Source organism: Cucumis sativus, chromosome 7 (genome assembly GCF_000004075.3).
Source record: "Cucumis sativus cultivar 9930 chromosome 7, Cucumber_9930_V3, whole genome shotgun sequence".
Lineage (NCBI taxonomy): Eukaryota > Viridiplantae > Streptophyta > Magnoliopsida > Cucurbitales > Cucurbitaceae > Cucumis > Cucumis sativus.
In genome coordinates this window covers 10,526,797-10,802,517 of record NC_026661.2, presented here as the reverse complement: position 1 = coordinate 10,802,517, position 275,721 = coordinate 10,526,797, and the positions used below count along the sequence as shown (strand labels likewise).

General features: G+C 33.1%; 14 protein-coding genes, 2 long non-coding RNA genes and 1 other non-coding gene across 25 annotated transcripts; 8 read left to right on the top strand and 9 right to left on the bottom strand.

Moving 5' to 3' along the window:
• Positions 1-19,497: 19,497 nt before the first annotated feature.
• LOC101205661 (1,4-alpha-glucan-branching enzyme 3, chloroplastic/amyloplastic) lies at positions 19,498-57,891 on the bottom strand. Its single transcript, XM_004139822.3, has 21 exons — positions 57,465-57,891; positions 57,119-57,190; positions 56,830-56,894; positions 54,621-55,298; positions 54,263-54,435; positions 52,919-53,008; positions 51,629-51,704; positions 45,097-45,204; positions 40,616-40,706; positions 39,752-39,853; positions 33,654-33,756; positions 25,827-25,964; positions 25,664-25,735; positions 25,442-25,546; positions 24,906-24,983; positions 24,712-24,819; positions 24,489-24,569; positions 21,899-22,003; positions 21,339-21,424; positions 21,201-21,255; positions 19,498-20,024 (listed from the first exon to the last, which is right to left on the bottom strand). The coding sequence occupies exons 1-21, from the start codon at positions 57,764-57,766 to the stop codon at positions 19,992-19,994; spliced, it is 2,721 nt and encodes a 906-aa protein (XP_004139870.1). The 5' UTR covers positions 57,767-57,891; the 3' UTR covers positions 19,498-19,991.
• Positions 57,892-60,993: 3,102 nt separating this feature from the next.
• Positions 60,994-88,908, top strand: LOC101204283 (VPS35 endosomal protein sorting factor-like). 3 transcript variants are annotated; one of them, XM_011660683.2, is made up of 23 exons: positions 60,994-61,186; positions 62,473-62,691; positions 63,103-63,133; positions 63,280-63,464; positions 65,264-65,423; positions 70,527-70,623; positions 74,262-74,431; positions 76,968-77,128; positions 77,544-77,720; positions 77,875-77,964; positions 79,980-80,060; positions 80,918-81,061; positions 81,246-81,328; positions 81,495-81,633; positions 82,081-82,164; positions 82,566-82,727; positions 82,900-82,987; positions 84,224-84,301; positions 85,533-85,599; positions 85,701-85,800; positions 87,294-87,410; positions 87,497-87,553; positions 88,539-88,908. In XM_011660683.2, exons 1-23 carry the CDS (start codon positions 61,085-61,087, stop codon positions 88,671-88,673), a joined length of 2,727 nt encoding a protein of 908 aa, XP_011658985.1. In that variant the 5' UTR covers positions 60,994-61,084; the 3' UTR covers positions 88,674-88,908. The 3 variants fall into 3 exon arrangements, with proteins under 3 accessions (XP_011658985.1, XP_031744897.1, XP_011658986.1); XM_031889037.1 differs by lacking the exons at positions 62,473-62,691; positions 63,103-63,133 and having other exon boundaries at positions 61,050-61,186; XM_011660684.2 differs by lacking the exons at positions 60,994-61,186; positions 63,103-63,133 and having other exon boundaries at positions 62,553-62,691.
• An 8,222-nt stretch (positions 88,909-97,130) lies between these two features.
• Positions 97,131-98,750, top strand: LOC101205426 (mitogen-activated protein kinase kinase kinase 18). The gene has a single exon (XM_011661438.2). It carries the CDS (start codon positions 97,236-97,238, stop codon positions 98,703-98,705), a length of 1,470 nt encoding a protein of 489 aa, XP_011659740.2. The 5' UTR covers positions 97,131-97,235; the 3' UTR covers positions 98,706-98,750.
• An 11,943-nt stretch (positions 98,751-110,693) lies between these two features.
• Positions 110,694-121,007, top strand: LOC101205184 (imidazole glycerol phosphate synthase hisHF, chloroplastic). 5 transcript variants are annotated; one of them, XR_004218230.1, is made up of 20 exons: positions 110,712-110,994; positions 111,114-111,196; positions 111,530-111,624; positions 111,761-111,864; positions 112,329-112,498; positions 112,642-112,756; positions 113,039-113,094; positions 113,198-113,236; positions 113,452-113,550; positions 114,450-114,512; positions 114,630-114,692; positions 114,795-114,877; positions 115,014-115,122; positions 115,207-115,260; positions 115,918-116,005; positions 116,289-116,326; positions 116,638-116,743; positions 117,957-118,037; positions 118,119-118,249; positions 118,355-119,613. XR_004218230.1 is itself a non-coding variant. In XM_011660681.2 (19 exons), exons 1-19 carry the CDS (start codon positions 110,805-110,807, stop codon positions 120,694-120,696), a joined length of 1,782 nt encoding a protein of 593 aa, XP_011658983.1. In that variant the 5' UTR covers positions 110,694-110,804; the 3' UTR covers positions 120,697-121,007. The 5 variants fall into 5 exon arrangements, 2 of the variants coding, with proteins under 2 accessions (XP_011658983.1, XP_011658984.1); XM_011660681.2 differs by lacking the exons at positions 117,957-118,037; positions 118,119-118,249; positions 118,355-119,613 and adding exons at positions 120,091-120,257; positions 120,637-121,007 and having other exon boundaries at positions 110,694-110,994; XR_004218231.1 differs by having other exon boundaries at positions 117,957-118,240.
• Positions 121,008-121,929: 922 nt separating this feature from the next.
• LOC101204042 (dihydrolipoyllysine-residue succinyltransferase component of 2-oxoglutarate dehydrogenase complex 1, mitochondrial) lies at positions 121,930-131,311 on the bottom strand. Of its 2 annotated transcripts, none has more exons than XM_011660679.2 (15): positions 131,161-131,311; positions 130,797-130,873; positions 130,614-130,688; positions 130,298-130,358; positions 130,165-130,192; positions 126,059-126,129; positions 125,192-125,266; positions 125,043-125,098; positions 124,901-124,945; positions 124,554-124,817; positions 124,324-124,418; positions 123,817-123,907; positions 123,598-123,708; positions 122,918-123,112; positions 121,930-122,656 (listed from the first exon to the last, which is right to left on the bottom strand). In XM_011660679.2, the coding sequence occupies exons 2-15, from the start codon at positions 130,845-130,847 to the stop codon at positions 122,465-122,467; spliced, it is 1,410 nt and encodes a 469-aa protein (XP_011658981.1). In that variant the 5' UTR covers positions 130,848-130,873; positions 131,161-131,311; the 3' UTR covers positions 121,930-122,464. The 2 variants fall into 2 exon arrangements, with proteins under 2 accessions (XP_011658981.1, XP_031744859.1); XM_031888999.1 differs by having other exon boundaries at positions 130,797-130,858; positions 131,161-131,302.
• Positions 131,312-132,290: 979 nt separating this feature from the next.
• LOC101203797 (probable galacturonosyltransferase 10) lies at positions 132,291-135,593 on the bottom strand. Its single transcript, XM_004139742.3, has 2 exons — positions 135,129-135,593; positions 132,291-134,120 (listed from the first exon to the last, which is right to left on the bottom strand). Exons 1-2 carry the CDS (start codon positions 135,279-135,281, stop codon positions 132,669-132,671), a joined length of 1,605 nt encoding a protein of 534 aa, XP_004139790.2. The 5' UTR covers positions 135,282-135,593; the 3' UTR covers positions 132,291-132,668.
• A 3,795-nt stretch (positions 135,594-139,388) lies between these two features.
• TRNAF-GAA lies at positions 139,389-139,461 on the bottom strand. Its single transcript has one exon. It is a non-coding gene; the product is annotated as a tRNA-Phe (tRNA).
• A 1,302-nt stretch (positions 139,462-140,763) lies between these two features.
• On the bottom strand, positions 140,764-146,782 carry LOC101204941 (probable tetraacyldisaccharide 4'-kinase, mitochondrial). 2 transcript variants are annotated; one of them, XM_011660678.2, is made up of 9 exons: positions 146,548-146,782; positions 146,057-146,180; positions 145,462-145,692; positions 145,084-145,233; positions 144,737-144,946; positions 144,486-144,545; positions 144,146-144,226; positions 143,084-143,244; positions 140,764-141,248 (listed from the first exon to the last, which is right to left on the bottom strand). In XM_011660678.2, exons 1-9 carry the CDS (start codon positions 146,718-146,720, stop codon positions 141,113-141,115), a joined length of 1,326 nt encoding a protein of 441 aa, XP_011658980.1. In that variant the 5' UTR covers positions 146,721-146,782; the 3' UTR covers positions 140,764-141,112. The 2 variants fall into 2 exon arrangements, with proteins under 2 accessions (XP_011658980.1, XP_031744252.1); XM_031888392.1 differs by having other exon boundaries at positions 141,112-141,248; positions 143,056-143,244.
• An 8,868-nt stretch (positions 146,783-155,650) lies between these two features.
• On the top strand, positions 155,651-161,574 carry LOC101204699. The gene is made up of 9 exons (XM_011660677.2): positions 155,651-156,326; positions 156,861-156,909; positions 157,039-157,117; positions 157,217-157,262; positions 157,345-157,443; positions 158,621-158,689; positions 158,761-159,100; positions 159,307-159,452; positions 159,546-161,574. Exons 1-9 carry the CDS (start codon positions 155,865-155,867, stop codon positions 160,899-160,901), a joined length of 2,646 nt encoding a protein of 881 aa, XP_011658979.1. The 5' UTR covers positions 155,651-155,864; the 3' UTR covers positions 160,902-161,574.
• Positions 157,450-158,347, top strand: LOC116405074. Its single transcript, XR_004218149.1, has 2 exons — positions 157,450-157,901; positions 158,007-158,347. It is a non-coding gene; the product is annotated as an uncharacterized LOC116405074 (long non-coding RNA).
• A 27,964-nt stretch (positions 161,575-189,538) lies between the features above and the next one.
• On the bottom strand, positions 189,539-190,441 carry LOC101204450 (heterodimeric geranylgeranyl pyrophosphate synthase small subunit, chloroplastic). Its single transcript, XM_004139817.1, has one exon. It carries the CDS (start codon positions 190,439-190,441, stop codon positions 189,539-189,541), a length of 903 nt encoding a protein of 300 aa, XP_004139865.1.
• Positions 190,442-229,500: 39,059 nt separating this feature from the next.
• Positions 229,501-230,501, bottom strand: LOC105436118 (histone acetyltransferase KAT6B). Its single transcript, XM_011660676.2, has one exon. The coding sequence runs from the start codon at positions 230,293-230,295 to the stop codon at positions 229,744-229,746; it is 552 nt and encodes a 183-aa protein (XP_011658978.2). The 5' UTR covers positions 230,296-230,501; the 3' UTR covers positions 229,501-229,743.
• A 5,827-nt stretch (positions 230,502-236,328) lies between these two features.
• Positions 236,329-239,648, bottom strand: LOC101203553. Its single transcript, XM_004139741.2, has 6 exons — positions 239,379-239,648; positions 238,998-239,131; positions 238,096-238,265; positions 237,827-237,904; positions 237,291-237,435; positions 236,329-236,903 (listed from the first exon to the last, which is right to left on the bottom strand). The coding sequence occupies exons 1-6, from the start codon at positions 239,542-239,544 to the stop codon at positions 236,493-236,495; spliced, it is 1,104 nt and encodes a 367-aa protein (XP_004139789.1). The 5' UTR covers positions 239,545-239,648; the 3' UTR covers positions 236,329-236,492.
• A 3,534-nt stretch (positions 239,649-243,182) lies between these two features.
• On the bottom strand, positions 243,183-247,220 carry LOC105436117. The gene is made up of 2 exons (XR_970045.2): positions 246,145-247,220; positions 243,183-243,695 (listed from the first exon to the last, which is right to left on the bottom strand). It is a non-coding gene; the product is annotated as an uncharacterized LOC105436117 (long non-coding RNA).
• Positions 247,221-247,367: 147 nt separating this feature from the next.
• Positions 247,368-253,060, top strand: LOC101203307 (AUGMIN subunit 4). The gene is made up of 14 exons (XM_031888987.1): positions 247,368-247,651; positions 247,836-247,883; positions 248,004-248,129; positions 248,796-249,131; positions 249,357-249,456; positions 250,016-250,061; positions 250,151-250,244; positions 250,329-250,400; positions 250,537-250,595; positions 250,974-251,042; positions 251,131-251,182; positions 252,526-252,603; positions 252,699-252,768; positions 252,904-253,060. The coding sequence occupies exons 1-14, from the start codon at positions 247,517-247,519 to the stop codon at positions 252,933-252,935; spliced, it is 1,317 nt and encodes a 438-aa protein (XP_031744847.1). The 5' UTR covers positions 247,368-247,516; the 3' UTR covers positions 252,936-253,060.
• A 9,021-nt stretch (positions 253,061-262,081) lies between these two features.
• LOC101202908 (protein translation factor SUI1 homolog 1) lies at positions 262,082-263,362 on the top strand. Its single transcript, XM_004139739.3, has 2 exons — positions 262,082-262,237; positions 262,801-263,362. The coding sequence occupies exon 2, from the start codon at positions 262,848-262,850 to the stop codon at positions 263,184-263,186; it is 339 nt and encodes a 112-aa protein (XP_004139787.1). The 5' UTR covers positions 262,082-262,237; positions 262,801-262,847; the 3' UTR covers positions 263,187-263,362.
• A 7,769-nt stretch (positions 263,363-271,131) lies between these two features.
• LOC101223176 (60S ribosomal protein L27) lies at positions 271,132-272,149 on the top strand. Its single transcript, XM_011660672.2, has one exon. It carries the CDS (start codon positions 271,391-271,393, stop codon positions 271,796-271,798), a length of 408 nt encoding a protein of 135 aa, XP_011658974.2. The 5' UTR covers positions 271,132-271,390; the 3' UTR covers positions 271,799-272,149.
• Positions 272,150-275,721: the final 3,572 nt, after the last annotated feature.

The window sequence follows — 275,721 nt, the reverse complement described above, 5'->3', positions numbered from 1 at the left end:
TTTATATCGTTTTTTTCTTTTACCATCTAAAACTTTCAGAACTGTCACGTCACCTTTCAAATATTCCTAAACTTTATATTATGTTGTAATTATTTTTCCATTTCTTTTGAACTTTTTGCTCTTCCATCAATATTTGCACATATATTTATAATAATATTTATATGTTGTTTTACTTTAAATAAAAAAAAATTATTGTAGATGACAAAACTGTTGAAAATATTTACAAAATATAACAAACCTTCAAATCCTATCAATGATAGACACTACTATTCTTCAATCACTTTTTACCAATGTCATTGATAGATAATAATATAGACACTATAGAAGTCTATAAATTCTTCCAAATCTATATCCATACTAGCATCCAAAACACCAATACTTACATTATAACAATACTAGAACTAGCATAAACACCACTTTTTGCCCATTGTTTTTGTTGGGTTTTATGTCCTAAAACTTGTAGATAGTAAATCTAATCTATTGATCGTTATTAATAAAATGTTGTTATTTTAATAAGTGTTATTGATTACATTGTTAGTTTTGTCTTGATAACTTAAATCCAATAAACTAACATCCTAAGTTGTTTAATCAGTCTTGAACAATATGTAGAGACACACATAAATCAATATTCGAGATCAACTTAAAGGGTCTATAATGTAGAGATAAAATTGGGTATCTTATCCTAGTAACATTATGGATACGACTCACTTTGTATTTGATACTAATGCAATGATCCAACGCATTCGTATAGGTGACAAACGAGTAAGGGTATTATGTGCAATGAGTTTACATATGATTGGACCATGAAATAGTAACCAATAGATGTAACTTCATTAACTAGTTGAGTTTCTATTTCATTAAGATGACCTAGGTAACTTAGTCTTAATCATGAGTGTGTTATTAACTCCTAGTTGCGAGAGATTGTCCTTTGATTTGTACGGGTGAGAGTAGCCAGATTATCGACTCAATATGCTTATCATTTTGGGGACAAGACCGAGTAGGAAGTTGGGAACATAAATTACACAAGATGAAATTCACCATTTCCTGACTTTAGGGTAAGTAGATGAGTGTTTCCTTAAATGGTGTCTCCGGAACTTGAACAAAGGGTCCTACCATCTCTATGACATGAGATAGATTTCTGTTTAGTAGTTGGACCATAAAAAAGTTGTTCATTAGAGGAACACTGATATTTAAGGACTAGAAGTAACCTAGGGGTAAAATAGTAATTTGACCCAACTGGTGATACGAACACTCGTGAAGGACTAACTTACTAGTATTGGTCTATATCTGTGGACACAAAAATATATTTACAATGAGAAGAGTTTAGCTGTGAGTTTTTAGTGGAGTATACACACGGTTAACGAATATTGATTAATGTGGTTAACGAGTTTAGCCAATTAATCTCATATCGTTGTAGCTTCTGATCTGTAGGTCCATTAGGTTCTCTTCCTAGCTCGTAAAGGGTAATGAGATTTATTTATATTAGTTGTAATTCTAGTTTGAAATGTTCAAATTTACTTTGGGAACTTATAAAATGTATGGTGATACATTATAATTTAAAGTTTATATTTTAATTAAAATTAATTATGTAAATTTAATTTTGGATATGATTCAAACTAATTTATGAGAGAATAAAATATTTGAATGAGTTCAAATATTAATTTAATGTGAATTAGATTCATATTAAACTGTAGGTTAACATTTAATGTGTATATGATATCCATTAAAATCGTATATTATTAGAGAAATTTATATTTGAATATGATTCAAATTTGGATTGTATTAAATATAAAATATTTAATTTAGAAATTAATTAATTAGATAATTAAATGAAGTATTAATTAAATATGATTTAATTTATATTAAATTAATTAATTAAATTAAATTAAATTAAATTAATAACTCCCTCAAAAGTAACGGAGTTATTTAGAGTAAGTGGTGGTTTTTTTTCTCACTTATCATGTTTCTCTCTAACTCCCTCTTCTTCATCCTGGAAAAGAGGGAGGTAAAATACGCAAAGAGAAAAAAACATGAAACGATTCTTTCAAAAATAAAAATTCTCCCTCGAACCAATCTCTGCTCAGAAAATAGGGAGGAGTCCAAGTGGTGGTGTCCAAAGTTCAATTCAAAGTTGTCAACGACGTGAGGTTTTCTTTTCTCTTCTCTTTATTATGTATCTTTTAATTTATAAAGCATGCTTAGCCTTATAAATAAGTTTCTTTATTTTACCAATGTATTTGTATTTTCAAATTTCTATATTAAATTGTGTTTTTAGGGTCTCTGTCAAATCTTTCACTGCGAAGGGCTTTAATCCCTTTAGTTGTATCTATAGAAAAGATGCCTTAAAACATTTTCAACTGTTTTTTATCTTAATCTTTGTAGTGTCTAGTCACAAAATATAGAAGAAAATATAATTGAACGGGGAAAACCCTGGCTTTTTATTATATCTTTGTATTGAATTGATACCCAAATTTATGATAAAAGGCTAGGAGAAAAATTTTCATTCTAAACTCGCCCACACTGAATTACATCCATTGTAACTAATAGTTTCTAGAAGTCCTTAGTGGACTTTACAATAGTGGGCCATACATCACAAAAGTAGAGGTAGAGCTAATGGGTTGTCTTAACACCCCCTACAAACCAATGGTTGTCGTCTCAATAACTGTGAGTTTGTTCTTCAACTTATGAAATGATGAGGCAGACAATGGTTTGGTAAGAATATCTACAACATGTTGTGAAGCTGGAAGATGACAAACATGGATTTTCTTTTTTTGAACCAAATCTCGAACAAAGAAAATATCAAGTACAACATGTTTCGTTTTCGAGTGCAATATGGGATTAGCACTTAAGTGAACTGCACTCAGACTATCACACCATAAAATAGAAGGATAGAAGGATAAGGTGTAGTGATGCATAAATCTAATAATAGAGAACAAATCCATATATACTAATTTAGTAGCCAGTAAAGCAAGACACATGTATTCAGCTTAAGTACTAGATCTAGATATAATGGACTGTTTCTTTGATCCCTAAGATACTAAATTATTATCAAAGTAAACACAATAGCTTGATGTGAACTTTCTACCATCAGGATCAGAAGCCTAATCAGCATCAACAAAACCAACAAGTGATACGTCATTAGCATGTCTAAGCCATAAACCATAGGATAAAGCACCTTTGCGGTATCGTAGAACGTATTTTACATGTTGCCAATAAGCAATTTTAGGAGAATACATAAATTGACATGTTTTGTTCACACTATATGATATCTCAGGATGTGTAAGAGTGACATATTATAATGCACCAACAATACTACGATACATATAGACATCATGAAAATCTTCACCTTGATGAACAGATAGTAATGGTCCACTTACCATTGGGGTTGAGATTGGTTTTGCCTGAATCATCTTTGTCTTCTACAACAAATCAGTAATGTATTTTGTTTGAGATAGAAACATATCTCCATTTGTAGGATATGATACTTCCACTCCAAGAAAATAACTAAGTGTCCCAAGATCTTTAAGAGCAAAGGTACTGTTTAATGATTTAATCAAATTATCTAAGATTTTATCAGAATTTCTCATGATAATTAGATCAACAATATATACCATAATATAACAACATGAAGCTGGAGTTATTCTAATTAATAAAGATGAGTCAACTTCAGATGTTCTAAAGCCCAATTTATGTAAACTACAACTTAGCTTTTCATACGATGCCCGAGGTGCTTGTTTTAGCCCATATATAGCTTTCTTTAGATGACAAGCAAGAGGATGATGTGCTTTTACTTCAAACTTATAAGGTTGGTCCATATAAACATTTTCTTCTAATTGACCATGTAAAAAAGCATTATTAAATTCAAACTGCTTTATATACTATCATTTCATAATAGCAATTGTTAGAAGCATACGTATTGTAACTGGTTTCACAACAGGACTAAATGTCTCATTATAATCTATACTTGGTGTTTGATGAAACCCTTTAGTAACTAACCGAACTTTATATGTAGCAATTGACCCATCATAGTTTCTTTTGATTTTAAAAACTCATTTACACCCAACAATTTTATGATTTTCCTGTTTCTGAGTAAGACTCCATGTGTTATTTTGTTTTAAAGCTTTAAATTCTTCTTCCATAGCTTTCGTCCAGTGAGGAAGCTTTAAAGCTTCTTTAGCAGTAGTGCGTTCAGTCTCAGTATAATCAATTAAGAAAGCTTTAGGTTTGTATCTACCACTTTTGCCCCGAGTCACCGTTGGATGAGTATTGAGATTTAAGGACTGATTTGTATTAGTTGATTCATCTCGAGCCTGTGATGATATTTGCTCATCTGCATTATCTCCTCTTGGTAACTCTTCTCCATATTGTTCATGAGCTCATGTTTCTAAGGGATACATAGTAGTAGAATTCAGATTATCAACATCATCAGTAAATGTGTCAGTATATTGCCTCTCTTCATTATGATTCATTGTTGGCTTATGAACTATGGACTGGACTGGAGGGGCCAAGACACTTTTTGTTGATGAAGATTTACGATGAGATGATAAAGAGGCATAGGAAAAATAATTTTCATCAAACAAAACATGTATGGATATGTATATGCAACCATCTTGGGAGAGACATTTATAACCTTTGTGGGATGAACGGTAGCTTAGGAAGGTACATGGTGTAGATCTGTAAGATAATTTGTGGGATTGATAGGGTTTGGTGAAAGGATAACATTTACAACCAATTTTTTTAGAGAAGGATAGTTAGGTTTTCGACTAAATCTTCTCCAATGGACTTAGCTGATTAGGAATAAGTGTGGTTAGGGGATTGATAAGGTACACACGGTAGAGAAAGCTGTTAGACCACCAATATTATATCAGTACAGAATGAGAGGAAATAAGAAATAACACGTGAGGGTGAGGCACATGTGAGTGACGGGAAGGGTAGCAATATAAATAAGTTTGTTAAAGGGCGGGAAAGTCAGTTTTTGAGTTTTTGGAAATCAGTATCTTTCTGTTATTCCTTGAGAGAGAGGAAAACAAGAATTTGTTTTTCTGTTATTTCAATCAATAATATCGAAACTCTATTTTCATCTACGGGTTCCATCAAATTGGTATCAGAGCCGATCGATTCGGGGCAAGAAAAGCGAAGATGGTGCAGACAAGAATGCATGATAAAATGGAAGCGTTTGATCAAGAAATTCAAGGAATCAAAAAAGAAATCAGAAAATTACTAGCGATAGAGAAAACGTTGAACGAATTGGCGAAAAGAATGGAGAGGCAGAATCAAATGATGGTGCGATTCATGGAGTCGGCCGCCCAGGAGAGATCCTTGATGAACGAAAAGATTACCGAGTTATCGATGCGAAGTACTTTGATGAAGAATAACGACGAAGGCGAAGGATCTTCCGTTAGCGAAAATGAATCGAAAAATGAGGAGAAGAAAGCGACTGAAGATGCTAACTGTGATCGCAACAAGTTCAAGAAAGTGGAGATGCCAATCTTCAATGGAGACGATTCAGATTCGTGGTTATTTCGCGCCGAAAGGTATTTTCAAATCCATAAGCTTACTGACTTCGACAAAATGATTGTAGCAACGATTAGCTTCGAAGGACCCACGCTGAATTGGTATCGGTCTCAAGAAGAGCGAGATAAATTCATTGATTGGGCAAACTTAAAGGAAAGAGTGTTAGTCCGGTTCTGATCAACGAGGGAAGGCTCTTTATACGGCCGATTCTTGCGCATACAACAGATAACCACAGTGGAGGAATACCGAAATTTGTTTGATAAATTAGTAGTGCCTCTACCGGATCTGCCCGAGAAAGTGGTAGAAGAGACTTTCATGTCCGGATTGAAGCCATGGATACAGGCTGAGATGGATTCTGTGAACCTCAAGGGTTATCACAGATGATGAGAATCGCGCAGAAAGTGGAAAACATAGAAGATATTAGAAGAGAAGCAAACTTCCTGGTTATTCGGGAGGGAAATTGAGTAATGCGAGAAGTGGAAACAAAGCTAGTACGATTGGAAATTCTGGAGAAAATAAGGGAAATTGGAACTGGCCGATGAGAACTATCACGTTGAGGGGAACGACTGGTGAAGAAGTACGAAAAACAGGTCCAACAAAAAGGTTGTCTGATGTCGAATTTCAATCGCGAAAAGAGAAGGGACTATGTTTTCGTTGCAATGAGAAATATTCTCATGATCATAAGTGTAAAACTAAAGAGTAGAGAGAGTTGTGTATGCTTGTAGTGATGGGGGAGAATGAGGAATATGAAATTATTGAAGAAGAAGAAGCAAAACAGAAAGAATTGAATGCGGTTGTAGTTGTCCAAGAAGAACAGACTGTGGTGGAGTTGTCGACAAATTCAGTAGTAGGATTATCGAATCCGGGAACTATGAAGGTGAAGGGAAAATTACTAGGAAGGGAGATCATTGTTCTAATAGATTGCGGAGCCACACATAACTTCATTTCAGAAAGCTTAGTTGAGGAGTTGAAGATAAACACGAAGAGTACTACAAATTATGGAGTCATATTAGGCTCTGAAACTGCTATAAAAGGGAAGGGAGTTTGTGAAGCCATTGAGATGGTGTTGGGGAATGGAGAGTGGTTGATGACTTCTTGCCATTGGAGTTAGGAGGGATGAATGCAATATTGGGAATGCAATGGTTATATTCTCTTGGTATAACTGAGGTAGATTGAAAAATTTTAATTCTGACTTTCACACACCATGGAGAGAAGGTCTATAAGGGGAGATCAAAGCCTAACAAAGGCAAGAGTTAGTTTAAAAACTCTTATGAAGTCATGGAGTGAAGATGACTAGGGATTTTTAGTAGAATGTAGAGCGTTGGAAAGGAGGGAGTCTTTAGAAGAGGAGGATTCGTTTGATGAAGTTTTGACTATAGAAGAGTCAGTGACAGTGGTATTGAAAAGTTTCGAGGATGTCTTTGATTGGCCAGAAACATTGCCTCCACGAAGAGTGATAGAGCATCAAATTCACCTTAAAAAATGAACTAATCCAGTGAATGTACGACCTTATCGGTATGCATATCAATAGAAGATAGAAATGGAGAGATTGGTGGAAGAAATGCTGGCATCCGGAGTAATAAGGCCGAGTACGAGCCCTTATTCCAGTCTCTATTGTTGGTGAGAAAAAAAGATGGAAGCTGGCGTTTTTGTATAGATTACATAGCTCTAAATAATGTAACTGTACCTGATAAGTTTCCAATCCCAGTGATTGAGGAATTGTTTGATGAGTTGAATGGAACTACAATTTTCACGAAGATTGATCTTCAATCAGGGTACCATAAATTAGGATGTGTACTAATGACATTGAAAAGACAGCATTCAGAACTCATGAGGGTCACTATGAGTTTATGGTAATGTCGTTTGGGTTGACCAATGCACCATCCACTTTCCAATCATTGATGAACACTATATTTAGACCGTACCTTAGAAAATTTGTCTTAGTGTTTTTTGATGATATCTTGATCTATAGTAAGGGGTTGAAAGATCACTTGAATCATTTGAGAGCAATATTGGAAGTACTAAGGAATAATGAACTATATGCAAATAAGAAGAAATGTAGCTTTGCTCAGTCTCGAGTAGATTACTTGGGACATATTATTTCGGGAGATGGAGTTGAGGTGGATCCTGAAAAGATCAGAGCTATAAAGGAGTGGCCAATTCCTGCTAACGTGAGGGAAGTAAGAGGATTTCTTGGGCTGACTGGATACTATCGCAAGTTTGTCCAGAATTATGGGACAATTGCGGCTCCTTTGACGCAGTTATTGAAGATAGGAGGGTTTAAGTGGACAGAAGAGGTTCAAGAAGCGTTCAATAGGCTGAAACAAGCCATGATGACGCTTCCGGTATTGGCTCTGCCTGATTTCAATGTGTCTTTTGAAATAGAAATTGATGCTTCTGGATACGGATTGGGGGCTGTATTAGTATACGAAAGGGAGCTAATGGCAGTAACGATTGCATATTATAGCCATACATTGGCAGTAAGGGATAAGGTGAAACCTGTATACGAAAGGGAGCTAATGGCAGTAGTAATGGCAGGGCAAAGATGGCGTCCATACTTGTTGGGGAAGAGGTTTTTAGTCAAAACTAATCAACGGTCCTTAAACTTTCTGTTGGAATAGAGAGTGATACAACCTCAGTATCAAAAATGGATATCCAAACTTCTTGGATACTCCTTCGAGGTGGTGTATAAACCGGGATTGGAAAAGAAGGCCGCAAATGCATTGTCTAGAGTACAAGCAACAGTACATTTGAATCAGTTAACAGCTCCCAAGATGATCGATATCGAAATAATCAAAGCAGAAGTAGAGCAAGATGAGAAGTTGAAGAAGGTTATGCAGAAATTAAGTGATACAGAAGAGTTAGAGGAGGGAAAATATTTGATTAAACAAGGTATTCTGATGTATAAAGGTCGAATGGAGTTATCTAAAACATCTAGATTAATTTCAACCATCTTACACACTTATCATGATTCGGTTTTCGGAGGTCACTCGGGGTTCTTGCGAACATATAAGAGGATGGCTGCAGAGTTACATTGGGAAGGAATGAAGCAGGAAGTGAAGAAATATTGCGAGGAGTGCATGATTTGTCAAAGAAATAAGACTTTGGCACTTTCACCAGCTAGACTGTTAACACCTTTAGAGGTGCTGAATCGAGTGTGGGAGGATATTTCAATGGATTTTGTGGAAGGGTTACCTAAAGCAGCAGGATACGGAGTATTATTTGTAGTGGTTGATCGATTCAGTAAATATGGACATTTCATCCCTATGAAACATCCATATACAACAAAGATGGTATCTGAAGTATTTGTGAAGGAGGTCGTTCGGTTACATGGATATCCAAAATCCATTGTCTCAAATAGAGACAAGGTATTCTTGAGTCACTTTTGGAGAAAATTATTTCGCTTGGCAGGAACAAAGTTGAACCACAGTACAACATATCATCCACAAACGAATGGTCAAACAGAGGTTGTTAATCGTGGAGTAGAGACGTTCTTGCGTTGCTTTTGCGGGGAAAAGCCAAAATAATGGGTTAAATGGATTCTTTGGACGGAATACTGGTATAACACTACATATCAGCGTGCAATAGGAGTCACACCGTTTCAGGCTGTATACGGGCGTTTGCCACCTCCTTTGGTATACTATGAGGAGAGGGACACTACTAACTCCACATTAGATGAACAACATAAGGAAAGAGATGTGGTGTTAGGAGCTCTCGGGAACATTTGAGAATTGCACAAGATAAAATGAAGAAGTATGTAGATATGAAGAGAAGAGAAGTTCATTACCAAGTTGGAGATTTGGTATTGTTAAAGATAAGACCATATCAGCAAGTAACTGTCAGAAGAAAAAGAAATGAAAAACTCTCTCCTAAATTCTTTGGGTCGTACAAAGTGATAGCTAAAATTGGTCAGATAGCTTACAAGCTAGAACTTCCAGAGAATTCTACCATACACCCGGTATTTCATGTATCGCAGCTAAAGAAAGTAATGGGAGAGCACGAGGAAGACAGGAATGATGTTCCATGTTTAACTAAAAATCATGAATATTGGAGAGATATTCCAGAAGAGGTTTATGGTTATTCGAAAAACAAAGCGGGAAGTTGGGATGTGTTGGTGCAGTGGAAGGGTCTTCCACAACATGAGGCTACTTGGGAGTTATATGAGGATTTGAAGTAGCGCTTTCCAGATTTTCACCTTGAGGACAAGGTGAATTTGGAGAAGGAGAGTAATGTTAGACCACCAATATTATATCAGTACATGAGGAGAGAAAATAAGAAATAACACGTGAGGGTGAGGCACGTGTGAGTGACGGGAAGGGTAGCAATATAAATAAGTTTGTTAAAGGGCAGGAAAGTCAGTCTTTGAGTTTTTGGAAATCAGTATCTTTCTGTTATTCCTTGGGAGAGAGGGAAACAAGAATTTTTTTTCTTATGTTATTTCAATCAATAATATCGAAACTCTATTTTCATCTACGGGTTCCATCAAAAGCTTCATCCCAAAAGACTAAAGCTAAAGTGGCTTGAGAGAGAAGAGTAAGACCCATGTTCATAATGTGTCTATGTTTTCTCTCAACTATTCCATTTTTTTTTGTGAAGTGTGTGGACATGTTAATCTATGTTCAATGCCATGGTTGTTTATGTAAGGTAGGAATTGTTTGAATTCACTTCCCCCATCAGTTTGAATACTTATGATTGGTCGGCCAAATTGTTTTTCAATGAATGTTTTGAATTTTTGAGAGGCTACAAAGACTTAGATTGAAGAAAATAAAGCCAAGTATATCTACTATATGCATCAACAAAGCTAATATAATATTTATAGCCATTTCTTGATATATTAAAAGTAGGGCCCCAAATATCACATACAATGAGTTGTAAATGAAATGTATACTGAGTATTTGAATTAGGAAAGGGAAGAGCATGATGTTTGCCTAGAGCACATGCTTCACATAAATTTATTTTATTCATACTGATATTGGTATTATGAACATATTTCAAGGCATTTCGAATAACATTTGAGTGAGGATGACCTAATCTTCTATGTCATATATCAATATCATTCACGTGAGAATTAGATAAGACAATACTTAAAGCAATAGAAGAACTAGCCTTGGATTCAGACTTCAAAGAACTTGGAGAAGGTGATTTGAGGTAAAACTTGTACATACCATCACAAAGGTGTCTTTGGAGAAGAATTTGGTTAGTTCCCTAATCCTTCACATAACAAAAAGTGGAATGAAACTCAAAATATACTTTGTTATCCTTTGCAAATTGAAAGACACTAATCAAATTCTTTGTAATAGAGGGGACATGAAGTAAGTTTTCTAGAACCAAGAATTTTGAGGGAATAAATGATGAATTAAAATGAAAAGAACCATAATGAAGTATTGACAAACCTAACCCATTTGCTGCATATATATGACTCCCTCCATTATATTTAACTCCAGTGGATAGATTACTCAAATTGTGAGTTAAGTGATTTGTAGCTCCAGAGTCAGGGTACCAATTACTATCAATATTCAGATTAGGAGCAGCAATCATGGCAGCCATTTGTGGATTGTGAGATTTATTCGTATAGGAAGATATAGATGAGTTTAGAGAGAAACCTGAGTTATTTCTGGGAGTATATCGAAAGTAGCATCGGTCAACAATGTGATCGAATTTTGTGCAGATTTGGAACTGAGGTTTGTTCTGTTTCCCCTGTTATGATATATATATATACATATGTCCTTTATTGTAATTTTACATAGACTCTAGGGTTTAGTTTATTCTCTAAATAAATATGTAACATTGCTTTGACTCAAATATAATAAGACAGATACTTTTCTGAATTCTAGATTACATGGTATCAAAGACATTAGGGTTTCGAATTGCCATTAGCTTCCTTCTCCATTAGGTTTGAGTTTGGGTTACCTTCCGATGACCATTTGTTGACACCGCCTATACCATAAGAAGCACCACCTCCGTCCGCCCAAGTCTGTCTTCGCCGATCGCCGGAAAACACCGCGCGTGACCGTCACGCGCCGCCGGAATCATCGTCACCTTCACCCACGCGCGTGAGAGCGCGTGAGAAGTCCGATTTGTCTTCTGTCTTCTGGGCTTGTCTCGAACCATTGTTTCCTGCCAGTCTGTACCATTGGGTCTATCAAATAACATTCGGGTTTGACGAAAACCGAAGGTTACACGATTGGTTTTGTGTCTTTTTCCAATTTTGCAGCTGTTTGGATTGATTTTCTCTTTGTTCGAGTGGACTACAATCAACGTGTGACTTCAATATGGCCGACATAAAAAATTTGGTAGTCTCCAACGTTATTCCCTTGGCCTCTAAGATCACAGAACATAAGTTAAATGGATCCAATTATTACGATTGGCGTCGGACAATTTTATTTTATTTGAGAAGTACTGATATGGATGATCATATGACTGAAGATCCCCCAAAAGATGCAAAGCAGAAGAAGGATTGGCTTCGTGATGATGCCCGTTTATATCTTCAGATCAAGAATTCAATTGAGAGTGAGATAATTGGATTGGTTGATCACTGTGAGTCTGTTAAAGAACTTTTGGAATTTTTGGATTTTCTATACTCAGGTAAAGAGCAAGTGCATAGAATGTTTGAAGTTTGTATGCAATTTTTTCGTGCGGAACAGAAAGCTGAGTCTGTCACCAGCTACTTTATGCGGCTTAAGAAGATCATTGCCGAGCTTGGCTTGTTGTTACCTTTTAGTCCTGATGTTAAAGTTCAACAAGTTCAACGAGAGAAGATGGCTGTTATGATTTTTCTGAATGGACTCTTACCTGAATTTGGAATGGCAAAGACACAGATTCTCTCTGACTCCAAGATTCCATCATTAGATGATGCCTTCACTCGAGTCCTTCGCATTGAAAGCTCTCCGACTAGTGTGTCTATTCCTCAACCCAGTAGTGCTCTCTTTAGCAAGAACAATAACCCTCGGGCACCTCAGAGGAATAGTACTGATCATCGAAAACCAGAGTCTGTAGAGATTGTTTGTAACTACTGTCGTAAGCCAGGCCATATGAAACGTGATTGTCGGAAATTGCTATATAAGAATAGTCAACGATCTCAACATGCTCAGATAGCCTCCACATGCGATATACCAGAGGCGTCAGTTACTATTTCTGCAGATGAGTTTGCTAAGTTTCAGAATTACCAAGAGTCATTACAAGCGTCATCTTCCTCTACTCCGATTGCATCCACTGTTGCCCCAGGTAATATAAAGTGTCTTCTTACATCATCTACCAAATGGGTCATAGACTCTGGTGCCACAGCTCATATGACAGGTAATTCTCACCTATTTTCTAGACCGTTGTCCCCTGCCCCTTTTCCATCTGTTACATTGGCCGATGGCTCCACATCTTCTGTTCTTGGCTCTGGCACTATTCACCTTACCCCATCCTTTTCTCTCTCTTCTGTTGTTACATTTGCCTAACTTATCCTTTAATTTAATTTCTACTAGTCAACTTACTCATGACCTAAATTGTGTTGTCATGTTCTTTTCTGGTTATTGCTTGTTTCAGGATCGTGTGACGAAGAAGATTATTGGTAGAGGATATGAGTCAGGAGGCCTTTATCTCTTTGATCATCAAGTATCGCAAGCTGTGGCGTGTCCTGTCGTTCCCTCTCCTTTTGAAGTCCATTGTCGTTTAGGTCATCCACTTTTGTTCATGTTGAAGAAACTTTATCCAGAATTTACCTTTAGGTCTTTGTCCTCTTTAAATTGTGATTCGTGTCAATTTGCGAAATTTTCATCGTCTTAGTTCGAGTCCTCGAGTCGATAAACGAGCAATTGCTCCATTTGAGTTAGTTCATTCTGATATTTGGGGTCCGTGTCCAGTTGTATCTCAAACAGGCTTTCGTTATTTTGTTACTTTTGTTGTTGACGATCATTCTCGTCTAACTTGGTTATATTTAATGAAAAATCGTTCTGAGTTATTATCTCATTTTTGTGCCTTTCATACTGAAATAAAAAACCAATTTAATGTCTCTATCAAAACTTTGCGTACTGATAATGCGGGTGAATATTTTTCTCATTCTCTTGGCTCTTACTTGTGTGAAAATGGCATTATTCATCAATCTTCCTGTGCTGACACTCCATCTCAAAATGGTGTTGCAGAGCGGAAAAAATAGGCATTTACTTGAAACTGCCCGTGCTTTATCGTTTCAAATGCATGTTTCAAAAATCTTTTGGGTTGATGCTGTCTCTACAGCTTGTTTTTTGATTAATAGAATGCCTTCCTCTGTTCTTAATGGTGAGATTCCCTATCGTGTTCTTTTTCCTACCAAGCATTTGTTTCCTATTGCTCCTAAGATATTTGGTTGTGTCTGTTTTGTTCGTGACGTTCGTCCTCATCATACTAAGTTAGATCCCAAATCCTTGAAGTGTATCTTCTTGGGTTATTCACGTGTTCAAAAGGGTTATCGTTGTTATTGTCCTACCCTTAAAAGGTATCTGGTTTCGCCTGATGTTTTTTTTTTTGAAGATACACCCTTTACTTCATCACCATCGAGTTTGTGTCAGGGGGAGGATGACAATCTTTTTATATATGAGGTTACCTCTCCCACACCATCCTTGTCTACTGATGTGCCTCCTTCCCGCCCGTTGATTTCTCAAGTCTACTCCCGACGACCTCCACCACAACCTTCAGACTCATGTCCTCCATCAATGCTTCCTTCATCATGTGATCCAGCGCCAAGTGATGATCTTCCCATTGCTCTTCGCAAAGGTAAACGCAAGTGTACTTACCCCGTTTCTTCCTTTATTTCCTATCACCAGTTATCTCCCTCCACATATGCGTTTATTACGTCTCTTGAGTCCACATCTATTCCTAACTCTGTTCATGAAGCTTTGTCTCATCCTGGCTGGCAAAATGCAATGATTGAGGAGATGACTGCTTTAGATGATAATGGTACTTGGGATTTGGTATCTCGTCCTGCAGGAAAGAAGGCCATTGGTTGTAAATGGGTGTTTGCTGTCAAGATGAATCCTGATGGAACAGTGGCTCGTTTAAAGGCTCGCCTTGTTGCCAAAGGTTATGCTCAAATCTATGGCACTGATTATTCAGATACATTCTCTCCGGTTGCCAAGTTAACTTCCATTCGCCTATTTCTTTCCATGGCTGCTACCAATAAATGGTCGTTGCATCAACTTGACATTAAGAATGCTTTTCTTCACGGTGATCTTCAAGAGGAAGTTTATATGGAACAATCACCCGGGTTTGTTGCTTAGGGGGAGAGTGATAAAATATGTCGCCTTCGAAAATCTCTGTATGGTTTGAAACAGAGTCCTCGTGCGTGGTTTGGTAAGTTTAGTCAAGCCCTTGTATGCTTTGGTATGAAGAAGAGTACATCTGATCATTCAGTTTTCTATCGCCGATCTGAGAAGGGTATAGTTCTACTAGTTGTATATGTTGATGATATTGTTATTACTGGAAATGATGCATTGGGTATTTCGTCTCTCAAAACTTTCCTTCAGGGTCAGTTTTATACAAAAGATTTGGGCCAATTGAAATATTTTTTGGGCATTGAAGTGATGAGAAGCAAGAAAGGTATTTATTTGTCTCAACGAAAATATGTACTTGATTTGTTGTCTGAAACAGGAAAATTAGGCGCCAAACCAAGTGGCACTCCAATGATGCCAAATCAGCAACTTGTTAAAGAAGGAGAATTATGTAAAGATCCTGAGAGATATAGGAGATTAGTTGGGAAGTTGAACTACTTAACAGTGACTCGACCAGACATTGCATATTCTGTAAGTGTTGTAATTCATGTCTTCCCCTACAGTGGATCATTGGGCTGCAGTAGAGCAGATTTTGTGTTATCTAAAAGCTGCTCTTGGACGTGGGAACCTATACAAAGATCATGGACATACGAGAGTTGAATGTTTTTATGATGCTGATTGGGCGGGGTCTTGTAAGGATAGGAGATCAACTTCTGGATATTGTGTTTTTGTAGGTGGAAACTTAGTTTCATGGAAGAGTAAGAAACAAAATGTTGTTTCTCGTTCGGGTGCTGAGTCAGAATATAGAGCTATAGCACAATCTGTGTGTGAAATAGTATGGATTCACCAACTATTATCTTAGATAGGCTTCAGTATTACCATGCCAGCTAAATTATGGTGTGATAATCAAGTTGCACTTCATATTGCATCTAATCCAGTATTTCATGAACGAACTAAACGAGGTGGATTGTCACTTCATTCGTGAGAAAATCCAAGATGGGTTGGTGTCCACAGGATATGTGAAGACCGGAGAACAATTGGGAGATATTCTAACTAAAGCTTTAAATGGAACAAGGATAAGCTATCTGTGCAACAAGCTGGGCATGATCGACATATTTGCTCCAGCTTGAGGGGAGTGTTATGATATATATATATATACATATGTCCTTCATTATAATTTTATATAGTCTACGGTTTAGTTTATTCTCTATATAAATATGTAACATTGCTTTGACTCAAATATAATAAGACAGATACTTTTCTGAATTCTAGGTTACATCCTCTTCCTCCTCTATTTGATCTACCTCCACCATGATTCCTTTGGTAATATTGAGAGTTATTATTTGTGTACTGAAGGTTGTTTTGATTGCCTCGGTTGATGCCTTCACCTTCCTTCATTTACAGTAGGTAGAGAAACATCATTGCTAATTTTATTTTCAACCTGTGATTCTTGAGTAAGCAAAAGAGACATGATATCCTGAACAGATGGAGAGTCAGTACGAACAAAGTTAACTAATATCATGGATTGATATTCTGATCCTAATCTAGAATATAATATAAAATTAGTAAAAAAATTATACAATATAAAATTCTAACTAATTTAGAAGGAACTAAAAATAATAAATGTAAATTTAAAATAATATTTAAACATGCCAATTGCAAAAATTTAAGTTTTAAAATTTAGAAAATATTTAAATTTGAAAGATCAAAAGAATATATAAATTTAAATATTGAATGGTTTAAAATTTAAAATTAAATTAAATATGTAAATGCGAAAGAACAAAAATTAAATGTAGTTGTTCCCACGAGATTTTCGAAGATATTTAATTCGTGGAGTTGAACTTGAGTTGATGTTGTATTTTTGTTGATTTGATGCGATGTGGTTCAATCTTTAGAATTTAATCATCTGACTATCTCCCGATTGGATGCTTAAGTTTGATTTGAGAAAACAGAGCACGTGATGTTTTTGAAGTTGGAGTCTTTGAAAAAAGCTTGTATATTAAAAGAAGTTTCAATCTTTGAATTAGAGAGTCTTCTAACTTTTTGAAGAATTCTATCTAGACTTCTGGAGTAAAAAAATTTAAACTCTTACAATGATCGGATGACTACTCTGTTTATAAAATTTCTTAGTAGACTTTATGGATTTGAGTCTGATTGGTCCATGAATATTTTTAAATATTTTGTATAAATTTATAATATTTCAATAAATATTTTGTATAAATTTATAATATTTCAATAAATATTTTTGAAACTACTATATTTTACTAAATATTTTGTGAACTCTATATTTATATAAATTTACCTATAGTTTATCATTATGCATAGATGCCTTAATAGGATTAGGTTTTTGGTTAGATAAAAACAAAATTTTAAATGGCCTAAAATTTTTGGAAACTTTTGTTCAAGCTTGGGTACTTAAGTTAACCGCTCATAGACACACTTACCAAAGAATCGACCTAGGAGTTGAATAGGGAATTGTCAAAAATAGGCCAAAAATTGGGTAGAAAAAGAGTTTTAGGATTCATTGTAAAAAAATTGAGATTTAAAACAAATTTGGGGTGAAATGACAAAAATACTCTTATTTAATTTTACTTCACATTTGCTCTTCTCTTCCAACCCCTCTCTCTTCAGTGTAGAGTAAGTAAAGTAAAAAAAAAAAAAAACTCATTTGCAGTTCTTCTCCTCTCTCAAAAGTTTGTCAACTTTCCGCTTTAGTCTGTTGTCGTTCATCCTCTACTCCAGCGAATATCTCATGCACTGTGGTTTGTTTTAATTTTTTTTAATTCAAATCGTGTTGTGTTATATGTATATATATTTGCATTTTAAATGTATAAATCAAATATAATTTTTAATTGTTTCAAATTGGTTTATGGTTGATTTAGGGTTGTTTTAGAGATGTTTCAAAAGATGTTAGCAAACTATTGTTATTATTATTTTATCTCGCAAACATCTCACACACATCTCGCATGTTCTTAAATTCAAATGTTTAATCTTTAATAAGTTGATTTAGGGTGACTTTTAACATTTGAATTTCATTTCATTTCAGATTAAACATTTGAATTTAATAACCTGCGATATGTCTGCGAGATGAACGACACGGAGTAAAGCTGTGAAGTAAAATTAAATAAGGGTATTTTCGTCATTTCATCCCAAATTTGTCCTAAATCTCAACTTTTTTTACAATCAATCCTAAAACTCTTTTTCTACCTCATTTTTGGCCTATTTTTGACAATTCCCCGAGTTGAATTAGTCAAACTTTTATTAAAACATATTATGATTAGTTCATTAAAGAATTTAATAATAAGAAACTCATGCTTGGCCTTTGGAACCATCCCCTTAGGAAGGTTTTTTCATGAGTCAATATTAAGGTAAACCCTAGATATAAATAGGAGTATAGTCTTCTTTTCCAAAATTTGACCTTGCTTTCGGCAAGCATTTTGGGGTGAAACTATAAGATCCAAAGTGACGAGTTACTTACAAGAATACAGTTAAGTAGTTAATTGTATTCTGACCATACAACAAGTAACTAAACACTATAGGAACAAGAATTATTATGATATAATGTTTGGTTTAGAAGGTCTCAAGTCCACTTAAAGAACATCTAACCCTACCCTTTGGTGACAATTGTTCTAAATCGTTGGAAGCCAGAAAATGAAGAGAAGTGGGAAGAAGAATAAAGCTAAATCTTCACAAAAAAGAAAGAAAGAAAGGCAGAGACCTTTTGAAAATATTTCCATTGAGTAATAAAAGAGAGACACAGCCCAGAGTTCGTGGTTAAGAGAAAGGAGTCCAAATATGGAAATTGAATCTTGATAGCAATTAGAGGCTATAGAGATGAGAATGAAGGTCGAAAGCCGAGAAGTTGTATCGGTTGTTACTGTTAGAAGCATTAAATTATCTTTTGAGCATTGTTATTAGTTGTTGGGCGTCCCTTATTTGCTTCCTACTTTTAAGAGGGACCTGATTTCATTTTATAGTTTAATTGAACAAACTTATTCATTAAATTTTATTCTTAATAAAGTATTATTTTAAAGAACGACTTAAATATTTGTTCAGCTTTTATTAAAGATAATCTGTACGTGCTAAATCTTTTAGCATGGAAGTCGTCTTTACCATTTAACTATTCAAAACAATATTTAAGACAAAAAGTTTGTCCCAACAATGATACTTATCTTTTGATATTTAAGATCCGATCACATAAATTTCAATAGAAACTAACTAAAAGTGAACACCTTACCAATATGTGACTCATGCCTCATGACCAATAGACTATTTACTGGAAAAGTCAGAGAGAGAAAAAAAAAAAAACCACCAGGGCTTATACATTCAAATCTTTTGGTCTAATGAATGTTAAAAGAATATTTCATCTCTTTTATCAATGATTATTCAAGACATGGACATCTTTACCTAATACAACATAAATCTAAAGCACTTAAATAGTTCAAAAAGTACAAGACTAAGATGGAGAATCTATTATGTAAGAGGATTAAAATACCTCAATCTAAGGTGGAGTACATGAACATGAGATTCATAGACTATGATAGAAAGTGGAATCATATTCCAACTCTTAGGACTTGATACACCTCACAAATTGGTGCATTAAAAAAGAAAAGCACAACCATTTTAGACACAACTCGATCATTGATGAACTATGCTTACTTACCCTTTATTATTATTATTTTTTTTTTGGGCAATACGAGGAGAATAGAACCTCTAAATTCGAAATGAATAGAACATAAGCTAGCAGAGGTAGAACTCATTTTGGCAATGTAAGCCAACTTTTACGTTTTTAACTGCCCTTTATTTAAATATTAAGAAATACAAAGAAAGTGAACTAATCTTACTATGATCAACTTAACAAACAAATCCACCCTGGCTGTTTAGAACAGAACCACAGTCAAAATTGTAGCAGAATATTAAAACTAGAAGTGCTGAGAATCAATGATTCTTTCTCGTAAATAGCAAAATCTTCGTCCAATGTTTCTTGGTTTGAAGAACTGTTCATTTTTCCACATAGGATCTCAAGGAGAAAGATGGCAAGAACGTATTTGACTTCTTGATTCTATCTCATAAATACAAAGTTGAGCTAATAAGCTTTGATTCAACAAAATACCTCAGCACTGGAAAATCAGGCTCGTGTTCGACTCTTCGCTTAGTGCTCTTTTGGGCAGGACATTCTAGCGAACATGGATTAACAACTTTGCCAAACTTCAGTCAAATTTCTTCCAATGTGTGCAAAATGGCTTATATTCTTAATATCCGACTTAGTTTGTAAACCTACACGACAGAAACAGAAAGAGATTGGGCAAATATTCATAGAAAATGAATTCGGTTTGAACTTTCACGCGTTGTTGGCATGATCATAATGGCCCTTCAGCTACCTACTTCTAAACAACAGATTTCATGCACAATATCTTAAGCAAGTGTCATATCAGTTTTTCATCATGAGATGACAGTAATACGGGATGGGTTCAAGTATAAATTGAAGTTGGGTGGTCGGTCATGTAATAACTTTAACAAGTTTCAGTTACGTTCTTGAACGTTCAACTATAGTTGTATGTACTTTGCGTTGTTAACATAGAGACTGAATAATGCATTGTGTTCATAATTGTTGTCCCCCAACTGACACAATATCTTAAGCAAGAGATTAAATCGACACGACCATCAAAATTCAGGACTAAATTAGTAAATTAAATAAGAAAAATAGAAGTTGACAAGAGTCCTGCAAGAATTCTTAGCAAAATGATTGTAAGTGATACAAGATCATCAAAAGTCAGGACTACTTTTACCTGAAAATGACCAATGATAGACCACTAGTTAAAAGTCCCCAAAGGATTTAATTTCAAAATTTTAGAATCAATGGAGTCCCATTGAGAATCCCAAGTTGAAAAGACGGAGAAATTTCACAACCTTTAAATATGAGTTGCTCCTCTTATTACCAATTGATTTTAGAATGAAACCTTATGTATATCAAATGTTTGGACAATGTTCTTGTTTCTAGTTTCTATTTCTTGTTTACAGGTTCTAAGAAACACGAGCACTCCCATTTCCAAATAAGAAACATGGGCAAAATTGTGTAGAAACTTTTAAACGAAAAAATGAAGTTTCTGGTTTCTTTTTGCTGTTTCCAATTTTTCCAAAACATAAATTAAACTAGCTTTATTTTTTCATTTTTTACTTCTAAAATGCATGATAAATATTTGAAATATAACATTAAAGTTTTGGATTTTACTTTTGAAAACTTAAACAAGAAATGGAAATGATTATCTAACATATTTCTATCTTTTCCAATAAAAAAAGAAACCACAAAAACAAGAAAAACCTTACTGAATGCAATTTTGTTTTCCTTCATTGAAGGAGAAGAAACGAGAAACAAGAATTTAAAACATTATCAAACGAGTACATTATAACCCAGGCTAATGCATAAACACAACATTCACAGATTTAACTAACCTGTGCAGTTCTACAAGGCAGAGACACTTCTAGGCAGTTTCGAAGGCCATCGATTCTGGAAACATGGAAACACATGATGATTGTGAAAATTAATCTGGAAAGCGAAGGAAATCTTCAAGAAAGTCAAAAAAATATTACCTTCGGCTTATAGTTCTTTGAAGATATTGATCATGCTTTATATTCCCTTGGCCTCCATATTCAATTTCATCAGTATTTAATATAATCTGTGAGCATTAAAATATCAGACTTGCCGGGGTGTTTCGAAGAGAGCAAAAATAAATTTATCTATATAAAGCCTACAAGATTTTTATTTGAAGAGTAAAATTGACTATTTTATAATTTTCACAGAAGGATAATGTGTTTTGTTTTTAGTTCCTTCTACTTTTGGCTTATTTTGTATTTTAGAGTTTAGCAACACTAACATACGGTTGGAAAATTCGAATATCTAACCTCTTGGTTGAGGATATATGCTTTAAGTAGATGAAGTGAGCTATGTTCATATCAGCAATTATGTTTATTTACTAATTTTTTCTTTGTTTTCGAAACTATCATAACTTCTAAATTTTTTAGTTTTTAAAAACTTTGTTTAGATTTCAAAAATATTTTAAAAAGTGAATACTTTTAAAATAAAAGATAGTCGTTATTGAACAAGATCTATAGTTTCAGAAATTATAAATTGGTAGCAAAGTATTGCTTACTCGATATTCTCCAGCTTCTTCGACACCAACACTGTATCTTTCGAAAGAATCTGTGGGATGGAAGTTGTATATGAAGAGGAAGGGACCTCGAATATAAGATATTACCTGAAATGGAAAAAACAATGTATTGATTCAAACAGCTAAACTCTTCATCAAAATATTCCACCCAAGAGTTATCTTCCTCGCCGTTTCTAAAGGTGCGTTTGTAGAAACTGGATCTCAATTTAACAAGTTGTTAAAACTGTTTGGCAATATATTTATGTAAATAAAAATAAATGCAATTGTCAACTAAATATTTAGTTAAATCTCAACTAGACCCCGTTTGGAAACCTTTCAGACTCTGGTTTTTTCTTTTTGAAAACTCTGGTTATTTTCGCAATGTTTTTTTATATTAGTGATGTAGAACATCCTCCTTTATTGATGTTTCTTTAAGTTCTTTAGAGTATTTCTTTAGCTAATTCTTGAGTATCTTGAAATTACCATTCTTGTATTTTAGGATTAGTTATTCTTTAGTTAAAGCTTGTGTATCTTGAGTTACTAATCTCGTATCTTGAGTTAGTTATAAATAAACCAACTCAACTCCAAGTTAGTTCTAAAATAACTAACTTCTAACAACTCTTGTTAACTTCCAGCGTATAAAAAGGCTTCTCCACTCATTAATAAATCATATATCAGAAGTATTATTCATAAAAAACTCCTTAGCTTTGCAATTACTGCATCAAATAGTCTTCTTCATTTTCTTATGGTAGCGTTAGAATTGTTAGCTAAATTATATAAAAAAAATAAGTTCTTGAAACTAAAATTTTTCTACTATTCAAAACTTGAAATCGATTTTGAAAACATTGTTAGAAGTAGATATCAAAATAAAGAACCTTTACTTGAATTCAAATTCCACAGAGGATCGATTGAAGATGACAAACTGTGGGTTGGCAACTTTCGTTGAAGAATCTCTAAATTCTTTCTAATGGCAACATTGAGTGATGATTGGCAAGTGATTTTACCGTAAAAATTCCAGTGCTCTCCAAAGACCAAACTGTTTTGTCTGGAAAGTTTTCCAACTTACTGAAAATCAAGCTGTGTAAATTCTGAAATTCTTCAATTTCATCCTCTGTTGACAACCGGCCAAAAGAAACTACCCAAGAAGAAGAATTAAATTCCTAGTGGTCTTCAATTGAACCTTGTGGATTGAGGGATATCTTGTAAAGTTTGGGGAAAATCATTTTCAAGGGCAGCTTGTCAATCCATGGATCAATTCTTCTTTCATCCCCCAATTTGAATGGTGCTAGAGCTTCAACTTTCATCCCCCAATTTGAATGGTGCTAGAGCTTCAACTTTCATCCCCCAATTTGAATGGTGCTAGAGCTTCAACTTTCATCCCCCAATTTGAATGGTGCTAGAGCTTCAACTTTCATCCAAACTCTAGATACGTTAATCCAAGGGCTTCGGAGACTATAGGTTGATTGGCCGGAAGCGTACCAATTAAATTTATCACTACCATGTATGCTTCGGATGACTTGACTCCAGAAAGAGTCCTTTTCATAGAAGTAACACCAACCCCATTTGGCTAATACTGCTAAATGCTTTCCTCCTTAATCCCCCTGGACCAAGTCCACCATCCCTTTGGTTTTTGGTCTTTGAAAATTAAGTTTCTATGTTTCTATCCACTTTCTATTAGTATTTTTACAAACCAATTCAAAATTTCAGATTCTATTAATGATAGACACCTCAGAAGCATACACACTTTAATTAGGCTAGTGTGTCCCTGTCGAACACTTGAACACTCTGACACTTGGTGGACATCTATCAGACGCTTGTTAGTGCAACAAATGCATTAGAGATGCATAGAACACTCATTGAGTAGACTAAAAAGACACATATATGACAATAAAAATAGCTTTCGAGTGTGGAATACATCAAGCTAAGTCTTAATACATCAATTCATTTACTGAGGTCCCAAGGCTATCTAGTGTAGACCTGAGCTTTATGTAGATACATAGATGTGGATCAAGTTCGAGTATATACTCCAAAACGGTCTATAGTGTACGAATAAGGTTGGACGCCTTATCTTAGGGACACTATGAATGCGGCCTGCTTTGTAGTTAGTACAAACGATGTGATCCTGAATCGTTCATGTAAAGACATGGTAGTGGCTGCAAACTGTTTCCAACCAGCTGAACAATTTTTATTTTTAGCAGTTTTTGTGGTTTTATCTTAGTGAAGATTCAGCAAGGCTGTTCGTTGCTCTCTTGGTGTTCCCTCTTCACTTTTCACTCTTCACTCATCTCAAAGCTTATTGTGGGCAAGTTGTCAGCTTACTTTGGGTTCCTTTTGACATCTGGTTTAATTAATTATTTTGTACCTAGTTTAGGTTCTAGATTTCTTTCGTGGTTGCAGGTTAGAGGATTTAGTTTAGCTCGTTGTTATTGTTGAGTTTGATTTATCTATTGTTTGTATCTGTTTTAGTCCTTTTGCTCTCTGTATAATTCTCTTGTACTTTGTGGGACCGTTTAAAAAAACAAAGTAACAAACCTGTAAATGTCAAAGTAGACAAAATGAACTACAAATGAAAAAGGAAAAGGAGAGAGCTTGCCTTGGTAGTTTCATTGACGTGGTGAACATTTGGTAAACTTCTTGTCAGTATTTTTTCATTCTCATCCAATCCCATCAGCTCCTAGAAGGACAAAGGTAAGCTTTTTTTATTAAACTAAGATGGGATAGTAAAAAATTTGTGGGACTTCAAGGTCAAGAACATTTACTTCAATTCAAATTGCATGACAATTTCAATTTAACGAAGTTGAAGAATAACTGTACACCTTATCAAAAAGAAACAAATCATGATGCATTTCCTTTTCTAAAAGATCCCACTGTCGGTTGGCAAGCGAAAACGAGAAGTTGTTGCTCGGCATTGGGAACTCAACTCTCTGATCCACAGATAAATATTATATATATATTTTGGCAGGAGAAAATATTACACATCTTCATGCATATTGAAGAGATATAAGCTGACCTTTGGATGCCCAAATTCATTTCCCATGAAGTTAAGATATGCTCGTCCACCAATAGTGAACGTGATCAGTCTAATCATCTGATTCAATGCCATTAAAAGAAAAATTACAGAAATGGATAAACTAAATAACAGTAGGCCAGGACAGAAGATGATAGAAGGTAGAACTCTTTCTCCACTATTTAGTAGACCTTATGCATTTGAATGCAAGCTATAAACACTGAAAATGGTATAGACACATGAGAAGGAAATTGGATGGAATCATATATTTTGACAGGTATTGAGAGGTTCCGTTATATAGTATTATAATATAGTTGACGAAAATGAAAACTGAAGATGATTAGTTAAAATGTTCTGGGATCAGCATATCATTTGGTCAACATTCTAATTCCCAACTGTTGGCTAACCTAACATTGAAACCAGTACACACTGTCATTGTATTTGCAACCGTTTCTTAGGCTAGAAGTATTTTTTGCAAACTAGAACACTTATTTCCTAAAATATTAAATAAATAATTTAGTTCAAGAGATGAATCGTACTTTGTGTAGGGAACACCCCCTTAACAGTGTTTCCTTTGATCCAGCACCATGCTCCTTGATATCACCAAACAGAATCTCTGCATATGAACGGCCACCAGAGATGGACTAAAAGGATAAAGAAATAAGGAAAAGATGAGGAAGACATGCAACCACGAATCCATGCTTATAATTCATTAAACCGTTGATGGTTAATAATTTTAAAAAGATTAGGAAGAAAATTACTTGGCCGTGGTTTTCAGCAAACAGAAGCATCTTGTTTGTGGAGTGTCTGTTGCCAATTAATGAACTAACAATCTGCACAATGCAACTCTCTCTCTTTAATAAATGGAAAACCCTCTAAGTGATTGAGATCCATCAAACAGGTCCGCAAATGATACAAAACAACCTTATTCATGTTCCATTCTTGGTCTGGAACATTCTGAAGGAAGGACGACCACATCTCTGATGCAGAAAGATTCACATAATAATCAAAACCCAGTCCACCTTGAGAGATTGGCTCACATAGTCCAGGATAATACGTTGCCTGACAAATAAAAATTCTTAGAAGGCTAGAATGCATATAATGCCTAATAGTAAATATCCTAGCAAGAAATCCATGCCTCATGACAAAAGAAATTAGCAAGAAACTAAAGCTAGAAAAGATGTTACAATTTGCCATAAAATAGAAAACAAACAAGTGGAATTTTACCCAACAGTTAAAATGTTTTTACAAGCTAAAATGTACTGTTTAAATTTTTTTAAAAAGAAAACATCCATGGTAAGAAATACTATCTATTTAACTGGCTTTTTTTCTATATTTGCTCAATTGGTTTCTAATGTATTTTTTATTTTTAAACGGAGACAAGCATCTTTATGAAAGGTATTGATAAAAGAGACTAATGCTCAAAGTACAAGTGAATTATACTAAAAGCGAAAAGAACGATCACAAACAAAAGTATAGACAAATTGAAAACAATCAAAACTATAAAAATTAATAAAAGGGGAAGAAGAAAGAACAACACTTGTGTACGTGGAAAACCCTATTTCAAGAAGAAAAAACCACGATATGAGTATTTTGTGTGTCTCTCTATCAAAAGAATACAAAGGATGGAATATAAAGATTATACAAACACCCTCGTACAATTATTTTGAGCATTAACTCTAAGCAAACAATAGAAAACTGAGAACAAAGCAAACTTAAAAATCTTTCAACAAGAAGCCCAAAATCAGCTGAAAATTGCAGATCAAAATAGATGGGAGGAGACAACAAGGGAGAGCAACAGCCATGCAGCTTAAAGTTGAGGATTGTTGAAAAAATATGCCTCCTAAGTTGTCCTTAAATCTAAGTGAGTGACTAGAACCAGAATATTTCAGAACTTTAGAGGACCAAAATAATAGAAGCATCTGCCGAACCTCTCATGATCTGCTAAAACAGCCTTCAAAACTAATTGGCTGAAAAAACAAGATCAAGTCTAAATCCTGTACTCAAACCAAAATAATTCCACACTTCTCAACAATTGACTTCAAGTGATCTGAAACTTCACACTGCTGAGCTTGTCAGGGAAATAAAGAGGCCTGTTTCTTTGTAATAGAGGCCTGTTTCTTTGTAATTATATCCTCCTCTGAGAAACAAGGTATCCTTAAACGTCTGGTAATTCTTCTTCGTTGTCTTTGGCAAATGTTCGACTTTCTTGCTACTCACACTTAAAGGAGAGTCAAAATCTGATACTCTTCTTTTTCAATGTAGAGAATGGAGTTAAGGTAGGAGAACCTCTAAAAAAACTTACCTTTTTTTTAAAAAGGAGACAAACTTCTTCATTAAGGATAAAAACTCAAAAGTACAAGAGGTATATACATTGAGAATAATAAATAAGCATAAAGCAAAAGGCCCTAGGAGGATCAGAAGGTGCACCTAGACATCTCAGCTAGGTTGACACCCCTTTAGCACCAAAACATCATATCCCATATCTAATCATGAACAAAGCAAAGAAAATAAAAATAGAAAGTACAAAACTATTGAAGTCCAGAAAAATAACATAGGCCGAGACTAGGAAAGAAGACTAAAAAGATGATGTAAAGACAGAAAATAAACTACAGCTGTTGAGTGATGCAAAAATAAGGCTAGAAACAATGCTGGACAAAAATTAAGAGGCTGGTTGGGAGAGGAAAGCTCCCCAGTTGAGATAAATATCTTGAATAGGAACTGAATCAGAAGAAAGTTCTCTCCCCTCTCTCCTCTCTCCTCTCTCCTCTCTCCTCTCTCCTCTCTCCTCTCTCCTCTCTCCAGCCAACCCCTCCAGTTACCACCAACTCTCTCAAAATGGAGGTTTTCAGCTGCAGGATCAACCATTCTCATTACTCCACTTGGAAGGAAAACAATTGTTGCATCATTGAAGACGTGCAAGCCCATAGGACCCTTCCCTTTCCGATGACCAAATTCGCTAGCTTCAGAAGGCCATTGTCGAACAACTCAACTTTCCAACTGACCGTCTCTTTAAAAAGCACGTAAACATTGATAGAGGTCGGCTAAAAGTCTCTAACTTTCAAGAAAACTCCAGACGAATTCTCAGCGGTGACTTTTGGCTGTATTCAGGAGGGCATTCCATCATCAGAGTTTGTTCCAGTGAAAAGTCAAGTCTACCAGCTCTTCCATTCCAGGAGCAAAATCCGAGAATAAGGACCTCAGTCTTTGTACCAATCCAATTAGATCTCATCAAGCTCCTGTCCGTCTTTCTCCCCCTAAACACAAGCATGGTTAATAAAGAATCACAAGGTGGTCAAGGTTGACTTTGATGACCTTTGGATTATTACAAAACTGTTTGCTTCAGATGATGGGAGGATCGTTCGCAAGCAGCTGGAATTGCTTTTCCAAACAAAAATTGTAATAAACCCTTTCTACGACGATAATGCCCTCATCAGTTTTGATAAAACTCCATCCATGGACTTCATTGGAGAGGAAAAGAAATGGCAGGCTCAGAGCAAATTTCACATTAAATTCAAAAAATGGGATTCAGTTCGACATAGTAGGCCACTTGTGATCAAAGGTTTGGGGGGTTGGATTAAAATAAAAGAATTTCCATTAGATTTCTGGCAAAGAAGCACTTTTGAAGCTATTGGAGACCACTTCGGAGGCTTAATTGACATTGCCACAGAAACCTTAAATCTCATAAACTATAGTGAAGCTCGGTTACTGGTTACAAAGATTATTTGTGGCTTTGTTCCTTCAACAGTTGAAATCTCTGATCATAAGAGGGGTAGCATATTTCTGTACTACGGTGATATTGAGTTTTTAAGTCGACCTAATTCAAGTTTAGCCCCCAGCTTGCAAGGGAATTTCAGTAACTCAATTGACAGATTGCGTATAAGGGAAGTCTTGAATGATGAAGGTTTTGACTTATCTTCTTTCCCCCCAGTCATTAAAGTTCCAAAATCTGTTTTTGCTGTTCTTTCAAGGGCTAGGAATCCTTTCAGCCTTTTGCAGACTTTTCTGACCAGCTCACCGGTGCCGGAGAAGATGAAAGAATCCGGTGGACAGCTGGCTGCAATTTCAAATGGGTGGACATCTGAACAGTTTTTGCCAATCACCAATCCCCTTAAGCACAGTTCACTCCAAAAAGTTATGGGGCCCACTGAATTTAAATTAAACCCTATTTTTACAGCTGCTAATGACCGAACAGGAGAGATAAAAAATGCAAAAGCCTCCCTAATTACTCCCACGAGTAATTATGATCCTCCCTCATTAATTAAGCCTTCGGTCATCCCATTTCAGTAGCCAACTTCTGAACTGCCCACTGACACTGTAACTCCCTCTTCATTCTGCCCTGGGCCCCACCAAGAAAATCCTTTTTGTACTGATTTTCTCCAAGAACCTTGCAATTCGAATAATTTTAATTCTTCCAAAGCATACCCCTTTTAATAATATCTGGACAGCCTTACTAAATTCAGAACTGAACGAATTTTGTTCACTTAAACCTCCAACCTCAGCTCCTCCACAACTCCCCCATACGGAGCCTTCCATCTCAGAGAAAAATCCTGATCTTCTGGAGGTGTGCAGCACAAAAATACAGTCTTCTGATGGTTTCAAAAGGTCAGTTTCAGCAGGCTTTCCTTCCACTTCTTTTCATTACTCAAGAATCCCCATCCTCAACACTAAGGTAACTTTATTACGAGGATCCCCGTGCCATATATCCATCTCACCAGAGAAGATTTGTGCAGTGGCCATTGACTCCTTTTAGTCAGTAGTGAAGAATCAGTGGGTTTCCTAAGAGACTCTGATCAAAAGGTTTCCTCGGAAATAGAAGGGATTGATCTTACTGCTTTATTTGAGGAATCTTTCATCCCCCTTCTCAAGCTCTTTTGGAATTACCTAAAGATCTGCTATCTTTAGTTAATGATTGTGGTATAGTTCTGGACCTTCTGGTCTAAGGGGTCAGCTCACTGTTTTGCTTTCTCACTCAGCTCTATGAAGATTATTTCCTGGAATACAAGGGGCTAAAAGATACGTCTAAGAGAGCAGCTCTCAAAAAGTTCATAAAAAACTGTAATCCAGACATAGTTTTGATTCAAGAGTCTAAAATGGAGGCTATCAACATTGTATTTATAAAATCCTTATGGAGTTCCAAAGAAGTTGGGTGGGAATTTGTGGAACCAATGGGTTCTTCAGACGAATTTTTTCTACGTGAGATAGTAGCTCAATCACGGTTTTAGAGGTAATTAAAGGGCGTTTCTCTCTATCAATAAAATGTCTTTCGTTATGCAAGCAGAAATTTTGTGTTACTAATGTGTATGGGCCTTATGGCTATTGATAACTTGTAGAATAAAAGTTATTGCGGCTTCTTAAGTAAAATACTGAGGTTTCATTGCATAAAAGTAAAAGAATGCAGAAAGAAAAAGTAGGAAATTTAACTAAGTCGTGAAAGGTTTACCACAAAAAAACTTCATCCCTGTTTTTACGAGGTTTCAACATGTTTTATCGCAGGATATTAGGCGAAAAAGAGCAAGCACATCGCATGCGAAGTAATCTCCACAACTTTTTGGTGCGAGGAAGTAGATGTTGGGCGATCAAGTAACTAGCAGACAAAAGAAGTTGGCAAGAATATCAAAAAAGGACTAGAAAAGGTTGCGCAGCAGAGTGACAACTTTTCAGAATGTTAATGATGCACGCCAGAATGTCAGCACCACTTTCTGTATATAAACATATGCACCCTCCCTCAGAAGTGTGTGGACAATTGGCCGAACATACAAGTTCCCTACAACCTCTACATTCTCTCCATCATTGTATGTTAGGTGAGAGCCTGAAGCATAAGACAAAGGAGAACTCCACAAACTCCATTACTTCCCACCACCCCCACCCCCCACCCCCCACCCCCCACCCCTCCCCCCCATCTAGGCAACATTCCAACCAAAGAGGATGATTTATCAATCTCTGAGGCGTAACCACTCACTTATGTTTCCATTTATTAAATTTATTATTGTGTTGTTTTGTAATCAGAATATTAGGGTCGAAAGGCTCAAAATGTTATGTTCGAAGACAATGCATTTCTACTACCATGCTCTCATTCCTTATCTCTTCCATGTGCATTCATGATTGAATAACTATTAATTAATGAGTGGTGTACTTGATAAAAATTATAGTGCATGTAATACGAGTTCTGTTTAGTTTGGAGTAATCATCTTAACCTTGATCATTCGAAAGAAGAGCAAGAATAGAGAACAAAATCATTAAAAAGGTATAACTTACTCTAAACCAAGCAAGTAGCAAACAGAATACAGTAATGTATTCTCATCGCTAAGCTCCTCCTTAACATGCATCTCTGAGAGGATGTTGTGTGTGGAAAGACGCGCTGAGAGGCATGGGCCTTAATCAAGGATTAGTTCCTATTATTGCATGCACAATGATTCACGATTTGGTGCCACTAAACCCGTGTATTTACATCCCGAAGGGTGAGTGAGTATGGTAATGCACTGAGAGGTGTTAACCTTAATTCGCGATTGAAGCAGCTAAATCGCATTGAAGTATCAAGGCATCAGTTAGTTTGTTTAGTAATTTAAATCTATTTCCTTCCTTATTTGGCTTGAGATGATAGTACCCTTATTCGCTTCATAAATCCATAGTCACCTTGCACCGCCAAGTACCATAGTGTAAATAGTTGGGAAAAGTTTACATGCTGTTTATACAACCTACTGTTCAATCTTTACTGCAAAATTTGTTGCATGTATTAGAATAAGTTAGGTCTAAAAAAATTCCCCAAGTTCAACCTTGATCACCCAGGTAAACCTACTGTTTCGCTTGAACTTAGGCTAGCAGTAGGAAAACTTGTATTCCACAAGAACTTAGGAATCACGCGATAAAGAGGTACATTGTGAGCATTTTACATGTTATGATCGTGATCCATGACTCATTGCCTAGAACTAAAGCATGCTCTACAGAGAGTTACAGTGAGCGTTACGTGCAATGACCTGACTCGGTGATGTATTGAAATTGCAGTCTATACGCATGAAATTATTAAGTCCAAAACCAACAACCAGCTATAGAGAAAGAAAGTTGATTTGACCCGAACTATCCTCCCTTTCCCAATGTTTGGCTGAGGCTTGGTGCTTAGGGGGAGACTTCAATATCACAAGATGGGCTCATGAAAGATTTCCTCTTGGTAGAAGTACTAGAGGTATGTCCCTTTTCAACAAATTCATTGTCTCGGTCAACCTTTCTGAAATTTCTCTTCATAATGGGAGATTTACATGGTCAAGGGAAAGTGACTCCCCTTCTAGATCATTGCTGGACAAATTTCTTATTAATAAGGATTGGGATGACCTCTTTGAAAACTCCCGTGTTTCAAGAAAAGCACGTATATTCTCTTATCATTTTCCAATTTTTTTTTGGAGGCGGGTGCAATATTATGGGGCCCTACCCCTTTTCACTTTTGCAATAGTTGGCTGATGTTCAGTGATTGTAATCAAATAATTTAATCCACAGTGCGCAACTTCACTCTTCAAGGTTAGGCTGGTTTTATCCTACATGAACAATGGAGGAAGGTTAAGCAGGCTGTCAAAGTTTGGCACTCCTCCACGCAAGCTAAAATGAAAGAAAATGAGAAGATACATTTATCCGAGCTGGAGTCTTTGGATGCTACAGCAGATTCGGTTGGATTAAATGAGGTAGAAGTGTGTATCAAATCTGCAATAAAGGCAGAAATCCTATCCATTTATCAGTTTGAAGAACGCAATCTTATTCAGAAAAGCAAACTTAATTGGCTGTCTGTTTGGAGATGAGAACACTGGGTTTTACCACCGATTTCTGAATGCAAAGAAAAGAAAAAATCTTATCTCAGAAATAAAAAATGATCAAGGGGCGGTTATTAATTCCTTACTTGAAATTGAACGTCTTATATTGGGATTTTTTAAGAACCTTTATACAAAGATCCTCAGAGTTAGATTCATTCCTCAAATTAATGATTAGCCCTGTGTAACTCCAGCTCAAAATGCAGCCCTTATCTCTCAGTTTACAATGGAGGAATTATTCTAGACAGTGAAAGCACTTGGTATAAATAAAGCTCGGATCCGGATGGTTTTACATTAGAATTCTTATCAAACATTGGGTTGCTTTAAAGGACTCCCCTTCAAATCCTTGTTGGATGATTTTCATAGAGATGGAAGGCTAAATACTTGCGTTCAAGAAAATTTCATATGCCTTTTTCAGAAAAAAGAGAACGCTTCAGTTATGAAGGACTTTCGTCCAATTAGTCTCACAACCTTTTTTTTTTTGAAAAGGAGACAGCCTCTTTATTAATTTTTTTTTGTTTGAAACGGAGACAAGCTTTTTTGTTAGAGGGTTTTTCTAAACTTCCTTAACTCCTTACAAAATGGAGAAAGGAGGCAAAAATCGCATCAAAAATGGTTGTTGGAAGGGATTTCACTAAGGAAAAGATAATTTTAACTAGAGCAGGAGGAAAGTGTACACATACGACAGCTGTTTACCTCTCTGTAAAAGATAAAGTCTTCTAAAAGTAGAAATCCAATTGTCGTTGACCTCATTTCTCACTTCTTTACAGTGGAAAACACCCATGGCCAAAATGAAAAGTCTTAGAATTTATCAGCTAAGGACCATCGATTAACCATTTACAAAGCCAAAACAAGGCATCATACGGATCTCTAACTTTGACTTCAGAAATAAAAGGGTTTTCAAGTATAAGTATGCTAAAAATATAGACATGCAAATAGATGAGCAATCATTTACATCTTCAGCAATCGTTATTATATCCGGATGAAGACCATGAAGTATCTCATTTGCCAGTATGAGGTACAGCAACGCATCCTTGTCTACATATTGATTGCAAAACCTGTGAACAAGGGTTGGGTTTCAATTACCAGGAGGATAGAATAAATCAGAAAACAAAGTACCAACGTTAAGCTGAATATAAAGATAAGAATTTCCTGTTCATGTGGAAAAACTTTTATGAAAAAGCAGTTGCACAAGGATAATTGATAGAAGATCTCTGGTTGGTTACTGGGCTAAATTTTTTTTAAGAAACCATTTCATTGATGTATAAAATTAAAAAGGAAAGATAATACAAAAAATTAAAATTCACCCAAAATCAAAGTAGTTTAAGAAGGATTCTCCAGTTGGTCAAAAGAGAAGAAAGATTGTGAGAACTATAGAAAGATTTACATTTGTACACTTGGGAGATGGAAATTCCTGTCGTACTCTCTCAAGGAAATCGATTTCAACAAAAGTTAGTGTTGACACATAAACACTCACTCCTTTACGGCCCAACACAGTAGCTACCAAGTTCTAAACAGACTGTATCCACATAAAATCGAACTCTGCAAATTACACCTGAGTCCTACTACCTCGCCTGCTTTGGAGTCAGATTTTTCTAAGTCTTGAAATAAGTGTTTACCATGTTGTCTAACCAAAGATACAATCTTCTCATTGATGGAATGAAAGGATACAAAATTGCTTTTTTGAAAAGGAAACTAATCTCTTTATAAAATAAATAAATAATAATAAAGAGACAAAGCTTGATGTACATAAGGAATATACAAAGCAAAACGAACCTAAGGATCGATAGGCGCACCAGGACATCTCAGCTAGGTTGACACCCCCTAGCACCCTCATCATGTCCATAAACTACAACTTAAACTTATAGCATCCTCAACACATCCAGGAAGATACAGTATAAAACTAAAGTAAAAATAAAGAGTCCAAGTGGAGGCTAGACATAGCCATTACCACTCAATAAACCAGTAATATAACTATTAAACCACCAGTTCACCCAAAAGTTTAAGTTGGTGATTGAAGGCAAATTTAATTATATACCACCAACACTGCCTCACACTTGTGAGCTTGAAATATTTGAAAGGCCCAACAAGTGGAAAGCAATCAATTTTGCCTCAATTGTGGGCTTGAAATATTTGAAAGGCCTAACAAGAGGCAAGCAATTTTAGTTGGGGAGGAAACAACAATGTAGGGGCTTGAACATAGGACCTCCCTGGACCACCTGCTCTGATACAATATTAAACCTCCAATTCACTCAAAAGCTTAAGTTGGTGGTTGAAGAAAAATTTAATTATATATCATCAACAATAACATTCAAACAAAATGGCTATACTAGAGAGAAAAATCTGGCAGAAGGGAGCTGCAAAAAGGGGGAGAAGGAGGAGACTTCGGAGGACTATGCTCCAATCGAAATCTTCATTCAAGGAGGAGGAAGGATGAAGGCCTGTCAATTAAGTAGGAGGTCTTGCGATGAGTAGTTGTTGATCTCTTTGCTTAGAGAGCACCATGAAGAGGCATTCAGCCGTGCCAACTCGTATCTATACTGCCAAGAGGAAAATTTATTGTGGAAGACCTGTTGGTTTCTCTCGAACCAGAGTTCTGTGAAGATTGCCTTGACAGCATTGCACCAGATCAAGGATGCAATTTTCCCCATAATCAGACCAATTAGAAGCTGTCTAACGTTCTTCTTGCAAACTTTATCAAGGGACCAGCTGAGATTAAAAATGAGAAAGACCTTACTCCAACACTTGGTGGCGTAAATACATTCAAATAAAATATGTTGTAGGTTCTCGTGAGATCTAAGACAAAATGGACAAATATGCAGCGAAATATAATGAGTGGGGAGTTTCTTTTGCATAACTGAAGCACAATTTAGACTCCCGAAAAGCAAGACCAATGTGGTTATATTCACCCTCCTCGGACTTTTAGATTTCTGAAGGCATTTTGCCAGCTGTGGGTCCAAAGGGGAGGTAGAAGCAAGGTGTCTTGATAATGACTTTACTGAAAAAACTGCATGAGATTCCAAAGACCAGCTTCTTTTATCATCTAAATTGGATAACCATGTCCTATCCAGTATCAAGAAGAAGTTGAAAATCAGAGATTTCCTCTTTTTTTTTTGAAACAGAAACAAGCCTCTATATTAATGATAATGAGACTAAAGCTCAAAGTACAAGAGTATTATACTAAGAGCAAAAAGAACCAAGGGAAAATACAAGCTAAACTTAAACAAGCCAATCAAAGTCACTCAAAGACAATACATCAGTAGAAAATAATATGTAGCTTTTCCAGCAAGATGGAGAGTAGCTTTACCAGCAAGATGGAAAGCAGTTTTTCAAGAATTGGTATTTGGCAATTTTCTCTGCAAAAATTGTAGACTTTTCTTTTCTTTTCGGCGGCTAGAAACCGATGGAAAAACTTGGTGTTCACATCCCCTAATTTCATCCAGTTTAATTTACTTTTCTGAATAAGGTCTCTTTCCTCCATCCTAAATAGTTCCAGAAGGTCAGCTTCCATCAACCATTTTAGGGTACTATTCTCTGATGCCAAATCCAGCTGCTCATCCTTGTCTTATTCATTTTCCAAAGCTTTCAGCAAGCCTTTTTCATTATGTTAACAAGGCTTCCTGCAAAAAGTATTGCATTTAAACGGGAGAACGTATCTTCCTTTAATGACTTCAGACACAGATATTTTACTTTCATCCCACATAGTTAGCATTCCTCTAGATCCACCAGTTGTTCAAAATAATCCCAGCCAATGTCCTTCAAACTCCATAGAGCCTTAATTAAGGAGTTGTCAATAGTCACTTGCTTTGTCTCCTAAATTAGAACATCTGGATAAGTCAACTTCAGTACTCCTTTCAAGGCTAATTGTTTTGATCTATTTAGGATGCCTCTAGTGTTCCACGATATGACTTTCATGTTTCGCTTATTCAGATTTTCGTTAGATAAGATCAATTCCAGAAGCAGCAATGAAAGGGGCTAATTCAGCAGGAAAACTTTCTGCCAATTCTTTACAAAGAGATCTAGACCCAATGCATCATCCGGATTATTTTCCTCGAATTCAGCCAACACGTTGTCTCTCTCCTCTAAATTAATAGGTTCTAATTCTTCACTGCAGGTACTGACTATGGAAACTTTATCATCTAATTTTTCTTTTCTGGAATTTGTAATATTTGATGCTGAATGCAGTGTACCTCGCACCAGATTAATGCCCGAGTCTGAAATTTTTATAGGAGATAGATTAAAATTTGAAGACATGAGTTTTATTTCCTGACCTCTTTTAATAATCTTCTAAAATTAATAGACCAGGATAAGCTCGAGGAATCCCAGTAGTTGGAAGTTGAACCCTTAGGAAGAAGAGCTATTCTGTACAGCCTCGGAAATCTGGTTTTCCAAGCAATTCTGTCTAGCCATGGGTCCAACCAAAACAAGGCTTTGTCCCCCTTTTAGACTTTAAAATCTGTCAAGGCTTCTACTTTACATCACTTGTCACACCCTAAACCGCAATACGACCAAAACGCCAAAGTAATGGGAATAGGATGCGATTTAGTTACAACCTTGAAATTTTCTTATCGACTAATTCAACCTCAATTCCTTTTAAACTACCAAGAGAAAACATAACGCAACAGAAATCGTACCGAACGCCAAACACCTTCAAAGACATTCTTAATGCAAAAAACTTAACGCGATCAATTCAGCCAAAACTTATTAATGCCTAGTAACTTTCTCATCTCGCCGCAAACCCTTCAACCTTTTTCTCTACTTGGCCTAAACGCTTGATCCTAGAATATAGATTTTGAAAACGACAGTCGAAAGACTCAATGAGGTTTTGTGAAAACCTTTCACAATACCTTTTCATAATCATTTCGCAAAAATAATATCAAGTCATTTAAACACACCAACAAATCATTTCATTTCGCATAACCTTTCTTTATGCTTAACAAATCATTTCGAAACCATTTCATTTCGCCAGGGATCCCGAATACTTATACACTAGGTCACATAACTTCGCATTTAGACTATTGAATCATCAGCATCCAAGAGTATCGTCCTTGCTGCTCATGCCGCTAAGCATTATACGCTCCTTTCAACGCATAAGCCAGCTTCATCACCAAGTAGTCCCGTACACTCATGGTGGCCTTTAACTCTTTATGTGCACATAAAAGTTAGCTTATTCAAAGGAAGTAACTATGGTTTGCAAACTATATCATAAACATTAAGATCAAATCATGTTTTGAACATCGTAACACTTTTTCATATAAATTTCTTTTAGAAATCATTTTGAATCGAAATCATTAACTCAAATCAGTAGAGATTTATAAGGAAACATTTGACATAAAATATTAAGGAAAACACTCACAAAACTTTGAAGAAAAGTACTCACTCTTCAACTTTTCTCTTCTCGCAAAGCCTTCTGGTGGAGACCAAGTGGCAGCACTTTAGCATTTCAACAAAACTCCCATCATCCTCTACTTAGTTATCCAAATTCTCTATTTATACTACTCTTTTAATCTGGATTACTTTATCTGACTGCCAACTCCTACTTCAACCTTACACTTGCAAAATTTCTATTTATTTTAGTCATGCTTAAAATCTTAATCTTACACGTTAACCCTTGTCAAATCAGATTTGACATCTTTTCGCCTAATATCATTCTGCGAATAACTTCAACCACTTAACAACTTCCCAAGGTCTTATCGCATAACTTCTTTTTCGCGAACTACCAATTTTTCTCGTGAAGACTTTTTCTCTTGTGAGCATTTAGACTTGGAAGTTTTACTGCAAATCCTTCTCGCGGATTGCCTTACCTTAAGCTCTTGACACGTACTCAAACTAAAATGACGTCTTGTCCAAAACGCCAAGTTACGTACTTAGTCAAAATTTTGCCTTTTAACTTTTAATTTAGGTTCAAATCTTACATCACTGCCTAGAGATATTTATCCGGGGGCTTCCTAAACTGAAGGTCTCTTTGCCACTTGTGTGCCATTGGAATGTGCTACTGTCGTGGATACTTTGAACCACCTACAGTGAATGTCCACCCCCACTTGGCAACAAGAGCCATATTTCTAATTTTCAATTTGTCCAGGCCAAGACCCTCTTTCCTTGGGCTTTAGATACTGAGCCCTATTTAACAAGTTGGTTCAATTTGCTACCCTTGTTTCCTTCCCAAAAGAAGTTCCTCATGGTTCTTTCAATGGACGTAGTTACTTTTTCTGGCATCAGGACGTAGTCCTATTTAAGCTGTATGTAATTACTTCATTCAAGATATTGTTTGAATTGGAATGCTTTTTTTTAAATAAAAAACGAAAAAATTTTCATTAAGAAAATGAATGAATAATACAATACAAAAACAATATAAGATGAAGAGACAAATGCCCTAAGAATCAAGAGGCGTGTCCGAGCATCTCAAATAGGTTGACATCCCCTTAGGCCTTAGCGCCCTCATCATATTCAAGAACAAAAAGAACAAATTAAAAATAGTCCAAGAGTTATAGTGGACTGATACAAGAAACACTACAACAAATTTGAAACTCTTTATAACTCTATACTGAAAAGATCCACACCAATTTAGGCTTAGTTCTTGAATTGGAATGCCTTTTATTTTTTCAGTTTGATTGTTGTTTTTGTCATCATTTGTCATACTTTTATTATCTTTAGATTGATCTAAAAGCTTAAGCTAATGGATAAAGGAACCTTAATATTATATCTAACATAACTAATGCCAACTGCAAGGCATTTTATGATATCCTTTGACTTCAACAAGTGTTTCTTAGTTCATTCATGCCATGTCTTCAATTTTATTTATTTATTAGTTTTTCCTCTAATTATCAAAACGATGAAATGTACACAGTACAAGACATTCCAATAAAGATTACACATGTGACAAGGCGACAACATACAAGGTTGGAGTTAAACAAATAAGGATCCATATAGAACTATTTTCTAAGGTATCAGTATTATTGCTTTCCTTTCCGACTTAAAAATTTAGTTCATATTGTATTAGAAAAATGTTGAATGTTAGCAGAGTAAGATGACAAGTTTCAGTAGATGCCTTACTCTTCCATATCTCCGGTAAAAGAAGCAAAACCATTGTGAGTATAGATCATTGAAGAGAGTGAATGGAAACGGAAACCATCAATACGATACTCCACAACCCACCTGTTAAAAGGTAAACCTACACCTCGAATTAATAATTTCATTTCAATCTCTCTCAATATGTATATATATATATATATTTACAAAAAACAATAGAGAAGTAATAAAAAGACTGGCATAGAAAAATACCCCACAAAAAAAGCAGAGGGAGCCTAAAACAAACTAAAAAAAAGTCTCAAATCCAACCAAATAAAACCAAGATCATAATTACGGAAGAGACTATTAACAAACACAAACAAGAAGGCATTAAACTGAGTCCCCTCCTGGACCTCCTCACTGGATCTCTCAACCTCCCTAAAATTTTTATTATTCCTCTCTAGCCAAATATCCCAAAAAAAAAAATTTAAAAGCTCATTTGCTCCACATGAGCTTTCTCAAGAGGCGAAGACAAGAGAATCTCCTCAATCTCTACACAAAGCCAAAAACCCCATAGTTTTTTTTCTTTCCACCATTCTATGATGGAATGAATACTTCATTTTTGTTTCTAAAAAATAAAAATGATAATGATCAAGACTTATAAAGTTTATTCTCTGTGGCTTTTATGAGTGGGAGGATTTCTCATCGTACCTTAATGGATTTTATTTAGAAACACATTCTTACACACAACACTGGACAAATACTATCTTTAAGAATTCATAAACAAGAAAAAAAAAAAAACAAAGGAGATGAACAATACCAAAAAATGGGGAAACGACCGAATATCACTTTCAATTCTAACAAGAAAACATTTATTTTCTATACACATAAAATTGCTATAAACATTACCAGTTAAGATTTGAGAGAAGAAAATGCAACACATCTTGATCACCGTATTTAAACATCCTGGTACCCCAATATTTGTGATGCCCTCTTTTACCTGTTCAAGCAGAAACTTACAAGAGGAACTAAGTTGAGAGAATTTTACAAGTCAAGAAGAAATATATTTGAATAAAAAAAAGAGCAGGAAACCACGATTCAAAAATTAAGATAAATAAATACGTATAAGCAGAACCCATTTTTCTAGTTAGAACATGTGTGTTGATGTAATGTCTTAGATACAGAAGTTTATTAGTCTCTTGGTCATTTCTGAAATTATTTCAGCTGCTATTTTCCTAAACAAAGACTATGCGGTTCCCATTTCAACGGATGCTCCTCCTTCCAACCCTTCACCTTCAGTTTCCATTTCCTCTTCTTCTCTTTATTCCTCAACAAAGTCAGGCTCCACAGGAAATTTGAAAAGAAAGAAATATTGTAAGATCCTCAACATTACCTCAAGCCATTTCCGAAGTATTTTATCTGGAAGAAAAAATCAAAGAAGAGCATGGCTAGATTTTAGAAGATCAAGTACCCGTGTTGCATGAGGAAAATAGTGCCCATTCTCTTTCAATAGCTTATTCCAGCAGCTCCAAGCTATTTTTAGAGGCTAATCCTGATTTATTGAAAGTTAGTTGCACCCAAATTCAAGCCCTAGCCCGTTCTTCTAAGTCAATTACTCATCATCCTCATACTACCCAGTTTAAGTACTCTGAGTTATCTTTGCCTAACTCCAAGGTAAAATTTCTAAAGGGCTCTCCAAACAAAACTCCTCTCAATCGATCCAACAAGAAGGGTGAACCTTTTGTCGACTGCCCTTTCAGTGTTAGTAGTGAGAAATTGGAGCATTTGGATAGGTCAACCGAGCTTGATGAGGAAAACGTTGGCACAGTAAAGATATCATTTGATCTAGTTCTTCAAAATGTGATGTGCTTGCCAGATTTTCATTTTAATTTTCTGTCAATCAGTGCCCTGACTTCTTCTTTACCTATATTGGTTCAATTTTATGATAGTTGTTGCATTATTCAGGACAAGTGCTCTTTGAAGACGATTGGCAAGGCTAGTGTATGGAATGGGTTGTATCATCTTCAACCCACTAATACTTCTGAAACTGCCGATAAGTCTACTATTTTGGATACTGTTGATTGTTCGCATGTATTGCCTGCATGTAATGCTCAGAAATCAACCAATATGCAAAAGATACATCAGGTTGAATCTATATAATCTTTTCTATATTTCCTTCTTTACTTTTGATGTAGCCCAAGTATTCTCAAGAAATAATCCACCAAGAATCAAAATTATGGATCTTTTATTAGAATGATAATAATTGTCTCATACAAAAGGGGAATACTCCCATCATTTTAAATCCATCGTTTTCAGAAAATGCCTTAATAAAATTGGATTAAGGAGATTTGGAGAACATGATCAAGAACCCAAGAGAATGGCAAGAATGTGGCTCTTTCCACCTGAAATTCTAAAAATGGAATAAATTTGAGCATAGTAGATCGGTTTATTCGAAAGGATATGGAGGATGGATCTCAATATAAAATATGCCCGTACTATGAGCATAGTAGATCGATTCATTGTATAATTCTCTTGTACTACACAAAAGAGACCGTCTCCTTTTCAAAAAAATATAAAATATGCCCGTAAATTAGAGCAAGAAAACGTTTGAAGCAATTGGAGCTTACTTAAGAGGTCTGGAAAGCATCTCTTCAGATACATTGAATATCCCAAGCATTTGTGTAGATAAAATTCAAGTCAACAAAAAACTTTGTGGTTTTATTCTATCAACCATAGAAATTACAAATGAAGAAAGAGAAAATATTTTCCTGAATTTTCCTGAATTTTGGTGGCATTGAATAGGTCGACCGTCCTGGTAAGGTTGAAGGTGCATTATTTGCTAAAGATTTTATTGATCCAATTAATGTTGTTTGTTTATCTCAAGTTATGCAAGAGGAAGAAGTGGAGTTCAACTCTTTAAACCCAGATTTGGAATTCCTTTTACCTTCTTGGCTTATTCCAAACTTCTCAAGAAATCCATTAGTTTGCAGATCAGTGATGGAGGACCCATTGTTGCACAACTCTTGAAATTCATGCCAGAAACATCCACATCAAAAAGAGAAAGATAACAAGTTTGATGGTGTAAATTGGGTTAAGGATAACAAGGAGATGGAGTTAACGAGAGATAAAAAAAGACAGCGGTTTTTCTTCTAAGTGACCAAACAATAGGCGCTTCGAATCAACCCTTGATTCGACTACAGACCCCCCCCCCCCCCCCCCCCCAACGGTCACATGCAGCCCTGTTTCAGATGATGCATCCTCTCCTGCTGAAAAAGTTAATGCTTCCTCTCCTTCCTCACCTTCGGTTTCCGACTCTTCCATTAATGAGTTGACAGCTAATTTTTTTTTAAAAGGAAACCTCACTTGTTAATAAATAAACAATGAGCCAAAAGCTCAAAATACAAGAGGATTATACAATGAGCATTCAAACCAAGGATCGAGAGGTGCACCCAAGCATCTCAACCAGGTTGACACCCCCTTAGCACCCTCATCATATCCATACATAATAAAAAGACAAAACAGCTACTAATATCTAAGTGCAGGCTAACCATAGCCAATACAACTCAGAAAAACATAAGAAGCAACTTCTAACAAGACTAGGAATAAAAATTACAGCCAACAAAGAAAGAATCTGAAACTACCAGCTAATGGGCATGACTTCAGTCTCTCTCCAGGAATTGTAAATGATGGAAACACTGCTGAATTTGGCTCCCTCTTCTTCGATCCATTGTGACAAAAAATTTGAAAGCTCTTCCTCTGCTCAAGCTTCCTTCAAGCCAAACTCCAACAAGCGTTCTCACTTACTGAAACCATTCCCTAAACATTTTATTCGAAGAAAGACATCCTTCCTCAACTCTTGGTCACCCTATAGATAACACAGGAAGTGTTGTGTTAAGTTTCAAATTCTGGGTTCTTTTCCTAACACGGTAGTTTCATCTTCACCTAAGTCTTGCGCCTTTAATTACTCTGATTTTAAGATTTCCAGGCTCAAACGTACATTTTGTGCGAGGTACTCCAAGTTTTTCGTCCAATAATTCAAGTTCCAGCAAGCATGAATCAGATGGAGATTCAATTGCAAGCACCAGTAGTGAAGATTTAGAGAGCTCAGACACAAAGGACAATCAAGAAGAGGAAGAGATATTGGATGTTTCTGGCAATGACTTACATCACCTTTTTCAAAGAGTGGAAGATCAGTTGGTCGATAAGGCCAAAGATTCATCATTCACTCCTATCGATATGAAAGAAATTCCTCAAACTCTATTGTTTTAGATCTGTCTGTTAGTCTTTTGTTCATGAAAGGGTCCTGATGTAAAGGTCTTATGTTTTTACCACTCTTTTTAGCTCTATGTCATTTCATTATCTTTATCTTTGTTTTTGGATATAATGAGAACACTAAGGGGGTGTCAACATAGTTGAGATGTCCGGGTGTGTCTACTGATCCCTAGTTCTTTAATTGCTCATTGTATAACCCTCTTGTACTTTGAGCTCTAACTCATTATTTAATATATGAGATTCGTTTTCTTTTCAAAAAAAATAGTTGAAGATTGTGATATTACCTTTGTTTGATCAATGGTTTCAAAGTTTAGCCCAGACAAAGGATGTTTTTGCTTGTTGGGTCGTGGTTGGGTGTTTTTTCTTCTTCATCGTTTTCATTGGTTAATTTATTTAGATTCACTATGGGTGCTAAGGGGAAGACTTCATTGTTGAGATCCTTTAGGATTCCTTAGTGTCACACGTATAAGCTTAATATTTCATTTAACCATGCTTAGCCCTTAACCTTACACGCAAACCCCTGTCAAATCAAAATTTGACATTTTCCTCGCTTGGCTTCACCTTGCGTTGTACTCCAAATGCCTATTTGTACTTAAATGTCGAATGTCTTCTCGCGTCGCCTTACTTCAACGTGGACCAAAACTTCAAACGTCTAACGCCAGCCTTCAAAACTCAAACTCCTTTCAAAATATCTTCTCTTAACACTTAGTCAACAATTGACCCTTCTATTCCAGACACGAGTCTCACACAAATAAAATGTGAGATATCAATAATCCAACAATTTATGCAAATATAATTTTTGCAACATCTTTGAATGCTCCTTGGACAAGGAACAGCATACCTTTTGGGTGGGATAAAAAAGAAAAACAATATATAAATAAAAAATTATAACTCTAAGTCGAAGAGGATGATAAATCTACTCAAAAAAAAAAAGTCAGAGACAGGGTACAGTTAAAAGAATTAAGTTAGAACATTAACCGCAATTTTCCATTAACCCTGAATAAGAACATGTGCCCAACCACTTAAAAGCAATCTTGGTATCATCAAGACACAAAGAAAGATGACAGATGAAAAAAGGCCTAATAGCAAATAAAAGTGAGTAAGCAAGACTTAAATACCAGTGTGGAAGTAGCAGTCATTTGATCCATCAAAGGACGATAATCCGACCATCTCATCAGCAGAAGCATATGAATGAACAATATCCAAGAAGACAAGCAGCCCAAGGCCTGTGCCAACAAAAATCAAAGTGCAAACCAGAAGTATATAAGCATTAAAATATATTTAAAAACAAAGAAATGAACAGTGATCTTGCATGAATGTTCAAGAATGAAAGTAACCTAACTATAAGAATTTGTATATATGAAAAATATATTTATGGAAAACTTACCATAAATATTTTTTTTCCTTTTCTTCTTTGCTCTTTACATTCTATTTAAGTTCCCTCATTAGTACCTTTCTATTTATCAGAAAATAATAAAACTAAAAACATCGTGATTTTTCTCTCGGTTCTCGGGTTTCCACGTAAGCCTTGGTTTCGTGTTTATTGCTTTCAATATGGTATTAGAGAGAAGCAACAATGAAACCCTAGAAAAAAATTTAGGAAACAACCAGACCAAAACAGAAGTTGCCGCAACTGCCACCGCCACCGCCGCCGTGGACACCACCATGAAAAAACTACACCACCGGATTCAGAAGGTGTCGTTCTACATAGTGGGCCAACCCTCGCCACTGTCTGCGCAATACTCCGGCGAGAAACCACCGCACGCGCCGCTTCTCTTAGGCACGTGGGCCCACGCGCCATGTCCGTTCATCTCACCGCCCGTCCCATCTGCTTCTACGCGCCGTCGCCTATCCAACCGTCTCACCACTTCGATCATCTGCAGCCGCACACACCGCCCATTGCCGCCGGACAGCAACCTACAAACCTATCAAATTTGTACAGCAATGCAAATCTGTCCGACAACCCTTGACAGCAACCTTTCTTCTATGGGAACAGGGCTGACCAACTCCATAACAGATCGGGGATTGAAGCGGGCGAGTCACTAGCACCCTCCGGTTATGGACATCCATATGTTTCTAGTCCCGAAATTAACCAAAACTACAACAGGGTTGTTTTTGAAGTTGGTGCATCTTCTAAATCGACCGATCTACCGATGTATTCAAAGAGTCTGGTAACTTCACTACTTAATGTATCTACGAATTATATAACTAACTTTGTTGCCCTTAGTGCTCGATTTTCCCGACCCACGGTAATGAGAAGAATAGTGAAAAACCAATCCTCATATATGAGCAAGAAACAATGGCACACCAAGGATTAGTGTTGGAAACTCCACGGTCGGCCCCCAAGAGGTAACAAACATTCCTCCAACAAGCACTTAGGGTGTACCCATGTTAGGGAGATTGCCAGAACCTCTCGGTCAACTAGCCCAACTGCTAGCCAGACCGGCCCTCCTACTCTAAGTGTCATTGCTTAGTCAGGTATGCCTCAGTCCCTTGGCCTTATTAGTATTATTGGTAAGAATCCCTGGATTTTGGACTCAGGGGCCACAAATCACTTGACAGGTTTCTTCAGAGCACTTTGCTCTTATACCCCTGTGCCGGTAATGAGAAAATCAGAATAACATATAGCTCTTTAGCCCCAATTGTTGGCAAAGGACAAATAGTTCTCTTTGACAGTTTCTCTCTCCATAATGTTTTGCATGTGCCTAAGCTTTCTTACAATTTGTTATCTATCAATAAGATCACCCGTGAGCTGCACTGTAAAGCTACTTTCTAACTTAAATCTATTTGTTTTCAGGACTTGAGTTCGGGGAGGACAATTGGCACTACCCAGCATAACATGGGACTTTACATCCTTGATGATAATACCTCTGGTAGTAGTATCTTTAGGACCAGTTTATTGTCTTCCTATTTTAGCACTTTTGAACATGACTTTATGTTGTGGCATTTTTCGGTTGGGTCACCCGAACTTTACTTTATGAAATATTTGTTTTCCCATCTTTTTCTTTAAATCAATGTCTCCTTGTTATCTTGTGATGTGTGCATTCGAACAAAACATTGGGTTTCTTTTCCCTCACAACTACATAAACCCACACAACCGTTTACCCTTATCTATAGTGACGTTTGGGGTCCTTCCAAGGTCACCACCTCATCTGGAAAACAGTTGTCTGGAACTTTCATTGATGATCATACCTGTCTTATCTGGATCTACCTTATCACCGATAAATCGAAGGTTTTCTTTATTTTTCAAAATTTCTATTACACCATTAAAACACAATTCCATAAAAAAAATTGCTATTCTTCGGAATGATAATGGCCAAGAATTCCAAAACCATAACCTTAGTGAATTTCTAGCCTCCAAGTGGATTGTTCATCAAAACTCATGCACCTACACTCCTCAACAAAATGGAGTGGCCAAGCGAAAAAACTGTCACCTTCTGGAAGTAGCCCGTTCCCTTATGCTATCCACTTCCCTTCCTTCATAGTTGTGGGGAGATGCTATTCTTACAGCAACTCATTTAATCAATAAAATGTCTTTTCGTATTCTTCACCTTTAGACTCCCTTAAATTGTCTTAAGGAGTACTACCCCTCTACTTGTCTTGTTTCTAAGGCTCCTCTTTGTGTGTTTGGGTGTACCGCTTATGTCCATAATTTTGGCCCTAATCAGACCAAATTTACCCCTCAGGCTCAGGTATGTGTTTGTTGGGTATCCCCTTCACTAGCGTAGTTATAAATGTTTTCACCCGCCCTCCAGGAAATACTTTGTCACTATGGATGTTACTTTCTGTGAGGACCGACCTTACTTTTCCATTAGTCATCTTCAGGGGGAGAGTGTGAGTGAAGAGTCTAACAACACTTTTGAATTTATCGAACCTACTCCTAGTATCGTTTCTGACATCGATCCTCATCCCATAGTCCTACCCACAAACCAAGTTCCTTGGAAAACGTATTACAAAAGGAATCTCAAAAAGGAAGTTGGGTCCCCTACTAATCAGCCGCCGACTCCAGTCCAAGACTCCGAACCTCCTCGAGATCAAGGTATAGAAAATCTTATTGAACCTTGTACTAATAATACGATAAGTGAGAATGACAAGTCTGGTGTTGCTGTTCTTGAAAATGTGGAAGAAAAGAACAACGGTAATGAGATTAAGGTCAAGACAGAAACTGGTAATAATGAAGCTGAACAGGGTCATACAGGGAAACTTGAGGAGTATGATCCCTCTCTTGACACTCTCATTGCTCTAAGAAAAGGTACTAAGTCTTGTACTAAACATCCCATTTGTAACTATGTTTCCTATGATAATCTCTCACCACAGTTCAGAGCTTTTACCGCAAGCCTTGACTCTACCTTAATACCGAAAAATATCTACATTGTTTTAGAGTGTCCCGAATAGAAGAATGTTGTCATGGAAGAAATGAAGACGCTTGAAAAGAATAGAACTTGGGGAATTTGTGCTCTACCCAAGGGACACAAAAATGTGGGATGCAAATGGGTGTTCTCTCTCAAATACAAAGCAGGTGGTACTCTTGACAGACACAAGACAAGGTTAGTTGCAAAGGGATTTACTCAAACCTATGGTATTGACTATTCAGAAACTTTTTCTCCAATTGCTAAGTTAAATACTGTTAGAGTCCTGCTATCTGTTGTTGTGAACAAAGATTGGCCTCTATACCAGATGGATGTTAGTTAAGAATGCTTTTTTGAATGGAGACTTTATGGAGGAAGTCTAGATTAGCCCATGCCTGAATTTGAGTTTGGTTAGCAGGTGCGTAAACTCCAGGAATCCCTATATGGTCTGAAACAGTCTCTCAGAGCATTGTTTGACAAATTTACTACCTTTGTCAAGTCCCAAAGGTACAGTCAGGGGCACTTTGATCATACTTTATTTATAAAGGTTTCCAAGACAAGGAAGATTGTTGTTCTAATAGTTTATGTGGATGACATTGTTTTAAATGGAGATGATCAGGCAGAAATCAGTCAACTAAAGCAGAGAACGGGTGATGAATTTGAAATCAAGGATTTGGAAAATCTGAAATATTTCCTTGGAATGGAGGTGGCCAGATCTAAAGAAGCTATCTCTGTGTCTCAGAGAAAATACACCCTTGATTTGCTAACCGAGACAGGTATGTTGGGATGTCGTCCTGCTGATACTCCTATTAAATTCAATTGTAAACTTGGAAACTCTAATGATTAAGTTCCAGTTGATAAAGAACTATATCAGCGTCTCATGGGTAAATTGATTTGCTTATCCCATACTAGTCCTGATATTTTTTTTGTTTTGAGTGTTGTCAACTAGTTTATGCAGGCTCCTCATGAGAAACACATGAAAGCTGGTAACAGAATTCTGAGATACTTGAAAACACCTGGTAAAGGGTTGATGTTTAGAAGAACAAATAGAAAGACCATTAAGGCATATACCGACTCGGATTGGGCAAGATTTGTTGTTGATAGAAAGTCTGTCTCCAGTTATTTTATTTTTGTTTGGGGCAATCTTGTAACTTGGAGAAGTAAGAAGCAAAGTGTTACGGCCAGGAGCAGTGCTGAGGCTGAATACAGAGCTATGAGTTTGGTAATATGTGAGGAAATTTGGCTTCAAAAAGTCCTATCTGATCTTCATTAGGAATGTGAAACTCCATTAAAGCTCTTTTGTGATAATAAAGCCACTATTAGTATTGCTAACAACCCATTTCAACATGATAGAACTAAACATGTTGACAGTGGACATTTCATCAAAGAAAGACTTGACAGTGGGAGCATATGCATTCCGTACATCCCTTCTAGCCAATAAGTAGCTAATATTCTCACCAAGGGGCTTCTCAGGCCAAACTTTGATTTTTGTGTTAAGAAGTTGAACCTCATTGATATTTATGTCCCAACTTGAGGGGGGGTTAGAATTTGTATATATGGAAAAAAATATTTATGGAAAACTTACCATAAATATTTCTTTTCCTTTTCTTCTTTGCTCTTTACATTCTATTTAAGTTCCCTCATTTGTACCTTTCTATTTATCAGAAAGATAATAAAACTAAAAACATCTTGGTTTTTCTCCCGGTTCTCGGGTTTCCACGTAATCCTTGGTTTTGTGTTTATTGCTTTCAATACTAACCAGACTGCAATCTAAATTATAAAAGGTGGCTTTATTTGATAACACTATATCCTTCCACAATCTTCCATTTTGTATAGACCTCTTAACTAGCATCCCAAAAAGACCAGTTTCGGGTGGTATATGCAGATGCAAATTCTGCTATATTATATATAACTCCCAACAGAAGTTGAAGACATTTAGTTCTTCATAGGGATATGCAAACTGTTCCACTTTTTAGGAGACCAGCATCTAAAAACATTTTGGCCCCTTCTTCATATGCTTTTGATAGAATTGCAGCAAGAGAAACTTCATATGCTTTTTTTTTAAAAGGATACGAGTCTCACTATTATTAATATAAATAAAGAGACAAAGCTCAATGTACATGAGGAAGAAACTTCAGATGCTTTTGATAGAAGAACATAGTCTTTGATAGGAAATAGTGTTTTTTCAGTAAAGTCCCTCACAGCTCACATATCCCCTTCTTCCCCAATAAACAAATTGTTGTACTCGGCACTATGAAAGTCTAACAGCCCAAGGAGGGTTAACAATCTTATTTGGACCATGATATATGGTCATCTTAATGTATCCTCTGTCATGCATCATGTATCCTCTTCTTCTTATGTTCTTCCGCAATGCACTGTTGGGAAAAGTTGTTTTCTTTCTTTGACCTATCTTGGGTGTTTGGTGCTTACTTTCAAGGAAATATTCAGCAACTTTTAGTTGGGGTGCAATTCAAAAAAATTCTTCAATCACTTTGGTTACATGCGATAAAGTCACTTTTGGCAGAATTATAGTTTGAGAGGAACCAAAGGGATAAATCTTTTGCTTAGTTGGATCGCTTTGAAGCCACCCGTAAGAATGCCTCCTCGTTGTGTTCCTTCTCCAAAATTTCTGAGATCTACAGTATTCAAGAAATCTACTTAAATTGGAGCGTTTATATTCTCCAAGCCTAATCTACTTGTTTTTAGTTAACTTCTTTTTGTGCTTTTTAATATAGGCCTTCTGTATGTTGAAACCTTTGTAAGGCTAGTGATTTATAGTCTTTTTGTCCTTTTTGTAATGTCTGAATATATAAGCACTGGTCGAGATTTTTTATGTTTGTTTGAAGGATATGATGAGGGCGCTAAGGAGGTGTAAACTTAGTTGAAGTATGCAGTGAACGTACGACCCTATAGGTATGCATATCACCAGAAGGCAGAAATGGAGAAACTGGTGGAAGAAATGCTAGCATCGGGAGTAATACAGCCAAGCACGAGTCCAGTACTATTGGTAAGAAAGAAAGATGGAAGCTGGCGTTTTTGTGTGGATTACAGGGCCTTGAATAATGTTACCGTACCAGACAAGTTCCCAATTCCAGTGATTGAGGAGTTGTTTGATGAGTTGAATGGAGCCACAGTTTTTACGAAGATTGATCTAGCCTGCCTAGTTAGTTAGAAGCACTTGCAAATTCAATTGCAAAGAAAATGTTCACCTTTTTAATTAACACGAGACAGAGAAAATAGAACAAGCAGAATATTTAAAGTAAATAAATGAAAACAAATGTAATAGACAATGAATTACAACCATGAGCTTCATCAACCAAGCGCTTGAAGTCCTCAGGGGTCCCATATCTACTGCTGACAGCAAAAAAGTTGGTAACCTGCATAAAGATGCTTAATCAATTATAACGCTAAAGCCAATTCAAAATATCCCCCTGTTGCTCTCCCTCAACCCACCATCAATAGGGAAAATAGAAAAGACAACCAAATTCACGATCACAATCCCCAAGTCAATTAAATAGAATCTGTAGATATCTTAAAGTACACAATTCACCCCAAAGTTGTGTTGGCATAATTTATTTGAACTCGCTGTCGATTTAACAAATAGAAGGGGGGCCTGCCAGAGCTCAAACTTCTATTTTCATTTCTTTGTTTGGTTAATCTTCATCAACTAATATGAGCGTTAGTATCTTTTCATTTATAATTGTTAGAAATAGTGGGCATGAGTTGTTGAAAACCCAAGGGTAGTTGTGTAATTTACTTTGCCCTAATTTTTATTCCTTTAACGAGGCTCGTGTTGCCTCTAAATATTTTCCCCCTTGTACTTCTATCATCATCATAAAATAATATGAAACTCCCTCCCGTGGATTTTCTCCCCACACTAGGGTTACCATGTACATATTGTGTTCATTCTTTATTGTTACTTTCAATAATAATTAAAAAAACTTATTGGTTAGAAATAAAAAGGAAACAGAAATTCCACAAAAAAGAGCTCTGGTTTGCTACTCTGTTTGAAAACAGCGCCCGCAACTACAACATGCAAGTAAGCTCCTTCTCTCTTTCACTCACTTTCTCTCTCCATTTATTCCACTCTCTCATTCTTTATCTGTTGCCCATCTTCTTTTCTTTTAACGAAGACACGAACTTTTCAATGTTGAATGGAAAGAGAGAAAGTTCAAAGAACCGACCATATATTGCCAGTTTTTCTAACCCAAGAATCCTCTCTTTATTTATCTTTCCTCTACCTTTTTGTCTCTCTTGATCACTCTCTTTGCCTGTCCTCTCCAGCCACCTACTTCTTTGTCTTCTTCCAGTCCAACTCAATTAGCATTATCATATTAGCCAAGCATAATACTCACTGCCCACTTCACAAGATGGAAAAAGTCTGTTTTACTCGTTCTTCAAAGACAATGGATGAAGTCCAAACACATGTGAAGCATAATTGCTTACCAAATTAAAATTTCTACACACCAATACCATACCAAAACAAAAGTTCTATAAATATATAAAAAAAAAGTCACCTAAATGAATGTCCAAAAATGTAGAAACCCTAAATTGCTCAATAACAGTAGAGATGAAAAAACAAATACCATACCCTGTAACCAACAGTAAAGTAATCTTTATGTTCAACCACTCCAAACAGTTGGATTGCATTGTATCCAGCTTCCTTTACATGTGGAAGAACCTGGGAGATAAAACATAGTGCAAAGTGAAAATGAACCAACTACATGAAATGTTACAATGCAAATGAAAGTGCAAGTATAAGTTAATATTTTGATGAGTTGCTGCTGACATTTATTTTCTTTTATAAAGAAACTGACAAATTAAAATACAAATGGAAGTGAGGCAAGATAAGGTATTTCTCTCACCCTACGCAAAAAAAGACTACCAAAAGAATCCTCAGTTGATGTGAGCAAAAAATATATAATAATTATAAGGTCTGTAACTTGTAGGTGAGTGGGTATATCTCTCATTTCCCCCTCTTTTGTATCATCCTTCTTGATACTGAAAGTTAAGTTTCTCATTGAAAAGGAAAAAAAAATTATAAAGCCATTAAGATATATGAAAACCATAGGAAGTGTCTTACTGATAGGTTAGGTTCATGCGACTCATGGTTAACAAGTAGAGCTTATGTTTAGTATATAGATTTTCGTGCTCCAAATTTGTAGCACTACAAGCTACATAAACCTGATGTTGTATTGAATATAAACCTTAATGCTTTCGTAATGGTGACCATTTTGGAGACCTTTTTATAACTCCAGGACTCTTGTGCAAAGTATATTTTCTAGTGGAGTGAATTGCCTCACACACAAACACACATTTGAGATCTATAATCTCTTAAATCAATGCATGTTACATTATTGATTGTTTTTCATACTGAAAATTTGGTATCTTAGAAGGTTCCTGCTTCCACCACAAGATAGTCAACTGTCACAAAAGCTATTCCTTATACATGATTATTCACAAAAGCTGGACAAATTCAGAAGCTTAGATGCACTGATAAAATATTCCATAATCCATATGATTTTAACCAACTTTGATGTCTGCGTTCATAATATTTGTTTGATCCTATGTGTTTCACATGTATAAGAAGAAGCACTAGTGTACCATTTCCAACGGTAAAACAATCCAATGTTCTTTTGTTAAATAAGCATTTGATTAAGGGCTTAGGGGGTAGCTAGGTTTAATGCTTCCTTATGGGCGCCGGCCACCAGTCATTAGACCATTTTGTAACTATGAGTTTGGGATGGAGTCCTTTTTCTATAGTTATGGTCAGACTCCTTTTGTTGGATCGTTTTTTGTATGCTTTTGTATATGTTTACATTTTTCTACATGGTGTGGCTTCTTACCAAAAAAAAACATAGGGGTAAATTTAAAACGCCAAATATTTACTATTTTCATAATGCACATGCATATATTCGAAGCAGAGGAAACTCACCTTCTCTATAAAATAGTTGAAAGAAGAAACTCTCGGTTCTGATCCACTAATTCCTACATGGCACTCGTAGATTTTCAAAGCCTTTGGTACATTTGGCTTGGTGTTTTTCCATTTATATGCATGTTCTGGTGGTGGTTCCCAATGGATTGCAAAACCTTGCTTCCCATGAGCATCTGAATTTTTTAACCAGTACACCAGTTAAGATAAAATTTACCAAACCTCAGTTAAGATGGAAAATTTTATCAGAAACTTTCTAACATCTGCCTAAGAATAGGTTAAACTATACAACACACATAGTATAGCACTGAATGATGTAAGTATCTTGGCTGAACTGTAGTAATTATTTGTGCTTCATTACCTGGCTGCACATAAGTAGCCCAAGCAGGAATTCTTTCCAGTGGCCCATTAGGAGTGTTGAAATATACCCTGTATTTGCTTCCATGTGGAATAGTGGGACTATACTTTTTTAACCAAGCTTTCCTTCCCTTGCGTGTTTCTAACCAGTAAGGTATAGGAGGCTTCTTAACCTTAAATTTCTCCCTTGTTACAGGATCAATCACCACATTAAAAATATCATACTCCTTTCCATTATCAATCACATCATATGAAGGTACGTTACTGGATGGATCATCTTTATGTTGTTCTTTCCATGCCTTGTATCTTGTTTCTGCGTCTGGTATTTCTTCAAGTTCTTCTAATGTTTGAGGACCATTGGGACCAAATAATTGCTCGTAGAGCTTAGCTGGAACTTCAAAACGGTTTTTGATAAATCTGTCCTCTCCAGGTTCCCAATATTCATCATTCGCTCTTTTGAAGATTTCATCAATGCTGATCCCACTGTCACCTTTATCATAATCATCCACGTAATTATACTGTTGAAAGTAGAGTTCATCCGGTTTCTCTCCCTCTTTCAACTTATCTTCGAGGATAATAAACCAGTAACCATAATCATCATGACCAAAATGTCCCTCTCTGGCAGCGTTCTCTCTGGGTGACCAACCATTGAAGTCACCAACTACTGCACAATAGCGAGCACCTACAAAAAGAAAAGTTAGCTAGTTATTAAAATGAGAAGTAAAGCAACGCCTCAAACCAATAGGGTTTGGTTTCTCTATTACTTCGGTTAGAATCTTAGAATATTTATGGAAAGATTATGGGAATATTTTCCCTAATTCCTAAATCTCTTCCTTTTTTATTCCCTTGTATATTCTATTTATTCTCCCTTATACCTATTGTATTATTTATCATAAAAATAATAAAACTAAAAGCATCGTGGTTTTTCTCCCGGTTCTCGGGTTTCCACGTAAGGCTTGGTTTCGTGTTTATTGCTTTCAATAACTTCAAAATATGGTCTTAGGCTTCAAAAGATGGTTTGAGGTTTCAAAATTGAAACTTCAAGCTCTTCAGTGATTTCTTGTTATTTTCTGTCTTTCATAACTTGGAGAAGAAATAAAAACGATGTTTAAGTTGAAGATCATGATCAACTAAGTTTAGGCTGAAGAAATAAAATGAGGCTGAAAGAGAAATTTGTTCAAGAAATATTTCTCAAGCAAATAGAAGAATCAGTGATCTCAGCGGAGGCCAAGTATGTAGCAGAAATGAAGCTTAACTAGATTTGGAACAGCAAACAAATATAGAAGAATATTCTTATAAAAAAAACAAATATAGAAGAATATTCTTATAAAAAAAACAAATATAGAAGAATATAACTGAATGCCAGAAATGCACTCCAATTAGCATTACCAAGAAAATAACAAATTCATTGGAGTTTCTACTTTCAATGAATGATAGTGTAATTATTAATTATCAAATATTTTGTCTTGATTGTATTAATTTTTCTCTATATTTGAAATAGGTTCTTTCTCCCATGTAAGAAAAATCTAAATTGCACATATTATTGAGATCAATACAATTTTACCTCTCAAAATTAAGAAAATAAGACAAGGAGGTCTAAGAAGAAACAACAATATAACGCCAAAAAATCCTTCACGTCTCCAGACTTTCCATCAAATTTATAGTCCTGTTGAGCCATAGGTTTTTTTTACATTTGAGCAAGAGAAGGATGTCCAGTGAAAATCAGAAAATGGAAATTAAAAGGCCTATGTGGATGCACTAGGAATCAGGAAACACCAAAAATATGGAATGCATCCAACTCCAGTATTACAAAATTAATAACGAGGTTCATTTCCATTTCAAAAAAAAATAACAGTGGGGAATGGTCTCTGTCACCGCCTTGGTAATCGCATAAAACACATCTGTGAGGGAGAAGGTGAACAGATAGCCAAGAACCAGAAGAAAGAAAACTCAATCTTTTAGGAGTTTCCCAACAAAGATTCACGAGGGGCACAAGGGAGGGCTGATGTTGATGTGGAAAAAAAATGGTTGGCCTAGAGATATTCTCCCAACTGATGAAACGAGCCGGCTATGTTAAATTTAGATTTAAGTTACCCACATAATTTGGAATGTTTTGCATTTATAAAATGATGTTCATCAATCATCAGTCATTACATATGTTCCAGCATCATATTCTATTTAGAGCAGGAAAAGTAGAAGCATTGAATCCAAACCTGGAGCCCATTCCATAAAATCAACACGATGTTCCATATGGCGATGCATACCTAAAAACATAAATCTATAACCAAAATATCACAAAGCATTAGATTCATATGAGCAGACAACTCTAGTCAACTAACAACTACGTTAACCATAAAAATTTCTTTTTAAAAGAATCAAGAAGATGCTGTAAAAAGAATGGGAATAAAAATTGTGCCAAGTTCCAAACAGAAAATTAATCCAATAAGGAGGGAGTGATAGATACTGATGGAAATGAAGATGAAAATGAAGAACTGGACTAACCCAGAAGACAAGTCCGTTAGATTTGCATGACGATTGAAAATTTCATCCTTGAGGTCCTTCAACGATTTATATCTAGAATCCCCACACACAAAAACAAGCGTCAAAAATTTTTAATTGTCCTCATACTGACTAAAAGGACGTAGCCCCTTGATTCAAGTACTGTCATATTTATTCAAAAACTAGCTTAAAAGTTAACAAGATAACCATGTCTACGATACAATTAGAATAAAATGAACGTTTCTGAAGCCTCTCATAATAAAATTCCCATCTAGGATCATTCCACACTCGTTCAGCTTCAGTCTCCAAACTCATTGTCCTAGAGACAAAACAAAACCAAGAAACTTACCTTTCACGGAGGTACTGAGCGAATTGCTTGTGAGAAATGCCGAGTTTAGTGAGAAACCCAACTGGGTCGACTCCTTTCTCGCCATCTGAAACGTTTTTTGCCTTCTTAGACGGTTGGCGCTTTCTTGGTTCTGCATGTTGTGGGTGTTCGGATGCAGAACAACTTACCTTCAGCTTTACTTTCCCAGAGAGAGAAATGGATTGAAGCGTAGAGCGGGGCTGAGGGAGAAGGAGAGAGTGGGTTTTGTACGGAGAGAATTTGATTGAAGGTGAAGGTGAAGGTGAAGATGAAAGGGCGTTCATGGTGGGAAAATGGTTATGGTTTATGGTTCACTGCAGAAGAGAAGAAGTCGGTTATGGGTTTAAGATAAGAAGGCTGTACCTCTGGGGTTTATGGGTTCACTCGTTCTGCCTCGTGAGTCTCTGACTTGACTCGGCAGTTGATTTGAAACAGTTTTTCTTAAGCACATTATTTTGATAATTTTAAACTATAAGATTCTAGAAATGTATCCAAATATCATAACTCCTTTACTAACAATTAATGAATATTAGTGTTTATTGTATTTATGAATAAAGCTTGAAGTATATATATGTGTGTATGTGGTTTAAATCTCTCTCATTCTCTTAAGCCTTTTTCACGTCACCTTCTCCATCGAAACGGGAAAAAATAAGAAAGAAATAGATAAGCTTTTGGAGAGCAAATGAAATGGATAAAGAAGGTGAGAGGTATCGGCTGCAATCCATTGCAAAGCTTTTTAATCATTCTTAATTAAAATTGATCTTTCACATTTTTAAAACTATATATCTTGTTTCTTTTTCCCAAATTGCCTATCATACCATTGCAATACATGAGATACCAAGTAGAATACACCAAGTAGAATACAAGAGTGCAAATACATAAATCTTTGGTCTTCCACTCCTCCAAACTTAAAAGAAAAATTGCTTTCAAACATAATAAAATCGTTTAAAATATTTATAAATATGTCAAAATATTACATTACATAGCAACAAACTAGAATAGACTACTGCTTGATTTATTATATTGTATTTCAAAATAATAACTTTGAAATGTGACTATATCTTCGTTGACTTGTACTTGTCAAAGAGCGAGGTGTGAGAGATAGAAATTAGAGGTATTCATAAAACATTTGAAAATGCATGTGGTTTGTGTTATTTTGAAACGGCTTCTTATGTGATTCGGTTCGGTTTAATGTTTTAAACTGATTCTAAAACTGAACTGAATCGCTTCATTTAAAAATAAATAAAATGTTTATAAAAGGTTTTGTTTATAAAGCTCGGTAAAATATGTTGACTAGAGATCCACTCAGATCTAAAATAGAAAGGGAAATTTTATAGAACTCACTGCTTTGGTGGCTCGAGATTGTTCAGGAATTAAAAATAGGAAGGAAAATTCGAACTCGATGCTTGGTGACCTGAGATACTCCAAGATTTAAATTGAATCGAACGAATTGCATATGCAATTTAGTTTTGATTCAGTTTGATACAAACGTGCGGTTCAATTCAGTTTCGTATCAGACATTTTTGCATTTTGCAGTTTGGTGCAGTTTCAACTTGAAATCAAATCGAATCGAACAAAACCAAACCATGAACACCCCTAATAGAAATTATGGAGACTAGTGAATGGTTGTCCCAAAGACGCAAAAATGTATGTTAACAAAACTATATCCTTATGCCATGCGCTACCAATCTCCAAATATGTCTTTGTCCTTATCTGCAATGTATTTTGTCTCTCTGTCAAAGCCCAACCGGGTATCAGATTTGAGTCGTCCTCTCGGCTTGAGCTGCCCACGAGCTTCCATCTTTTCGAGTCGAGCTGACCTTCCTAGCCAAGTCGCAAACCTCCCTTCAAATCTTTTTAAAGTCCTTTGCTTTTGGAACCATTTTAGGAAGAAATTTGGCAAATTCTTGGCTTGGGTTTAGGTATACCCATCAAGTGGCAAACTTTTGACTTTAGATAATTTAAATTATGGTTTTGAGTTGGATTATTTTTTCTTACGAAGATCATTTGGCAAAAGAAATATGTTAGAGTTTTGATCTATGTAGTTTTACCTCAAATGGTGAAGTGGTTTCAACCTTTTGCGTGGGTAAGTTATAAGCCTAAGTAATTAACTGTTTGATATTGGTTATCAAACTACTAAATTTCAGTTTCGTCTATGTTTAGGATTTTTTTGGTTGTTGGGGAACCTTGATTATGACGGTTAGGGACAATTCTTGTTATGTTAATCTTGAGACAAGATATTCTACTATTAGACCTTTGAAAATAGACTAAATAGCATGTGTGTTTTTCTTATTATGCATTATTCTAGCTATGTTCATAATGTGACTGTTAAGGATGACTGATATTGATGATTACATATATAACCATTATGTATGACTGAGAGATGTTATGAAAATATATGTTATGGATAAGATATGTTATGACTGAGTTATGGTATTTATGATATGCTACATGTATAGGCTATGATGTTCTGTTAGTTTTGTCTATTAGAGTCGTACCCACATAGGTGTTTTGTCCGAATCACAACCGATATATGTTTTAGGAGTGATCTAATAGGGTCACTTACAGCTCGATTATCTTAGGTGTGTTCCTTTGGGTCACTGAAGACCAGTTTCTCTTAAGTGTTCATTCGGATAATCAATTACCAGTTTCTCTTAGGTGTTCCTTTAGGATCACCAAAGACCAAATGTTTTTCCTTCGAGATCACTAGATAACGTTTGTTCGAAAGCACGATAGTCATGAGGTACTTCATTTCAAGACCCTAATGAAAAGTTAAGAGACACCTAGTGGGACTAGTAGTGAGTCCATTACTGAATATATGCTTATACTCACTATTTTTATGTTTAACTTTTCTGACAAAGGTAGAGGTAGACGAATGACAATAAGTGATCATGGTTCACCATAGAGGAAAGTTTACTTGCTTCCGTCTTTTATTTCATAACTCATGAGAACTCTTATTATATATATTTTATTTTTAAATAGGGTCCGAACTAGTATTTTATTTATTATTCTATCTCTACATACTTTACTTATAATTTATAAATTAATATTAATTTATTATTTTCTTTTATTTTAAATAAAAAAATCTTATTTGTTTAAGTAGCAATGACCTCAGCTTAAGTTGAGTAGTTACAATAAACAAATTTATTTTATAAAAGTAGGTTATAAATATTATCTCCTAATTGTTTTTTGAAATTTTTTTTTTTTGAATAAAACCTTAACATTAGCACCCCTTCTTACTTAAAAATAACAAAATATTTATTTAATAGTTACATTCTTTTGAATTTTTATAATTTTTCCTAAAGTATTTTTTGAAATCAATTTTTTTTTTTTGTAAAATTAAGACTATCCTATATCTATTAATATTATATTTTAAATCAACATAAAATTTCAAAAAATCTCACGTTTCAAAATAAAAATTTATCTAAAAAACATACTAAAACAATAATTAACTTTATGTTAATTACAAAAATAAATATATAAACTGGTTGTCGTTAAAACTTGTAATGAGCAAATTTCGACCCATTACTATTTTGGAGTGTCTGCTTTGGATCGAATGCACGATCTTTGTGTGGGGGAAAAATTGGAATCTCAAGTTTTGAATGGAGTTCAGACATCGGGATTACAGTGCCGAAGCAAAGCTGTTTATGCTCCGTCATGATCGTGCAGAAACTCATCCCCTGTCTGCTCACTCGTCTCAGCAGGTATAGATATTGATTTTTTTTTTTTTGGGGGTCTCTGTTTTTGAATTTTATTCAACTGGGTGACAAGAAAGTCAGCTTGAAATTATCTTCAATTCATGTATGTGGAAGTTTTGATGGAGTTCTCACTGATTTTAGAAGCTAAGTAACAACTAACTGGTGGGTGAGCGTCGTGGTGAGGGAGTTGGGAGAATAAGATTTTATAAATCATGATACTTAGTGGAAATAACAAGCGGGAAAATGGATAAGGAAAACCCGTGTGAGTATCATTTGTTACTGTGATAGAACAAACTAATGGTACAAGAAAATTGGTTACACCGTACGATAACAGAGCTTGTTAATAGAACTCAAGTATTGAATTTATTGATGAGTGGCCAAAATTTTGGTGAACTGAATATTCGGTTTTCTGAATGGAGGAAACTGAATGTTCGGAGTTTATCAATAGCTAGTTATTGGATGAAGCGGTACTTTATCTCTATATGTTCTACTGTGTGCACCATTGTGATTGTGGGCAAGCAAATGACATATAGAGCCCGTTTGGATTGACTTTTTAAATATTTATTTCATTTATAAACAATTAGAAAGTCAATGCAAACACACTCGTAGACCATTACTTCAGAGTAGATGAGGAGTAGGCAAAATAACCTCAATTCCACACAAGAAATCTCAGTGACTACCCTTACAAGACCTTGGGGTTCTGACTTTATACTATAATGTGATTACCTTCTACCTTGTTGCGTGATAAATTAGATTGGGTACAAGAAATGGGCAAGAGCCACCTGTACCACCATAAAAATAGCTTGTCCAATCGTTGTCAGTGTTACAATTAGCAGGAGCATGTTTTGGGTGTAATTCAAAAAAGAAAAATTGTTTCTACAACTACTCAGGCATACAAGGAGGACTGGGCCGTTCTTACCACCAAGTCATACAACATTTTCCTTATCATCTATGTGAATTATCCAATACTAATAGAATATATTTTAAAGTTCAGGGGCCTAGCCCAACTGTAGATCAGCTGCTCTATTAGTGTCTAGTTGGACTGCTAGGTGAAACGCTCTTAAGGAATTGTTTTCATTTATAGTATGACAACTAGTGATATGTTCTATGGACCTCTTGCAAGTTCAGCTGGTAATTAACTTATCCACTAGTCTTTATTTTTTCTAATTAGTTTTTTTGCTTTCAAGTTTCAATGAAACAAAAAATGGGGCAAGACCAATTGCTTATTTCTTAATTTCAAATTGATTAACCCTTAAAGTGCTGAAAAAAATTAAGTTAATCTCTTATTCTAGGCCAACATTGCTGATGATCAAATTCTCCAATATGATGATCCACTTAGAGCAGACGATAGTGCAACAGTTTCAAGCTTCTATCTGGAAGATACAGAAAATTCTCCTAGCATAGGAGTGCCTTCTGACTCTGCCTTTCTATCTGCAGAAAAGGAATGGTCATCTTTCACTAGATTCATGACACAAAGATTTCCCGTCCCTAAACTGGTCTCAGTTACTTCAGTAAGAACTTTTCACGTCTAGGTTTACTTATTTTGAACTTTTCAATATTCAAGCTACAAAAACTTGCAATTTGTTCTCCAATTTTGGGATAATTAAGCTCAAGTGATGAGGGTGTTAAGGAAGTGTCAACCTAGTTGAGATGTCCGGACACACCTTCTGATCCTATTTTGGTTTTTCACTTTTGCTCATTGTATAATCCTCTTGTACTACGAGCTTTTGTTTTATTTATCAATAAATGAGACACTATCCTTTCCACACAAAAAAAAAATCTCTATATATGTAATAATGGATGTTTATATTTAGCTTCTTATGATTCCCGAGCCTTCAAATTGTTCATATTTTAGCAAGACATTATTATCAATTTTCAATTTTCTCATAATAGGTAATAATTTATTTTCCCCTTGATTATAGGTGTCCAATGCAATAATAAAAGTTGGGAAAAGTATGGCATCTATTTCCGTTGTTTTTTTTTTGTCACCTTTCATTTCATTGGTCAGTATGATACGATCAATGGGATGAAGTGACATTTGCTAGAGCAGGTCATATTTTTCAGGTTACACTAACCCATTGTATGGCTTGTGGTAGCAGCACATGAGAAATCTTCCACTGGCATGCACTCAGAGGAACTTGAAGAGCCTCAGAGCATTACAGAAAATGAAGTAAAGGTTATTAATCGACAATATTATATTAATCGTTTGCGTGAATTCAAAGATGAGTTGATTCGTGCTTGGGATGCAAGTGATCGTGTGACAGCTTTGAAGATATCTGTGAAGGTTAGTTTTGCTTAAAGACATACTGCTTTTGCATTCATTTCATAGCGTTCAGTGATGATTGTGCATCTATATTAATTTTCTGTGAAAATTTAAAAATCCTCTCAAAGCTAATGGCAGTTTTTTCTGAAATGAAAACGAGCCTCAATATTAATGATGATAATGAGACTGATGCTCAAAGTACAAGAAAAATATACTATGAGCGAAAAGGACTAAAAGAACAAACAATACAAAAGTACAAACGAACTGGACAAAAACTTCATTTTTTTGGATAGAAATAACAACTTTCATTGAGAAAAACATGAAAGATACAAGGGCATACAAAAAAACCAGCCCTAAAAAACACCCCGACTAAAAGAAAGGGGACCAACTGCGTAAAGATCCTTGGAGAAGGAACACGAGGAGGCTAAAATTGTGATGATTCCATTGAGGTCTGATGCTGAGAAGCTTGCACAGATTCTTCCCAAACACAATTCTGACGACAATGAAAACAAGTTGAAAATGAACAATAAAAAAGAGATACTGTGAAGAGTCAATAGCAGTAGAGCATAAAGTGCAGATTGAAGGAGACAAAACAGTCATTAAACAACTTCCTTTTTAACAACCCTAAACTCCAAAAGCCATTTTCCAAATTAGATTAACAATTTGACATGGACTTCTGTATTCCCAAAGTGATTTTCCAGCTTTTTATTCAACGGAGTGAATTAATTTAAAAATTTTCATACAGGAGCCAACGGCCACTATCTTTGGTCGAATATAACCCCGCACTTTCCTGTTTGATAGTCTTTCCTTCATTGGTGGCAGTCTTTTATTAATACATTAATAAAGAGGCTCATCTCTGTTTAAAAAAAATCAATCAATTAATTAATTGTGAGGTTTTATAAAAGGTTACAAGTGCTTCTTAGTTAAGATTTATGAAATAAATGTATATAAATATTTGTTTATATGCTTCTTTTAATTAATAGAAAGAAAAGAATGTAATAGATATAAGGACGTAGTAGAAAGAGCTGACATTTTAGGAGTTGAAGTATGGCCCTTAAACACTAAAGATGTGGAAATTTTTGTAACTACAACATCCTTGTGATATTAAAAAGTTCAGTTTCTCTCTCCTCTCTATTCCCCTTCCTCGGCCATCATTTTCCTTTCTTCCCCTGCTCGTGTTCCATTGACGGAGTCGTTTTTCTATCACTTGGATTTTCTAGTCTCTAGAAGATTAAGATTTCTAGTTTACCTACTAAGATGGAAGTTAAAAGTTGCTGCATCAACAAGTGCTATTTTTTGCGTTTGGCAAGGACATGAAGAAGTTTTCTTAATAGAAAACTTGACGGCCAACAGAGATTCCTTTTTCAGATTTTTTTGGGTCACCCTTACCCAATGAATTAGGCAAGGACTTGAAGATTATGTATGTCTGTTAAAAGTTCTTCTTTCTCCTTTCTTGTACTATTCATCATCTTAGTTAAAAGTTCTTCTCTTATCATCTGTTAATGATTTGCTTGAGCCAGCTTTTGTGACGAAACATTTTCCATTATTTGCCCTTTGTTTTGAAAAGATTATTTTTAGTTAGTTGGAGACTATGAGTGGGAAGTATAACTTTTTTCTTATTCTAAGCTTGAATTACAAAACAGAACCTTGTTGTACAACTGCATGCCTGAGTTTTTTTGAAACGGAGACAAAACCTCTTTATTAATATGAACTCGAAGTACAAGGGATTTATACAACGTATCCCTAAGTAGAACACAATTCTAAAGTTTGAATTACAATACAAAGTTAAAAAGTTGAAAGCTACGTTGTTGATGTTTTAGGTTACCAAGCTTCTGAAGGATACGTGTGTTTTGCAATTTTACCCCACACTTTTTGTTCTGGTCACGGATATCTTGGATATGCTTGGGAATTTTGTGTGGGATCGTATCAAGAGAAAAGCTGAGTTCACAGAAGATGGGGCCAGAATTTGCTCCTTGCCAGGTTCTTTCTTGAGACATATACATATATATATATATATATATTTCAACTTGTATTCTTTTGAGCATAATTCTGAGTATGACTTTTCCCAAAAGCTCTAATCACATTTATGGGTAGGATATTGTAACAATCCAACTTTTCCTAGAGGTTTTCAGTAAGGATTCATTTTGTTCCTTAGAACACAAGGACACAGTTGTACAACCTATAAAACAGATGCTGTTCAAGTAATGTACACCCTATAGAACAAATCTTGTTCAAGTAAGTTCGTAAGAGTTCATTCATTTTGTTCCTAAAGGTGGGTTGTTTGTTCTTGAACCAGCTCCTAACATTGGAATTTGGTTTCTGTTTGAGTGTAGATCTAGTCTCACAAAATTTAATCCTTTGATTTTCAGATCTTCATTTGGTCAATGGTTGTTTCAGTAACCCTGTTGAGCCTTTATATGGGTTTTGCGGCGAACGTTTGTGGTTTAATTTTGGTATATTAATTAACTCACTACTTTTATCTTAGATTAGGCTAGAGTTGATTAGACCAAACGAGTTGCTTGTGGAAGTTGTTACTGTTTGTTTAAGTTCAATTTGATGTAATTAGCTCTTCTAATGATGACCTCGGGACCTGTTAGGAGTTGTTGCTGTTTGACCACGTACTCGAATATGACCCTAAAATCACTAACAAATGACATCAAATCCAACCAAATCATATAGAAGACCATGCTAAATAAAGGTCAAAACATGCACATTGTAGGTGCATATCAATTACTTGATGGCGAATTGATCTTTAGCAACTTTAGGAGTTGATCAACATGCTATTTGCTGAATAGATTGGAATCAACACTGTTAGCAATAGGAGGTGTGGACTGTGTTACCTTTATCACCTGGCTTGTTGTTTTTCCAGTTTGCAGGCTTCCTATGGGTTTTCTACTGGTAACTCTACTTCTAACCTCATCTCATTCATCATTGAGGTCGGTAAGAAATTTGTAAACACGGCTGTCCTCTACCACCTTCTTGTGGTGTGCTTGATCTTTAGATTCACGTTCATAACTGTCAAAAAGATCTAGTCTTGCCAAATTCTTGTTAGCTTGTGAAAATATTGTGTACTGTATCTCCTTTGTCAGGCAAGAAAGTTTTGATTGGCACACAAAGGAAAAATATGGAAATAGTTTGAGAAGTCCATGGATTTCTGTCTCAAGGGGCTGGAGGAAAGTGGATACCTTGGCCACATTTAAGCTTGGAAATGGGTCCCACATTGCGTTCTAGACTTTTCAGTGTGTTGATGAAATTTCCCTTGGTATCCGTTTTCCTGAACTCTTTAGGATTGCTCTCTTGCCAAATGGTTTGGTTGCAGATCATTGAGATTACTCAATTTCCTTATGGTCTATCATTTCCCGTCGATTGCTCAAAGATGACGGAATTTTGGAATACCAAGACACGCTGGAGTTAACTTCGAGAAAGACAGTCTTAGATAGTCTAGAAAAGAGTATGGCTATTTGAACCTTCAGGCAAATTTTGAGTAAAGTCATTAACCTCTCATCTTTCTCCTTCACCAATAAATGGCATATTATATAAAGCATTATGGAAGACTAAAAGCCCAAGGAGAGTCAACATTCTCTGCTGGATAATGATTTTCTGGGCTTTAAACTGCTCCTCGGTTATGCAGTGGAAGCTTATGAATAGCTGTCTTTCTCCATCTGTGTGTCCACTATGCAAAAATGGAGGGGAGGAGTTACAACACTTGTTCTTTGATTGCTCGTATTCTGCAATCTGTTGGAGGAAATTCTTTTCAGTTTTTCGAACTGCTTGGGCTTTTGGAAATAACTTTAGTCTTAATGTACAACAGCTGTTATCGGGGCATAATCTGAAAAAGAAACCACGACTCTTATGGGGAAACATGGCTAAAACCCTGTTTGCAGATTTGTGAGAGGGATCAAAGAACATTCCATGACAAGGAGATGAGGTGGTTAGACCGTTCTAGCCCGTAACACTTCAGCTTGGTGTTCCATAAATAAAGAATTTGAAGCTTATAGCATTCAGAAATTGGAGAGCTTTTATTTTGATAGATTGTTAGTTTTTCTTGTAGTTATATTTTGGTTGTTTCTCAGTATTTCATTTCTTTTTTTGTATTTACTCCTCGTAGTTGTCTTGTATGGGCTGACACTGTTCTCTTAGGACACTTTGCCTGGGGTGGGGGCGGATTTGCCCATATTTGATTGGTTGTATGTTTTGATGTTAGATATTTAGAAGCGATGATGAGGGCGCTAGGAGGTGTCAATCTAGTTGAGATGTCTGGGTGCGCTTGCTGATCCTCAATCTCTCTAGTTGCAACTCGTGTGCTCTCTCTCTGCATAGTTCTCTTGTACTTTGAGCTTTAGTCTCAATATTAATAAAATTTGAGACTCGTCTTCTTTTGGAAAAAAAGAAAAAGAAAGAAATGCAAAACATTCTTCTAAGTCAGAATCAAAGACCCAATTGACGTTGAAGGTTCTGAACAGATCAGCCAGCAGAGAAAAACAGGTGCTGTAATCTTCAGGATTCTCCAAACACATAGAGCAAACATTTGGAGATAAAATGTGGGATGGAAGTTTTGACTTCACGATTGAAGTGCAATTCAAGAGCCCACTCAACGTTATCCAAGTTGTGATATTGACTCTTCTTGAACTTTTGGTCTTCCAAATAGCCGGATGTAATTGCTTTCCAGTGGGAGAAGCTAAGGATAAATGTTTAACCAAAGATTTAACCGTGAATTTTTTGTTAGATTTTAACTTCCAAACTCTTTTATCTGGGCTTGCCATGATTCCTTTTCTTGAAATGATTCTGTTGAGAGCTTGGAAATCATCAATTTCTTTCTCCTTTAATTGCCTCTTGAGATTTAGAGACCAAGATGTTGTAAACGGATCGCAGAATTCATGAACTGCCCCATTCGGATTTGATGAGATTCTAAACAACTTTGGAAAAGAGTCTTTTGAGTGGAATCAAATCAGCCCAAGGGTCGTGCCCCAAAGGCTATTCTTGTGCCACTGCCAAGTTTAAACATGGCCAACGAATCCACTTGTTTTCAGCTCCTTGAAATGCTAACCAAGGACTGCGAAGGCTGCAAGAAAAATTTCCTTTGGTATGCCAACTGAATTGGCTTTCTCCATGTATGCTCTTTACTACGTGCACCCAATGGGTTTTCTCCATCCTCATTTGGCTAGAAGAGCAAGATTTTTATTTACTAAGCCTCCAAAACCAAGCCCCCCATCCTTTTGCATTTGGGTCACCAAGTTCTATTTAACTAGATGATTCAATTTACCTTCTAAGTGTCCTTCTCAAAAGAATTTTCTTAACAAATGCTCCACTGTTTGGATCACCTTTGCCAGTTTTAAGAAAATTGACATATAATACTTGGGGTTATGGGAAAGAACAGACTTACATAAAGTGCCATGATCTCCTCTTGATAAGCTGTTTCCTTTCCATTTTTCCAATTTTTCTTGATTTTGTCAATTACCGGCTGCCAAAGAGAAGCTTGCTTAGTATAACCACCGAGGGGCAGCCCAAGGTAAGAGAAAGGAAGATGTGAGGCTTTAGAGTTCAGCTTGGATGCCTCTTCAAACAACTCATCATCTTCAATGTTAATACCACAAATTACAGATTTTTCCCAATTAATCTTCTGCCCGGAGCTCCGCTCAAAGAATTCAACTCTTAAGAAATTCCAGCGTACCATCTTCTTGTTTACAAAAAATTAATGTGTCATCAGTGAATTGAAGGCAGTAGACATGAATCCTGTTTCCCCCCACCTTTAGTCCTTCAAACTTTCCTTCTTCATAAAGCCTATTTAACAAGCCTATTTAACAAGACACTTAAAATCTCGCTGATTAATAAGAAAATGAAGGGTGAAAGCAGGTCTCCTTGCCTAATTCCTTGTACCTTTGGTTCTCCCTCTTGGTCTCCCGTTAATGAAAATTGAAAAATTCGGATTAGGAATACAGCCCTCGATCCATCTAGTATCAAAAAATTTTCCTACTAGAATTTTCTCAAGGAACTCCCAATTTACTCCATCAAAGGCCTTTTTTAAGTGCAATTTTAGAATCTACCCTTTTTTCTTTTTAAAACGATACTCTCCACGACTTCATTTGCTATAAAGATTGGATCCAAGATTTTCCTTCCTTCAATCAATGTGCTTTGTTTGGGGGTGATTGCGCTAGGCATGATTCTTTTGAGGCGTTTGGCTAGCACCTTAGCAAAAAGCTTATATATGTGGTTAAATTGATTGGTCTAAAGTCTTGAACACGGACAACATCTTCTTTTTTCTAGATTAGGCAAATAATTTTTTTTTTTTTGCACAAGAATTCAACCTCCCATTCCTGTAAAATTCCTCAAACAATTTCCTAAAGATATCCTTGAAGTAATCCCAGACTGTGAAGCTGTCGGGTTCTGTAGCTTTGTTTTCCCCCAACAATTCTAAAGTCCTTCTGGTCCAAGTCCACCTTCTGTACCTCCACAAGCATATCAGAGTAAACTTTGCTTCTGGCTTGACACTGCCCCCAGTGCGGCCTTGCATTTCTCTTCATGAGGCCTTGGTTATTGTAATGGTAACTGGGGTCCTTGAAAAAGTGTCTTGTCAACCACCTTGTGCGTCTTTGCCCTTACCAGAAAAAAATCACATATTTGGAAAGGGTGCATTTAAAAATACTCCGTTATTAACCCTTTGTGAAGAAGTCAAACATGCACATGTACATCACAGAGCGCAACATAACTCACATTTATAAATAAAATCGCATCTGTGCACCCATAGGGCCATAATATATTTGTCATCTCACTACAACCATTCCAAGCATTAGCACATGTACGAGCATCGCAAACTCATAGAACATACTCGTGCATGCATAAATAATTGCATATGTGCACCCATAATAGATTTGATTTGTCATTGCATGCATTGACTTTCTCCTATTTGCTCACAATAAGCGACTTTCTTCTATATGACTTTCAATGTGTACACATATTTTCCCAATTTCAGGTTAAACAATGATTTAGGGTTTTAGTAGGATACACCAGAAAAATGTTAGTTAATTATTATTTTTCCCCCTAAATAATCAGCTTTATTTTCTTGTTATTGTGATTTTGATGCAGAGAACTTTAAAATAAAGGACATTTGCCAAAACGCAAAGGAAACATGTCATAACTGGTTTTGCAAAATTGGTGCCATTCAAGAACTTCTTCCACGCATGTAAACAGTTATTTATTTTTATTGGTTTATTTGTAACTTATTGAGATTTTCATTCTCTGATACTTTTCAGTCGATATATACAGTACTCTCATATTTCTTCTATGTAAAGTGGGAATTTTGAACATGACCTAAATTTCATTTGATGAGGTTAATTGTCCATAGAATATGGATTCTATCAGATTAGAACTTCTTTTAGAAGGCAGGGTTAGTTGGGTGGCCATGAATAATGGACTTGTACTTGGTCAGTTCTTGCATATTCTTTTGTTTTGAGAAAAAGAAACAGAAGAGAATCATAATTAGATGATGCATTTTACTTGCCCCCCTGCCACGAGACACCACACTTGCACAAACACACTCTCTCTCTAATATTTACAAATTGATTTCGTTGTTCCCTCACAACTTCGAAGATATGTTATCGGGAATAGAGCTAGTTATATTTCTTGGCTCATTATGTAGAATGGTTTAATTTTTTCATTTGATATTGGATGATGTTTATATCTGATTGCAATTTCTTCATTTGGTTTGAGAATAATTTGACTTTAGATGACTCATTTGTTAGCTGTAAAATTATTAAATTATTTTATTTTATTTTTATCACGATCCTTTCCTTTTATGTTAGAAGTTTTTCTCCTATATGAAAAGACTACATAATGTTTGATTGAATTATTGGAATAGAAACATTATATTCCGCTAAAATCTAAAATAATGTACAACGTTTGGCTTCTTGTGGAACTTAAATCACAAGACTTTCGTAATTACAGTCTATACATGGTTATTGGCACCGAGATGGCCTTTTGTATATTTGTTCCTCTCTCGTTACTCCATCCTCAGGTTGTCCTCTTTTGTGGCTTTTTTTGAAAAGGAAACAAGTCTCAGTATTATTAATAATGAAAATAGAGAGACAAAGCTCAACATACATGAGGGACATACAAAGAGCAAAGGGGGAGGGGGAGGATCGGCAGGCGCACCTAGGCATCTCAAGTAGGTTGACACCCCCTTAGCGCTTTCATCACATCCATAAGCGAAAATAAGAACCCACATAGTAGGTTAAATAAAAACAATACAACAGAACAATAACAAAGTAAAGGCCACAATACAAGACCAAAAGATGATAAAGCAAGGCAGCAAGCCGAAAACAAAGCAAAAGTAATAGTCATCCTTGATTGAGCAAAAGCTGATTAGAGCAGAAGACTTGATCTGGGAGACAAGAAAAACTAGAGCTTCAAGGTGGGGAGGCTATAAAGGCTGACCAATTTAAAACAATCTCCTGCGAAGAGTAGTCCTGAAAAAATTTGGATAATGAGCACCATGAAGATGCATTCAGTCGAGCAGAATCATAGTGTTCCATCCAAGTCGATGATTTTTCATGGAAAACTCTTTGGTTTCTTTCAAACTAGATTTCAGCTAAAAGAGCTTTTACTGCATTTGCCCACAAACAATCAGCAGTCTTCTTCTTCAAGTTTGGACCAGCAAGGATTTGAGACACATTATTCTTAAAAACATGATAAAAAACCCAACAAAAATTGAATGCTTGGAGAAGGCGGAACCAACATTTAGAAGCAAAGACACAATCAAATAAAAGGTGTTGGATGCTTTCCATGTTATTAACACAAAGAGGACAAACATGAGGTGAGAGGGCATGGGAGGGAAGCTTTCTTTGAAGTACCGAGGCACAATTTAAATTTCCGAAGAGCATAATTTAAATCGAGATAGGTATGTTGGGATGTCATCCCGCTGACACTCCTATGGAATTCAACTGTAAACTAGGAAACTTTGACAATCAAGTTCCAGTTGATAAAGAACAATATCAGCGCCTTGTGGGTAAATTAATTTACTTATCCCATACTCGTCCTGATATTTCCTTTGCTGTGAGTGTTGTCAGCCAATTTATGCAGGCTCCTTATGAGGAACACATGAAATCTGTCAACCGAATTTTGAGATATTTGAAAACAACACCTGGTAAAGGGCTGATGTTTAGAAAAACAGACAGAAAGACTATTGAGGCATATACTGACTCGAATTGGGCAGGATCTGTTGTTGACAGAAAGTCTACCCTAGGTTATTGTACCTTTGTTTGGGGCAACCTGGTAACTTGGAGGAGTAAGAAGCAAAGTGTTGTGGCCAGGAGCAGCACTGAGGCCGAATACAAAGCTATGAGTTTGGGAATATGTGAGGAAATTTGGCTTCAGAAAGTCCTGTCGGATCTTCATCAAGAATGTGAGACACCATTGAAGCTTTTCTGTGATAATAAAGCCGCTATTAGTATTGCTAACAACCCTGTTCAACATGATAGAACTAAACATGTTGAGATTGATCGGCATTTCATTAAAGAAAGACTTGATAGTGGGAACATATGCATTCGTAGATCCCTTCGAGTCAACAGGTTGCTGATGTTCTTACCAAGGGGCTTCTCAGACCAAACTTCGACTTTTGTTTTAGCAAGTTGGGCCTCATTGATATTTACGTCCCAACTTGAGGGGAGTGTTGGAATCCTTTCCGGGGAGTGTTGGAATCCTTTCCTTATTTTCTAAATATTTTCCTTGTTAGAATCCTAGAATGTTTATGGAAAGATTATGGGAATATTTCCCTTATTTCTTAAATCTTTTCCTTTTTTATTCCCTTGTATTCTCTATTTATTCTTCCGTGTACCTATTGTATTATTCATTAGAAAATAATAACAACAAACAATCGTGGTTTTTCTCCCGGTACTCGGGTTTCCATGTAAATTGGTGTGTGCTCTTTGTCTCTCCTTTCAATAGATATGTTAAGAGCCTTCAGAAACATATCTCAATCCTCGTTTCAATGCGAGGAAGAGCCAAGATACGAAAACTTACCTTTTGCAAGTCGTTGTCCCCATTCTTGAGAAATACCAGAACATTTAAAGTCAATAGTTGGCGATTGTAGAATTATTCTAATTTGATTCTTCAGCCTTTAATGTATTCCTCCTCGATGTTGGACCAAATTCAGTCTTTCTTGGATTTCCCTCCATGTGGGTGGCAAGTCCTCTATGCTGATGCCGAAATATTGGATGAATTTTTCGAGCTTCCTCTGGCTTTTGGATTAATACGACAAGGAAGCTTTGAGGCAGCCGGTTGTATCTTATTGCAAGTTTTTAGATTAGAATGGGTTCTTTATGAGATAAATTTTTCATAATGTTTGTATTTAGATTTCTACAGTTATGGTTCTGTTTAGCTGGATTTCTTCGGTTTGGAATTTGTTTTTTAGCTTGTCATCTCCTTTGTTCCCTAAGTTTACCTTTTGTTGCAGCTGAAGAGTGAAGTTTTCTCTTTTCTCTTGGTCTTAGTATAACACTCTTGTACTTTGAGCTTAGGTCTCTCTTTTACTAATAATAAATAAAGGGGCCTGTCTCCGTTAAAATAAAAAAACACAAGTGGGAGTAAAAAGGGAATGAACCTATACTTTTACCCAATTACCCAATTTAACCCCTTTCTACTTACATCATGTGTTCTGAAATAATTCTATTGGCTTTTAATTTTTAGATAATAGATTTTTTTAATGAGTTTCGTATTTGATCAGAGGATCTAATTGCGATAAAACTCCTTTACATATATTGCAATAACCTTCTGTTTTTCAGAATATTATTTATGCTGACAATTGGTTATTTCTACTTATTTCAGTTATTTGGAGTTAGCCTTATTGCCTTGTTGGCGGTTCTTGTCTGACCAACCTGTAGTTGTCACACAGCGCTTGGTTGTGATGGCTAGGGGATTAGCTGATCCTTTGGCATCTGCATACTGTCGTTTGTACTTGACTCATTGTGCACACAAGCTGCCCTCCTGTGATGTAGGTATGTTGTATTTCCATAGAGGTGTTGTGATGTAGGTATATCGTTTGTACTGTCATGTAGGTATATTGGTTTGAACAACTTTATTGTTTGTGTGGCTTAGAGGGGGTGATTGTTACTTGTTCCTGCGTGGTTCTTTGCCTTAATGATTGGATTTATTGTGTTCGACTCTATACTGTTGTTTATAGGGTTTTATGCATTTTCCTATTCCCTTTTCCTATTTAACTGGAGAGGTTTCTTGTCTTTGTTTTTTTTAAAAGGATACGAGTCTCACTATTATTAACATTGAAAAATAAAGAGGCTTGTCTGGGTTCATCTTTTGTTTAGTTTGTTTGGATGACTTTGTCTTTTTCTTATTTTGCTCTTAGTATATTAATCTTGTATTTTGAGCATTAGTCTCATTTATTTTTAATAAAGGGGCTTGTCTCCGTTTCAAAAAAAAAATATTGATAAATAAAGAGACAAAGCTCAATGTACACGAGAGTTATACAAAGAGCAATAGGGGAGGGAGGATCAGTAGGCGCACCCGGACATCTCAACTAGGTTGACACCCCCTTAGCGCCCTCATCATATCCAAAAAGCTAGAATACAAGATCAAACAAAAATACACAAATACAAAGCCAAACAAAATGATAAAATAATATGTCCAAAGAAAAATCATAAATCATAGGCAGCAGGCCGAAAACAAAGAAGAATAAGCCTTGATTGATTGAGCAAAAAACTGTTTGAAGAAAAGGATAAGAGGTTTCTTGTTTTTGTTTGGTTTATACTTCTCTTCATTTTAATACGGCTTCTCTGTGCTAAAAAAATATGTGTACAAGAATTCTCTAGTTGCCAATTGATGGAGTTTCTTTTAAACGCCCTTGGTTTGAGGTTTAGTTTATGTGAAAGCACTGATATGAGTATATTGGAACTACTATTAAGATTTTAGTTAGGGTTGAATAGTAATTAGCTAGCAGTGCTTTGATTATAAATAACGGAACGTAGCTTTGATTATAAATAAAGGAACGTAACCCTCTCGAGAGGCTGTTGATATTGTAATTTCTTCTTGATATTGTAGCATAGTTATCTTTGTGTTTTCATATATTTTCTGTGATGCAATATATTTTCTGTGATCTGGTAACCTAACAGCATCAAAGAAAAGAAAGATTTAATATTGTTGCTGCTTCTTGTGTAAGTGTTAATTTGTGAGTTTGGCTGGTTTGTGGGTGCTTGATATTTGAGGGTAATTGCGGTCAGATGTATTAACAATTTTGTGCATTACATTGAATAAATAGAGTACATAATTAATCTCTTACGCAAGCGAATGAATAGACACCAAAAAGGAAAATAATAGTTAGGAATAAACTGTAATTTCCTTCTGTTGGATATTATACTAAATTTACCCCTACCCACAAGTGGTCCAAGAAGATCCTGTGTTCAAGCTCTTGCAACGTATTTTCCTTTCCATTTAATGTTAATTTAAATATTTCAAACCCACAAGTGAGAGGGAGTGTTGGATATTATATTAAATTTACCCTCATCCATCAACTTAAGCTTTTGGGGGAATTGGTGGGTTAAGACCTTTTAACACCCTCTCTCAAACCCAAGGAGATTCTGTGTTCAAGCTCTTGCAACGTTATTTCCTTCCCATTTAATGCTAATCTAAATATTTCAAACCCACAAGTGAGAGGGAGTGTTGGATGTTATATTAAATTTACCCTCACCCATCAACTTAAGCTTTTGGGGAAATTGGTGGGTCAAGACCTTTAACAACCTGCCTCAAACCCAAGGTGGTAGAACGACGAACAACTTGAGTTTGTAAAGGCAGCTTTGAAATCAAGTCAGCAGATCTGGCTGGAAACGAAAACCCGCGAAGAACAAAAACACGAAAAATTTGTACGAACTTTTGGGCTTGAAACAAAGATCCTCACAGAGAGATCTAAAACCAAACCCACGAACGACCCATTTGAAAGCGAAATGAAAACCCACAAAAGGTTCCTTTTCTTTTCTTTTCCCCTTTCTTTCTTTCTCTCACTCCCCTCCCTCCAATTGCCATAATTGCAGATAAGCCAATTATGTGATAGAACACTCATATAGTGTTTCTATTTTATTGATACCTTTAACTGAATTACAATATAAAAGAAGTAAAAGAATAAGTAAAAAAACCCTAACCCTCTGCCCTTCCTCTCTTTCAAGGAATGTTGCCGCCCTATTTCTTCACCAAATTCTTCATGCCCTTCTTCCTTCCCAACTTCCTATTTATAACCAACTAACTACCAACAAATCTAATTACCTTTATACCCCTACTCTATATTAATCTAGGTATCTAACATTATGTTAGTTTCATATCCGACTTCATGTGAATTGGGAAGAACATGTCTGTAGGCCAAGGAAAAGTTTCTGACGCTGGGCACAAGAACTCCTCCAATTCTCTCAGTCGAATTGGCCAATTTTTTATTGATGCATTTGAGATATTGAACTGGCCAATATTTGTACTAGATGTGTGACTAAAATGATTATTTCATTCTTATTACGAGAAGTCATTTGCTTTTTTCAGGAGTGCTAGTCTCATGTGTCAATGACATGAATGCTCAATTGAAACATTTCATAACAGCAAAAGAAACTGACGGTTCTACAGATAACAAAGTGTTGCTTGTCGGTGTGATGGAACCAACAATTGAATATATTATAAAATGCATGTTTAAGAATGTTTCTCAGGTATGTTGTCTTCACGTATGATATGAGGTGCTTGCAGTTTTTATGTGGTTACATTCCACCCTGAAGTTGTCCTAAATAGACAAAACCAGTTCAATTAGTTTGGACATTTACACAATTTTCAAGAAGACAGGAGAACTTAAAATGAAGATGTAAAAAATGTAGATAGTGACTTATTAAGATTATCAATTAAGCTGATTAATAATGTTGGATGAAAGAGAAGAAAAGTAATTTAAAAACACAATTAAATATAATATGAGACTTAAAAGAGAGAAGTGAAAATAAGGAAGGGATTATGTAGAATCAAGAATGAGGGCATTTTTTATAAAGTGCGAGAAGTTTGTCAAAGATTATGTTATGTTGAAGCCAAGAATTTGATTGGCTGATTCTCATTGTCTTTCCAATGTCTTCTTTAAAGAGAGAATTAGACAGAACACTTCTAGCGCTTGGACTAGGAAGGAATATGGAGATTTCACAGTGTGTCTCAGTCGTTCTTCATCACATATTAAAGGAACTCGCCGTTGAAGTAGTAAGCTCGAATGCTATGGAATTTCTCCAGCTCATTGATCATAGCAATGATTCATCCTTCCATCAGGTATTTTTATCTGGTGATATGCTATAAATTAATTAGTCTGCAGTTGGTAACTATCAAATCTTGTGCTGCAATATTTACTAATTTTCTCAGTGGTCATTTCTTATTTATATTGGCTTTTGGCTTTTTCAGTTTTTTCATCTATCTTTGGGTACAGTTCATGAATTACAGGTTGCTCGGGCTCAGGCTTTGTGAGAAGAGACCTCCTGTATATATTGTGGATACTTTAGTGAATAACGTACTCAAGGTAAGGAATTATATTTAGTTTCTTTCATCTCATATTTTTAAAGAAACTGTTTCAAATTATGAGAGTAATTTTATTGAAATCTGTGCTTTTAGGGAGACTAGTTAATTACCTTACTACGATTGACCGGTACTTGGATTTTTGTCTTTTATTTTCTATTGTATTTCTAAATACTCAAATTTCTTTTTCTTTAAAACTGAGTGTAGCCCTAATATATATACAATGATAGGGGCCAAATATGGCAAACCAATCAACGGTAAAAAGAATGAAACTAAGGAAATAATATTAAATATAAAAGGAAGGTGTACAAAATGCGTAATCAAGATTCGAAAGAGAGGATGGAAGGAGGAAGACTTTCTATATTCAACACTCCCCACAAGCTGGATTGTATATGTTGATTAAGTCTAATTAGCTTTTAAACTTCAAAATGATCTTGAATAGAGATTTTGTAAGGACGTCAACGATCTGCATCGGTGGGTATGTAGTTAAGGGAGACATTTTTGTGAAATTTTCTCCTTAATGAAGTGTCAATCAATATCCACATGTTTTATCCAATCATGATGGGTTGGTCTTTGGTGATACTTATAGTAATGTCCCTCCATTGGTTCTTCTAATGTGATTTTAAGTTAGGATGCTTTTGAGCCAAATTCCTTCACATATTCCTTGAGCTAGAGCCTTAAGTTCTGCTTCAGCCCTACTCCTAAATACGACTGATTGTTTCTTGCTTCACCAAGTGACTAAGTTTCCCCGAACAAAGGTACAATATTCGGTTGTCGATCTTCTGTCTGTTTTGGAGCTTGCCCAATCAACATATGTGAAGACTTTAATGTTTCTTTTCCTAGATTTCTTGAAGTATAACCCTTTTCCTGGAGTTCCTTTCAAGTACCTGAGTATAAACAACTTGCATATTTTCTTTGGCTGACTTGAGCTTACTGCCAAACATATATAAGGTCTCGTGTAAATTCGGTAGATTAATTTTCCAACAAGTCTTTGATACTGATCTTTGTTTACCGTTGTGTTTTAGTTGCTTATGTGGTGGTTCATGTCAATGGAAGTGTTGGATGGTTTACATCCAAGCATACCTGTTTCCTTTAAAAGGTCCAAGACATATTTTCTTTGAAAAATACTCAAACCTTCCTTCAAGCGAGCCAGTTTCATCCCTAAGAAGTATTTGAGATTGCCTAAGTCTTTCACTTCGAATTCCTTGGCTAACAGCTTTGGATTTGTTATTTCTTCTTCATGGCCATTTGTAAGGATAATGTCAAAACAATGATAATTGCTATTTTTCCCTTACAAGGATGTTTGACAAAAAGTGTATTGTTAGATTGGCACTGCTAATACCTGTTGTTCTTTACTACCTCTGAAAACTTATCAAACCAGATCCTAGAGGATTGTTTTAAGCAATACAGGGATTTCTTGAGTTTGCTAACCTTATTAATAGTTTTTGTTGATTCTATGCCAGTAGGTATATCCACATATACTTCTTCTAAGTCTCCATTAAGGAAGACATTTTTTATATTGTAAGTATCCGGACATTATTTGATGCTAAAGAGAAAAGGACACAAATAGTAATTAATTTTGCTACGGGGGCAAATCATTCTTGATAGTCAAATACCGTAAGATTGGGTGATCCCTTTGACAACAAGTTGGGCTTTGAGCCTATCTAGTGAAAAATTGCATTTCGACTTTTCACTCACATAACTGTATATTTCAGGATTTGTGTTCTTTAGAGTTCTTGTTAAGAGATATCCTAACAAATTCACTTATATAATTCAACCTAGGCGTATGTAAGTATGCCTAGGTGCTGCTGTAGACTAGTATTTTCTATGTGGTTATAATATGAATTCCTCAACCATTTGAAGTGAAGCAATTTCTTAGACCCAATGTTGCAGCTTATGCAAGATGGTGGGTTATTCATTCAACTGGCCTACAATACCTAGTCACAGTGGTTTTTTTTGGTTCTGCTGCAAAATGTTTTTGCTCCTCCTCTTACAACATGAATTTATTTGCTATACCAGGTCATTGCACAAAATGAGAGCCTTGACGAGTATCTGACGGTCATTGATGCCTATTTGGATACTGTTCTTCAGAATCATTTGGTAAACTTGAATCAGCACATGGCCTTCTTGATTAGGATTATTTATTGCTTCATTAGTTTTTTTGCTTACATAATATCATCTCAAGCCTTTTGCATGAACTTACTTGAATCATTTTCTACAAAAAAGAGAAAAGCGATCAATAAGCACTGGTGTTTAATTTTTGTAATGCATCTTCTTTGGACTTGCTTATCCCTTTTTTTTGTAAGGGTGATCTTTGTCAGGTTCGAATCCTGGCCATTCAGCCTATATTTATATAATATGTATATATATAATAAAAAAATGCCTTTAATTTCAGCATTACCATAGTCCAAGTTATGATTTTTAAATTTGATGCAACTGTACAACTAAATAAATGCCTTTCATCGTTTTTTAAAAATGAATCAACTACATATGTTTCTTCAGCTGCTTTGAATTATAATTTTGTTCATTCTTATAAGTTATTAAATCACCAATTCACTCAAAAGCTTAAGATGGTGGTTGATGGCAAATTTAATTATATATCACCAACACTCTTCCTCACTTGTGTGCTTGAAATATTTGAAAGGCCCAATAAAATCGATCAATTTTACCTCACTTGTGGGCTTGAAATATTTGAAAGACCCAACAAGTGGAAATCAACTTTAATTGGGGAAGAAAACAACAATGCAGGGGCTAATTCACCCAAAAGCTTAAGCTGGTGGTTGAAGGCAAATTTAATTATATATCACCAACATAAGTTTGTCTTGATGACATTGAAAATAGTTCACTTGTGACACTTTCAAAAGCTTCTTTTTCTCCCCTGATGTCACCTTTTGTTCTATATAGTGTTCTGATGCATCTGAATCTGAATTTAAAATTTATAATATACGTAATTCCAGGATAGCTGTATCAAAACGATTTTAGAGGGTATTTCACAGCGTTCGTGCAATAAAGAGATAGATGAAAATGGAGTCCTCAGTTTGCAGTCAATCCTAGGGAAGCTTCTTTCTCATTACCAGAGTGTGGAAGATGTATTTGCTCTAGTATGGTTCTTCAGTTCTATCAAACTTCTACGTAACTTTTTGCCGTCACTCTATTCATTGTATAGTTTGTATTAGAACTATCATATAATTGAAGACATCATGATCTAATTGTTTTTTCTAATTTCATATTATGAAATTGAGAGCCTGACATGCTTATAACTGCCACAAATCTCTTTCTTCTTAGAGCCATTTTCTGGAGATTTTGGATTTGCTTGTTGGGAGACCAAGGAGCGTTATCATCATCGATATTCTTAAAATGGCTACTAGGTAACTTCAAATTTTTTTGCTATTAATTTCTGATTGTTATCATTAATATTATTTTTTTGTATGTACATACGAATGCCATATATTCTTCCTAAACCACAGCTTTTTTTAGTACCTCTTTGCATTTTATTTCTGGTGGTCGCTATCAAATTCTTATTTCATTGGCCAGGAACTCTTACATACGTGATCCAGCAACCATAGAATTGCTTTTTGAAATTTCTCAGGCTCTTAATGATAGCTTTGATTTTGCCAACATGAAAGAAGATGATAACCAACCAGAACATTTGCTTTCTCGTTTTGTCCAACTGGTACGTGAGTTAAGTTGATATCTAAGGTTTTGTTTGATAACCATTTTGGTTTTGGTGCTAAAAAATTAAGTTTACAATACAATCACTACTTCAACCTATATTTTTCTTGTTTTAGTATCTACTCTTTGAACATGTTTTCAATTTCAATACCATTTCCTTCCCCAAAAAACAAAACAAAACACAAAAACAAAACAAAAAACAAACAACAGAAAACAAATCCACATCCTGTAAATTAAAATAAGAGTAGTTTTTTGAAAACTTAATTTTGCTTTTGAGTTAGAATTCAAACATGTTTTTAAGAGATGTGGAAAACTTACCAAAAGATTGTGTGGAAATAAGCATTATTTTAAAAAACAGAAAGCCAAATCGTTATCAAACGGGACTGTGACTTCCATTTTCTAATGCTAGCGATTTTTTGGATGGTGCCTTTGTATGAAATTCGTACAGGTGGATTTTGGGATAGAGAGGGAGCGCCATCTAGCATTCTTAGTTGAGTGTCGTGGAGCATTTGGTACAATAGACAAGCTTAAGGTTGGTGCATATTTCCTTGTGATTGACAATTTGACACTTTTCTACTCCTGATAGATTCTTGCAGTTTACTTGGGTAATCAACTAGTTTATGATCACCTCATTCAATCTTCAGTCTATTCAAGTATTTTCTTGTATCATCATGTAGAACCAACTCTCTGATTGGTGCTCAGTTTTAACAACTGTAGTCAATTTTCTGAGCAGCAATTTAAGTCAAGCTGCCAGTGTGGAACTCATAAATTCATGTATAAAAAGATAAGCTATATAATGGTTATTGACGGCAAACAAATTAACAACACACAGAAGGTTGAAGTGATGCCTAAATATCTCCTAAGATGGCTTCTTATTTGCATAACAGTATCTCAAGTGTCTTAGTAGTTGATATTGCTTTGACTTACTGTCAGGAAACTCTTGTGCATTCTAGTAATGGTTTAACAGTAAAGGCTTTAAAAGATGCAAAGAAAAATGTCAATTTTGTCAAAGCCTGCATAGCGTTTTCTGAAGTCACATTACCGTCAATATCAACTCAGATTAAGCAGTTTAATCTTTACCTTGAGACTGCAGAGGTAACTTTATCTTCTTGTCTGTGTTAATATTATCATTTGAAATTTTAAACAAGTTGCTAATCTTTCATATTTCTTAGCACATGCTAGGAAACTTCTCTCAAACCTATAGTGATGGACATTGAATTTAGAGGGAGTTGCATATAAACATATCTGTGATTTGTTTTCATGCCAGGTCGCCTTGTTAGGTGGTTTAATTTCTCACGCAGATGAATTAATAGATTCAGCAATCAGCTGTTTGCACAATATGGAAATTAAGGAGGGTCAGTTCATCACTTCTTTTTGAGGAAGCTATTGCCGTTTTTATTTCTAACATCATACTCAAATCTTCCGTCGGTCGTCAACCTTCAAAATTTTGACAAAGAGAAATACTGCATGGTTATTTATGCCTGTAAACTAAAATTTCTAAGCAAACGAAGGTGTTACTTGTATTTATTGGATTTCCATTTTCCTTTATATCTTCTGTAATAATAGTTGTGCATGACGTGTATCTTTATTAGGGAAATTATCTTAAATGACAAAACTTTTAAAAATGTTTACAAATAAAGCAAAATATCGTAATCTATCTGTGATAGACCACGATAGACTAATCTATATCATTATCTATGTCTATTATGATATAGACAGACACATATTAGTCTATCGCGGTCCATCATAGATAGTCTAATATTTTACTATATTTTGGTTCATTTTTCTATATTTGAAAATAGCCCTGTTTATTATTTATAATTTTCATATTTTTTCCGTCCTATATAAGAGAATGTTGTATTTGATTTAGAAGATAAAAGAAATACAATAACTTTATTTCTTTTAAAATTTCAAGTTGGTATTAGAGCTAGAGGTTTTGTGTTCGAACTCCTATAATAATATTTCTTTCCAATTCATATATATTTTCTTGATAAGAAGCAAAACTTCCATAATCAAAAGAGAACTATAAAGGGAAAGGGTGATGAGAGATCCCTACACATTAACAGTTCTACAGGCAGTTTATATAAAATTGAGGGTAAGAGGACCTATATAATCTTTCATAAACATGCACATTTCTGCAACAATTGTTTGTTTAATATTTCTTTATTTAAATGTTAGTATCTATTTATTTATTTATTTTACAGTGATATTTAACCGTCATAGCTAGGCCTACTGATCTAGTGGTCAATAAGAGCCATGGGTGTAGTTAAGATGAAGAACTCGTAAAGAGATCAATCCATAATGGTCATCCATCTAGGATTTAGTATCCTACGAATTTCCTTGGTGTCTAAATGTCGTAGAGTTGACTCAAACACTCGATATAAAGAAATGCCATATTTAGCAACTAGATACTTATGCTTCATCAGTTTGTTGTGCATAAATGCTTGGATCTATTTATAATAAAAATATTTAGTGACATGTTTCTGATTATTATTGGCCTGCAAATATTTTTTCTATTGTTAACAGTGGTTTCCATTCTTCAAATGAATATCATGTATCAGATGAATTGATGTATTAACTTCTTTATACAGGCTCCCGTGCAGCAGCTGAGGCTGAACTTTTACTCTCCTCAATTCAAAAATTATGCAGCCTCTTGGTTATGCTTCCTGGTAGCATAAATATCTTGGTCTTTTATTATTTTGATGAAAGAACTTGCTAATATATCCGAGTGAAATTTTTATTTCTGATCATGCTAAAAAGCTATCTCCACATAGAAATGTAACTATGCTTTAGTAGACTGCTATTTATCCTTCCCTCTAACCATTTTCATTGCAAAGTCTTAGGTTGGAAACCTTAACTAGACTCCAAAGGAACTTATTACAATCCAACTGTGATATAATTTTTCAAATTATGAAGGTTGAGACTTGCATATATTCATATAGTTTATGTTGCATTTTTTCATTGCATATGAAAAGGTAATGGGCTCGTATGTTTTTTTTATGTACTTCATCGACCAACTTAAAAATGTATGCCAATAACAATTACAGCGTCAATGGTATGACTACTAGCCATAAAGAGGGGTGGGGTGAAAAGGTTATTGGGTAATGACTTGCCTATTTTAGGAGGGAGGTTCAAATTTGAAAGGTGAATAAAGCATAAATAATTTGAATCAGCTGTGAACACTGATGTAAAATATTCCATATAAGTTGTGTTTAGCATTTAACGAGTTAATGGCTTTAACTTTTTTTTGTGCAAAACGTCATCATGGTCGTTGCTAATATTGAGAACACATCTTAGACATGAAACTAATAACAAGATAGCTACGTAGATTAATATTTGTTTTCTGCTTTTTATTTTTCTTTCTTTCCTTTTTTCTTTTTGTGTGTGGGTGCGTGTGTAAAGGAAGCAGAAAAAATTCACGGAAGTAAGTTGAAGACTACAAAAGAGAAGCTACAAGAAAGTGCAACAAAAACTTAAAAACAGCACTCTAAACCCACAAACTCTAGAAACGATTAGAAAACTGACTAATTTTTTTTTTGTTGAGGTTAAAAGTTATTTATAGTTTATTGAGCTTTGTACCACACCAACCTGTCTTTTAGATGATTCGTAGCCCAATCTTTTGGGAGTAAACCAAAAGAATGTTCACAATTGTTGTGCTACCTTGAATTCCTCTCCTATGGAAATTCCCCTGGTGAAATAAAGTTCTAATGACAAGCTACCTATACCCTCGAAACAAGATTACGGTCATCTGCCACTTAACCAAATGGCACACTTTTGCTTCCAGCCCCCCTTTTTTCTTAAATTTCACATGGGATGTCTTTGATCATATAATTTTGAATCACACACGTGCATTTGTGCTTGTAGTTTTTCATTTTCCATAACTTCATCTCTCTTTTGAAGGTAATCCTAGTCATGGAAGTGTCCACTTCCCAAAGATTTTAGTATCATTTGTAACTAACGTACCATGGTGAGTATTTATTGAATCATAAGTGTTGTAAATCTTGTTTCATTTTTTATCTTCTACTTTATAACTGTCATGTGTACGTGTGTTTCTTAAAATCAATGCAGGATGACTCCTAGAATGAAGACAGGGATTTTATGTGCGATTCTTCCATTATTGGCCGCATGTTCCCAAAATAGGCTGCCATATCATGCAGATAAAGGAGTGGTATGTTTGTCATCTTCAATTGAAATTTAAAAAATAACGGTTTTCTGTTCTTAAGATCTTCTTACATGATAACAAGTAATATATTTAGAACTGTGGATGGTTTTCTGTATGTTGTACATGTTATAGTCTTCATCCTATGTTTTGACGTCCCCATGGACATATAATAATTTTTTAACAAGAAACAAGCCTCTTCATTAAGATAATGAAATGAGACTAATGCTCAAAGTAACAACAAGCATAAAACTTGGATTAGGAGGTGCACCCGGCATCTCAACTAGGTTGACACCCCCATAGCACCATCATCATCTCCAAAAAGAAACTTAAAAATATTAAAGAAACTTTTTCAAAATGGAGAGTTTTTATTTTTCCAGCTTAATCTACTTGTTTTGAGTTTAATCTCTTTTTGCACTTTTTTATTTAGGCCTTCTGTATGTTACATTATTGAAACCTTTGTAAGGCTAGTTATTTAGTCTTTTTGTTATTTTTGGAATGGCTGAATATATAAGCCTCGACCGTGATTTTTGATGTTATGTTTTGAAGGATATGATGAGGACACTAAGGGGGTGTCTACCTAGTTGAGATGTTTGGGTGCGCCTATTGATTTTATTTATGCTTTATGCTTTCGGCTCTTTGTATAACAGGCCTCTGTACTTAGAGTATTAGTCTCTTTTATTATACATCTATATGAATAAAGAGACTCATTTTGTTTTTTAAAAAAATAACAGAATAAAGTCCTCTCCAAAAAGCAGTACAAAACAATATGAAATAAAAGACTTGAACAATACAGATTCAGCCAATACAATTGAAACATCATCACCATCATCAACACCATGAACATACAATTGAAACGTGGAAACTTTATTTTATTTAACCTTAACAAATTTTTAATGCAAAATTTTGTTGGATGACAGAGACTTCTGGTCTAGTTCAGTTCGTGAAACTATCTCCGTTGTCACTGACTTCTGTATATTTCCAAAACTGAGACCCCCCTTCCCCCACGAAAAAAAAAAGAAAAAAACTAGGGGACTAATTGACAATTTTGGCTGTCGCTTTTGCTGCAAGCTTTTTGTGTGGTTAAAGAAAATATTGATGACGGATACAGCTTGATTATATTCATTCTCTGTTTTGCATATTAAAAAAAACACTAAAAACACTAGTTTAGAATGAAATTTATAATGTTTGCCAAAATATGGAATCAGTTGTTCAACCACAATGTCTTAGGGATATTTGGACACCCATGATGGAATTGGAAGGTATCTTAATGTAATCCAAAATTTATGTTTGGTTTAGAAGTTTTGAATTCGAGTTGTAATATTAAACTCATTTCGTTACGGCAGTTTTTAATTACACTCTATTTCCATCATTTTCACTTTTTACAATTTCTTTGTTGTTCCATCTTCAATTCAACACGCATTCCAACAATTTCTTTTTTGTAAAACCAACCATATGAAAGCAAATTATGAAAAGAGTCTGAAGGTCATTCTCTGTTACAGTTGTGGGGTTCAAACAATGTCTTCTTTGGTGACTCGGCCAATTTGTATGAACTTGTCTCTTTGTCTGAGCATATCGTGCAGAATCTAGTTGATGCTGTTCTGCAGGAATCTTCTCCGGTATCTATAACTTAAACTCTAATCTTAAATTTTGTATAATCAATCATTAGAGCACTGCTTCTGACCTTCTGTTCTGATCTGATTAGGCTGCACGTGGAGCAATGGCTCTTGAAGCTTGTAATTCCATCCTATCGTCTTTTACAGTAAGTTGTCATCCACTCTTTTAGAATAAGATAAACTTTGATGGCAAATATCAATTTAGACCTCTAAATTTTGGGTTCTATCAATTTAAACTCCAAACTACTAAGTTCGTTGATTTCTACACTAAGCTTTCATAAATGAATTAATTTAAATCTTAAATCTTTTTAAATCTTAAACTTTCATGAGTCAGTCAATTTAGACCCTTCATTAGTATTTACAGCTTTTACTTGATTTAATTAAATTCAGCTCAAAATACCTAAACAAAATTACTCTTCTCCAAAAATTCCTCCGATATTTTTTTAAAATATAATTCTTTCAAAATAAGTAAAGTAAAAGAGAGTAAGTTGAGCTTATGAAAACTCACCAACTTTAATTAAAAAACTCTTACTAGCAATATGATTATTGCATTTCTATTTAATTTACAATAACATTTGCATTAAAGAAGTCTTGTACACATTTGAAAGGTACGCATTATTATTAAATTAAAAACAAAATAATAGAAAGTGTAAATTGATTCATTTTTTAAAGTTTAAGGTCTTTAATTGATACAATTCTCAAATTTAAGAAGTATAATTGGTTTTTTTTTCCTAACTTTATTGTCATAGTTGGCATAAAAGAAGTTAAATTAGATCTACTTCTAAGTGTTTGTAAAGATCAGATACATTTTGGGTTTAGTTAGTTTCAAAAAGGCAAGGTGAGGTCTGAAACTGGTGATCAGATTGAAGGATAATTATTATCTATATGTGTGTGTGTATATATATGTACGTACGTATTTTTTCCTTTCTAATTTTTATAATAAATGCTTATTCATAGCCACCAAAGGACATGGCAAGTTTCATGTACATACCCCGTGAAATGTATGACTAAAATTGAGCGTTGCTTACCCATATCAAATGATAAAAAACTCTAAGTAGGAGAATCAAAATGGTATTTAAAGCAATAATTTAACATATTTTATCTTCATACTTTGAACTTCTCCTGTGACAGATAAAAGATGAAACATATGCAATTTGCTCCAAGTTGATGGAGACTGCCAAATTGTGCATGAATGAAAGCAACAAATATTTGCAGTCAACCTTCCACCTCCTAGAAAAAAAGTCACAATTGTTAGTTAAAGGCTGATGGGAATTTGTAGTCAATCAAATGTTATTAAATGTAGCAATTTGGCAAAGTGCCCTGCAAACTGTTGTATAAATTTCTGATATTATAAACGGAATATTGAATTGGTTAGTTGAGGTTTGTGGATTAGCTTTTGAATTTCTTGTGAAAGTGAAATTAGGGTTGTGATAACTTTGAATAACATTTAGGTTTTTTCTAGTTGATTTGATAAATTTGTTGATTATGTTTCTTTGTTTTACCTATAAATTAGCAATTTTTTATTTTAAGTAACATATTAATCTAGTACATTATATAGAAGCTTCATCATTCAAAGATTTCTTAGTTATTTATCAACTTTTAAGATAAATGCTTTTAAAAGTTTAGGGACTGAAATAAAATAAAATACATAGTTTGGAAATGGTAGTAAGATTTAAATCGATAAATTATTGATTAATGATTACTTTTTTATATATATTATTGCCAATTTAGTTTTATAGTTGAATAGGATGCTTTTATAATTAAAATTAAAATTGATTACAAGTTTATTTTTTAAAAATAATAATAATAAAAAATAAACTATTTACAATATAGAAAAAAAAAAACCACACAAAAATTAAAACTCATTGAACTTGATTTTGGTGTAAGGTGTAAATAACTTTTTTATTTGGTCATTTCTTTGCAATTTTCCATCAACTTTATTATAGGGTACAAAGGGGATAGAATTAAATTTTTGTTCAATTTGAAGAATTATCTTCGCAAACTTAAGTAATTATGTGTTGTTTTACTTTTAGAATTGGTTAATGGAATAATGCTCAAACCACTGATACAATGTTTCAAAATGTTGAGAGAATATTCCCCTTTATGCACTACTTAACAACTTCCAATTTCAAGGTGGATAGTATAACTTTATAGCAAGTTTGTGTTGGTTGAATTTTATGTATTAAATGTGAAATTTGGAAGCTATAAATATGTTTTATTTAGTAACTAATATTAATGTTTTGAATATAATAAGAAAAGAAAAGGTTAATCGATCAATAATTTAATATTAGTATAACAATAGTATTTGATTTGATGGAAGACAAAGTGATGTTTATTTATTTATTTTTAGTACTAAGTAGGAGATTTAAATCATAAACCTTTATGTGTAACTAACATATATTTTATTCTCTTTTTGTTATACTTATCTTGGCATCAAGGAATGTTCATGAGGTACGGGTTAACTATCAAATGATGAACAATAGCTTGCAAAAAGAATGTGTTGGTTTTCTCTTAACTTTGAAATTTTGTTTAGAATTGGTAGCTTTTTTAAAACAATCGCTAAACATTTGTGCTCTTAGAAAATATCAATTATGAAATTAAATAAAAGCATGTTTGATAGATTTAAACCAGATATAATAACACTTGACTTTTTACTTTCTAGTGACTAACTTAAAATAAGTATGATGCAGAAAAAGTTTGATTAATTTTAATAACAATGAAAAATTAGTGTAAACAAGTTTAATTAAAATTATCTTAATTGTTTTAAATTAATTAATAATAAAAAAGAGACTCTAAATTCCAAGAATTAAAAAAACCAATGAACTATCCCACAAAAGAGAAAATAATAGATTTGAAAAGAATTTTTTTTTTTTTTTAAAAAAATGAGATTTTGAGTGTTTTTGAGCTGTGCATATAGTTGTAATGGAGAGATTTATGGAGCTATCACTTTTGTTGCAATATTTTATTTTGCATCATTATCGATATATAGAAGAGAATAAAGGTAAGAGGAAGATAATAAAAAGAAAAAAAAATATACAATTTAGGTCTTGACCTATCGTTTCATTTCGTAGATAATGTTACGTTTTTTTGGGATTTTGTATGGATGTCTTCTTTTTAGGAGTTCAAATGAAATTTGGTGCAATATTTAAATTTGTTTGAAAAATGATCTTTTGCTTATGTCAACTGTGTGAAAGTCTCATCTTGTGCTCAAACCCCGTGTGCGAAGGTTTGAGCTAAACAATTTTTGCTTTTCATTATAGTTTCTATTTCTTGTTTTTCTCTTCTAGCTCCTTTTTATAGTTCCTCATCATGCAGTTTTTCTTGGTTATTTCTCGTTCTAACTTCTCTTTCTAGTTTCTTATCAAGCACAACTATTATTTTTTCTCTTTTTCTTTGTTCTAGTTTTTCTTTTGCTTCAACCTCCTCTTGTTATTCACTAATACACAAAAATCAAGAAGAAAAAGACAAATGCATGAGAGAAGAAGAAGCGAAAAACAAAGAAAACAAAGAAGTACAAAAAAGAAGCTGAAAACATGAACATGAAAAAGAAGAAAGTGGCTGCAAAATGGAGAACGATAAATATGTAATTTCATCAGTTTCGATAAAACCTTTGTAAGTCCCTTCTTTTTTAGTCTCTAAATTTCGATACTAATTTTCATTTGGTCTCTAAACATAACAAAAATTGTTACTTATATATTTTATTTTTTTTATGTATTTTAAAAGCATAGGTATCCTAAAAACCGAAAATTCACTCACACAAAGAGGAAAATAAATAAAATTGAAAAGGAAAAAGGAAATGAACAATAAGGTTGAGAGTACTGTTTTTGAGTTGAAATGGATTGGATGAATAGGAAGCCTTTATTCCAATATATTTCAATTTTGCATCCTTATCAATAAAAATTAAAAAAAAAAAAAGATGAGAGTCTTCCTTTAAGTTTTGTCAGTGTGCTTCCAAATATCAAATATCCAAAATGTGGTTTCCATTCTTCTTCTTCTTTTTCTTTACTTTCTTTACTTTCTTTACTTTCTTTACTTTCTTTACTCTTCTTTACTTTTCTTTACTTTTCTTTACTCCAAAGTCAATTTTTTGAGATTTGTGATTTCCATTTCCATCCAATTTCTCATTTCTCTTTCACCACTACATGAAGGTCCTATTTAATGCAATCTCTCATGCATCAAAACACTTCATCATATTCCTCTTCACCTTTTTATTTATACTCTTAATAAACACTAATTGTATAATACTATTGAATATTTGATTTTATGCTTAACTGAAATACAATAAATATAACACATATAGAACCCTAAGAAGGAAAATCTTGACTTGGTCATTAACCCTAATTTATTTGTATAAACACCCTTCCTCAAATTCAAGGTGAGGGAAGAAAACTTGAGTTCTGTGAAGGATGACTTAAGCATAAACAATTAAACAAAACCCTTCGAACCAAGTCACGACAGATCTGGATTTGAAATAGAAGCTCATGAAGGATTAGAACACAAAAAACTGCTAGGTTGGAGAACTCACGAACTTTTAGACTGGAGAAATAGAGACCTATATAAAGGTCTACCCACGAACTTCTGAGTTAAAACACATATCTCTATAAATATCTGAAACCCATGAAGAACTAAACACATGGATTTCTGAGCTAGAGAGAGCACTGACAAAGGACTAAAACGTAGAGAACTTCTGGGAAGGAGACATAACCCACGAAGTGCTGATTTGAAAACATAACATAGACAACAACAAAGCATAACAAGAATTAAAACATAACAAAGCTGACGAACCGAAAAGACTAAAACCCATGAGAGAGGCATATTTGGTCTGTCACTACCAACCGTGTCAGTGTCATGTCGACAGAGACAAAATCAAGTAGGCGAAAGCTGAATAATAAAAAAGAAGCTCTAAAGCTCGAATAACATGTTAATTTATATAATAATTAATATTGAATAATTGGGTTCTTAATTGAAATACAACAAATAACATAATAAATAGACTGCCAGGAATACAAAACTTAATTTATTTTAACAAATAGCATCATTCAACGTCTCTTTCTTCGTATTGATCTTGAATATTTATACAAAATTTAAGCATATCGATTGGTGTATAGGGTATCGTTTATCATTTCAAAGATCCATTATTTGTGTTCTATAGATTTTGAGTATTCACAGACATGCTAGTTAAAAATATAACGAATGATCAAAGCAAAAGAAATTGAAACTAAGTGTCTAAAATCTATTCATTTATAAAAGTTTGAAGATTTAATTGATACACTTATTAGTTATTAGTATCGTTGAGAATTTTTCAAACGAAACACAATTGGGGGCATAAATTGTTACGCCTACAAAAGTTTAAAGTTAAAGTTGGTATAATGATTAGAATTTTGTTAACAAATTAAGATTGAGAATTTTGATATTAGGGTTATGAAATGAAAATTAAAAAAGAAAAGCACAAGAATCCAAATATTTCAATTCTCACAACAACTTAAAGACATTTTAAGATATAAGGAATGTGTGAAACATATCCCATAGTTTGTAGAACAACAAAATCAAATCAAATAATGATATTCCAATGGTTAAACTTATGTAGTTTAGACATTTGTATAACTTAGCCCCAACCCTTATTAGTATTATTTATTTGCATCTTTATCGGCCAGCAATGAAACAGCAGCCTTACTACCATATATGTATATGTCAGTTTGTGCTTTCAAAGCAGATGCCATATTCATCACACTAATACTTCTAACTCTATGCATCAAATTCTATTTCTATCTCTCTCTTCTTTCTACCTATGCATCACTAGTTTATACATTCTATTCTGTTCCTAATTAGATAACACAATCATTGAAATGCACCTCTTAATCTCTTTTGTTTAAATGCTATCTTCCTTTAAATTCTATTTTGGTTCATAAACTTTGTATCTAGTTTTATTTTGGTTTCTTAACCTTTTAAAAATACCTTACTTTGGTTCTTGTTGTTAGTAGTAGCATCTATATGTGGATAACTAAGCTCTAAATTCATCATATCAATTAAATTGATTGTTCGTGAGAATACTTACCTATAGTTTTATAGAGTTTTTTTTATTCTACCTAATGTTCTTATGATTTGCTTTAAGATTCTAATTCCTAAATAAAGTAAAAATAAAAGATAAAAGATAAAAGGGTATGGAAACTCGAGAGAGTTGAGTTTTGGAGATTATGTTTTTGTGTTGACATAAACGATTTATAAGATAAATTAGCACGATTCCTTGGTTATTTATCAATTTAATTAATACGATGAATCTAGAGTCTAATCATCGCTAATTATAATATTAAAAGTCACCTCCTCATTCGGTTAAATAGTTAATAGTACTAAGGACCAAAATAAGTTTTTTCTTTTAGTTTAAGAACAAAAATATGATTATGAAAAAAAGCTATTTAAAGTATTTTTCTTTTTTAGAAAAATGAGGTCTATTGGTTGTTTTTAGATGTTATGTTTACATTAAGACCATGTGTTCTACCTCCATACTGACACATGAAACCCACGTCCAAATTCATAAATAAAAGTTGTAATTTGATTGATGAGTAGAAGATGATCAATCCATGCAATTGCATGCGAAAGTTATATCTAATCGTTACCATTTAAATTTAGATTATAATTTAAGGGTTTAGAGTACTTACAATTCAAATATAAATACAGTGAATTGAATTAGTATTGGTATTGATTTATGAATAAAATTAAATTATAATTATACAAACTTCCATCATCAATAGATAGATAGTAATGCATTTGAATAAGTTTAAAGAAAGTTGAATTTCATGCACTTAAAAAGTTACAGATAAGAAGAAAAAAAAAGTAAAAATAATAATCACAATATTCACAATATTCACAATATTCACATGGTTAATATCTTTAATTTATACATAAGTTTGTTTGCAGAATAAACATCACTTTTCTCCTTCTTTCTTTCTTTCTTTCTTTCTAAAACTGTGTGTCTGTATTAAAAGGAATCAATGCCTAAACCAATTAATTGATTAAATTAAGAAAGGCAGCTTTTTGACTTTGACAAATATTAATTCAAATAGAATAATAGAATAGAGAGGATATACATTTTGGTTTGGTTGCCCATTTCAATGCAACTTTTTATTTAACTTAAGGGCCAAACTTAAACACCCAAAATTTCTCAGCTCTACAACAAGCAAAGGACCAAAATCATTTGGAATTACTTCCACATTACACATTCATCATATCATTCAAATTCTTTTCTTTTCTTTTTTTTTCTCTCGCACATTTACAACCTAATGTTCTATTTTTGAAAATGATTTATTATGAATATAGGAAGAAAAGAAAAAAAAAAAGAAATTTAAAAAGAAGTTTGGGAATTGGAAGGAGATGTCAAGGAAAAGCAAGGAAGAACCCAACTTTATTCAAAAGTCAATTGAAAATATAAGGAATGAAGCCTTTAGCGCCGCAACATTTAAAGCACAAAATTTCAAAAGGGGAATTATGCTTATGCTGTTAGGGTAACCTATCATTGTAAATCCTTTCTTTTTTTTCTTTTCTTTCCTTTTTATAAATAAATGGCAATCATTTTCATTAAATTACCAATTTAGTAGTTAATCAATTTGAGTTTGTAACTATTCAAAAATATTTAAAACCTCCTCTCGTTATTATTTTTTGTTTGAATTTTAGAAAATTTAATAGATTTGAGATATATTTAGATTCACGACCGATTTAGTATAGGTTCATAGGAGCTCATTCTCTTGACTTTATTGTCTTTATATAATATGTATAAACAAAACTAATTAATATTTAATATTTATAATCAGTTTAGTTGTAACTATATTTCTCATAAGCTTCATGTCAATAAATTTTCAGGATTTGTCACTGTTTAGATTTTTAAAAAGTTAGTTTATTCAAAAGAAAGAAAAACGAATTGTTGAATGAGACTCCAATTAGGTCTTATTTGTTTTCTTAGTTTTGAAATTTTAACTTCTAAATGAGATACTATTTCTACCTAGGTTTATTTGTTTTGTTATGTATATTTTAGACGTGTTTTAAAAAATCAAACAAATAATAACTATAGATTTTGTTTATGAAATTTAGAGAACCCTTTGTTAGTAATTATATGAAAATCGTGGTAAAGAAGTCAAAAGAAAATGTGCGCTAATTTCCAAAGCTAAACACCAAAACACAAAATGAGTCATGAAAGAAGCTTTAAACTTTCAATTTCAAGTTTCGTAAGCCAATGAATTTTAACAAATATTGAATAGGTGAAGATTTTATTTTAACACAAAAATTGAAAATCCAAAAAATTGTTAGATACAAAATTAATAGTTCAAAAACTTAGTAAGTCACTTCACACAAATACGTGATGGAAATTCATACGTCAGTCGATAACTATTGGTTTTTAGTTTATTACTTTTCAAAATCAAGTTTATTAATATTTTTAAATTTTGTTTTTAAGCATATATAAGGGAACTAAAATGCTTCCTAAAGGAAGATGAAGTGCTTATTTAATTTTCTAATATTATATCCCCAAACAAAAACACATTATTCAACTTAAATCAAACCCTTCAAATTTGTACTTTCAATATATATATATATATATATAGCTATGACGTCATTTCTACACATATATACATTTTATTAAAATTGTTTTTCATTTGTACTAAGCTCCATGTCAAGTAAAAAAAAAAAAGAAAACTATAATCAATTCATAGGCAATAAAATTGTAACATGTAAATAAATAAACTTAGAGTTATAATTACACTCTTAAAAGTTTCATCCTATTTAATTCTTTTTAAGTTATAAATACCTTACAATTAAACTCTTCATGATAGTTAAATTACGACAATTGTATAAAATTTAAGCGTATAATAGTCGTAACCACCCTATTTTAGAGTAGTTTAAAACCCTTAATTACAACGAGGTGTTTTATGCACTTTTTCAATTAATGGAGTTAACATAGATCAGTAGTAACAGTTACTCAACAATAAGAAATTATCGTCCAAATAAATGGTAGGGAGTATTATTGTAACAACCATGATAATTTATAACCTGGTTTGGAATTTTTTTTTTTTGACAATATAATTTTTAATAGCTCACATATTTGAAAATCTAACTAAAATTATAGTTCTTGCTTTTTATCAACGAGTCATTGAAAATATGGAAACATAAACGCAAACTTCAATCACTGTTCACAACTTTTCAATGGTCCTTGATTAAGTCGTCAACCATTAACCTACCAATCATTCTTCATTTGATTCCATCATGCACAAGTTGAACTATTATCACGTTGTTGTATATAAAATAAGATATTGAAAAGCAAAAGTTTATCAGACCTTTTTTGTCTATCTTCGTAAAAGAAATTATCCTTCGAATTCTTGGATTTTAAAGAGCGTGTTTGACTTTTGGTTTTTGAATTTTCAAAGCATGTTTTTTAGTTTTTAAATTTTTTAAAAATAAATGAGTTTGGTAGGATGTTTAAAAATGTTCTAATTTATTAAAATTATTTTTATAATTTAAAATAAGAAAAAGAAAAATTGGACATGAAGCCTTTAAACTTATTTTAAATATATATATTGAAGAAGTAAAAAATATAGAATTTTAAAAATAAAAAAGGAAAGGGAAATGTGGCTGAAAATGAAGGGACTAAAAAGTAATTTAGCATTTAGCATTTATTTTAAAATTTGGCGTTCCTTTGCTTCTTTATTGTGTGGAAAGAATTGTTAAAGATTCGAAGACGCTCTTTCATTACCACTGAAAACGACAGCGTTGCATTGTCTATATAAATTCACGATACCTTCCTCTCTTCTCCACAAATTCATTTCTTCTTCTTTCTCATCATTCATGGACTGGACCAGAGGCCCCCCCGTCGGCCGCGGCTCCTCCGCCACCGTCTATATGGCTACAATCAACTCATCCGGCCAACAATTCGCCGTCAAATCCACCGACTTTGCATCATCGGCTCTGTTGCAGAAGGAACACGCTCTTCTCTCCAATTTGAGCTCCCCATACCTAATTAAGTCCCTAGGTTTCGACGTTGAAACCCAACCCTTCAATCCCCCGGTGTTCAATCTCTTCATGGAGTATTTGCCGGAGGGGACTCTGTGGGACGCGATTCAGAGCAACGGCGGTCGAATTGAGGAATCGATGATCCGAGTGTTTTCGCGGCAGATTCTCAAAGGATTGGACTACCTTCATGCTAATGGATTGGCACATTGCGATATCAAGAGCCGGAATCTGTTACTGAGTGATGGGGATTTGAAAATTGCCGATCTAGGTTGTGCGAAATTTGTGGATGGAATTTCCGGTAATGGAGTTGGGGCTTTTTCTGGTTCGCCGGCGTTCATGGCGCCGGAAGTTGCAAGAGGTGAAGAACAGGGATTTCCGGCCGATGTTTGGGCTTTTGGATGTACAGTCATTGAAATGGCTACTGGGGATCATCCATGGCCGGAAATAGAGGATCCGGTTTCGGCGTTGTATCGGATTGGATTTTCCGGCGAGTTACCAGAGATTCCGCGGTGGTTGTCGGAAATTGCGAGGGATTTTGTCGCCAAGTGTTTGATAAAAGACTCGAAAGAAAGATGGAGTGTGAAACGGCTTCTCGAGCATCCGTTTCTTCAAGAACTTGATTCTGAATCGGAAATTGAAGGGTCGAGGATGAAAATGGTGAATTCTTCTTCTCCGAGCTGTGTTTTGGATCAGAGGTTTTGGGATTCAATGGAAGATTTGGAGACTCCATGGAAGGTGACTCAACAAGCTTCTTTGGTGGATTGTCCAGCTGAGAGGATTAGAAGGTTGGCTGATAATTTCTCTTGCGATTTGGAATTGGAATGGGATGATGGAGACTGGGTTTTGATCAGAAACAATGGGGTCGGCGGTGGAAGCCATGGAAATGGATCTGTGAGCATAGATTTTTGTGCTACAGTTGAAGAAGAAGATGAAAATTTGAACTCGGAAATTGAAGAAAATTCTGTATTGTTCTGTTTAGTTGATGATGATTTTAGTGTTGTGAACAGTAGGAAAGGAGGATTACAAATGGAATTAAAGAGTGATTTTATGTTGGAAACTGTTGAAAACTATTTTTCTTTTACACTAATCCAAATTCATCTCCTATTTCCTCATGATCTTCATCTTCTTCTTTTGTTTCTTTTTCCAAATTTGACATGCCTCTTTGCCTTGTTCAACAATTATGGTTTGGTCAGAATGTCATTCCAAAATTTTCCATATCGTTTTGCACTAATAGAGTTCTATCTATCCATTGTATTGATAAACAGATTCAATTTAACTATTTTAGTATCACATTTTTGTTGTTAGTGAAAATTGAAAGGATTAAAAAGTAAGACTACCTGAATTTCTTCATTCTCTATTGGCATGGAATGATTGATGACAACCAACTACTTGGAATTTATATTCAACTCTTCCCCACTTGACACCATGAAAAAATCATTATGGTTGAATTTTATTCTTTTTTTCTCTCTCATAAATTCTAACTATTTTAGTCTAGGTAAGAAATAGCAAGTACTCTTACAAAGAGAAAAAAATGATGAGCCAAAAATAATTAATATTAAATCAACGAAAATTTTAAATAGTATTTATTATATATTCAATTGTATACTATCAATAATTGTAAACAACGCTGTTATATTTGGAGCTCCAAACATGAAATGAGTTGTATAATAATTCACTCCACCAAAACTTCTAGTTGGTTCCTCGAATAGTCATAAAATAACACCTTCCTTTTTCTACAAAAATGGGAAAAAAACTAGAATTGAGCATCTTGGAATTTAAAGGTTAGATTTAGTGGGGCTGATAAAACTTTATAGATATGGTCTCATTGGTTTGATAAAATCCTCTTCAACCGTCTCTATTCTAGGGATTCTTTAGAAAAGTTATCAAGTTATAGGGATTAAATCGAAACTATAAATCATAAGGATTAAACTATTTTTTTTATCCAAATCATGGAGACTAAATTTTCTATTTAACCTTTTATGTGAGCATTGTTGTGGCAGCCTATACTTGACCAATGTCACTTCTAGATACACGTTTTGCACAATAATATGAAGGTAGATAATTAACAATCTCCAAATAGGAAGCTTTTTTCTTTTAAATTAACAATCAATGATATATGAATCTTTAGACTATTTTTTGGGTGCTTTGTGCATTGTCACGTCCACATAATAACCAAATTGGACAGAAAATAGAAATCAAACACCACTTTAAAAATTTAAAGAATAAATATTTTTAATTCTATTTACAAATAGTTATGGTGTTGAAGAAACTAATACTTGTAGACTACACTACTATAAAAGAAAAGTGTTCAATTATAAACCCTAAACTTATATTTAAGAATGCCATATTAAACGAATGAGCCATTTAAGATACTTCAAATTATCTTAAGGTTTTGAGGTTGAGATGAAAATGTGAAGATTATACTTAAGGTTGTGAGTTGGGAACTTGGGAGAGAAACTTTGGTGAATCTTTTAAGTGAAAAAACTAACAATTAGCAAAAAAAGTCTTTGAACATTTGAAAAACATCTCTTAAATAACCTAATCTATGTAATTAGTCCACGAAAGTCCAACACCTCATATTCCACTAATCATCGGTGGGTTTTTGTGGACGATATTCACATCTCATGCACCTATATAGCTCACACTAGGAGTTAGTGAGATTATCTAATACAATGTTGGATTTTCCCTCTAAACTTTAGTCAAAGGGCAAAATGATCTTTTCACTATTTTGACTTTTCAAACTAAAAGTCAACATTTATTTGTCTGGACTAATTTCGACATTCCGAGCAGAATCCATATTCATTTTTCTAAAATTCAAATCACATTTGAATATAAAATCGGTTCAAATTTGACCATTCAAAGTCAAAAGTTAATCCTTTTACTTTTTACAACTTTGACAATTTTCATCATTTTCGAGCTTCGAATATTCATATTCTTAATATTCAAATCACATTTAAACATTAAAGCTCTATCTCTTAATTAATAATTGACCACTATATTACATATCCTTGTTAGTTTTTCTCTCTTTTCCTAACTCAAGCTAATCCAACATACTATTCTAAGTTTTATTTCATATGAGCTACCAAGAGAAACTAATAGACTTATAGACCATGAGCTCCAAGGGTTCGAGATTAATTGGCTAAAACTCTTTTAGACCGAGCTAATCAACATTCGTTAAGAAACAAGTCATTCCTAAAGTCTCATAGTTGCACTCCCCTCACTATATAGATATATTTATGTCCATATGATATAACCATGATTAGTAAGTTAATCTTTCACAAGTTGTTCGTAATCTCAGCTGGGTCAAAATAATATCGTTTTACTCCTGAGATTACATCTTGTTCCTTAAGTCCCACAGATTCTCTAATGAACAATTGGTTTAAGGTCCAAACCTATAAACCGAATTCTTCTCAGGATAATGAGGGGCATGCGGGGCCTCATATTCAAGATATGGATTAAGTGCTTAAGGGAATAACCTATCTATTAACCCTATAACTGATCGAAGTGAATTTTTGTCTTGCACTCTATGTCCCCGCTATCCACCTAGTATTACCCCTGAAATTAAAGGCCTTTTGGACCATCACCAATGAGCTGCTCTCACCTATGTAAGATACAAGGATAATCCTATGTGATCGAGACTTTAGAATTAGCTCATGATTAAGATTAAGCTACATAGGTTATCAATAAATCAAATAGTCAATCTTATATAGTAAACAGTGTTATAAACAACTGTGTGGTCACCACCACCATCGACAACCATTTTAGGCAATCACCACTTATGATGATCACCTTCACCATCACCAGTTAACTCTGACCACCACTACAAAACTTGTATATAAGAACATCTTTTGAGAAAGAGACGATAGACACATAACTATTTTTATTTTAAACAACAATACTTTTTTAGGAAGTATTTGAATAAATTTCTTTTTTTAAAAAAGGTACTTTTTTCAAGTCAATTCAAATACATAATACTAAAAATAAAAAATAAATAAATCAGAAATTTATACTTTATATATAAGAAAAAAAAATGTCAAAGAACACTTTAATCACACGTAGAGGCATTTGAATGTCATTGTCAATAATGTCAATATTGGCATTTGATTTGACCCCAAAACTAACTTGGCAGACCTTTGCATATTAATTTGTAAAAGAGAATATGGAAATATTGTACTAAATGTTAACCTATTGATGATCCATTACAAAATCAACTTTTCAAATTCTCAATAATTGGAATTGGATGGTCACATTTTGTGTCCATATAAATTACAATTAAAGTTGTCAAACATGCATCCATCCCCTAGTTACCATCTTTATGCCAATCAATTGTGAATTCTTGTAACTTAATATTGGTAGATTTTAACTGTAGTTTGGCATGCTACAAATTTTAATTTAATTTGATTACATGAAAATTATTATTATTGTTGTGTTGACATTGTAGTGGAGTGAATTAGATGTTTAGGCTGCTCCCAAAAGTAGATATAATTTATATATAAAAGATGCCATTTTGTAAAGTCAATGAATTTAATTGTAGTTTATTGTTGAATTGTATGAACCAATGACATAAATAGTTTGAACCATTGTGGTGTATTTTATTGGGTGACTTAAGAAGAGGATTAGAAAGAAGAGTGATGTGTGGGGTTCATCTATTTTAATTTTGAAATTAATTGACAATGTACAATGTCAACCCCTACCTCCTAGGTTTTCTTAAACACAATCCCTTAAAGGCCAAATGTCTTTTCATCATTAATTAAACTCAATTCAATTTAAGAAACAATGATGATTGATTTAATTATAATATATAAAGTCATATAATTTGTATTTATTTAAATGTGTATTGGAAGAGAATGGATGAAAGGTGAAAAGATTAATACATCCTCAACCGACCAAAGTGGAAGTCTTTGCCCTTTCAAAATAATAATAATTTGCACCTCTTCCTATTTCAAAACTCAATTTTTTAGCTTTTATATTTGAAAATGTCTCTAACAAAAATATATGTCTTTTTCAGTTTTTAACTATTGTAAAAGTGCCAAATTAGTTCATGAATTTTAATAAATGGTATTTTTTTTTTGTGTGCGTAAATTATTTGGTAGATTGGTAAAAAGATTATTTAAAATATGGATTTGAGAAAAGAATCAGATTTATTCCAAGTATGAAAACTGAATTGTCGTTGTTTGACCTCAATTAATTGAAAAAAATAACACTTTCTCAGTTTTTTTTTCTTTTTAAGATATCTACCAGAGTTTTAAAAGGAATATATTTTTTTAATCCGTTAAATTTCTATTTTGGTCTTAAAAGCTTGTTTTAGTCGTTGTTAATCGTTGTTAGCTAATGAAATGATGATGTGGCTTCTATATATTTGGATAATTAGGAACAAGATTATTCATTGTATTAATTAAGTTGAAAATAATCGGGAAATGCTATTAATTTATTCTATAAATCTTTTATGCCTATAGAGAAACATAATCAACACACATGAATCAAATAAACTCAAATTAAAAACTAATTTTGTTATTTTTTCTCCAAAACTTAAATCTCTCGCATCCACTTTCAACTCCGCACTCTTTACTTATTTTTTTTCAAATTGAAATCTTGAAACATACCAAAAGAACGATATTGAGTATAATAAAAGAAAAGTAAAACTAATATATTAGTGTTAACATTAACGACAAAATAAAATAAACTAGAAAAATAAAATAAGTACAACACATGTATAAAATAAACTTTACGAAATTGCTGATAAATATTCTCATAATGAATCACCAAACACTCGCAAAAAAGGAATAAGAAAGAATTAGGAGAAAGAAAAAAAAACATCTCAATGAATCACAGGATATCCAAAACTGGAGACACTAGCTAGCATATGAGTTGATAAAGTGAAAGTGAAGTAGAATGATAATCCGCTAAAATGATGATGATAAAGTTTACTTTGAGTTTCCTTATATAACATCAATTTACCGTCTAGTATTCTTATATATTTATAGATAGTATTCTATATTTTAAATAGGTTGATTTATTTTGGCATGAAAGGAAGGGATGAAATATTTAAAGGATGGGGGCTGTGTGGTTCATTTCAAAATCACATTTTCTTGGGCTTCATTTACTTGGGCTTCATTTTCTTGTCCTAAATTTTGGAATCTTTTCTTGGGCTTTGTTCTCTACTCCTAATTGTCTCTACAACCTACCCAAATTTTGGAATCCAACTCTTATTCTAGCTTCTTTTAAATAGTGCTACTTGAATACGTAACTCGAGTAATTAGAGATTTAGCATTCTTTTCCGGGCTCATTTACTAAATGGCAAACTCGATTTTCTTTTTAGATTTTTGGTAAAATGTGCGTGTGGATGTGCATGGTATTTTATAAAATACCTAAACACTCGCTTTCACATATGGTAATTATTTCAATATTTGCGCTCTTATCAAAAGTCTCTTCGGTGTAATTAATCTATGTATGTACTTATGAGTCAGTAATTAATTTTAATGTGTTAATAACGTATCCAACACATATCATAACCTCTTCCTAATATCTCAAATGCACGTGTGACATGTGTATGATATTTTATAAAATACCAAAATACCCACTTTTGCGGACGGTAATTATTTCAATATTTGCATTCTTATCAGAAGTCTCTCTAGTGTAATTAATCTGTGTTATGTACTTACGAGTCTGTAATTAATTTTAACATGTTAATAATGTATCTAATGCTTATTCATAACCTCTTCCTAATATCTCGAGATTTTAGTTATTAAACCCTAAACCCTAATGTGAAGGTGGAAGTGCAAAGCTCTATTGGCTACTTGCCCAATTATGAATGACACTATCTCGTACGCCCAAACCTAAAAATGCAACAACAATGTTAGCAAAAGAATAATAAGCACAAAACATATGATGCTACTATAAAAAAAACATAAAGCATAGAATTGAGTTACTGACCTGAAAGGCAAAGGTAAAACCATATAGGCTAAGGACTCCGGGGACTTCTTGTTTGGGAGCTTCTTTACAAGGCAACATTTTCCCTCAATGCCCCTTTCAAGCTACTCAGGGTCTTGACCATATTAATTCATCCTAGTCATAGTTCACGAAGCTCTCCAAGTCGTCTTTGAGATCTAACATGGTCTATTCCATGTGTTGCCTCCTTTTCCTCCTCCTTATGGCTAATTCGATGAAGTAAAATAGTGACATCTTCACAGCATCCTCGTCCCTCTCAAAATTAAGGATCGAGTACTCTTAGTACAACTCTGCCATTCATATTGAACCTATCGCTCAAGTACAATCGTCTCAATCTTAGGGCTTTATCCTCTTCAAACTAAACGGGACATCTCGGCCTAAACCTCAACCTCGTGTTAGTATCAAAATTCTCCTACCCAAAGGAGACCTATTGACTGAGTAATTTAAAATTGATTACATCGTCCCGTTTATCATCCACCTCTTTCAATAGGATGTAGTGGCAAGGAGGTCCATTAAACACCAGATTAACATCCAGAAAATGATCGAATATGATTTTTCTAAACGTGTGTATTTGCCTAGGTGTTAGCTTATTTTTTTATGTTTGACATGGTCTTCGCTAAGTGCGAACAGCCTGTCATGTTGGGCAAAAAGAAATCTTTAGAGTCGATCTTGGCGACAAGAGGCATCTGCAAAAGGCATCTGCAAAATAGAAAACACATGTAACAAAGCACAATCAGTAACATGTCCTAAAACTCGAAACAATCTTGAGGCAATCGCAGCCAAGAACAACATAAATTGTCAATTGAACTCAGGCAACATTGCATCAAGATGCCACGAGATAAGGGTTTTACATGTCTTTTGTGATGTATCTCAAACCAATCTCGGATGAAATCAACCCTGAGATTACCCCACAAAATACATGTGAAACACAACAAATCTCAGGACTCCATCGATGAATCTCAAAGAAATTTCATCGATCTCGACTAAGATTCCTCATAGTCACAGTTTCAGATTGATGAAATTGTCGAGATTTATCAAACAAAATCACATACATTAACTTAAAATTTAGTTCTACATTCAACTTCAACAGAAAGCCAACTACAATTTTTCTCATCCGCCTTAGATTTCATAGACAACCACTATAACATAAACTAAAAACTAAACCCTAAACTATGGAATCGTTCAAAATAATTCACCTCCAGATATTTAAATTCAAGGATGACTTCTTGAATTTCGAGGAGCAATAATCAGAACAGTTTCATTGATTTTAGAAGCAAACTCGTTTAGTGTCGGTTGAAATGAGGACAAAGTTTAGGATTTTGTGAGAATATTTAACATTTGGGCTTTCAAGGTATTTTGATAATTTGAGAATACCCTTTATTTTGAAATTTAAAACAAAAACACATAATCTCGATGCTGATCTTGATTGAGATGGACCCAGAAATTAAGTTGAAACAAGTTTTTAAAATTTGTGAAGAATCTCGTTGACGAGATTGACGAAAATTGACCCAGAAAAACAAAATTAAAAGTGAAAGTTTGCTGCTTTTGAAATGTAAAACCAAAAGTGTGCTACTTCTCAAAATTTTCCAAAATAGTTCTTCTTCTTCTTCCTTGGTACGAATGACCTTCCCTCCCCATAAAGTTCTGAGAACCTGAGCCTAAGTGAGGATATGGGTTGGGATTATGACTTCATGCCTAGATTAACCCATGGAGGGTGGCTCTATGTGCACATAGGAGCATGTATATTGAGGATGTGAATATGGTGCTCGAGTTGTCACCGTGAAAGTAACAAAATATGTGTGAGCTCACTTTGGTCACATGTTCCTGAATACTTCGCATCACATTGGTCGCATGGATATTGGGGATGCGAAGTATTCAAGTTTTTCTTCTTACAGAGGAGCTTCTTTATCAAAACGATTTCAGTTTCGTCCTCTGCAAAAAAAAAAAAGTTTGTTTTTCTCATTCTTCTTTCGTTCATTTAAGTTCATGATATTTAGTGAAATTGATGCTTGATAACACCCTAAAAAACAATATTTAGAATAATAAAAGCAAATAACATGAATAATGATATTTCAAAATATTACCCAAAAAAAATAGATATTTTAGGAATATTTTTTTAAAGATAGATATAAATAACATATAATTTTAAATAATAAAATTTAAAATAATGCATATACATTTCAATATATACTTCTATTTGTTTTTTTGAAAAGGGATATACCTAACATCAAAATATACATTCTAAAATTAAAAATTAAAAAATAAATAGCAATCTTATGTATTTACTTAACAATATAATTCCAAATTATTATTAAAATATATACTATGTATTATTTAATTATAAATTACCGAAATTATTAATAAATGATTTATGATATAACAAATCGAGAATCTAGAATATATATTTGCCACTATTATAGGAAAAGTTGTTGCAATCTCATCTAGAAACAAAATTTCAGATTTAATTAGAATTTACTAAAGTCGAAGATTGTTGATAAAATATACCATTTTCTCAAACACGTGACATTCTACCCCATTTTGGATCCATTAAAATATATTGTACTTTAAATCTCCAAATTATCCTATAACGAGGGATATAGTTGGGATTAATATAATTAAATAAATGGGTGCGCCTTGAATTTGATAATTTTATTATTTCCATTGTTTTTTTTTTTTTTTTTTGTGGCTATTTTAGGCCCTAACTTCAATTTTGCTATTTCTACCGTTATCTCGAGAAGAAGAGCAAAAATGGACTTGTTTATGAACTTGTTAAGGGACTTCCTTAACACAATCAATAAATAAAGTTTTTTCTTTCCTTTTTGAGTTTAACATAAAGTTTAACTATATTCTCTATTTATATTTGATATCCCGATGACTTATGAGAAAGCATTGATAGATTGTATTTTTTTAATATAAAACCAAATGTATTAAAGAATTAATAAAACTTAAATAAAATAATGCAAAGAACCTTTTTTTTTTTTTTAGTATTTCTTTATTTTAAATTTTTAAACACTAGTCAAATTCGTTATTATTTAATTTCAGTTGATTTTAAAATAGTAATTTTTAGTTGACAATTATTCTCCTAATTTTGTAATTAAATTGACATGATGGTATTTATTATTATAAGAAATAGACCATAGACATATAGATGTGGTAATTTTGAACCCTAATTTGTAACCTTACATTGAGATAATAAAATAAATGTTTCTTATACATATTTTTATTATAGTTTTTCTATAGCATGAGCCAAATTCATAATTTTTTTTTAATTTTGAGTTTGTTTTATACAAATTAATTTTAAATTAAATTGCCAATATCCAACTTCACTCTAAACAAACCACCTAACAACCAAATTGAACAACATTTATTTGAAGGTTTTTTTAAAAATATCACAAACCTAACAAATATTTACACGTTATAGAACAATTTCAAAACGAAAAGTAAAGTCCACATGCCTCCAATGAAAAATACAAAAAATGTGCCGTGTAATATATTTGAAAATGATCATTTAGATTCAAATCCCAACAATTTTTTTTGGTACACGATTTATTTATATTTGGAAATATCATTTAGATTTGAATGGTTTAAATTTGGCTACCTAAATCTCAAACGATTTTTTTTCAATATTTTTTGGTATATTATCGTTTATATTTGAAAAACGATCGATTGTTTGGATTTGAGGATTTGGATTTCCAAATCCACATCCATCAAATACGCACAAATTATGAGGAAGAGAAAAAAAAAGGATGAAAATGAAGGGCAAAATTGAGTATTTAAAAAATAGCGAGTTTGATGAGTTATTTTATTTTGTTATCAAATCAGTTTGTTATATTTACGAAAATTAACCCTCCTCTTTATTTAGACTTACTATTCCAATAAGAAAAAAGTGGTTAAATTAGTTATATCAAATTAAATACAATAAATAGAATTAATTGTTATTTAATAAAATAATATATAGTTTTTTGGTTTTTTTTTTTAAAAATAACAAAGCGACAAAATATTTAAAGAATAATTTCGAAAACGAAAAAAATCCATACCAATAATGGAAAATACAAAAAGTCTCTCATTCATCACACGATTGGCGGATACATTGATCAGTCGCGGGCAATATATTTAGTATATAATTGTTTAAATTTGGAGATTTTTTTAAAAATATCATTTAGATTTGGCAACGATGTTTTACGAGATTCTTTCGTAGACATATTGTTTATATTTAGCTACCTAAGTCTAAACAATCGTCTACCACCATCCAAACCATTTTTTTTTTCAATTTCTTTTATATTTGTTATTTGTTAGAATCAATATTTTACGATTTTTTGTTGGAAATAAAAAAAAAAAATTGGAGAAGAAAAAATATGAAAAGGAAGGGCATACTTTATAGTGCATGCTTCCTTTCCTTCCGCGTAGTGGCTCACTCTTTTTCTATTCTATGGAGGCAAAAAGAAAAGAAGGAGGTCCGATACTTTCTGAAAGAGTAGTTCTTGCTCCAGAGGCAGGTTAGACGACCAGAGTACGAGGTAATAAGACAGGTCCGAAGGACTGATTAATGGAACTAATATAGCTGAGGCGGTTGAAGTTGAAGCGCTCTTGTTCTTGATTTCCATGGGAAGAGCTTATTAATTTACTTGTACAAGCATTGACACTTATTTCCCATTCTTTCTTCTTTCTGTCAGAAAAGAAAGAGTACTTCTTTTCATGGCGAGTTCGTCCGCTTTACCTTGAACTTGAAATGGGGATCCCCGCTTCTTACCGAGAAAAGAAGGAGAACAAAGCCACGAGAAAAGAAGGTGCGATAAGCTGTCGAGAGGTGCGAAGAAGTGAGTTCTTCTATTTGAAAAAGATATTGCAAGCTCGACGACCGCCTCACAAGGTAAAAGCCTATCATGGAATTCCATCTCTCACGAGAGGCCGGAGCTCAAAATTCTTTGAACCTAGTCGACTCTGACTTATTGTATGTAGTAGGATAGAGCATAGGCCCGAGAAGGAAAAGAAGGTGCAATATTCTGCTAGAGGTTAGAAGCCGCTCGAGGATCAGAGTTGGCTCAGGGGGCTAGGACAGGTATTCAGAAATTGCAGTTTCAAGTGGCTGAATTAGGGCTAGGACAGGTATTCAGAAATTGCAGTTTCAGGTGGCTGAATTACTTCCCCTATCTTTTCCAAGGCAAATTGGCTGATTTATGGATTTCCTGGGATGAGTTTCCACATCTGATAAATGATTCAAGGTTCAAACTTTACGCTTCGCAACTCATATTGCATTGAGCCTAACGTCTGCAGAAGTCTTTAATAGAATGAATGACTTGCACTCCACGCATATTTCATTGCACATTTGGATCTTTCTTTTTAGAATGAATGACTTGCACTCCCCACGCATATTTCATTGCGCATTTGGATCTTTCTTTTTAGAATGAATGACTTGCACTCCCCCACGCATATTTCATTGCGCATTTGGATCTTTCTTTTTAGAATGAATGACTTGCACTCCCCACGTGGATCTTTCTTTTTAGTTCTTTGCTTTCCCCCTTTCTTTTTAGTTCTTTGCTTTCCCCCTCCCCACGATGCTCGCGTAAAGGAGTCTTATGAAACCTGGACCCTTCTTTTTAAAGAAGGACTTTTTGATTTTGTTGGGGTAAAATCATTGTTACTATTAGTATCGAGTTAAATTGGTAAAGATTGGACAAATGGGGAGATCAAATTTATCATAAATTAATAATATAAAATAAATTAGCGAATCTTATTCCTCACTATTTATAATTATTCCTCTAATAAAAGAATTATAGTACAACTTTTTAATATCCGAAGGGAATAGATTAATAAAATATAAAAAAAAAAAATATGAATTTACACTTTCTAGCTAAAATTGTATCAATTTAGACATATGTCAATTTAACCATAAGCACGTCAATTAGCTCATCTTTTATTTTAATACACTTATGAAGGTTATATTTAAATGAACATATTTATGTAAGTTCGAGAATTTATTTGATATGTTTATAAAAATTTAGGATTTAAGTTGATATAACTATTAATTTAAAATTTAAATTGATATAATTGTAAAATTAAAATTTTAAATTAATCTAATTTTTAGTTTAAAGTTTAAATGGAAGTTATATTCGTCTTAAAATTTAACTATTACCTTGTACCTAAATAAAATAATGTAAATTAATCTCTCCTTAGAACCTCTTTTTTCTTCGGTCAAAAAAACTTTTTTTCCGGTTTTATTTTAAAATTGACATAAACATTAGAAACTTTTATTTTATAAAATTAAAAAAAAAAAAGTTAACAAAATTTTGTTTAGAATTTAATTATGAACTAATTTTGTTTGTTAATGTTAATCAACCCCAAAGAGTTGCTTCGCCATTTCAGTAGAACGCCGCTTTCTTCATCCAGCAATTGCCCATTCTCCGTCCACACTTCCTCGCTAGAGTTCCCGCCGGCACTGTACTTTCACAGATTGTGATGGAAGCGTCGCCGTTCTCTATTGCTGTTTCTTCTTCTTCTTCTTCTCAGTTTGTATTTCGATCACTTTCATCGTTGTCCCATTCCAGCTCTCTCATTTGTCTTCGCAATAATCGTTACAAAACTCATAATCTCAAAGTCAAATCCTCCGGTAAGTTCGCAGTTCGTGCCTCATTTGGTAGTGACTCAGGTACTCTCTCTCTTTCTCTCTCTCTTTCTCTCTCTCTCTCTCTCTCTCTCTCTGCGCTAATGAATTTGCTGCTCATTTTGAATGCTCTTTTTCGTAATTTGGTTGTGCTTTTATTCTAGTTGTAACTTTGCTGGATTACGGTGCTGGTAATGTTCGTAGTGTGAGGAATGCAATTCGTTACCTTGGCTTTGAAATCAAAGATGTGAGATTCTTTTTTCATGTCCTGTTTTCTGCCTTTTGGCTTTGTATGGATTTCGCGCTGTAATAGAACATTGAGAGAGCTATGATTGAACTTGCTATGATTGTTCTTGTTATCTTAGAGTAGTAGTGATTTGAAGGATTGATGAATGCTTTTTACCGTTTGACCAAGATTTATGATTTTTTGACAACCTTACGTTGATTATGTATTTCAGTGTTGTAATTCCTAGTTTAGCCATTGTGTAGTTACTATGCCTCATACGATTTCTTATAACGGTTTTTCCTTCTTTTGGGTAACCATCCGGCAAAAACTTGACTTATGAAAGATGATTTTTAGGTACAAACTCCAGAAGACATTCTAAATGCAAAACGGTTAATATTTCCTGGAGTTGGGGCTTTTGCTCCGGCCATGGATGTGCTAAACAGTAAAGGGTACCTAATTCTTCGCCTTTTTTATTTTTAATGCACCTGTGTTCACAAGTCTTTTAGCCTAAGTAATGGGTTGAATGGTGCCAATCTAAAGCGTTAAGCAGTACTTAATGTCTGGATGATGTGTGATGTTTTGCAGCATGGCTGAAGCACTGTGCACTTATATTGAGAATGATCGCCCATTTTTAGGCATTTGTCTTGGGCTTCAACTACTCTTTGAGTCAAGTGAGGAAAATGGACCAGGTTTGAAACTGATGTTTTCATGTGTTTCTTCTTGTATTCGTTGTCTCTTTCTGAATTGAGGCAGTAAACATTTCATTGAAGAGGATTAGAGGTTACAAAGAAGAGAGATGGCAATGGGAGTTTACCAAAAAGTACTTCAATTAAGAGAGATGACCATGGGAGTTTACCGAAAAGTGCTTCAATTACCATGAGAGTGGAGGAATAATCTTTGAACACTTTTGAGAGGCTGCACCAATTTGAAGTAACATAAATGATTAAAACCTTATTAAAAAAAGTAACATAAATGATTCAGTCAAGAAACTTCAAAATCCCTTGACATATTACTCGTCCTTCTATTCCAATTCTTTCAAAGTTCCCGTAACCTAATAACGAGGGCATTTTACCAAAGAAACACATGCAAACCACTCTCTGGAAGGGTTTTTTCTTAATACTGACTACTAAATTACTCTTTTTATGTGTTTCAGTAAAAGGTCTTGGCTTAATACCGGGTGTGGTTGGGCGTTTTGACTCTTCCAATGGTTTTAGGGTACCCCATATTGGGTGGAATGCTTTGGAAATCTCAGAAGACTCTGAGATATTGGATGAAATTTCTAACCGCCATGTCTATTTTGTTCACTCTTACCGTGCTATGCCAGTAAGATACTGTCGTTTTGGAAATACTTCTTTGGATGCTGTCTCGTTGGAAATAATTCTTTTTCTACATGATCTTAGATTTTCCTTTTCTCTCAACATTTTGTATATGGGTAAGGATAACCTAGTTCTGTTCTCATATTGCAGTCAGATAAGAACAAGGACTGGATTTCTTCTACTTGCAGCTATGGTGACAAATTTATAGCTTCAGTTAGAAGGGGAAACGTTCATGCAGTTCAATTCCACCCAGAAAAAAGTGGAGGTAAGATATGCAGATTTCTGAATTATTCAGAAATGTATGCCATAAAAACATATCTTCTAACCCCCCTTCCCCCACTCACACACACACATGTGCACACAAACAACAGAAAAAAGAAGAAAATTAAGGTTGCAGTTGAGTTTCACTGTGTAAGATTAAAGGTTCAAGGTTGGTTTATTCCAATCTCTGTGTGCTCTTTGGACCTATCATTATTCTTTGTATAGTAAAATTTCAATATTGTTGTCTACATTTTGATGGTTAATGGCATATATGTATAATTATCAGATGTAGGTCTGTCTGTCCTAAGAAGATTCTTGTTTCCAAAGTCAACCATCACCAAGGTATGTTAACTTTCATTCTTGGATGTGAACATTGTATCAACTATCAACTTATGTTATTTTTCTTTCCGATCAACTAACGATTTAAAATGTTCATTTAAGACAGAAACCTACTGAGGGAAAGGCATCAAGGCTTGCAAAAAGGGTAACGATCCTAGCATCAACAACATAATTCAATGAATTTAGTATATATACATTTTTTTCATTTTTATATTCTTATCCCAGGGGCAGATTCTGCAACGAGTAATAGTCGTAGCAGAAAGCTCTTGATTTCCTTATATGACTTCTGGTTTTATGTGAGTCCTATTGTCCTCTATAAATGTGGAGGAAAACGTCACCAAATTCTTTTAATTTTCTTAGGTAATTGCTTGTCTTGATGTGCGAGCAAATGACCAAGGGGATCTTGTTGTTACCAAAGGGGACCAATATGATGTGAGGGAGCAGACAGAAGAGAATGAGGTATACTAGTTTCTTAATCTACATTAATCATTTTCATTCGGTTGGTAATTAGAGCTGAGGTATATGTTTAAGTTGGTTTGAATAGTCACAATTGTAAAAAAAAGAAGTTATTTTTAGATTTTTTTTTTGGAACAATGGTCCCATCTGCAAGTGTGTTTAATTTTTAAAGTCACAGGAAGTTTTAAGCATGCTCTCTTCAGCATATTTTGGTATAGTTGTGGTCTTTAAAGATTGAAAGAGGATCTTTTGAGGTATGGAACATTTACAGTTCAGCATGTCCTTATGGGCGTTAATCGCATCTTAGAATGATCACAGGTGGGATTTAATTGCACTGGGTCTTTTTATGTCATGGCTTTCATTGAGCAAGTTATCTTCTTGGTTGAATATTAGTGTAAAGTTGTAGCATAGATCTATTTTCAGCAATGGCTCTTTAACATCTCTTATATCCAATAGGAGAAGTTTTTGTATCATCATTTAGATGGGATTTACATCAATTTTTTGTGTAATTTCATTTCATCAATGAGTAATGTTTTGCCTTGTATTTCTCTTCATTCTAACAAAAGATCTTGATTTTTATTTCAAAGAAAATGGTAATACCAGCTAAATATCAGGTCATCTTACAAGTTGCAATTTGTGGCAGCTTTTTCTATGTACTGATTTTACCATTTATGTGATAATTCCCTAGTAAATTAAATTTAATTGTTATTTTTCTTATTTCGTTAACAATAAATTTGAATATAGAATCATTTTTCCTTTTTGAAAAAAGCTTAAACCAGTAGTATATTTTAGTTCCTGTGGTTAAAATGACAACTTTAATGACTCTAAGGGGCTGATTGGTGTAATGATCCTTCTTTAACTTGCAAGGAATTATGGAAATGATTCTATTATATTATGTTTAGGTGAGGAACCTTGGCAAGCCAGTGGAGCTTGCTGGACAGTACTACAAGGATGGTGCTGATGAGGTATGTCCACTACCTTTTTCTCCTAAAAACTTTCATCCTTCTGGCGGTTATTATTTTAAAAGTGACGTTGTTCAGCTTTTCATCTTCTTGATGCCTTTATGATGATGTCAAATGCAGGTCAGTTTTTTGAATATAACTGGTTTTCGTGACTTCCCTCTTGGCGACTTGCCAATGTTGCAGGTTTGTTAAATCAGTTGCAGTTATTTTCCACTGTAACAATATCGTTTATACTTCCGTTCCAGTTCTCTGTCTAATATAAATTCTCTTTGTTACCCTTCATAGGTGCTGAGATACACATCAGAAAATGTTTTTGTGCCATTGACTGTTGGGGGTGGGATTAGAGATTTTAAGGATGCAAATGGCAGGTGTGCTCTGTATATTACTTGGGTACTTATTGTTTTCAAATACTTGGTTCAACTTTACAGGTAGTATCGAGTATGTTATGCAGCTATGCTGTTTTGATCTACTTCACGAACGATTTGTTATGCAAATCCTTTTCAGACACTATTCTAGCTTGGAAGTTGCTTCAGAATATTTTAGATCTGGAGCTGATAAAATATCTATTGGAAGTGATGCAGTTTATGCTGCCGAAGAATATTTAAGGACTGGTGTAAGTGCTATATCAATTGTTTTTTTTATTTGGCTTGTGTGCATGGTTGTTCCACTTATCCTTCTTGAACTGTTTGCTATCCAGGTAAAGACAGGAAATAGCAGCTTGGAGCAGATTTCTAAGGTTTATGGAAACCAGGTGACTAATATCGATTGCACAACCATAGTTCTCATCATTCATGTATTTAATCCTGGTATTGTATTATGAGGTCCAGATTCCAGAGGACTTGTTTATACTGCAGTGTCTGTGCTGTTCATTGTAACTTGGATTTTCTAGTAACTTTTTATTTTTCCACTTTCGTAACTAGATAAGGGTCATCATTAGCAGGGTTGCTATTACCAGCAATTGGCTTTAAATTTAAAAGCAAGAAAATTTTATCAGATACCAAGATGCAATACACATACAGTATTGTACGATTATCTCACATCCAATACTACAGAATTATTTTCAGCTGGTTAACTTCAATGCTTTGATACTATGTCTGTTCTATCCAAACTGTGTAATTGACCTTTTCTTTTCCTTCTCTTTTTATTTGGATGATGTCATGTTCTTCATGCTTCTGGTGATGGGAATATGTAATGAATTACCCGTACACTTTTCCTCTCTTCTTTCTTAAAACTGTCATTGTTCAATTGACCACATCTACAATTTGTCGTTGTCTCGTTGAACAACTTGCTGAAAATGATCATATAATATGAAACTGTTTATTAATTTAGTGTTAACATTGATGTTTAATAATTGTTCTTATAAATAAAAATAATTCCAATCTGTCGTTTTCCAAATTCTATATTGTAGGCTGTTGTAGTAAGTATTGATCCTCGTAGAGTGTACCTTAAAAGTTCCAATGACGTGGAGTTTAAAGTCATACGAGTAACAAACCCAGGTAAAAAGGCTTCATTTCTATTGTTTCCTCAAAATCCCTCGCCCCCCGTTGTGGGTTATAGGCGTACATTAACCGTGACTGCGTGAGTCCTGCCGTTGCAGTGTTTCTTGCTCTCTTGATGACTGTGCAGTTTGATATGCATAGGAACAATTAAGCTAGTGTTTATAAATAGATCTACTTGTCTAATATGGGTGTATGTTTGAGGGTTCTATCCCACCGCCCAATAAGAAATTTTTGGCTGACAGAGGTTGAACTTATACACATGAACTTTTGTTCATTTCAGGTCCGAATGGAGAGGAGTATGCATGGTACCAGTGTACAGTAAGTACCATTCCTTCGCTCACTCATTTATTCTGCTATAAATTGGTCTCAACCTAAGTTTCTTTTCAACAAACTGCCATTAATATACTCCTAGTTATAATAATGAATTAGATGTTGCCAATTTAATTCAAAATTATTATTTTTAAACCAACTTAAATTAAATCACAATGAATTTGACTCATGTTACAAAAATCTAAAGTAAACACATAGAAATAGTACAAAAAGTTCTTTATGTTTGGGGTTGGATCAGATTTCTTTTTTTTACTATTTCTAATTATTATTTGAACCAAACTTGCATGTTTTCTCAATAGGTTAATGGAGGTCGAGAAGGTCGACCTATTGGAGCTTATGAGCTAGCAAAAGCAGTGGAGGAGCTTGGAGCTGGAGAAATTCTGCTGAACTGCATAGATTGTGATGGTAAGGATGACAATTTCTTCCAATAGAAGTTTTATAATCACTTTCTCTAAGCATGGAAATATCATATTAGCCTTTTCCTTCGTGTTTGGTACAATGAAAAACTTCCTACATGTTTCAAGAACTACAGGGGTTGGGTGGATAGAAATCCCTCAAGGACTGTCCAGTGAGGAAGTTAGAGGCCTGACCTCTATTCGGTCGTAGTTATAGAACCTGTATGTATGGATCAGGCGTAAAAAGTTTGAAATGCATAAGCTCCCATTTTCACACAGTATTACTCTCTCTCCCACTGTTCCAAACATTTCTAAGCAAAATGAACCACCAGTGAACCTGCGAGGATTGAAATCAAGGTTGGGACATCTTTGAACTCTGTCAATTGTTTTAATTTTCTCAAAACTGGAGGTGGGGACATTGAATAAAATTTTCTTCTTCGGTGTGGAGGCTATTGACTTTCTACTCTTGATGCTGTTAATAGAGATATAACACTGTCCCTATTGACAGTTGCTCTGAATGCTAATGCGTGAAGTCTCATGGATTCAAAGTTTGGCATCATGACTTCCATAATTAGAAGATAAGCCCATTCAAATGGTCAGATTTCCTTAATTGTTTGATGTTGACTAGAAGAAGGAACGACACAACTGCAGAAATTCAATATCTTAGGGGAAAAAACTCCTGTCCATAAAGCAGCTTCACGGTGTATTAAGAGAAGTACAACTGTAATGAGAAAGCAATGGAGTGAATTTACATTAAGAAGTATATAGAAGATATTTAAAAAGATAGAGAACTCTATCACATTGTCGTCGAAAATGCATTTGTTGCAGTCAAGCCATATGAGCCATAGGTAGGCTTCGATCACGAAGGACCATTGGATGTCCTTTTCCTTCTTGAAGGAATGGCTAATTAGCCTTTCTCCTTTTTAGCTATCAAGGAAGAATGATCACAGCTGGCTATTTTCTTGCATGACTGTAGCTCTAATATTCACGTTCATGCTCCATTTTAAAAGGGAATATAAATTTGCTAGTGACGGACCTGATCACAACATGGCATTGCCATATTTACGCATGATCCTGCAGCACATCCTCGAAGCATTTTCCTCATCATCTAGAATAGTTTATACATCAATTATGTGATTTAGGTTTTTCAGATTTTGTGTCGCTTGATCTGGAAATTGACTTGGGTTTATCGTTGATTGACTTCGTCATTGTTGCTTTGCCAGTGGAATTTCTCACCGTTTGGTTTTGACTACCGGGATCATTATTAGACAAGGCTAATCGCTTCTTTGCACTTTTTACGAATGGTGTGGATCTCTCTTTCGGATGGCTATGTGATTTTAAACCAGTATCCACTTTTGGTTTGACGTCTTCAAATGGCCTCTCAGGTGCCAGTTTGTGCTTGAGCTTTTGAACCTGTGCACTGGACATTTCTACAGTGCCAGCTGACTTAGTGGAGGATGATGAACCACATCCATCAGAGCGAGGCAGCAGTTTTTTGGCTTGAGAGGTTTGATTGGTCAGTTACTAAGTTTGTCTTCTTGCCAGTAGTTTTTAAATGAGACTTAGTGTTACTTTTGCCCTCAGATGATCCATTCTCACGAATTATCACTCCATCTCTCAGATTGATATCAAGAAAGGGGATTTCCCACGGATGAACAGCCATCCATCTTTCCAACCAGTTCCAACCCCAGCTGCTTTTATCTGGTTCAAACTGAGAGAGGGCAGCCTGCTGTCTCAATCCTGCTTGCCACTAATGAGCCAGAGCATATGCCATGGCTCTCTCACGCTTAGCTGCAGCCTCCTGCCTTTTCAATAATTTTGCTTGAATGTCTTCAACAGATCAGACACTGTCGCACCAACCTTCTTCAATTTCTAGAACTCAAGCCTGGTTTTCAAGTTGCTGTTGAAGTTTTTGTTGTGCAGTTTCACTTTCCAATGCAACATGTACATGCCTTGCTCGAACACTAGCCTGTACTCTCACTAAAGCTTGCATACACCATAAAGTTATAGCAGCTTGTTTTCTGACAGCATGACCCCTGACAAGAGCTTGAAGTCTAACCAATCCTTTGCGAGCTCGGAGAGCTCTTCTAGCCAGAAATCCTCGAAACATTGTTTGGATGTGTATAGCAGCCTGTTCCTCTGTATCAATCTGTTGACTATGTAATGCATCATAAGTTTGAATGGATCAGAAGGAATGGAAGCAGCTTCTGGCTCTGAAAGAGCATTGGACTCAACAAATGGGGTAAAATTTGAAGTAAACTCATGCTGAAGTTTATCAGCATCAATATCCACTGAGTGTTTTCTCCGATTCCAAAACTTGTTCGTGACTGTCCTCGCATTTTCATCATGTTCTGATGACTGAGATTTTTCGGACTTCTTTGAACCAACTAACGCTTGAGCCATTTTCCAGAAACACCCATGGTGTATTCAGCAGTGTTGAGAACAGACCAACAGCTAGAAACTCAAGCCAACAATTTAGAATCGCCCGCCTTTCGACTACAAAATTGAATAAGTTTTCCACGCAGTTAATTGAGATCATTTTAGTTGAACTGCGATTTTGAACTCTCCTGATTTGTTGCAACCTTAACAGCCGTTTGATCCATCAATAAGTCAAAATTAGTCAACCCCAACTCAATTCAATCATTTGGGTCACCAAAAAATTTCAATACGGTTGAAGATTTCTCTCAGTAGACTCAATCTATCGACCACCCATCATCTGTTTCAGCAAAAACGAGGTCCATCATCTTTAACCTGATAAACAGAAATGAGCCATTTCATGCTCCATTTTATCTAAATCAAGATTCCTCTTTTATTTTGTTGCTGCCTTTTGGATGAAGTTGTTAGACCCTTTTGCGAAAGATAGACTCTCCTTTCTTCTTACATCCTCACTAGAGAACACACTTGGATCACTTGAAAAATTTTCATAGAAACACTTGGCCATTCAGATGAACAATAAAATCCTTTGACAAATTTTCATCAGAGCTTTTCTTTGGAGCATTTGGAAAGAAGAGAACACTCAGATTTTCCCATAAAAGCACTAATCTAATTTCAACAATTTTAGAGCTTATCACCTAATTAGCTTCTTTGTGGTGTGATTCATTCACGGTAATTACAATCTTTCTACATCAATGTAAGAGCTTTTTATATTTCTCCTTATCCTCTTAAATAAGGGCTTTTGTAATCATTTCATACTTTACATTTCCTTTTTCTTTCCTTTTTTTTTTCTTTTTGCGGAGATATCAAAGCTACTGATCGATGCCATAGGGACAGACAGAGATAGATAATTTCTGAATTGTTTGAGAAACATGCACTTCATTATTATAAATGATCATATAGTTTGTGAGTAATGTATTACAGGTCAAGGAAAAGGATTTGATACAGATCTGGTAAAGTTGATATCAGATAGTGTGAGCATCCCCGTTATTGCGAGCAGTGGTGCTGGATCTCCTCACCATTTCTCTGATGTGTTTAACAAAACCAATGCGTCTGCTGCCCTTGCTGCTGGCATTTTTCATCGCAACGAGGTACTTCTATTTCTAATTACTATGTTTCTTACATTTTTTTATGTTGGAAGAAACCTCTCCTAATAAGGTCTAATTCAAATCTACCTCTATATAATATCCAAGTGGTTTCTACTACGAAAATCATAGTTCGCTCCCTAAACTTCCTTGTCTAATGGCATGCTTGTTTTTTTTTTTTTTTTCTTTTCTTTTCTTTTAATTTCAAAATGATTTAAGTCACTTTTGTCATTTTCAGTCTTTCTTTCTCAAAAATCTCTCAAATACGCTTTTAATAATTTTAATGGTATGGAACTGTGTTTATTTATTATCGTATAGTTGCTTATATTTATATATGTTAATAATATCTTATAGTGTTGGGGTTTGAAATGTTGTGTATGCGCAGGTGCCTATTCAGTCCGTAAAAGAGCATTTGTTGAAGGAAGGCATAGAAGTCAGAATCTAATGAGACAAATTTCAATCTTTTAAGAAAAGCTCTCCACCCAGCAGAGTGCTGAAAAGTCAGTTTACAATGTTTCTTTATTTGCCTTTTTTTAAACAATTCTAAAAATTAGAGCTTCTGATTTTGTACCAATCGATTTTAGTTGCCTTTATTTACACCTTAAGTTTTCTAATGTATTGAATTGTTCAATGGAGACCCTTTCACTGCCTGGTTTTGTTTTTATTTGGAGATATTTAGTTCGACGATGTCCAAAATTAGAACTTTCTCACAATTTTATTTTATTTTTATAATAAAAATGACATCGTTCCATTAAACTTCGCAAGTGAAAGTCAATGAGACGGTTATGATTTGAATTAGAGTTGGTTTCAAAATGAACTGATTTGTGAAATATATAAATTTTCAAATTCATCAATGATAATACAAATACACACTAATATAGTTCTGAGTAGTATGCTTTTAGAATTTGGATATATTTTTTAATACATAAACAGTTCTACAATAATTTTCCTTCAAATTACAAACCTTTTAATTTAGCATATATTTTGACAATTGAACTAAAATAAGTCCATTTTCGTACAGTTTATTTCTTGTCTATGTCCAATTGTTAATAACTTAATTATTTTTATGTAAAGAGTGGATAGGAACAACACTGGTTTAGGAGTCTTATAAAGATAACACAAGGCTAAAGAAGTTGGAGATAGAAAGGATCCAGAGTTACACATACTATACAATAACAAATGTTAGAGATTCACTACATTCTTAGACGAGAGCTCAATTACTCAATTATTCAAAATCCAACCATGAGGAGGCTCTTTTTGGTCATCAAAAGGATAAACAAACAAACCTCACGATCTCATTAGTTGAATACCCTACTTGCTTGGATCCTACATTTTTTTAAAAAAAAAATATTTTGTTAGTTGAAGTGAGTATTGGAACTCATATTTGCAGAATTTCAAACTTGGATCCAAGGCTTCTACCAAATATTTCTAAGTGATTCTTATTCTTGGCGTAAAATGCATGCTCTTGAGATATCGACATTCTTTTTTAAATCAGGAAATCACAAAATAACGAAGCTATAATCAGCAAGCAATCTCACTCTTTATATATATATATAAATAGGAAAGGCATAAGATATTTAAACAAAGATATTTCAAAGGAAAGAAGGTACGTTTTCATGCTGCCTTCTCCATAAAAGTCTATATAGCTATGTGAAAAGGCAAATTATACACACAAATGTAAATGTAAATGTAATATTATTGAAAAATAAACATGTCTCTCAACAATCCAAGAGTTGTAAAAAAGAAAGGAAATAGCAAACACCTTTGCGAAGCTGAGTTGGGAAAGGAAACCTCCCTGTAAAACTAGCGGAATAAAGAGCCTTCTTACTACTGCTTTAGACAACATCACTATAAAGAAACCAAAGGGCTTTGGAAGTTCAAAATATTTCTAGTTTAGGGCAAAATAACAATAAAATCCCCATAATAAGAGTATGGAACATGACGTGGCAATTCCCACCGCTTTAGAAAAGAACATGCATCTCTCAATTTCAGTTTCAACAATTATGAGACAAGCCGCAATTACTTATGGAAATAAATTAAATATCCTACAAAACTTGAAATCTCAAGAAAAACGTTTTTTTCTTTCTTTTAATTATTTCTGAAATGATTCTCTTTTTTCAAAGGTTTTGGAAGTTTTACCCTTCTTCCTTGGAAACACCACATGCTGAAGACTTTCTTCATAATAAAGCTTGCTTTTACGGTTTTGGAGAGTTTTATATGTCAAGGAGAAGTCTCCTTGGGTCTTCGACCACATCTTTGATGCGGCGCAAGAAGAAAACTGCCTCTCTTCCATCAATGAGTCTATGGTCATATGTTAGAGCGATGTACATCATTGGCCTCGGGACAACATTGCCTCCAACCACCACAGCACGGGACACGATCGAGTGCATTCCCAAGATTGCCGACTGCAAACAAATTTCAGAATATTCCGTTTTCTTATCAACAACAGGAATCAAAAGGGTATCCAAGAAGGTAACAGTAACAGTAACAGTAACAGTGTCGTCCAGTTTGTAAAATCAACGAACCATCAAAACATGGATACTATACTAATGCTCTGAAATTTTAGGATGTGACACGGAATGTACTTCAAATATGTTTTCTAGGAAGTAATAATGTGTCAAAAGGGTGGTGTTTTCTTGTGGGGGCGAGGTTTATAAAGCACGAACCTGAGGAGGATTAATAATGGGGGTACTCAAAAGGCTTCCATAAACACCACCATTGGATACGGTGAAGGAACCTCCAGCCATCTCGTCAATTGAAATGGTACCATCATTTGCCTTCTTTGCAAGGGTGTTTATCTCCTTCTCTATCTCAGCAAAATTCATCTTATCAGCATTTCTAATGACTGGCACAACAAGACCCTGCAACCAAAAATGATCAAACATGAGGTTGTTGTAACCTTGTATCCCTTTACGATGTATGATCATACATCGTAAGCAGAAACTTTGGTTCTTAAAATGGATTTTGGCCCTAGCTAATTTATATTGGTATTATTGTGACAGCTAAACTCAATCTCATTTTGAAATCATACTTAGAGACCAGGAATTCCTAGAACGCCCTTGAAGCTTCATATGTGACCGACCATTATAAAGTATGGAACATCTTAGAAGAGCTGTGACGACATTAGTAAGACCTTTCTTGGGTTGAAGAGGAATATCTTTTTATGTGTTGGCATAAGAAATCCTAAAATATGGTCAGAAATCTATTAAAAAACTAGGAGGAATAATGGGGGGATTAAACAGGCAGTGACTTAATAAGAAAACTTTGCCCTTTTCCAGTTGCAGCTAACAATGAGGTCTTTCACAAAAAACAAAAAACTGAAAAATTATAGAAATCTCGAGCAAACCTTAGGAGTGCCAACGGCTATGCTGATGTCGATGTAGTCTCTGTATATGATATCATCCCCATCGATCACAGCATTAATAATAGGTTGATTCTGAAGCCCACTGACAGCAGCCTGAAACGTGAAACGGAAGAAAATGAATTGGCAATACACTCATAACTTGCACTCACATATGGAAAAAAGAAAAAAAAAAAACATATCCGCAAAGTTACGGACACATACTTTGATAAATCCAGACATAAGACCCAACTTGACTCCGTGCTTTTCTACGAAAGCATCCTTGTAATCAGAACGAAGCTTCATCAAATTTGTCCTGTGTAGAAGCATTTTATATGTTAAAAATGAAGCAACAAAGAGTATGTTGAAAATGGTGGGGATTAGATTAACTGATGCAAGGAGATGTGAGGGAAAAGCCAACCAATACGCAACTGAGAATCCCCAACATATCCATAAAATTCCCTAAAGATAACTCCAGCCTAAGTGCATTTACACATGAAAGAGGAGGAATAGATTTATTAACAAATAACAAAATCAGTCTTTCACTTCTGTAGAAACCAAAGAATCAAGTAGTATCCAGGCATGGCGTGACAGACTTGAAGTTGAAACTAACAATATTCAAGGTAAAATAGGATGCTGCAATGATAGTTTCTAGTTTCTACATATCCAGAGGAAAACCAATTCAAAAAGAACCTGCTGGAAGTCAAATAATACAATAGTGTGTAAACCTACATGTCAACTTCATTGAACGTCGTCAACATAGCAAATGTGTTCTGAGAATCTTTCAATCGTGTAGCAACCCTCTTTCGGAGCCTTGTCATTGGAACCTAAAGTCATGACATTTACAAGGCGTAAAAACATGAAGGACAAGTTCACAAAAGTACTCGGTCATTACAAACTAAAAAGAAAAAAAAGTGAATACATATTAGATCGTTGCAGATTTAAAATAATTATGCTCTTACTCGTCTTTCCCTATCCTTAGGTGGAAGCTGGGGTTCTGTAGCTGACCGTTTTGGAGGTGGTGGAGATGGTGCCTTAGGCTTCGGCTTCTCACTGACCGTAGTTTCAGCTTTAGGCTTTTCAATTTTTTCAGCTGGGGCAGCCTGAGGTGCAGCTTGCTCTGATGTTTTCTCAGAAGGAGCAACATGAGTTACACCTTCACCAGTTTTTGAGATAATAGCAACCTTGGTTCCTGGTTCCACCGTATCTCCTTCCTTGGCAACAAACTGCCAGCATTTTTATTAGTTAGCCTTCAACTTAAAAGAAGCCTAGATAAGGAAATTAACTACGAGGGGCCAGAAATAGTCACCTTCTGAATAATACCAGCTCCTGGACTAGTGACATCAATTGTAACCTGATAGAGAATTAGCAGCACAGATGAAACGTCCATCATTTTCATAGGAGGAAGGGAAAGAAAATCAATCTTCAACTATAAATCTATAAATTAACACCTTATCTGTTTCAATTTGAGCAATTGCTTCATCCAATTCTACTCTATCACCCGGATCTGACCTCGACGTATAAGAATGATTTTTAATAACCAAAAAAGACTTGTGTCATGTAGCAACAATCGATATAATTAAAAAAATAAAGGACGTACTCTTCAAGAATTTTGCCAGCGTTCCATCAGTAATAGACTCAGCCAATGGAGGGACAACAACATCAAGCAGGTCCCCTTTGATACCAAACATGACAATAAGTTAATTACAAAAGACAAAAAAAAGGTTAACAAATACAACTAAAGAAAAAGAAATTTGTGCAGATAGTGAGCTGGCAGTATACTCTTCATTGAATAAATAAGCTCGCTAGCAATGTGAAAGTGAATATTGCTTCAAGCTTCATACAATAGCACACCCAACGGCTAGCAAAGAAATCCTATTGCAAGTGAACTAAGGGCAAACTTTAATGGATGAGTAAATAAATCATTCCAATTCCTCTAAGCGATGTCCATATACAAAGTTAAAAATTTATCAGCAATTTTTACCTTTGTGCAACAACTTACAGATACGGATCTACCAATTTAAAACTCACAACTGAGATAGACATCCTTCTTGTCTATCTTATTAAAGCATCACAGTTACGAGACTTTACCACGAAATTCCGTTCATTGTCCCCCTCCCCAATTTTTTTTTTTATTTTCACATGAATGTTGATGGAAGAAAGATGGCATTTTCCCCACTCTTTACGTGACAAGGAACTAAAGTTTTCATTGGTGACATTAAATGCAAAAAAGGAAACCAATGGAAATTACATAAGGGATCTCCAATTGGTGTCAGTTTAACAGACCTACTCTAATGTTGCAAGCATGATAACTGACATGAGCGGCATTCCAACTCTGAGTTCCGATAATAATTGGAATGATTTATTCAAGTTGAAACACAAGCAAAAATACATCCCAACTAATGCCCAGGAAATGTTCAAGTTAAAACACAAGCAAAAATAATAAGAAAAGACAGCAATGTCGCACCATTATCTGAAGAGAAATTCCGACCATTCATTTGTATCATAGGTCTTTGCTGCATACTTGAAAATGCTACCCTGATCACCAAATACAAATTAAAAACCAAAGGGGTCAGTAGCAAAATAACTAAACTGGGCAATATTAGAAAAATAAAAAGAAAAGTACATATTTTTTATGAACCAAACGACTCCCATTGAAAAAGAAAAAAAAAATACAAGGGCATATAAAAAAACCAGCCCACCAAAACACCCCATCTATCAGAAGGGATACCAACTTAGTAAAATACACATGTGAAAACATTGTTTCAATAAGAAATCCAACACTGGAATGCTTATTATAACATGTAACAAAAGACTTATCTACGAGTCAAATGGCCAACTCCTATAAAAGGTAATGTCTTGATGCTCAAAGTGAACTGGAAAAAACTGCTCATTGCCTCATTCCAAACTAATCCAACACCTATAATAGATATATAATGTCTTTCGGCTGATTCTTCCTTTTGATGGAAGTCAAGTGTCAGGTTGAATTGGACATCACAATGGTTATAAAGAATTAAAAATTGAAGGGGAAAAATTGGATCAGCATTGGTAGTGAGAATCTCGAACCAAATCCAGAATCAATGTAAACTTCATAGCCCCAAAAAAAGATCAAAATACAGGATGGACAACCAAGGCTACCTGGCACCAGCAACGAGAACAGAAGAGTAGCCCTAAGCCTTGGCATTAGATTTTAATTGCTTCCCATACAAGAAGGAACCAAACTAGGCAAGGGGATCATAAATTTTTAGAAGCTTCAAGTTTGTATTAAGTCCTTCGTGACAAACCTAAAATAATGACTTCAGAAATAATTCACACTGAGCTGAGTTTTTAGCTAACGGTGATTTGCTGTTAACTCTGAGAATAGTGACTTTAGAAATAATTCACTCGATGACTAATTGTCCACCCCATTTTATTTCCTCTTACTAAAAAATCTATTCAGCACTCTCTGAGGGCAAAGTCCAAATTCATCATTTCTCTGGGCTAGGACTTGGTTTCCTCCTCCTGGACCTCACAAAATAGACTCCCCTGCTTCATCAATTGTTGCCCTACCAGCCATCTGACTTTTGAAACAAGGGTTTTACTACGATCAACCATCTCAATACAGAAACTGTTAGAAAGCCTTAATGCTAAATGGTTGTGGCAATTCCCATTTTTTTATTTAAACTACTTTCATTGTGCAAAAATGAAGGAATAAAAGGCATTACAGTTCATATTGGAGTCAAATATGTCTTAGTTGGTGACGGCTCCAATATTTAATTTTTCAACAGTAGTGTGTGAACGATAGACCCAAATCTTCTACCTCCTTGCAATTGTCACTAATTCTAAATGAGGTTTCACCACATGGTCCACATGTCTTCTATAATTTCTTCCCTTGTTACTTCCTCTTTATTCAACTCTAGTTTGATCGACCTTTGTCTCATAGATAGACCTTAGACACTTTTGCTTTAATTTCCTCGTTCAGCAACACCATTTCAGCTGGGGAGTAGGACATTTAGTTTTGGTCACACTTGATCCTTTCAAAGAACTCTCTTGCGAGTTTTTCTCCATACATTTGCTACCACTTGTCCCTTTTCTTCCCCATTATACTCCATTTTAGATAGGTATTCCCAAGAATGTCAAATTCTTTACATGAAAAATTCTACATTGGGAGGTAGCAGATGCACAATGGATCAGATTTGAAGTCTGTCTTCCATCATGTTGGCTATAATGGCGCACTCTTGGTAATAACGCACTAGAGGAATTGAGCCATATTCTTTTAGCTCAATTCAGCCATTTAAACTGGGATTATTTTCTCCAAGTTTCGTGGGTTAGACTACTCATAATAGATAGTTCATGATTGTCATAATATAGTTTAGAAGTCAGCACTACTAAATCAAGCAGAGGCAACAGGGAGGGGGTGGAGGGCGATGCTTTTGACGACCATCATGAGGGGAAATTTCTTTGGAACGAGTTCTGCTACTAGGAAGATCCTTGGTGCATTGGTGTCAACTTTAATATCACTGTGAGAATGATAAACATTGAATATCTTGGGCTTCTTGAATTGCCACTGTCTAATGGTCGGCATACTTGGTCAAGCTTAAGTAATGAACATTCACTTTCCATTACTCCCTGAACCAGGTAATTTTACTTGAGGTACTTCAACTTTTCACTTCTTTAATAGCCAGCTGCATATTCAGATGTCAAATAACACATGATCTTTTAGATATGAAAAACTTGTGCTCAAGCTAGACAGATAGAAAATTGTGTGAAGGCTATAGAAAGTTTTCTATGACAAGATCGTTCATATAGGTGGGCAGGATTTATGATCATTTTTAAATTGTGCAATCTGAGAACGGTTTATTAAATCTCAGTACACTGATTTTGAAGAAAATAGGAAGCACAGAAACAAAATCTTCTTCCAAAACTAGTTTTTTAATAATAAATTTGAATCTAATTATCCTATTTTTTTATCTGTGTTCACACCAACTTGCGCACACTTCAACTAATACTTATCACATTCTTATAAATTAGCAATCAGAACTAAAGCTAAAGGTATGATGGAATTATATTGGTTAAATTGAAATTTTGGTCTTCATGGTTCAGACAGTCAGAATTTGGTCCCTCTGGTTTACAAGTTGAATTTAGTCTCTATGGTTTGATAAAACCCTCATAAATAGTCCTTACGGTAGGAATGTGCTTGGAGATTTAAAAGGACCTCAAAAACCTAATGATCTTCATTCTTCCTTAGAAAGGTTCTCTACTCTTATTACAAGGATACTATGAAGGAAGACCTGTGCTACCATAGACTCATCACAACAAGAGTCTCCATCACCAATTCTCGCTCTCCTTTTTGTGAAAAGAAAAACTTTCATTGAGAATGAATGAAAGAATACATGACATAGCAAAACAGCCCAAGCCAAAAGGAGCAAATAAACAGAATAAAAAACCCAAGAGTCCATTTCCCATGAGTAGTTATGTGGATTCCAAGAAAAGTTCTTGATTGAGCAATGAACAACAATATTCAAAATATGCTTACCACTCACCCGTGTTTGTCATCAAAACTCTATATTGCATTTATCAAAAGATTTACGAGACCTACAGTGACCTGTGTTTTTAAGCCAGATATGTTGGGTCTAACTATCAAGTTTGGAGATAGCCCAAGATTTCAATCAAATGAAAAACGAAAATTCATGTAAAGAATAACAACTAAAATATTTGAAAGATGACAGTAACCATTCAGAGACTAAAATAGGATTAAACCTAACTATTCCCAGTAGAAAAAACGAGTTAGGGGGCATCAATCCAAAATTAAAAAAACAATTAATTACTAAAAGGAAAGTTTATGATGCAGGAACGAAACGAGTGTCTAAATTACCAAGTTAAAGAATTAGAAAATTTATGCTGTCATATAATGAAAATTTTAGGCATTTGAAAGTCCAAGAACTAAAATTGAACTAAACCTAAAGTACAAGAACCAAAATGTTATTTTAACCTTTATCTTTTGTATGTCGATTTCAAATGTACAAAAAAATTGTTATTTGAATGTTAAAAATGAGCACTAAGAAAATGAACAATTTACAATAATATCCTTCTGCTAGATGAGGTCTTAAATTTGATAAGTGATTATAAGTTAGTATTCTTTTAAATGAACAACCTACAAAATCTAACTAGTTTAGACTGGAATGTCTCTCTTTCGAGTATGAGATATATATCACCAGAGTTGCAGTCATTTCGGTTTCAAATTCGTTTATTTTAAATGATAAAAAATAGAGGAATTTGGGTCAAGTCTATTCAGTTCTAAAATCCTTTACAATCATGTAGAAAAGAAACAAACAAACCGTATTTAATGGTTTTCGTTGACAGAATTGTTTCTCATTTTTACTAACATAACTCGAAAGTTGTTTCTGATCATGACATGAGACCAACATGCCAAAGAATAGTAAAGTGGTCCACCAATCAAATGTAGAATACACAATCACAAATGATAGCAAACACCTCTCACCAAGAAATAAGAGGAAAAGGAAATTTATATTTTGCCTAAGATCAAAGTTAAACATGAGCCATATATGTGAAGTTTGTATATTGGCAACTGACCTTAGAGATTGAGAACTTGCAAGGCCACCTGCAGCATAGGAAATCAATCAATTAATGAAAACAACATACTTGAGCTGGTTCCACGAGGTAGGAGGTTAAAGACGCTATACAGAGAAGTTATAACCCAAATTACCAGGTGAAAATAGGTGAGAAATATTTCTGACATGTCCGAAGCTTCTACACTGGTGCAAAATCTAACCGTGTAAGAAAAAAAAAGGCATGTAAGATTTGATGAATAAATTATTGCACAAAATAACCAAGTAACATCCCAGTTAATTTTCATTACAGTAACTAGAGAGAGTTATAGGAAGACACCGAAGAGATACATATCAAATACTTATAGCGTATAAGAAATCAATCGTGCATTATCAAAACATATGGAGGCAAAGCTAAAAGCCATCTCCAGACAAAGCACACAAGGAGAGCAAAACTTCAGAAAACGCAACTACCTCTTTCTCAGCAACAGAACGAACTCTTCCTGCAGAAATGGAAGGTCGAATTCCCCGCAAATACTGCGCAGAAAACTGAAATGAAAGCATTACAAAAAATCAGACAAGTTCCACAAACCGATACAAATTCGTACATACATCATATAGGCCAAAGGCAAATGAACAGAGTCCTCTGAAGCTTACCAGATTAGAGCCTCCAGACGCAATCCGTCGCCTTACGACTCCAAAACTCATTTTCTCAACTTCTGTTCAAGCAATAACTGAAAATCAAAGCGCGGATCAAAATCCACACAAGTGCAACCATTGACGAGAATTTAAAACACATCGACAGAGAAAAACACAAAGAAAGTTCTTATAAATGAAATGCGCACATCAGGAGACGACAAAATGAACCAAAGAGAAAGAAAGAAAGAGAACATAGAATCAAAAGAAGATCAGAGAAAACCGATATTCCTAAACAAAAACCACAGTAGCAAAAAGAGAACGCAAATCAAACAAACAAACAAACAAACAAAAAAGAAGGTATGGATGGATAGAAGGCAGTTACCTTAAAGAAATCGGGGGAGGGGAAGAGATTGAAAGAGAGACAGGGAGAGGAGGAGGAGGAGGAGGAGGAGGAGGTGGAGAAGGGGGGGAAAAGGGAAGAGGAAGGAAAAGGAATGTAGTAACAGGTTTCGATTTGCTTCCTTTACGCCATGATTTGGAAGGCTCGAGGTTATAAGTGGGTGTGGGCCAGTTCAAATGAGCTTGGGCAGGTGTCGTGTGATGGTTGGTAGAGACTAGAAAAGTCAGAGGAGTTGTAGAAAGTGCTTGGTTGGGTTGGATATTTTTGTTTATTTTTTATTCATTCCCTCTCTTCTTGGGGAAAATCGTTTTCCTATTTTTCCTTTTCCTTTTTTGTGGTTTCACATATCTGCCCTTCTTCTAATTCTTATTTTTTGAATTCAACCTTTGACCTAATTTTATAAGTAATAAATTGCTACCATTTTTTTACTTCAAAACCTACCCCTAATTTTCCACACATTTGTACCTTCCTTTGGAAAATAATAAAAATATTCTTGTCCTAGATTTCAAAGAGCTAGTTTCTTTTTTTTTTTTAAATGCCTCTAATTTTGAATTACATATACTTCTTTTCCAAAATATTATATTATACCCTCCGATTTTGAGTTTTGTTTTTATTTAATCCCTCAATTTTAATATTTATAATTACTAAATAATTGGTTTAGTATTTTGTATTAGTGTTTATTGATTAACTTAAAAAAATAATGAACTAAAATTAATTTAAAATAATTAAATTCAAAAAGTAGGAATGAAAGTGATAGTGTGAACCCTAAAAAAACATTTTTTTTCCCTATCTTATTATTTGGTTTAATGATTGTTAAAACAGGACTCAAGTCATGGTAATTGTTGCCTCGTCTATTGATTATTGGATTGGCCAATTTTAGAGTAGTTTTTAACTTGTGAAAGTCCGTTCATTCGTTGTAGTTTTGTACTATTCCAAAGCAATTAATTAAGGTTTATAGTGAATTTTGGATAAGAATACTCCTTTTGAACATCCTCTGTGTTGATTAAGATTTTCAAACTGAGTTCTAAGATATAAACATTGTGTTTACTTTGTACTAAAAAAAAACACACATTGTGTTTGCTATATAGGTTTTCTAAGAAGTTATAATAATATACTAAAAGGGAGGGCAGACTTCCCAAGAACTAAACTTCCAAATTCAAATAAGAGGATGATCATCCCTGGACACGTGAGTGCTAGATTTCTACTGATACAAAGACAGAATCAATTGCTGTTGATTGCACAAGAAAATTGTACTGCTGTTCTTCGCCCTAAACCTACAAGGACAGAAATTATCTTCAGAACATCAGCTCAACTATCTATTATCAAGGATCTGTGCTACAACAAGAAACTGAATTTTGAAAATATTCATGTTACAGCAACTTGACATGCTTGATTTTGTGATAAAAACGTACGTCCGTGCTCCCCAAAATTCTCTGATGTTCTTAAACAACAATCTTCACAGGGGGAAAACAAAATTTATGTTCATATAATCAATGGAAATTGCAGCTTTGCAATAGAGGATGAGTATAATCAACATATTTCTCCCACAGGGGCTTGTACTTCTCTATCCCAATCTTAAGCCATGGCTTTGAGTTACCATTAAAGTGAAGAACGGCTCCCTTCTCAATTAACTGAGGATCAACATTTGTGTAGCCCAATCCCAACACATGCCACGAGGGATCCAATGGCTCTGTCAACCCATAGAATGTAAGCAGACCGGGTGGCAACGTACCAAGTTTCCATAGTGTCCGGTCAACATTCTTTTCCTGCCAATAATGATAAATGCCGGTGACATTTCTCCTCCTCCACTCAACCAAGTCAAAAACATTCATCCCGAATGCCCATCCACAAGCATCGGGATCAAAATGCTCCCTGATAAGGGGGTGGGAGTAGTTCAAATACTTATGATATCTGTGAAAGGTTTCCATGCACGTTTCCACAGCTCCATTTACATTACCATTCAAATCAATGCTGAAAAGGCCAGAAACATCTCTCTGGACCACAATATCATCATCAAGAAATACAACTTTCTTAAGCGCAGGAAACACTTCTGGAATGTAAAACCTGAGATGGTTGAGCATTGAAAGATACTTGGGATTCCGAAACTTGATGGGAGTCCGACTGTCACCACCATTACCTGAAAAATAATAGTTCTGAGTATCCGAGTCTTGGAGTTGCTTGAGTACTGGGACATAGGAAGCATTCAACCAGCTAAAATCCTCAAACATTTGAACATCAACAGTCACCCTTCTAAAATCGTTCATTGTAAACCAGGCCTTCATTGCTGCATAATTGACCTCATCCGTTACAAGATGGAAAACAATCCTTTCAGGATTTTTTGAATTCAAAGCAGTCGAGTTGACAACAACTGAAGTGGCCAGGATGTTGTCAGAGAATACACAGAAATGGTAGAGATCATTATCCTTAAGTTTCATATCTATTTGCTTCTCTTCACTGAACTTCTTCTGTAGATTTAAGTTTCTAAACCATTCAGTGGTCAGGCGAACGCCAAGGCAGTACAGACTTTTTGGAACTTCTTCAGCGGCAATTTGTCCATATTTTGAACTTTTGTCACTGACTGAGCTCATTTGCTCATCAAGAGTCTGGATTTTAGCTTTCAGCCTCATGATCATTGTTGCACTATCGTAATGAAGTTGCTGGGCTTGGTAGAGCAACAGTGCCATGTCACGTATTGCCGTTTCTGCTTCTGTAATCTGAAGAGGTACTCTCCTGGTTGCTGCACTTGAGAGGAGTATCTGTGAATTCCGGATTTGGGCACTTAATTCCCAAGCGAATTGAAGATTGCTGCTCTCTTTTGCAATCACAACGAAAGCCTTTGCTAGAGAAATTTGGTCACTGAGTTGACGGGCAATAGAGCTGGGGTTCAACATTTCCTCAGTAATATTGAGGCCTTCCATAATTCCTTCATGTCTATATGCTCTCTGCATAATGGTGAAGAAAGCATTAAAATTAGCTGATGGCTACCGCCTGTTGCAGCAACTATTCAAAAGGCTCACTTGACCAATATCTTAAATCAATAATATCTAACACTCCGTCTCACTCCTGGACTTGAAATATGTAGAAAGGCCTAACAAGTGGAAATCAATATTAAATGAGGAAGAAATATCGTTACAAGGGCTTGAACACAAGACCTTCCTAAACCACCTGCTTTGATAACATCTTAAATCACCAATTCAACCTAAAAACTTAAGCTAATAGATGGGGTAAATTCAATATAATATCTAACATACCTAATGGAAAAATAAGTCATTACTCAATAAAGAAAGCAAATTATGTTAATAAATACAAACGGGATGTCACATGGAAGTATGGAACGTGTAAGTTTTGAAAGTAAGTTTGTTAGAAGGAAATTGGTATAAGTAAAGTAATTATGTAGGGTTTTCGTTTTGTTTCGACTTGTTTAAGTGGAAGGGACAGAAGTTCAGTTCATCAAATTACTTGAAATCCTATCTGACTGTTCTTTTATGGCAATATCAAATTCTTGAAGTTTCTTGAATTGGTTCCTGTCACAAAATCCCACATTTCACCTGCCATTTTCTCAATGTCCCAAAGACACCGAGACAAACTAGCTTCAAAGCCAGATGAACAGAGACATGAGATCAAATATGAAGTTCATTAAAAACTGATTACAAAGACAAAGCATCAAGATGTAACACGACGCAAAGTTAGATCGTAGATGGCACTTCCATTTGTCAGAGTAGCACGGCATAAATCAACAAAAAAAAAAATCCATAACCTACACAAGATAGCTGGAAAGAAATGAATTTGATAGCACTTGGGAGCGTATTTCAGTATATAGCAATTCATACGCAATTCCCAAAAGAAGAGAAGCAGCAATCGAGATTCTAATTGAACCCAATCCCAGAGTTTCCTCAAGATGTACAACCCAAGTTGGAGGAGAAAAATAGAAGAGAAAAGGGATCTTTTACCCTTGCTAAGACGGGCCTGGTGGACTCAATCTGAGTCCCTTTGGTGAGAATGAAAACGAAGAGCAAAACGGCAACAAAACATAGAGTCCACCAAAAGGCGTTGGATAATCTTCTCCTGGCAGGCCTTCGGAAATCCGGGGGCCTCCGCCTCATCCTGTGAACGGCTGGATTTCCGATTACAGTTTATGATTGTTGAATGAAGTGAATCTGATGAGAAGGGGAGTTAAAAAGTGGAAGAGGATGTTTCAGATCCCGAAGTGGAGTTGGGGAATGTACGAAATAGGGAGATGGGAGGATAGGGTTAAAGCTTTGTGGCAGAAATATTTGGTTAGAGAAACTGCATCTTTGCTCCGATCGATCACTGGGAAACCAACAAGGAAGTAGAGAAGCGAAGCTGTGGTGCGTGGTGCGTGGTGCGTGGTGTGTGTGTGTGTGTGTGGGGGGGGGGGGGGGGGGGGGGGGGACGCAAACACAGTTGAAATTTTAATGGCCACCAACTTTGGTTTGGGTTCCCCGACCGTGAATCTGTTGTCTCATCTCATTCGTTTTCTAACCCCCCCACCCACCCATTCTACCACTTCTCTCCGATAGTAATAATTAGTAAAATTTTCCTTTTTCGTTTTTTCATAAATATTCTAAAATATTTACGCCGTATAAAATAATTTTAAAAATATATCAAAAATGTCTCAATCAATACCTGATCAATCGTCCACAATGAATTTAAAGGCTTATTCAATAAACCCTAATGCAATGAGAGATCAAGAATAAGCCTGATATGATAGAGTTGACCAAAGGTTAATTGATGTTATGGCACATCAACCCGAGAAAAAATAAGGAACAGAAAGATTGAAGGTTTTTGGAGCTACAGAGTTCGTTGGGACAATTGAACCAAAAGACATTGAAAAATGAATCAAAACATTAGAAAAGTGTTTTAGAGTTATGCAATGTTCGAAGGAAAGAAAATTAGATTTAGCAATGTTCTTACTGCAAGAAGATGCTTAAGGATTGGTGGATTTTAGAGGTAGACGAGGAAGGATTGATTGGAAAGAATTTAAGGAAATTTTTAACGATAAGTATTTTTATGAGGCTTATAAAGATGATAAGAATAATGAATTCTTACATTTGAGCATGACAATTTCTCTATCATAGAGTATGAAAAGAAGTTCGCAAAATTGGTTAAATGTGTTATGGTTTTAGTCGCGTCAGATAAAGAAAAGTGCAAACAATTTGTAAATGGATTAAGGGCATAAATAAGAACTTCAGTCATGCCTATCATGATGAGATGTGATTTCGTGAAATTGGTAGATACAACTCTACGAGTTGAAAAGAGTTTAAACATAAAAAGGTCAAGTTCTAGATTAAGCGAAATAGAAGAAAAATAAAGCTTTGGAAATTTCAATAAAAAGTCTAAGACTAAAGTCAGTCAAGGATCACAACAGAGTAATGACTCGAAACAAAAGTGCAATGACTATAGTATAAATCATTCAAGAGATTGTAGGCAGAAGAGTATTACTTGTTTTCAGTATAGAGAAACAAGACATCATAGGAATGAATGCCAAAATAAGATAACAATATGTGAAGAAGGATCAATTCATATAGGAGTGGTGTCCCACTCAGTTTAGCAACCTACGTGGGGAGGTTCCGCGATGAACAAAGGGAATAAGATTATGAACATTGAATTTCAGGGACAAAAGTCCTAAAAAAGAGGAAGAGTTGTGAGACCCGAGCTTGATTAGAAGGGTTATTTTTGGAAATAAGTATTTTAAAGGAAATTTTTTGAAGTTAAGTATTTTATTAGTCACGTTAAGACTAGGCGATGCGAAGAAGAAATGGACAATTGAAAGTTTAGCATTAAGATAGCCATGCAAGATGAAGAGAAGGCAAGAAAGACTAAGAATGCACGTTGAAGGTCATCGCAAGCTAAATATAAGAATTTTCTAAAAAAATTCCTAAAAATACTTAATGGGTCACTTGTAGAAGTTTAAGCTAAATATGGTTAAGTTAAACATCAAGCTTCCATATGCACCATTAAGAAAAAGAGTTGGCAAGTTATTAAGTGTTTAAGGTGACTAATCTGTTTTGATGATAGTATAAATCGAGGAAGACAATAGAGTGTCCAAGACGTTCCAAAGACAAGAAAAAAAACCAAGTTTTTGTGAGTGAATTTCCATATATTTAAAAGTTTTATTTGAATTTCATAATGCTTTGTAAACGATTATTTGAAATGATAAAGCATATGCTTTTATTTAAAGTAAAGCTTATGTGTTTAAATGAATATGAAATTGTGTTTAAATCTGCAAGGTTCTAATAATGCGACTAAGTTGGTGTCTAGGTTAGGGTTATACGATAAAAGGTGCATGTCGTACCTATGCTTTGCTAAATGCATAATGATTAACATTTACTACAAGTTTTTCTCATGCTTGTCCAAGTGTAAGAGAAGCGAGAGGTTTGGAATATCTATCAAATTTGGTTATAAAGCCTACTTATAATTTTAGGATGTATAAATTTTATCCCGTATAAAAGAAAAACTATGCTAATATACATATTTACACAGAGGATTTTGTAGTAGGTGGATGGAATAGAATGATTATGGAATGTGAACTAACTTGCATTAAAAAAGATAAAAGAAAGTATCCGTATTGTAGGCAATTTAAGCCATGTGAAATGTCATTGATGCGATATAGATCATTTAACCATCTTCCATTTAAGGCAAGCAACCTCTCAACATCTAAACACCACACTTGTTCTTCTTTTAGGACACAAATGGTAAAGATAGATCAAGTGATCTATATCTAGGTTTCCTTACTTATATAAGCATCACATTGTTCTCTCTATTTAAGGTGAGCAATCTCTCGACACCTAAACACCACATTTCTTTTCCTTTCGAAACACAAATGATTTGAGACAAAACACCAGAACGAAGTTTGTTTCCAAACTCCTTTATGCACATGTTTAACGAGGTCCTTACTACTTACAATCTCGAGCAGTTGACGACAAGCGCTGATAAGGCGATTGAGTTAATCTCAGACTAAATAGGATGAGTATTATAATTAAATATTTCTTATCAAGTACATAAGACACAATTAAACTACTTAAAACACTTTCCGCAAGATGAATAATAAAGAAATGGAAGAAATATAGTGGATAAAACACACATTGTATTGGTAATGTAGGGCTCTCGACCATGAGAATAATACAGGCAAACAAGACATTCCAAAATAAATAAAAAATGAAAGCAAAGAAATATGTCGAGCCGTAAAATGCATTGTCATGCATTTTTTTGGCTCTTTTACAAGTCAGAGGAATGGTGGGTGAACTTCTCTCTGTAAGCTTTCACTTAGATATTGACTAGAGAAGAGGCGGTGGAAGAACTACTACTACAAATGTTGAAGGACTCTAAAACTCATCATTTCACCGATCTTCTCCTTCTTGTTCATGGTAGAGTTGAAGTCTTTCTATAAGCATACTTAGGCGGAAAATTAATTACGCTAAGTTGCACATTTGTCCTTGCTATGTTGTACATATGCCATTGCCTATGAATGTTAGCACAAAAAGTAGTCGTTTCTTGTCACGTTAGCTTCAACTATCACTCTTGTTTTCTAACGAATCATCTCACGTGATGTGTTGGCATCTTACCTTGCGATGTGAATCGCCAGGCTTCTTGCTTATCGTTGAGTTATTGCACACGAGTCGTCTTGCTATTCGCTTCATTTATTTTTTTCGTCATCCTGCGTGGAAAAATACTCAAAAGCATAGTTAATCAAACATAATAACTTACGTAATGTGCATCATCTTAACATTATAAATTTTCATTAAAAGCTACGTGTTTTGGTCATTAACTTACGTAAGGTGCATTATCTTAACATTATAAATTTTCATTAAAAGCTACGTGTTTTGGTCATTTCTCTCACATTTTGATTTCATTGTTTTACCTAAAAGGCTACAGTAACTTGTATTTCTACAAATTATCAACCATCGCTCACCCATGAGCCTCAAACGCCACTACTACTACCGCTACCATCAAGCACAAATCTCATCGCTTCGATGTTCTTAGTCAAATCTCCCCTGATTTTGTTTTCTTTTTTAGATCCATGTGTCATCACTTTCACTCCATTTTTATTCTAACTTCAAAAAACTAAGAGGCAAAAGGACGCACTGAAATAATTGAAAAAAAAAAAAGGATCGAGTAATCCATCATCACTGCATGCATGGAAAGGTAAGTGCAATTGAGGTAGAAAATGAAAAATGAAAAAAATAAAATACGGTGAGCGTGGATCGAACACGCGACCTTCAGATCTTCAGTCTGACGCTCTCCCAACTGAGCTATCCCCGCATTGTTGGTAAATAGTTTACTATTTATTAACATATTATCTATTTTATATAAAACCAATAATGAATTTAGAGATGAAATATATATATATGCTGTGTCGATAATATTAAAAATTTACCCACAATACATTAACTATAAAATATGCTAACATTGTTTAAAAAGCTTATTTATTAACTTTTATGACTTTTCCACGTTTTTCATTCATCTTTTGAACCTTTCATATATAACAATTTAACTCAAATCATTAACAATAATAAAAAAAAAATCATTTAATAATTATAAGTTAATAACATACTTTGAATAAGAAAATTGTCCAAAATAACACAAGACTCCAAATTATCTTTCACACTGCTCTGGCTTCTTCTTCTATTTTGAAAGGTTTTTCTACCATTTTAGAGACGTGATTCCACTTCGTCCTCGATTTTAAATGAATGACTTATCACCTATACCTTTGTTTTCTATTTTCTCCAACTCTGCTTTTTCTTATTTTTTATTTTCTCAATTTATTATTATTTTGTTGGAAAGTAAACAAAAAGCCAACAACCGTAAAACATAAATCTATTTTCTGGATTTTATTATTACTTCCAAAATCTTCCTTTAAACCATGAGTATATCTATTGATCGGTTCAACTATACGACAATGGTTATTTACATATTATTGAGAATTGTTAAAGTGTTATACAAACATCTAAACACAATAGGCACATCTATGTGGAGAGCTACGACTATCCATCTAAATTATAAGGATTGAGTTTTTTTTTTTTCTTTTTCTAAAGTTATGTTGAGTCTTGGATTGATTTTTTTTTTTTTTTTTTTGAAAGATTTAGAGAAAATAGTACATGATAAATATAGGTACAATTTTATAACATTACCATAATTATTAATTATATATGATTATTGAAATTGAATATAAAATAAATCATTATTTACATTGTAATTTATAATTTTCTTACTTATGTTATTAATTATTGTACCATTTTAATTATATTTGAAATTATTTTATCATTTATGGTAGATTTGTTATTATTATCGAATAAAATCTCTTCAAATATGGAAATAATTTATTAATTAAATATAATTGTATAATAAATCATCGCTATTATTTTTATCACCACGTAAAAACATCGTCAATTTTCATCGACGCCAGCAACGAGTTCGTCAATTTCAGTGTCTTCAAGGAAGCCTGATACAGTCGTCGATAAATCTAAAGTATATATATTTCGTTCTTCACCGTTTTCAATTTCGTCCATCAATTTATCGATTTATTTTGTCCTTTTGTTATCGTCAAACTTTCAGTTAGTTGTCTTCCTCGTAATTTTCATCACTTAATTACGATTAGTTGTCTTCCTCAAATCTTCAAAACGTATGGTCACATCTACTTAATTGATAATATACATGCTTCCTTCAGTTTCATTTTATCCATCATTTTGTCCTTTTTCACTATATTTATTCTGATCCAGTTTCTTCACCATTATTTCTCACAATGTTCCCTCCATCATTTCCATCATTGTCATCCCCTCTCTTTTCAGTTTCTTCCATTGTTGAACTATTTTTCTCTTTCAACCGTTTTTTATCCCTTCAGCCTCCACAAGCAGTTTCTCCATCTTCCAGTTCAATGCTTCATTGCTGGCCATAATTATGCTCAACAAGTCTTCTATATTCGTATGCTCAACTTGTCTCGAGCATTCTCCTTTTTCAAATCTTTTTTCTGTTTCCTTTGTAGTTTTCCTTTCATGGAACGTGTTTTGTTCCACGAAATCTTCTTCCAGAAACATGGCCTTGAATTCAAACTGTTGTAGGAATGACATAGGAAAAACATTACATAATAAGTATAGGTACATTTATAACACTCACAACAATTATAAAATATACAGCAATTACAACATATTTGTTCATTGTCCTTTACCCTTGACCCATGCACACCACTATATGCAAATATATATAGTCTCATTTTGTTTAATGAATAAAAAAATTGAAGGACGAAGACAAAGTTAACATGACTAAAATATATTTTCTTGGGAATTTTTTACTGGTTAAACAGTTAACCATGGGGTAGATTTGGACCACATCAAATTGGTCGATGATGAAAACCAATTTGATGCTTATCAATGGGGCAAAATATAGAATATAATGTTCTATTAGATTCTATAAAGAAGTCGATCAAAAACTCATTTGCCTTAGCGGTTGGCATGTCTGAATTTGCTTTCTCTCTTCTGGTATGGATGTATGAATGTATACCACTTGTTTTTAGACCTTCCATATTCTATGCAAAAAGAGTAGATAAGAGGAATATATACATGCTTAACTGGATTGTTGACGGTCATCCAAAATGGAAGGACCTTGCAGAAAGGGTCTTTGACAATGAGTATGTATGCTGTAATTGTTGTATATTTTATAATTACTGTGAATGTTATAAATGTACCTATATTTATTATGTACTGTTTTTCCTATGTCATTCCTGCAATAGTTTGAATTCAAGGCCATGTTTTCTGAAGAAGATTTCGTGGAACAAAACACGTTCCATGAAAGGAAAACTACCAAGAAAACAGAAAAAAGATTTGGAAAAGAAGAATGCTCGAGACAAGCTGAGCATAATTATGGCCAGCAATGAAACATTGAACTAGAAAATGGATAAACTGTTTGTGAAGGTTGAAGGGCTAAAAAAAATTGTTGAAAGAGAAAAACGGTCCAAATTGAAAACAAAGAGAGGGATGGAAATGATGGAGGGAACGGTATGAGAAATAATGGTGAAGAAACTGGATTGGGGGATATAGATAGTGAAAAAGGACAAAGTAAAAATGAAAGACGACAGGTATATGATCAATATAAGTATATATGATCATACTTTATAAGAAATTGAGGAAGACAACTAATCAAAATTAAGTGATGAAAATTATGAGGAAGACAACTAACCGGAAGTTTGACGAGAACGAAAGGACGAAATAAACTGATAAATTGATGGACGAAATCGAAAACGATGAACAACGAAATATATATACTTGAGATTTATTGGCAACGAAATCAGGCTTTCCTTAAAAACACAAAACTGATGAACAACTCATTGCTAGCGCCAGATGAAAATTGACGATGTTTTTTCGTGGTGATGAAAATAATACCGATAATTTATTATACGGTTATATTTAATTAATAAATTATTCCCATAATAATGAGATTTTATTTGATAATAATATCAAATCTACCATAAATGATAAAGTAATTTCGAATATAATTAAAATTGTACACTAATTAATAGCATACGTAAACAAGTTATTATGCAATGTAATGTAAATAAGGAAATATTTTGTTTTTAATTTAGAAAATTATATATAATTAATAATTATGATAAAATTATAATTTTCACTTATAAATACTAATCAAGATAATAAATTTTATTTGAGTAAATTAGGTAATTTATTACAATAGAGAAAAAATATAGTTTGAACCAAAGATTAAAGTTGGAAATTTAAGAAAAGAAAGTGGAATGCATTTTACTTCTAGACCTCATCCAACGAAATCAAAGAAAACAAAAAACTGCACATGATTTTGCTCAATACATCTACAATGAACATCCAAATAGATGATGGTCTAAGATCTAACCTCTACTGCAGATTTGAGCTAAGAATACCTCATTAAAGAAGAGAGTTCTACTCGTACCGCCATCTCCAACATCTTCTTGAAGCTATCCTCACTGCAACCATTGCTGCCCGTGATTTGCAGGTGAGAACAGAGAGCGAAAACACGGTACGGATGCAAGCACTTGAATATCATAGGATCCCGATCATAATCCTGAGAGTAAATTGTTCAACACAAATATCACTCTACCTAAAGGCCAATTCCAGAAGACAACCAGGTTTCAACTTCTCAGATTAGATTTCGATTTCCAAGGGATTGAACACAAAACCTTGAGAGATATCTCTAGACACAAGTCCTTGCTACAAGGAAGTACTGTATGAATATTTACCAATTTTTTCAAATGTATATCTGAATATATTTGTAGATTGTTTAAGCATAATGAGAAAAAACGTAATTTTTCAGCCAAGGAGGGAAAATAGTGGCATATCAGCATTCATTCGAACCACGTATATATTTAGGCCCTTTTTGATAACCATCTGATTTTGTTTTCAAATTTTTAAAAATTAATCACATAGACTTCAATTCTACCACTAAATTTATTCCTTTGTTATTTACTTTCTACCAGTGTTTTCAGAAACCAAGTTAGGATTTAAAAACTAAAGAAAAATCATTTTTAAGAACTTATTTTTGTTTTTGAAATTTAGATAAGAATTCTACTATTTTGCTTAAGAAAGATGAAAACTTTGGTGAAAAATTGAGAGAAAATAAGCTTAATTTTCAAAAAATTGTTAAATCATTGATGGACCCAAAAACATAGGTTAATGGGAGAAGATAAATTTGACATTATATCATTTTACGAAAAACAAATAGTTACCAAATGAGACCTTATTTATTTATTTTTAATAACTTTCACTGATAAACAAAAATGAATACAGCATATAAAAAGCCAAGCCCACAAGAAGGGAGCACAACTGAAAAAACAGTCTAACCATACAAAATAGACCCCATAGAGTAATTAGAAAAGGTCTTCAAAATCGAACCCCATGGGAGAAAAATAAAATATAGGGAGGATCATGCAACAAATTAGCAAGGTATATATATTGTTTGTGCTCACCTTTTCCGTAACAACAACGACTGGCTTGGAAGCAAATTTCTTCTCCAATTCCTCAAGCTTCACTTTGATGAGTGCGATATCCTATATGATTCAAAAATAGACAGTTGAGGCAACAAAAAATGGGAATGAAAGATGGCACTGTCAAGGATTGAGTGAAGTGGTTGAAAGAAATAATTTGAACCAGGCTGGAAATATAATGGCATTAACCACTTTGTTAACTCATAATGAATCTGATATGTAGTGTAGAAGAGAAGCTGGATGGTTTGTGGAAAAACCACATGTACACTGTTTTCAACAGAGTGTATGTGATCTAACAAACTTGCAGTAGAAGAATAATTACCCTGTCTTGAAAGACGTGATGGTCACTGAAGTCGAGTCGATCAACATGATATGCTCCAATCTGCAGCAAATAATTTTCTAATTACAAATAAAAACATTAATGTACAAAATGGATAAGAAAAAGATGACAGAAATGCTAATGCAAACAACAGAAAACGTCGATCTTGCTACTGCCTTCTTGATGCATGTTTTAAAACACAGCTGAAAGTAATGAGAACACAAAAAAGAAGATGAAAAGAATAATTATCTTACCTTTTGCATTGTCTGCACAAAAGCATCAGCAGAGCCAATGGCGGAAACACATACTACTACATTCTTAGACAATGTTTCCAATGATAATTTGGAGTTGATAGTTGTCACTTCAAAGAAGTATGCAGGACACATTTCAGTAAACACCACAGTAAGCGTATCCTTAATTTTCTGCAACCTTATCACAATATCTTCAATATTTTGTGCTGAAACCTGTGATTTCAAGGACAAATTTTAAGTTTGTAAACTTAATAACGAGTATTAGATCTTACTGAGGAAGCTCCTAGCAGTTATATGTGTTAAAAATTATTTTGCAGAAGCCAAAAAAAGGTCTGATCCACATTCTTTACCAGATTAGCATGATGAATAATGGCAACGTCTGCCCTCTTGAGTGCAGCTAATGTTTCTCTTAAAGGTCCAAGTGGTAATAATTGCCCATTTCCCAAAAATGTTATCCCATTGAACATAACAATCTCCAAGTCATGGTGCAAACTCCAGTGCTAAATTTCACGAAAATATAAAGCTATCACAGTCAAACAATCTGTAGCAAAAAGTCACTTTCAAACAATCTCAACAACAAAACGTAATCAAGTATCAAAATCCAACTTATTAATTCCTGATAACCTATTCATAGGGCTAATTCAATCAGTCAACTTTTCTACAAAAGCTCGGGCAATAGGCCCTACAGCAAAAGTGCATTAACAACTAGGAGTCAGAAGATGATGTACCTGCATCCCATCATCAAGAATAACAGCACCAATTTTTTCAGATTTAGGAAGATTTCCCATTTGTTTTAAGCAATACTTCTCAGCCATCGTGCTGCTTTGAAATTCAACATAACCATATTTGTTAAAAAACCAAGCAGCAGTAGCTCTCCTATCTGCTCCAACACCTACTTTAACGGAACTCCCAGCAAGATGCCTCCTAAGCATTTTAGCTTCATCTCCACCAGCATAACCCTGGCAGAAAATCAATCCAAAAGTACTACAAAGTTATGTATAATTATCAAACAAATAGTTCTTGAAGCATCACCAAAACTAAATTGGCTGCTTACATCACTTTAGAACTCACGGACACAATTGTACAACTTATAGAACAAATCTTGTTTAAGTAAGGTTGTAGGCTACTTACGTCACCACATCCATGCTAGAAGTCATTAATCGTTATGTAAAAATAGGACATCCACTCATGATCTCAGGATAGATTACCCCCCCACAAAAAAAAAATACATCAAAAGAGTACCACTCCATGTTAAGCATAAAAAATTGAATTGTGGAATGTGGAAAAGAAAACCGTGCTACTGCTATTTTGAAATTCAGTTACCCTATTAAGAATTAGAGGTGAAATCCCAGAGGCCGCAAGCCATAAGGCAATGAACTCGACCATTGGTGTTTTCCCATTGCCTCCCCAAGTCAAATTCCCAACACTAATAACTGGCACTGGCAACCTTCATATCAACATACAGAAAATATAAAATGTCATTACGAACGACAACAATACAAGAAACATCAACATATCTGTGGCCATTGCAGTTCAATTACCAATAAATAAAGATTAATTCAATCCAGTGCATTAATCTCGAGCTTTCCTTCCCTATTACGGTGCAAAATCATGCAAAAAAACAAACTATGTACAGCTCAAGTAACTCAATCATGCCCCCAAATTGCCACTAAGAAACCCAAAAGAAAACAACATCCAGACTAGGAATTGGCAGAATAATAAGCCAGATTTGCTGACCACGATGGAGTAAGCCTACTCCTAACGTCGAACAGTAATAAGAATAAGAAGTGATAATGAAACAGTTCCATTGTTACCGATGCTTGCGGAGTATGCCGTAAAGGTAGAAACGGTGACGAAGGGAGAGAGCGAGGTTGTAGAGAGAAGACGCCATGTAGAGGAAGGGGATGAAAGAGCGTTGCAGAAGAGAGAGGTTAGCATGGTCTCTGGTGTAAGCGATTTTGATGACTGACTTCTTCAGGTTCTCCATGAGTGGATGAAGACGAAGAAGAAGCAAATGGAAAGAGAGGGAAAATGAGAATTTTGGTTTGATTGGCGTAAGAGCACGCGAACCCAAGTGAAGGCCGAGCAAACCAACCGGACCCACTTTGGTCTAGTGTTGCTTGCCGACCCAACCGAACCAAATCGGTTCAGATTTGGTTTGAATCCCCATTGTATCCTATTGAGTTACCACAAGAATGAAGAAACAAGATAAAAGGAGTTTCACCGTATTGTGTTATACAAATTATCAAAATGTCATAAAGATTATTATCACAATGAACAAAAAATCATACATAATTATAGATCCGAGTCCAACAAATTTACGTAAGACAAATTTATTCACCCTAGTGTTTGAGAATTTAAAGTAATTATCTCCTATGATAAAACATATAAACTTTCTTTTTAAGTGTAGCACCCTGTATAGAAGATCTATACGAACGAAACCTTATGAATCTACTGAACGTCAAGATTTTGGATATGGAGATAAATTTGTTTATAGAAAACAAATGATTTTGATGTGTCTTTCTCTCAACCAAAATGACTTATTAATAGACTTTTCATGGCCATTTGAAAAGTCATGTCTTTTAATTAATAACACTTTTCATGAAATGATGCATCTATTCATGAAGAATCATAGTCATTTATTCCAACAGATCGTCATATTGCATCTTTAAAAGATACACAAGACGATGATTTCTTAGCTTAAATATATGCATGATATCGTTCAACCATTCTGAAAGACAATAGTCATAGTTTAATTTGGAAGATGAAATGGATGACAAAAAAGCGTATGCAATAATTACAAAGGAACTGTGTTGTGAAGCACATATATCAAATTAATTTGCTACTTGCTAAAAACATCCCAAGACTAGTTGTACCATATCTATAGATTTAGTTTTGTATTTTGGCTTCTCAATTAATAGTGATTCATTCAATTAGGGTTTAGGGTTTTGTAATTCCATTTTCCTTTTTTCCTTCTGTTTTTTTTTTTCTCAATTTATTTTCTACTCTCAAAATATTTTGATAACTTATTTAAAAAAAAAAAAGAATAGGATAGGTTTCAAATATTGAATGATGTAACCAAGGAAATATTACATTTTCAAAATTATGAATTTGAAACGTCATTTGACATTCTCCTATCTTTATAACATAACCCTCATTAAATCTTATACACTCATTAAAGAAATGTCAAGCATTACTAGTTTGATGATTGCTTTAAAAAAAAAAAAAATCTTAGATTAATATAATTGGAACTAAGAAAAAGATACACAAATGGAGGTGCAATATAATCAATTAAATTCCAAATTTGCAGGTATTCAAAAAGATTCATGGGTCAAGTTGAATGGTGATTTTTTTTTACAGCAGAAATTTGTTGAAATAAGTAATTATATGACAATGTAGTTTAAACTTTTGTTATTAAGCATTTGTTACATAGGAATAGTGTTGTAAAATTATATTTGGAGACAAAAATTATGTGTAATGAAAAGGTAAGACATAATACGAAAGAAATGTCGTCGGTAACAAAAAAAGTGACATAAATAAACAAATTATCACATGAACAATGACGTTTTTTTATGTTGAGTTATAGATAACAGCGACATGTTTAGAGCGTCAATATAAGGGTATTATTGACAATATATTGGTGTCGTCTACGAAATTTAACTACATTTTTTTTTTTGAAGTGTCATTAAATAACCTATCTTGACTAGGGTTTCAAGGACTAAAATTACATGTCGCGGAAACTCGTTGCATCGTTAAATTCCATTTTTTTTAGTAGTGAGAGAGCTTTTTTGGATATGAATGTTCAGCCATGGAAGGAGATTCATCACATGACTGACTTCTAGATGAATGGAAGAATTGGAGTCTGATACATGTGGAAGGTACTCCAAAAGTTAGAATTGAAAGTGGATGTACGACTTATTTGGTGAAAGAAGTTGATCGTTGTTTGGTAGGAAAACTCTTATTAGGCCGATTTGTCAATTCTAAGGTCGTTAGGAACATGTTTCGGGTTGCATGGGGAGCCAATTACACACCAAAAAGAGTTAGTTCTAATAGTCAGTTCGGGATGAACTTAGTGAGCACATAAATTTTCAAGTTGAATTATTTCTAACTTGAGAGAGCCGAGGTGTTTCAATCGTAATAAAAAAAATGATAAAATAAATATAAATTGAACTGAATTCGACGTCAAAAGAGTTTAGTTTTAGGTCTAACGAAATTTCCTATTCACTGTATTTGATCATGCTTTTATCATCACTAAGCTTCAAGATTGCTTTTACCTAACCAATTTAATTGGAAAAACATATAAAATTCAAATTACTATCAATTCTATTAAGATCAACGACCAGTAATTAGGGTGAAAATTAACTTCCATTCTATAAAATATTGAAGAGATATTTATTCAAATAAGATTAGAATGAAATATTAATTAAATATGATTTAATTAATTAGTAGATTTGATAATAGATTTTCATGATTATCTCCTACTCCTTTTCCTATTCCAATAAGGAGAATAGTTATAAATATTTAGAAGAAACAGTTTTCTTAAATAAAAAAATTTATTAAAAAAAAAAGCCAAAGCTTTTTCTCTTTGCAAAAAGAAAAAGAGTTTCTTCCAAATATCTCTAAATCTTTTCCATCCCGATTGATTCCCACAAACCAATTTGATCCCAGAGGATAGGAAGGTCTCCGACGGGTGGTGTCCCAATTTGAAGATTCAGAGACGTCATCGAAAGTAAGTTCTCGTATCTTATAAATTAAAAGCATGCTTAGTCTTTTATTTAGAATTTTAATTCTAAAATTTTGTCAATGTACCATTATTTTAAGATTTTCAAATTAAATTGAGTAATGGTTCTTTAATTCTTCCGCTCTCGTAGGTTTTTATCCCTTCAATTCCTCCATTAAGACGAATCGTAGATCATCATTAACCAGATTCATATTAAGGTTTAACGACGTCGCATAATTTTCACCGGCTAATTTTTTGTTTTTAAGCAGTTGAATAATTTAAGAAGACATGTTGAAACAATCAATTGACCGTATTGGTTATCTTTGTCTTAACCCATTACATAAAATAATCCAATCAATTCAGCAAAAACAAGCGGTCAAAGAACCCTAATTAAACAAATGATTTAGTTTATGTAACAATACTTCAGAAGTTTAGAGCAAGGAAGAGTTTTCTCACCTTAGCGAGATGACTTCCATCATTTGAATTCTGAAAGGTGAACAAGTGTGTGTTGGGTTTATGTCCTAAAACTCGTAGATAGTAAATATAATTCATTGACCATTATTTATTAATAAAATATTATTATCATTATTTCAAAAGGCGTTACTGATTATATTATTAGCTTTATCTTAATAACCTAAATCCTAATAAACTAACATCCAAAGTTGTTTGATGAGTCTTGAACAGTATGTATAAACATACAGAAATCAATGTTTGAGATGATCTATAATATAGGGATAAGGTTGGGTACCTTATCCTGGTAACAATATGAATATTGCTCACATTGTGTTAGATACAAACACAATGATCTTACGCGTTTGTGTATGTGACATGCAAGTGGGGGTATCCTATGCAATGAGTTTGCATAAGACCAGACCATGAAATAGTAACCACTAGATGTAACTTCGTTAACTAGTTAGGTTTCTTAGTCTTGAGTGTATTATGAATTTCTGTTCGCAAAAGATTTTCCTTTGATTTGTATAGGTGAGAATAGCCAGATTGTCGACTCAATATGCTTATCATTTTGGGGACAATACTTAATGGAAAGCTGAAAACATAATCACACAAGATGAAATTCACTTCTTCCTGACTTTATTATAAGTAGATGAGTGTTTTCCTTAAATGATGTCTTCGAAACTTGAACAAAGTGTCCTACCCTCTTTATGGCATGAGAGAGATTTCTGTTTAATGGTTGAACCATAAACAAATTGTTCATTAGAGGAGCACTGCTATTTAAGGACTAGAAGTAACCTAAGGGTAAAACGGTAATTTGACCTAACTGGTGCTATAAACACTCTTGAAGGACCAACTTAGTGTTATTACTCTATATTCGTGGACACATAAATATATCTACAGTGAGAAGAGTTCAGCTGTGAGTCTTTAAAAGAGTGTGCACACTGTTAACGAATAATATTGATTAATGTGGTTGATGAGTTTAGTCAATTAATCTTGTATCGTTGTAGCTTCTGATATGTAGGTCCATTAGGTCCTTTTCCTAGCTTATAAAGGATAATGAGATTTATTTATATTGGTTGTAATTTGAAATGTTCAAATTTACTTTGAAAATTAGTATAATGTATGATGATACATTATATTATAAATTAGTTTGTATTTTAATTAAACTTTATTATATAAATTTAATTTTGGATATAATTCAATATTAATTTATGAGAGATAAAATCAAATAATATTGCGGCTCATTAACGAGAATGAGTTCAAATATTAATTTAACGTGAATTGGATTCATATTAAACTATAGGTTAAAATTTAATGCGTATATGATACAAATTAAAACTATAGGTTAGGAGAGAAATTTATTTTTGAATGTGATTCAAATTTGAAATAAATTAAATATAAGACATTTAATTTAGTAATTAATTAAAAGTTTAGTTTAATTTTATTTAATTAAATTTGATTTGATTAAATTAATTAAAATAAATCTATAGGATATGTAAGAAATTTTAATAAAATATGATTTAGTTAATAGAATCTCGTGATTCTTTCCAACTTCCTAAAATAAGAAGTTATAAATACGCACAAGAAAACAATTTTTTTAAAAATATGAGTATTTGCCTCCCTACGAATTCTCTTAAAGATTCTCTCAAAAGTTTTTTTCTCATTCCAATTGGTTTCTACAAACTAATCTCATCCTAGAGAATATATGGAGGTCTTCGAGTGGTGGTGCCCCAAGTTTGGTGTTTGGCAGATTCAGAGTCGTTGACAACGTAAGTCTTCTTTCTCTATAATTTATAGAAAGCATGCTTAGCCTTTAGGTTTTAGAAATTTGTTTCTGTAAATATTTCTCCAATGCACTGATATTTTTTAGTTCTCAATTAATTTAAGTTTCAAATGGTTCTGTAAAAGCTTCTGCTACTAAGGGCTCTTATGCCTTCAGTGTTGACAATAAGCAATGATAGGTTGCTGTCCTTAAACATGAAACTCTATAAGTAATATAAGTAAATACTGCTAGATATATTTAACTAGGCTTAGTCATTTGGATCTCGAAAGGAGACCAAGTGTGATGTTCAATGACAATGAGATAAGCACGCCTTAATCATAAGCTAGTTTAGTGAGTTATATCACGTTTAGGTGTTCGTATAACTTATTTGTCTGATAGCATTAGACCTTCCTTCACTCTTTCTTCAATACAAGTTAGTTGATGCCCCATTTGCACCTCCTTCTTTCTATCAACCACCTTCATTAAGTCACCTTTACAACATCTCTAGTAAACTTAAGTAGTTATAATTCTTTTTACATTCTTTTACTCTATTTATCATAACACTTAATTGATAAGTAGACCCTAGAACTAAGTTTTGATATCAATTCTCTGTGTTTGACCTTGGTTCGTCTAGAAAAACCTATTATTTCGCTTACACTTGGGCAAACAATAAGAAAACTTGTACAACGGGAACTTAGAAATAGGTGTGGTGGGGACATTGAGAGCATTTTGCATGCAATGATCATGTCCACTCACATGATGAAAAGAATAATTGAGAGCATTTTGCATGCAATGATCCGTATTTAATGACACGCCATGAGAATTTAAACATTAACCCCAACCAAGTTCATACCATAAACCAAACATACAAACTACAACAAGGTCGTACAATTTTGGTCTAGCTAAATAAGTCTGTGTACCTTAATTCAAGGCAAGTGTTTTAGAATATTGTTCTCAAAATGACGTAACTTATTCCACCTTAAGTCTCACGAAGCACAATCTCAATTTCAAAACAGTCACGTTCAACAAGCAACATATTTTGGGTGAAAGTTTCAAAAAACACAAGCAGCCATCAACAAAATAACCGTTAAATATCGTTTTCCTATCCCCCGAATAAGTGATTTACTTGATCAACTTGGAGGAGCACTTATTTTTTCTAAGGTAGACCTAAAATGTGGCTATTGCCAAATCAGAATAAAGACAGGAGATGAATGAAAAACAACTTTCAAGACAATGAGGGGCTATTTTAGTGGCTAGTAATGCCCTTTGGCTTATCTAATGCACCAAGCACTTTCATGTGATTGATGCATCAAGTGCTTCACTCAGCTTTCCTAAAAAAATTTGTGGTGGTCTATTTTGATGACATTCTAGTGTACATCGAAAATGAAAAAGACCATTTACAGCATCTCAAACTAGTTTTAGAAGCCCTAAAAAAGAAGAATGAATTGTATGTCAACTTGAAGAAATGTACGTTCTAAAATTAAGAAATGATAGATTAGAGCAAAGTTGAAGCTGTGACAAAACAATCAACTTTTAATTTAGTGAAAGAAATTCAAGCTTTCATTAGGCTGAGTTTATTTTATAAAAAGTTCATCAAGAATTTTAGTCGTAAACAATTTCGATTGAATTGAACTCTTGTTAACAACCGCAGTACCATAAAATAAAATAGAAAATAAAGAGTCGTCCGTAATAAGAAAAAAAAATTGTAATTCTTTCCAGAATATTTAAAAACAAAAATTTATTTGTTATAGTTCTTAAGCGGGTCCCACATGCAGAAACGAATCAATTTTTAGTCTAATTTATTGTACCACGGATAACGCGTGGCTTCATCAGAGCCGTTCACCACACAGAAAACATCCACAAATGTTAGAAAGGACGGCAAATGAAATGCCACGTTGCAGATGGAGTAAAACAGAATCCAAAAGGTTGTAGAATGACGGAAATGTCCTCGTTTAGCAGACGCACAAAATAATATATTCAGTGGTGGTTTGGTCAAAGTGCTACGTTGGTCTGGGACCCACCATCGCTTTCGTCTTTTTTGTCAAACAAATAGTTGAAAATTACCTTTCACTCGCCTTAATGGCGCGTGTATTTCACTGCCAAAATTTATAGTAATTAATTTTAACCGTTTTCAGTAATTAATCACTCTCTTGTATTGGATATATATCTTTGTCATAAAAAATTATTGTTATTAGAAAAATAAGGAAATTAGATAAAATATTTGATTAATCCTTAATTAATCTAGACTAATTTAACTAATTAAAGCATCATATAATATTAGAGGTAACAAATTTAAGTCTCTAATTTATATGTTGTTGAATTATTTATTATTACTATCTAATCAATTTGAATATTAAGCTGAATAAAGGCCAAAAGTCACACCCTTAATCATTATTATTTTGTCTGTTTTTTGGCTACCTAATATTTGGGATCTTTTATTATTCTAAATTTGGTGAACATTAGTATTCTAATTTGTTCTTTAGTTGAACTTGGGGGTGTTGATCCACTCACAATTTTATTTTGAAGTTTGTTAATTACTTACAAACTCTTTCAAATGCTATTTTCCGCTCAATATTTTTAAATTTGTTTAATTTTAATTATTATACTTTAATCATACTTTTAACCAATCTTAAATTTATTTTTTAAAATTAATTTATATAATAAAAATAGATTTTTATGCAATAAAATACAATATTTTAATATATTTTCAAAGTTTATGGTAAAAGTGATACTACGGATAACAAAAGTTCTGTTTTTTTTTTCAAATTTTATCGTAGAAACGATATAGATAACAAAATGTTTGTTTTTAAAAGAAAAATAAACTATGATTGAGACTAAATTCAAAGATGTTGTGAAGTATATAAACTAAAATTGGGGTTTTGAAAATATAGAAATAAAATTGAACATATTTCAAAGTATACAAACCAAAGTAGTATTTTAATCCGACTAATATATATTATATGGATCTTAGTTAAGAAGATAAAGACATTATTTATCACATCAAAGATTGATAGTTATACGTCGTTAACATGTAAGAAGTAAATATTGTCGAGTTCAAACTCTAGCATACACACGTAGAGAACCTTTTAACCAACAAAATATGTATATAATTTGAGATTGAAGCCTTAATTGGGCAACTAGAAATTGAAGTTGGGAAGTAAATCTTCAACATTGATTCTATTTACTATTTTTGGACCAATTTATTATATTTTCAACGGAGAAAACAATAATAGCACAATAAAATAAGAGACATAAAATAAAAGTTTATAATTGATACTAAAAAAGCAAGCTCATAATTGCAAAACACACTACACACTGCCATTCAAAAGCAGTGCACAGAAAATCTGCACAAGAAATTATTACAATTGGGCCACATGCAATATCAGCAGTGGCCCATTAAAGCCCAATTATAATTCCCCTCCTAACTCAACAACCTTTTTCTTTTTCTTCTCCTTCGCCTTCTTTTTATACCTGAAGACCCATTTTGTTGGATGGAGTGGATTGATTTAGTTTATATGGAGGAAGGCACGTTAAAGAGGCACAAATATGTTTCATTTCATTTGAGATTAAATTCCTTTGTAAAATAGAAAAAGAATGTGAATCTAAAGGTAAAAAGAATGAGAAGGAAAATGTTGGTGGATGAAAATGGGATAGGGCGATGAGTGAATTTAAAAAAGAGTAGAAATGAAGAAGAATGGGGAGATTTGATTAGTATATAGTTTTGTTGGGTTAATTGGGGGACAGATATGTTAGTTAAAGAAGTCTAAAATATCAGGTGGTGTAAAACACGCGCTAAAACAACGTAGTTAATAAAGAGTAAAAGAAAGAAAGAAAGAGGGAAATGACGTTAGAAGCACGGGCAGAAGGAAAAGCAACACGGAAGCTGAGGCGGGCAGAAAGTCGGGCAACGGGCAGCAAATAGGCTGTCTTAGAAGAGCACCGTTTTTACGCTGAAAAAATTGGTAACCAAGGAAGGACAAAACCTTAGTTTCGGAACCGAAGCTGAGCTTAGCTTTAGGCTCGGACCTCACAGATGCCTCACGAGAAAGCCAAAGCAGCATCGAAAATAATGTACCAAAGCAAAAGAGAGAGAAATGATAGAGAGATAAGAGAGAGTGAATTCTAGAGAGAGAAAATTTTGTAGTGTGTGTGTGTGTGAGAGAGAGAGAGAGAGAGAGAGAGAGAGAGAGAAAGGGATGGGTCAGATCGTGAAGAGGAAGAAGAAAGGTAGACCATCGAAGGCAGATCTGGCACGGCGGTCCGGTGGAGGACTAACATCGTCGGAATCTGAACCTCGGCGGAGTCTCCGTCGCCGGAATGTGAGGTACAACATCGATTACGACGACTTTCTTGAAGAAGACGATGAGGATGAGGAAGAGGACGAGAGGAGGAGAGAGAAGAAGCTTAAGCTTGTTGTGAAGCTGAACCAAGGAAGAGATGGAACGCATCTATCTCCAGTGGATGGAGTTTCTAGGTTAGAGGCGCGTGATTTACACGCGCCCGAGTATGGTTCTTCGGCTTCGGAAGGTGAAGAAGATGAACCGGAGAGGAAGCCATTGAAGAAGAGGAGGATTGGTGGTGGTGAAGAAGAGGATGAAGATGATGAGTACGACGATCAAATTCGTGGAGATGAAAATGAAGACGATGACATTGATGAGGTACTTAACAAGAATACTACTGTGGATTGATCTACTGGAAGAAGGGGGAATATGGGAAATGAGTGAGTGAGCGAGTGTGTGAGTGAGACAGAGTAGGGATTTGGGGGAAGTGTATGGTTCATTTACAGAGAGGAGTGTCCAGCTCAGCTGAGATCACTGAGATTTTTATGCAATTGGTCCAGACTTCAAAATTACTCTTACCCATTTCCCATTTCTCGAATTTCCGTTTCACTCTCTCTCACTAGGTTTTTGGAATGTGTCGGGGATTTGAGAGGTATTATGGATTTTGAGGTCAACTGTCAAAAACTAACACCCCGAAAGAATCTGATCACACTCTCCCACCTTTCTCTCTCCACCATTCACTCAATCACTCTTATCTTTCTCTCTCCCTGTCTCTCTCTTTCTATCTTTCCATGTTGTCTGCCTTATCTGTCTCTGTCTCTGTCTCTTTCTATACTTGTTTATCACTCGTGTTGTATGAGAATTTATGAGTTTGTTTAATGCCTTTTTGTTTGATACAATGGATTTTGACAGGAAAGGGGGGGAAGGAAGGTGGGCTCAAAAGGGTCCGACTCTGTTCCAGGTTTGCGTTCTTTTTTCAATCGAAATTTGTGATTCTAGTTTGTGGGTTTTATTCTTAATTTGTCTTTTTTGATCGATCAGCTTTGTATATGAATTGGGTTTGTTTAACGTGTGATGTTGCTTTGATCAGGGACGCCATCAGATCGATCATCTGGGTTACCATTACCTGATAAGAAGACATTGGAGTTGATTCTTGACAAACTTCAGAAGTATGGGGGGAATTGTATCTCTTTTCTCTTTTGTATTTTGTTCTTGTGTGAATGAAATTCAATTTTTTTTCCAAGAATTAACGTCTGAAATGGTGCCAGGAAGGATACTTATGGTGTCTATGCGGAACCAGTTGATCCTGAAGAGGTCTGTGATTTTTATCCCTCGTGCGTGGTTATTTCAGCGTTTCTCAACATCCAAATGTGAAATAATTTCTGTTGTTGTGTAGCTGCCTGACTATCACGATGTCATTGATCATCCTATGGACTTTGCTACCGTGAGGAATAAGTTGGCCAACGGATCATATTCAACTTTGGAACAGTTCGAGGTGGGTGTACTATTCTTTGGTCGGAGAGTTTTCTTCTACATGCACGTGCCTTTAAGGTTTTCCGTTTGCTGTGGTTTGGAAACCAAACCTTGTCCTGGCTTTTTCCAGTATTTGACGATCCAATGGTCAATTAATTGTGGAATGCCGCTAATTGGGAGGCTGACTTAGCGACAAACATGGTGCCAGGAAGGATTCATTCCTTCATTGGATGTGTTAATGTGCCTGACAGTACTGTTTTTCTTTGTCTCCTTTGGTTTGGGGTTGGAACGGTTGTCATCGTAGCTTTGTACATTGACAGCTGATTTTTTTCTATTTTCTTTTTTACTTCCAACTGACATTGACCAACATTGACCAACTGACATTCGCTCAATTTTTAATGCTGATATAGATACTGAATGTTTTCAAGTGTTTGGTTATTCAGTGAAGCTTAAAAATCCAATTGGGTGGAATTTCATTTGGTTTGTACTCTTTCCTGGTAGGCCTATTGAAGTTCCGTATTCCTAGGATCTCCCCTCACCTCGGCTGAAGTTTATCAATCTCCTTTGTCTTTGTTTCAAATACAGAATGTGTCTCAGCATTTCAACATTTTTATCCAAGTTTGAAACTGGTGTCTTTCATTCATGAAGTAAACTCCAAATGATTCTGCTACGTTTCACTTTTTCGAGATGTTGAGACTTGCAGTGGAAGACTCTTGACAAAAAGAAGAGAGTGGACGTTGAAGCTTTGGATTTAGTTTGTTCATGGGTCCTAGTTGGCTAGTCATTTTGGAAACCTGTGTGGCCTCTTTCTTTCACTCTCTTAAATTAATTGGAGATTGTTTTTTAATCTTATGGCATGCTGGTTTCAATTAGGCCTTTTATACTTTCTCTTCGCGTTTATATATTGGCCATCAAATTCTCAGTGCTCCGCTTCTATGCCGTGACTTGCATTTTGTTCTGAATTTAGTTCTATGGTTATGCTATTTTGGGTCAATGGAGGTTCTTTTCTTCGAAGCAATAATTTTATCTTCTTTTCCAAGGGAGGGGCGGATGTTTCAATCTAGACTTTTTCCATAATGTTATTTATGGTGACCATGTAGTTGGCCATTATCTATTACTTTAGTCATACATATTTCAAGAAATAATGCTTGCGGTAGGGTTTACTATATTTTGTTAATTATTGAGCTTCTTTGATGCAGAGTGATGTTTTCTTGATATGCTCCAATGCAATGCAATACAATTCACCAGAAACCATTTACCATAAACAGGTATAATGATTAAGTTTTCAAATTTCTTTGTTCCTGTCTTCTCAGTTAGCTAACGTACTTGTTTTTTATAGGCACGTTCTATTCAAGAGCTAGCCAAGAAGAAATTCGAGAGAGTAAGAAATGAAGTTGAACGCTCTGAGAAAGAGTTGAAGTTGGAGCAGAGTGCAAAATCCAATTCTTACATCAAGAAGCAACCACCAAAGAAACCCTTTTTCAGGACTTTGCAGGAACCTATTGGATCAGATTTTTCCTCAGGTGCGACCCTTGCTGCCACTGGAGATGTACAGAACAGTTCCAATCCAATCCAAGCTGTCAACTACGAGGTGCCTAGCAATATTGACGGGCAAGTAGAGGGTAGTTCCTCCCTCTTTGATACTACTGTTCAGGACAAGGCTGAAGAGCTCTTCTCAGGTATTGTTCAATAAAAACCGATGCAGTCTAGTTTCAAACTGCCCATGTACGGAGCTGAGATAGCTCTGAGACATAATTTTTTAGTTAGGATTCAGGATTAAAATTCTCTCTTATTATTTTTCTTTTTATATCCAATAAATCTGCTTGATTGATTGTTATTTCCACTCTGCAACCAAATAAATTTTTGTTTACTGTAATTTTTTTAGGAAGGGGTCTTCTAGGTAAATTGGGGAGGAAGTCATCTGTGCTTGATGACAACCGCCGTGCTACTTACAACCTTTCTATTTCACCAGCGCCAAGATCAGAGTCAATATTTTCAACCTTTGAGGACGAAATAAGACAGTTTGTTGCGGTATTGTCACAAAGAAACTGGTCTCTGCTGTCACTAGTGGGTGGCATTGTTCTACGTTTTTCATGATTTTTTCATTTGTATTTTGGAATTCAGGTGGGGCTTCATGCAGAGTATTCATATGCTAGGAGTCTGGCTCGATTTGCTGCAACTCTAGGTCCAATTGCTTGGAAAGTTGCCTCCCAGAGGATTGAGCAGGCTGTACCTGTTGGATGTAAATTTGGTCGTGGTTGGGTTGGCGAATATGAGCCACTTCCAACTCCTGTATTAATATTTGAGAACCAAAACCAGAAGGAACCTGGTTTGAATAATAACTTGCATTCTACCAGCGCATTAAGAAAGGATGCAAAGCCTTCAGATACACCTTTGCCAAAGCAGGAACATTCTCTTAGTGCACCAAGTACTGAAGTGAGTGGAATTGCTAGAGGATCCACCTTAGATGGGAAATCATCTTTCCTTAAGTCGTCTACGCCAAATCCCGGTCCTCTGCAAAACCTGCAGACCAAGCATTTTACTGAGGTAGAGAAGGTTAAAAAGCAAGTTGAGTTAAATTCCTTGCCCTCACCAAAACAAAACAAAATAGATCTTGGTGTGGAGAAGCAAGCGAATTCAAATGCAACCACTTCGAGGTCTAGAGATATGTCTTCCGTAAACTTAAATCTTGTTCAATCTCTGCCTTATAAACTGCCTGGTGTTAATGGCGTTGTAACTGGAGGATTGCCTAATGGAAAATTCCCAAGCAGTTGTTTAAGTAGTCCACGGGCTGTATTATCATCTTCTAGCTTGCCATCTCAAACAGCCCCAGTGGCAACTTCTCATGGACAGGACCTGGGTCCCAGTAAGCCAGTACAATTGATGAGAATGATGTCTGAAAGAGCCCCAAAACAAGAGAACTCATCCAATCAATCTTCATCTGATTCTCCGTCAGCTTTGTCATCAGTTCCTTCTGCAATGAGAGACGATTCTAACAATGCTGCAGCGTTAGCTTCTCGTGCATGGATGTCCATTGGGGCTGGAGGGTTTAAACAAGTCAGAGAAAATTCCACACCTAAAAGTCAAATCTCAGCAGATTCATTGTATAATCCAGCTCGGGAGTTTCATCCGCAGATGACACGAGCATGGGGGGAGTTTCGTGCCGCAGGCAATCAGCCCCAATTAGAGAGGAGCAATTTCCCTATGCAGGCATTTGTTTCACAAGGCACTCTTGTGCCAAATGAACAACAGCTGCAAAATCGGTCCATGATTTACCCTCAGCTAGTCCAAGCTGACATGTCTAAGTTCCAGTTGCAGTCGACTTGGCGAGCTCTCAGTCCACATAACCAACCAAGAAAGAAACAGGAAATGCTTCCTCCTGACTTGAATATTGGGTTTCAGTCTCCTGGGTCTCCCGTGAAACAATCCTCTAGCGTTTTGGTTGACTCCCAACAGCCAGACCTAGCCTTGCAACTTTAAGTGAGGGCTAGTTATGTGAAGAAGATTCTTACTAGGAACTTGCAACCTTTGGGGTTAAAACTGAGACAACCTTTCTTCTATGTTACGCCAAATATGAGAACAAACAGATTATCGGTACGGCAGAGATGATTTGCATTCTGAACAAACTCGAAAACCTTACCAGTCTTCAGTCCCGTATTTATAGGTTGGAGGATTCATCCTGATTTATACATTCAAAGTGAGCAATATCAACAGCAAGCAATATCTATCTGGTTGTGGGATGCTGCTTTCGTAGCAGTTGAGTAACGGATTTTAGCAGGCAGACATTATTTTTTTCTTTCAGATTTTCCATTGCTGCTGCGAAAGTGCCAGATATGGTCCCAAATATCAGGTATGTCCTTCGCCATTGACAATGAAAGGAAGGAAAAAAAATGATTTGCTTGTGTCATTTGTTTTGAGGTGCTGAAAAAGTTTCTATCTGAGAAGTTGAGGATACAAGTTTAGTTTTGCCTTGTAGAGTAGTCACAGGTGGATGGATGCGTTAGATCTTTGTAATTACTTTGATAAAATCCCACTTCCATGTAGTTCTGTGCTTTAATACATGCAAGATTTACCCACCAATGCCATGATGTTGTAACTATTTTATGCCAGTTCTGTTTTTGCCAATTAATTTTGATTGTTGATTGGCTCACCATTTGTCATCTCTGGGGAGGAGGGGTCCTTCCAAAAATTCTTTTAGCAAGACTGGAGAAAGTAGATATTTAGAATGATGTGATTGATGATCATTCAAAGTGATAGGACAAATCTAAACTGGGTTTGACATTGGAAAGTGGAAACTTGGTGCATGGTTTGGGGTGATTTTTAAAATTGTTTAAATATATATATATATATATATTTTTTATGTTCATGATCTTTTTAATCCTCAAAATTAATTTTATATATAGCTTTGAATTTAACAATTTTAGAATTATTTTCAAACATGTTTTTATTGTTTGTTTGGTTAGAAGGGTCTTATTTTGACTGATGAGATTGTTCTTCTTTAGTTCAACAAAAAGTTTGAAATTTGAATAGTGGTTATGCTTATGTTTTTGCACACTTAGATTTTTTTGTGTTGGAAAGGTTAGTTTTATTTTTTTTTCAATATGATTTGTTTTTAATTTTTGTTATTCTAAATTTCTAATGTTACATAATGTGGCGAATTGGATTGTTTTGTAATGAGCTTTGTGTTACTTTTCTTCCACCTCCGAACTTATTATTTATCCCTTAGTTTTCTTCTTATTCTTCTTTTATCTTACTTGTAAACACATTTGTACGTCAATTGAGCCGTGCTTGGTTTGATACGGTTGGGTGTTCTACTGGCTAAAGATAATTGGCATGACCTTCCATCTTAGAGGTGGAAGTTTTGATCCTCATAACTATTGTGCTAAAAAAAATAACAAGAATTAGATTTCTACCGTTAGTAGAATTTTAAATTTTGCTATATTTTGATTTATTTTTCTATATTTGAAAATGTTTCTAATTTTTATTCCATTTTTCTTTTCGAGTAGAATAGCCAGATTTACAATGGAACTTCTAACTTGAAAGGAGAGAGTGCATGCATTATACTATCGAGCTAAGGCAAAGACTATTCAATGTTACATTAGCATAAGCACGTTAAAAGTATTTTTAACTAAAAAAATTTAAGAAGGTTATAATTTTTAGAAAAATTATAACTGTCTGTTAACCTTGACATATTCCAAATGTTTAGATTTATTTGAAATTAGTCTTTCACATAATTTTTAAGCGAGTTTTGAGTTTATATGATATCATTAAATGTGAAGATAGTTTCGTGTAGTTTAGTGTATGAAGGTTCACAAGTTTCTCTTTTTATTTATTGTACTATAAAAGGAGTTCATACTTTACATCATTATACACATTTTTACAAGTCAAAGAACTATACAAACATTAAGTTTGAATATATATAATTGTGAAACGTCAACAATATATTTGAAAATTTAATAGTTTTGACCATGAATAGACTTAATGACAACTTAGATTGGAAGTTGAAAATCCTTGTACTTAAAAAAGATTCTAAAATTTCAATAAATCCCAAGTTATCACATTATACAACAAAATAAAATTTATTAAGAATTATCGTGTCCTTGGATTAAAATTTAGAAACAAACGACAAACTAAAAAATGTCACAATCTTTTTTTGTCATTTTTGGTGATCCTATCACAATGATAGACTCGTCTTATTTTATGTTGATTAAGTTAGAGGTATCATTTTTGAGCATCCAATCACAATGGTAGACTTGATTAAGTCTATACCATAATTGATAAATTTAGAAAGATTTAGGAAAAAAAAAAAAACCAAAATTCACTGCAATTTTTTATAATTGTCCTAAATTTAGAATTATTTTATAAAGTAGGATTTTGTATAAAGTTTGGACAACAATATCTTTTAATAATCATGTATTATATATTATATTCGTGAGTAATTTTAAATTATTTCCTTATTAAAGATACTTTCAATTTACTGTTATAGTAATTAATTCCTTGTATCTTGTATTATTGTGTGTGATTGTTATGGAAAATATTTGACTATATTTTGTAATGAAGTATAATAATTTATTGAAATTAATTTATCATATCCGTGGGAATTGTTTCATCTTCATCACAAAACTCTATTTAATTTTCAATTGCCGTCGTCTACCTTTTATTTCCATAACCTCAACCTTTCAATTTTCCATTGATTTCGTCGCCAGCAATCGTTCATCTTTATTACGTTTACCTTTGATTAATAAACAAACATCTAATTTTCTTCACATCTTTCTTTATCCTTCAACATCTTTTTCATTAACCTTACTATTTTTCGTATATTTCGTTCCCTTCCGGTTAGTATTTGGTCAGATTTTTTTTATTTCTTTTCTTCTCGGTAGAATTTCGGTTAGTAGGAATTTTCAATTATTTTCATTATTCTTCATTCCATATATTTCAAGAACACATCTATACACATATATACACATATTTTACAGTATGTTTTCCGTCACTTCTCTATTATAAATTTTCATTATCATACTGTATACAACATTAATTAACTATATACCCGTAAGATATCATCGTTTTTTTTTGACATGATTTATTAAATATATATCACATATTATTTATAATTATACTAAGTTTTTAATATTCCCGCAAAATAGAATAAGTTATATATTTCATTTATTACATATATACCACATCTAACTTTCTATTATGATCGTTGTTTAATTTTCCAGTATGATGTTTTATTATATATATACTACATCAATTAATGGAATATCTAAAATATACTCAATATATCCTAATCTTTAGTTCACTCATTAATGGAGTATCTAAATATACTCAATATACCCTAATTTTCAGTTCACCAATTAATGGAGTATCTAAAATATACTCAATATACTCTATTTTTCATATTTTTCGAAATATACAGTAGTAACCTCAAATTTTATATCAAAATTCTGTCAAAAAATACTGTCTTTGTCGGTCATTGAACTTTTTCTTCTTCACCGTCAAAATCTCTCAAATTTCTCAGTATAATTGTTGGCTTATACGATTTCAATGGAAGGAGTATACCACGGTGTTCGAAGAAGGAAAGTGGTATTCAAATTAAGAAGGAAAGTGGTATTCAAATTAAGAAGGAAAGTGGTATTCAAATTAAGAAGGAAAGTTTGAATCGTGGTTGATTTCTTTCCTAAACTATAACCCACACTTTTTCCCATTTATTTTTTATTTATAATCAATTTAATATTAGGAATCGGTATATATGTAATTTGTGTCCTACGTTTATGTAATATATAGGCCAATTTAGAATATTTATGAAATTTATTAAAAATTTAGGTCTGTTATATAATATCATATAGCAATTTAGGCTATCTTAATTAAAAGACTATGGCTATCGACTATCTTGCTTAAAGGCCATAAATTTAAGTAGAGATATGATTGGACCTACAATTGTGAATTGAATTGGGCTTCAAATTATAAACTATACTGGACAAGTAAAAGTCAGTTGGGTTCAAAGTCCAACCTAGTTAATATTTGGGCCGAACCTAACTTTAGCCCAACCCTAATTTTAGGCCCAATAGGTCAAGCTTGTGTAATACCAATGGAAACTTTATAAATATATATGCCTTACCATTCATGCATACGAATGAGAATTAAAGGTTTAAAGCTCTTAGGTTATGAAGAACAAACCTCCATGCTCCGAAATTTTGAAGATCGAATCACTCGATCCTAAAATTCTTGAAGATCGAAACTTTGAAGCGTTGCTATATTTGAAAAACAATAATTTTTCTTGGAAAAACAAGTTAAGCGAGGGTTCTTGGAAAAACAAGTTAAGCGAGGGATATTAGAGTGTCATTAGCTCATTTTCAAAAACCTCTCTTCATTTTTTTCAAGAAAGATTTGGACGAAAGACCTAAATTTGACTATGATTTTTCATAAATATCCTAAAGTATAATTTATTTTCTTAATTAGAAATTCGTATAATTTTTGTTCACAGTACTTTCAATTTATTATGATTTTTGTAACTTCTTTATATAAATTTGTATCTTTATTACGGTAATAAATTGAAAGTATTGTTTTAATGAAGTATTTGGGTGCTATCATAGAGAAATATTTGAGTGCCATTATCATTTTCGAAACTTCCTTATATAAATTTGTATCCTTATTATGGTAAAAAACTGAAAATATTGTTTTAATGAAGTATAATACAAAATCTTTTCTAATATGAAATTTTATGTTAATTAATTATAACCATTAACAATCTTTCATCTCCACCACGTGAACAATCTGGAAAATTTCATCCGTCGCCGCAACCCTTACACATATATACCACATTATATATATAATATGACATATATAATTATGTACAATAAGAAGTACGAATTTATATATGTTATTTAGTATATATACCTCATATTATAAACAATAATACCTTATACATAATTCCTACAGACTTTGTGTTTAAATTATTTGTTTATATAGTAAATATTACTAAAACAGTAGTAAACGACGTGATCAATACATACATATTTTTCCTTTATAAATGTATTTGATTACATTACACTTTAATATATCCGTAATTTATAATAGTTATGTTCTGTGTTTTAGTATATATATACACTCCATATTATATACAATAATACTATATACTGTCATACAGTGGCGTATCCAAAAATTTTATATAGGGAGACACCAGATACTATATAATAAACACACTAAAAAATATTTTAAAAATGTCACGACCTTTTATTGATGTTCCGATAAAATTCACTACAATTGTAGCAATAAAGAAATACTAACAATTTCCATATGATTTTTTGTAATGCAAATATGTGAATTTAAAATTATCATTGAAAAATGAAAAAAAAGAAGAAGAAAGATTTACCTTTTGTTTGGAATGTTGTTGAGGGAGTGGAAGTTTGGATTAACGACTTTGTTCATTTTTTAAAATTTTTTGTTAGATAACAAATGAGGGCTAGAAAATAAGTTAGAATTTTATCTTAGATGAGTTTATGTTTTTTCCGTTTATGTTTTTTTCCTCTTTTTAAAAAATTGTCTTTCTTTTAGAAAATTAAATTATCTTCATTTTAGGAAATCATTGAAATGTAGAAAGACATCTGATATTTGGGAAAAGAAAATTATAGAAATTTGAGGAAAGAAAATTATTGATGTTTGAAATAAAAACTATTTTGTGACAATTTATGTAGAGAGTTGGTATTTGAGGAAAGAAAATTATTGATATTTAGAATAAAAACTATTTCGTAAGAATAATTGTAGCAGACGATATTTGAACTCACAACCAAAGGGTTGTACAAGAGGGGCACAACCACTACATCAGAAGTAGAAATTAGGCAAAGTGAAGCTAAATTTAATATATATTGTAATCTAATACTTCAAAATTAATATTAAAATATAAAAACCGATAATGTATGGAGGACACGTACCTCCGTGGTCCCTTAATGGATCCGCCCTTGCTGACATATAGTTCTATTATTTTTTTGATAGGATGGCCAAAACGTAGTTCTTCTTCACCATTGAATTCTCAATAAACTCTAGAATGTATCACATTTAAAACTAGATTTTCGTTTGTTTGCACATTTAGTCGAATATCTAAAATGTACCTAATATACCAAATGTTTCATATGTTTTGAATATATACAATACTAAGCTCGAAATTTTAATCCAGATTATGTTGGATAAGTTTTGTATTTGCCGACCGTTGAAAGTTTTCTTCTTCACCGCCGAAATTTCAATAAACCCTAAAATGTATCACATTCAAAACTACATTTTCATTTGATTGCCTATTTAATTGAATATCTAAAATATACCTAATGTTTCATATGTGTCGAATATATACAATACTAACATCGAAATTTCTAACTAGATTATGTTCGAGAAGTTTTGTATTTATCGGTCGTCGAATGTCTTCTTCTTCACCCCCAAACTCTCTAAAATTTCAAAGTAAAAACCGTAATCCACGTTGGAAGGAGTAGACGACCATTTTCGTAGAAGGAAAGTATGAAAGGTTTTCCACTTCTTTCCAAAACTGTATCTCATGATTTTTTCCATTTGGATATTTGTTATAAATCAATTAAATAATAAAAATTGATATTAAATTAATTTGAGCCCCACTTCTATCCAAAACTATATTCCACGATTTTTTTCATTTAGATATTTGTTATAAATCAATTAAATAATAGAAATGTGTATTAAAGTAATTTGAGTCCTGCATTTGTGTAATATACTGACCCATTTAAGACTTTTGTAAAATTTATTAGTAATTTGGATCTTTTATGTAATATCATATAACAATTTAGGGTATATGAGTTAAAAGACATGGGTGGAATACTTTAGAAGATGAGCAACCATTCGTCGATAAGTTGTGGGATACTTATTTTCAATAGGCTTGCTTGGTGATAGAAACATAGAATTTGTTACTAACCTCTCATAAAACAAATACTAAGGAGCTTCTTTAGGTTGGAATTATATAGTTGTTTTGAGAAAAAAATTCTCAATTAGACATGGTTTATGAGCTTTTTTTTAGTTGGCTTTGAGATTAAAAGTGACTCTTAGAAACTTATTAGATTATGTCGAGTGTTAAAATGTCACTTGGATACTTTTTAGATTGTGTTGGGTGTCATCGTGTCAATTAGACATTTTTTTAGGTCCATTTTAGTTTGGACTTAAAAGTGAAAGTTTCATTAGAAAGTTTATAGGTTGTGTATAGAGTGAAAGTTCCATTTAGACACTTTGTATGAACTTCTTAGTTGGTTTTAAGATTAAAAGTGACTTTTAGAAATTTGTTAGGTTATGTTGGATGTTGAAGTGTCATTTGGACACGTTTTAGAGATAACTATGAGAATGATAAAATAATAGAGTACAATTTGGAAAATAGCAAATTCAAAAAATAATTTGATTTTTAGCAAAATCATCTGAAGTATATATTTTTTGACAAATTTTCAACCGATTTTATCCCTTCATAGACTGAAGTCCACTTTTTTCAGATACAGTGTATTTGTGTAGAGTAAAATAATGGAATATAACACAGATTTACGAATACAATGTATTTCCATATCATTCAGTTTTATAAAAATATTAAATAAATATATATTTTTGGGATTAATCTCATTTAACCAACATCTTCTAGATTTATGCCTTTAATTTATACCAGATTTTTGGATTTGTATGCTTCAAATCAAATTATTAACAATTTATATTAATATACTAATACTAATAATAATAATAATAATAATAATAATAATAATAATAATAATAATAATAATAATAATAATCACTATTTAATTCACACTATTTTTGGGAGTTATTCTTTTATTTGAATTAATATTAACATTAATATAATATAAATTCAAATTATATTATATCTTATATAATATTAATTTTATATTATATCTCATATAATATTAATTTAATATTATATCTCATATAATATTAATTTTATATTATATCTCATATAATATTAATTTTATATTATATCATATATATAATATAACCAATGGTTTAGATCTTCTCATATGATCTATAGTTCTAATATGAATCGAATCTATTTTATTACTATTTGAATCATATTCAAATATTAACTTCTCTCATAATATTATAATGTATCAAATACATTATATTAATTGTATCATATACAATTTATTTCCTTTAATCAATTTGAACGATTTAAATTAAACCAAAATAAATTTGATTCTCATTTATTTTTATTGAGCTAACAAGGGGACCTTATGGACCTACACATTAATGCTCCAATGATGTGAGATTAATTAATTAAACTATTTAATTAAATTAATCTTTATTCATTAACTATCAGTCATTCCACTAAAGACCAATAGTTGCACTCTTCTTACTGTAGATATATTTTTGTGTCCATTAGATATAACCAATCAATAGTGCAATGACCATTCACAAATTGCTCTAATGAACAATAGTTATAGTCCCACTATAACGAAACTCCTCTCGGGCTAAGAGAGGGTGTGGCACCACATTGTTCAAGCCCTGAAATCAGCCCTTAAGAGAGCAATTTCTCTACTTACTTTATCTATAGAGAAGGAGTGAATTCTTTCTTGTGTAGTTGTGTTCCTAGCTCCCTAATCAAACGAATCCCCAAAATGGTAGGCTTATAAAGTCGGCGATATAGGCAACTCTCACCCATGCAAATCAAAGAACTGCCTTCATAGGCAGGAGTTCACAACTCACTCAAGATTCAGGTCAACTCACCTATGGTCATTTTGGTGAAATGTAGTCTTAACTAGTAATAGTGTTAATAAGAGAGACTATTCATTTCGTGGTCCGATCTTATACAAACTCTTTGTATAGAATACCCCTGCTCTAATGTCTTGACATGAATGATTAGGATCAAATCATTTGTAGCACTTTACAACAATTGTAACAACTACAAAGTAGGCCGTATTCGTAGTGTCACCAGAATAAGGTAGATGGATAAGGCTGAATACACCGTATTTGAATAATGTATCGTTCTCATATTTAGATTTTTTACAATATTTATAAAATAATAAATGTTAAAAACAAATAATACAAATCAATCCCTTTGTTTGCTCCTAAAATGGAGGAGATACCAATCCCTTTATTTGCTCGTAAAATGGAGGAGATACTGTTCTACCTTTTATTTTATAATAATAATAATAATAAAAACAAACTGTTTGTTATATCTAAATATATCATATAATTAAATAATACAAAACAACAAATTTTTATTCAAATTATTCTTCTCTTTGGAAGCTTGGGAGATTACATAAGTCACAACAATGACCATATTTGAACTTTTCCAAAAAAAAAAAAAAAAAAGCATTCAAATGATTTCAAATGGTTTTCTGTTGGGTTCAAATGAAAAGAAAAAAACGTTCAAATGAAATATGAACAAAAGGAAGCAAGAGGGCGAAGTCTAAATGAAAAAAAAAAAAAATCACTTGCAAGATTTTAAGAGGAAGAGATTTGGAATGCCCAGAAGTGAACTGTAAGAAGATGAAAGGTTTGAAAGGATTTTCTTCAGGGTTAATGAAAGAAAGAAGTGAGAAGCTAAAGTCCAAGAAAATAAATAATAATTGTATTTTAAATTTTGCAGACATGAGGTGGAGCTTTCCATTAATGACAGGTTTTCTAATCTTTATGTTTTTTGAAGAGAAATTTTTATGTTGCATACGTTATTTCAATTATAATGTATTTGGGGTATAAGTGAACAGTTGTATTTGTCAGATTGAATAGGAAAATTTAAGAGATTGTTTCATTTATTTATTTTTCTAATTTTTATGGTTTGCTATTCTAACAATTTAAAATTATTTTTGCTACTTTTCCAAAGTAAAACTTATAATTTGCTATTATTCTTGAGAGCCTCACTTTTTAAGCCTATTTTGGTTTGGGCTTGAAAGTGTTAAAGTGACATTAAGAACTTTTTAGGTTGTGTCCGAAGAGATTAGAGCCAATTTAACAAAACATTTTTTTTTCAAATTAAACTAGAAATGAAATATTGGTACATTGACAAAAATATAGAAACAAATTTACTTTAAAATTCTAAGCATGCTTTCATAAATAAATTAAAATTATAGAGAAAAAGAAAAATATGTCTTTTGTCGTCTCTGAATTCTACAAAAACTCCAAATTGAAAAACAACACCACTCGAAGCCTTTTCAATTCTACGAGTAATTGGAGATTTGGGTTGTGAAAACCAAAATTAGAATAAAAAGAATAGATAGAATATTTTTGTTTGAGAGATTAGGCAAAAGAACTTTGTTTGTTGAACTTCATCTTGCCTTACCTTCTTCCATTTTCTTCATCTTTGAAGAAAAGAAGGAGAGGTTGGAATATGTGGGAAGTAACCCACATTTGCTTGCTAACTTATGTGGAGTTATTAATTTAATTTAATTTAAATCAGATTAATATTAATATTAAAATAATTAATTAATAATGAATTAAACCCTATTTAATTAGTAATTCATTTAAATCATATTTAGAGGAATATTTCTCACCTAACATATAGTTTTAATTTAATTGAGTAAGGTTAAACTAAGCTATTAGTTAATTATTCAATTAATTAGTTATTAAATTAAATATTTTAGATTTAATTTAATAATCATATTCATATATAAACCTCTCTCGTAAACTATATTTTAAATATGAATCTAATTCACATTAAATTAATATTTGAACCTATCCAAATATTTTGTTTTCTCATAAATGAATTTTGAATCATATCAAAAATTACATTTATATAATAAAATATTATAAACTACTTTATAGCATAACGTATCACCATACATTATATTAATTTCCTAAGTAAATTTAAACATTTCAAATTGCATCTAATATATATTAACCTCATTACCCTTTACGAGTTAGGAAGAGAATCTAATGGATCTATAGATTAGAAGCTATAATGATATGCGACTAATTGACTAGACTCATTCAACTGCGTATACACCACTAAAAACTCACAGCTGAACTCTTCTTATTGTAAATATATTTATGTGTGCACAAATATAAACTAATAACAACAAGTTAGTTATTCGTAAGTGTCCGTGATACCACTTGGGTCAAATTCCCGTTTTACCCTATGTTACTTCTTAGTCATTAAATACCAATGTTCATCTAGTGAACAACCTGCTTATAATGGTCCAACCAATAAACAAAATCATTTTTCGTGCCATAGAGAGGGTAGAACCCTTTATTCAAGTCCTAAAAATATCATTTAAGGAAACACTCATCTACTTACCCTAAAGACGGGTATGAGTGAATTCCATCTTTTGTGTTTATGTTCTCAGCTCCCTCTCGATTTTGTTCCCAAAATGATAAGCTTATTGAGTAAAAAATCGAACAACTCTCGCCTACACAAATCAAAGAACAATCTCTTGCAAGCAGGAGTTCATAATATACTTAGGATTAAAACTACATTCTAATGAAATAAAAACCTAACTAGTTAATGAGGTTATATTTAGTGGTTATTATTTTGTGATCCGATCTTATGCAAACTTATTGCAGAAGGATACCCACACTTGCATGTCACTTACATGAATGCGTTGGTTCATTGCGTTTGTATCAAATATAAAGTGGGCCATATCTATAGCGTGTTACTAGAATAAGATGCCCAACCTTATCCCTATATTATAGACAATTTAAACTATATCTTGAACATTGATTCTGTTTGTCTCATATATATAGTCAAGATGCATTAAAGAACTTAGGATGTTAGTTTATTGGATTTAGATTATTAAGAAAAAACTAATAATATAATCAATAATACTTTACTGAAATTATAACAACGCTTTATTAATGACGGCCAATAAATTGCATTTACTATCTACGAGTTGTAGAGTATAAAACCCAAAAGTGCCTAGACTGAAAGTGCCATTTAAACACTTTTTAGGAACAATCTAGTTTGTTATAAGAGTCAATTTTTTTTTTTTAAAACTTTGTAAAAACTATTGAAGTGTGAAAGTTTCATAGTGACGCTAGAAACCTTTTAGCATGTGTTGAGAGTAAAAGTGTCATTTATTCACTCTAAAATAACTTTTTAGGTTGTTTTGATAGTCAAAGCATCACTTTTGCAATGTTTTTGTGTTAAAGTAACACTTTAAAACATTTGGTAAACTTTAAAATATCCCTAGGTTTGTGGAAAAACATATTATCTAACCTTTTGCCTTCATTTCTATATGAGTAAAATTTATTCATTTTGCGTCAACAACAAATAACGATTGAATTATGTTTAGAAATAGATTCTCAAGAGAGTATATTGATGAAGTTTCACAATTCATGAAAGTGACAAAGTGTCATGTAAATAGAGATGGAAAAACAAGATGTGTGTGCAAATTTCAAAATTGAATGTTTCAAACATTAGATGAATTACAACAACATTTATTTGCTTATAGAATATCTTATTCATATATGACTAATGAATTTATCATGGATAATAGACAAATTTAGCTCAAGTTCAAAGAGTCACAACTCTTTAGCTTCTTTATAGCAGATGATGATGGATTAAAGAAACAACCTACTGGTCACAATAATAACAATGAGTTGTTCGACCTCTTAAATGATTTGCAAGGATTGATAAAATAACAAACATATATATGATGAAGATGAAGAAGACTTTGGAGATGAGATGCACGAGAACATTGAACAAATGTATACTACGAACTTGTTTTAGGAGTTGATGCATGGATGAAACATGTAATCCATTGTACCTTGGTTGTACAAAATTGATAATTGTATCATTCCTCGCACATGTCTTAATTTAGTCTAAAAGTACTCAAAGGTAGCTTGTTCCAAGATCACTTCAAAGTTTCAAACAAACATCTTTGCTTATGTAAAATTCAAGAATATGGGTTAGAAGGACTCCAACAATTTCAACAACAAATACTGAATCAACGGATTCCACAGTTTGAACCATTTACCAAAATGTGCCAAAGGTGCTCTTAATAATGTTGAATAGCTACTTAATACTACCCTTAATCTCTTAATCCCAACATTCAACGGTTATGTGGTAAATTAAGTATCAATATCACACGATGGGTATTTTAAAAATGGCAAGAATAAGCATCAAAACTTACCGAATGAAGCCTAAATAGTTTTTAACTCTGTTGCTCAATCACTTTCAACCTTTAGGATTTGAATCTATAGACCAAATATCTTGGGTAGATTAATTTAAACAACAAAACCTAGTGGGTAATCAAGACCCATTCAAGGAAAATCAAGATCCTTACCAAATTTGTGTCAAACACCCAAATTCAAACTTCTGATCGGCTGGACAACAACTAAATTCTCCCAAGAATTTAAATCTAACATTGAAACATGATGAGTATCGGTAAATTCAAGCCTAAACTTAGTGGGTTTTCAAACATGTTTAAGAAACACAATTAAAACAATAATTTTTTTTATCCAAATATGCTCTAATAACGTAGATATAGCTTCACCGACCCTAGATCACAGCACGAGAGAAAGATCCAACATTGAGATTGAAAGTTAAAATAACAGCCAGTAGAAGAGAATCCAACTAATACTATAACCGCAGAAAATTATAACCTTTAATCACTAACTGTTTGAAAGTTCTCCTTTAATTCTTGATGAAATTAGATGAAATCAAGTTGTGAACAATTACGAGAGTCTTTTCTACTATCTTTTAGAGGCTTAGAATTTAGATTGTGGGATTAAATTGGTGACCAATTTTGTAAGTCTTTTTTTTTTTTACAGAAAACGAGTTTATGAACACCTGTGAATCCTCTCCAAAATTCAACAAATTTCATCAATCAAATACACAATCAAATTGTGCATTAAGTAACCAAAGTACATGAAAATCATATTTGCAAAACAATTCGACACTTAAAAGGCATTAGGATAGTGGAGTTGGTGGAAGAAGATGAGAACATACCTTACTCAATCAAGGTGCTTACTCAAAATGCACTACAAGTTGGAAAACACCACTTGTTTTTACTTTTCAAAATCAATTTTAAAAATTCATTTAATTTTCCAAATTTGATTATTTAATTATTTAATTATATTAATTAATCTAATTAATTAATTTTAAATTATTTTGATTAAATAATAACAAAAAAAATATTTAGAATTTTTTTCAATATTTATGGTGTGTCTAATAAAATGAAAAAGCCCCAATACACGGACAATTTTTAAAAAAATGATAAGTTTGACATTTCTTATCATTGTCATTCTTCTCTTTTCTAGTTCGATTTTTCTCTTTTTTTCCTCTGGATTTTTTTTCATCGTTCTTTTCTCTTCTTCTCCAACCTTTTTTTTCTTTCCATCGTACTTTTTTCTTCTTTTGCATTTTTTTTTAAATATTTCCATTTGTTCTTTCTTTCCATATTCTTTCTTCTGCAATTCTTATTTTCTTTCCGTTGTCTTTTTCTTTTCTTTAGCAATTTTTATTTTTTTTCAAATAGTTATTTGATTATTTTTCTTTTCTTTCCATCGACCTTTTATCTTCTTCTGTGATTTTTTTTTTATATATTTTTTAAATTGTTATTTGGTTGTTTAAGATTGTGTGGCAAATACAAAAGATCGTGAAAAAAATGGATTGCCAACTGTAAACGATTGCGTAACAAAAATAGCTAAATCTAAATGATCGTTTCCAAAATATAAACGATAATGTACCAAATGTAAATAATCTTGTACCAAACTTTTGAAAAAAAATCATTGAGATTTAACTACCATAATTTAAACGATCGTATGACAAATCTAAACCATCGTGTACCAAAAAATCCTTAAAAAATCATTGAGATTTGACTACCCAAATTTAAACGATTGTGTGTCAAAATCTACACGATCATGTGCCAAATCTAAACGACAATTTGTCAAATCTAAGCGATCGTGCACCGAAGAATCTTGAAAAAAATTGTTGAGATTTGGCTACCCAAATTTAAATGATCAAATCTCAATGATTGCGTGCCAAATCTAAACGGTCGTTTGTCAAATCTAAAAGATCATGTACAAAGAATCTTGAAAAAAATCGTTTAGATTTGGGTACGATCAAATGTAAACGATCATGTAGGAAGGAATAACCAAATCTAAACGATAGTTTTCCAAATATATTACGCTCACGTTTCTCAAATATACTAGGCGTGCTAGATGCCAATTAATCGCAGAGCATTTTTGATATTTTTCATTGTGGGTCGGTGTGCTTTTTTTGTTTTCAAAATTGTTCTATAGAGTGTAAATATTTTGCTGCTTTGTTATATTTTTGAAAAGACCCATAATATTTAATTAATTTTAATGTTATATCGTTATTTTTCAACACGTATCTCTATCAATCCAATTGACCTAATTCGGATTTATGATATTTAAATCTTATTTAAATACCATTTCTCTCTCCATTTGTAATAATTAATTATATCAATATTAACGATTCATTTTCTCTACTAATTTCAATAATTCAAATTTTCAATCATTCTATTCTAAGTTTAATTCCATAACGAGCTAGTAGAGGGATCTATCACTTATGTGCTCAAATGATTCAAGATTAGCTAGCTAAGCTATTTTAACCGAGTTTAATCTTTACTAGTTAATCAACATTCTTTAATTAATCAGGACTGTTCACTATAGCTTGTAGTTGTACTCTCCTCATTGTAGATATATTTGTCTCCATTTGATATAACAATTATTTGTAAGTCAAATCCTTTACAGGTTGTTTGTAATTTTGGCTTGGTAAATTTATCATTTTACCACTACAAGGAATTGAGGAATGCCCAACGCCACCAAGTGTCGGTTATTGTACCCAACGACATTGGAATAACCTCTTTTGACGTCACAAATGCTGTTGGAAAGACCGTCGGGGGTATACATCGGGGGAGCAAAGCTCGACATGCCAACGAGATGGCAATGGGAATGACCTATTCTTGACCCCTTCAATGCCGACGTCGACGACATTGGCTTATTCCCGATGATGTCTTCGTGTGTCGAGCGTACTATTCTCCCAATGTGACGTCGGATGAACTTTCCTCGACGTCATCTTCACAACATTAAGAAAGGTTCATTATGCTCGACGCATTGTATGTGTTAGAAGAAATTATTATTATTATTATTATATATATACATATATATATTAAATTATTTTATTCAAAATGATTTTTTTTGTTATTTTGAGGTGACTATTGGGTTCTAATTATATAAATTCAAAAAAATTATGAAAGACAACAAACACAAAATTAATAACAAATTATTAAAATAAAAAATTGTTATTATAAAATTAATTACTAAGTCGAAATGTATAAGGAAAATTATAAATGGTTTAAATTCTTCAAAACAATTACATGAAAAGGAAAAAAACTACACTATCTCCTAATTATTACCATAGATGTCAAATTCAAAGAATTCCAAACCTAAAGTGACGTAAAAGTAAATTTAGATATATATAACCAATGAAAAATTAAACAACTTACAAGTCTAAAAAATACGTACCCAAAGTGTTCAAGGTTCTCTTTGTCTCTAACTCATTTCCTCGATCATCTTCCTCATTTCTTTCATTTGTTGGGTATGCAACTCCAACGTTCTTTGTTGTTTTTCAATTAATTGTTGAGTGTTGTCAAGACAATCTTTTAATTCGCTAATCTCCTTGGCGTGCATCTCTTAAGCAACTGATGTAGACAAATTAAAGAATTGGCAACAATCTTTCGGGACTTAGGCTTAAGGCCCTAAACAAGACCTTTTGAGTATAGCCCGATTACCTACCCAAAACTGTTTTGCATATCTCGTCTCCAGAAAATGGCTGAGAGCCTTCTGGGGTGGGTTGGGACTGGAGTTCAAGCATTTGATTCTGCATAAAAAAATATAAGTTATTAGCTGACAATTAAAAGTAGAAAATACAAAAAAAATGTTTTCACAAATTAAAAGTCCATAATTATTGACATGATACTTTGCAACCTCTAAAATTTGGGACATTTCCTCTCTATACTCAGCCCGAGAACTTATTCCTAAGTTTCATTCAACCTTTGTCCATCGTTAAATGTCCTAAAAAATAAATAGGTTTGATTAGTGTTATATTCCTCCTCTCAAATGCTCGAAATAACTCCATGAACAAGTTATATGCCCAATCTCCTAACTTTCAATAAAGCTAAGTTGAAAACCTACCTAACACTTCTAAACATACCTAACACTTCCCTTATAAGCTACCTAACACTTCAAACCCCCAAAACCACTAACAAACTAGAAACTAAGTTTGAACTAAAGAAGCTACCATTAACCACAAGATAGACATAAGAAATCTACCTCATTTTTATCAAACAAAACTATTAACAATTAAAAATCTAAGTTTAAACTAAAAGCTATGTAAGTGCAGAATAACCGGAACAAATCTCAACCACAAATTAAAGAAATTTTAATACCATTATAGTCGACCAAAAATTCAATATAACCTAAAATTGAAATTGAAATTGAAATTGAAATTCAACTTTAACTTCAATCTCGACTTCTAACAACATTTCAAATTTGAATTTAATACTAAAATCTACAACTAATTCAAAATCTAAATACTAAAACTAATTTGAAATCTAAAACCTAAAACTAATTTGAAATGTGAATACTAAAAACTAATTAACTAAAATAAAACAATAACTAACTAAACTAAACCACTTACTGGAATGAAGGGCGATGGCGGCAGATGACAACGAACGACGACAAGTGGCATCGTGGATTTCTCTCCTTCTCGGTCTCTCTCTCAAATTGGCCTTCTCCTTTTCAATTCCGTGATTCACAGAACTGAAAGTGGATTTTTATAGGGAAACTTTCGATGCACTTCGAAGACGTCGGGAGACCCCCTATTTCCAATGTCATAAGTAAAACGTCGAGAATAGGGTCCACCTCTCACGAAGTTTTACTTATGATGTTGCAATTAGGGTTCACTTCTCTCAACATCTACTGTATGGCTTCAGGGGAAGTAGAACAATTATTTTATTGTATATATTTATCCGACGTAGTCAACATAAACGTCGGAAATGCCGAAACTTTCCCCAACGTCATGCATTCAGACGTCAAGAAAAATGCAAGAATTAAATATTAATTTATATTTCTCCGATGTCTTGAACCACGAAGTCAGGACTACTTGTCTTGATTGACGTGTATTTTTTGGTGTTAGAGATAAGCCCTTTTTCGATGTTGCTTTCGCCGATGCCTATTTCTGCGATGGAGGAGTCCCATTTTCTTGTAGTGTACCCTTAAGAGTATATCTTGTTCCTTAAGTCTTAGCTGATTCTCTAACGAGTAATTGGTTGAATGCTCAACCTATAAACCGAATCCCGCTCAGACCAATGAGAGGGCGGAGTCCCTTTGTTCAAGACATGAAGTAAGCACTTAAGGGAACAACCTATCTATTAACCTTAAGTGTAAGTATCAACGAATTCCATCTTATACCCTATGTCTCCAGCTATCCATTTAGTTTTATCGCTGAAATGAGAGGACTTTTGAGCCAATGCTGATAAATTCTCCTTACCTAAATAGATCTAAGGATAATCTTGTTTGAATATGAGTTCATAATTAGGTCAGGATTATGGTCGAGTTACCTAGGTCATTAATAATCAAAATAGTTAGTTTTAATCACTTAACGATGTTATAATGTAAAAGAGACTATTTCATGGTTTGATTATATACAATCTCATTTTATAGGATGTCCCCACTCACATGATATACACTACATGAGTGTCTTGGGATCACACTGTTTGTACTAATTGCAAAGTGGGCCGCATCCATAATGTCCTCTGGCCATTTAGACTATTATTACTCGAACTTGATCCACTTTTATGTCTCAGTATAAAGTTCAAGTAATCATACTATAATAACAAAACCTTGTTTATTGGATTTTGAGTTTTATAACAAACAAATATTTTATTCAATAACAATTTATTGAACAATACTTCAAAAACTTTGTTGAATAATAGAAAATTTTAACATCTACAAATCACGAGTTTTAGAACGTAAAACTTAACATTTACAACATTGCATGATCGGTTTAATTCAAGAATATTGAAAACGCTTAATAACTTAGACTATCCAAATTTTATTATTCTTAGTGAACCCCATGCGAATGTTAGGGTTTTATGGACACTATCAAACCCAACTAACCCAACATCTAGTTTAGTTAAGTTATTAATTAATAAATTTGGGTGCTAGCTTAATTATGACAGCCATTGAAGGCCAGTACGATGTCTATAGGGTGCTTTCATAGTTCTACCACTTTATATTTCTGCACACAACCCTTCTCCATTCATTGCTTTAATTAGAAAATTAACCACCGTGAACCTATCATCCTGCTTCCCTATGAACCAACCTGATTCTCCAAACAGTACTATCTAAATTTTAGTGGTAGTTCACTTGGTATCACAAATTTTTATTTGTTTGTAAGAACTCTCAACAAGTTATCGCTATCATATCATCTATTAGAAGAAAAGAAGTAGCTAGGTTTACCAATTAAATAACAAAATACAACCTAATAATAGCTATCTGTTATTATTAGGTTGTATTTTGCTATTTACTTGGTTATTTCTTAACAATCTTTTTCCTCTTTTGATCATGTGTATAAATACCCATTGGCATAGAGACATAATTAATGTGATTGAAATAAAACATCAATTTCCTAAACCAAAATGTTTATTTGAAATTATCGATTTATTAATAGTAAATACCACTTTTACAATGTCAATAAATAACCAATCAAAATGTTTGGTATATTTTTCATTATCAAAAGTAAATATTACATTTACCAAATCAATAAACATGACCATTAATCATAAACCAAATTCAATCCCTCCAGAAAATATATGAATATTGATCTCCTTTGGATCTTTATTATTCAACAAATACCCCTTCTTGTTTTGAACATAACTAAGAAATAGGAATCCAAGTTCAACAACGAATTATGTCTTTTCTTGTTTTGAACATATTATTAATTCAAAATCTCTATTTCCATGCCTTATTATTTTGAACATTACTAAGTAATAGATCAAACCCTAAACTTAAACAACAAATACCCCTTCTTGTCTTTGAAACATAGCTCCAAAATTGTGTTCTCTCCTATGGATATTTATTATAATTCTCTCCGTATCTATAGATCGAACGAATATCCCTTCTTGTTTTGAACATTACTAGAAAACATAAAACCAACTTATACAACAACTGCTTCTTTCTTGTTATGAACATAACATCAGAATTTATCATACCCGATGGATCTTTATTATTCTCTCTATTTACTACAAATGTTCCTTGTTTTCAACATTAAATACTAAAAATTATAACCTAATTAATTTAATACAACAAATACCCCTACTTGTTTGAAACATCAATCCCAAAATCTACTATATGTATGGATCTTTATTACTTTTTCAATGTCGTGGGCAGGTTGAAGGTGGAAGAAAACCCTAATTGATACAAGAACATTGAGGATGAGAATAAGGATTTTTTATACGTTTTGTTTGGTACGAATTTTATCGTGTTTTCCTAGGCATATCTATCTTTCTTGGTCAACACTAATTCTTTGAAAGAACCGTTTCTGTTATCCAACTCTTTAATTTGTTTATGATATCTTAATTAACTTTCTATCGTCAACCACTCTTTATCAGATTCTCTTTCAGCCCTCCTTGTGAGATTCTCTTTCAATCCTCCAAGTGGAAATTTTGGTTGCCACACTACTGCAAAATATATATACCATCACTCATGAACCGTAGCAAATTTAGAGTAGAGAATGAAAATGAGTCATTAAAAGCTTATTTCACTTGTTTTGGTGAAAAAAAAGGAGTTTTCATGATAATCTTTTTGTGTACAAAATTTTTGACTAGAAAAGGGTCATTAAAGCCAAAAATCGCATCTTTTGTAGAGAGACGAAGTTTTTCGAAATTTATGAACATTCTTTCGTATCATTAATTAATGACTTAGAAATATAGTCATTAGTTATAAGCAAATGAAAAAAAAAGACTGATTTTGACAGGTAAATATGAAAATTTGACAACTTTTTGGTATCATCAATTTATGACAAAGCTTTTTTACTACAATTATTTTCCTCCGTCCTTTTCCTTACATTTTCAATTAGGACTTTTTTCCCTTTTCTCTTTTAAGTTGCAGCAGTCAATCCCAATAGTTAAGGGAACAAATTCCCTCTTCAACTCATCTCTCACACACTTGCCGCCCGCCTCCATTTTGAGCTTTTTAAAAGTAATCCTTGCAAGTTGTGATCTTTCTGCTCATGATGTTGTTAATGAAGGTTAACTGTATGGAGGAAAGAAATGAAGAGGAACAGCGAAAAGAATCTGAAAAAGAGAATTAATTAATTTACAAGCACTAGTAACTAATATGGTGGTGGCTTGTGGTATCTGAAGGTATTTATGTTATTGTGTTAGCCAAGACTTAGAAGCTTTTGTTTTTAGTTTTCAGTTAGGACTTGTGTATAAACTTTGATTTAGGTTATCAATCTAAGTAGACACATCCTGATACAGTTAGCATGACAATAACTTTTCAATAATTTTGAAACTCCCACTTGATAGTGATCTCATAATTGCGTTAAAAGAAGGTGAAAATTGTGATCTCTTAATTGCTGATACCCATGGGCTTCACAAATTGGAAGCTTCTTCTCTTTTTGAAAAAATGCGTCAAATTTTTTAAGCAATGGTCTTTTTTCTTGTACTTATTAACTTTATGGTCATTTGATTTATATTGTTTGATCTTGTTTTGATCATTTATTTGAGTTGATAAGCATATATATCTTGACTGATTGTAGAATGAAAAATAAGAAGTTACACTAATTCTGAATTAGATATATAAGAAAAATTCGAAGAATATATTATTTTTTCTTACTAATTGATAGTGCAGAAGTTTGGTGATAAAATTTGGGAGTAAGAGCATGGCATTGAATTTGTGATATTGTTGTTACATGCATGTTTAATGATTTGACGTTGGACGAGAGGTTTCTTTCATGTTGTATGCTTAGAAGATTGGTTGATACACATCATTGGCGCATGATCTTGAGAGATTTATCTTTGGCCTTATTTGCAGCTCAAGGAATATAATTAAGCCGCTTTCTTTGATAAAACTATTCCTTCTGTGGTTTTCATGTCAAGTTTCTATATGCTAAAAGTTCGTTAGATTTGTAGTTTTAAGAGTATTGACCACAAACAAATTTATCATCAAGTGTGAATTATATTATGTTCTAAATTTTATTACTTTCAGAAGATCACGATGAAACTCGAGAGATCCCGGTCCAATTTTGGTGCTCTAACTGTTCAGCAAGTTAAACGAATTAAATTATATCTGGATGCTCAATCCCAGTTCAATCTTGGCTCATCCGATGCTCTGTTCTTGATCTTCTCGATGAAGGAGCAGTTACTTCTCGAGGTGACTTGAAACCCCTGAATGCAGATTCTCAGCTCAAAACCCTACAACTAAATTCAACAGAAAAATTAATTAGTTAGTTAGAGGTTGTTATCTTCACCGTCATTGAATAACTTTGTAATGTAATAATAACTATATGAACTCTATATGAAATATCAGAGTGAGAGAAAAAGAGAGAAAAGCTCCGTGGCTGCTTCAAAGTGGACATAGGCTCTAATTAGTCGAACCACTGTAAATTTGTTGTGTTCTTCTCCTATTCCTTGAAATCTCTGTCAATGCTTTCTTACTAAGCCTTACAAATCTGCTCTTTAAGAGAGGTTAGTATCATTGCATATATCGAGCGAGTTAAGGCTGAGAGATCACTGTTGTTGAAGCCGAGATTAGTATCATTATTTCTATAACAACATGTATATTTAGTTTTGTCATACCTTCTCTACATTTTACTCCTTTCTCTTTCATGTTTAAAAATCAATCTTTTAGATTTTGTGAATTAAATTTTGAAACTAAAAATTGAAATAAATTCTAAAGTTCTATAAATGTAAAATTTGGACTAATTTCAGTAGTAATGATTTTTTTCTTTAAATTAATGATAAAAATAGAGTAACCATCTATCAAAGAATAAACAAAAGAAGGGTTTAAGTTGAAAGTATTGTCAGAATTAAATGTTGTAGAGTACACGACCTTTCTTAATTTTGCAATGTGGATGTATGGTCAAAGTTATTTGTCACACCCCACTCTAAACATCTGATTGCTGGGCTCGAGATGTGGTGTGATGTCAGCCGAAGTCATTCACCTCTGGAATGACTTCAACTGACCTTTGACATGAATACATGAAACATTTGCCAGCAAAAGTCTTTAACTTTGAAATACTTTGAAACCATAGTGTGACCCTTTTGAAATGCCTTTTATAAATACCAAGTAAAATGTACAAAACATGAAAATATAAACTTTTAATTTAAATATAGTAATACTTTTAACAAATCTATTCGTTTCATGATAAAATATTCGATTGGCATGATAGTAGTAAGTTTAACACGCAGAGAGTCACAATCTGTACCTGGAAAGAGGGAAAACATGTTGAAAGAGTAAATTGAAAGACTTAATGAGCAACAATTTTATCAAACAAGTTTTCATAAATAGTTTAATATAAAACTGAAGCTTAAATACATTTGTCAATAAACTGTCATTTTATAGCATGAAATTTGAAACATTTGCATTTGCTTTTTGAAGACAATGTTCCATAGCCACAAACAATATTAAATCTCTTCGTCTGAAGACGGAATAGTCAATAGGAAACAATTTTCACTTTAATCGTCCTCCTTTAAGGCATAAATATATACCCTTCCTGATAGCTCATAAAATATAGACTCATCAACCCTACCATTAGTATGTAGTTAACCACATGTATACAATAGGTCTCATGGAATATTCCGGCTAGGAAAAGACATTTGAAAACATTGAAACATTTCCTTTGCACTCATCAGTGAATCATTCAAATTATAGCATAGCTTGAAATATCAATTCAGTAAACATTTATCATAAACCATATCTTTGAACAATAACTTGAAATTCACGTTTATAAAACATTTCACAAACTATTGCTTGTGTAGCTTGAACCATGTGTAATAAATACTTTAGAAATCAATGTGTTACTCACAATACTTTTTTGTATCATTCGTTGGAATTCCTCTTAAGCCCCTTGATATGAAAAATCCATATTTAATCCTTAATTAATTTCTTGATCATGAAAATATCCAAAACTTCCCTTTAAAATTTTCAAAATAACCTTTATAACATAAAAATTTCACCCATCTCCCCAAATTTTTCGTCCAAAATACATGACTTGACTTTGAAAAATCATAACTTAAATCCATAACTCTTTTGATAAAACTTTATTCTACAAAGTTGCTTTAAAATGTCTTAATTTTCTTACCTGAACATTTCATAGCAAAATTCCAAAGGTAGAGTTTTGTAGCTCCCTAGGAATGAACCTTGTTTGAATTCTTTTTGAAAATGACATTCTTGCCTTCTTTGATCCAAAACGCAAACCTTCTCGCATCCAAATTGAAGAACAGTCCTCCTCAACAAACTAGAAACAATTTTTAAGATTTTAATACTAATTTTAGTGAATTTTCATGAGTGAGTTGTGGGAAACTCTTGGCTGAAGTTGTTTATTTATAGGGAGCCTTGCATTAAAAAGAGTTAACACATCCTCCTTGCTTAAATCCACACTTAATCTCATTCTTACACCTTCTACTTCTAATTCACCTCATAAAATGCATGAAAAGTAATTAAGACACTTGGATTTAGTCTTAAATTGATTGCTGTAAACATGCCACATAGTTGTCAAAAAAATGCATAACTAACCTCTAAAGGTCTTCTCTCATAGCCTTGATGCCCAACCCAAAACGCCTAACCTCTATGTCCTTCTTTCTCTCCAACTTGTCCAACATTGCTAAGACATCCGAAATGCATCTTAACTACTTGCCTTTACTACTTGTCTTAATAATCTTTTTGGAGGGTTATTTAGTCCTCTTTTAATTGCCCACCAAGTCCAAACGCCTAAGGTGTGGACTTAGCTAGTTTTTTCCTCTTTTCAACTTAACTTCCCTTTAACTTAAACATAGAACCTTAATGCCTTTTCCAAGAATTTTTACTTTCTTTTTCTACAAATTTCATTCTCTCTTGTCCTTGCTAAAACTTAACAAGTTCTAAAGATTTAAAAATTTTGGGGGTTTCACATTATGACCGACGCATGGATGTTAAGAATGTGCGTTCCTTGATGAAAAATTTGAAGAAAAGGTTTATATGGAACAATCCGAAGACTTTGTTATCCAAGGTCAAGAAAACAAAATCTGTAAGTTAGATAAATCTTTTTATGGTCTGAAACAAAATTCTAAGCGATGACAGTAAAAATTTGATAGGCTTATCATGTCTACATGTTTCAAAGTTAATGGAAGTGACAAATGCATCTACCATAAGTTCGAAAATACAATCTTTACACAATATTGTGTTTGTATGCAGATGATTTATTAATTCTTAGGTCAAATTTACACATCATGAAAGACTTAAAGAAGTTAGTGTAATCTTATAGATAAAAGTAACTAGGGTATGAGAAGGAAATTTCTTTGTATCAATCTCACTATGTAGAAAAGATTCTAAAAAAATATAATTACTTTAAATGTAAACAAACTTGTACTTCTTATGATCCTGGTGCGAAGTTGTTCAAGAACACTAGTGACAGTTATTGAGTATGCGAGCATCATAACAAGTTTTATAAGATATACTGTTGACTGCACTAGCCTTGATATAGCTTATGTTGTAGGATTAATTTGTAGGTTTACAAGCAAACCTAGTATAGAGCATTGGAATGTTGTGGGAAGGGTTATGAGATAGGAAAATTACATTAGATGACAAAAAAATTTAGAAAAAAATAGCTCATAGCACATCTTTTTTGCATATTGCGAATATGACAAATATAACAAGTAATTAATGATATCAGACGGTTATTATATGACTATAAGAGGGCTATCATAGGGTTATTCGCTTTTAAATTTGTTAGTTTTGTAATTTAAAAAATATAGTGACATTGACCCTATTATCATAATTTTTTTGCTATTTTTATAAATGCTCCTATGAGATACTCTAAAGAAAACCCAAAACATAGGAATATTGTTTCACAACAATCAATCCTTGCCCCTACAGTTACGACGAGGAAGAAATTTATCGGTGAAATAGAGCCTTAGAACTTGACAATCTTTGTTATTGATCTACAAGAAAACCTAGACAAACAGAGCAAAAAATAATCAACAACAATCAAGAAGCTAATCAAAATTAGGAATTCTTTCAAATCCTAAACCATGGGGTTCTGTTAGCGGTTATGAAGAAAAAATTGATAAATGGAATTCAAAGGTTTCACAAGGGAGATGACGAAATGAAGAAGCACTTTCACCCCAGAGATTTTCAAAGGAATATCATAACAAATATTCAAATGAAGGTGACAGTGAGGAGGCAATGACTGAAAGTAGGAGAAGAGTTTATAGAGAGATGTGGAGAGATGGACTTGTACATGAAGCCTACTAGTGAAGGCATGGCTAATGATGATCAGACGAGGGACGAAACAACAAAAGCAAGTAGCCATTGTTTGGACGAACGACTTCGAGATTGGAATGTGAGAGCAAAGAGACAATTACGAAGGGGTTTTTAGGTTGAAGGGTGTGTCTGAGAAGGTTGTATATTTTAAAGTAAAACGATGATACTACAAACAAATAAAATGGAAGTTTGATTTTTTTTTTTTTACTATTTCTGCAGAATCTTAAAAAACCAAAGCTGCATTTTTAATCGTGAAATGATAAAAAATAACCAAATATTTACTTTTATAGAAAAATCATATGTAATAGATTTTTATTTTTTAATGATTTTTCTTGTATAAAGTGTAAATAGTTTGTTTTGTATTATTATTTTTTAAGAAAATGTAAATTTTCATAAATATAACAAATCGGTAAAATATTTACGACCCGTGTAACAAAATGAAAATATCCATGAAACTGACCATATTAAATTTTTTTTTTTTAGGTTTTTCCTTTCTTTTCATCGTTTTTCTCTTCCTGTTATGTGATTGTTCTTTTCTTTCCATCGTCTTTTTCTCTTCTTCTTCTATAGTTTTTCTTTTACTTTTTTTTCAAATTATTATTTGGTTGAAAATTGTGTACAAAATATAAAATATATATATATATATATTTAAAAAACTATTGAGATATTTGATAACCACGATTCTGTACCAAAATAGTCAAATCTAAATCATCGTATACAAAGAATCTTAAAACAAAATTATTTAAATTTGGATAGTCAAATGTAAATAATCAAATCTAAACGACCATGTTCCAAATATAAACGATCGTGTACCAAAAATCTTGAAAAAATATAGTTGAGATTTGACTATCCAAATTTAAACGCCACATAATTATGAAAAAAAATCGTTTAGATTTGGCTATCCAAACATAAACGATCTGTACCAAAAAATATTGAAAAAAATTGTTTAGATTTGGTTCTAAATCTAAATGATCGTGAATGTAAATGATAGTTTTCGTGCTCTGAATGTCAATTAATCACAGAAATTTTGGTATTTTTGATTGTGGGCCTTTGAAGTTTTTCTGTTTTAAAAACGGTTGTATATCGTGTAAATATTTTGCTATTTTATTATATTTTAAAAAATACATCCTTTTAACATTTCAAAATTGTTTTATTATAATTTTTGCAACAATAATAAAAACAAGTAGTTTAGATAAATCATAAATCTCAGTATTAAAAAAAAAGACAAAAACCCCATATGAATTAATTGTGTACAAATAAATATTGGTGAATGTTTCCGAATTTTAAATCCTAATTCACATGTTCATTTGAATGTAGTACTCATTGGTTGTGATTGGATTTTGATGCTCAAAACCACATAGATAGCTTTTCAACCCATTTTTGAAATAAACCTAAATCAAATGTGCTTTCTGCTTTCTCTCCATTTCTTTTAACCATTTATACACTCAAATAAAGTCAAATTAGAATTTGGAACTAGAAAATATTTTATTTTATTTTATTTAAAATATACCTAATTAATTCAACAAGTTTTTAGTTATTGGTATGTTTTGGTCCCCAGAGTTTCCATTTGGCCAATTTTAGTCCCTCAATTTTATAAAATAGGTTTATGAGGCTGTCATTGTATTAATTAGGTAGTTTTATACTTTATTTAAAAATATTTGTAATTTAAAAAGAATAAAAGTAATTTATTTCTTCTCTCTCTCTCTCTCCCATTCCATTCTCCTTTCTTATAAAAACACCAAATTATAAAAGAATAAATTTTAAAAGGCAGATTATAGCTACGTATTGTTTCTTTGGGATCATAAACCCAATAATATTTATGATCTTTATAAGTTGATTAGTAATGTTGTAGGAAGTTGAGCAGATTTTGATGCGATTTTCACTACATAATTTCACTCTCTGCATTCTCCTATATGCATTTTGGAAAAAAAAAAAGAAAGATGAATATTGAAGAGAGAGGAAAAAACAAACACACTCACACACACACATCAACTATGAATTAAGATGCTCAAAATTTCCATTAAAACCTAACAATACTTTATTAGAGATAAAACGCTAAAAATATCACAAACAATAATAAGAAATTAGAAGGAAAAGAAAAACTTTCTCTACATTACCCTTTAGTTTATTTTTCCTTAATTTTTGTTTTCCTTTTTGCTTCTTATTGATCTGTTCATTTATTTGTTCTAAAGTCGCACAAAATCAAGGAAGCCGTAAATTTGAGGAACCATTTCTCCATTGAATCCTTCCAATTCCTTGAAAGCCAAAACCTTCAACTCTTCAATTTTCTCTCTCTTTCTCTCATTTTCCTTCCCTCCAAACACAATTTGTGTTAATCCTTTAACAATCCCCACCAATTTCCCATATTTCCTCATCTTTTCTATTTCCTCTTCATTTCCACCTCCCATTATAGCTCCACACGCGCCCCCACACGCGTGTAACCCACCTTCCGTCTTCTCTATCACTTCCTCCACCGTTGCCTCCTCCTCCAGTCCCCTGAATTGCCCCCCAATCCACCCCTCCGTCCCCATCGCTCGTGCCACTTCCACCATCACTCGTCTAACCCGCTCCGACCCCCTCTCGCTCCAGTCGCAAGATTCCGCCAAAATCTCGAACCCCATCGGAGTTATTCCGTCGCCAGTCATCAACTGGACGTTGGATCCGTACACACGGTCAACAACGGAGGCGCGTTTTCCACGCGCCGTCAGTGGAGGGTATTCATGAGTGCACGTTGCAGCGTAGATGAGTTGGATCGCAGTAGCCGCCGCCATCGCCTGATCACGGTGACCGCCGACGAGCTCGCAGGCGGCGATACAAAGTGCAGGAGCGGAGTTTCGTGGGGCAGAGAAGATGAAATGTCCCAAGGGTTCATACACCGCCACTGGGTCCTTGACCGGAATGACCCGCCGGAGATGATCCTCGATATCTTCGTTTATGGCGGCCCAGTAGGAGGGAGTGATCTGCGACATGACGGCGGCGGACCTCGGGGGAAGTCTGACATAAGGCATCGGTGGGAGGGAGTTTGTTTGGAAGAACTTGGGGCGTGCTAGATTTGGTTGAAGTTGAAGAAGATTGAGAGAGATCGCCATTAGAGATGCAAAGTGCTAATAGAATTTTGGAGACATTTTATTTATTTGGAGTCCTCATTTATGTTTGTTTCATAACTTCGGTCAGCGGTCAGCGGTCAGCAGATTTGGTAATGGTTTATAATTTTGAGTTGTTTTAATTTTAAGTTTCTACAATAGTTTAATTTAGTTTTTTTGTTATTTTTAAAAAAGGATAGAAATTATATTGGAGATTTTTCCAAATAAAATGGAGCAAGTGATATTTTGTCATATATATATATAATTAAAAAAGAACACATTTATTTTTTTTGAAGGATTATTTTAAATGATAAATGATAACATTGTTTTTAAAATAAAAAATGAAAAAAATAAGAAACCACATTTTGCATATGATATTTGTTTTTGCTTCTTTTTTGGGCAATCATTGTCTGAATCGAGTACCAAGTTACTTAGTATAGTTCAAAGGCATCATCAACCCTCCTTTAAATCCCTTTGAAAAAATATAGTGTATTTGTCCCATATCTAATTCTAGACCACCTAATTTAAAGAAAAAAAATTTGAGAATGAACTCCATAAAGTTGAAGGACACCGGGCCAAAAGTTCATAATCACAAATATATCACTAGTCGTACCATCTTCAACTATACATATTTTTGTTCGAGTCGTTATTTTTTCTAAATATCTTTTATTAAAGAGAATATTTCACACGATGATCATATACGACTTGATCTTTACCTATAAAGGCTCGTCCTTTGATTTACATGGGTGAGGTGGCTAATTAAGTCCCTGATTCAATACATCTACCAGTTTTAGAACTTGACAAGCTGAGAATATAATTTCACAAGATGCATGTAATTCCTTCTTTTCCTTATTGAGTAAGTAGATAAGGTAGCTTCTTTGAGTGTTAACTTCAGGGCTTGAATAAGGGGACTCATCCTCTCATTGTCCCAAAAGGGACTTAATTTATGGTTGGACCATAAACAAATTGTTCATTAGATGATCAGTGACACTTGAAGATTTATAGATAATTACAAAGACAACATAGACTTTAACTCAATTGTAGTTACAAACAACTTGTAAAGAAGGATCAACTTTCTTATAATGATTAGATCCATAGACAACATTTCATGCAATGCATAAGAGTGCAATTATCGGCCTATAGTTAGTGCTAGAGCTAGAATTTCAAGTTGGGAGAGGGGGTGGGGGCACGATTTCATAAGATTAGAAGTTTAGCTCATAGAGACTTATGAAATTGTTTCTATATTATGGCCTTCGGGTATAATAGATCTCTAAATTTGTTATTGTGTGTTTGATAGATTCTTATAGTTCAAGTTTATATCAAATGTCTTACCTATATATTTGATAATGTTGATAAAATATTTGTTATATAATGTATAAATCTAACGTTGTGTCTAATAGTATGACTTAAATTGTTTTAACACGTTTTATAACTCACAAGCAATAATACATGAAAAGACCACGCCTTACATTCCTTAGGTGATGAATGGTAAAGTCGAGAGGTAAAATAGGACTTTAGCTGAGCTAGTAGTAGCTATATATTTTACTTAATTTAAGAGTTGTGTCTTATTGGTGGAATGAAAGTATCATTTACCATGTGTTATGTCTTTAATAGAATTTCTAAACATAAAAGCACTACTTCATCTTACAAAATCTTTAAGAATAATAATAATAATAAAAAATCCAAACTGAGTTTGTTTTACTTTAGAACTTGGGGGTATCTAGTTTTTGCTAGGATTCCAAACTCTAAAAAGAAAGTATTTACTCGTAAAGCCTATGGATGTTTCTTTATAGGTTATGCGTTAAATAGTAAAACTTGTAGGTTTTATGACCTAATAAACCAAGTAGTCATTAAGTCAAGTGATGTAAACTTCTTTGAGGATAAATTTCCTTTTAAATCAAAAAATAATAAAGGCTTCAAAATCTAGTAGTTTAACTCTAGATAGAAATCCTACTAAGGAAGCTGACTCAAAGTAAAAAAGAAGCAAAAGAACTAGAAGAATTGTCAAAAACTTTAATTTGAGGATGATTTCCTAACCTTTAATGTAAAAGAAAGATCTTAAAGCCCTAAAAGAAACCTTGTTCTCTGCAGATGACTACTTGTTTGTAAGAAACCACAAATGATGAGATGGACTCTCTTGAGTCGAACAAGACTTGTCATCTAATAGACCTACCTACAGTTGTAAAGTGATAGGTGTTAAGTGTATCCTAAATAAGAAACTCAAACCTGATGGGACAATAGAAAATTTAAAGCTATAGGTTAGTAGCCAAAGGGTTTAGACAAAGAGAAAATACCAACTTCTTTGACACATTCTCTCCGGTCACTATGGTAACCTCAACCTGTATACTTTATTTTCTCTTGTTGCCCTAAACAACCTCCTAGCACATCAGATGGATGCTAAAACGGTATTCCTTATTGAAAATTTTGAAAAAGAGATTTATATGGAACAACATGAAGACTTTGTCATCCATGGCGAAGAAAATTGAGTTTGTAAGTTAGATAAATTTGTTTATGGTCTAAAACAAGCTCCTATGCAATATTATGAAAATTTTGATAGCCTAATTCCGTCTATAGACTTCGAAGTTAATGAAAGTGACATGCATCTACTATAAGTTTAAAAACAATCTTTGCTCAATCTTTTGTATGTATGTAGATGATTTGTTAATTTATGGGTTTAACTTGCATGTCATAAATGATATAAGAACTATATTGAGTGAAAATTTCGACATGAAAGACTTCTAAGAAGTTAGTGTAATATGAGGAATAAAAGTAACTAGGTTTGAGAAGGAATATTTTTTTGTATCAATCTCACTATATAGCAAAATTCCAAAGAAATATAATTACTTAGAATGTAAAAGGCCAACTTGTACTTCTTATGACCCTGTAGTGTAAAGTTATTCAAGAACATTATCACTATAAGAAATCGAAACAATTGCGACGCCAGAAACAACGTCGGTGAAAGGTGCGTCACCATTGATCACATTTTGCCGATGCATGCAATGTTACGTCGCAAAAAGTATAAATTTAAATTTAATGTATTCACTTTTCCTGACATGTGGTATGTGTGATCTAACTGTTGTATCACACTTCAATTACATGCTTAAACCATACTTTCAAAACTTTGTCTTCCCACACCTTTAGTTAAGCAAATACACCTGCCAACTTGACCTTGAAGGTCAAATTGTGATTTCAAACTACTCTATGCTAAATTATATGTTTAAATTAAATTTTCCATGATTAATTTTTTATTATCTAATCCAAACCCAATAGGTAAAGAGTCATAGATATGGTCCATCCTTTATAAGGTAGAAGTGTGGTTTAAATTTAATTTCATTCCACATTTTCAACATAGAAAAGAAAAGGCCAGTTTTCTTCACTTGCACTTGTGAAGAAGGCAATGCACATCTACTTTGATGTGGATGTGTCAAACTTGAATGGCCTTCAAATTAAAGTTTGAACTTTCACCAGCCACAATAAATAGTTTGAATCTTATTTTAATTCCCAAATTTTGATTTTTGAACTTTTATTCAATAATTCAACTATTATATTTTATTAAAATTTAGAGATTACAATAAAAATTCAAAAGGGTAGAAGACTACACATAGGAAATTTGAAAGTTCACTGGGTAAAAACAAAATAATAATTGAAAAAAAAAAATCTAGGGATCTAATTGAAAGTGAAATCCAACAATAATCATCCTTGAAAGAACAATTGATATAAAATGTTACTTTCAATATTTTTTAATTAGACTTTAATTATAAATAGTGTGTTTGATTATGGACATATTTGATTTAATTTTTCAAGTACTACATACTCAAAATAACTTTTATATATTTTCCAAGTTTAATTTTTTAAAAATTATTTCGTCAATCCAAATAGATTCTATTTTAGAGTACCATGAATATGATTTTTAAAGAAAAAGTAGAGAAATTAAATTGATTAACCATATAATAATTCACTCTTATGCACCTTTGTCAAAATATAAATAAATAAATAAAAGATATTTGGTAGTGGAAATTAAAGATCCGACTGTCACTTTTTTGGGGATTAATTGATGACAACTTTAACACTTTATATATAATATTACACCTAAAATTATAATGAAGAAATTCAAACCTACTACCACTGATTAAAAGAAAGTAAAAGATAATATGTTTATCTGAATCATAATTCATATATTATGAAATCTTATAAAAACATAATCTAAAATTTTTTTTATACATTTTTAAATATACATTCTAGCAAATTTAAAAAGAAATTGTTATGGATATTAAAATATTGAAACTAGTTACAAAATATAGCAAAAACAATATAAATAAAATATAGAAAGTTTGATAAATTTTCCTTAAATAGTTTTATTATTTTGTTATTTTTAAAAATACTCATCCTTTAATTTTGTATTATAAAAAAAAGAAATATTTCCATCTAATTTAAAATTTAAACTACAAAGTAAATTGTCCGATAAGGATTGATTGCATCCTTACAATTTTTATTTCATATATTATATTTCTAAATTATAAACTTCTTTTTTTTTTCTTTTGCAATAATATATTTATAAGAAATCTAGCATTGTTTTACGTTATCTAAAGAGTTTGAGTTGTGTTTAGAAAACTTCACTAGATTTGAATTTTTCAATACAAATAATACTTCTATATGTTGTCCTAGTTTAAAGTGTGGAAATTGTTAAAGACATAACGCCAATGATATTAGAGATCAGTAATTATATTTTAATGTCATTGGTGAAAGTTATAAGATTTGGTTTTAGCATGGTGAAGAAGCTTCCTAGTTCATCACTTCATGGAGAATCCTCTAAGTGTATGTATGAAGAGAATTATGTTGGAAATATAAAGAAAATGGTTGAATTTGCTCGTGAGCAATATTCAAAGGATCAAAGTGGTTTTGAGAAATTTCTTAGTGATGCTGAGTAGCTGTTATACGAAGGATGCAAAAAATTCACAAAGTTGTACATTATAGTGAAGTTGTGTATAACTTAAAAAGTTAGACATGGATGGAGTAGCATCAGTTTCTCAGAACTACTAAAAGCATTAATAGACATCTTACCTTCTACGCTAATGACCTTCCTACATCAATGTATGAAGCAAAGAAAATGGTAGGTGTACTAGGAATAGATTACTAAAAGATTCATGCATGCCTTAATGATTGTTGCTTGTATCGAAAGAAATATGCCAATGCAATTGTGTGCATGAATGCAGTTAATCTAGGTGAAAATATGGCAAAGATGTAAATAAGAAAAAGAAAATACCTACTAAAATAATGTGGTATTTTCCACCTATTCCACAGTTTCAACGGATGTTTAAAAGAGTTGAATGTGCTAAAACTTAACTTGGCATGCTAATGAAAGATAAATTAATGATAAATTACGGTACCCTGCTTGACTCCCCAATATGGAAGTTAGTCGACATCATGTGGCCAAATTTTAGTTCTGAATCTAGGAATCTTCGTTTGACATTATCAGCAGATGAAATAAATCTGTATAGTGATATGAGCTCCAAGTATGGTTGTTAGCCAGTTGTCATGGTGATTTATAATCTTCCCCCATGGTTGTGTATGAAACGAAAGTTCATGATATTATCAATTTTGATTTCGGGTCCAAACCAACCAGGGGATGACATTGGCATATACTTAGAACCACTGATTGATGATTGAAAACTTTTGTGGGATAGTAGTGTGTAATGTTATGATGCTTATAATGAGGAACTATTCAACCTAAGAACAACTATATAGTGGACGATTAATGGTTTTTCAACATATGGAAACCTTAGTGGATGTAGTGTGAAAGAGTATAAGGCATGTACAATTTGTTGAGATAACACATTTTCAATACGATTGAAATATGAAAAAAAAATGGCATACCTTAGGCATCAAAAGTTTCTAGCACATAATCATTGTCGTCAAAAGAAATCATATAATGGTCAACAAGAACTTGAAAGCATTCACAAACCTTTGTTTGGGGAGGTTGTATTTGCAAAAAAACTAAAAATATTGACCTTCAAAGAGGAAAAATAAACAAGAAAAGAAAACACTTAAAAGGAAGCACCAAGAGTTGTTGGAATAAGAAGTTTAATTTTTTCGAGCTCCTCTATTGGAAGCATCTTCATATTAGACATTGTTTAGATGTGAGACATATTGAAAAAAAATATTTGAATGAATATTTTAAGTACACTTCTTGATATTCCAGAAAAAACTAAGGACAGTTTGAATGCTAGACAGGATTTAGCTAATTTAAAGATTTGACTTGAGCTTACACCTATTAGTGGGGATAAAAAATTTTCATTGCCCCTCCTTGTTATACTTTTCCTAAAATCGAAAAATATTTTCTTTTGAAGACGTTATCAGACATGAAAGTTCCTCGGGGTTACTCTTTCGATGTTAGATGTTAGAATTAGTGGGCTTGGCCCTTAGGGTATTTATGGAAAGATTCGATACAAGAAATTCTTGATCTCCCAACGCCATTTTTAAATCGTTGGGAGATAAGGTCTCTCTCGATGCACAAATTGGTGCTTCAGGAGATGCATTATCTCCCGACGCGGTAAGTAATGCGTCGAGAGATCTAAGAGAACTTCAGACGCTAGTACTGCATTGGGAGTTCGTGGCTAATTCCTGATGCAATTTTTGATGCACCAAGAGTTGGCCTTTAATAAACCCTAATCTCCACTTATATCTGTGAAGAAGGGGAATGATACATATTTATGAAGAGAGGTGCTAGGGTTGCTCTGCTCGCCGCAACTAGATACAAATTGTCGTCGTCAATGGCCGCTCTGCTCATCGCCGCCACTCCCTCTGTTTTTGTCTATGTCTCTTGCTTCGTGGTATTGTTTGAAGTAATTTGAATGTAAACCCCTTTGGCTTCATCAATTTTACTCCTTTTGGAACGTTTTCATCTTTTACATTTGTATTTGTTAACGTGTTCCCTTGTTTGTGATCTCTGTATACTTTTTTTACGTCTAATTTATCTTTTAAAGGATAGGAAGATTCTATGGAAAAGAATAAGAGATTAGTAGAACCCATTTTTTATTTTTTAACCATCAAACTTCTCAAGTAAGATAGATGTATAGTAGTGAAAAAAACTCGAGAAATAAGATGGGAGTTTTGGGTGAGTGCTGGAGAAATTTCAACATTCAGGTATTGTTTTTTAAAAGAGAGAGGATCTCCTAACGCATACAATGCAACGTTGGAACTCCTAATGCAGTATACGGCTTCTACAGATCCATTTTATGTGTTGGAAGATCCTCTATTTCTCATGTTGCTGCATTTTATGCGTCAGAAGATCCTCTCCGAACTCATTTCACTTGACCCTCATCCTGACACATATTTATGCCTCAAAAGATCATTTCTCTACGCATTTTCGTACATATCCCAACGGTTTTGTGCGTCGAGAGATCTTTAATTTGTTGTAGTGATTATGAAAATATTTTCCCAAATTCCTAATTTTTTTTTATTCTCTTGTGTATTCTATTTATTGTTCCTCATTGTACCTATTGCAAAATTCATTAGAAAATAATAACATAATATCGTAGTTTGTTTCCTGATACTTGAGTTTTCTCGTAAATCAGTGTAAGTTCTGTGTCTCTACTTTCAATATGGTATCAAAGCAGGACATTGCACACACCCTCGAAACCCTAAAAAACATAACCAATGATGGAAATCAAATAAAGGAGACAACCACCAGTTTTAGTGATATCGTTGCCGTTGTTGTCGCTGCTCAGATCAATACCCCCATAGACGAATTGTTCCGCCGTCTTTAGAAAATGCCAAAAAGTGCATTCTCGTTAATTTTGTAGGCGTTCATATTGTTGAACATGGCTCACGTGTTGTCACTAGATCTACACGTTGAAGCTGGAGCTGCATGCACTAGTCCTTCCTCCTTAGATGGCGCTGACCACCCCATCTATGCAACCCTCTTCTTCATCTGCGACCTATATTGCTCCCCACCCCTTGATTTATGTACTGTCACCTAGTTTTGGTTGGCCACCACCGCTTCTGTTGTCAAATATGTATGCCCTATCACTTACTGACCTTATAAGTTATCATCCCAATGTTAAGAATCCTCAAATTCACTCTACATTTAAGGTTGGTGAATCTTTCGTGCATTCCAACCCTAACGTGCAAGCTTCCTCAGGAATAGCTCAACAACAACTGGAAGAGCTTTGAAAATAGATTGTAGCAAGTGAGGCTACCTTAAGGACGACATCCAATACTACTGTACTGATGTATTCCAAGAATTCAATAACCTCATTCCCTACTTTATCCTCTCCTTATGTGATTAATACAGTGGCTCAACCTACAACATATCATCTTTAGGGAAAAATTTAAATGACAATAACTATTTCTTATGGTCTCAGTTGGTGAAGATGGTTCTTGAAAGACAATATAAATTTGGCTTTCTGACGAAGGAAATACCTCGCCCTCCATCGAAAGACCTATAGGAACGATATTAGAAGGTTGATGACTATATTCTTTGATCCATATTGATCAATAGTATGGAACCCCAGATTGGCAAACTATTACTGTTTACTGCAACATCCAAAAATATTTGGGACACAACTAAGACACTTTACACCTAATGTCAGAATGTCTCTCGCATATACACGTTGAGGAAGTAGGTTCATGAATGCAAGCAAGGAACAATAGATGTCACATCCTTTTTTAATAAGCTTTCTCTTATCTGGTAGGAAATGAACCTATGAAAAGAATTAGTTTGGAGTAGTCCTAGTGATGGTTTGTAGTACTCCAGAATTGAAGAGATATTGACAGAATTTATGACTTTCTTGATGGTCTTAATCCTTAAGTTTGATGTAGTTTGTGGACATATATTAGACCAAATACCAATTTCTTATTGATGGAAGTCTGTTTTGAAATCCACTTCGAGGAAGGCTGCACAAGTACTACGAATATTTTTGCAACTTCTACTATTGATTTCGTTGCTTTTAGTGCAAGGTCCTCTACCAGTAGTAGTGACAAACATAAGGGACGAAAACCAATTCTTTGTTTCTGAGCATATGCATTCCATACATCCCTTTGCGTTAACAAGTTGTTGATGTTCTTACCAAGGGGCTTGTTAGACCAAACTTCGAATTTTGTGTTAACAAGTTGGGCCTCATTGATATTTACGTCCTAACTTGAGGGAGAGTGTTAGAATTAGTGGGCTTGGCCCTTACCGTATGAAAAAATTATGAGAATAATTTTCCTAATTCCTAAATCTTTTTCTTTTTTATTTCCTTGTATATTCTATTTATTCTCCCTCATTGTACCTATTCTAAAATTCATTAAAAAATAATAACAACAAAATATCGTGGTTTTTCTCTCGGTACTCAGGTTTTCATGTAAATCAGTGTGTGCTCTTTGTCTCTACTTTCAATATTGGAAATCTTGTGTCAATAAAAGATTCAAAACTCAATGGCTTAAAATATTATGAATGTCATATCCTCTTAGTGTTAGATTTATTTTAAATATAATAATATTATTAATGTGGCCCATATGCATTATATACTATTTTATCTCTTTCATGCCTATTATTTTATTAGGCTCATTAGGTAACAAGATAATGCCCTAATTAAACACCATGACGAGTGGTGTCTATAAATAGAACCTTAGGGATTAGTCCTCTCACTGTCTTATTAAGTAGTTCATTTTTCCATCAAGATATCTAATTAAATTCTAAAGGAAAGCCAAATGAGAGAAACACAATTCCTCAAGATGATTATTCATGGATCAATGTATGTTATTCTTTAACTAAATTTATTTTGTAAAATCATCTAGTTCAAAGATCTTGACCCTTATGGCTATATGCAATGTTAGAGTTTTATTGTGTAATCATGAAACTAAAGTTTACACTTACAACAATTGCTCCTTGTTGCCATCAGATTTGTGCTTCCAAAACATGTTCAATATGTTATAGCTCGTCTATGTCCTTTTTTCAATTGTATATGTAAAAGTTATAGATGTTATACAAGTTGAGAAGCTACAAGAAGACATTGTGATTACATTATGTTTACTAGAGAAATACTTCCCTTGTTCATTCTTCACGATAATAGTGTAGCTCACTGTACTCCTTATTAGAGAAGTAAAAAATTTTGGGCCCATTTATTTGCGATGGATGTATCCATTTGAAAGCTTTATGATTATTACAAAAAATGTATTCAGAAATTGACATCGTCTATAGGGTTGTATTGGTAAAGGTTAAATGTTAGAAGAAGCTGTTGAATTTTGTTCAGAATTTTGATGTGGAGTAGATCCTATTGGACTTGTTGTAAAAAGTTAATCGACAATTATGACAATTCAGAAATTGGCAGACCATTGTCAAGTGAAGTTACAAACATACCTAAATGAGAGCTCTTACATCAAGCTCATTGATATGTTTTGGAGAATTCTATTGGTGTGCAACCATATATAGAGCAAGTTATTCTGACTACAATCCATTTATTTCATTAAAATTCATGATATTTAAAGTCATAACATTTCAACATCTTGTTGTCCTTCACAAGGAAATATATGATCACATTGCAACAACACCCAAGTAGATAAAAAAACCAGTAATGGATTCAAGATTAATATATTTAAACCTTTATATCTTGGTTACGAGTAAAGGAAGACATGAAATTAGTTATTTAACATAATCCTTTCTCACTTATGTTTCAATTTTCTAAGTCGATATCACTTAGATTGGAATGGAACTTGCAACAGGAGATGTTGATGTTCCAGATAACTTATGGTGGGTTGCTTATGACCCTCATCCAATTGTGACTACTTACCATAGTTACGCTATTAATGGATGTCAATACCACACAAAGTCACATGACACAAATAAAACTATACAGAATAGTGGACTTAGTTTAGTTGGAAAAACAATGCAAGTTTCTAGATCAAAAGATAAAAATCCTATATAATTGAAGAGTTTCCTTTTACGGCGTGATAGAAGAGATCTGAGAACTTAATTATAGTGCATTTAAAATTTTCATTTTTAGATGTGGTTGGGTTGAAAATAATGATGCTATCAAAACTGGCGAGCTTGAGTTTGTGTTAGTTGAGTTGAATAAAATAGGGCACAAAAACGATTCTTTCGTACAAGATTCCTAGGGAAGATAAGTGTTTCTTTTTTTTAGGATCCAAGTGACAGTTGATGGTCTATTGTTCTTACTCCACCACAAAGCGATGTCGAGGATCAATACAATGAGGATAGACTTGGAGATACAGTTCTGCAATGTTAAGGAATGCATAAAGCTAGGTTAGATATTAAATCTAGACTGATTTAGAGGAGAACACTTTAACATATATTATACGAGCTGAGCTGATTGTGAAAGCACATGGATCCCTAATGAGTAAATGTTTGGGTGAGTTTTCACTTACTACTTTTTATGAATACTTTGCATCCTACATTTAGCTAACTAATCTTTATTTTGTTTCTCATGCTAATTCTTATATGATGGAGCTAGCTAGTTGTCACCCCCTGCCCCAAATGTCATTCTATGCAACCAAGTAGGACGTGACCGCCTAGACACTCATTGCAAATCCCATGCAAGATAGCACACAGAACGCCTAGTAAGCGGAATTACTTCAACTTTCATTTTTAACAAAACTTTGAATTTTAGCTTTATCACCTTGTTTAAACTTAAATCCTTAACTTACTAAGCAATAAGAAAAACACATCGTAGTAGAATATAATAAACTACTTTTCTTTATTACTTGACAACATGCGTTCTATATATAATACATTCTTTCTCATTATAATAAACACTTAAAATAAAGCTTTCAGGCCTTCAACACCTAGCTCAACTTCCTCAACTAAAATACCTTGCTTGCTCGTCTTACTCTTCTTTACTTGACATCAATTCATAATACCTGAAGAAGAGAAACTTAACACGTAAGTCAAATACTTTGTGAGTGATGGTTTTATAAAACCTTTTGGAGAATACAATTCAATCATACATTAACCCTTACTGATTCATTTCCACCAAGAATATGAACCATTCCCTCACATTATAAACTTGGGATTCATTTTACCAGCATCAAGTCGCATAGATCCAAGATTCACTTCACTAGCATCCTACGCTTAGACTTATGATTCCTTTCATCAACATTCTTTGGAAAATTTCCCTGGTTCATTTTTTGTTTCTTAGGCTGTTAATTCAAACACATTTACTCATTATGTACACATAATAGCTAGCTCATTGATAGAAATAAGGCTAATGGTTTACTCGCATACAAGCATCACAATCATCACATAGTAACATTAGTTTAGAAAGTTTCTTTTCGAATAAATAACATCAACATTAATAACATACATTAAACATTGAACATAAATACAACACAGGACTCATAAAGAAGGCTTTCAAAACACTTCTTTCTTTTAGAAAATCACTCATAACAACACTTAGTGGAAAATCACTCTCAACAACACGCAGTGCCGTTCCTTTCAGAACACATAACTTCAACTCCTTCTTCTTTCCTAGTAAAATCTCAGAAAATCCTTAGAATAACAACACTCTCTTTAATCTTTTCAATCTTATTTCTACTACTCCAAAATCAGATTAGTCATCCTTTAGCTTCTCTTAAATCGCCAGGTCTTACTGACAACTCTATGTATGTCATCAGGCCATGCATTAACCTTAAACTCAACATGTAACCAGTTGTCAACTCAAGATTAGACATTTCTTTTAAATGTTAAACTTTTTCTCGCTTGATCTCTTCTTGTATTAAGCTTCAAATGCCTAACTCTTCTTTCCATTACAGGACTTGAACACGTACTTCTTCTCGCATCACCCAGCTTCAACATGAAGTTCTACTAAAAAAGCCTACTTCAAAATTCTTAGTTATGAGAATCCTTTTAATCAAAACTTTTTCCTCAACATGACCCTTCTATTCAAGACCTAGGCCTCACACAGGTGATGGGGACTTAGCATTTGGATTGGTCGAGGTTGAAGTAGGTTTGGACAATGCAAATACGAATGAATTGATATAAGTTAAAGCACCAAAGAAAGAGAAAAGGAAAACAAGAGGACTTACATTAATGCATGATGTAACAAAAATTAGGAGTATAGGAAAGAGAACAATAGTTAGAATGAACATGGAGTACCAATTCACGAGAATGGGCATAAGTTACAATATTTCATTGGATCTTGTGTGCGTCATCATATCCCAATTACACATGCACCTTGGAAGCTCGTGCCGACTGTGAGTTGAAAGAACAATATACAATATGGTTGAGATATGTATACATCATTGCTCATTTTGAAATCATGCATATATTTCACACTTATAGTATACTTTGAGTTGTACTATATTGTCCCTATCCTCCAGCTATAGTGGTCAATCATGCATATAGCTGGGTTTGGTACTAAGGTTGTTGCAGTTAGAGACTTGGTTGACATTTTGGGTCGTTAACTTGTTTTTTACACTTTTTTGTAGGTTACGAGTTTGGAAAACTTAGATTTAGGCATTGTTTGTTCTCTTTACAACGTAGGCACCTTTTAGACACTCCTTAGGTTGGTTTGGTACTAAGGTTGTTGCGCTCAGACACTTGGTTGCCATTTTAAGTGGTTAAGTCATTTTTTCACACATTTTGGTAGGTTATGAGTTTGGTTAGCTTACACTTGAGCATTTTTTTGGTTCTCTTGACAGTTTAGGCACCTTTTATACACTACTTATGTTGGTTTGACACTTAGGTTGTTGCACTTAGACACGTGGTTGCCATTTTCGATCGTTAAGTCCATTTTTACATTTTTTGGTAGGTTTTAAGTTTGGAAAGCTTACTCTTAAGCATTGTTTGGTTGTCTTGACAACTTAGGCATCTTTTGGACACTACTTAGGTTGGTTTGACACTTAGGTTGTTGCACTTAGACACTTGGTTGCCATTTTGGGTCATTAAGTCCTTTTTTCTACTTTTTGGTAGGTTGTGAGTTTGGAAAGACTCTTAAGCATTGTTAAATGTCTAGGGAGCATTTACAGTTGATGGTAGAGAAGTAAGAAGGTCATCATCAAAATAGTTGATGTTGCATTTCGTCAATTTAAGAGCAAGTTAATGACACAAGATATTATCCTATTTATAGACAAATCGCAACTTGGATAAATCGAGCATCATTGTATTCCCACATAATTGAATTACATGTTTGGAAAGAGTATATCAGATTAAGACTATCTCCCGAATTTCAGGTATTAAACTTTTCTCTTCTAATAAAATCAATGGGTCTTTTAAAAAATATAACAAATCAGCAAAATATTTACACCCAAGAAAACAATTTCGAAAATGGAAAAAACCCACAAGCCCACAATGAAAAATCCAAAAAATGTCCCGCGATTAATTGGCATCCAGAACGCCTAATATATTTGGGAAATGTGCACGTAATATATTTAGAAAACGATCGTTTAGATTTGGCTATTATTTTCTACAAGATCATTTAGATTTGATCGTACCCAAATCTAAATGATTTTTTTTCAAGATTCTTTGTACATGATCATTTCGATTTGGCAAACGATCGTTTAGATTTGGCAAATGATTGTTTAGATTTGACAATCAATCATTTAGATTTGATCGTTTAAATTTGTGTAGCTAAATCTCAGTGATTTTTTTCAAGACTCTTTTATACATGATCGTTTACCTTTGGCACACGATCATTTACATATGATCGTTTAAATTTAGGTAGTCAAATCTCAATGATTTTTTTTTTTGAACTTCTTTGGTACACGATCATTTACATTTGTCACACGACCGTTTAGATTTGATCGTTTAAATTTAGGTAGCGAAATCTTAATGATTTTTTTAAAAAAATTGGTACATGATTGTTTATATTTGGAAAAAATCGTTTAGATTTGACAATCCAATATCCCAATTATTTTTTTCATGATATTTTATATTCGGCATTCGATCTTAAACAACCAAATAAGAATTTGAAAAAAAAAATAAAACAAAAATTGTAGGAGGAGAGAAAAGGACGATGAAAAAAAAAATAACAAAATAAAAGTTTGAAAAAAATAAAAAAAATGCAGAAGGAGAGAAAAAGATGATGAAAAAAAAAGAAAAATTGCAGAAGAAATAATATGGAAAGGAAGGGTAAAAAAATATTTATAAAAGAAATGCAGAAGAATTGAAAAGGACAATGGTGAGAAAAAAAATGCTAGTGGAGAAAAAGAAAAAAATTGCATAGGGAAAAGAAGAAAAACGATGATAAGGCAACACAAACCTGGATTTTTTTTTAAAAAAATAGTGAGTTTCATGGGCTTTTTCATTTTGTTACATGAGCTGTAAATATTTTGTCGGATTGTTATATTTATGAATATTTTCCTAAAATCAATTATAATATAGACCACATTTGTTATTTTAATCTTGTTACATAAAATTTGTATAAAAAGTGAGTAGTCAACGATAAGATCGAAGAAAGAGGAGCAAGTAGTCATAATATGTCTAGAAGAGGTTATGCGATTCTTACCGAGGATATGGTAAATAAGAATGTTATAGTATATTTTACATATATTCTTAAATTTAACTATTATGTACCTAATGATATGCAGAAAAAGGGTTCTTCCAACGAATAGAATTTTGGATGAGCTATTATGCAGAAAAAAACTCGGACAAAAAACAATGGAGAATTCATCAACAATGATGTACAAAAAGTAGTCAATCAAATAGTAAGATTCTCAATATTAAACCTGCATATATCACATGAGAATATATTTTTACATATTATTGATCATATTTTAACTCCTTTTAGGATGAGATTTTGAATAATAATGCAGATCCACTATCCAACAAACATGAATCACCCAATGATGTGTTGACTCAAGCTTTGGGTACTCCAGAATATGGTGACCGAGTATGTGGTGTGGGTGGTTTCATTACACCTATTGTTTATTTTCACAAAGAAAAACCAAAAATGTCAAAAAAGGTGGATACAACAAAACAAATCATTGATAAAAATGAAACACTTTGTTAACACATTCAAAAATTGGAAGATCAACTTCAAAACATGCCAACACCCGAGCATGGTAGTTGCTCCAAGAATAAAGTTTAGAAGAAGATGAAATGTTTGTTTTTAAAGTAAAGTCACAATAATAATTGTTTATTGAAGTGGAATTATCATTTAGTTATGCTTTGTAAATTTTGATAGTTTTAGGAGAAAGTTTTAAAAAAGATGGTAAAGGAGAAGAAAGTTATCAGTGTACCACCTTTTGAGCTTGAGGCTAGTGATACAAATTTAGAAAATGTGGTAAAAGAAAGAGATTGTTACTAGTGTACCACCAATATCACTTACATCAAAGAAGAAGGTAGAGGAAGCGAAGAAAGTGGAAGAGGACGAAGTGATTGCTACTACTAAGCCACAAATATCGAATAATGAGGTAAATATGAAGGTGCATTATAAACAAATAATTTTACGTATATGAGTTCTTATATTATTTCTTAATTGTGTTAGGTAAAAGCTTCAAGGACGACGACAAAGGAGGTGGAAGTTACTAGTGCACACCATCCAATCTACCAAAACAATTGAAATATATTCTCAGATATACTGAAAAGTTAATGGTTGATGAGTCTAGCTTTTCCTTTCAACTACCTTTTCAGCTCTTTGGTTTATGCTGAAAGATTACGTCTTGCGAGAAGATGTAATTGATTTTTACAACATGCAAAAAATAAAAAATTTATCAACGATGACTTATATCATGCAAGTAAATGTTACTTCTTTATGATATATATATATTAACACTTTTTAATTAGTAATAAATTGATGTGTTCAATTGATTTATTATAGATACTTATACTCACTCACTATTTGAAGAAGGTTTTGAAGTACGGTTTTGTAGATCTATCTATTATATGAACATACCATAGTACTTCTAGAGATTAGAGCTCGAAAAATTTATAGTAGATCAATGACTTTCGAACAATATGAATTGGTTATTGCTCCTTATAATCCTGGGTAAGTACAATTTTTATTAATTCAAACTTGCATTAGTAGCAAAATGCTAATTACTTGCATATATATTTCATTTAGTGATCACTAGTCATTAGTGGTGATTAATGCGTACGATGATGTGGTGTACCACCTTGACTTGTTGAGAACAAGCTCCCGAGAAGATATTAAATACATAACGAATATGTAAGCTAACTCTATTTATGTTTCTTTTTTTTTTTTTTTATCGCTAAAAACTTTATTTCATTTTGAATTATACTATATTTTGGGAAATGTAGGGCCTTGACGATTTTTGAAACTCAGAAAAATTTCAAAAAGACTAGGTAAACCAAGTTTGAAAAGCAGCAAAGGTAAATATATTTATATGATAATTTAAAATTTAATCCAATTATATATAATCTAGCACATAATATAATATGCTAATCTGAAGCCATTAACTACAGAAATAGCTAAAGTACACAAGTGACAAATAACATATAACACTTTGGTAACCCAGTTCGGCAAATAAGACCTACATCTGGGGAGCTTCGTAGCTCAGGTGAGAAATATGATCGAGAGTCAATGTTTGTAACTTATCACTAAGTTTACAGTAACAAGTTATCACCATAACTTAAAAATAAACTCAGTTCCCCCTGAAGGTAATAATGAATCTCTTCTAAGACTAGTCCAGGCTCCCCCTAACTTAGAGAATTGAACCCACACTCCTGTGTTCTTCATTCATATTTCTTATCTTTCTAGTCTTGCCAAATAAGTATGAAATTTAAATACCAGAAGGCAACCATCATACCTTCAACAAGGACTGCTTAAAAAGACGAGATAGTGTTTTTCCAGTAGTGCCAAATCTTTCGTCAACCGAAAAAGTAATCCATCATCGTATGTATATACCCTCAGATATATTATTCAAATAACTCCTTCCCAATCAAGAGCATAACAACCACACACCAAGATCCTATAGTACCAGAAAATCAAGTAACATAACTGAACTCCACTATCTTTCAATAAAAAGAATTCTTTAATAAAACATTTAATTATTTTTTACAAAATATCTCAACAAACTTCCACTTTTTGTCAAACAAACTCAAATTCTCTTTATTGATCAATTAGAGGCACAACAACAAAAAGTCTACAACCAAAATAACAACCTTCCCAGGATAACATAGTAACAGGAAGAACTATATTAACCAAGCCAGTAGTTAAATGACAAGCCAAACACAAAGCCATGCCAGAAGACAAACGAGAAGTAAATCATTCCATTAGAATGTTACATTCATTACTACAAGCCCACCTACAGAAGTTCACGAGTCAACAATCATTCAAATGTAGACAATGATGAGTCAACTATCATTTAGAAGCACCCACAAAAGATATTAACAGAAGAGAAGGATATAAAAAGAGTCCTCAAAACATGCCTCCCCCTTTGAACAGAAAAAGAATTCACGATCACGGAGAAGCAGCTGGACTGGACGAAGGCAGAAGCATTTTCAGGTACCTAATGAGAGCATCAATCTCAACCCTTCTATCTGTCATTGATGAAATAAAAGTGCTCAACGCCCGGGATTCAGAAGTCAAAGAATTAATAACCCTAAAAATATCACTAGCAACCATATGTACACTAGTAGACGGTTCAAGGACATCTTCAGAATCAAATATATCGACAGATCTATTAGTGTGACTATTATGCTCAATATTTGTAACATATGAGTCTTGAAACAGTTTGTAGCTTAAGAATAAAGTGTGAGGACGAGGTCCAAGGGCATTAGAGGCATTCAAGATATTAGGATGCAAATGAACAAGCAGATTGTAAAAAAAATCAAGGAAGAGAAATAGAGATTTTCACATCACATGTACCAACATAACATAAGAGTTAAGAATAAATGAACATACCAGCATCCACAGAGGAACGAGTACCAATCCTATACAAGAAGGCAGCAAGTGCGACAAATACACTAGGGCCATGGAATGAGGGAAACTAGTTATCAATCCCAATCTTGTGTAGAATGCGTACTTGACACTGAACGACGCAACAGGAATGTCATTCATAGGCCAAACTGTAAATGTGCCACTAGCCAGAACGCAAGCTAATTCATCAGTTGACGGAGAAGACATAGATGGATTCGGAGGAGTGACAAGACCAAGAAATGCATTGATCACTGTTGGGGAGATCACAATCTGACACTTATACACATGAATGGTCTGATAATCAGAGCTAGACGAAAAATTTACAATAAACTCTAGAATCAACTTGGGATAGAATGGTCCAACATTCAAAATAGTCTGAGATAGTCCAAATTGACTAATCAAATCCATAATGTTAACACAGGACTGAGGTTAATCGAGACATTCCCTTCATCCGCTAATCGTTGTTATACCACATATTTCCACCTCTGAGCATTCTCTTCATGATGAAACGAAATACCATCAATAGGAATAGAAGGAACATTAAGAGGAAGCTTTCTTCTACATGTTTTAGTGGAGACAACATGAGGCCCCTTTGAGCTCTTGGTCTTTTGTGTTAATGCTCTTATAGAATCCTCAGCCTCAAAATGGGATAGTAAGAGGAACTGTTTTGGATCACTAGGTATATCAGTGGAAGGGGCAGCGACAAATTTAGGAGGTAAAGTATCAGAGGGAGGAACCACAGAACGTTGTTGTAGCAGGGATTACGTGGAGCTACTTGTAGACTCTGACGTACTCTTGGAAGACTCCGTAGTAACAATGCCTTTTCTTTCAGAGTTTTTCCATGAACATCAAAAACGGAGGGATTAGAACCAAAACTCTTTTTAAGCAACTCAGTCAAAGGAACCACATCTCATAAATCAGACTTAAAATCTGAACCAGAATGCTCATGAGAAGTCATAAGTTCTTCAGCATGAATAGAGGCAGAACTATCAGAACTAATGATTTGAGGAATCTTACAACTATCAGCAGGTCAAGTATATGGTTGGTACAAAAGAATATTTTTAAACCGTCTACCACACATTTGAACCCCGTGCATGTTGATATGAACATCATTATCTTGTGCATTGACTGAGGGTCGTTCTTGATAGTATTCTCGGAGTGTACTCACCATCATGATCAAGAATCAAGAAAGCGATTGCAGAATGAATCTTGCATATGTAAGAACTTCCCTCAAACCAAACCAGTTACAGCCTTTCTCCATAAATTGAAATAAATAAATACACAAACATAATAAATGGACATGGACCTGAACAAGGAATGGCCTTTGACACATTTTAATGAAGCTCAGTAAAAACCACATTTAAGAGATCTTTTTTATAAACACCTAGCGTAGGTGCTTAAAGGAAGTTGCATCAAGAGGTTTGGTAAAGATATCTGCTAACTGAAGAGCTGACTGAACATAAGGGAAATAAATAGTTTTATCTTCAACAAGGTCTCTAATAAAGTGGTGATGTAGATCAATATGCTTGGTCCTGCTATGTTATATATGATTCTTTGAAATATCAATGGCACTCATGTTATCGCAATAAAGAACCAAAGTTTCCTGAGACAAACCATACTCTCCAAGCATTTGTTTCATCCATATGAGCTGGGAACAGGCACTACCAACTGCAATATATAATGATTCAGCTGTAGATAAAAATAGAGAGTTTTGCTTCTTACTAAACCATGAGATCAGGTTGTTACCCAAGAAAAAACAACCTCCCGAAGTTGACTTCCAGTCATCAAACAACCAGCCCAATCTGCATCACATTATCCTAATAAAGAGGAATTAGTATCAAATGAATAAAAGATACCATAATCATGTGTTCCATGAACATATTTGAGTATCCATTTAATATCCAAGAGATGTGAACTATGAGGATCAGATTGAAATAGAGCACATACTCCAACGACATAAGAAATATCTAGATGACTGGCAGTTAGATATAACAAATGACCAATCATACTCTGTATAATTTAAGATCTACAGATTCTGCACCACAATCTTTCTTGAGCTATACTTGTGTAGCAATTGGTGTTCGTTTGGATTGGGAATTCTCAAGGCCAAACTTCTTTACCATATTCTTAGCATATTTTCCTTGAGAAATAAATATACCATTCTGATCTTGCCTGATTTGTAGGCCAAGAAAAAATGATAATTCTCCTACCATGCTCATCTTGAATTTAGACCGCATGATATTAACAAAGCTATTCACATTGTCAGTAGGAAAACCGTAAAAAATAATATCATCAACATATATCTAGGCTATAATGATGTCCTTATCCTTATGATTAATAAATAAGGTTCTATCAGTCCCTCCTCGAACATATCCTTGTTCATGTAAGTAGATAGTAAGTCTTTCATACCAAGCTTGAGGAGCCTGTTTGAGACCATAGAGTGCCTTATTCAGTCTGTACACATGTTGAGGAAATACTAGATCAATGAACCCTTTGGGTTGTGCTACATAAACTTCTCCATTCAGCTACCCATTTAAGAAGGCACTTTTGACATCCATTTGACACAGCTTAATTCTTTGTAGACAAGCAATGCTAAGAATAACCTTATAGCTTCAATACGAGCTACAAGAGCAAAGGTTTCATCAAAATCCACTCCTTCAACCTAAGTATATCCTTGAGCAACCAAACGTGTCTTGTTACGAGTAACACAACCTTATTCATCTGTTTTATTTTTTAATATCCACATTGTCCCTATAACATTAACATTTTTTGGTTTAGACACCAAGGTCCATACATTGTTTCAACTGAAGTAGTTCTTCTTGCATTGTACTTATTGAGAACTCATCTTTGAGTGCTTCTCTGACTGATCCTAGTTCAATAGATGAAGTATAACAAATGTTAGCAATTAACTTTACACAATCAATGCGGTCTTTCTTTCTGGTTGTAACTCCACTTTGCACATCATCAATAATACAACTTGGAGGATGATTCTTAGTCACATGAGATGATGGGACAGTCTGTCGAACAAGAGTTCATGTAGCAATCTCAGCAACAATAGTTCTTTGAGAGGACTCAGAGCCATGTCCATTGTCTATAGCTTCATAGCATGAAGAACAACATTTGCACTTTGTGATTCTCCAGTAGGTACTTCAGTATTTTGTATCAACACCGCTTCTTCATTATTCTAACCTCTGAGTGAGGGATTTTCATCATCATTCACAACAATATTAATATTTTTTATTACAGCCTGAGTCCTAGTGTTGAAAACTTGGTAAGCTCGACTATTTTGAGAATAACCCAAGAAGATCCCTCTATTTGACTTGACATCCAATTTTCTATGATACTCTCTATCTGCAAGGATGTAACAAACGTTTCCAAAAATATGAAAATATTTTACATTATGTTTTTACCTTTCCCTAATTCATACAATGTCTTAGTGGCTCCAATACGAATTGTCACTCGATTATGAATGTGGCAAGTAGTGTGCATGACTTCAGCCCAAAATCGTAGCCTAGAATCATAGTGACAGATCCTTGGCATGAAACATTACATTGGCCATCTCTTGTAAAGTTTGATTCTTTCTTTCAATAACCCCATTCTATTGTGGGGCTAAAGAGGTTGAGTATTTATGACAAATTCCTTCACTTTCACAGAAGGTGTCAAGTTCTTCATTTTCAAATTCTTTTCCATGATCACTCTGTTAGCTTAATGTGTTTTTCCTTTGTTCACGTTGTAATCTTCGGCATATATTTATACATACTTTAGCTGTCTCAGATTTACTCCTTAAGAATCTTATCCAAGTGAAGCGAGAATAATCATCCACACATACAAACACATATTTCTTCTTCCCCAAGCTTTCAGTTTGCATTGGACCCATAAGATCCATACGTAGAAGTTTAAGAACATTGTTAGTATAACATTCACTAACAGTTTTATGAAGATTGGATTTTTTTTTTCCATGTTGGCAGTCTTCACAGAATAAATGACTCTTTACATTCAGTGTTGGTAGCCCTAAAATTGCATCATGCTTAAGAGCTTTGCCTAATGTACCCAGACTGACATGGCCGAGTTTCTTATGTCACTGTTGTATTAGTCCTTCTTTTGTTAGATTGCTAAACTTAGTTTCGTTTGAACTCCAATGATAGCAATTATTAGATTGTCGTATTCCTCTCATAATTTCAACATTACACCCATCAGTTACAACACAGTTTTCTTTGCAAAAATTCATAGTATACCCCTGATCACACAACTGACTTATACTGATAAGATTAGCAGTAAGACCTTCAACATATCTTACATCATTCGGTCTGGGACGATGTTGGCCAACAATGTCCCCATTTGCTAGAATCCTTCCTTTAGCTCCATCACCAAATGGCACATGCCCTGTGGAGCATTCAATTAAGTTAAAGAAATAGGAACAATTACATGTTATTGTCTTGAAAATCCACTATAAAAAAAAAAAACCAATCCTCGTGAGACACTTGAATTGATGTGAAGGCGATATTACTCTTCTCTAAACATTACTCTTTTAATATTTTTGGAACTTTGGGTTTCATGAAAGAGTTTATGTCTAGAATGACCTATTCTTAATTTTGTAGTCATTTTTCATGATAATTATTGTTGCCTCTTGTATTCGGTTATAGTCATTTTCCATGGCAATTTCCAGAACTCTCACATTGTATTCGGTTATAGTCTCTTCTTCCATCATTCTTAATTATTTGAACTTAGTCGTTAACAGTAGCAGACGGGAAGTCTTTACTTTAGAGGTACCCTCAAATGCCACTTCAAGTGCTTTCCAGGCATCTTTTGTTGTAATGCTAGAATTGATTAATTTGAACACATTCAGATCGACTCCATTATATATAGCATTAAGTGCACGAGAATTCCCCAATGACTCATGTTCTTCTGTATCTGTCCAATCTTCTTCAGGTTTTGGAACAAATTTACCATCTACAGTAACCATCGATGGTTTCCATCCAACTTTAACAGCTTTCTAGACCTTTGCATCAAGTGACTTTAAGAAGAAGGTCGTACGAGTTTTCCAATACGAATAATTTTTCCATTCAGCATGGGTGGTCTTGTAGTTAATCCACCTTCTCTTGGCGTCTCCATTTGCCAAACTTGCTCTGATACCAAATGAAAATGTAAGATTATGAAATAGTCTTTAGCTATATCTAAAGCATTTAACTACAAAAGATAACTAGAGTACACAAGTGACAAATAACACAAAACACTTTGGTAACCCAGTTCGGCAAATATGGGATACTTCTGGAGAACTTCGTAGCTCAGATAAGTATTATTGAGATTCATAGTTTGTAACTTATCACTAAGTTTACATTAACAAGTTATCACCGTAACTTAAAAATAAACTCAAGCTTCCCCTAAAGGTAATCATGAATCTCTTCTAAGACTAGTCCAAACTCCCCTTGACTTAGTGAATTGAACCCCACACTCTTGTGTTCTTTATTCATATTTCTTATCTTTCCAGTTTTTTCAGATAAACAAACTATCTTCAATGAAAATTTAAATACCAGAAGGCAACCATCATACCTTCAATAAGGACTGCTTGAAAAGACGAGATAATATTTTTTCAGTAGTGCCAAATTTTTCATCAACTCTAAAAGCAATCCATCATCGTATGTATATGCCCTCACATATATTATTCGAATAACTCCTTGATCAGGAGCATAACAACCACACACCAAGATTCCGAAAGTATAGGAAAATCAAGTAACTTAAGTCAACTCCATTATCTTTCAATAAAAAAAATTCTTTAATAAAACATTTAATTATTTTTGACAAAATATCTTGACACTTTGATTCTAGGTAAACTTGAGATCTTATTCACAATTTAATTTAATTTGAATGTTAGAGATAAATTTTGAAATACAACCAAATTTTGGTTTGGAAAAGAATTTAACGTTTTATTCCTAATTTAATTTGAAATGATAATAAAGTCTTAACTAAATGTAAACAATGAGAGTAGATATTAGTTTTGGGATAGGCTCCAAATTTAATTCAACACTCTCCCCATCAAATTTAATTTAAGGAAAAGCATAATGTGCAGAATTTTAAGCAACTATAATTGGGAACATGTGATATACCTTGAACTTGGAACATAATTTGGAATAGATTTTGGCAATTTGAAAGAGAATGTTGCTCAAGATTTGATTTTTCAGAAAATTTGGAGTATCAAACATTATATTCTTCATATGATGCCAAATTTGTATTCATTGAATTTAAACAGAGAATATGAGAAGATTAATTCCAAGATTTGAGATAGTTTTTCATCTCATTTTGAGTGAGAATAAATTCAGTACTGATTAAATTTTGGCATGAGATCTTATCAACCATATGTAGGCTTTTTCTTTTTTTTTTTTTCTAATTACTCATCGACATCAAAATTTGAGATGAGGGAGTGAGAAAGTTAATATTAACAAGCTTGGGGACATGGTGACCATAAAGTCATTGACAACAAACTTGAAGATAGGTGGCCATAAAGTTGTTGGCAATAAATGGGAGATAAGCTAGGCAGTCATAAACTAGAAGCATTTGGTATCATATCTATTTTATCTCTCATCCAGGTTGATACAAAACTTTGATTAAGAGAAAATACATTTAACTTTTACGTGACAACAATGGTAAAATTGTAATTTAGAAGAGAGAATCAACCAAACAAATACTACAATACCTAAGTCAATAGAAAATTAAATAATAGAGAAAAAGTCAGGAGAATTTTTAAATCTAATTTGGATCAAGATCTAGTTCAAATTTATGTTGAAAATCACATCATAACTTCATAACGATGTATTTATAGGGAGAATGAAATAGAGCTCACATTTTCTTCATATAATAAGAATTGAATTCGATATTTTCTAATTCTAATAATTTAGGATAAAATATGATTAGATAGATCTACTTGTACTATTTATCTTTTCTTATATTTTTTCCATTCTTTTCATATTATTTATCTTTTCTTATCTTTTTTTCCATTATTTTCATATTGTGTCAAGTTCAAATTCGCCCCTAACAAAGAGATGGTTGTGATTAGTTGTTGTTTATTCCTTATTTTTCTTCTTCCATATTTTTACTTTGATTTTACCTTCTTACGAACAATAAAATTTTATTTTGCTCATTCTCTAAAAAACTAAATCAAAATTTTAAACTCATCTTTTTTAATTCTAATTTTGTATGGAGTATTTATAAAATTGCCTAAAATAAACTAGAAAACAAAAACAAACAATGGATGTCGGGTTTATAAGTTTGATTTTAAAAAGTACAAATAAGAGAAGAACATTTTTTAAATTAGAAAAATGATTCTAAATATTTACAAAATATAGTAATCTTTTAGATTCTATTAACGATAAATACTAATAAACATTGATAAACTTCTATGAGAGTGTCTATCAATAATATTGAACTTCTATCAATGTCTATTAGTAACAGTGATAGATTATATAATAAAAGTTTACCAATATTTTCAATATTTTATCATCTATAATCATTTCTAATTAAAATTTTCAAAATGATTTTCAACCTAAGTCTAATTTAATGTTAGGGTTTAATTTGCATATCATTATTAATTTAATGGTTGTTAGTCTCATTTCGGTAAATTTAGCTTGTATTTTCTCAGATTATTTTGATTTCCATATTTTTTTTAAAGTCACCATTTTAATCTGAAAATAAAATTACATAACATTTATACACAATAAAAATTCATCAATCCAAAATTACGATTATATGGTAAAAAAAATTAATAATGACTAAAGTGACATTTATTCAGATTTAATTGAGACGAGAGAGAAAATAAATGGGTTAAAATGATGGAGATCAAAATATACCATAATTAAAAATATATCAACCAAAATAATATTTTTAAAGTACAAAAACAAAAGCTAAAAGTTAGTTAAATGTTTTAGTTCCATGTCAAGAAGTCTGAGTGACTTCATCACTTGTGGGCTTGAAATATCATGAAACAAAGTAAAAATTAATATTAAATGGGAGAGGAAATAAGAGCGGACATTTAGAATCAACCTGCTTTGATATCTTAAACCATCAACTTAATTCAAAAGCTTAAGCTGATAAATAAAAGTAAATTTAATATAATGTATAACTCTATAGGCTTCTTATCATTCTTTGATGATGTTTTGAGAATGGGCATGTGTGGAACTTTCCCATTTAGCTACCGTGTTGATGGTGATTTGGGTCTTGACTCGTGCTAATTCTCTCTTTCAGATTATGGGGTGAGTGCTATTTGTTTTTTTGTTCCAACCATGTTATTTTCTTTGTCCTAATCCTTCTTTCTTTGCCTAACACCAATTATTCTTTCAAACGTAAAGAAATGCGAAAACGACAATGGTTTATTTTAGTACGATAAATTTGGATGAGTTGTTTTTTTCATTTTATGAATAACTAGAATTTTTAGGAAAAATGAATTTTGATTCTTTTTTAAAACAAAACTTTTCTAACATTTTGGTAGCATCACCAAACCTTATTTTGGTTTTCAATAAATTTCCTTCGAGGTGAAATAGAGGAGTGTCATTCTCGAAGATAAAATACAAAGAAAAGATATAGAAAAGGAAGATACAAGAAAAAAAAGAAAAAAAAGTAGAGCAAAAAAAATAGATCAAAGATTGAGATAGAAAGAAAGAAAGGTTACCATTTAAGAAATTAGGTCAAATAATATTTGATCTTTTGTAAAAACAGGGTACAACCGAAATACGAAAATCGAGAATATATAATATAAAATAATTAAATATAGTATAAACTATAAAGAATTAAATAAGAAAGTAAAAAAAATCTTAAAATTTCTCCACTTTCTCCCTCTTTCCTGGAATTCTCTTCAATAATGTTGTTCTTACAACTCCACCAAATGCCAGTATCTATAGCCAACATAGCGAGTAGGATGTGGCATTACATGGCCACCACTAAGAGACTATGTTTCCTTAACACATAGTGGACACTAATAAATAATATTTGCTTGACACATAGTAGACGCTAATGGATAATGGCATCTATATTTTATACTAAAATTTATGATACTCCTCCTTAGATGTTCATTACATATGTGATGTAACGACCTAACTTTTCTACTAAGTTGAGGTCATTACCATTTAAATAAATATAGACTTTTTTATTTAAAATAAAAGAAAATTGTAAGTTTAATTTTAAAAAAACGTTCCAAATATTCATTTAAATTTTATAATAAAGTATAGAAAAAAGGGCAATTTTCAAAAATAGCAAATTTTACAAAATATTTACAACGTGTAGAAAGTTCTATCACCAATACTTATTGATATGCTATATATAGTGATAGAAGACAAAATTTTTCTATAAATTGTAAATATTTTAATTTATTTTGCTATTTTTTAAAAATGTCCCTATAAAAACATAAATAAATAAAATACTAGTTCGGGCTCTATAAAAAAAATTTAAAAAAAATAAATCAAAAGTAAACATGAGTTCTAAAATAAAATTCTGAAAATTTATTACTGAAAACATAAATGAGAAAGAAAAACCTAAATTGTCCCCTATGATGAACCACGGTTACTTCTTGTCATTTGTCAGCTTGTCTTTACTTCTACCTTTGCCTGAAAAATTAAACATTGAAAAGAATGAGTATAAATTTATACTCAGTAAGGGACTCATTATTAGTCCCGCTACGTGTCTATTAACTTCCCGTTAGAGTCTTGTAAGAAAGTACCCCATAACTATTGTGCCTCCGAATACACACTATCTAGTGACTCCGTAGGGATACATTTGGGCTCTCGGTGAACCCAAAGAAATCACCCTAAAGGAGAGTCGGGTTGTAAGTTATCATGTCGAATCACACATCAAAACTAGCCACACGCATAAATAGGTGGTGATTCTAAGGGACACCCATATGGTAAGACTCCTAACGGGTAAATCTAACGTAACACTATAGCCTATACATATATATCATAGCTCAGTCAAACATAACTCAATCATAATATATCTAATCATAGCATGCTTCAATCATAATGTATCTTGGTCATAATATCTCAATCATACATGTCTCCGTCATACATAACCATCACCTACGTAGCCATTTATAAAATCATCTCTAATAGTCATATTATGTATCTTAGTTACATTACTGTAAAATAAGGGACACATATGTTCCTTTAAATGTCACGGGTTTAATAGGAGAATAATCTCTTACCTTGAGATTAGCTAAACTAATAATTCCTTGGTTGACAGTCAATTTCTCCCAATACTCAGTCCTAAACATGAACAAAATTTAAAATTAATAATTTTGTCAACTATCACCCAACCATTTAATTAGGTATCCAAACTTATCCCAAGACTAAGGTTGAACAACCTTAAATGGGAAATTTGCAGCCTCAATTTCTCAATTTAACATTTGAACTTTGAAGCAAACATAATCTCACTCATTCCAAATGCAAATTCAATTAAGATCCAAAACAAATGTTTATTTGGGCGTACCAAACCTAATGAAAACTAAGCAAAGCTGACCAAGACGTGGTTCAAAACGGGGGACGGCTCGACTTGGGTGTGCGGCTTGGAATGAAGGATGGCTCGGATGAAGAATCTTCGACTGGGACACGTAGGTAACCAACAGAGGGGACGACTCAGACAAAACGCGCACATGAGAGAACTCAACTTGGATTGCTTGCGAAGGAAGGAACGGTCGACAAACATGTGCGACTGCGAGGCTTGACAGGAAGACGATTAAGATCTAGAACGTAAAATGGAACGAGCGACCGACATTCATCTTGGCATGACAATCAAGCGGTGGAGAGACGCGACTTCAACGATGAAAGAGAGAGATACGATGGTACGAGGCGACGAGGTGATTGGAGATGGAGACGTGCAGTGACCTTAAGGTTTCTCAAGAGGAAGAAGGAGAAGATGAATAGTCATTCACGTTTCACGAATTGGGTTTTTAAATAAATAATAAAATATTTTTTACTATTATCATTATTCTTTTTCCTTTTCCAAGTAATCTAAATATTTTCTCTTTCCTCCCTTAATCATCCATCAAAACAAATTTTCCTTTCATTTTCCCAAAAACACACACAATAACTTAACATAATCTCAACCTAATTACTTATGTTATTCCCAAATAACATAATTATTCTTATCTTCCATTAACTTAATTAATCAACGGATATCATTCCACGAAAATCTAAAATAACACCCAGTATAATTTCAACATAAAATAAATTAGATTAAGAAAAAAAATTAAAATTATCTTAAACTTTGGCGTGTTATATATGAAATATGTTCCGTTAAAGCCTTCAATTAGGTTTACAGAACCTGATATTGTATTGATTTTTGCTTCCAGCATTGTCAATTTGTAAAAATATTTTGTACTTGTCAGTATTGTGTGCGTAGTTACATTGTCTACCAGACATATAACTTCATTGCTCATTTTTAAGTTATTCAGCATAAGAAAATTATGCATGCTTCTTCATTAAACTAAATAATTACAATCAGAAAAAACTTAGAATATATGAAAAAATGAGTGATAAAAAAAAACAATACTAATTATTAATTCAAAAATAAAGAACTTGTTATTTTATCAAATATGATAATCTCTTACAAATATTCAAAACTTTACCACATCAAAACATTTTTCTCTTTTTCTTGTGAAGCTTTCTTAATTGTGATTATCATTTCATGTGGTTCTTTTGAGATTTGAATGATTATAACGACCAACCACAAAAAATAATTACTTCTTATAACAATCGTCAAATTCACAACATTCACTTCAGGAAATGTGATTTTTTCAATTGGTCAAGATTGATTATTTTCATCCATTGCAACTAAATTTTACAACATTAATTCACTCCAGGAAAATGTTGTTTTTCTTTAGTCCACTGGTATTTATTATTTTTCAATCAATAACTTGTCATCTCATTTAACCACAAGAAAAAAGTAAGATAAGAACATAATATTCTTCAAAATATTTATCTCGATATTGCTATTGCAGGAGCATATCCGAAATATAGAATCATTGCTTATGATGATCATATTCTTAATGACATTTCAGCGTATCAAACTTTCACGATAAATAATTTTTACTGTTAATATCAAATAATAGAAATTCAATATACATCAAACATACAAAATAATATTTATTTTATTAGTTATAACGAGTAGAGGAAAATCAACATAGCGTTAGGACGATCGGAGCTCGTGCTGATAATGTATTGTGAAAGCGGAGCACAACCAGAATATGAAAACTGAGAAAATATAATATGAATAATAAATAATAATATATAATATAAATAAATAAATAGAAAATTATAAAATCTTAAAATTTCTCCACTTTCTCTCCCTCTTTAATGAAAATCTCTCCAATAATGTTCTTCTTAACTTCACCAAATGTCATTATTTATAAGCAACTTGACAAGTATGATGTGACATTATATGTCCACTGAAAGACCATGTTTGTTTGATATATGGTGATTGATACTAAAAACCTATGTTTCATTGACACATGGTAATGAATAATGATACGATGAATGCTAATGGGTAATGGACATCTATTTTTATATTAATACTTATAATATGGTCCTACTTTTTAGGTCACTCTATTAAATATACTTATTAAACTTTAAATTATCTAATTTTAGAAATTGGGTATTGGGTATTGGGTATTGGGTGGGCACACATGTTGAACCATATCAAACAAGTAGAAAAACTTTGTAGACACATAGGATTCTTTTTCCATTATTTTCCTTAGTTTGATTTTTTGACTACCTACTCTCCATTTTTATTTTTCCACATTAAACGACTACTTTAACAAGAATGCGTCATTTCAAAAATTATATTCAATTTATATAATTATGTCAACGTTATTGTTTCCGACGTTTCTTTCGTTGTGGATTATGATTAGAGATGTCTATTTAACTTGCAAAATTGATGTTCTTTAGGGACTCACCTCGAGTGAAGCAGAGAATCCCCGAATACACGAAAATTAAGGGAGTGAGTGGGAAAATGCATATATGTATGTATATACATAAATGTATATATATGTTTAAATATTTATATTTGTATTTATATTTGTATTTATATTTATTATAAAAAAACAAAAGTAGGGAATATTTTCTCGTGAAAATCCCCGCTCCGTTCTTCGTGGAAAAATTAGTGGGGATGGGTAACGAGACATGTCCCCGTGGACATCTCTAATTATGATGCGATGTGATTTGATCTCTAGTATTTGATCTTTTGATTCTCTCTCTCGGTTGAATGTATACTCTTGTTTTGAGAAAGTAGAGCATGTGATGTTCTTAGAAAATTACTTGTATCTTTAAGGAGTGATTTTGTCTTGAGGAGCACTATTGAGTCTTCTTATTAGGAGAATTATTTCTAAATTCTTTGAGCAAAAATTTCACTTTCTGTATATAGAGGTTCTCTAATAGGGTTTTATGGACTCGAGTTTCGTTGGTCCATGACTCAAACCCTTAGACCCAATCATATAGATTTGGGTGTTGTTCCACTTTAGCCCAAATAAATAATATTTAATTGAACAAAAATAATTAACTTAATCCAACGGTAACGATGAAGACATCTGGGTTATCTAAATTTGTCAATTTATATTTTCAAATTTCAATTTAGAACATGTGAATTATATTTTTAATTAGTTTCAAATTCAAATATTTTTATTTTCTCCGTTAGTTTGTGACCATTTGTGATTGATCCAAAATTTCTTATTCAACGAGCCACTTCACAGGTAATATTTTACGAATATTCTAAATTTTGCTTATATTTCGCAACTAGTTTTCTTGGATTTTTTTCTTTTTTTACATTTTAACCTTGTGATATATTCTTTCTTATGTTAAATGTTTGTATTATTTTATAATAAAAGTATTGAGAAGAATTTAAACTGCATTTAATATTAGTCGGAGGCATTTTAAAAATAAAAAATAAATTAAAATATCTACACGTCTTAGTAAAATTTTGAATTATATTACTAATAGTCTTCTATCACTATAGCATATAAATAACTATCAGTGATATACTTTGCTATAGGTCGTAAATATTTTGTAAAATTTGCTATTTTTGAAAATTCTACCGACTCAAACATTTTAGTTTTTTTTAATAATCTTTAATTTTACTATGTGTTTGCATGTAATGATTTCTTATTTTATTTTATTAATTAATCTAATACCTAACCTTAAAAATAAAGAATACTATAGGTTGATCAAGCGTTTATCATAATTAATAATGGGTGGGTTCTCATTCAATATTCACTTCAAAATTATTTTAAATATACGTTAAAATATTATTAGTTTTCATTCATATAACAAAATATCAAAATAGTTCCGTACGTGTAACATAATTAAAAAGTCTCGATCATTTTTAAAAATATTTCGGGTTTGTCCTTTATTTTTATCTTCTTCCTTTTTTCTTTTGTAATTCTTCTTTTTCTTTCCATCTTTGCATTTTTTCTTTTATTTTTTTTTAAATCACGATTTTTGTTTTGTTTTCAATCGATCATAAATTTTGTATGATTTTTTTTTGTTCAAGATCGTATACAAAATATAAAAGATCTTGGTATACGATCTTGATAAAAAATCGTCGAGATATTGATGGTTTAGATTTTTGGTACACAATCATGTAACCAAAACTAAACGATCGCGTACCAAATTTAAAAGATTTATTTGATACACGATCTTGAAAAAAAATCGTTGGATATTGGTTTGGCTACATTGTGTACCTAAATCGATCATATACCAAATATAAAAGATTTATTTGATACACGATTTTGAAAAAAATAGTTAAATATTAATACACGATTGTTTAGATTTGGTTACACGATGATATACCAAAAATATATTATGCACATGTTGACTTGGATAATTTTTGCATTTTTCATTGTTATTGCGTGAATTTTTTCCATTTTCGAAATTGTTCTATTATTTGTAAATATTCTATGCATTTGTTATATTTTTAAAAAAAACTCAAATTATAACCGATGCTGTAAATTTAATATTTTGATATATGATATGTACATACTTTAACTTCCTCGTTTTCTATATTTCTTAAATATTGTTTTAAAATTTTGTCACCTATTTTAGTTATGTTGCATTTTCTTTTCCCTTTTTTTTATATATATTTTCAAATTTTGAGGGTGTGATTGGATGTATTTAACGTAGAATTATGTTTACAAATTTTGATTCATATTTTGTTTAGTCAACATTCAAACAATAACTATTTTAGTGTCTAAGTTTTCCATGATGGTCTCTATTAGTTTATAAACTTCAAAAAATATACAAATAATTTTTGTTGAGTTTATATTACACTCAATTTAGCTACTCAAATTTTGATTTTAACGTATGTAATTTGAATAATACATGTCTAAGTTAACATGTAAGAATTACAAATACTTTAAGCTATGTTATTAATTCATTGAAAGTAAAATAAATATAAAGTATGAAAATGATCACTTGTGAAAGAGTTTGGGATTGAAATATAAACATCTAAAATCAAATTTAAGGTTTTAAAGGTAGCTTTTTCCTCATATCATTCATATTAATTAACCTCATAAAATTAAAATTAAAATTAAAAACATTTGACATTATACCCTTGTTTTTAGCTGTTGTTGGCACATTATCAACTTGCACTTTTCTTCTTTTTCTTAAGATTGCATATATAGATTCAATTTCAATTTGAATATTCCACTGAAAAGGAATTAGAAAATGGCAAACATAAAGTAAACAAGAGAAAGTTTCATATTTTATTTGAATTTTCTATGAATTATTTGTAGGTAGTGGGTTGCTTTCATATTGATGGTGACAAAGGTTGATGCAAACTTGGTGAAGATTAATAATTTTAATAAAAGCTTATTGAAGTGGAAAATTTTGTTACGAAAACATCTCTATTAATTACATATTTTATATCTCTATTAACTAATTTCCCATAATAATACACGATGGTTAACTATAACTTCATACTTTACTAAACCCTTCTTAAAAAGTTTTACCACTCTTGCTTTCTGCAGGTTAATGTTTTATGATTTAATAACTTTGTAAAATTATTTCATGATCATCTAAAGGTACATATGTAAAATTAAATATATGTGTATGTATATGTCATTCTATTTCAACCATATTTTATCGAAGTCTATAAAAAATTCTAAAAGAAAATATACATTTATTCGAAAAAATCTTTAAAAAATATATACTTTTTATTGAAGAATAATAAAAATCTTTAAAAAAGATATACATTTTACCAAATTTGTTCTAAAAATCTTCAATAATAATATCTACTTTTTCAAATCTATGATAGTGTAGATTTGTTTCTAACTCACCTTTTTCTTTTTTTTGAAACTTTATTAATTCAATATATTTACCGTGGAAGATATAAAATTTTAATTTCAAAGTTAGAAAGTGATCTTTACTCTGGACAGAAGAAATAAAAAAAAAAAAGTTAAAAGTATTTTGAAAACTATTTTTTAAACTCTTTTAAATTTTCTTTTGAAAAATAAAGATGGTTTATAATTTATTTTCGAGTCAATTCAAACACTTTTAATTATTAAGTTATACTTATCTTCATAATGTTGAGTCGGACTTCAAAACATAAAAAATAGTCTTTTAATGATACTTAGGTCAATTGAACCTTTCATATTCGATTATTAATTATTAATATCTTGTTGCTGTTATTATGAAAAAGTTGAAATTGAACATTTAAACTATATATATATAGGCTTTTTGATTTAAGGTTTTATAGTATCAGTAAAATATAAACAAAGAATGTCTAGAAATAAGATGTATCTAGAAAAATAGAATGTGTGGAAATAAAAAATGGTTGTATATTTGGTTAAGCATAAAAATTGGTATTGAAATTTGATGAACAACAATTATGTATATATTTAATTTATGAAATTAAACACGAAAATCTCGTATAATTGTAATAGGTTAATTAATTAATTAAGATTCTAACCTCGCGGTTTAATTAAACAATATAAGAAATATATTTTAATACGTAATATATTGTATGAAAATTAAAAACGAGATAAAATTATAAAATATTGATAAAGAATACTAATTTTTTATTTATATATAATAATAGTTAAAAAATTTATGTTAGAGTTATGCATAGTGTCTTCTGTGTTATGATGTATATATCTTAGTATGATATAGATGCTCTACAGTTTGTGTGAGCTTTAGGAGCTGCGGTTGTATAAACCTTTGTTTGTTATGTTTTGGTTAAGGTGTCTCCACGTTTACTCGTGAAATCAATTATTTACAAGCTACACTTCATGTATATATATGTATATGATTAGTCTAGGATATGTTGTGTTATGTTACATGTACAATAGTTTATATACTAGATTAGTAAGTTTATCACGTTAAAGTTTTCATCAGAGTCGACAAATACAGGTAGAGAAAATCGTTGTCGATCGTCTTCACACCATCTTTCAGTCTAAGCTAGCAGGTAGTCTGGAAGGGGAGTGTGACAATGACAGTGAGGAAAAAAAAATAGTGAACAAGAATTAGGAAAGAAAAAAGAAAATAAATAATAAATAAATAAAAAAGAAAAAAAAACATTTCGCACCGATAAAAATATAAAATAACAATAATAATACTAACAATAAATAATAAAAATAATAATAATTGATGTAATAAAGGCAAACAACTTATTAAAACAATTGTAACCTCTAACTAATTGTAACCTCCCTACACCTATAAATAACCTCACATCTAATGAAAGAGATAGAGAATCCATTTGAGAAATTAATTCCAACTTTGAATTACATCAATAACGTAATAACAATGATAAGTATAATAATAATATAATAATAGTAACAATAACAATAAGAAGAAGAAGAAAAAAAAAATGAAGAAACAGTAATAGTAATAATAAAATTTTCTCTATCTCTCATTTTTTTTCTCACTTTTCTAGACAAGAGAAAAATAGGAACAAGAGTTGAGATTTTAAAAAGAAAGAAAGCAATGATAATAACACTAGATAAAAATATAAATTGTTTAGGTCTCTTTCTCTCTCTTTAAAGAGAATAAAAAACCAACTTTTTAAAATAATTATACAAAAAGTAAGAGAAAATAAAAAATTTCTGGTACATTTTTTTTCTTTCTCTCTACCTTTAAAAAGATAAGAAAAAGAAACAAGGATTTAGATCTCGAAGAAAATTGCATGTCGTATGAGATGTGGATCGTTGAGAATAAATCTCTATCCAATGCAATTTCCAACTAGGTTTTTCTTTAATTAGGTTGTTTAAGATAAAGAAAAAAAGACAAAGAAAATAAAGTAATAAAATGAACAAGTAAGTAAAAACCAATCTTTTGCAAATAAAAAAAATATATTTTTTCAGTAGAGATTCTCTCTAAACAATTTTATGTGAAATTATCATTTTTTTTTCACCTTTCAATTCTCTCTATCTCTATTTTTTCAAATAACCAAAGCTCTCTATTTTTTCAAATAACCAAAGCTCTCTGTTTATAGATCCGAGTACAACAAATTAAGAAATTTCAATAAGTATAAAAATAGATATTATGTGAATAAATAAATTTTATTTTTTCCTAAAATAATAGAAATGACATATTATGAGATTTTCTAAAAATAAAATGATTTTTCCCCTAAAGTTAAGTAGAAATAAGTTAAATTTGATATAAAAATATTTTGTTTAAAATAAATTGATTTTTTTCCTAAAATGATAGAAATAAATTAAATGAGATATGGTAAGATTTTATATTATTATTAAATTTTTATTTTAAAAAAAAATTAAAAAACTTAGCAACTATTATTAATATTAGTTTTAAATATATATATATAATAATAAGAATAGGCGGCTACAATATGTATTATTTAAATACGTTTAACACTAATATATATTTTCAAATGATAATAATCATATTTACAAACGGTAATTTTTCATATTCTATTGGAATAATTTTGAAGCATAATTCATCTAAAGTAAAACCAAAGATAGAAAGAAAAAAAACAGAAAAAAATATTTGTACGGTAAGGTCTCATTTGTTTCATGGACATCCTAGATTTACATGGAGTGGACATTCGAACCATCATGTTTGTTTTACAATATAGTTTCGATATTTGAAATTTTTTAGCATTATAAAGATGCTCAAAAGAAGAGCATTCGAACAGTTTTGGATGCTCTTCTAAAAGATGGGTTTGATCCAAATTTTGGATGCTCTTTTGAAAGATGGATCAGTAGATTTTGGACATCCTCTTTTACATTTTTTTTCTTGTGCCAATATCTAAACGATCTTGATACATGATCATTTAACAAGATCACATTTAGATATTGGTATACGATCGCATAATAAAAAAAAAGATGAGAGAATGAAGAAATCGCAAATAAGAAAAAGTGGGAATATGGGGAAAGAAAGTAATAATATATGAAGAAGATATGAAAATTAATGAATTAACCGTTCTAAAAAATTCAAAATCAACAAGGACAAATCTAGAATTTATGAAAAAATAATAGTGACTTTTTTTATTTATTAAAATGTCATACCAATAATTATATTAAAGGACAGTTGCAAAAATGACAAAACAAATTATAATAATTAAATCAGTAACGCATATACTTTATTATTTGTAAAAATGACAAAAACTAAAGTCCAACTCACACCTACAAAAACACAAATTTGATTATTTTTACTATAATTGCAAAATCACAAACCTTTAAGACATTTTTACAAAATAGCTAAACTAATTTGTCACCAAATATAAATTTTTTTATATTAATTTAAACTCTAAACATTTCAATAGATAAGTTAGTTTACACGTTTAAATGACTTCATAGTTCTTTTACTTAAAAAACAATCTAGAACAACCTAGTAAATCTATTGTTTTTTCAAAATTCTACCAACAAAAAAGTAGCTAAAAGAATTATGACCTAATTCTCTAACTAGGAAAAAAAAATTAAAGAAAAAGCATATTTTATATAATGCATTCCCACTATTTTTATGTTTTGTTTGTGTCTTTCTATAAAATAGATGTTTTGTATCCTAAATTTTATACATTTATTTTCATTATTATATTCGATTTCCATATATTTGTTTAGTATCTTAACCTTTAGATACACAGATAGAGTTTTAGAAATGCTTTCATTAGTAATGAATATTATTGTATAGGCTTCTAATGTTTTAAGTGTTAAACGGGTTCGATAAAAATCGATTGATAGACAAACTCTTACTCATCGATGTCAAAGTCGATTTGACACTTTACTAAATCAACTATGATCGGTTGGATGTCGGTTTTTTCAAAAAATAACTCCAAGAGACCTGTGATCATCTCTACATACACAGATAATGTTTGGACTTTGGCCTGACTGAAGGATTAAAATGTGAATGTACATATTAGGATTTTAAGTTGATGGACAGTATACATATTATATAGGGAGGGAGGTGGGGGCAAAACAAAAAATTGGAAAAAGGATGAAAGGTCAAAAATACCCCTAAAGGAAAGAGAGAGAGAATATTTCACAAAATCCCCAAAATTTGATTTTGAGTGTCATAGGGATTCAAGAAATCCAGTTTTGGTTAGAACAGCATTTCTTACTTTACTCAGATCCCTTCCTTTCAAAGTTCTTCCAGCTCCTTCAAACACCGAGAACGACGATATCTGAGCCCTAGCCAATCTCTTTGCTATCAATTCATGCGGCGGAACTCTCTTCCCAATTCCTTCTTCTTCTTCTTCTTCTTCTTCTTCTTCTTCTTCATCCTCCTCCTCCTCGCTACCGCCGCCCTCAACTACTCCATCCTCATCATCCTCTTCATCCCAACACACTTTCCTATTCCTAGGGTTTTTTCTTCTCTCGGTTTTCGACCACTGCGGAATGGACCCAATTTGAGCACCCACGCCGCCGTTGGGCCTCGGAATCATTCTGGAAGCGGAGGGGAGAAAGGGGGATTCCATAATGGATGAATCGGTGGGGAAACTGGAATGATAGGAGGTGGTTTTGGATTTCTCGTTGAGAACATTCCAGACGTCTTCTTCTTCGAAATCGCCGTTTCTGAAGGACCGCCAGAGAGCGGTGGTTAGGGCAGTTCTGCCGCCGTCCATGGGGGCTGGTGAAGAGAATTATTGAAGATGTGATGAAATTGAAGAAGTGAATTTTTATAAAGAGAAGGTCCGAAGGAAATGGAGGGGGGGGGTTCTGTGGATACGACAGCGTTTTCTTATATGATTTTCTTTTGCTCGACTTGAAATAGGAAGATGCGTGTGACAACCAAAGTATAGAGAAGAAATGTAATATTATGAGCTGTGTCCTCATATTCACATTTATCTCTTCTTTTTCTATGTTTTCTTTTTCCATTTTAAACCTTATTATTAATTTCTTTTCCTTTTTTATTCTTATTCTTTTTAAATAAAAAACAAAAAAAACAACAAACTAAACCACTAAATATTTTTTTTAAGTTTGAAAAAGAGAAAGAAGTTTATTCTTCCAATACCTTATTATTTGGTATATGTATGAGTTTTACTTAATTTTCTTTGAGTTTCTATTGGTGAAAAATCAATGAATTTGGTATTTGGTTGTGTATAGAATGTATACCTCAACTAAAATAACATATATCATTGATCATGTGCTACTATGTTCCAATTTTTTATATAGTGAAGGTCATTTAAATCAGCCCCACTACTCAACAAGATACCACACCAATTTACTACATAGGGCTGGCCAACAAGATTTCAATCAAGGCTAGCTAATTATATATTAAAAAAGTACTAACTCCTTACTCTAGTGTATCTACTTGAGGTATACATATGAGCTTTATAAAAAGAAAAAGTACTTCTCTCTATATAATAATTAGACTCAAAACTATTAAAAAATGCATGCATTGAAAATTAGTTAATTATTGTTATATTTTGATTAATTTTACAATATTTGAAAACAACTTCTGAATGAATTAAGATTTCAAATGCAAAAATGTCTAATAATGCATATGTAAGATTTATCTTAATGCAAAAATTGATGTTAACATTAGAGACAAATATTAGGAGTTTATTTTCTGCGTTTAGTTGTATGCATTCTTTGAAGAACATCATGCTCAAATTTTTAAAACTAAAAAGATCATTTTTAAAACTTAGTTTTGTTTTGCAAATTAACCAAGAAGTGGAAGCACCAAATTTATGAATAAGAAGTTGAAAAAGAATTTAAAAAATGTTTGAATTGCCTATAAAATTTTGTTTTTAAGAACATATTTTTTATAAAATGACTTTAAAATTTACGTGTTTGATTTGATCTCTTTATAAATATTTATATGTAAAGTTATATTTGGTTAACGATATTTATATTTAGATCAAATTATAAAAGATTATGAACTAATTTCATAAAGAAATACATATATTTCCAATCTTTTTCACTGTATGTTATCTTAAAATTATTAATTTTATCTTTTTGTATTAAATTTTTTTAGACAATTCAACTTTAGAAGCACAAATATTTTGAAATGTAAATACATATCCATTAAAAAAAATTGATTTTCAACAACAAAATATAAATAAGAAAAATAATTTTTCTAACACAATATAATATCAACTAGACAAAAAAATGTGCAATTCAATCACGTTCTTCATTTATCGTCATTTCACGAACCGAATGATCATGTTCTTCATTGACGTTCTCATGATTTCTTTCACAAATGTTAAGACAAAGTAGATTTTACTGATAGAGAAACCGTTGCAAATCTCTATACTTAAATATATATGATCACACAATGAAAAAATATTCAAAATATTTTAAATAAAAAAAGAACTTCCGTAAAACATATATTTAAAAGGAATAGAAAAAATAGAAAAAAAATTATTCTAAAATTTAGTTAAATGCGTTTCTCTCAAAACTCCATTTTTCTAAAATTTATTTTAAACCAATTTCAAACACCTCAATTTATCTTAAAATAAATTATTATAAAAATTAAACACTTTAAACGTCAATTCAAAATATAAACCAAATATATATAGTAGGATATTGAGATAAACTTTATTTTAAATAAAAAAAAAACTTTAAAAAACATTAAAATATCACAACTTATTTACTAAACATTCTATAAATGAAGAGAAATTGTAATGTTTATGATTTATTTATGTATATATGAAAATAGACCTATTAACAACCCTCTACCTTATAAAAGAATTGTGAGATATATTAAATATAAAAAAATGGTATATTGTGAGGTTTTGTCAAAGTTGTCATGCAGAGGGGAATCAAAATAATTAATGAAAAGAAGTTAAAAGAGAACACTAATGTTAAAAGATTAAAAAAAGAAAAGAAAAGAGCATATTATAATGTACATATTAAATACATTAATTTGGGGGGTTGATAAGGAATTTTGGGGTAAAGGTTAAAGTGGAAAAGGAGCAAAAATAAGCACATGTTAAAATTTGGGGTGAGCCGTCATTCAACCCATTTAGACGTCTTCCCCCAACATACACATCTTTACAATCTCTATTTCTTTCCAATTTTGTTGCCCTCACTAAATTATTAACCCACACTATTGTTTTTCTCTATAATATATCTACTTCTTACACTATACTATATGATTCACATTTTTTATATCCTTCCAAATCATTTAAATATTATAAAGACATTACCACCTTTTATTTATATATATATATATATAATTATTGTTGAGTGCATGTAGTCTCTTTCAATTTTTGTTTTTGCATTAAATTGTTATATAGATAATTAAAATATACAATAGCTTTTATCTAATCATTTTTTCCTTTACATTTTAGAAATTATCTTTATACTTTTTTTAAATGTTGTACTATTAATTGCGTCACAAATGTTTTAATATCATTGTTAGAGTGAAATTTTGTAAGGTTAAAATATACTAAACTTTACAGATTTTCATACTATCTTAAAAATAAAACCTTTAATATGGTCTCATTAATATCCTTAACATTTCATAAACAAAATTGCTTTTTATCTTTACCTTTTCACTTTTTTTTTTCCCTCTAATTTTTTACCGTTTATGAATAACCACTAAGCGGATTACACTAAAATACAAAAATGAATTTTAGTAGAAGTATTTTGTCCATTTTATTGTTTTTGATAATATATTATAATTGTAAATTTAAAAAAAAAATGGAAAAAAAGAGACGGCCTTTTTTGTTTTTGTTTTTTTTAAAATAAAGATTAACAAAGTTTATGCATGTGATTATGTATTGTAATATAGTCAATATTTATTTAGAAAACATTTTAAAAATAGAAAATAAATATTTGCCCTCTAGAAAAGTAAAGTTTAATAATTATTTTTTTTAAAGAAATGGGGTGCAAAGGATTTGTTGTATTATTATTATTTTCTATTTTTAAAGAAACGCTATATATATATATATATATATATATATATATATATATATATATATATATATATATATTAGTTGAACGTTGAAGTGAAAAAGAAATGTGTAATGATGACAAGGAAAGATTCCTTCGTTATTATTATTTTTGTGAGTTTCTTTGAGTTTAAAATTCTTCTTCAGCTGGCGGCCGACGAAGGTTAACAATTGGATTCTGTCCAGCCTTCATACAATCAAACAATCAAACAATCTTTCTTTTTTTCTATGTAATCAAATTCATTTTCATATCTTTATTTTATACAAATTTTGCTACAACATATGCTTTTCATTCATATTCTCCAAAAATTACTCAACTAAAATATTTTTAAATTAAATTTTAATTAGTAAATTAACAAATATTATTTTCAAATAAAGTAAACACGTTCATAACTTATACTATATTACAAACATTATAATACTTCTTCTTTTATGTTTGAACATTTTTATATGATATAATAAAAAATATTAATTTCATTCCTCGTAAATATCGAATCTATATGTAAATGCAAAACCATCGATAAAAAATTTAGTATTATCCTTTTAATTAAGTTAGAAAACTTTCATGTTTAAAAGTTGTTCGGTCAAAGTCAATTAGGAGTTTAATTAAAATTATGAAAAATGAACAATAGAAAATTGAGGTCTTAAAGTGTATTTATGTTTTTACGATGTTTGCATTTGTAATTAACATGATTTCTTCACCGACAAATTTAATATAAAAATCTATAAGTTTTGAAACAAACTTCAAACTTAACTTTTTAATATTTGAGAGGTAACTGAAACGTTGAGTTGGTTATTATAATTAATTATTATTTTAATCTATAAGTTTCTCGGTATGTTATAATGTTTTGTGTTTGGAGTGTAATCTATTTTAGTTTCGACAATAACAAATAAACATTGTTACAAAAATAGAAAGAGAGAGAATGATTAACAAATAGTATACACTATAACCAAATTAATGATTTAAATAGTAATTCTACCATAGACTCTAGGTTAAATAATAATCGGAAACACCAACTCTTATACTTAAAATCTCAAAGAAATGAGTGATTGGTTAGTCTACATCAAGTGTGCCTCAATTAAATACCTCAAGGTATAATAAATAACCCCATAGTGTAAGGATGTTTTTTAAATTTTAACCTTTTTTTTTTGGGTAATTTATGAGTTTACTAATAGTTGTTAATGAATCTATTTTTGTTGTTAGTTTAATAATTTATGGAGAAAACTTCAACATTTTGTGGTATATTTAATAATCATTTAGATATTTTTTTTTATAATTATTTGGTTTTCAAATGTATATACTTGTTTTTTAAAATTTTCTTACATTTGCGTTAGGTAAGAATTTGAATTCATAGCTAATTAAAAAAAAAAAAGAATGAGATTAATAAAACTATTTGTTTTAATTTTCAAATTTTAGCTTTGATTTGAAAAACATATAAACAAATAAATGTGAAATTATGTTTATAGCCTTAATTTTTGTTTTAAAATTAAAATACCAATTGATGCATGATTAGTAAGTTAATCATTCATAGATTGTTAGTAAACTCGGCTGGGTCAACATATCATTTTACCCTTGAATTACGTCTTGCTCTTTAAGTTCCATTGATTCACTAATTGAACAATTGGTTTTAGGTCCAACCTATAAACAGAATCCCTCTCGGGTTAATGAGAGGGTGCAACCTATCTACCAACCCTAAAGCGGGTAGGAGTGAATTTCGTTTTGCACCCCTATGTCCTTAGTCATCCACCCGGTTTTACCTCTGAAATGGAAGGCTTATTGGGTCAACACTGTTGAGTTGCCCTCACTTATGCAAATCTAAGGATAATTTCATTTGAACAGAAGTTCATAGTTAGCTCAAGATTAAGATTAAGTTACCTAGGTTGAATAGTCAAAATAGTTAGTTTTATGTAGTCAACGGTGTTATAACTTCAAGTGACTTTATTTCATAGTTCCAATCTTAGGTAGACTCTTTACATAGAATGTTCTCACTTCCAATTCTCTACATGAACGGTTCCGGATCACATTGTCCTGATTACAAAGTGGGCTGCATCTAGTGTCCCCGTAATAAGGCGAATAAGACCCTCAACCTTATTCATACACTATATATCATTTGGGCTATATACTTGAACTTGATCTACATATATGTCTCTATATAAATTCCAAGTGTACACTAGATAGCTTCGAGACCTTGGTTTATTAGATTCAAGATTATAGTATTCTATTTTCACTAATAAGTCCTAAAATTTGTTGATTATAAATATTATTCATTTATCGTTGTTAATAAAGTATTATTATTGTAATGATTGTTTATTGGTTATATTATTAGTTTTGTCTTAATAACCCAAATCCAATAAATTAACATCCTGAACTATTTGATGAGTCTTAAACAATACGTAAAGACATGCAAGGATCAATGTTCGAGATCCACTTAAAGGGTCTAAGTTGGGTACCTTATCTTGGTAACACTATGAATACAAACGCAATTATCCAACGCATTCATAAACTGAGAAGCCCTTTCTAAATTTAGTTTTCTGCTTCGTTACAATATTTTAAAATGTCTGACAAAAGTACTTTCACTGACTTGCTTTAGTATAACTTAATTTCATGATATTATAAAGTTCTACCAATTATGATAGATTGAACCATTTATATTGACGTATAGCTCCTCGTCTTTATCTCTACTTATATCCTGCTTCCCATCTCCAACTACATACATGTATGTACAATTCTCAAATGATAGAGCATAGGCAAGCCTATTCAAGAAAAAGAGCCAGATACTTTAGAAATTACTTTTTCTATGGTAATAATACATTTATCAATCTTAAAACCCGATCTCATAATGGTATAGAATCGATGAAGAGGTCAAACCTTGTATGTTATTGATAATGAAATCTTAAAGAGAAACAGTAGTAGCTAATAGCTAAGTACGACTCTGCAAACTTTTACTTGCTTGAGAGGCCAAAGCCAGTGCCTTGGCTCTTGTACTCGTCGTCATCCACTCCCTCTCCGCACGCCTTTGATGTTGCCTTGCATTTTTAGCTCGTTTTGGAGCTAACCGAGTGTCCCTTTCCACAAATGCAAGTCTGAATTTCTCAGCTAAAGACAACTCTGAGGTGTTTGATGGAGAAATTGGGGCCCTTGCTGTGGATCTGCCCACTGCCCATGTTTTGGGATCAATATCAACTATGGTGTGTTCATCTAATGCAATGTTTGGCAATGCTTCCCCTGGAACTTGCTTCCCCCTGAAACCGAAAGGCGATGGCTTTGGGTTTATTGTAATGCGCGGGCATTCTGTGGAGAAAATCTCCAAGGAATCTTTATCTACTTTTGGCTGCAGGAAGTGAAAAAGAAAGCATGAACGATTAGAATTGGTGGGACTCTTTCAAGGATGCAAGATTATCCCACTTCTACGACCACCATGAAGTAAAAAAGAACTGGAATTTGTATTTCACTTGCTGTCGAAATGCCAGATACGTCATTGAACCTACACTTGAGGCACATTTTCAGGAAAGTAGACATTTCACCCTTACAAATAGATCACAGACAGCACTTGGCAAAATGATAGAAGTACTCACCTATCTAACCATATGATCCCTAATCAACAAACTTTCTTATACTTCCTAAGAGAATGATGTAATTTTTCTTTATCCAAAAAGGAAAGCAGGAAAATAATGAAAATAAATACAAAATTGGGGATAGATCATAGAAGACACCCTACCCAGACCAACCACCGAAGGGATTGTGCCCCATTGGCAATTTCAGCTGTATCAAGCTCCTCCCATGAATCTCCTTCTATATCATCCAGCCTTGGTTTAAAAATATCCAAGGACCTTCGTGCCGTGTAATCACTTCTCGGACACCCTCTGCAACATTTTTGTTCATATCCTGTTATGAGGTTATTACTACTAGTCAAAACACAAACTACATACATATACATATCCTGTTATGAGCCAGAATGACAGCACACACAAAATTAGGAAATCAACAAGCTTGTGTTCTAATCATTAAGTAAACAAAGCCTTGGACCCTTAGCTCTACGTATTATTATAGACGAATAAGACATCAATATATCATATGAAACTGGAATTTTGTTAAGTTTTCCTTGAAGATACTTTGAAAAATAAGTGGAATTGATAGCAACATCTTGGCAGTAAACTATCTATGAATTCTCGGAACTAGCATATCAAATAGATGTAAGAAAACCAATAATATATATATCAAAAGTGTATCAGTGGCAGGGGAGTAGGTACTTACCCGCAACGTAGTGTTTCCAAGGAACAACAATGCTGAACGAGCTCAGAAACACCAGCAGCTGTTATCTTGTTGCATCGACTGCATTAAAACTTTTCTTAATCAAAAGATACTCAAAATAAAACAAATGGTGAATTTGCAACTAAAAGGTAGAACCTTGCTAGGTCAACATAGTGAAGAAATATAAAAACTTCAAGTATGCTAATCAGCAACAGAAAATAAAGAAAACATTAAAGAAGTTCGTTCATCAACAGAACTTGTGTCCTGCATACCTAATATCCACAGCTCTAAGAGATTTGCATGTCTTGCCAATTTCTGCTAACCCAAAATCAGAAACTTCTGAACCAGAAACATCCAGGGTTTCCCACGAACTATCTACTAGGGAGATAATAACATCATCGTTCAGTAACTCTCTTCTTCGTGCAATTGCTGCTATAGATTGCTATAATTTCAGAAAACAAATAAAGAACACACATCAAATGACAAGTTTTCTATTAACAGTATACAATTACAGCATAATAGATTGGAATAACCCAAGCCTCATAAGAGAAGAAGGAAGTACTACATACAAAAGCTCTTGAAATATTTCTTCGTCAAATCATAATTTTTGCCACTATACATTTAAATTTGTATAAATTTTGTCCAATGTACATTTAAAAATTTCTCAATACTTAACCTTATCTATTGAACTCAAGGATACCACACCATTGAACAACCTACAGAGTATAACCGGTTCATGTAAGGTCGTAAAAGTTAAAAGTAAAACTAGAACTTATCTATTCCAGTCAACTGGTGGATAGTTGGTGTTTAAAAAATGTTAGACTTATCAGCCCAACATAAATTCTACTGTTGCATAATTGCATTTAACACATTAATGGCATGGAATATTGATGTTATGAATTCCAGTCAAAACATGAAGCTGAGAACAGCATCGATATATAGAAATGGCTATACAACTAAACCATATTTTTTTCTTAATCAAATATAAGTTAGTTAATCATATTTTCTCAGCAGAACACAAAATGGCCTCTTTCTGAACTAAATTCATCTACCCAAATCCAAATAACGTTCAAGAGTGCAAGGAGAAATCTAAAAGTTCAACAAAATGGACTTAAATTAATTCAATTTGGTCGAGTTAGTTGAACATAAAGAACAAATTCCAAACCAAACCAACCTTTACATCTGACGGAAAGTTGGCACTAATCACATCTAAGTCGGGAATTATATCTTCCAAATGCTTGCCAATAACCCCAACGCACAAACTGACTAAATTTGGAGGTTTCTTCCTTTCAAAGGCCAATCCTGTTCCTGTATCCAAAACAAGAACTCGAATCACACGAGTGCAAAACAAAACATATGTGTACAACACGCAAACGCCAGAAAGTAAGCAAATTGGTTCCCCAAATTAGGGCTGAAAACATTACTTGTTTTCTCCAAAAATTGAGAACCAATCAATTGAAATCCAAATCATTAGAAGAAACAAAGAAAACCCAATAATTCCCTCAAGTTGCGATTTCAAAGTCGATAGAAGGAGTGAGAAAGAGAGGGGATTAACCGGAGAATTGAGATGCAGTAGGCTTGAAACAGGAATTCTGATCCAAATCGAGAGACGCAGATTTAACGAAGGTATTAGAATAAGTAGGGTGGGAACTGGATTTCTGATTCAAATCAAGTTTTAGAAAAGTTTTCGCAATGATATTGGGTTCTTCGATTGTTTCCATGAAATTAGGGGATTAGGGAAACGAGAAGAAATGAGAAAAAACGAAGAAGAGAGAAAAAGACATTGACGGTGGTAATGAACAATCAAGTTATAGCGACGACGGAGGAAAGGAAACATTACAAATTTATTTATTTATTATTTTAAACAAATCCCAAAATAAATTAAAATATTTACGACTTATACCAAAATTTTAAAATTTTAATTTTTGAATTTTATCAACTCATAGTCTTCAATGACTATAGCATATCAATAACATATATAAGTGATAGAATTTACTATAGGTTGTAAATATTTTGTAAAATCTACTATTTTAAAAATTCTCCTTAATAAAACTAACCGTGGACATTTTGTTTTATTTCATTCCTTCTTAAAAATCAAACTTTATATTCATATTCGACTCATTCCAAAAAATCATCATCTTAATAAACTAATTTTTTAGTAAAGCTATGGTTGGTAATGAAAAATCTAACTAAAGGTTATGCTAATTATCGGTGGTAAAGAAGTATGGTTCGAAAAACTTGATTCAAACAAATCAATCAACTCAATTGAAATTGTGGTTTAGGTGAGGTTATTAACTCATTTAGATAAATAATTTCTTAAAGGATTGGGTTTGTTCGTGAACAGTGGGTCTACCTAAAATATGTCAACCCAATTTGTGCTATTTTATTAATTTGTAAGGTATATATTTTTACTTTAGGATATGATTATATATACATATTTTTTATTTTTACTTAAATTTCATTTTTTAGAATAATTTATTCTCCTCCAACTCTTCCAAAAAAAAATTTTGAAAAGTAAATTTTCTATCGGATTGTTTTCAAATATAACAAAATGAATCAAAATATTTACAAATATAGCAAAATTTCAGAGAATAAGTCTATCAATGTCTATCAATATTTATTATCGATAGGTCTTGTAACTTTGATTATATTTATTTTAATATTTTCAGGAGTTTTGTCATTTGAAATAATTTTTTTGAAATTATGTTTTATCCTTAATTCGATATATGAAAATAATTCAATCAAATTTTTAGAACCAAAAATAAACAAATGAATGAGTAACCCTGGTCCAACCCAATGAAGGTTATTTGGGTTGATGAATCTACGACCCAAACAATTAGTTTGGTTCTTGGTTTTTAAAAATTAAGCCTACAGATAACTTTTCTACCTCCAAAGTTCTTACTTTGATATTTGTTTTAAAACCAAGTAAAAATTTGAAAACTAAAAAAGTAGTTTATTGTTTTGGAATTTGGTTAAGAATGAAACTCGTCTTTAACATTGATGCAAACCATGGTAAGAAAATGAAAGTAAATAGACTTGGTTTAAAAAAAATGATTACCATAATGATAAAAAAAATTGTTTCCAAAAAAGTTGTTTTTGTTTTCAGAAATTTAATTAAAAGATCATATATTTTCTTTCATAAATGTAAACTATAATTGAAGAATTAGAAGAAAACAAACATAAATTTGAAAACATATAGATGTAAAAACGAAATCATTATCGAAGTAGCCTAAAATTTGAAAACACACAAACTCAAAATTGTTGGGATTTATGTCCTAAAACTCGTAGATTGTAAATATAATTCATTGACTGTTATTAATAAAGTGTTATTATTGTAATAATTGTTATTGATTATATTATTAGTTTTGTCTTAATAACTCAAATCCAGTAAACTAACATTCTAAGTTGTTTAATGAGTCTTGAACAATATATAGAGACATACAGGGATCAATGTTCAAGATCAACTTAAAGGGTCTATACTATAGGGATAAGGTTGGGTACCTTATCCTGGTAACACTATGGATACGTCTCACTTTGTATTTGATACAAACACAATAATTTAATGCGTTCGTGTAGTTGACATGTGAGTGAAGGTATCCTATACAATGAGTTTGCATAAGATCGGACCACGAAATAGTAACCACTAGATGTAACTTCATTAACTAGTTAGGTTTCTATTTCACTAGGATGACTTAGGTAACTTAGTCTTAATTCTAAGTGTGTTATGAACTCTTGTTTGCAAGTAATTGTCCTTTGATTTGTACAGGTGAGAGTGGTCAGATTGCCGACTCAATAAGCTTATCATTTTGGAGACAAGACCGAGTGGAGAGCTGGAAACATAATTGCACAAGATGGAATTCACTCATTTCCTTCTTTAGGGTAAGTAGATGAGTATTTCATTAAATGATGTCTCCAGGTCTTGAACAAAAGGTCATACCCTCTCTATGACACGAGAGGGATTTATGTTTATTGGTAGGACCATAAATAGGTTGTTCATTAGAGGAGCACTAATATTTAAGAATTAGAGATAACCCATGGGTAAAATAGTAAATTGACCTAGCTAGTGTTACGAATACTCGTGAAGGACTAACTTACTGTTATTTGTTTATATTCGTGGACACATAAATATATCTACAATGAGAAAAGTTCAGCTATGAATCTTTAGTGGAATGTACACACAGTTAAAGAATATTGATTAATGTGGTTAATGAGTTTAGCCAATTAATCTCAGATCGTTGTAGGATTTGATTTGTAGATCTATTAGGTCCTCTTCCTAGCTCGTAAAGGGTAATGAGACTTATTCATATTGGTTGTAATTTGAAATGTTCAAATTTACTTTGGAAATTAGTTTAATTTATAGTGATACATTATAATATAAAGTTAATTTTGGATATGCTTCAAAATTAATTTATGAGAGATAAAATATTTGAATGAGTTCAAATATTAATTTAATGTGAATTGAATTCATATTAAAATTATTGGTTATGAGAGAAACTTATATTTGAATATGATTCAAATTTAATTTAAGTTAAATATAATATATTTAATTTAGCTATTAATTAGTTGAACAATTAATTAATAATTTAGTTTGATTTAATTAAATTTAAGATATTTAATTTAGCTACTAATTAGTTTGTGAATTAATCAATATTTTAGTTTGATTTAATTAAATTTATAAAATATTGCACAGATATTCATTCAAATAAGATTTGAATGAAAAATTAATTAATAATTAATTAATTAATTGTTAATTAATTAGTTGATTTGAGAATAGAATATCATGATTCTCTCTTACTCATTTTCTTATTCTAGGAAGGAAAGAGAGTTATAAATATCTAGAAGAAAACAACTTACTTTAACGAATTCACTAAGAAAAGAAATTCAAGGCTTTTGCTCTACAAAAAGAAAAGAGTCACTCAACTATCTCTAAACTTTTTCTCATCCCAATTGGTTCCCACAAACTAATCTCATCCTAGAGGATAGGAAGATCTCTTACAAGTGGTGTCCAAATTCAGTGTAGGATAGGAAGATCTCTTACAAGTGGTGTCCAAATTCAGTGGTTTGCAGATTAAGAGACGTTAAGAAAAGTAAGTTCTCTCTATCTTTTATTTAGAATTTAGAATTTTGATTCTAAATTTTTGCCAATGTACTGGTATTTTAAGGTTTTCAAATTAATGTGAGGAATGATTCCGTACGTAAAATTTTTCGCTGCCATAGGACTTTTATCCCCTCAATTAGTATCAGGGCCATCTCAAATTTTAATTGAGAATTTTAAAATTTGCATTGGTTAGGTGTGATTTCTTTTTCATTATGAATGTGGTTTTCATTGATAACACGTTGACTTGTAGAAGAGGAGAAATGACAGATTGAACGTCTATGTTTACATAAATATATCAAAGAACATAGGTTAGTTAACCTAATAACAATATGTACCATATGAAGTATACAATATAAATGAAAGAATAAAATGGAAGACAATGAAAATGAATCACTGTTACAAGTTAGGAAATCAACATAAATAGTCTTCTTCTTCATCACGGCTATACACTCTTCAGGTAGCTCACTCCAACTCTCTTAAGGTCTATCCAAACCTTCTTTGATCTGTCGGGGCCTCCTCCTGTTGGTGAAGACGAAATGCTTGTATAGGCTGCTTTTCGGTGGAAAACTTCTATTCCTCTGAGTTTGTTAGTGCTAACATCTGGCCACTGAGGTCACGTCATCCCAACTAACATCCTTATCTTTTTGTGAGCTTTCCTCGCGTGATGTGTTGGTTTCTTCTCTGGGTTTGTTAACCTCCAAGCTAGATCCATCGCGTAGCCTTTGCGTGATATGTCTTGTATGATCTTTTCCTTTCTTCTTTCCCCCACTTGTCCTATGTTTAAACATGATAACCGCGTCAAACAGGAATGACATTTATGTAAGCTATCTTTCTAAATACTTATGCGTTTACAACATAAGTCACACGTTCTGATCATCTTCTTATGCAGTTTGACCTCATTATTCTAATAGAAAGAGTTATAATAACAATCATTACTGCACGTTATCAGCTTCCTCTCATTCTTAAATAAACAAAAAAATTCATTCTATACTTTTTCCTATTCTCTCTGAAAAGTTCTCGAGCAAAATTGTGTCTATCGTTGAGTGATTTTGTTTGTCAGTTGATTATCGTGCAAAATGAGTTGAAGACGAGAGGTTGTTTTATCCTGAGGACAACGTGGCTACTATCTATTTGCACAATCGAGAGCAGAGCCGCAAAACGTCTTAATGAGAGTGTGTTTCGCGACACAGTCATATACTAACTTCGTTTTTGTTTTGCAATTTCTGATCTAGTCCTATTATGTTTGTTGTTACTGTTCTAATTTGTGCGTGATATAGTTTGCTGAATTGACCGAGACGTGGGTTAAAGACCGTAGTGCAACAACAATTTTAAGACGATTTGATCTATTGCGATGACTAGATCATTCTAATTCGAACTAATGTCTTCTGATCTCAATTGCATGTTTCGTTTTAAAAGGAGCACACTTCAAAAGGTGGAAAGAAAAAATTCTTTTTTTTTTCTCAAAATGAAGAGGGTTGCTACCGTTTGTACCACAGAGAAGCCAACTATTCCAGAGACGAATCCTACTGAGGAACAAATCAAGGATCAAGCAACATGAAAAGAAATTGATTTCATTTGTAAAAATCTAATTCTTAATGGACTTACTGATGAGTTATATGACTATTACAATACGATGTCAATTGCGAAAAAGGTCTGGGATGCATTACAAAAGAAGTATGATACTGAGGAAGTGAGGTCGAAAAAGTATGCAGTGAGTTGATACCTACGATACCAAATGACCGATGACAGATCCATGGAGGCTCAATCACATGAGATCCAAAAAATAGCACATGAAATTATCAGTGAAGGTATGACTCTAGACGACCAATTTCAAGTTGCGGTTATTATTGATAAATTACCTCCTATGTCGAAGGATTTCAAGAACGCTTTAAGGCACAAAACCAAGGAGTTCTCGCTGAAAAGTCTTATCATAAGACTAAGGATAGAGGAGGAAGCAAGAAAGAATGATCAAAAGGAAGAGGTGAACGCGATTCTCAGAAAGAAGCCTATTGTAGTTTTGAAACCGGATTTGAAGCTGAAAGAAAACAATATGAAACGTGGATCCAACAAATAGAACAACCCCCAGTCCAAAAGTATGGTACCAATTATTTGTTATAACTGTAATAAGCCTAGACACTTAGCTAGAAATTGTAGAAACAGAAATCCTCCTACTGTGTAGACGAACCTGGTAGAAGATGAATTTGTAGCTATGATTTCTAAAGTTGATATCATTGGAGGATTCAGTGGCTAACTTTGAGTGTTTAATAGCTTTGAAAGACAGAGAGAAAAGTACCTAGTAAATGAAGAGGGTCCGAGCAAAATCCTTAGTCCAACAAATGATTTATCTTATATAAACAAGTGATTTATTATGTTTCTTTTAGTCCAGCAACATGGTGGCATTAGAAATAAGGATAATTTTAAATCACAATTCTTCTAAATCAGTCAGCAACATGGTGGCTCCCCCTGAAAGCACAATGCTTTTAAATCAAATTTTAAATTCCAACTCATTGAAAAATCAAGAAATGTTCTTATAACAGGTATGAGTTACCTCTTTCCTTGATAGTTGATTTTGTATCGGAAAGCATGTTAATTAAATTAATACCAAACATATAGGAAGATCAAAAGTCTGTAAAAAAACTTCTAAATAAGATTTGATGGATAGATATATTTTAAAAGTAATCAAAACATAATATATTGTATACTAAGGACGGAGAAACAAGACATCAACAAGAAAAATGATCTAATCTAATCAACAACAAGCCTTCATTTGGGGTATTTTCCTACAGACGAAGCCTTTTCCCATGTGAATACTAAATAGAAAAATGATCTAATCAATTTTGTTTTCCCAGCAACTAGTATTTTGTCTAATTAGTTCCCATTTTGGAACATAACAATTCCATCCTACAAAATCATTGAATTTAATTGTTGAAATAACTAAAGAACAGGAAATTAGAACAATTTTAGATTGTACCACAGTACACTGCCATAAATTAAAATTCAAGAGAAATCCACAACTAGAAAAGAGAAATTGGGCATAACTCAAATTCACAAAATAATACCATGTAGTTGCAAGAATGAATTAAAGACATAACAAAAATTCAACGATTAGAAAAAAGAAATTGGAAAGAACTGAAACTCACAAAACAATCACATGGAGTTGTTGTAACCACAACAAAGAAGAACTTCATAGAGAGAGAGAAAGAGATAACGAAGAGAAGCTTACCGGCGGAGGGGTGACGACCGATGTCCACGATTTGAAGCTTCAAGTTGATTGCGGAGGTTTGGAGAAGACGGGGTGGTGGCGACAGGGTGTTGGTGACGAGGAGGAGGAGGTTTGGACGGACGGGCACGAGGAGGGAAGTGGTGGCAACGAGACTTAAGATGGCCGGAATGGGAAGAAACGCGCACAAGAGGAATGAGGAAAATTTAGGGGAGAAACGCAGATGAGAGGAAGCAATTGGGAAAAAATTAAGGGTTTAGAAGGGGAAATTGTGCTTTTTTAAAATATAAAGTTGTAATTTTAATTTTTTAAATATAAAATAATAAAATTTTTAAATATAAAATAATAAATTTTTTAATGGTAACATTCTATGACATTAAATAACTGTCGGGGGAAGTATTATCCGAAAAATTCCGTCTTTTTCCGCTAAAAACACAATATTTTCTATTTTGTGACAGTTTTTTCTCTCCCTCCAATTTTGTGAGATATATTGTCATAATAGATAGATTTTCTTCTGGTGGCGGGTTGCACTCTTTTCTAAAATAGAAAATAGACAGAGGACGAGGTTAGAAAATAGAAAATAGACTAGAGACCCTAAACCCTAGTGACATCTCCCTCCCATTTTGAAAATAGACAGAGCTCTTTTGGATGTCACTCTAATTTTACTCTATCTCTCTAATATCAATCCCTATGCATCGCTTACTAACTATCATTCTCATCCAATCTTCAACCCCAAAACCACACAGAACACACTGAAACCAAAAAATGTCTGCCATATTCAGTTTAACAAACCCAAACGAAAAATAGCATGTGCCACGAAATAGTAAATACACTCACCAAAATGTTAAGAGTATTTGCAAATGGATTTAAAGAAAAAGCAGGACAAATTCAACGGTGGAACAGAAGGGAGATCGAATGTAGAATGTCCAACTTCAGAGTGAGGCATTACGTTTGAACTTCCTCCTTAGAACTAAATTTGCAAAATATGTAAGTCGAGGAAAAGAGCAATGTAAATTGGGAGATGAGTAACCTAAAGGGAAAGGCAATTCTATGCTTATTTATGTTAGTAGAGAAATTTACATTGATTACAGGATGTAGAGAAACAAAGTTAGACAAGTTTGAAAAAGAGGGTCAAAGTTGAGGGAGGTTGGAAGACGAAGTTAGGAGGAAGCGAGGAGTGTGAATGACATAACGAGTTCGAACACTCATATTTTTAAGTAGGGGTACTTATGGTATTTTACAACGCAAAAAGGTGTTCTTGTTTTTTGGGTTATTTTTTTTGAAAATTTCCTCCCTCCGTCGGAAGAGGATTTCGCTACATCGGCTCACCGGGGAACGGCTCTGAGAGGTATATGCTTTGATCCTCCCATCTTCAATGGTGAAAAGCTTACAAGGCGGAGGCCAAAACCTCCCGACTGACGTCACGCAGGTCATTGATCAGTTGGAGCGCCACTGCTTGGCTCCTGATGGGTCTCTCGTCTCCAAACCTGCCCACTACGATCTACAGCTCGTACTCCATTTACTTCTCTTTCTCTCTTTCTTTCCACTCGTTTTCTTTGTTTTATCGATCGCTGAGGAAATGTAGGTGGAATTGAGCAATATGTTTGATTTCTGTTTGGGAGTGCTCAGTAAATTGACCTAATTGTGTAATGGACTGAAGCTCTGAATTTCACTAATTATTGTGAAATTTGCAGGCGAGAGAAGAAATGTCGAGGGAAAGGTTGCGTTATTTGGAAGCCATGGTAGGTGGTACTTTGATTCTCTAGTTCTGGGTTCTGTGATATTTTTAAAATTTATTGAGCTGGTTGCATACCTGCACCCGTTGATTACTTTTGAGTGTTGATGTTGTGGGTTTCATGTAGGCAATCTATTGTGAAGCAATTGCAATGGTGGAAGAGTATCAGCAGGCTGTTTCAATGGCGAACCTTGGAGGAGTTCGAGATGTTCAGGCGCTTTATCCACAGCTAGGCTTGAAGAATTCGCCGCAGGTTTGTGATACGAACCATTTCATTTCACGGTATAAGATGACACAGAAACCCAAAATCTACCTACCTCTCAAACTCCTCACTTTCTCCATCTAACAACATTTCAATTCAGAATGAACATAGTTTCCTTCTGACAAATCTGTCACTCACTAATAAACTAATTTACCTGTATTGATAACCTTGTTTTCTAACAGTTTGATTGTGTTCTTATTGAAATGGTTTTGCTTCTATAGTTGGTTATAAAATTACTTTGCAAAATCATGTTTATTACTTTAGTTGAAAGTATTAGTGAGTTTCAGTTTGATTCTTTCTTAGCTTTTACATTAAAATGACGTTCAATATGTTTTTTTTTCTTTGTTTGGGTGTTCAAACTGAGTGTATCTGGAATATGATTGTTTGTTGAGGAAATGTAATGAAAGGCCACAGGCTGGAAGTCACTAACTAGCCTTCCGTTGTCTTGGTGGTGTTAAGTTTGCATCTTAACTCCTTTCAGAAATTCAGGGTCTCTGGGGCAATAGTTTGGATATTTATGTTCATAAATATATTGTGTATATACATAAGAACATATTAATTTTTTAGGTAACAACTAACAAGCTATTCTGGAAAAAGCTTATGATTATTGGAATTGCCTGAACTCCTTATAATTATAGCTTTCAAACCTTGTTTCAGGTTTATGAGACTCTTGAGCACCGAATGGTAGTGGCTGAAGCATCTCAAAGATTGAGGCTTCCTCTTATATCAAAGGATGGTGAAATCCATGAGGAAGAGATCGAGAAGTTATCGCGAAGTTCCCTTGATAGTACAAGCACTGGTGTCACAATCAGTTCAAGCACTAATTCAACAAATTATGCAAGTGCTAGCAGTACAGGAAGCATTGTGAACAACAGTCTTTCAGTAAGCTCAACTGATACTGCAGAACCTGGAGTAGGTGGTGTTCCCAATCGCTTTCTTGGAATTACACCTGCATTTTTATGGCAAACACAGCTCCATCATACGCCTTCCACGGTATGGCATCTATTATGTGGAAATGAGTGGAAGGAATCAAACTATCAACTACATTTACATTTCTTTCTTTTCTTCTGGATTTTATTGAATTGGGTCCTTTTGCAGTCTTTGCTCTTATACCAAATTCTTATTGGATAGTTTTTAACTACCTAATATTTTTATTCTCAATTTATGAAACACTTCACTGATCTAAATTATCTGCAACTTGTTCTTATGTTACTATAGGATATGGCTGAATATCAAATGGCTCTTTCTCGTGAGATTGATGCTCGTCTGAAGACTAAATGTGATAAAGTAGCTGATGCTTTTATTATGGATGATATTGGTAGGTCGTCTATATTCCTTTCCATTTTTTACAATTCTGCAAGCATGTTTTATCAGTGCAAGTGTGATTTAAATTTTTTTATAATAATAATATATACTTTTTTTGTAATGCGTTTTCTAGCTTCAGATATTCCGGCATATTTCCTCGATCCTATGTGTCAAAAAGTTGACATTTATGTGATTTGCGTGATAAAATCATTAGAAATAAGGGGCTTTGTCGATAGTTTAAAGCCATGAGGGTATTTTAGTATTTTACTTTACTCGGGCTTGCTAGAGCCTATAAAGTTGTCTTCGCTTGTAACTTTCATTGTGTGTGGAAATAATGAAAGAGACTGGTAGTTTTTCTCCATATTCTAGGGTTTTCCATGTAAACCTTGTGTTCTCTTTTCTACCGTTTAACAAAATTATCGATCTTTTTTTTTAATCTTTTAAACTTCAACCACATTTATCAATGTGAAGAGTGTCGACCTACATGATCTTGAAATATGAAACTTTGTGGACTTTGGTTTTAGTATAAATTCATTAGACGATGCATATCTTATGGCCTTGCATTCATGCAGAGTCATCATCTGGGCATCATAGCTCTAGTGCTCGGCTTCCTGAGAGGTCTGGTTGGCTCTTTTGTGGCAGTATTTATTTTGTTTTGTTTTTCTATACCCAGTAATTTGTTTTCTCAATAAGACTTCAATCAATAGGGTTAAGTTGATCATCGAAGAAATTGAAAGGGAAGAAGCAGCTTTACGGCAAGAGCTTTACTCGGCGGACAGAAAGTTCGCTGAATATTACAATGTATGTGACAGGAAGTTCATTTTACTCTATCCGTTTTGTCAGAGGTTAATTGCACGAATTGTCTAATAATTTGTTCAAAACTAGGTTCTTGAGCAGATATTGGGAGTACTAATAAAGCTTGTCAAAGATTTGAAGTTGCAGCATCAACATAAATATGTAATTGCCTTTATTTTCTAGCATAATGGATGATTGGTTTCGCATGAATGGTCTCGGTTATTAATTTTCGTTCGTAGATTTGAGACTTTAACACAACTTTAACACATTAACCTGGATGAACTGAAATTTTTTGTAGGACGATCTCCAGAAAACATGGCTGTGCAAAAGGTGTGAGACCATGAATGCAAAACTGAGGTCTGTTTGTAATTATATGCTCATTTGATCCTTGTGTTGGTTAAACAATTAGATATTCGTACAATATTTTTCTTGTGTGAAGCACATGTTGAGTGCATGTCGGAGTGTGTCTAACACTGACTCCACAAGAAATAGTGTCTGTACTTTCTATATATATGTCCAATCAATACACACCCTAACATGTGACATTGGCTCAACTCATCGAAATGATTAGCCATGCCTAGCCTGAGCTTTACAAAGATTGTGGCAATTCCTTTTTCATTTCTCCCGTTTCTCTTCTTTGAAGCTGAATACCATTAGCAAATTCTATTCTATTTCTCTAAATATGCTTTGCTCATGAGCTCATCCTCTGTCATAATTATGCACCTCATTTTTCAGTGTATTAGAGCACGTTCTCTTGCTAGAAACTTACACTCAGGAATCTATACCAGCCCTTCATAAAATAAGGTATTTGTCAAGTATATTCTTTTCAGTAAACGGCAGGTCAGCATGTTCTGTTCAAGGTAAAAATGATTCGTAATGTGCTTTGTTACAGAAAATATCTTGTTGAAGCTACGGAGGAAGCTTCTATTTCTTATAACAAAGCAGTAAGTTTTTCTCTTTCATTCCCTCTTGCTCTCCTCTTTATCTCTATACATATATGATAAGAAACAGGAATATATTGGAGGGTTTAGCGACAAACTAACCACAGTGGATAATTGCTTTTAGTACAATAAGGCGTAGGAGACCGAAACATAGACCTTTTGATTATTAACACATTTATATGTCAGTTGAACTATGTTCAACTTGACACATGGAGTGATAGAGGATAACTGTAGAGAGCTGTGTTTTGAAAAATCAATTTCAAGTAGCACCTCGAAAATAGGTTGGGCAAATGACTTCATAAAAGCAATTAGCTGATTTCTCCTAGCTTGGAAGGTTCTGTGATTTCTGCCGTAGCAGAGCTTTATTTTTCAGCCACCATCATGTACCTTATGTTTATTGATGACATTCATGTCCCATTTGATTAGTAAACCTTACAATGTATCTGTATTCATGACATGGCCTCAATTAATTTGTTGAAAATTTATGCTAAGATATAAATAGATGCATAATAAAATAAATTATACCTCTAACTCCGACTTCACATATTAGAGCCAAACAAGCAATCGATCATAGAATTGTAAATAATAAACTTAGGAAAAAAGGAGAACAACACTGAAAATTATATTGGTTTGCCCCAAGCTCGGGACTATATCCAGTATTCTGAAACTGCAGACTCTACTATGATGAAGATTGAAAAGAAACCCTCGAACACTCCAATAAATCTCTCTTCTCAAATAGTCCAACAAGAACTATTTGAATCCAGTACCTAGGTATTTTGAACTAGGTACTTTTGAACTTTATTTTGCTAACTGTCACTCTAAAATACTGAAGAATAAAAACGTCAATGCTCTCGGTTTTAATTCTTCTTCAGCAGCAAAATGGATGATGGCCCACTTGTATTTTTCCTTCAAAAACATCCTTTTATAGAATAAACTGCACCGCCCATTTATTTCTTTAATCATACCCACTGACAATTTAGTCAATAGACAAGCTTTCTTACATAAGTTCATTGGAGGAAATGGGCCTTGAGAATGGGTTAACATGCAAAATAAAATGTTGCCACATTCTTAACATGATCCGTGTCACGTCACACACTGACCCTTCCGGTGTTGAAAAATAAAAGCAAAGAATAATAATAAAAATGAAACAAAGGGACAAACCATGGATATCATTTTTCCAGTTAACCCTCACAAGAAAGGGACAAATGAAGTATGCAATTATGTAGTACTCTTATTGTTCTACTCCTTTTGCAATTTGACCCTAAACCATACTTTACTTAATTTTATATCCTCACTCTGGACTTAGCTGGCTCATGCTACATGGTTTACATTTACATTTTCAATAGGTTACTCGTCTCCGTGAGTATCAAGGCGTAGACCCTCATTTCGACACAATTGCAAGGCAATACCACGATATCGTGATGGTAATAATGTCTTTAAAACAGTTATTCACTTTCATCGTCCTCTTTGTTGAAAATGAGGAAGCTCATTACCGGTTTTACTCATTTTTATTTTGCAGAAACTTGATAATATGCAATGGACAATACATCAAGTTGAGATGGACTTGAAACGCTTGCCAGATCAATCAAGTACATGAAACCATTTTACAGAGATTTTTATTCTTTTGTTTGTAATTGCTTCTTTATGTTGTGTTATGAATTATGATTTGCTTGAAGTTAATTTTTATCAGCAGCCTGTTCATAATGTATTGTTTTGCTTCCCAGCTTTGTCTTCTCAAATGGTTGGCTTAAATTAATCATAACCATGGGAGTGTTACCTGAAGAAAGTAATATGGCTCAAAATTCCTGTAGAAGCATAAGATTTTGAGAGAACAAAAAGTTGTGTTTTTATTTACAAATTTAAGGAAATTTCCATCTTATAGCTGTGTTTGGTTGTGCATGTGAAATAATATTAACTAAAATTATATTTATGTTTAATTTATGAAATTAAACATGAAGATCTTATATAATTACAAGATCAGGTCGAGGCCTGTGGGGACCCTCCCCCGCGGGTTTTTTTGCCAACCGTATTGAGGCGTGTTTTGAACTGTCAACTTTGAAAGACGTAACCCTATTGAGGCTCTGCCATTCAATGAGTGCACAAGGAAAATTCCTTCATCAAACTTGATGTCTAGTTTTCTTTTGGTCTCTCTGTCATTGAGGATGTAACTTTGCTATCTTTTGATAAATATATTTGACATTGCGCTTTTCCCCCTTCATATTTCATAGTTCGTGTTGAGAGTGTCAGGATAGAGAGACGCATGATTATGGATATAACATGTTTTGTTCAACACTTCTGCCTAGAAGTAATAAGGAATTCAACACTTCTGCCTAGAAGTAATAAGGAATTCAACACTTCTGCCTAGAAGTAATAAGGAATTTCTTTGGCATGAATCGTGGCACACACCATCTCTTGAAGGTTATGTTCTTCATTTCTTGAACGTCATTTGTTGCGAAGGGACGGGATTTGAGAACTCAAGATGGATATCAGAACATCTACAAGCAAAGTTGGAGTTCTTTTCATTCTGAAGTTGAAGACATAATTCTTGAAATGCCATAAAGGTCTTTGATTTGTTGCGAAGAAATTTGACTCGGGTGTACTAAGAGAAATCATCTACACATACCGGGACATATTTCTTTCCTTCAAAACTTTTTGTTTTGCATGGGTCGTATAAGGTCCATGTGGATCAACTCAAGGACATGACTAGTGAACAGTATGAGACATCTGATTGTGAGGCACGTGAACTTGCTTGCCTGCTTGATAGTCCGATAGACAATATCTCTTTTGAAGAACAAGGGGAGGTCCAAAATGGCATTATAGTCTGATAGACAATTATCTCTTTTGAAGGACAAGGGGAGACCCAGAATGGCATTGTTGGACAAAACCTTCTGAATAGCTGTCATGTGCATTTGGCCAATGTGTTTATGTCAAAGTGTAGATTCATCATGACGTGAGAGATGACACACCTGAGAGGCACCACTAGAACACCATAAAGAACAGTTGTCAGAGGAACACACGCTCATAATTGATGAGTTTGCATCGTTTGTAACAATGCATTTGTCTTTAGTAAATTGAACATTTAAGCCTTGATCAAAGAACTAACTAATGCTAATTAGATTGGTAGTGAGCCCTCAGGCACCAAATCACCAAATGTTACTTTATCTAAGCTAACTGATTTCACGTTGGTGATATAACTTTTCTCACTAATCATATGACGGAAACTACCACTGTCAAAGTAAGAGTCTTCTTTAGTAGATGACTTAAAGGAGGTAAGTACAACACTACATTTGTTTTGAACTTCTTTGAGTTTGCATATCTATTTTGCATAGTTTCGAGGACTAGGTGATGCAGAGCTCATTTTTCCTCTTAAGGATTTGTGAGGATGACCAAGTCATTTATAGCAGAATGATTGTTTATGACCAAGTTTTGTACAAAAGTAACAAATCCACCCTTTTCTATGAGTGTGTACGCACAATATGATTTTTTCCTGTGAGAGGCTGTAAGGATTCAACTTGCTTACTTCACTATTTTTCCCTTACAATGGCCAAAAATAGAGGTAGCCCTCTGCTATCTTTATTTATATATAGCCAAAATGAGTACAGAAAAACATAAAGATTCAAGAAAAACAAGGAATAATGAAGACAAACCCAGCTTCCTCTAGGGAAAGACTGGATATTCCTCTAGGCTAAGCAGCCGCCAACTTCAGGATAAAAATAAAACCTACCTCCCCTAGACCTAAAAAACCTATTTATATTCCTTCTCTCATCTTTCTCTTATTTCTGTGCCTGGGCCCCACCTGCACGATCTCCTCCTCTTTTTCCTTCCTTATTATTAATTTGTCCAATTACTTTTCTGCCCCTCCTTTGATATGTATGAATAATTGGAGGTCTTACAGAGGCTCAACAATTCCATAAGATTCTGGGTGTTGAGCACGAACCAATTTGATTTTCTATTTCCTTTGACCTGATGAGTTTTATTGCTTTGACCTAATGATCACAAAACCAAGCCCCAAATTGTTGTTTGAGACCTTACCTTTAGAGAGAATTTTGTCTAGAGTAACTGTTCGGGGATTAAGCATCTTGGTTGGCTCGCACATTTCATCATTTTCAGCTTTAACAAAATTTAACTCATGTTTTAAACTTGCAATAAACTTGCAATAGTTGACATCAATTTTTGATCGTCTAACAATGAAGTTTCAATCTGTTCTTTCTAAACATCTAGCACCTTCAAGTTTTCTCGTCATTTATCAAACAACATCTTGTAAGATGGATTTGAGGAATTTTCTTGAGATGCAATGCTTTCAACTCCCTGAAAAAATGCTTCAAAATCAAGATTCTCATATGACAGTGTCAGAGATGTTACTAACAAGAGCTTTAACATCTAAGTTTGGATCACTACTGTCATTAGAATTAATATCAGATTAGGTAAGCACATAATTTTTTATTTTGTTTCTTCAAGAATGTTGGACAGTAGCTTGAAAAGGTTCAAAACCCACACATTCTCTGCATTTTAAAGGCTTCTCTTCATCTGACTACCTGGTAGTACTAGATTTCTCAGTCTTTACGAAACTTTGAGTTGTTTTGCATAAGTACCTCCACCAAAGTTTGGAGTGCAAGTTTCTGGATCTTCTGTCAAAGTGTTCGATCACACGATTAATTTTTTCTTAGATAGCAAAGCAATTGATTATGCAAGCGTTTTCTAGAACACTCACTCACATCATCACAAACAGATTGAAGGGCAATAGTCATTTTCTTTATATCATGCTTTTCATAAAAAAAAAGAAAGAAAGAAAAAACAATTCAAACGCTAGTAGAGAGCCAATTAATTCATCCACTTTCATGGAAGTTATATTGTGCTTCCTCAATCGCCGTTACTTTCATGTTGAACTATTTGGGTAGAGAATGCAACACTTTTCTAACATGATTTTCTCTCGACATATTTTCTATTAATTAGCCAGAAATCAAACATTAAATTTAGCAATTGTTTCATCCTCTTGCATCACGAGGTTCCCAAACTTTGAGGCAACAGTTGCATTTTTTATTGTTTAACGTTGGTTGTTCCTTCACGAGCAACATATAAAATGTCCCAAGTAGCTTTTGCTGAGACACAAGTATTAATCAATCAAAATATATTTTGATCAACTCTGTTGAAGATAGCATTCAAGGCTCTATAGTTCCCCAAAAAAGCTTTGTCTTCGATAGTAGTCTACCCAGCCTAAATTTTAGGAGAGACTTTTCCATCCTCACTTGTGACAGTTGGACGAGTCCATTGTATGATAATAGATTTCCAAGACTTACTATCGAGTGACTTCAAAAAGGTTGTCATCTTAGCCTTCCAATATGGATAGTCAGTTCCATCTAGAGCTGGGGGGACATTTAGCAAAACCACCTTCCTTAAAGCTATCCATAAATGAAGCACCTGAGTTAAAGGTGATCCACTCTGATACCAATTGAAAACTGAAAAGTGATTCTTTTTGTAGACATAGTAGTTATACAACACGTCATAAGAAGTAGAGACAATAGTAGACTAATAGAGAGATAGAAGCAACAGTAACACATAGGAATTGGTGACCTAGATCGGTGATATAACACCTACGTCTGGGTGGTAGTGTGCCCAGAAAAGATAATCCACTAATATGATAAAGTCAAACAGTAACAACGTTGTATTTATTTGTACAGTATCGAAATTACAGTAACAACTACACAACGAGCACCTAGACTCCCTCTAGATGCAAGACTTCCTCTCTTTTAAACTTAGGCTCCCTCTAAGTATGTTGCTAGTAATGGTGAATGACTCAGACTCCCCCTAAGCATGTGAGACTCTCTTTCATTTAATGTTATATCTCTTTTTCACTTGTGAACTCCCTTCGCGTGTGAAACATAGGCTGCCACTAAGTTAATGAGATGTCCATTCCCAATGGAGTTGGCTTTAGGCTCCCCTAAAGCAATGTCGTATGATCAATTTCGATGTAGTCTTCGAAAAATCAATTACAAGTATAGTAGCCACATTAAAAAATCACTTATCATACCTTTTCTTTCGGTTACATTTTTTACAAAGAGGAAAATATCTTCCTTAATTTTAGTGATATTATTAATCTTTTTATTTGATGTTTCTTTCTCTAACTAAAGAATATTTTTAATTAGAAGATACTTTCCTTCATCAACTTGGTAGAATCTTTTATCCAAAAATTATCTTTAAAAAGTCTTCTTCCTTGTCGGTTTCGAAGCTCTTCCTTATTATAAAAAGGGAAGATAGTTGCTCTTCAAGGCATTCATTCAAGAAGCTTTCCAGCTATTGTTTCGTGAAGAATCTTTGCGAAGGTAAGTTATAACCTTCTTAGATATTTTATATGAAGATTATTTGATATCTTCAAAGATAATACAAGGTGTATTCGTGATAAGAGATTTAAATAAGACTTAGTAAGTTGATATAAGTTCAATTACTTCTCCAAGGGAAGCCTGATTCTTTTCATTAGATTCAAATCACAATTTATGAAGAGCCTAATTACTTATAGCTTAAGGAAAAAACTAAAAAGAGTACTAGATCTACGGGGAATGTCTTCTAGATTGTAAAAATGCTATACTCATTTGAATTTTAATAAAATCATCTTATCTAAGCTATAGAAGCTCTCTAGAATTAGGTGAGTTTTCACCAAACTGGATCATCAAAGTTACTATGTTATTTGATCTTTTTGTTTGTTTAGCTATTTGGATGGTAGTTAACTAAAGTAACAGCTAAAGGTAAATTATAATTTTTAATCTTTCAATTGGTATTAGAGCAAATTTCATTAGATGGATATAAATAAAGGAGGAGGATATACCACTCGACCACCTGTTCTTGATGACACAAATTACGCATATTAAAAGGCTCGTATGACAATCTTTTTCTCAAGTCAATTGATAGTAAAACTTGGAAAGCTGTCATCACTAGATGGGAACCACCTACTGTGTTACTGTTGATAGAAAAATTACAATTAAACTAGAGTTAGAATGAACTGATTAAGCTTCTGTTGGAAATTCTCGTGCTCTCAATGCTTTCTACAATGAAGTTTATTACAATGTGTTTAAATTAATAAACACGTGGATGTCTGTAAAAGAAGCATGAAAAATTGTTGAAGTTGCTTATGAAGGAACTTCAAAAGTGAAGGCATCATGTTTGCAATTATTAAGCTCAAAATTTGAATATTTGAGAATGATGGAGGGTAACCCATTGCAGAATTTAATGTTAGAGTATTGGATATTGCTAATTAATCCGTTGCTCATGGGGAAAGGATTTATGAATTCAAACTTGTCAGAAAAGTTCTAAGATCTTGTAAGACCCCCAATTATCCATACTTATAGGAGGAAGGGTAGAAAAGTAACTGCACAGGAAAATATTATGAAGGAATGATTGGAAGGAAGATCGTGAGTGGTAGGGCCCACTGGGCTGAGAAAGAGGTGAGTCTATAAATAGGATTAAAGAGGTGAGTCTATAAATAGGATTATTAGGTATGGAGTAGCTAGGGTATATTTTATCTTTTAAAAGGTAGGGCTGCAGCAGCCACAAGAGTCTCTTAAATCCAGAGTCTCTTAAATCCAGAGTCTCTTCTTAAATCCAGAGTCTCTTAAATCCAGGAGGCCGGTATGTTCTTTCCTTGACTTTCCTTGATTTTCCTTGATTTTCGTTGTTGTTCCTTGTTGTTTCTTTTCATCTTGTGACTCTGTAATCATTTGGCTATACATAAATAAAGTAAACCAGGGTACCGCCTCTGTTTAAGCCATTTTTTACATTATTTTCGGCCTAAATTAGTGTTAGTATCCTAACAAATCTCTACCAAGGAGATTTGATGTGAAAGTTTCTACAATTGAAGAGACCCATGATATTGAGTGATTAAAATTAGATGAATTATTGGGTTTGATAAACCTTCTGATGATAATATAAATGATTTCGTAGCTATGCTTAAAAAAACATTTCCAAAATAACTTTTTCAATAGTAGAAGAGACAATGATAGAACTGCTAGTAAAATAGACAGATAATTTAAGGGCAAAGAATATGAAGGATAATGTGGCCATCATCAAGTTGAATGCCCAAACTTCTTAAGAAGACAAAAGAAAAGTCTTATAACAACTCTATCAGATTCCAACAGTAGTGAAGATGATAATAATTGAGCTTTTATCAATAGTATAAAAATTGATAATGAACCAGAATCAACAAAATAAAATAACATGACTTAGAATCAACTTCATCAGTAGGTAGACTTATCAATTCTTAAACTTCAGAAGGACAGAGTATAAGAATTGTTGGAAGACAATCATTGTTTATTGACCCTCATCTCAACATTAAAACAAGAACTGAAAAATACAAAAGTTGAATATGACAACATCCCCAAGTCTGTCAAAATGCTCAATTCTGGTACACAAAATCTAAATCAAATTCTTGAAAATATTATTGGCAGAATGAGCTTTAGGATTTTCGTCTGATTTAAACGAATGCACTTCAGGACATGTAACCAATAGAGCTAGAGGAAAAATTGTTTCAAAAAGGCAATATACTTAAACCAAATCTCTCAAGTCTACATGAAGTTAAATTAGTTGAAGGCCTTGCAGCTAATTTAATCAGCATAATTTAAAGGATACACTCAAGGAGGAACATATAAAACTCTATTTATAAACAAATCTGATAAAGACTTCTTAGTTGCTCAGTTTTGTGTTGATGACATAATCTTTGGTGGGTTTCATAAAGAAATAGTAAAAAATTTCATTCATCACATGCAACCAGAATTTGAACTAAGCATAGTTGGAGAATTAACATTCTTCCTTTTGACTTAAAATAAGGCAAAGAAAGGATGAAAGCTTTATTTCACAAGAAAATTATGCAAAAATATATACTATTGAAGAAAAAATTATCACTCTAGAACATGTAAGAACTTCTCTTCAGCTAGTAGATATTTTTACAAAATCATTTGATGCAATTGTTGGATATTATGTCCTAAAATCTCTAAGAGGTTTAAAACAATATTATTATCTAAAAATATTATTTTTAATAACTAAATAATCTATCTATATCTATATCATCTAGAAAGTAATGTAACCCTCGTACTATCAAAGAGTGAAGTGAACTATTTTAGTTCAGTCTATGTTTGACCCAAAGATTATTATATCCTTAGGATTACGATTATATTATTCTACTCTTTTTCCATTTCTCTTCAATCACTATTTTTCCCTCCCCTTTTTCCTTAGTCACTATTCCCTACTATTCCATTTCTCCTATGTCACTATTACTCCCTCTTTCCCTCGGTTATTATATATTTTATAAATTTTATTGTCACGAGGAAAATAAAAACTTTTTTTCATGTATATATATTTAAATATTTAATTTAATTAAAAAATTAAATGAAATTTTGTGTAACATTACAAATTAAAAGATTGTAGTATAATTTATGAAATTAACATGACAATGCCAACTTGACCACCAAATCAATTTTCATTTTTTAATTTGTTTAAATTTAAATGATTTTTTTCTAGAACCAATTCAATTTTTTTTTCAAACAATAACAATTTTTAAAAGTCTTAAATAAGGTTAATTATCATATTAGAATCAAAATTATTAAAATTTAAATGACCAAAACTTATAGTTTAAGTAAAATATTTAACGTGTAGCAGTTTAAACAAAAAAAACTTGAAAACCTAAATAGTATAAATAAATATGTGAACTTAATTAATTAATTAAAATAACATTTAAACATTCTTGGCCTCATTTTAACTTTTTATTTTTTCTAAGATTTTCAAAGGTGATCTAATGGTCACCGAGCAGTCATAAATTGTCATTAATCTAATACTCTCATCCCAAATTATGAATTAAATTTCTTGACTTAATTTTTTTATCACTAATTATTATTTTTCATAAAAAAAATAAAATGTTATCATTTAAGTTAATTTATTAGCGTTTTTGTTTGTTGACCTTTTCTCTATCCAATTTTTTGTACTAGCATCAATTAGTCACTTATGGTAGTGAAAAATTGAAACTAAATGAACATTCTAATTAACCATATTTGATAAAACTAATCGAAGAAAAATGTATTATAATTCATATGTATGTCAAAAAGGAGTAGTGAAAAATTCAAATTATAATAATCTTCACCCCAAACACAAACTCTAATAATCTGCATCCAAAACGTAGACTACAATAATCTCTAGACTATTATCACTCACTCTTTGTTACAAACCTGTCTTTTATAGATTCCTATTTTTAATAATAAAGTAATTTATTTTTAAAATAAAAATATATGTAAAAGGGTTAACTTGGTTTAGACAAAAAATAAAATAATCGTAAAAATAACAATCAAATTGTTTATATGTTTATCTATATCTAAATCTTTTAGATCGTACATAAAAAAATATTTTGTTTTAAATTATGGCATGTTTCCAATTAGATAATTGTTCTCACTTTTTTTTAATTTTTTTTTATTCCCACTATTTTCTAAGCATTTATTTTCTAAGCATTAATGATGTGTATAATTTTGGTTTACTATATGTATTCACTTTCTATGATTGTTATTGCTTTTAATCTCTATAAATGGCTAAAAATTGAACCTCAAATATTGATTTTTGACTCCACATATGGCTGGTGGTATGGAACCAGTTGGGCATAGAGAAAAGTGATTCCCAACCTCAAGTTGGGAGTTGGTGAGTGCAATTGTTGTCTACAATTCTTCTTCATTTGGGTCGGGTCAGGAATAAAACAATACGGATCCGGGTTGCGTTGGCGTTCAATGAACGCGTCGGTTTATTTCACACCGACCCCCCCGCTCCTTTTCTTTTCCTTTTCCTCTTCCTTTTCTAAGATAAAATGATTTTCTTTTCCAATTCCAATCTCAACCATCCATTACTAATCTACATCCTCCACGTCATCCTCCCAGAACATTCCAGCTCAATCCAACCAAATTTTATATTGAATTCTTTGTTACCGCCTTCCCCCCACCAACACCTCTCTATAAGTACCCCTCGTTTGCCTTCCCTCTTCTTCCATCCTTCCTTCTTTCTTTACTCCCTCCTTTCATCCGTCTCCCTCGCCTTCTGGTAACTCTCTCTTTCTTTCATTACTTGTTTTTACCCTTTTCTTTTCTGGGTTCTTTTCATGTCCCTCCTTCTGCTTAATCCTTCATACGCTTTTCTTTTATAATCAAATCTCTGATATGATCTTATGAATTTAATGGAAATCTTTGTTTTTTGTTTCTTCTTCTCTCTCTCTTTTCTTTTTTCTTTTAGATCTTGTGGTATTTGTTCTGATCATTTGCTAATTCTGGTGTTGGCTTATTCAATGAAGAGCCGATGCCGAATTCGGAAATCTTTTATTCTTCCTTTTTAATTGTGATTATCATTAATTGTTTGCTTCTTTTGGTTACGAAGATCTGAATCCCGTCTGAGTTCGGTAACGAGTTTTAAGTGTTCGTGAGAAAACAATCATGTATTTAGAAGCACGGAACATTGAACATTAAACATTAAACATTAAACAAACGGATCTAATATCCAACAAGGGTCTTTGCTTTTGCTTTTAAATTCTAGTATTTCTAGTATCTTAAGGTCTATGGATAGTGAAGGGTTTAGGTTTCCAACAATAATTATTGTTACTATGCTTTCAGATTCCCGGTTGTTCGGGTTCGAGTAAGTTTCCATTCAAACAAGGTTCATGGTTGAATTAGATTTCCAGATCCCATCTGCATTTGATCCATTTGCCGACGCCAAAGATTCGGATGCCCCCGGAACGAAGGAGTATGTTCATATTCGCGTCCAGCAAAGGAACGGAAAGAAGTGCTTGACAACAGTTCAAGGTCTGAAAAAAGAGTTCAGCTACGAGAAGATTCTCAAAGACGTGAAGAAGGAGTTCTGCTGTAATGGTAACGTTGTGCAAGACAAAGAATTGGGGAAGATAATTCAACTTCAGGGTGATCAACGCAAGAACGTCTCTCAGTTTCTTGTTCAGGCTGGTCTTGTCAAGAAAGATCAGATCAAGATCCATGGATTTTAAGCAACCTTCTGTTTGATGTTTTATCTTATGCTGTTGAATTGGGAGTACTGAACGAGTCTTTGTATGTTTTTTTCTTTCGTCGTTATCTTTTTCTTTTTCGATGGATCGTATGTGGGTGTGTGAAGATGGGAACTTACTATCAATGAAGCGTTTGATTTTGAGTATTTGCCTTGAAATTTCTGGTTTTTAATTCACCCCTTCCAACAACGTCGATAGATCGGATTGAAAGTTTAGTTATAGTTAACCATAACCATTTCTAGTCCTCGTAGGAATAAAAAGAGGAGCCTTCTGTGGAAAATCTTCAACTTCTTTTCTTTTTTCTTGGGAACCTAAATGTATTATAATTTAATATATCTAAACACTGTGTTACTTGTCAGTCAAGCTAAATTACCAAGAAAAATAATATTAATAATTAATTTATTAATGATAGTAATGTCAAAGTCCATTTTTTATAAGAAATAATTAAGTTCAATCATTTACCTATTTTTCTCATTTAATAAATGATAGTAAAGATTGAAAGATGAATAAGGAGAAGAAACTTCGTAACTACATCATTGATTCACAATGGTAAAAAAGTCATAAGTTTAGTCTTCTATACTTCAATAACAATAAATTTTGGGAATTCATAAATATTGATCATTTTTAATTGCAACACTCCAAATCATTTTTAGTTTAATTATTAATCATTAATTGTTGATTAAAATAAGCTTGCAACAGTTAAGAAATATATATCAAATTTATAAAGGTTATGAGTTCTAACTTGAAAAGCCAGTTTCTTCCAACTTACTTTGTTATTTTCATTTGGACTTGGTCTTGAAAGTTCATTGAGTCTAGTTCCAACTTACTTTGATATTTTCATTTGGACTTGGTCTTGAAAGTTCATTGAGTCTAGTTCATTCAGGAAGTGAAAGTTCAAATTCATAAATTGAGTCAGTTCATTGAGGAAGTGAAAGTTGAGTCTAGTTCCTCAGAGTCTAGTTCATTGAGGAAGTGAAAGTTCATAAATTGAGTCTATTCATTGAGGAAGGCTATTAAGCGTTTTAGATAAAAAAAAAAAAAAAGGTGAGAATGTTAGTTCTCGGGTGAATTCGAGCAAGGTACATTCTCAAAAGGCTATATAATGCATCGTTTGGCGTTCTGCTATGAAATTTTGAGGTAAGAAAGTTAATTCATTTTAGAAAAACTTTGTAGAAGGAATTTTTATCTAAAGAATTATGGATTTTAAGATAAATTTTCTATGTCGGGTCATGTAGTCTAAGCGAGAAATTAGACGAGATGGTTATGGAGGCTAGCTATGCGTTTTGGACAACTATGTGACATGATTAAGACAATCAGTTTAAGGATTTAGTGAAGTGCCAAAGCCTTGCTAGCATGCATTTTAAGGTATAAAGTAAGCTTAGTAGTCTTAATAAGGTTTAAGGTGGATTTAAGCAAGGAACTCTATAAATAGGTCGGATTCAGTATTGATTTTCTCACAATCCACTCGCGCGTTTTGATTAAAATTACTCCAAAAAAGTTTTCATTTTGAGCATTCTACGTTAGGACAGTTGGTTTAATTTGAGAGAGAGGGAAAGCTGGGTTTGAGCTAAAAGAAGAGAGGAAGGTTATTCTCGGGTAAAAACTAAAGAATCTTTACTCTAAGGTGCTTATAGGATGCAATTGGTGGAATATTTTGCTGAAATTCTAAAGTAATAATATTCAGACACTTTGCAACAACTTTGTAGAAGAAAATATTTTCATTTGAGTTTTGGATTTTACGTCGTTAAGCTCTAAAGTGGAAGAAGGGTTTTAGCTAAAAATGAGTTTCTAGGCAATGTAGGTTGTGACATGCGTGTTGGATCAGAAAGGTTTTGGACAAGAAGAAATCGGACAAGCATATCAACCAAGGGTTTGATCTACGATCTGTGAGTGGTTTTCTTCTTAAAAGTTTTGTGGGTATGCTTACTACTTTGAAAGATGATTTCAAATGAGAAAATATTTCAAGAGGTTTCTATGAAAAGTTTATATGTTCTCAAGCATAATTTATATCGTTTAAATTTGATTTGATGAACATGATTTCAATGCTAAGAAATGGTTTTCAAACCATTAGTTTATTTCTTGAGATGATGCTAACTTTTATGTGTACATAAGGAGTCAAGACCATCATGGGGTGTACAAACTATATGGTTATATGGTGATAAGAAGCTGACTTATGCATTGAAATGAATGTATAAAGCTTAGCGGCCTAAGGAACAAGGATTGATTTGTGTTCTCAGATTTTGTTGATACAATAGTTAAGCGCAAGGTAATGAGACCTAGAGTAGAGAATGATTCAAGATCCTTGACAAAAGAAATGACTGTTAACTAATGTATGTTCATGTGAAATTGTTATGTTATAAATATGTTTATTAAGAATAAAGAAATGTTGACGTGCGAAATGAAATGATTTGATGTTGTTTATGCCAAAAGATGTTTATGAAAAGGTATTGCGAAAAGGATTTCATAAAACTTCACTAAGCCTTTTAGACTTATTATTCGTTCAAGATTTATCTTCCAAGACTTAGGCGTTGAGTTCAAGAGGAGAGGAAGTTTGAGCTTGTTAGGCGAGAAGCTGCCAGACGTTTTAAGTGTTAATTTTTATCTTTATTAAGTTAAATATTGTATCATTGTGTTCATGTACTAAATGCTTTGTTAAAGAATAAAAGTTCAAAATTCGTTTTATCCTTCCACGTTAAGTTCTTTATTGTCTAAAGGATATTTGTGAAGTTAAGTGTTTTGGCGATTAAGCTATATTAAAGAAGTTAAAACAAGTGTCTTTGACGTTTGAATATTTACGAAAAATTTCATTTGTTTTAAGATTAAATAATGAACAAATACAAACTTTAAATTGAAACAGAAATATAAGAAGATGAATCAATTAGTGGGGAAGGACAATGGAAAGCACAAAACATAAGGCGTAACCCAAGAATGTGATTGATGTGTTTGATAAAGTTTTCTATTTTTATTAACTTTTCCTTACAATAAGCTTGATGAGAGGAAGATTATCTTACTAGTTCATTCGGGTAGGGATTCTCCTTAGAATTTGCAGTAGGGTTAACGTAAGAATAGAATCAAACTTTTAATCTCAATACCATTTGGTACTTTTAAAGCAATAGGAGTAGTTTTTATTGACAAAATGTTGTTAGATGTCATAATGACACCATGGGTTTCTTTTACCAAAAAGAAGGTAGAAGGAAGACTTGAAATTTGTAGGAACCATTGATTGGTTTATAAGTTGATTTATATGGCAGTAGGTGTGGAATGGAAGAATTGAATTTTTGATAATATATAATCTACCTCTCACTTTAATGTTTTTCCATCATCATAATTTTTCATTATTAAAAAGTTGAACCATCAGCAGGACATATCATTTTCCACCTCAAAATCTGAAAGCAATTGTTTGAGGCAATAAAAAGTTTTGATTTGTTGACAGTACACAATAATTATGTTCGCCAAATACATTTAAATAATTGTTGGATTTGGTGGGAGACATAATCTTTTTCTTTTTTGTTTTTACCCATGCAATTATTAACGTAAACATGTATTTATTATTACGAAGATACCTCTTTTGGTAGGATGAACCAAAATATTTATGAATATAGAAAGCTTTTACTTTCAAATGCTTGATAGGTAATCGTTTAAATGCTTGATATAGGCGTGATTGAAACAAAGTGTTTGAGTGGAAAAAGGTTATGAATAATCGAGGTCTTAGTGCAAGTATATATACACTATCGATTAAGTAATAAATTTGGAGTATTTAAAGTGGCAAATCTGACCGGACTAAATTGAAATTTAAGTTGATTATAACTATGAGTGTTCAAATAACCCAACAACTTGAACTATCCAACCTAAATCTTGATGTGACAACAGTTTTATTGTGTGACATCCATTTACACCCTAACCTTCTGAACATTAGAGAATTCCACTATATCATTAAATGAAGTGGCCATTTTGAAATCAACATAGAGAATGCGTATAACAAATTAGTAGTGTGCAGTGTAGTTTTAGTTAAGTTATAACAACCTTCGGTATTCACATTGTTGAACCTCTAACAAGATTTAACTCATGAAAAATGAAAAAATAATTAACCTAATTATTCAATCATAAATCATTGCTACAATGTATAGTTTAATTGTCAAGAAAAAGGACTACAACTCATGATTTGTGAATGTTCTATTCTATTAATTAATAAATAAAGTTGTTATTCAGGTATTGTTCAATAAATTTTTATTGAATAAGAGACTTGCTTGTTATAAACTTGGAATCCAATAAACTACGGTTTCTTGCCAATAGTATAAGTACTTGAATTTTATGTAGTGACATAAATGTGGATCAAGTTTGAATAGATAGTCTTGTTTATAGTATAAGAATATAGGGTTGGATGCATCATTCTCGAAACACTATAGATGTGATCCATTTTGTATTTAGTACAAGTTATGCAAGGGCATCCTATGTAAAAGAATTTGCATAAGACTGAATAGTGAAATAGTCACTTTTACATTATAACACTATTTACTGTTTGAAATTGATTATTTCGAATTTATTGACCTAGGTAACTTGAGCTAATTCTGAGCTAACTCGTCCTTTAATTGCAACAAATTGATAGTGACAATGTCTTTAAGATCGACATCAAGAGTGTACTTAGTGGGCATAGGATGCCTATAATTGACGAGCTTAATCAAGGTCTTGAGCCGAGAATTCTTAGTGGTCTTCTTTTCGAAGTCCTTGCAGATGACCTTGGTTGGGTACTTCTTGATTTAAGCAACCAAGCAGTGGCCATAAGTGCAATCTCGAGTCCCGTCGTCGAAGGAGCGAATGATGACCGCCTTCCGACCGGCATAACAACCTTGAAGGACAATGAGATTTTGTTAGGCTTGAGGAACTTCACCATTTTCAAACTTTTACTTCTTCTCTGTGTTTTTCGTCTCCTTACTCTCTAGCTTGAAGCCTCCAACAAATAAACAAAGGTTTGAAATACTATAGATTGTTTACATGTGTTAAATATTCAAACATTCAAGTCAAGTTTTGGTTACATTACAGTCTCAGGTCCTTTTAGGATAAGATTCTCCAAATTGTTTGCTAATCTCATCGAAAATTCTTCCTCGGTTTCACTTGGCATATTATAGACAGATTGGGCAATATAAAGGAAATGTTCTCAACTTTGATGTCCCATACAAAGAGTTGAGGTGCACACAGTTAAAATAAAGTAGTTTGGTGACAACCAAGAAGATGATAGAGCCATAAATGAGGACAATCTGTGCGAAGGACAAATGGAACCGAAATATCAAATTGTTGATGCAAAGCTAGAATAATACAATAAAATTTCTTGAGTTAATAGATGTTGGACAAGCAATTTATTAAAACCTTTTGAAGTATTTGAAGAATTTCTTGACAAGATGTCTTTTATTATCTTAAAACCCAGTAAGACTAGCTACTACAAGTGTGGAACCATGGTACCTGAGATAGCAAAGATAGCAAACCTTGGATGAGTGAAACATGTTTGAAAGGAGCATCGATTAATAATTCGGAGAATCTTAACTCGGGATTTTAAAGAAAAAGAATAAGAAGAGGGATTTTAAAGGCAAACTTCTGAAATAACTCCCGATGCGATTTAATTTGTTTCGGGAGTTCCCAAACAACTCTATCCGACGCTTTACTAGTTTCGTGGGGAGTTGGCTTCCATCTTCCAACGCCTCCCAACACTACGTCTAGAGTTTCCAAATAAATCATGACGTTTTAGTTGTGTGTTGGGAGATACTATATCTCCCGACTTTCAATTGTTGCATCGGGGGATAGGACAACGTCCTTTCTCTTAACGGTGTAAAGCTACGTCGGAAGATTCATAAATTCTTGTAGTGTTTGGAGAAATAGATATGCAAACAAAATTGAGATGTTCGTTGACTTCATTTGTGTTCTTTACCGCGGTGGTCGTTCCATTCACTGTTTTCTTTTGGTTAGCTGTAACTATGACACTGTTACATGTAAATTAGTAGCCAATGCTTAACTATTTTATCATTTGGAGATTTGGCTTAAAGATATTCCTCGTTGGTTGAATTCGGCATATTAAGAAATTAAGAAAAAGATTTGATGAACATAATTATAACACATATAGTATATTTGAGGTTAGAATTTGTTTAGTGGTTAGTTTAAACCAAGTAGTGCTCAAACGAATTATCTTATATATAATTCCACACAACCAAAATCGACAATAGAAGGTATAAAATTCATTTTTTTCGTATTACTATTTTTTATTTTAAAAAAGATTAACTTTTACCGAGTGGACATAGTTCAATGATAATTAATACTATTGTTTCTCGTAGAGATAGAATGTTTGGTGGTTCAGAACATACTTGAGATCATGACCTTTTTATCTTTCTATTCTTTCACTTAGAGAAGAATGGATCATCAATGACATGAAAAATTATTCAATAAAATACTTTGAAAAAAATCGTTCATAATCACACAACTCATGCTATAAAGAATATATGCCCAATTTTTTTTTTACCAACACTAATAATATTGTCGAGAAAATATTTATAGTATATTTTTTAAAGAAGAATATGGAGGCTAAGGCATGTACCGACCTAGAAATCTATGTTAGGGTTAAATGTTAAGATTATCCTTTAAATTTGAAATTTGTGTCTATGTTATCCCTAAACTTTAAGGATGAAATAATACGATCTTTAAATTTGAATTTATCATAAGTCTTTAAACTTTTAATTTTGTATGTAAATAGTGACACATTCCAATGTTAAAAAAATTAAACATTATGTTATATATATATATCAATGTTAATTAAACGTAATGTTATATATACATCAATGTTAATTTTCTGTTTAATTGTTTCTAAGTTAAGATATCATATGATATTAAAACTCTTCAGATTTAATATTTAAAATGTTGGATTCAATTAGAGATAAAAGTTAAAATTTCTTTGATATAACAATTTTTTTAAAGAAAAAACTATTGATTATATATTGGAATAATAATAATATGTAGTATATGTGTTCTAATTGATTTTTGAAAAATATTTTTTATTCAAATATTTAATGTTAAAAAATATCACATGAAATGTTTAAAATAATTTTTTTTATTTCATTTGCAAAATATCGTGTTTAACATACACTACATTTTATAATATCAAAAAACAAAAAGATGTCCACCTTGACTCGTAGTTTATAACTTCATCAAATAAATATGCACTCTAAACATAGAATAATTCAAGTTGTATTACGCGATACAAAATACTTTAATATTTTGCAACACATAAAATTATACAACTTTTAAAATTCTAGATGCATGTATAATTGTAATGAATAACGTGTGTTTTAGTACTCTGAAGCCAATAAAAGCTTAGTTCAACTGATATCAGTGTACGTTGAGGACCAAGAGATCTGCAGTTCGAATTTTCCTATTTTGAATTATAGGAAAGAAAAAAAAAAACATTGTTAACCGAACAGTTTTAATGGTTCTTTTTTTCAATCTTGTCCACTAGAGGCGGAAAAGGTTTAAGGGCCGACAAGATAGAATGATTTTAGGTTTCTTTTGAACAAATAGCTAGCAAAAGGGTTTGAAAATTTTATAAATCGTTGATGCCGAAAAATGGATCAACTGTAAAATTATTTTACAGAGGAGATTCGTCGGAATGTCTGTGAGACCAAAGAGAGTAAGCATGAGTGTGGTGTCTAACTAGACACACTCCAACCCTCAAGTCAGTCTAGTGTTTCGAAGTAGTCAATAGTAAAGAAAATAGTAAGTATTCAGGCGTATTTGGACGTCAAACATACGTTCAACCAATGACCTTGGTCATGTAATATAACATGTTGATGTAACCAACGGTTGAGTCATAATTGCGTCTCTTGAACTTCCCGGATCGTTGAGCGACCCGTTTAATCTAAAATCTCATAACAATATTTCTATAATTCAACTACCTTATCCATGCAAATGTTAAGTTTGACAGACACGCCCATAGTATATAGATGGACCGAGCCCAATTAGACACAAATAAGAACAAGCCCACTAACAATTTGAGGCCCAGGTCCAAATACAATTATTAGGGTTTCAGTCGAACTAAACCAATTACAAGTCAGCTGCTCCGCCATCTTGTTCTAGGTTTTACGATTTCATCGTCTCAACAGAACTAAACGGAGCATTTTTCGTAATCAAAGCTCCAATCGAGTTAAGAAATGGTGAAATTCATCAAGCCCAACAAAGCTGTTATCGTTCTTCAAGGCCGATATGCCGGCCGGAAAGCTGTGATCGTCCGAAACTTCGATGAAGGAACCCGCGACCGGCCCTACGGCCATTGTTTGGTAGCAGGGATGAAAAAGTACCCGAGCAAGGTGATTCGCAAAGATTCAAAGAAAAAGACAGAAAAAAAATCGAGAGTGAAAGCATTCATCAAGCTTGAGAATTACCAGCACATTATGCCGACGAGGTACACGCTCGACGTTGATCTCAAGGATGTGGTTAATGTGGATTGCTTACAGTCGAGAGTGTCGAAGGTATCGGCGTCAAAGGAGATCAAAAAGAGATTGGAGAACAGGTTTAAGACTGGGAAGAACAGGTGGTTTTTCACCAAGCTTAGGTTCTGAGGGAATCATTTCAGGTGTTAGAGGTTTGTTTTTTCTTGATTCAAATTTGGAGAAACGATTTTGATTATGATGATGAATGAATTTGTTGATTTTCTTTTTAGCTCTAAATGGGGAGAAGGAGGAAGAATGTAATCCAATGATTTTGAGTCGCTCAATCTCATTTAATTTTCTCATATTTGGATACAGATTCAATACCGATTGTTGATGAAAAAAACAAGAATTTTAGAGGATCAAATGGTATTTATTAGTAGCGATCACATATAGTAGTAGTAGTACATCTAGGGAGATTCTTTCACATTGTTCTTTCACGGGTTTGATTCAATCAGTCTCAATTTTTGTTATTTGTTTTTATATGAAAAGTGGATCCCTTTTGTTATTTCTGTTGTTCTTTACCTATTTTTGTAATCGTAATGAAGTTTCCTTCCAAATCTATGATTTAAATGACAATACTATGAAAATTAAACAAAAAAATCACCTTGATGTTCATCTAAACAAAATTTTGACATAATCCACTTGATTACTTTGGAGGTAGGATTTCTTGATTCTTAGTGGCCCTTGGTAGGAAGGGTTTGGTTATAGAAGGTTACGATAATATGTGTGGGTAGGAAGTGTTATGTGAGTAGTCTGATAATAGCATTCTTGGGGGAAAAGTTATTTGCTAGTCTTGTGAAAGTTATTTTATTATTTTTTTTTTTATCAAATTCATATTTTATTATTAATATTTTTTTTTTATCGAATTCATATTCTAATTCCAATACACATTGTGCATATTTTTTATTTACCAAGTTGTCCTATGTTTTCTAAAACAAATTGATTTAATTTCTCTAATGATAATGTCCATATCTAACATTATTCAAGTAGTTACATTTCATTAAATTTTCAATTTTTTTTGTCTCGTACATCGTAAACGTTAAAAGACCTAAATTGCAATATGATATTACATGAAAGACTTAAATTTTTAATAAATTTCACATATGTCCTAAATGAGCCTATATATTACACAAATGTATGGTCAAAATTACTTTAATAACCATTTTTATTATTTAATTGATTTAAAACAAAAATATAAATGAAAAATTTTGTGGATTACAATTTTAGAAAGAAGTGGAAAACGTTTAATATTTTCCATCCATGAAAATTGCGGTCTACTCCTTCTATTATACTCGGAGAAGCCCACGTGAGTTACAATGTCTTAAGAAATTTTGACATAACTTGCTTCTATATTTTGAGGTTAGGTATATTTTAGGTATTCGATTAAATAGACAAACAAACGAAAATGTAGTTTTGAATGTGATACATTATAGGGTTTATTAAGTTTTAAAGTAACCAAAATTATTGCATTGTGATACATTTTATGGGGTAATGAAAACATATTATGTGTTTATTTAACTTACATTATGATTTACATATGTAACAAAAACTGTGTTTAATTAAAATGCATTATGGTTTACATATTTAAATGATAGTTAATTTTGTAAAATCTTATTTAAATGTAGTGTCGAAAATAGTTAGAAGAAGTGTAAGATATCTTAGGTCGAGGAGTAGGAAGATCAGATCAAACAAACATGATCCATTCGTTATTGATGAAGCGAAGTTATATTTGGTATTAAATGTTGTATGATGTTACTTTATTGATGTTTCATATATTACTTGTCTCATACGTATTTATACATAATCATAATTAGCAAAAAGGAGCTGAAAAAATAATACAATTAATGTATGTATAACATAAATATTTTAAATATATAACATAATATATTTTATATTTCATTATAAGATTGAAATGAATAATCAGGCAACGAAAATACTAACTTTTGCTTAAAAGCAAGCTGTGAGGGAGAGTTTGAGGAGAGGAAATCAACCATCAAAGATAATAGGGTCACCCTTCACAACGAAATTTGGATCCACAGAGCCAAAGAAGGAAAAGTTAGAGCTCAATAGTCAACAATTAGAAGAACCAAGTTTCAAATTGTTATCACAAGCACTTTAGGAATTTGAAGTTGAATCTAATAGATTTAATGTTAAAGGTTATGTGCTGAAGTACAAATTAGTTTTTTGAAAACTTTATGTGTAATTTATGTTATGATGAACATAGAGTACGTTTCTGAAGTGATGGGCTGTTGTCGCCTCCTCGAGAGGGTTGAGATGGCTTTACAAACGAAAAAGAACCTATAGTTAGATTGGATAGTAACAATGATGAGCTTGAAGTGTCGCCCACCGAGGACGATCCTTCTGCGTTATCTAACGCATCCAAATTGAGAAAAATGTATGAATCATAATTACCGATTGAAAAGTTAGGCCTAATTCCTGGAGGCATGAAAACCAACAAACGTATAAAATTAAAATTCTTAAGAAGACATTTGTATACGTTAAGAAGACATTTTTATTCATTTTCGCTTGACCCGCTCAGATGTGATGATGATGATTGTTTGTTATTGTCTATGAAGTTGTCTGTGACAGGATGCATAATATTTGGTATTTCCACCACGGTTGCACGGAGTTGCATGCTCGATAAGTGTTTCGTCCACACGATGTCCGACAGTGATTTTCAATACATTAATTTGGTCATTCTCAACGTTGTTCGCTTCTGGCACGTCTCATACACGTTTATTGTATACCACTTCAACAATTTTCCAATTCGTACCATTTTTATTGATGGGCCTGGGTTGCGAGAATCATCGGTTCCTTAACGAACCAAAAATGAAATGTGTTTACTGATTTATACCCTAATTCCACGTGCATCATATGATTTTTGTTGATGTTTGTGTTAAACAATCTACACTTACAAGGTCAAGCACGTCGTTCAAATGGATATTGAATGTGCAACACTTCATCCAAAACACCATAAAAATTGTTCTCGACACCACCTCCACTACCTTCACCGACTAGCATGACTCCACTATTTTGTGTTGTGCGTTGGAAAACACGCTCCAACTTGTGAAATCGTACACCACTGATAATGCATCCACTGTAAGAGCTAACCTCAAGTGAAGGTCCTATTGCAAGTGAGAATAAATCTTGAGAAATAATGTTTGAACTCTCACGCCTTTTTGATATAACCTGAAATGAGTGTGTACATGAACGAATTATATAGAATATAAAATATTGCATGTACTCTTTCTTGAAGTCATCTACTCCTACATATACTTGAGCTTTGAACCATCTAGAAAAAGCTCGTCCATGTCTTTTCAAAGTTTCAGAAACGGTTTTACCCCGACAATGTATCAACGGTAGATGTTTCATACAGTACATAATTTTGTGTTTAGGTGACGACAAATATAACAAATACCCACCACGATTAGTATAGAGAAAATACTTGTGGTACTTCGCTATTTCATCAACATTGTTGACCAATGAAATAGTCGTTGCTCTTCTTGTGATATGCTTGAAAAACAAGACACTGTCAATTGTAGTACCTTATGAATGAACACTTCGAACTCAACAATCACCTCGTCCTCAGAAATGCTATCGTCATTTTGATAATCTCTTGTGAATCGTGTCTTAATCGCACATATATACCGCGAACAAAAAGTATTTGATTCGTTCATAAGATAGCATTCTACAATAGACCCCATAGGACGTGTTTTGTTACAAACATATTGTTTTAGTCTTCAGATACTTCTTTCGATAGGATACATTCAATTGTAAGAAATTGGACCAACAACTTTAGTCTCGTATGGTAGGTGAATTGCAAGGTGTACCATTACACTGAAAAAAACTGGAGGAAATATTCTTTGCAGGTTGCACAGTATAATTATCACATATGCCTGCAATCTGTCTAAATCACTGACTCTTATCATTCCAATGCACAAACCATGAAAAAAACTACATAGTTCAGTAATAGCAGTGTACACATTTTCAGTAAGAATGGACGAACACAAGTTGGTAGAAAGTCGATGTAGCAGAACATGACAATCCTGCAT

Bases quoted from the DNA above. Each gene is read 5' to 3' on its own strand.
- LOC101205661 (XM_004139822.3), bottom strand. From the start codon at position 57,766: ATGAACGCCCTTTCATCTTCACCTTCACCTTCACCTTCAATCAAATTC. The intron at 21,425-21,898 runs GTAAGCAATACT...TAATGCTCACAG, and splicing joins AAGAAGCTGGAGAATATCGA to ATTATATTAAATACTGATGA. The intron at 21,256-21,338 runs GTAATATTTTTT...CCATGTTTCCAG, and splicing joins CAAAGAACTATAAGCCGAAG to AATCGATGGCCTTCGAAACT.
- LOC101204283 (XM_011660683.2), top strand. From the start codon at position 61,085: ATGGAGTTCAGACATCGGGATTACAGTGCCGAAGCAAAGCTGTTTATG. The intron at 77,721-77,874 runs GTATTTTTATCT...CTTTGGGTACAG, and splicing joins ATGATTCATCCTTCCATCAG to TTCATGAATTACAGGTTGCT. The intron at 87,411-87,496 runs GTATCTATAACT...TGATCTGATTAG, and splicing joins TTCTGCAGGAATCTTCTCCG to GCTGCACGTGGAGCAATGGC.
- LOC101205426 (XM_011661438.2), top strand. From the start codon at position 97,236: ATGGACTGGACCAGAGGCCCCCCCGTCGGCCGCGGCTCCTCCGCCACC.
- LOC101205184 (XM_011660681.2), top strand. From the start codon at position 110,805: ATGGAAGCGTCGCCGTTCTCTATTGCTGTTTCTTCTTCTTCTTCTTCT. The intron at 116,327-116,637 runs GTAAGTACCATT...TTTTCTCAATAG, and splicing joins ATGCATGGTACCAGTGTACA to GTTAATGGAGGTCGAGAAGG. The intron at 120,258-120,636 runs GTACTTCTATTT...GTGTATGCGCAG, and splicing joins GCATTTTTCATCGCAACGAG to GTGCCTATTCAGTCCGTAAA.
- LOC101204042 (XM_011660679.2), bottom strand. From the start codon at position 130,847: ATGAGTTTTGGAGTCGTAAGGCGACGGATTGCGTCTGGAGGCTCTAAT. The intron at 126,130-130,164 runs GTCAGTTGCCAA...TTTGGTGATCAG, and splicing joins GCAAGTTCTCAATCTCTAAG to GGTAGCATTTTCAAGTATGC. The intron at 123,709-123,816 runs GTATGTGTCCGT...TTCACGTTTCAG, and splicing joins TTATGTCTGGATTTATCAAA to GCTGCTGTCAGTGGGCTTCA.
- LOC101203797 (XM_004139742.3), bottom strand. From the start codon at position 135,281: ATGAGGCGGAGGCCCCCGGATTTCCGAAGGCCTGCCAGGAGAAGATTA. The intron at 134,121-135,128 runs GTAAAAGATCCC...ACCATTATGCAG, and splicing joins CCAGGCCCGTCTTAGCAAGG to AGAGCATATAGACATGAAGG.
- LOC101204941 (XM_011660678.2), bottom strand. From the start codon at position 146,720: ATGGAGAACCTGAAGAAGTCAGTCATCAAAATCGCTTACACCAGAGAC. The intron at 144,227-144,485 runs GTAATTATTCTT...TGAATCATATAG, and splicing joins ATCACGTCTTTCAAGACAGG to GATATCGCACTCATCAAAGT. The intron at 141,249-143,083 runs GTATTCTTAGCT...TTCCTACAACAG, and splicing joins GAACTCTCTTCTTTAATGAG to TTTGAATTCAAGGCCATGTT.
- LOC101204699 (XM_011660677.2), top strand. From the start codon at position 155,865: ATGGGTCAGATCGTGAAGAGGAAGAAGAAAGGTAGACCATCGAAGGCA. The intron at 157,444-158,620 runs GTGGGTGTACTA...TCTTTGATGCAG, and splicing joins CAACTTTGGAACAGTTCGAG to AGTGATGTTTTCTTGATATG. The intron at 159,101-159,306 runs GTATTGTTCAAT...TAATTTTTTTAG, and splicing joins GGCTGAAGAGCTCTTCTCAG to GAAGGGGTCTTCTAGGTAAA.
- LOC101204450 (XM_004139817.1), bottom strand. From the start codon at position 190,441: ATGGCGATCTCTCTCAATCTTCTTCAACTTCAACCAAATCTAGCACGC.
- LOC105436118 (XM_011660676.2), bottom strand. From the start codon at position 230,295: ATGGACGGCGGCAGAACTGCCCTAACCACCGCTCTCTGGCGGTCCTTC.
- LOC101203553 (XM_004139741.2), bottom strand. From the start codon at position 239,544: ATGGAAACAATCGAAGAACCCAATATCATTGCGAAAACTTTTCTAAAA. The intron at 238,266-238,997 runs GTTGGTTTGGTT...CTGAAATTATAG, and splicing joins ACTTTCCGTCAGATGTAAAG to CAATCTATAGCAGCAATTGC. The intron at 237,905-238,095 runs GTATGCAGGACA...GTTTTAATGCAG, and splicing joins CTTAGAGCTGTGGATATTAG to TCGATGCAACAAGATAACAG.
- LOC101203307 (XM_031888987.1), top strand. From the start codon at position 247,517: ATGGTGAAAAGCTTACAAGGCGGAGGCCAAAACCTCCCGACTGACGTC. The intron at 249,457-250,015 runs GTAGGTCGTCTA...GCATTCATGCAG, and splicing joins TTTTATTATGGATGATATTG to AGTCATCATCTGGGCATCAT. The intron at 250,401-250,536 runs GTAATTGCCTTT...AATTTTTTGTAG, and splicing joins TGCAGCATCAACATAAATAT to GACGATCTCCAGAAAACATG.
- LOC101202908 (XM_004139739.3), top strand. From the start codon at position 262,848: ATGGTTGAATTAGATTTCCAGATCCCATCTGCATTTGATCCATTTGCC.
- LOC101223176 (XM_011660672.2), top strand. From the start codon at position 271,391: ATGGTGAAATTCATCAAGCCCAACAAAGCTGTTATCGTTCTTCAAGGC.